Source organism: Silurus meridionalis, chromosome 27 (genome assembly GCF_014805685.1).
Source record: "Silurus meridionalis isolate SWU-2019-XX chromosome 27, ASM1480568v1, whole genome shotgun sequence".
Classification (NCBI taxonomy): domain Eukaryota; kingdom Metazoa; phylum Chordata; class Actinopteri; order Siluriformes; family Siluridae; genus Silurus; species Silurus meridionalis.
Genome location: NC_060910.1, coordinates 3,161,508 through 3,449,865, shown reverse-complemented (window position 1 = coordinate 3,449,865; position 288,358 = coordinate 3,161,508). Strand labels below are relative to the sequence as shown.

Below are 288,358 nucleotides of genomic sequence, written 5' to 3'. Positions count from 1 at the left end.
CAATTGTGTGCCTCCAACTTTGTGGTAACAGTTTGGAGAAGAATAATACAGTATCTGGCTGGACAATTCATTGGATTTAAAAGTGATTAGTTTGGTTCAATTGTGGATAGCTTTTATTTTCTTTCTCAATTTTTTTAACTTGCCTAACATTATCATTTACATTAATGGCATTTTGGCAGATGCTCTTATCCAGAGCGACTTACGTTTATGTCACTTTTTATACAACTGAGCATTTGAGGGTTTAGGGCCTTGCTCAAGGACCAAACAGTGGCAGTTTGGTGATGCTGAGGCTTGAACCCTTGACCTTTTGTGCAGGATTCTAAAGCCTTAACCACTGAGCTGCCACCCCAGTCCTAATTTATCTTTTCTCAGTTTTTGTTTCATACTGTCCAATGTTTCCGCCCGTTGCTCAGCTAAGGACATCATCCCCCCTGTGGACATCACTCTACTGATTCTTGATGATCTGCTTTACCTCCTGCTCAGTTGAGGCCGTTGTTTTGCCCTCCTGCTCAGCTTTGCTCTGCCTCAATGACCAGTGATGGCCAAAGTACACATATCATGTACTTAAGTAAAAGTAGAGATGCACTCTGTAAAATGTTTTCTAATATTGATTATATTTGGAGTTTTTGGCAGGCACCCCTTATCCAGAGACTTACAATCATGTTATTTAAATACCTGAGCAGTTGAGGCAAGAGTTTGGCTGAAGGGCCCAGCAGTGGCATCTTGGTGGTGATAGGATTTGAAATCATGACCTTCTGAAACAAAGAACAACACTTTAAACACTGAGCTACTACTTTACACTTATTGGTCATACTAAAAAACAAAGAGTTACCACAGGCATGCTAAACAGGAACCAAAGTCTGGGGAAGCACTGACAGTATGAAATACAGTAACAGAATCAAAATAATTCATAATGTTTCAATACTGTTTATTGTTAAGCATTGATTATAGGAAGTGGTAGCTCAGTAGATGAGATGTTGGCCCTATGAGTGTCCACCATTAAAATCTTGGTGAACGTTGTAATTACAAAATCTATTATGTACTAGAGCAAGTATAATGATAGTCTAATATAGTAGAATTATAATATAAACACTGGAATTCAGCTGCACCAGAGATGTCATTGTCATCAATCAGGTATTGTCTTATACATTCATACACATTTTACTTTGGGTTCATTGTTTATTAGCCTTAAAAAAAAAATACTTGATTCAAACTGATTTATTGCAATCTTGTTCGTGTTCCACGTTTTATCATCCCTACTAATTACAGTCAAAAAGAGCAAACTCTGAACTGAGCGAATTTACAAAACAGCATCTGTTTCTCATGACTTCATGACTCACCGCTCTCTCTGCTGTCTCAGGCTAAGATCTTTTAGTTCGAATATTCATGTGCTTCACGCTGCAAATTTCATCTAATATGAATCCGAGGTGGAGAAAGAACTAAAGCTGACTTATGACTACAATAAGAAGGGAATACAATTAAAACAAAAAAAAAAAAATCATTTGATTTTAAGTTTAAGCTTTAAATGTGTCTAGATACCCAGACACACGTTTTATTAAATGAAAAGCTTTATTACAGGCTGGTGTATTGGCTGGTCTTTGGCTATAAACATATTAAGGTTTTCTGCCCTAGAAGACCTCAATTACTATCAATCCTAGCAAGTGTTGGCTATTACACCACCACATTTTTCTAATTCAAGACTTAGGGAGATGGAACACCTGGGGAAAAAATACCTAAAAAATTACATTGTTATATAGCATTATAAACCCACCCAGTTTGCTTTTGTGCATGGTTCGATTGAAGGTTCTGTTCGCATTGTGGATAGCTTTCATTTTCTTGTTCAAGATTCCTTCGCCTTGCCTAGAATTACCTTAACCCTTTGTTGTAAAACCATGGACTGTTATATTAACCCCGCTTATATTGAATTTCTGACCATTACCACCTAGTTATGCAATGTGTGTTTCCTGTTCCTGCCCGCTCTCGTGATTTTTGTGTCTGCTCCTGCAAACATTCTGTCACAACTTCTGTCTGTTCACAAATGTTAGGGCTGCGATTAACTTACAGAATAATAACAGACATATGTAGGACTTGCCTTGTTTTATTTTTTTGACGTAAATACCCATTTAATTTTCTTTTCCATTTTATTTGTTGACTTAATTCTCGTTATATATGCCTATGGCAAATTGCAGGATCTGTGGGATAGTGGGACTCGCGCTATATTTGTTTAACTGCCTACTTTCCCCCACGGCAAAGGTAAAAAAAACCTGCTCACATGATATTTGCATTGGTTCCTGCAAGACCCACAGGATCCCAATCCCAATGCAGCCCTTTACTTTGTTGCATTTATTTTCCTTTTTGTTTGTTTTTTAATGTCCAATGATTACACCCCCATCCCTACTTGACTGAGGAGGTCCCTCTGCCTCCCTGCTCAGCTGAGGATGTCACTCCACTCCCTTGCTCAACTCCTTCTCTACTTGGGTGAGGACATCATTCCATGGATACCTCAAGCCCATAACCTGCTCTGTTGGGTACAGTTTTTCCCTCCTGTGCCTCAGCCCCGTTGCTTATGTATGAACATTGCTTCTTTAGCTTTGTTGTGGTTGTTGCTTACATATATAGTATAGTATATTGGAGCAGAAGCTGGCCAGTCTCCTTAGTGGATGGTAGTTTGGTGAGGGGAATGAAGGGCCGGGATGACAAAACATGGGGAGTTGTGGCACTACTGGAGCACCTGAAAGTGCAACTGGGAGGATCTCCCGTTTTCCTACTGGGTATTTCTGCTCGGCTGGAGGCGGCAGGAAGAAGAAGGCACATGGGTAAAGCTGGTTATCATGAGCATCCTGCTGGGACAGGAAGGCACCCACCCCAAGCTCGGACATGTCAACCTCTACAAAAAACTGGTGGGCAGGGTCTGGCCTGGCCAGGATGGGACGTTAAAAAGACGTTGGAGGAAGGGTCAATGAGTGGAAATGAACCAATGAATGGAGAAATAACAACGGATAAACCTTCTTTAAAAGTTGAAAAATCCCAGGAACCTCTGTAGCTGCTTGCGAGAATCAGGGTGAGGCAATTACTTGACTGTTCGGGTACGGCCCGGGTCCATTTGTATCTTATCGGCTGATAGTATGAACCTTAAGAAGGAGGTGGTGGTGATGTGAAACTCGCATTTCTCGGCTCTGGCGTACAAGCTGTTACAAAGGAGGCGTCTGAGCACAGACTGGACATAGTGGATGTGTTCCTTGGTGGTGGTTGAGGAGAATCCCCCCTTTCATATGTAAAGCGCTTTGAGTGCTGCAGAAAAGCGCTATATAAATGTAACGAATTATTCCTCTTGGGTGCAGGAGAAAGTAAGGATGTCATCAAGGTAAACAAATACAAAATGGTTAAACATGTGTCGTAAACCGTCATTGACCAGAGCCTGGAACACAGCGGGAGCATTAATCAAGCCAAGAGGCATTACCGAGTACTCATAATGTCCAGAAGGAATGTGTTAAATGCGGCATTACACTCATCCCCCTCCCGAATGCTAGCCAGGTGATAAGTGTTTCTCAGGTCCAACTTTGTGAAGATGGTGGCCCCATGGAAAAGCTAGAATGCTAAGGACATAAGCGGATTTTTTGCTCATCATAAAAAACATTTGTGAAGCACGTTACTCGCAAACAAAGTTTTCACTGTATGTAAAACAACAAGACACCAAACCAAACTTATGCTTTGTTTCTGGATGTGTCCATTATGGCGGTTTTTAGGGCTTGATTTGAGACTTTAAATAAATCAAATGTTTAGTGATTTAATATAATTTTTTACTGAAGTATATTATTATTTTTTATATATAAGTAAAGAAAGGACATAACCGTGTGTTGCATTGAAGGCTTTAATTTTTCCCTCTTTTATTTATTTATATTTGTAATAAAAATTGTCAAACAGTTATAGCCAACTAAAATTTCTTGAGGTCCAGTAAATGAACCCTCCTCGCCAGCTGAGGTCTGGACAATTATATACTTAAAAACAGGAATTGATGCTTTTTGCGAAGCTAAAGAAATTAGTGTAGACATTACAAATGAATAAATAAAAGAACTAGGAAAAGATAAATAAAAGAAAAAAGAAAAAGTGCTTTTGTTACTACTGAACTGAGATAACAGATCATAAGTAATGAAAGCATACCTCACTGGTTAAAAAAAAAAAATCTCATATCACATTTAAATTCCACACTTATTTTCTATACCTAACTAAATATATCTAATGTTTAAAATTGCACTTTACTACGCTTTAAGTTGCATTGGTGAAATATCATCAGCAATGTTATTCAGAAACACAAACAGGCAAAAATAATGTGCCAGTGTTGGAAAAATGGAAAAGTGCAAGAAACCCTTTTGTCAATTTGTACAGTTCCTTTAAGTGCATTAAAATGTAAATAACCTACAATAAAATTCAAATAAAATCTGTAACAGGCTTGTTATGTTTTCCTAAAATCCACTGTATTATCAGTGAACACTTATATACTCGTTGTTGACTGCTGAGGGTAAGTTTCTTTAAAGTGTCTATGTTTAGTTTTGTAATGGCATTTAATGTTTCCACTTTTGACAACCACAACAGAATAAATGAGACACACAGACCTTTTAGAGCTCGATGTAGGAAGAAGAAATGTGTATTTTTCCACCCATTCATCTCAAAAACTCATCAACTTTTCTTATTTCTGTGAATGCCATTGTTTTTCACTCACTGAAAGTTTCATCTGTTTGCACTTTGCTCTCTGGTGCCTTCGCTGCACGCACAACCGCATGTCTGATCATATCAGCAGTGAGCACGGTAACTGTAGTAGCGGCTCTACTGCTCTACTGATCTGACCTTGATGTGCCTGATATAAATTTGATTTTATTAGAAAATAGCGTTTGGCATATATTTATTTAATTATGTGAAAAGGCTTTGCAATCCGGCTGGACGTATCTTGCAGTCCGGATTCGGACCTAGAGTTGGCCAGTAGGAGACCTCTGACATAGAGCATGAAGACAAAATATTCAAAATATTCTAATATATGTTTTAAAGTGAATATAGTCTTTTAAAGTACGTAAATCACCAGGACACCAAATGGAACTTTTGCTGTTTCCACACGGACGGGTAATGAGGTGACACTAGAGAAACTGCACCTCTTCCACAAAGGGATTGTATAATGAAGGAATATTTGTATTTGATATGAATTAGTTTCTATTCATATGTTTGTTATGTCTTGTGAGGCAAATATTCACTGAGATTCAGGTTGTTTTATTTATGTTTGTGAAGAGAGATGACAGAGGCAGCAAAGAGCGCCCCCTGTCTGTTTTTCAAATTTTACAAAAGTACAGCATTTTGTTGTTATTATGAGTGTGTACAAATAAAAGTAAAACCTTCACAGATTCAGTTGATGTTTTGCTCTTCTCTGTACGACAGTTATTTAAGTTCGTTTCGGCGTCATGAGGAAAAAATGGCACAAAACGTGCCTGCGTAATAAGGAAAAGTATAAAATCTATCCAAAAAATTAGTAGTGAAAGAAAGTGCTGATACCAGAAAAATCTATTTAAGTACAGTAACAATGTTTTTGCATTTTTATTATTATTTTTTTTTCAGAGTATCTAAAAGAAAGAACAGATTTTTACAGCAATAGGGAATTTATATTGCTTTTAATTTAAAATTTTTTCTTTTAATTATGTATTTTAGCATTTTCTTTAAAAAAAAAATGTGACAGACAACATAAGAAGAAAGCCGTTTTTTTTTTTTGTTACATTTTATGGCCATGAAAAGGTGAAATAATAGGATGTCTACGCTTTTATTTTTAAAGTTTGGCCCCGTAGGAAGAAGAAAAAGAAGTAGTCCAAATAATTTAGTATTAATAGAATAACAAAAATCCGTGGAATTGTAGTGACTACACATTTTTTGTTTTAGAATGTTAAGTCCAAACAATACAAAACAATTGTTGCACAGCTCCATTACATTTTATTTTAATATATGAAAAAAAAAAGCTACAAAAGTCAGAATTATAGATAAAGAAGAGCCTGGCCACATGCTTTCTCTCTCTGGATGAGACATGCCTCAGCTGCTGTGGAGAAAGCAATTTTCAGTCGGGCTGAACGCAAATAAGGAAGAGAAAGACAAGAGGGTATCTCACAACTGGGCGAAAAAAAAAGTAAAAAAAAAAAAACATGTGGTACAAAAAAACCAATTACCCTCGGCGCCCTGTGAAGCTAAGCAAATCATCTCCTAAAGCAGAAAGCGACTGAGAGTTACCGCTTCTCCACAATGACTTTTACACTTTCAGATGAATAACCTTCACGTCGCAACACAGGTCTCGGTCTAAACATGTTCTAATAGAATTCACGACACGTCTAAATTGCTTAACTACTCTGGGAAATGGCTAAGCTAGCTAAGCTCTGTCCCCTACACATTACGGACAGCTATAAAAGATTGATGATGCTAGTTATGATACTAGGTGCCCCGTGCAGGGTTAAATTGAGATGCTGGCGGGGTTTTACAAGAACATAATAATAAACAGGGCATGGTAAGCTTTAAGATACAGTGGTGTTCTATTGTTTACCGGTTCCTAGTGACCGAGTTGCACATAAACAGCGTAACAGAACAAATCAAAGGCTGTCAAATGCTGCTGTGGCAGGATATAAAAAAGAGTCCACATAAAAAATTGCTTAAGATTTCCTTCCTGTTTAAGCAGCATTTACTACTACTGTTTACCATTATATAGGTTACATACATTATATAGTTTTTTTTTTTTTTACTATATTTTTACCAAGTATTCAGTTAACTGGCCCAGTTAACCATTGGTACTGAAATTACACATCATAAATAAATACTGGGTTTAAATACTGACAATTCCTTGACGAGGAGTCAAGGGGGCAAAATTAGCAGGTAGGTAGGTATAATGATATATTTTCTCCGCTGTGTTTCTTAGTGGTCACTTTGGCAACCCACTGAAAAGGGATGCCAAGCCAAATGTTAGATACTGTATAATCTTCCCAGAGGTATCCGTGAAGTAGAATATAAGTCGATAATGGCCAACTTATCGTACAAAAGCATATTATATATAATATGTATAATGTATAATGTATTAAAGGAGTGCAAAGTATGAGGTACAGGTGCAGAGACCAGCTCAGTGCTGTTGTCTAAGAATTTGGTTTTAGTTACATTATTAGAAATGAAGTAGGTAGAGTAGATAAGTAAGTAGATATATAATGGCCAGTTACAATAACAGTGCAAAAGGCAACCTGAGGTGGAATGTTGTAATTTGTGCAACAGTAAAAGAATGTGTAACAGTTAAAGGCATCGTAGGAAACAATGTAAGTATACAGTATGAAGATCATGTATAGGGCATTTCTGAGTAGTGTTAAGTTGGCCGAGTGTATGGAAATATCATCATTTATATAGTTCAATAGGCTGAAAGCTGAGGGAAAGAAACTGTTCCTGAGTCTGCTGGTGCGACAGCGAAGGCTCCTATAGTGTCTCCTCCTATAGAGGAGTAAACAGTCCATGGCTGGGGTGAGGGGTGTTCTTTGATAATGTTGATAATGTTCTTCACCCTCGTAGGCAGCGTTTGTGGTAGAGGGTAGTTGAACACCAGTGTCGTGTTGGGGAGTTTTCACCACCTGTTGGAGCCCAGGCCAAACAAGAATATAATGCAAAACACAATAAAACTTTTTTCTTTGGTTACTTTTATTTTTTTTGTTAGGCCCTTTGTGATATAAGAGTGAAAACTCTTGTTACTGACACACAAGCATAACTGCTAATATGCCACCGAGTTCCTAGGGCCAAACACTTACGACGGTGTTAGCTTCTTACAAATGATCCTGTCATTATATATAGTCTTATAATTAATGTAAAATTATGGGTCACATTAGTCGTACTACGTGGTACAAGCTTCCCTTGCACTTTTCGTTTCCCTCACCTCTTTCATCTTCCATCTTTCTCCCGTCCTATCCCTCCCAGGAATTAATCATGTACTTTCTCTTAGTCGCCTCCTCCCCTTTCTCTTTTTATATCTTCGCTATTTCTGTGCCTAGGTTACACCACTGAGGACACAACCACAACCTAATGTTCATAACTGTGCTGAATCAAATACACCCTGCCGTCTAAATCTCCGGATTAATTGAGACTGTGCATCCTCAAGGCCTAATTACACAGGCTCTATGCACTTATACGGGGGTCTGCAGGCAGGAGTGTATGCTCATGATGAAACCTGTGCACTTTGTCAGGATTTCCTGAGCCACTGTAGTTGTATTTTGCTGATGTGCAGTTGCTAAACTACAGGTTCCTGTTCGAGGCCTCAGGGACACAAATCGGCTCCAATCTCTGACACATCTGAGCCAACTGGCCATTTAGAGCATTTAATTACCTGGCTCGACCGGGTGAGGATGGAAATGAAGTAGAAGAAAAATCAGCACCAATACAGGGTCCCCAAAGAGTGTATTGAGAAATTTCTATTTAAACACATCATATGCTGCCAGCTGTCACTTGGGATTTGGAATTCAATTAAAGTGTAATTGGTTACATGGTGAGTTTTTTCTCCATTTATGAGCAGATTGGAAGAAATCTTGCTTCCCAAAGGAGGGGTGGGAAGATATATTTCACTAGAAACGATGTATTCACATTGGGCCTCTTAGGATTTTTGGCCAGATCTGGCAGTTTTGGGGCTTGATCAAAAACTCTGAAATATGGTACAAAGATCCAAAGAAACCCATTTCAGGGCTGTTTATTAGTTAGATTAATAGAATGTGGTGTGTTAAACAAGGGAAAATGCTATAATGTGTAAGATGGGGTCCTCCAGACCATGTATGGAACTTGCACCCTAACAAGTCTGATCATTTGCCAAACATTGCTTACTTTGACACAATGAAGCCATTGGACTGGCATTCCAGACAACTTAAACAGGGTAGTGTTTCCAGCAACGGTTAATGGAAAAGATACTATTTGTATAGTTTTCCTAGACCTCATTGGATAGATTATTAGCGCACTAAAAGGATTATAGTAAGAAAACAGTATAGAAGCCGGTTTCAAACACATAAAAAAAATGTTTGTCTAATTTAGACTTTATTTCTCGCAATTCTCATTCTTTTTTCCCTCATTTTTTTGGGGCAAATCTGATTTTATTTCTCGCTTTTCCAACTTATTTTTTTCACAATTTTTACTTCTTGAGTTTCTTGAGATATCTTTAATTATTCAACGGTTTCTACTAAAAACCTTCAAATGTTCTTGCAGAAAGAGAAATGTAAGAATCATAAGAATAGGTTTTTATGTGGTGGAAATGGGCTTCCATAAAACAATCCCCTTAATACAGTAGTTTGCGCAAGAACTACAAATTAGGAACCCTTATTTATATTTTAAAAAATGTATACCACATTTGGAGGAAGTTTACATTGTTGGGAAGTCTGTCAAATTCATGGGTAGATTTGTCTTTATATGTTTAGAGCAGAAGAGTTAATGCTTTGAGAAAAGAATTGAGTTGGTTTTGCTCAAAATAAATGTGTTTTCTCATCTCCAAATATGGCAGAGCTTATTTATTAATTGCTTTAGACAAAACCAAGCAGATTGTTATGCGAGGAATCTGGAGGCGAAAGCCGAAGTGAAAGCAAAAGATAGTTTATTTTGAGACACAGGGCAAATCGAAATACACTCGCCGAAAAGGGTAAATAATCCGGTGGGGCGCAGCAGAAGCGTGGTCCACGGTGCATGAACACAACAAACTGGTAGTCGGTGTATAAATCCACGGTGCGCTTGGGAAGAAGCGCGGTACTGAACAGTCCACGGGAAAGCGTGTGACGGGCAGCAAACCCATGAACAATAACTGACAAGGTGTGAGTGGAGGTGAGGGGCTTATATGGGTTAGGTGATGAGTGATTAACAAGGTTCAGGTGTGTGTGCCTAGTATGCTGGGGATGAGCTACGAGCGGGTGTGGCCCGCACAGGAGACGGAACAGGTAGCTCCCTGACACAGATGGAGTAATTCATTAATAAGAATATGACTTTCATTCTGACATGACCCCGGTTCTGAGCCTAGTAAGTGTACAATGTTACATTTCCACAATTTCCCCAATACCTCAATGTTCATGATAGAAATCTGAAATCAGGAGCCTTGTTTTGATTTGATACTGAAAGGCAAAAAAAAAAAAAAAACTTTTTAATTGCTATAAACAAACATCTCCTGAAGGTCCTATACCTTGGACATACCTGGAGATTGCAGAGATAAAACAAGCTTTTATGGCTTATGCTTAAGGATCGGCACAGTACTAAGAGAGAAACGAAGGATGAGATCTGTGAACTGTATCTATCAAGATTTAACTGCATTTCCAAAAAGCTGCCCTTTTAGTATTAATGGGAAAGTAAAAAGGAATATGGAAAATGTCTTCCCCAAGCACCATAAAGTCATCGAATTGCTTTATAAACCTTGTAATAAATTGACATAACCATCGCATTCAGGTGAATTTACTGTGGCGTATCTCTCACAAGCCAAATCTCATAACAGCATACCCTGAGTTTTTTGGCTGTTTAATTTTTTTAATTCACAGCACAGAGAGCCATGATCAATATGCTCAATGCGCAACAAAATTCAAAAATAGTCAAATAAGTCAAAAATGACATGCTTTGTTCAAACTTTATGTGCACTCTGGAACTATTAAATGAAATGTGATAATCCACCTGGATTTGAAAATACCTGTTACTAAGTAACCGAAATTAAAACTCATTAACATTCAATGCGATCAAATTGAAGAAGCAGGTCCAACGAGAGTTCATCTTCACAAAGCATTCATTTATCATTTTCCCTATGCTTTTCCTTGAGGAGGTCACACTGACTGCAGAATAGGAAGCTTAACCAGGACTCTTCCGTATCTATATCTCCTTTTGGAGATGTCCCCAAGCCAAGGTCTGAGTCAAACAACAGTGGATTTTAAAAATTAATAAATAAACTATTTTGCCAAAAGTTTGCTGACACCCAGACATTAGTAGGGCGTGTGCTTTTCGAGCATGGCATTCCACATTTAGTCCCAATTTGCTTTAATTATTCCCTCCACTCTTCTGGGAAGATGTTCGACTAGATTTTAAGGTGTGTTTGTGGACATTTGTGTTCATTAGCTGCAAGGGTGTTAGCAAAGTGAGATTCTAAGTTAGGTAAGGTTGGATCCCTGTACATTGCTACATTTATCTTTCCCCTAATCCTGACCAGTCTCCCAGTTCCTGCCACTGAAAACATGCCCTCAGTATGATGCTGCCACCACCATGCTTCACTTGAGGGACATATTGGCCAGGTAATGAGCGTGGTTTCCACCAGACATGATGTTTTGCATTCAGACCAAAGAGATCAATCTTTGGTTTTCATAATCTGAGAATCCTTCAGATGCCCTTTTGGCAAACTCTAGGAAGTCATGTGCCAATGTTCTTCTCTCTCTACAGAAAAAAGCTGGAGCGCTTTCAAAGTGACATTAGGGTTCTTGTTCACCTGCCTGACTAAGGCCCTTCTCTTTGAAGGTCCGAAATCTTCATTAGATGGCACACACGCTGGTGCAACCTTTGGATGCCTTAGGATGGGTAGGTAAAAGAGAAGTAATGTGAGGATTGGCGTAGCTGCTGTTTAACAAGCACAAGATGATATAATGTGCATTTGATTAAATGTACTGGAGCACAAGGTTATGATGTATTATGTGTATGCCTGGCTAAAAAAGATACATCTTTATTTGGCGCTTAAACCGGGAGAGTTTTATGGAGGTACAGCTAAAAGAACTAGAAGTTTATAAAGGAAGTTAAAAGAACCCAGAAATCTGGCTGGGAATCTAGAGTTGTGCTCTGGTGAGCCAAATTGATATAATTGTTTTGTCCTTGCTTTTGTGGCATATGTTAAGTCAGCTAAGTGAAATTAAATTACCAGAAAAGAAAGTACTAGAGCAAACAGAATCCATGTTCTTGGACTTGATAAAAGTCTAACAAATCACTCTTTTAAATGAATCGGTTGAGTGGACAGAAGGATGAGTTTGGCCTCTTGGGAAACATGGCACAGCACTAGGAATAAATAAAGCTGCTCAGAATTGCAATCGTCCATGAAATTACATTATCCAGCATGACCTCAGTGTCCTCGTGTCTCTTGTAGAGTTTGCTGTTCCCGGCTTACCCTCACACCACAAACCAAACAATTACACCGCCCCGTCTTCAAAGCGACACCCAATTAGGATCAGACTCCTGCTGTGGATTAAACACGGCCATCTTAAATTCCCAGATGCTTTTAGTGTTTGTGTGTTTAGATCCCACCCACACCCCATACACACACACACACACACACACACACACACACACACACACACACACTGAGACAACCTATTTCAAGTGCTTATGAGGACCTAGCTGCTTCAATTTATTTTTGCTTTTAGGCTTTTTCTTATCCTTGCACATGAGCCAAGGACACTTGAGTAATGAAAGTCACTTGTGCTTTCTTTTATGTTAATAAATATTTGAATAATATATGCTAAAGACAAACAGGGATTGACTTCAAATGGGAAAGGCTGAAGTGTTTACACAGTCATTTCATTTGAAGCAATCTGGTTGGATCTCGGACGTCTGGCGGATGGATGACTGCTCATCAGCCAAAACGCAATCTCAGATAAGCTGAACTGCTAGTCATCCCTGGTGTTTCATCACCAGGTCAGGATCTTATGATATTTCTACAAGACTCTCCGGTCTCCCCTTCAGTCACTTGGGGTAACCATGGACAATCAATTGTCCATTTACATTTACATTTGTGGCATTTATCAGATGCCCTTGTCCAGAGCGACGTACAAAAGTGTCCTCTTGTTGCTAATGTGACACACTCTTATCAGTTCCTTTTATACAACATACAAAGTTTTTGTCCATTTTAATCTGCTGCATCGTCTCCAAAATGTGACTGTATGACTTGTTCATTGTAGGTTTCCGGTAGCTGCACTCAAAACCCTGATGCTTGCCTACAAAGTTAAAAATGGACCAGCCCCCCTTACCTCAAAACTCTGGTCACTCCTCACACTGCACCACACTCCTTCAGATGTGCTTGCACTGCTCAACTGGTCCCACCATCTCTTTCAGTTAAAGAGGTTGGTATACATAAAGACTCGTTTCTGTTCTGGCACCGAGGTGGTGGAATGAACTTCTAGATGTACCAACATAGTCACTGTCACATAGTCAAGCGATTGGTTGAAAACCCTAGCTCTTTCTGAACCACTTCAACTAGCATTTAGACCGATCAGGCATAACCTGCCTAATATTGTTTTGGTCCCCCTTTTGCTGCTAAAACAGACTTGCCCCATCTAACATTAACAGCATAAACTTCTTCAGCAGTTTGAGCGGTTCACCACTGTTCCTTCCTTGGAGCACTTTTGATAAATACTGACCACTGCAGACCAGGAACATCCCACAAGTGCTGCAGTTTTGGAGACGCTCTGACCCAGTCGTCTAGAAGTCACAATGTGTCAAACTCGCTCAAATCCTTACGCGCGCCCATTTTTCCTGCTTCTAACATCAACTTTGAGGACAAAATGTTCACAAACGGAGTTTAAGGCTCATGGTATCTTAAGTTTGCAACCAAGTAAATCAGTGTTCATTTATTCCTCTATCGAGACTTCAAAGCACTTTCGTAGGTCACTCTGGATAAGGGTGTCTGCAAAATGCCAAAAAATTTAATCTGAATATAAAATTGATTGGTCAGAAGGTGATGACTGTTATTCAATACCAGCTTCTCTGACCGTAGTTCCAGCCGTAATTTGCAGGTTGATTACTTTCTGATTTAGTCTTCATTAGACATTAGGCCTTCTGACCCTGGAAGTAAACAAACAAACCATAGGTAACGTGGTTATTCATTCCCAAATCATCTTAATAGTTTTCCGCCTGAAGCATCACTTACTCTTTGCCCTCATTCTACTGTGACTCGCATTCAGTGGGTGGGTGCCTCTCTCTCTCTCTCTCTCTCTCTCTCTCTCTCTCTCTCATTCTGTCTCTCAGTCTGGCAGCCTTACGAGTAGCATGCAGGTCACGCACAGTATTTAGACCACGCACCGCATACATTAACTCCTACATTAAACAGAAGGCCTGTCACAGGACTGTGATGCCGTTTGAAGCTTCCCCTCGCTCTCTGTTCCTGAGTGTGTGTCCTGCCTGAGTGCGTCGACCCCATGCTGCCATCGCCTGTCAATCAAGCCAAGGCTCTTTGTATGGAGCAGAGGGAAACAGGAGGTTGTAGTTAAATAAAGCACACAAGGAAGGAGAGTGTGCCGGAGACCTCCCATGACAGCAGGAGAGGGGAAAGACAGATAACAGGTTTCGTTTGATTGGTGGCATACTCGACTCCAGGGGAGCTCTGGGGTCATTTCCTGTAAATATAGCAAATGAACAGTGATGGTGGAGAGAATAAAATATTTATTTACTCGTGTTTATGTAGGTCATTATGGAAGGGTGTGTTTGTAAATATAGATGAATATTAAAATTCCGAGGATTTGGCAGCCTATTTATTTATCATTATAAATGTATTTATAATTTGATTTCTGCAAATGCTTGTTTTCACAATAAAATGTGGTATTTGCGAGAATTTCGGTCATATATTTTTGTATCATATGAGAATCACTCATTATAAGAAGAATAACCTATACAAACCTCGACTGATCAGATGATCAGCATCATTTTTGTGATTTGAAATTACATTTCTATCAATTGCAGAAGAACTTGAAGACTTTTATTTGCATATTTTTGATGAATTTAAAGACGTAAAATGTGACAAATTAGACAAGACATTAATAAAATGATGGCATTGTATAAAAGGATTGGTTTGTAAAGATTCAGCCCCACACACCCTGACCATTCATTTATTTTGTTTGCAATTTAGTTTGTTTGCTCTTTTATGAAGCTTTTTGGGGCATCACAACATGTAATCCAGCTGTAATCAGATCTCACTGAGCGAAACGAGCATATGAATATTGATAGATTTTATCATCGCCAAAATTAAATTAATACTTAGAGCGATCTCCGAAGAGATCTACAATGCCTGTGGTTTCCAGCTGTTCACAGGAAAGGAACACACAGCACACAGTGTGGCAGATAAGTTCTTCATTTTATTGCATTGTGTATATATGTAATTTTATATTTATATATATATATATATATATATATATATATATATATATATATATATATATATATATATATTCTATTTTGGTGTTTATTTCTTTTAATTTTGATGATTTTGGCTCACATTTAACAAAACCCCACCAATTCAGTATCCCAAAAAGGTCAGGTCCGCTGTGTTTTATCAAGTCCAAGGTCAGCACAGCCATCTACCAGGAAGTTTTAGAGAACTTCATGCTTCCCTATGCTGACCAGCTTTATGGAGATGATGATTTCAATTTTCAACAGTATTTGGCACCTGCCCACACTGCCAAAAGTACTAATACCTGGTTAAAGGACCATGGTATGCATGTGCTTGATTGGCCAGCAAACTTGCCCAACCTAAACCCCATTGAGAATCTATTGGGTATTGCAAAGAGGAAGATATGACACACCAGACCCAACAATGTAGAAGAGCTGAATGAGAGCAACCTGGGCTTCCATAAAACATCAGCAGTGTCACAGACTGATCGCCTCCATGCCACTGCAGTAATTCATGCAAAGGGAGCTCAGACTGAGTATTGAGTTCTGTACATGTTTATACTTTTCACTAGTCCAGCATTTCTGTGTTGAAAATCTTTTTATATTTTTTTTGTTTGTTTTTAAGTAAGGTTAACATTTTCTGAGATTGCCACCTATTATCACCAAAAAAAAAAAATCTCCGAATGGTTAAATCTTTTTAACACATACTTTGGACAAATCTGCATTCACTAAACAGCACACCTCAACAATGATGGAACTGCAATGAATGGACATTTGGTGCCACCCAGAAGAGGACGGGTTCCCCTTTGAGTCTGGTTCCTCTCAAGGTTTCTTCCTCATGCCATCTCAGGGAGTTTTTTCTCCACAGTCACCACTGGCTCACAAACTAACATTTATAAGAAACAAACTTATAGGCACTAAACTTGTACACTCTTCTATACAACTTTATAACCTCTTTATCTAAAAAACGGCTTTGAGACAACATTCAATCTTAAAAGCGCTATACAAATAAAAATGAATTGAATTGAAAGCTAGAGATGTGTTTGCCCAGGCAGGATGTCACGTATACCACATACTCACATCGTATAGATCCTACAGACATTGTACAGACACCATAGAAATGTGTTTTAAAGTGTGAGGCTCTCTTGATATTAACAAATACGAATAAAATCACAGGAAACAGGAATTTCTGGCTGGATTTGGAATACAGAAACCTTCATCCACACTTTTGTTGACAGAGTGATAAGGTATACTGATTCTCCAATTCAATGTGGACACATTAATAAAAAAACATCATTTATTATACTAAGGACTTTGTATTCAGAAATTAAATTTTCCTGAAATGTTTGTTGCTGTAATTCAAATATAAATGCATTCTTTTTTTTTATTTTTTATTTTTATAACAAATGTTTATAAAAGACTAAAAAACAGAGCGACTGTTTTACAAGAATCGCAGCTCCCGTGCTTTGCTCTCCATGGTTGTCCCTAATGAGAGTGTCTCAAAAGGACAAGGAAATGGATAAAACCGATAAATGGCAGACACAGCGAAAATGGCCACGACTCAATTGCAACCTCCCTGAAGTTAGCCTCGTTTCTCCCCAGTGGTCTAAACGCATCCGCTTGTGTCCCGTGAGAGTATAGCGGTGCCGATAACAACTCCTGGCTCTGAGCAATTTGCAGTCATCAGCTCCAAGAAACACAACATTAGCTAGAAAATGATCTCCAATGGCTAGCCAATTCACAGGAATAAAATAGGAGATATTCCCAGGACCAGACTGCTGATAACCCTTGCACCTTCTCTAAACAGGAGAAACTCATTCTACCGAGTTCAGGCTGCTATCTGCTAGATTGTATGAGTTATTTAAAGCAGGAAGTAGTAAGAAATGGTGGGGTGTAAAAAAAAAAAAACTAGCTTAAGGATATTAAAAGGCTGTTAAGGATTAGAGATCAAGCTGAAAATGTCAAAAGATTTCACGAAGCGGACGAATGATCAGGGTAGAAACTTCCCCTAGAAAACGAAAAGGAGACGATGAATCTTTTTAGATTCGCACTGATTTTGAAAACACACACACAGGAAAAAGACAAAATGAAAACAGACGGCTTTATGGTTCAAATAATCGTCGTCATCGACGGCACGCTTCGAGGCAGACAGAATGGCGACGCTTTTTCACGCTGAAAACTGCTGTCGTTTTTATCGCCGCCAGTAAAACCTAATTTATTGCCGGTGTCAGCTACTGGCAAACGACATAATTTTCCCCAATTCTGACTCACAAAACCCGAGAGCCAAGACGATCGCTATTAACTACTTCCAAACTCGCCCACGCAAATTCATAAATGGTTGGCACATATTGTTTTTTTTTCTCCAGGATGATATTTGTTCAAAAAAATGGATTAAATGGGAAATGCAAAACTCTCGCCCACACCACAGAACTCATTCATGCTCGCATTACTTTTATCGTTCTAAAGGAAAAGGGGAAGAAAAACGATAACCAAGTAGACAGATTAATCACGACGAGCTTAAACTGGCCCAAAAATGTACCCGAAGGAATGTCAGGGACCTGCTGGGAGCAATTCATCAGTCAATGCAGTGACCTTAGCTGCCGTTAGGTATTGGTATGCTTGGCACAGCTTTTTATAGGAGCTCTTTATACGTTTTTTTCCGGGAACATCTGGACACCTGCGGTTCATGCGGTTATCTAATCAGCCAGTCGTTGTGGCAGCGGCGCAATGCATAAAATCATAGAGGCATGGGTCAAGAGCTTTAGTTAATCTCCGAGAAGTGCTACTGTGGCATGCTTGTTCATGCCAGGCACTCTGGTTTGAATATTTCAGAAACTGCTGATCATGTGAAAGACCGAAAACGGCTGGCAGAAATGTCTAGGTCAAAGAAGAATGGCCGGACTGATTCGAGCTAACACGAAGGTTACAGTAGCAAAAAAAGACTACTGAAAGAAAAGCATTTTAACAACATCAAACTTAATAACAGGAGAATTAGAAAAAACTTCTGAAAAGACCAGAAACTACGAGTGGAAACATCGTTTCCCAGCAGAGAGCGATCAAAGGAGAATGAGCTAACTGTTTTACATTAGCAAAAATGCTAAGGTAAATCAAACAACCACTCTTGATAGCTGTGGTGAGCAGAAAAGCACCTCAACAACATCAAACTTTAAGGCACATGGGCTATTATGGCAGAATAAGCCACCTTAGATTACACACAACTTCTGAAAAGACCAGAAGAGAATGCGCAAACTGATTTGAGCTAAAAAAAAAAAAAGGCTACAGTAAATAAACACGTTTGATAGATGTGGTGGGCAGAAAAGCATCTCAAAACATTTATGGCATATAGGCTTTAAAAGCAGAAATAGCCACGTTAGTTTAGACAAAACTTGAAAAAAGACCAGTAACTGCTAGTAAACAGCAATGGCACAAGTCAGCTGTCGCCTGCAATCAAGTGAAAATAATCGCCTCTTTTTATTCTGCTGGGTTTACTTATGTTTACTTATTGTTTTAATGCATGAAGCTCACATAAAGCTCTGAGTACTACATGCTCCTATTATACAGAGCACTCAAATTATATATTCTTAATTAAAGTGAAGATTATATTCTGCCACATGTTTTCTGCATGCTTCAGGTCGGTGATCTATGAGTGGTTTGTGTGTTTTGACTGACTTAGGGGTTTTTTGTCTCACTAGAACATTTTAGCGACATCAATCTGCCTAAATTTCGATGTTTCTCCACATCGTATGTCATTTCATATTCGTCTTCTTTTCTTAACTTCTGTTTGTCTCTCAATTTCACAACTAAGTATATGGTTAATAACTGTTATACTAATAATTAACTGAATAAACTGATATCAAAATGAAAATAGATAAATATGCTAAATAGAGTTTACATTTATACTACATAATGCAAAATATTTTCCGGGTAATAATGTTAAATGAAGCTGCCATAAACTGAACTTCTTATCTCATTTGTGCATCTTGTCAGGGAGTTTCTATCTTGATCTATTTTCAGCCTAGGTGTTTTGCAGACGTCTCACACATCCTGGACCACTACAGTATGTGCAGACTCAGGTTTTCTGAAAAGTTGTGCCTCAACCATTTTTGGATTTGTACTCAGACTGATCCTACACTCAAAATAATTGCCTTATATTCAATAAACTTAATTTACCTGTTTTTGTTAATATAGTAAGTCCTTGCTTTTTAGTTCATACTCTCATTCACTCATAACTTGCATCACCTGACATACACAAAAAAAAATGTCCACTTCATCTTTTCCAGGTGAATCAAGTCATTCGATGGCCTATAACTCAACAGAGAGATCATTCGCTTCTGGTAGACCAACGTCATTTCTCTTCGTCCTCCGAAGCAGGCAGCATGTCTACGCATTACTCCTCTCTCTGCCGGTGGACTGGATGTGTCTATATGTCTGAGTTAGCAATGATTGAATAGGTCCTCAGAGAAGAAGCAATTTCACCACACAGGCTCCTCAAAGGGAAGTAAATAATCAAATAAATACCGCAAAAGGTCGATGTGCTTTTGGCCAATAATACAGGAACGGGAAATACGTTGCATTGGTGTGGGTCAATCAATAAAAAAAATCATATACTAATCTTATCTACATCTAATAAGCTTTTTACACACTTAAGAAGTCCTACTTTTCTTTCGATTGCTCAGGGTGTTTTTTCTCACTGAAGAACATACTATTCAATCAAAAGTATTGGGACACCCGGCTTTACCAGCCATACGTGTTTTTTCACCAAACTGTTACCACACATTTGGAGTCACACGGTTGTATAGGACGTCTTTCAATGCTGTAGGATGAAAATTTCCCTTCACTTGAAATAGGAGACTCAAACCTGTTCCAGCTTGACAGTGTGCCTGTGCACAAATCCAGCTCTATGAAGACATCCTTTCAAGGGGATGGAGTGGAAGATTCATTCCAGATGTAGAGCTCTGACCTCAACCCTACTGAGCTATGAATGTGAATGCTGGCTGCACCCCCAGGCCTCCTCACATCACCTATTATCAGTATCTGACACCCTTGGGGCTGAATTAATTTCCACTAATCTTCACAAGCTCCAAAATCTGGTAGAACATCTTTCCAGGAGAGTGGAGATTATTATAAAAAGAAAATGGGGATGAAATATGCTTTACAAGGTTTCTTTAAGCACCTTTGAATATGTTTGAATATATCTAATACTTATGTTAATTAAAATACATTTTATTGTACTTATTTATTAATAGCTTAGTGGTTTTAAGCTCTGGGTTACTGTTCAGAAGGTAGAGGGTTCAAGCCCCTATACATCCAAGATGCCACATATTGGGCCCTTGAGGCCAATTGCTCCAGGGGCACCGTATCATAGCTGACCCCAGCTTCCTAACATCACAGGGATATGCGAAGAAAAAAATTCACTGTGATGTAAAAATGCACAAGTATTAAAGCACCTTTTCTTTTTACATTTATTAGGATTTTTTTTCATCTTTTCTTTTAGATCTAATGTCTGCTTTTGTAACACACACACACACAAGCATGCATTATACTGAAGAACATGATATTATTGTATTTTAGAAGAAAACTTTCGAACAATGAAGCTGTTGTATAGGGAACAGCGTATAGATGGCAAAGTCCTTTGAGAGATGGAAATCGATTGCTTTGATGTCGGAGGTACCCACACGTGTTCGCTTAAGAAGAAAGAACGATGCTTCGTTCCCAAAGCTAAAAAACTATTTGCCACAATATATATATATATATATATATATATATATATATATATATATATATATATATATATATATATATACTTTCACACTTTTCAAAAAATATATATTTGCATTTAGATTGAAATTGAAATTAAATTCAGCAAGACAATCAGATGCTTGAGTTGCAGGAGCTCCACTTGACCCCTGGTATTTGACTTTGATTTTGGGATAAAGCAGCCAAAAGCACACAAAGAGAACATCAGAAGAAGAAAATACCTCATTAATTTAGACATTTTTAGGTAAGATGGACAATTATAGCTTAATTAATACCCCCAATGCTCTATTAGCATGTACTAGCTGTTTTCTGAAATGTTTGATATGTTGAGATTTGGATTCGAAGATGCAATAAAGTATTTCAACTTAACATTAAGAAACAGCTTTTTATCTGATGTGTGTACCATTGAGATTTTGAGGGTTAAAGGCCCTGCAGTGGAAGCTTCTGCTCAGAAGTCCATCAAGCTACCACTTCCCCAGCTTTTGCTGAAATTGTTTAAAAGAAAAAGGTAAGAGTGTTTTTTTTATGTGTCACGTGTACATCACAGAACAGTCACATTTCTTTGAATATCACTTTGATGTAAACAAGCTGGGGTCAGAGCACTGGCTCAGCCATTACCAGCTCTTCTGGAGGACAGAGTGTTAATGGCCTTGCTCAAGAGCCGAAGGGTAGCAGGTTGGTCATAAAAGCTATAAAGATATTGCAACATGTCTTAGTGAGAAGCACAATCAAATTATCCAAAGTATTCCATCGTTCACTTTTTCACTCTCCAAATTTAGAATACGCTTTAATTAGTACAATTAATTACAAATTCATTAAATGGTCAATTAATGATTTTTATTCATGCAAGTATTCATTTGAAATGTTTATGCAATGGTTATTCAATGTTCAAAAATATATGCATTTTATTTTCTAGATTGAGATTTACATTTAAATGTATAGCATTTGGCAGACACCCTAATCCAGAGTGACAATATATGACTGAGCAGCAGGGCCTTGCTCCAGGGGCCCAGGATATGGCAGCTGAGAGGGAAATGGGTGGATTGTTCTTAATACAGGGCATCTAGCCAGGCATCTAACCTTCTGATATGCCACCAACAATACTGTTTGTTGAACTGATAATGTTGTTCAATAATGCCAAATACCACACCGAAATATATACAAGCCAAAAACCAACAACTGGCACTTTTAACAATAAACATTGTCACAAAGCAGCTTCCTGGTGTACAAGCCGGATGTGATGAGAAAAAACGTGCCGAGACAACACGAAGAAGAAGCCTTGAGAGGAACCAAAATCCAAAGAGAATCTACCTGTGACTCTTTATTGCACAAGTATAGTGTTAATTTCTTATAGTTTTAACATGAAGTCTATTTTGTTGAAGATCTGTCCATGATTAGAACATCCAATGAGAAGTATGAAAACTGGATGGATTGGGCAGGTCAAAATAGGGCAGGATTACTGGTGTCTCAGGAGTAGCATATGTATGATGAGAAATAAAGAGAGAGAAAGTGAGAAACACAATAACAGTATCATTAAACTGACAAGTGACTAAAATCTAGGATAATCATATCATCTAGACAGCAGGCCATGACCCCCTGACAGTTCCATGAAATCATCTATACAGCAGTCAGTGTACAAGACAAGAAAACCACTGATCAACACCCCCTAAACATAATGCAGCATGATAATGCCATTTGAGGACAGCATCCCATTCAACAACAACACAACATACAAACAATGCAGTTGAAGTTATGAATAAATAACAGGACACACGTCTGACACCAAATCATCCGCAGAGGCATCGACGACCCTATGACACCAAATGGCAACGGATCACCTAGACAACAAGCCACGTCTCTGACAAGAGTGCCATTTGATCTAGACAGCTGGTGATAACCCCTGACAACAAAGCAGGACCATTTGATTTAGGCAACCAGCTGTGTTCTCTGGCATTTAAATTTCATATTACTGAATAGATAAATCATGTGTCTTTACACTGGATCATCTAGATGGCAACTTAATCTGGCAACCTAGATTAAGCAGGGGTCATCAAACGTATTATAGTAGACCAAGCTAAGCCAATAAACATATGCGATGTAAGTATACACACTATGTAGTTGAGTAGGTAATAAATACGACTCCAGTAAAAGTGTCCCATTAAACTTTCACTTGAGTACAAGTACAAAAGTATTTACCTTCAAATGTACTTCAGTATCCAACGTATGATTTATTATAACTATAATGTTCCTATTATCATTTTTGTCACAAGACTGTTCGCTTAATCAATTTTAACAAATTCTAATGCGACTCTCAGCACACTGATCTATTAATAGAATGATATTAATAAGTCAAAGACTGATTTTTTTCAACAAAAAAATCACACAATTGTTTTTCTTTTATTTACAATTTTTTTAATTCATTTCTAAATGTTCTGCTTGCTGTTGATTTGTATGTTGGAGAAACCACCAAGCATCAATCAAAACAAGTTCAAAACAGTTGAGGACAACTTTTTATCCTTATAAATAGAAAGGAACAAATGATTTCACAAAATTAAGATTTTGAAATGTGGTACATTTTAAGTAAAAGTCAACCCAAATGTAAATACTTTAGTAAAGTACAAATACATAAAAAGGCTACTTAAGTACAGTAACAAACTACAGTTACTTCCTTATTGTCCACTTCCTTACTATCCTATAGTAGACCAAGCTAAGAAGTTGAATTACATTGTAGTAGAGCCAATACACTAAGAGAAATGAACTAGGGTTAGCATTGTAAGTTGAACATAAAAGCTCTTGCATTAGGTACTAGATCTTCAAAGATTTTACTTTAATGCCCCTGCTCTAGACAGTTTGTGATCATTAAAATACATAAAAATAATGTGGTTTCAATAATTTCACTCAAAGTTATCCGTATCAGTTTGCTTTGTTTTGTTTTGGGTTTTCTGGTGCTCAAAATATCTTTAACAGTTTTCTTCTAATGCAGTTTATGCTCATCATGTAAACTCTGTGTTGTTCCCTTCAAGAAACTAAGACCTCCTCAGAGATTTATATGATGTTCTTCAGGGACGTAGAAGATGTTCCTCAGGGATTTTCACAGAAGAGCTTAGCTCTGAGTGTTAGCAAACATTCTCTGTTAAAAGTGATGAATCTGGTGCCATTGATGGAAAGCAACACAAATGCTCAATAAAAACATTGCAGTAAACTGATAGATGAAGAGACTTGGAGAACTTGGGCATGAAATAATGCAATCGTACAAGTTTGCTGAGGAGAAATCTGCTTATGGTCCATTGGGCAGGAAATGACGATGAACGTTTTTGCGTGAAGATGCAGGTGCAGGAACAGCAGGGGAGGTATGGAGTACAGAAGAACGCTCAGCTAGCTTGCACATCCCAGACCCATTTATCAAAGAGTGTGTAGAACAAGGCCTAATTTTGGGGGCAAGCATGTGTGAGAATCTTCGCATTTATCACATATGTGTATACAAAGCTGCATGCAGTGTACTGTGATAAATCTCACACAATTCGAATTGCTTTGCTCGTACACGGTACATGGCGCCGATTTAAATAATGAACCGCTCACAAATCACCATATACGGTAAACAACATTGTTATAAATAGCTTGTATAGCTGCTTGTCAGCTAAATGAGCTTCATAGACAATACACTGCAGGAAGCAGATCAAAAAAGGTTTATTTGGCACTTTTACGAATAAAATACACATAGAATAAACATGAAATGTAGCCAATCAGCCATCTTTGATATCATATAGCGTTCCATGCTGTACAAACAAAAAACATGTTTCTTTTGGCCACTTGGTAATGATATTCATTACCATCCTATGAGTCCCGTAAGATGAAACATATGAAAAGGGGGTGTGGCTAAAACACGAATTCTTCCAGATTTATCCTTTTTTTTTGTTGAAATGTTTGAAAGTATTTGAGAAATAACTCTTACCTGCATATTTCAGTATTACATTATGGAGCTTCTAAATAATTTATTGTCATCTGAGCGAATGTCTCTGGCTTAACAACCTTTTGTAACATCACGTAAAGATGAGCAGTCATTCCCACTGTTGATCAGTATCAGAGAACAAAGTTGACAAAAGGTAAGAGTGGGAAGGAAACCACCAGGCTTCCATCCTTCAAATGGCTTTTTTGCAATTCATGCCGGCGAGATCGCACAATTAAGCGCTATCAAAGAGAGCGCACCAGAGAAACAGAGGGAAGTAATCTATTCATGTTAATGAACGATCTCCCCCTACACTTCTTCATTAGCTGGAGGTTCTGACATGGGACGGCTGAGGATGGGACGTGACTCGTCTCTTCTGAATGCTGATGACTGTAGCACGTCCGTTCTGTCAGCCATATTAAAAACCCACGGAGTCTGCTTTCAGAGGGAGGATCTGATGCAATTGTCTGGCTGTCAATGTAGGCTTTCAGGCAGATGAGTTAATGAGCGTTTCTTTTCCTGTGTGTGTTTTTTTTTTCCTTTTTTTAAGTTGGATTTGACAGACAAGAAATTACAAACTTGATTCAAGTTTTACATTATTTACATACTGTGGAAAAGTAGACGATAAAGATTTAAAAACATGCCCTTTATTCTGTAGGTTTGAACTGGAACAAATCACTGATGTACATAAGATATGGGCTTTGTGGAAACCTTGGAGATATCACTTGACATTTTAGCGCCAGTTACTTGATGACTGGCTGGTCTAGGGGAAGATCAAGCTGTCTTTATACACACTCTTCATTAAAATTTGAGTTGCCCTGTAGAAGCAGCTATCAGAATGATGAGGTTGTGTTGGCACAAAGTGTTGCCAAAAATGCCATTTTCTTTAACAAATGGTTTCCTGTTTTAGGGATGGATAAGATCTCTAGCGAAATGTCTTGTAATGGAAAATACAGAGGTGGCAAAAGTACACACATCCTTTACTTAAGTAGAAGTAAAAGATACTTATGTTTTAAAATACTCAGGTAAAAGTTTTTTTACTCAAGTGAAAGTAAAGAAGTTTGGACATGTACTTAAGTAAAAAGGAGTTCTTACTTCTACCTGTTTTAGTGTCACTCTGGTAACTGGACCTCATATCATATTAATATTAGGGCTGTCAATCAAATTAAATATCTAATCGCAACATAATCGCACATTTCTTTCTGTTCTAAATGTACACTACATTAATACTTCCTGTTTTTAAAACTCTAAGCAACATGGACATGGAGAACTAATGGAGGTTTTATGCAAATGTATGTTTATTATTAGTGAAACCAAACTCAACAAAGAGCATAAAGACAAAAAATTATTGTAAATGTTTTAAAGTATGGTGGTTTAAATTACGTAAAATCATCAGGACACCAAACGGAACCTTTGCTATGTTTCCACACGGACAGTTAATAAGGTGATACGGGAAAAACTCCACCTCTTCAAGTCAAGAAGCTTTTATCATAATCATACCGATTTATAGTATGGAATGGTTTTATGGGATTTATTACAGTATAAATAATACTGATTTATGGTATGTAATGGTTTTATTGGATTTATGGTATAAATCATAACGATTACATAATCAGATCATATTTTTATTCGATGTGAATGTGGTTTATGTAAAAGACATTTCGAGCTTTTTATCCATATATTTATTATGTCTGTGAGGCAAATATTCACTGATATTCAGGTTGTTTTATTTATGTTTGTGAAGGGCGATGACACGGCAGAGAGCGCCCCCTGTCTGTTTATTTTACAAAAGCACCGCGTTTTGTTGTTACTATAAGTGTATACAAATAAAATAGACATTTTACAGATTCGAATAATGTATTGTTCTTATCTGTACGATCAAAAAATACATTAATTTAAGTTTGTTTTGCCAGAGGGTTAATTGTGTGAATCATGGCGGATTTGGCGTTTGATTCGAGACTTGGCGCATAAATAGAACAAATGTTTTTAAAAAATATTTTTCTGTGGAGTTTATTTATTTATTTTATATCTAAGTAAAGAAAGGATGTCGTGAATAAATGTATGTTGTGCTAAAGGTTTTTATTTCAGTTTCTAATGCACATTAATAAAATTTAGTGGCGTTTAAAAGAATTTGCGTTTGAATTTTGACAACCTAATATATACATTAATACAAAACGAATTAAAAATCTTGTTACCTAATGAATGTGTTCAGGCTGAAAATCCACATATAGAACCCAAACAGAGAAATGATGATGATGATGATGATGATGATGATAATCAGGTGATCTGAAATGTCTCTGTTCTCAGTCATGTTTACATCACGGACTCCCTCTGTCTCATCCACGTTAGCTTTCCTTCTTGTTGCTTTCTGCCTGCTCATTCTTAGTTTCGTGAACTAGCCTACATCTGTGGTGAGTGAGAGTCAGGACTTTATACACCAGTGGATTAAAAAAGACGCCCAATGACAGGAAATCGGTTGGTGGGCTGAAATCGGCACGCAGTGAAAATTAAAAATATGTAGTAACAAGCCCGTTTTAAAAATGTAAGAAGTAGAAAGTACAGAAAAGTTCAAATGTGTAAAATGTAATGAGTGAAAGTAAAGAATTGTCTGAAAAATAAATAGTGAAGTAAAATACTGATACCAAAAATCAATCAATAAATAAATGGATAATCAGTGACATGTTGATGTCAAATGCGGAGCAGATTTAGTGTTATATTTTCCAGTTGATTATTTCGAAACACAGCATGTCTGTAGTCTTTTATTCCTCATACTACAGCAATTTGCCACTAATTATTATACTGACCCAAAATTTAATCATATTATAATACAATATGTATATATGATATATGTACAATGAAATACAATATAGAGCGTGTTCAAAGTCATGACACTGGAGACTCCTTCAACAAATGTTACAAATAATTTTATATTATTACCTTTCCAGCTTAATGTGCTTGAACTATTCATGTTGTTTTGTTTTAATTTCATGTCATGTGCTCCTGTTTGTTTTGCCATGTTCTTGTCTTATCTTCCTGTCCTGCCATTATTGTTACCTGGTTGTATCTATGTGTACAGAATAAAACCTTTAATTAGTTTGCCAGTGTGGGTGCTGTCAGAGACTTTTTTACCTCATTACATCCAAGCCTTTGTCTTACATGTTCCTGTTTGCTTTGTTTCCATAGCTCTTGATCAGAGTTAATTTTCACACACATACATACACTATATAAACTATATACAGTATACTGGGACACCAGTTTTTCCAGCCATATGTATTTTTCACCCAAACTGTTACCACAAATTTGGAGGCACACAATTGTATAAGATGCTGGAACTGAGAGATCAAAACCTGTTCCAAAAGGACAGTGGCCTTATAAAGTGTGTGTGTGTGTGTGTGTGTGTGTGTGTGTGTGTGTGTGTGTGTGTGTGTGTGTGTATATATATATATATATATATATATATATATATATATATATATATATATATATATATAGTCATATCTCAAAGCATAGCCAACAATACAGAGTTAATACATATGCGATACGATATGATTCACCACATTACAATGAAGCGCGATCCAATTTCAATTCTAGACAATGCGATTTAATGCAATACATTGTAATGGAAAAAATTCAATATGATGCAGATAGTTCACTTTTATTTCTTTGGTTCAGACAGACAGCAAAACATCAATTTACTTGAGTGCCTTCTGACTTCTGACGCATGGCCTTTTCACAAACACGCCTTTGTTGTGCAAAAAAAAAGAAAAATGTAATAAAACCAAACATTCTTTTCCTTTTCTGTCTGTGTTGGTTTGGCTAAACCTAGAAAGGCTAAAGTTTAGCTGCTGCACTTTATAGGTTGACCAACAGTTTTGCCTAATAATCTATCAGCAAAAATCCATCCCGATAGTTTTTCCGGCTCGCTTTCGTTGCTGGAGTTGCTAAAAGGGTCTGCTGTCATTAGGAAAGCAGCCTCTAGAGGTGAATCACTGGCACCACGTGCTGTTTGTTTTTACATGTGAGATGTGTATATTATGCAGTAATACCTCGATAGTTTAACTCGGGACGAGTGCTGAAACTGATGAATACCAAATAAATAGGTACAAGTTAAGGACCAATGATTAAGGCTTAAAATGCACAGAAAGCACAAAAGAGAATGCTATGTCACTTTTTGCTACATTAATGATTTTTTTTTATTATTTCTTTTTGAGTCCACTTTGATACCCATAAAAAAAATGGACCTGAAGGTCAGAGTTCAGAATTTGACTTGCATTTATTCATTATATAATTATATTTATTAATTAATATAGTACATTTTCATGATAAAGTTTTTTTATTTTACTTTTGTAATAAACTATCAACTATCAGTTGCTAATCGGTTATCGGCAAGTGCGATCCAACCCAGCTATCTTTAAAATCCAACAATGGTTGACCTCTAGTTTTGGTTTAGTTGCATGAACTGATTATGAACAAGCATAATAGTATTTACGTCTGATTTATTTGCATCCAGAAACAATTCATTAACCTTCCAACCAATCAGAATCAAGCACTGTGATTGACTGTGTATAAAGAGTGCTAGCTCTTCTTTGTAAATCATTGGCATTTTACCTTTTTTGCTACATTAATGAATCCTATTTCCTTTCACCAAAGTCTACTTTGGTACCCATTAAAATGGATGGACCTAAAGGTCAGAGCCACAAATCTCAGCTTGCCGTTGTTTAGGAAATATTGCAATCCACCAGCAAAAGAACATAGAGAGTAGCAGCAGAGTGAAGCATGCTGTTGTATTTGTATTCAGAAACCGAATTCGCTATGGGGCTCAAATTCAACATGTCTGTAAATGTGACAGTGTTGCTCTAAAGCTTAGATCAGGAGAGAGCAGTGGTGTCCAGGGCCACTTCAAGAGAATGACACCATTAAACTTGGGGAGGGGAGTTTCAACTACAGTCCAAATGACAGGTGTGTAGCACTGTGGAGATACGGAAAAAAAAAACAAAAGAGACTCTGCTATTACTTCGACTTGAACAGCAGGAAAATTGCACTTTCCTGGAGAACCCCACAGCGCTGCTGTCGAGGCTTCCGAGCGAGAACGGAGGGTTCAATTATGTCTTAAGCGACGGGGTGCCTATTGTAAAAAAAAAACGTTGAGGCTCAAAGATGACGAAAAAGAAATGAAACTAATTTGATTATATTCAACTTGCAGAAGCCGGGTAGAGGGAACAGATTTGCACCAGTGGACACACTGACAGCTGACAGCATATGGTGTGAAGAAACCTGGGTGGGTGGGTGGATGGGGGGGCAGTTACTGAAACTCAGGTTAGCCTGGATAGACATATATGTCCACCCAGCTGTGTTGCATCACAGCGTGCCTTAGCTCAGCCATCAATCATTATATTGTACTGTTTCACAACATTTCCGAGGCTTTGTTTTTCTTTGTCTTTTACACGATAATCCTTTACTCACTCTTTTACTCTTATCTTTGTCTTTTTTTTTTCGAGCATCCTTGGGTGCTTTTACATGTACACAAAAACAAATTGACGAAAACACTCAAAATAAGTATTAGGTGGTAAGCTATAAGGTATGCTACTGCAACAAGCTTGAATTTATTGCCGTGCACTTTTGTTTTTTGTTTTACAAAATATGTTGACGTGCTTTTATGAGGTACACATTTTATATTTTCTATATTGTTTCTTATGGATAACAACCGTAAAACATACCATACACTGCAGCGTATTACTATAGACATATATAATGTACATCATTATAGCAAAACTATTGTCCAAACCTTGGCTGAAGGACCCAAATGCAGGAAGCAAGCAGAGTCTTTAAATATAGGGCAGTTTAAACAAGGTCCAAAATACATTCTATAAAACTGAGAACTGCAAACTAAGCAGTGCAGGTTAGACAAAACTTAATCCACAAACAGTCCTTAGTCCTCAGTCATTGAACCAGAAAAGAGTGCAATGCAGAGGGTTGGGAACAGGAAGCAGAGCAGGCAGGATGGCAAGATACATCTCAGGGATGCCATTTTTATATCGCTAGACCCTATAGCACATAGTGAGAACAGTGGAGAAGATCACTGGGGTCTCTTCTTTATTCATCATGGACATTTACACCACATGCCGCATCTGCAAATTGAACAGCATTGTGCCTGACCACACACATCCCTCAAACACTCTTCACTTTCCTGCCATCTGAAAAAAGGTACCAAAGCTTTCGGACCCTCACAGACAAACTGTATACAGTTTCTTCTCACAATCAATAGAAGAGGCTGAACTGGCCACACACACTTCACAACACCTTCTTTCAACTCTTGGCACTGCTGCTGAACCACTAATGTTTGCATGTACAGTATTTATTATTATATGGACACATTTAGCACTAATACATATTTACTGGGCTGGGTGGTTTTCAAACTTTTACCAGGAAGTGTATGTTCTTGGCATGCATTGGTCTTGGAAGAATGTTGTTTCTAATCATTGTACTCTATTTAGTTGAAATGAAAATAACAGCCCTTCACTTGACACTTTACTTGACATTTTTTCTTTTTTTTTTCTTTTTAGTCCTCCCACGCCATGAGGCACATAGAGTGGCAAAGGCCTTGATGCCGTTATGGTACTTGACTATTCTGAACACGATATTGTAATCATAGTCAGTGAAACCATTGAAAAGATTTAAGGGCAAAATGTTTTCACTGTTAGAGCAGCTATAAAGAGTTGGGGTTTTTTCCACCAGCTTTTCACAAGTCCTCTCACTTTAGGCTAATAAGACAAAACTGGGAAACCCCATGGTGGGAAGCCAGGGTATTACTCTACATCTAGTTGTTACAACTGGAGTTTTATTGGGTACTGTCATAATTGTGGATTATAGATTACTATTATAGATTATGAATTATGTTTGGCATTCAAGCATTTAAACATAGGTAAATAAAGTATTACTTAGAAACAGAGCTAACCTCGAAAATTATTGATACCACCTCGTATAATAGATGGACATTTGGTTTTACCCAGAGGAGGATGGGTTGCCTTTTGAATTTGGTTCCTCTCAAGGTTTCTTCCTCATACAATCTCTGGGAGTTTTTTCCATGCCACAGTCACCTCTGGCTCACTCATCAGGGATAAACATATAGGGATGAATGTATAAGTAAAACGTTTTTATTTGTAATCGATTTACTTCTTTAAAGCTGCTTTGGGACAATGTCTAATGTTAAAAGCATTATACAAATAAAAACGAATTGAATTCACAATTATAAGCACAGTGCACCTCAATCATGGTGTCTTCCATGGTCATGCTATCAATTCCATCTAATGTGTTAATGCTCAGATTGAATTTCTGTGATTCTTGGTATTGTCCACAGTCTTCGTCTTCATGCTTGGGCTATGGTTTATTTGTTTTTAGTCTTTGTTTTATTTTGTCTTCTTCTTCTTTTGGCTTCTCCTATTAGAGGTGGCCACAGCAGATCATCCATCTCTATACCCCCCTGTCCTCTACATCTGCCTCTTTCAAACCTGCATGTCTTCCCTCACCACATCCATAAACCGTCCCCTTTTCCTCCTTCCTGTTGGCTCCAACCTCAGCATTCTCCTAACGATATACCCCATGTCCCTCCTCTGCACATCCTCCCTTGTTTTCTTTTGTATGAGTTATTAATGTTTGCAGATATTTTATTACATGGAAGACCCCTTTTACTAATGCGAGATTAACTTCTCACAGAAAACTTCAGCATGCGCTCGATGATTACGCGTATACAATATAGAAATGATAATCCAGTGCTTTAACAGAAACTTGTGATTTGTCTTGCAACCAGAACTCCAGTTATATAATATTAAGGGTGCTGCAGTGGCAGCTTAGTGGTGGTGGGATCTGAACTGGTCAGAAGTCCAACTGAGGTACCTCTTCCCATAGGAATACCTTCTGGTAAATTCAATTTATTATTTATTTTATTTATTTTTATAGATTTTATTGATTTTTTTATTGTATTTATTTATTTTACAATGCATTTAAAGGACACTTGTGATTTTTCTTTTTTACATTGTGACAGGGAAATGTGGAAAAACCATTTGTGGACTCCTGATCAAAAGACTTTTTTTTAACATCCCAATCCACATTCGGTTCTTATTTGCTCTTATAATAACCTCCACTCTTAGAGGAAGATTTTCCACTAGAAAATCTCCACTAGATTTTGAAGTGTGCTTGTGGAGATTTGTGTGAGATTCCTTCAGCCACAAGGGTGATCTTCAGCCACAAGGGTGATCAGATCATAGCATTCCATTGAAGATCTTCACTCTAAACCATGTAAAACAGATCTTCACAGATCTGGCTTTGTACACAAGGGCAGCATCATGCTGGGACAGGTTTGAGTTTCCTAGTGAAGTCAAGTGAAGGGCAAATTTCATGCTACCACATCCAAAGGCTTCCAATAGAACTGTGTGCATCAAAATTGTGGTAACAGTTTGGAGAAGAACCACATAAGGCTGGAAAAAATACTTTTTTCAATATCATGTTTTTAAATAAATTACTATTGTAGAAATGAGACTCTCTTTACATTTAGCAATAAACAACAGCAAAGTTAGCATCACTTTAGCCCAGTGTTTTCCACTTCTCGTGTTGTGAGTGGCACAAAAATAATATTAATTCCACTGCACAGTAACATGAACCTGACATGGTGAAAATGGAACAAGTTTTCACTACATCGTTCTTGAATATAGTGACAGAATCACACATGCATTTGGAACACCTGTCAAAGACCTGATTTCTTTTCCTTTCTCAACAGTACCACAGACATTACTACTACATTACTTATTACAGCTACTTTGACCTTCAATACACCTCCTAGTCCATTCTATCTTTTTTGGAAACATACCTACAGCTAATTGATTTTCAAAAATCGGTACCTGTCTTCTTTGTCAATAGGGTTGTACCATATTGTCTCTGTGGATCGATCAGACACTTATCTCTAGGGGCAATTATGACACGTGTCAATGAAGAAAAATGTATAGTGTCAGTTTTTTTAATTTTGAGTCAAACAATATATTAATCTATAAAAAGAGGGTTTTGGTTAATAATGAGAAAAGAGGGATGAGCTCTGTTGGCATTTAAACGGCTAGCCGTCTTGCTAATACGCCCTTATTGGGTCTCTGGGGACTCTGACTGACCGTGTGAACCTGTGTTGGAGGATGTGTGGGCGTTTGACAGCCAGGGAAAGACAGCTAGAGAGAAAAAGCAGACGAGAAAAATGTAGCAGGGATAAAAACAAGGTAGAATGTGAGGGAATCAAGAGCAAGAGAGAGAAGGGATGTGTCTGAATTACTAATAGACATTGAAAGACAATAGTATGCAGTCTTCCGTGCATCAGCGCTGTACATGTTTATGTCGCCCAAGCCCATCTTCTCGTCCCCCATGCAATCCTTCTGCACTGCTACAGGGAATGACAATGAGTTTATGACTGAGTCTTCCAAACTCCTCGATTTCTTTTTGTCTTCTTCACCTTTTATTTTTCCTTCTCTTTACTTTTTCTTTCTTGACCTTCCCATGCTCAGGCTTCAGCTTGCCCCCCCCTTTCTCTCTTTTTCTTTCTCTCTCTCTCTATAGCTCTCCATCTTGCTTCTCTTCTTTTTTTGCCACATTCCCCAGAGACACCCTTCAGCACGAGAAGCAAAAGAGGATAAATAAAAAAGAGCCCCAAATCTCTGGTACTGTTTTTGGCTCAGCATGGTGCACACCAAAGAGAGAGGCTTGAAACCCGTTTACCGTAACAAGTGGGCTTCAAGAGCATAATGTGGCTTAAGGTAAGAGGTTCGGCGTGAATACAGATGCGAAGAGAATTTATTGGCGGAACGCACTGGTTTTGTGTTCATGTTAAGGCAAGAATTAAAAAATTCAATAAAAAAATAAAGGTCACACTATTGGTGCAGAGGGTTTTAAAATATTAAGATTTCAAAAATCATTTAAACAAATCTTTCAAGAATTAAACAAATAGATGTCTAAGCATTGTGGTTAAGTATGAGCAGTGTGTAATATTTAACAATATAATTATTATTATTATTTTATATTTGCGTACAAGAAGACTATAGAAATTAATATTGATTATACAGAGGCTGTCAAAAGTTTGGAAACACTTAGTCTTTTTTGTATAAGAGACACATGTCCATTTTGTGTCTGTGCAACAAACTAGGTAATGTAACTGTATAAAGATTGTCTTTAACCAAACAAATTTACAAACGTCCAGATGTTCCACATTATTTTAATTAGAAATGAAATAACATAAATAGCAGCTTTACACATTCTCTGCATCTGGACACTTTACAACATTCAGCTGTAATATTTTGCAATGCCTCTTGTAAAAGTTGTTCTTCACTAGTTGGAAATTTCTTTCGGATTTTGTCATTCAGTTCATCCCAGAGCAGTTCAATAGGATTTTGGTGGGGTGACTGAGCAGGTCATTCCATGATAGATATCACTCCAGATGACTGTTTGCTCTCTAAATAATGCTTACAGAGCTCAGATGTACGCTTCGGCTCTTTGTCTTGTTGTATGGTGAAGTCGGTTCCAATAAACCGCAGTCCAGACAGAAATGTATAGTGCTGAAGAACGGAATGGTTGCCATGTTGGTTCAGAATTCCTCCAGTATTCATCCAAAATGAGTCTCCAACCTTTTCTGCTCCAAAACAATCCCAAACCAATAAGCTTCCACCTCCATGTTTGACTGAGGGGGTGAGGAAGTCTCCTATCTTCTCTCCTGTTATCCGTCTTACACAAGTGCTTCTGTTAGAACCTTTCTTCCAGTCATTCACTGTCCCGTTCTTGTGCCTTTTTTCCGAGTTGGTTGCATGTTAAAAAAAGCAACATGGATGTGTCTCAAAAAATCCATAAAAGAGTTGATTCCAAACTTTTGACAGGCTTGGGAACTGTTTTTTGCTTTTCTCCAAATGCTCTCAGGAGGGCATTTGTTTCCTTCAATCATAACAGACCAATAAGTGACTATTAAAACTTTATTAAATTTTAATAACTTTTATTACGGTAAGGCCATGCTGTTGTGATCAAATCCACTTCTCTTTGTGTCTTATTTTAGCAGACATTTGTACTGTATAATTTTTAACAGGCTTGAGACATTACACCTCCCTTACAGCAGATGTCTCCCTTCCCTGATTTCCAACTTGCCGATTCTAGGAGATGTTTTAATTTGTGATGTGTTAGTGTAGATGAAAAACAGAGTAACGTAATTTTTTCCGGAAGCAAGGGATACTAGTTCTCTTTAATAAAGACAATAGGAAAGTCGTAATCAATTTAATAAGTTGTTTTTTTATTTCTAAAGTGGCATTGTTATTTTGAGGTTACACAAGCTTTTTTAAATGAGTTTTGAGAAGAATTGCAGTGTTTTGGGTGTAATAAAGATAATTAGAAATACCTGATTCCCCAGCACAGCACAAGCAAGAGTTAGAGGGATTTCTGATTGTGTGATGAACGTCAGGAAACACCATTTTTGATCATTAAGTCATAGCAAGGTCCAATTGTGTTTCAGAGGGGAAAACATTTAAAGACATTCTTTTTAAAAAATAAACTTTTTATCCCTAACAGACAATTGGTGAAAATTAGAGACCCGACAATGTGAAACAATGTGAATGCCACCAAATTTGTTGATCAGAATGGAGCTAGCTTGTCATCTTGGTGGTCTACTGTGTAATCTGAGGAGGACAGGAACTGTTATATACTTCCTACTCTTCCTATGGACTAATTATGTGGCATCATGGACTGTCATATATCTATCCTACAATCTTTTTAAAAAAAAAGAAAAAAAAAAAACCCTGCATGCATCTGCGATGTGACAGCGGACAAACCCTAGAACAAGAAAAGTTGTACCACATCATGTGACCATTTCTTGTTTATACGCTGACATTCTTTTTCTTATTTCACATTCCAGTGATCAACTACTTCAATAAGACAATATATGACATAAAAGGGATCGTGTACACATTGTTATGGTACTTTTTCTGCCCCTGTAGAGCGTACGCCTGTCATTTGAACGCATAATAATTCTTACAAGCGAGCGCTAACGAGCTAGTTTTTGTTTAATCTCTTCCTAAATGCAGTCATATGAAAAGCGACGAGCGCTAACCTCCTTCGCCCTTAGTCTTAGTCATTCACTACTTTTGTAAAGAAGTTGACGTGTCTTGTACGAAATAGGAAATAGTGATACAGTGGCGGTGTATCTCGTTTACTGTTTGGCAGAGTGCAAAGATGCCAATTATAGCTGATACGCATGGCACCTCGGAGTGAGTCATGCATGAATTTGTGTATGTGTGTGTGTGTGTGTGTGTGTGTGTGTGCGAGCAATCACTGCCTTCACATTTCCTCTTTTATTACAGCCAGCTCACTGTAGCAGCCTGCATCTCAGCAGAGGCTCAAGTTATTGATTGTACCTCTGGCGTATTCCTTTGTGTGACGTCTGTCCAGCTTTATGGATCATTTCCCGAGTCACAAGGCATACGTTGTGTAGGAGAGAGAGAGCGCATTATATCGCTGCACGCTGTTGCCTCCTACACTGTTCACCTGCATCTGACCCACTTCGTGTTCCACGTTTCTTATATATTGAATAGCTGTGCCTTAAATAACATTCCATAGCAAATATCTCGCATAGTATTTATTACATATTTGAGCATGTAGTGCCTGATGCTACATATACAGTATTGTAGCTTGTCTGTCTGTGAATGTTCTATGCAGGAACATACAATGGTGTGTCTCAATCAGATGCCTCAGAATCAAATCCCGTTAGGAGTCCGATTGAAACATATTTTATACTAAAAAAAGGTATCTTTTCACTTGCCAATCAAAGGAGAGATTAAAACACAGTGCCCCCTGGTGACTCCATGCCTTTTTGCTCCAATTACTGAAAACACTGTATTATATTTTTTTACACATTATCTGGATTTTAATTGGACATTAATGTTCCATATTTACTAAAGGTTCATGGCCGTAAAAAACAGGCATACGAAAACAGATGCTTAAAAAAAACAAAAGATTAAAAAAAAACTATTGAGAGGAAATACAAAGGATCGTTCAAATAACTGAGATACAATGGATTTTTTTACCCGGGCTCCAGGAAAAAGCCTTTATTAAATATGTCAAGCACATACACTTGCATAAATAGTTTATAAGCTTCAATTTCCAGGTGATTGCATCACCCTGGTCTGACTGCATCTGCAACCCAGCAGTACACCTCTCCGATCTGATCGGATTTAGAGATTGCATGTAGCAGCGATGACAGAAAATTCAACAATTCCACCTATAAATCAATGGCGCGTTCCTGTGGGAAATGGTGGGAGATCTGAAAAGTTTGAACTTTCCTTGTATACGCTGCTTTTTCGCCATGCAAAGGAAAATATGCAGAGTAGCTGCCCCGAGTGCACCTTAAACCACTTCTGCATTTGTAATAGAAATAAATGATCCGTGTAGTACATTAATCATACAGAGCATTAACGATAAAGCCAAATGTCAGCATGATTCACGGTTTCCTCCGTGCAGACTTGTCTTGTTTTGTCTCTTCATAGCCCGAAAAAAAGGGGGTTCATATGCACTGTTTTATAAACCTGGAAAGTTAATAAGCGACGCCGCCAGGGATTCAAAACGAACAATCACTCATCTTCCTGTGAAATATAATGAAAGGAAGTCCAGATCATTTGACTGAAACCCTTTTTTACCGACAGCAGCGAAGGAGGCAAGATGCTATCATGCTCTCGCTCTCGTTATTATTATAAGTAAGCCTGAAGACTCTTCCGGAAGCACTTCAACATCGATACAAAAACACCCTCAGCACTTTGTTTGTGTGTGTGTGTGTGTGTGTGTGTGTGTGTGTTCTTTTTGCTGTGTTGTTACCTTCTGAGGTGATCGATTAGCCTTGTAGCTCAAGGTTACAAGTATTTCTTTATGATTACAGCTATTATTTTTATAACTATTATTATGACAGATCATATCGAGTCATTATCCCTAAATAGACCTCAATCAGGACCATGACATAGAGCAGAATCAAGTAGTTTAGCACTGCACATCAGCTTAGAGAAGAACTACACAGGAATATACAAGTTTATGTTACAGTGTTGCTGTATTTACTTTCGGATTACCTGCAAGAAATGTGCAACAGCTGTAACAACACAAATCGGAGAATATCAGTTGAATATAAATCAGATTCAAACCTGCATTTGCCCAACAACCTGAACTGGCCCTGGCTGATGGATTACATTTAATATTGCCCCTGCTGTTTTTCTGTATCTCTGTATTGGTCTTTTTCTACAACTACTCTTTACTATATGGACAAAGGTATTTGGAGTATAAGATACCACAAGTTTGGGGGCACACAATTGTATAGGACATCTTTGGATATGGTAGCATTAGATTTTTCCTTCACTTGAACAAGGAGACCCAAACCTGTTCCAGCATGACTGCTCCTGTGCAAAAGGCCAACTCCATGAAGATATGATTTCCATGGATCGGAGTGAAAGATCTCCTGCTATAGAGCTCTGACCTTAACACTATTGAACACCTTTGAGATGAATGTAAATGCTGACTGCACCACAGGCCTCCTCACCTCACCAACATCAGGTACATCAGTACCTGACTTTACTAACACCCTTGTGGCTAAATGATTCTCACACAAATCTCGACAAGCACACTCCTAAATCTAGGTCTTCCCAGAAGAGTGGAGGTTATTATAAGTGCAAATTGGGGACTAAATGTGGAATGAGATGTTCAAAAAGTAGCACATAAGTGTTGGCTTGAATTATATTCTGTTTTGCTCTTGAGTCTGATAAAATAATTATCCCAAATAAATTAAAACCAAACAGTTTTTATGCAACTGAATATAGATGTAAACCCAAAAATTAATGCTTGAAGGAAAAAGGCAGAGATGTCTGTGGAATGTCTGGATTTTTTTTTTCTTACATAACTCTGCAGTCTGCAGTCTACAGCCAAATACATTATATAAATAAATAAATCCTATTCTAGCAACGACGGCATTTTTTGCTTTGGCTTATGTGCCATTATACTGTATATTACCCAGCAAACAATCTTACCAAATGCTTCTTTATTTACATTTAACTAAAGCCTGTTTGTTCCCCTTCGGGAACTTGAGCTGTGCCAACAACACTTTATGAGCATGACCATGCTCTGAACCACATGTGTAGTCTGTTCAAAGGACCAGGAAGCTATGAAAGCACATGCGGTGGAGACAGTGTTAGCTTCTGTTGTTCAGAAAGTGATCTGTCTGTGTCTGTTCTTCCTTCTCTTGGTTTCGCTATGGCAAGCCAAAAGTAAGTAGGTAATGGAAAGAGGTAAGCAATCCTTCAGGCTAAGCGTGTTATTCCTTGTCTGGGAGTGGAGCATGCTTGGTCGGCTCCCAAAGGTGCTGACTGCCTGCATTGTGCACACATGCTTTTCTTCGAGAAGGTCGCTCTTACCAGTGTTCCTCGTGTTTCTGGTTCTGGCGGTTAGGTTCATGGGGTTTGCAAATCGATCTGGCAGAGGGAATGTGGATGGGCGCATCCCTTGCTCCTTCCTTACCTGACAGATCCAGTGCCTTTCTTGTTCCCCCTGCATAGAGAGCTCAGTGCTCCACCTCTCTTCCTCCGAGGAGGGGTATGGTGTTTCGGGGCACAGTGGTCTCCAGCGAGTGCCTCCCTTAGCTTTGGCCTGGGAACATAGCAGCTTTGGGGGGTGACTTCCAGTTTGCCTCTAGAACAGCACACCAGAGGTTGGTCTCGAGAGACTGATTCCTTAGTAGACTATCTGGCAGCCTGACATCTGCCAGATGTGTCACAATGGGTCCTGGGCACTCTAAAAAGAAGCTACAAGATTCAGGTTGGGTCTCTGCCATCTCGGCTTAACAGGGTTTTCCACTCTGGTGGGTGCCGAGCAGGCTCTGGTCATGGAACAAGAAGTAAACACTCTCTTAAAGAAGGAGGCCATCGGGTGGTTCTTGAGGCTTTTGGAGGCGAAGCTTACCAGTATCGGGTTCTTCCATTTGGACCTGCACTTTCACAAAGTGTGTGGATGCTGCTCTGGCTACTCTGAGACTCCAGGGCATCTGCATACTAAATTATATAGATGATTGGTTGATATTAACTTAATTGATCCTCAAACCAGGGAGCAAGGCAAGATCCGAGGCCCAGGGAATTAAGGCTATACCCAGAAGTGGTGGAGCAAATTTAGAGTAAGTTTTCTAGAGCATAAGTGGACCTGTTTGCGACTAGAGAGACCTCACACTGTTCCCTTTTGTTTTTCCCCACTCATCCACCTCTCGGACTGGACACCATGGCCACGAGGAGGTCGTATACCATGAAATGATGCCTGTTCACTATATGGTGTGAAAACCATCAGTTAGATACAGTTAAATGCCTGGTTGTCCTTCAGGAACAGCTTTGCAAAGGGTTGTCTCCTTCCACCCTACAGGTTTACATGTCTGCTATTTTGGCACGTCATGCTCTGCTTGCTGAGCAGTCAATAGGGAAAAACCCTTTAGTGACACGTTTCCTCGATGGTATCCGGAGGCTAAGGCCGTTTCTGGGATCTGACCGTAGTTCTGAAGGCCCTGTCCTAGCCTCCTTTCAAGCCTTTGTATAAGTTGCCTTTAAGGTGCTCTCTGTTGCCACATGACCAGTCCAGACATTATATCCTCCTCTATTTCAGGCCCCGACCAGGAGAAGCTTAATCGTGTGTTAATGTGAGCACTGGACACGTACGTCCACAGAACTGCCCTGTGGTAGAAAGTCGGCCAGCTGCACATCTGCTACGGTTTGTATAGGAGGGGTCTTTCTGCGGACAAGCAGACTCTCAGCAGGTGGATCATGGATGCTATCACCTCCTCTTTTGAGTCATCTGGTCTCTGCACTTCTTCAGTGTCAGAGCTTACTTGATCCCCTTAGTGTGGTGGCCTTTAAGGCCTTTTAATCTGGGGTTTATCTCCAGGACATTTGCAATGCTGTGGGGTGGGCCACTCCTCTGTCCTTTGTCAGGTCTTACAGCCTTGACCTTAGTGCCACACCTGGCCCCTCAGTCCTTCAACCTAGCTCTGCGAGGGTGTCCCCCACTCTCCCTAAGCTAGTGCTGTCTCCACCGCACGTGCTTTTAAAGCTTCTTGGTCGCTACGTCACCCGCCGGACAGATTACACACGTGGTTCAGAGTGTGCAACTAATTAGGTTAACTGGCAACAGGTCAGTAGAATGATTAAGTATAAAACCAGAATCTTATAAAGGTATGGACGAGTTGTTGGATTGAGTGTGTATTAATCATTTACTTATGAGTTGCTTTGTAGATGCATCTACTATCTGATCTGCCTTTGTGAAAAATGAGGTCATGTCCACACTAATGTTTTCAAAAACACATTTTTTTTCTCACTTTGGCCTGAGTTTTCAATCAATGAAAGGTAGCTTTTATAAAACGCCCTCCAAAGTGGATAGATTATAAAACGTGTCGCAGTGTGGACTGTGAAAATGGATGCTTACAAAAGCAATGACGCATTTTTTGCCATTGCCACGTCATTTCAAAGAGCAGGAAAGTAAATAAACGGCAGGCAGAAAAAAAGCAGGTTGAAATATCTTACATTTTGCTCTTGTGCAGTACAACATATTTATGTGTGGAGAGATTTTAGACACAAACAGCATTTTGAAATTTATCCGGATTAGTACCCCGTTCAGGGAACCAACCCCAGCCACTTTCAGTGCCAGTCCCAAGCCCGGATAAATTGGGGAGGGTTTCGTTAGGAAGGGCATCCAGTGTAAAAACATGTGCCAAATCAAACATGCGGAGGATCCGCTGTGGCGACCCTAATGGAAAAAGCAGAAAGAAAGTTTTTTTAGTATGGATGTAGCCTAAATCAACACTTTCTGACCCATTAAAACCAAGAAGTCATTGAGATTGTTTAAAGGGATGTTGTTATAAAGCTGTGAGATATAATTATAGCATTTTCTTTTGCTAGAAGTGCCTGAGGAGCAGAATATATTTAGATAAATGCATTTGGGAAAAGGCTTAGCTTCTAAAGGAGTACACTGCTGAGTTTAATGTCATGCTTAGGGTTCCAGCAGGGGTCATCTGATAATCCTGGGATTTAAACTTGAAAGTCATAAGTGCAGGACCTTAAACTTGCTTTTATTATAGTCCTGGAAAGCCTCTATTACTGACACTGTCAGAAACTTCCGGGTTTGCAGGGTGCACTTCCTCACCATCTAATATTAAAGAACACCAAAGACATTAATTTAGGATGAGATTATCTCTCTGAGTTTATCTTTGCCATTTCACCTACCATAGTTTCCTGTTTCTGATCCCTGCTCTGCCCTGCTTTTCTAGTTACACGGTTTGGACTTTGGTTTGAACTTTGGCATGTCTGTTGCTCTGCCCTGTATTGCTCTGTTTGGGTTGCCAGATTTTGGGCTGTTTTGGATTCTGACTCTAAATCTGTTCTACATTGTCCTGTTTACTGGTGTCTGAAAGAAAGGACTGTTTTTCGAACTGTGTTTTCACCTTGCCCTCATTGCTCTGTCTGTCAGCTCTGAACGTTGAACTGTTTCTGAACTTTGTTTTCACTGCCCGCTTTCTCCATTAATGACTGTTAAATTATACTCTGGTCACATCCTTGATTTTGGGTCCTCCAGTCACATCACTGACACATACACACACACACACACATTACAAAACAAAGATCAAAGGACAATCAACACAAGATGAAAATAAACATGATTACTCAGAATAATCAAAATTTACACACTAATTTGTTTCCCTTTTCCACTTACAATGCCTGAACAGCTAAACACAGGAACAAACAGCAATGAATAACACATTTTTATAGGCCTGTTCTCATGTTCTCAGCTCCCCAATGACATTAAAGTTCAATGATTGATGCTGAACCATGAGGCAACACTTTTATAGCTTGCTGCCGTAAATAAAAAATAGCAGGTTTTATTCATAATAAAACATTTTTCGGGACAGAGGAGCTGATATGTGACCTGGGGTGGCTTTATATATGGTCGTTTTTACTGAGCCCCACTGTAGTCTCAGACTTCTGTGGGTGTTCTGCCTTGAGGTTCAACGTGCTCTGAAATGCTTTTCTGCTCCCCACGGTTGTAAAGAGTGGTCATACGAATGCCTGTAGCCAGTCTGCCATATCCAGCCACAGACTGTGTGTTTTTGTGTATCTGTGTAGCAGATTTCAAACAGGACCCTTAGGACAGAAGCACAACACACATGGATGGGATGAGTGATGGAAATAATTCCCTTTAAAGAAGTGTAGTTTGAGGCAAAATGAGCAAAAACACACCATAAGGCCTACTCTCTCCCTCCTGTTCTTTTCGTCTGCATTCACAGGGAGACTAGGCATGACTGCTAAAAAAGGAAGTGATACCTCCTCCTAAGGTGTACCAATAATTAAGACAGTTGGTAGGAACTCCTGACTGGGACCACCGAAAGCTTTGAGATGAGCTTTGTTTACAAGAAAGTACTTTATTTGTCTATGTTTACAAACTGTCACCTTCACAATAGTCCCCTTGCACAGCAATACAGTGCTCCCAGCGTTCCTGCCACTTCTGGAATGTGTCCTCCAAGTCTTCTATTCAAAGCGCGTCAAACACCTTCTGTGATTTGTGCCAGATCTCAACAATATTGTAAAAATTGTAAAAAACCCTCGAGCTGGATCTTTATCTTCAGGAAGAGGGCAAAGTCACCAGAACTTTGGCACTGATGACATTTATCAACGCCGCTTCAACTTTCAGCTTCACTTTCATCACCCTATCAGAAATTCTCTTCACCTCTACTTCACTCTTACTGTACTCTTCCTTCAGAATCACCCCTACACCATTTCTCTTTCCATCCACATCATGATAGAACAGTTTAAACACCTCCAATGTTCCTAGCCTTACTCCCTTTCCACTTGGTCTCCTGAACACACAACATATCTACCTTTCTCCTCTCCATCATATCAGCTCCCTCTCTCCCTTTACCAGTCATAGTACCAACATTTAAAGTACCAACACGAACCTCCACTCTCCTCCACTTCTCCTTTTCCTGCTGTCTCTGTAGACGTCTTTCTACTCTCCTGCTCCTCTTTTTGCCAACAGTAGCCCAATTTCCACCGGTATCCTGTTGGCTAACGATACCTGTGGTGGTCGTTGGTAACCCAGGCCTCGACCGATCCGGTATGAGTTTCTCTTTCGTGATCCGCATATTTGATTTTGGCACATGTTTTAGGATGGCCCTTCCTAACACAACTTTCCCCATTTATCACATAAGAGTGTATTGCCTTGTTCAACCCTAATGGCTGGGTTTTTCCAAAACCGGCCTCGTTAAAATGAAAAAAATAAATAAATAAATAAAAGGACGCCACCCCAACAATGTTATTTTATGTATAAAGTACTGTACTGTATTAACATTATACCTCATTTTATAAGTAATAATTGTATTTTTATTAATAAATTAATAAAAAACTTTAAACTCCATAAAAATGATTCCCTTTAAGTTTTTTGGTGCTATGGATAGCACCGCGAGAGACCGGGAAAATCAGCCAAACAAATTAGTTATGTGGAAAATGCAATTCTGCGATAGAAAGATACAAACTATTATTGGACTATGCATTTAGACTAACTGACTAACTAAGTGCCCACCTCTTCCCTGAGCATCTAAGATTTCCCACTTTTATCATCAGGTATACTACATACTACTAGGAGTTTTTAAGCCAGAACTAAGAAACAGTTTTTACCCCCAGGCTTACAGGCTTGTGAACACCCCCATCCACTCCCTCAACCCCATTACTGTAGACACAAATTACCCCCACAGATTATTATAATGCAAACAACATTATGGGCACTGAGGCTTCCCAAGCCCGGATAAATGGGGAGGGTTGCGTTAGGAAGGGCATCCAGCGTAAAAACATGTGCCAAATCAAACATGCGGATGGTCCGCTGTGGCGACCCCTAATGGGAGAAGCCGAAAGAAAGTTTTTTTATTTACTTTCTTGAAGTCAATAAGGCAAAAAAAAGAGAGAAGGAAATCGTTTCACATCTTATGAGCATCGACATGGACAAAAGCTAAAATGTAAACATTATCTACAGTTCAACAGGTTTGATCTCTGATGATACGGTCAGTGCCGTGAGCATTGTGATAAAAATGATGGGTCGCTTGGTTAGCTTTGCTTGAAGAATAATGCAGCACTGACGGCGATGTTTGGGCCAAAGTTTGTGTCGAGATAAACCCATATTAAAGCAAATACACAGGCATTCTTAACATTCTGAGGCCCATGCATGCTGGTTCTGAAGTGGTATGCAGGGTGGTAAATAGTGCTATGTGTCTATTTTTACTGTGATTTTATAAAGCTGCACATTCAGAGAAAATAAAGTACGCTGTGCAGTATTGTACATCATCCAGCTCTGTGCTGCAGTGTGTTACCCTGCCATAGATTATTTGTCCTTCCGTCGACATAGCTCTTTTGTTTTTGTTTGTATTTACCAGACAAACACCCTTCTGGGACCCCGGCACGACCTCTTGTTACTAGGAAACCGAACGGATGATGCAGTGTACCACGCCGAGGATCTATAACTCTTTCCACGGTAATGGAGAAACATATTAATGAATTGTGCACTTTATGTCTCCGGCTCTCCCACACACACTAACGATCCTGGAGGGATTCGCAGTAATAAATAATGATTACAGTAATAACCGTGGTAAAAAAAAATAAAAAATTAAATCAATAAATAATGAAGATTGCCTGCTTTGCTTTAAATGTAAGGAGTTGGTAACACAGAACAACACACAACACTTTTAACACTGTAAAATTAGTGTCTTATATGTAATATCATTATTATTTCTGTGTGTATATAAACATTATCCAAATTATCTAAAATGTGGGTGTCTGAGATGCTCTTCTTACATTTAAATTATGATCCTTTCATTTATAATGCTTGGAAGATGCCTTTATCCACAGCAGCAGAGCAGTTCAGGGTAGAGGTCTTGCTCAGGGACCCCTGCTGGGTAGCTTGGTGATCAACACCCTAACCACTGAGCTCCCACCTCTCTTCCTTCAATTCAATTTAATTAAATGTATTTAATTAGATTTTATAGCAGTAAACATTGTTGCACAGCTGCTTTACAGAAATAAACTGTGGATAGAACTTTTTTAAATTAGTCTCTTTGAGTAATACCTAATAAGCAAGCCATTGGCAACAGTGCCAAGGAAAAACTCCCAGAGACTTCATGACACAAAAACCTTGAGAGGAGCTAAACTCAAAAGGGAACCCATGCTTATCTGGGTGAGCGATAGCGGCTATGTCCACACTAATTCATTTTGGTTAGAATACATTTTCTTTTAGTTTTGGCTTTCCGTCCACACTGAGACAGCGTTATTATTAAATGAAAATCAAATTTTAAAACGCAGTTTTCACGTTAGAATATAGACTGTCAAAATGGAGGCTTTTAAAAACAATGAATAAAAATGAGTGATGTGACTGTGCCTTTTCTTGACATTGCCATGACATTTAAAAGAGCCAGAAAGTAAATAAACACCAGGCAGAAATGATGCAGGTCGAAGCTTCTTTTGCTCATGCGCAGGGATATGAACTCACAACCTTCTGAGCCAAGGTCCAGCACCTTAACAACTGAGTGTACATCTACACTAATTCGGATTAGTGATTCGAAATTAGTGTAGATGTAGACTCAGTTGTTAAGGTGCTGGACCTTGGCTCAGAAGATTGTGAGTTCATATCCCAGAAACCACAAATTACCACTGCTGGGGTGTTGAGCAAGGTCCTTAACCTTCAGATGGTCAGCTGTATAAAATAAAAGGATTGTAATTTGCTCTGGATAAGGGTTTCTGCCAAATGCTGTAAATGTGACACTAAATATTTATTTATTATAGTTTCATCAATGTTTCTGGTTATCAGCTGGTTACTGATGAACAGTTGAGTGCAAAATTGTTATTGGGAAATTCAGTCTTAACTATAGTTCCCCATAACCATAACCACTGTTCATATGAATAACAGCCATAGTACAAAGCCAGGACTTTTGAAAGTAAAATTGGCTGTGGATAGTAGAGGCATACATATTTTTGCCTGTCAGTCAGAGTGCCTTGAGCTAATCAGATCCTCTGTGAGGAAGCGGGAAAATAGAGCTGTTGTCTGTGACAAAGCGATTAGAAAAGATCTCCTCGTGTCGCATCACATGTCTTGGTGGAACCACATGGCATCCTTCACCTTCCATGTTTGGTACTTGCCTTCAACTTCGGTTTTCAACTTCGGACTCGTGCGAAACGTCTTTTAATCCGTAAAACAAGCTTGGCCTTCATCCACCCTCAGACATTACACATAAGCGGATATGTGTCGAAGCATGCACGAGCATGAAGAGAAAAGCTAACAGAGAATTTTCCTACTGACCCATGCTAAGCCTCTTCCGAACGTTCCCTCATGAATGAAAGGACTCTTCACCTGTGAGGTGTTACAGAATGCCGCTCTCTGATCCTGCCGTGACTGTTCATGAACAGAGCAAATCGTCGCAGATTCCTCTCGTCCCGTCAACGCACACAGGGTGAGAAATGGATCCGGTTTATTTCAGAGCTTGTAATATCTTCAGGGGTAAGTGCTCCCTGGAGGGGTAAAAGTGCTATATTAAAACTGTCCATCGTCAGGATGGTCACGTCTACAGCTCCTTCATACCGCCTCCAGGCAAAGAAAGTGTGGAAAAGAGAGAAAGAAGGTTGAGTAAGGGGGGGGACGAGAGAGAGAAAAGTGTCTGCAGGATAGTCAGATGTATCCATCACTATCGGTATGAAAAGCGAACCAGACAAGATAAACACAATGAAGCAGGGATAGGAAAAGTGTAATAACCGGCAGCAAATCTTGGGATGAATTTCTGGTCTGGAAAAGAAAACCTTTTCCAAGTCCAACAGGAACACAACAAAAAAGCACTAAATAAAATGTGGTGTAGGTTTGAATAGATCTACTGGAATAATATAGAAAAAAGTTTGTTTATTCACATTTAAAAATCTGAAAATGAGCGCGATGGAGTGCAAAATTTCCTTATTGTAAAAGTCGCTTTGTTTCTTGGCATTAGAGCAAAAAACATTTGGCAACAGACTAACAAATGTGTGGTGACCTGCAATAATACTTCACATGGTAAAATCTTGAACAGAACCATTGTCTACTACAAATACAGCATCTGACATCTGCTCACTTTTTTACTTTTGCGTGGACTGTAGATCAAGAATAAGGAAACGTCAGCGAAGGAGGTGTAATACATCCTTTAGCAAGTAATCAGAGTGCTTTGTTATTATTTTAACCTTTGTATGTATTAGACTGGGTCTTGATTCAACTTTGTCTTTCCACTAGGAAGACAGCAAAGCAAGGTCAGACATCATCATGGTGGTTTCATAAAACATATACAGTCAACCCCCGATAACTTACGGTTCGAACCTCGCGGCTCGGAAAATTTGCGGGTTTACATTTGGAACCAAACTAACAGCAAGTTGCAGATTAGTGTAAAATTTGCGGATTCTTTTAGGGTTATTATACCCACGAGTTTCGGGGGACCACTGTATATACACACACACATTTTATATATATATATGTATAGGCCTTCAGTGGTGTCCTAAACAGGCCACCCAGGTTTTTCCATAAATTTCATGCACGTAGAATTCCGTCCCGTATTCTATTTCTGTAGAATACGGTTTTCCTGGCAATTTGACAAGTAGGCAAATTGTGTGTTTTTGTGCAAATTCTACAGATAAGAAATCACAAAAAGTATAAATGGATTATGAAAAGCTTAACCAGCTAAAGGATGTAAAAATGCCAATGTTATTGGACGCCTACTAGATGGCCTCAGAGAGGCCAAGTCAAAGTCTGATTGGTTAAAACAACCGTCTTGAACCGAGCATGAACTGTATGCTGCAAGCGCCCGTAGTGTTCATTTTTGAACGTTTTATGGAAGATTTTGACCCTGGCAACACGTGATATGTCGGCTGAAATCTGATTGGATAGAAACCAAACAGACACTCCTTGTAGCAGCGCACCCAAGAGAAACGCTATGAAATAAAGAGAGTAAAGTGCAGATGTGAAAGCTACGTTATGTTTTGAGCAGAAAAATTCAGAATGTTCTGATTTCTTTTAATTTCTGGTTATTTCTTGTCTTCGCCACTGATAGCTTTGAATGTACCCTCAAAATAGAAATAACTTAAAAATAATAACTAAAGTATTAAAAATGACACATTTTAGCAAAAACTAAGTTTCTCAACCGCTGTATATAGATAACTTATAGATAACTTTATATATATATATATATATATATATATATATATATATATATATATATATATATATATATATATATATAAAATATAGAATATTTGGTTCCCTGAACATTCTGAAAATGTTTAAACATAACCACTGGGGAGAATTCTTTATAGATTTACTTTGGGTCCTTACAAAATAACCCTCCTGCAAAGTTTTCTGAAGGTTACACCATATGCTAGCATTATAGGAACGTTCTGTGTTTGCTGGCTACATATAATTACATGTCTGCGTGTAAACTACAGATTCTTCCAGAAGAGACTTAGGGATAACATTATGAGGGTTTTTTGCAGCATGTTATTGTTTGGGGCAATTTTTCAATTGAGCAAATCACCAGATGTGAATCTCATCTATTACTCCTCCGGCTGCCCCAAAAATGTCATCTCAGTGCTATCCTTTTCCCCAGGGCCAGTCTTCCTTCCTTCCTTCTTTTTTTCTCAACTTAAATATATAGTTTTTTACTGTTCAGTACTTCGTTATTATCCACATTTGGCAGGGGTTCCTGGTTTTTAATAGCACAATTAAAGTGCATATAAGCAGCATTTAACTCAAATATTAATCATGTACGCTTCACGTCACGTACATTTTGCATATCGTTACATTATATCCCTGGGGATTAACCATAATCTACTGTAGTTTGCTCATACCATGTGCTATATTATACTATACTATTTTAACCCATCTCCATGTTTTTTAAATGTACAACAAACAGCCTGGCCCAGATTTGTGATTAAATACTGCATGTCCTCGACATGACCGTTGTTAAGACTGAGCAGCATGCTTGGAATGATCGGTGATTAATCTTCCAGGGACACAAGAGTCGAATTCCACAGAACAGCAACCAGCAACAGAAAAAGAAGAAACTGTCTGAAATTGTGCATGTTGACATAAACAAAATGTGGGTACAAGTACCAATATAACACTGCGTTACTCTATGCAAAAAAAATATATATTACTAGAAAGTTATTAAGTTAAAATAGACACCGAGGTCTATATGTAGACTGGTAAGAAGTTCAGAAAGTAATTATCAACTAATTATTTACTTAACTTAATTAAGAATTAGATACTGGAAGTAGTATTCAATATAAAGTAAACTTCATATAGGTGATAATACAGAGCTAATCTGATTATATTTGATAATGGATTTTTTTTTAATAATAATCCAAGATAACCGCATGTGCTATGCTGCATCGTGTATTGATATCTAGTTAATATAGCCATATATATATACTGTATATAATATGTATATTATATACATAGTCCACAATTTTACAATGATGATCTCACAATCTTACAATGATGATAGCGATACGACAAAATTAAAAAATATATTTATCATTTTGCACAGCAGGTGAATGTAGCAGTATATACAGCTGTCTTGGTGTTTTTGGTTCGGTTCCAAAGCCTAATTATAGCTAATTACATTTTGTTTCTCCTTTTCATCGCATCACTGGACATTGGAACAGAGCGTGTCTGGCTCCGCCCTCCAAGATATGGTTTACATGGTTTGTCAAAAAAGATCTTGAATTGCCTGCTACAGAGCTCTGATCTCAACCCTACTGAACACCTTTGGGATGAATTAGAACACTGACTGCACCCCAGGCCTCCAGTGGAGGGAATTATAAGAGTAAATTGGGACTAAATGTGGAATGCGATGCTCAAAAAGCACCTGCTTCAATGTTTTTGTGCATAGTTGAATTGATTACACAATTCTTCCATGAAGACCACTTCTGGCCAGACGTCTCCAGACAGTAGACGAGTCTACATGGGTCAGATGGAATCAACTTAAAGCATCTTCTGCATTAAGTGTCCTTGGATGACCACTGGATCTATGGTCCTCACCATTGCCTGTTTCTTTGTGTTCTTCAAACTAGCTTGAACAGCTAATCTTGAGGGCGACATCATTTTGAAGAAAGTTGTTTCAATTACGAAGCAGAAAAAATAAAAAATAAAAATAATATTTTGCAGTGTGATATATAACTGAAAGTAGTTTCTAGTAGATTTAGTACAAGTTATGTAGTAGTAGAAGTAAATGCGATACGTGCCATAATTATATCTACAGCTACTGTACACATGAACAAGGCGAACCATTGGAATGTGTTGTGTGTTTGTTGTGCTGTCGAAGATCAGCCGCTGAAATATTGATTACACAGCCGTTCTCAGTAGTTTGTTTTTCTGCCCCTGCACACTCGGTGTGTATAGGGTGACATTCTGCTGGAAGTTAATACTGCTCTGGATTGCCAAGATGTAAGCCTCTGCTCCTTCTCATTATTCAACTCAGACTGGTCTCCCAGTGTTACTCTTACACACACTTTCTCAAACTCTTTCTCCTTTCATTAACTGCCCCAGCCTCACATCTCGTGGCTGTCAGTAGGGCCACATTTGCACACTGTGTAATTCCTGTGGGTTGTGCAGTCCAGGGAGCATGAGGAGGCAGGAGCTTTCCTCCAGCTTTGCTGCTAATCAGGTTTCTGTGCCTTAAACTCCGCAGGATTCAGACCAATTTGTCTTGCACAGCTTGAGATCATTGTTTCGATCCGTTCACTAGGGGACGCATCAACCTTGCCTAAGGATTTGTCCTTTTTTTTTACATTTAAAAGGTCCAAATACCGACTGGTTAAGGTGTTTCATAGTAATGCTTGTGTTGCATTTAACTCACTGCAATTGTTATAATGAGCAAGGATGACTGGTTTCTCGTCATGTTTTGCTGAGCCACCAATTTGTACTCTCACAACAAGAAGCTTTATTTAGCTGCAGTGCTTGTGCATGTACTCTATAGGTTTTGGACACCTAACCATAATATTTGTATGCGCTTTGAACATCCCATTTTGTATGCGCTTTGAACATCCCATTTCACATTTAATCCCAATTTTCTTTCATAATAAGCTCTATTTTACTACTTTTTGTAAAGATTTGTGATCATCAAGGGTGTTAGTAAAATCAGGTATTGATGTAGGTGAGGTAAGGAGGCCTGGGGTGCAGTCAACATTCACATTCATCCCAAAGGTGTTCAGTAGAGTTGATGTCACAGCTCTACAGCAGTAGATCTTCCTCTCCAAAGCATTTAAACCATATCTTAATGGAGCTGGCTCTGTGCACAGGGGCATTGTCATGCTGGAACAGGTTCGGGTCTCTTATTTAAAGTGAAGGAAAAATGTATTGGTACCGCATTCAAAGACACCCTATACAATTGTGTGTCTCCAACTTGGTGGTAAAGGTTTGGGAAAGAACCACGTCTCGATGTGGCATCTGTGTGTGTGTGTGTGTGGGTGTGTGTGTGTGTGTGTGTGTATATATATATATATATATATATATATATATATATATATACACACACACACGCACACCACACATTGTCCATGTGCCCTCAGGCTGCATTCATAAGTCCCCCCTTTCAGCCCTCAGTCCCTCACAACATATAGCCATCATAACAATATATAGCTATAAGAAAGAAGTGGGTGGACATGCTTTTCCTCATTTATTTGCAATTACTCTGCATTAGCCATGCTACATGTATCATAATCACCAAACTGTCACAATAATGGTTCTTGAGTGCATGTCTTTGATAGCATTAATTGGCCATCTGTTGAATACACAGTTCAGATTATGACTAAAATGGGAAGACAAAAATACTCCCATAAATCACAATAATGACACTTTTGGATGTGTAATCAATAGTTATAGCTAATGAGCATACGATAGCCAGGAGAAAAGAGCTGCAGCGTTTTCCTCTAATACCTCTTTTATGGCTTGTAATGGAGGATTATTTTCAGAACTGACAAAAGAGGCCATTTTGCAGGTGCTTTAATACTTATCTAAAATTGGACAATAGATTATGTTGTCAAAACATACTAAAATCCACTCTAATATAACACAATCTTTAAATTCTTTCTTCTGATTGGTCGGAAGGTGATTTTCTGTAACCAAATCTGTAGATCCTGCTTTTACAAGAACTGACTTGTGGACAATAAATGTAATTTTACAGTATGTAAGGCATTAAATTAACAGCTAGGAGTGTGTTAGATGATTTAAATGCCTGACACGGAAGGCAAATAGTGACCTAGCCTGATGTGGGTTGCAATCAAAATCGTCTAATTCCTTACACCTAGCCATGAATAAATCCCATGTACCATTGCCTTTTATCAACATTGATGTGTAAAAGCTGGCAAAACTGACTGAATTGATAAAAAATATAGAGTAATTTCATTCCTTTTATATAAGGAAATCATATTCTGCTGGCTAAAATCCTACACAGAGATAATCTGGTTTAAGACAATTACATTTATTTATTAGAATTTTTTTTAGACCTCTCATTCAAACGTTTTTTTCACCTATTAATCAAATTTCTCTTGTGGCCTATTTATCAAATTTGCCATCTTTACCATATATTCACCATTTTTAGTAGGGTCATTACTATAAACATTACTGAATGTTTGCACCAGCTGTCTAATTCTGTTTGCAAAAACAACAGTATGTTACTATGCTTAGAGTTGGCTATGAGGCAGGGAATTCATTTATAATGTTGATTAAACTGACTAGAACTACCTGTGTTATAAAATAAAACTTCCAGCCAATTAGAATCCAGTTTTTAGCCAGACCATGGTATAATACCATGGTTACCTCTCAACTTGTTCATCTTGTATGTGTCAAATGATCTCAGATGTAGTTTAGGACTTTATATTTATATTATATGTCATATCATACTTCCATACATCTTTTTACTTCCTGTCACTTCCAATTTCTATACTAATCTTTTGGGATCAGCTGAAAAAGCTAGACAATTTACTTCAAGAATCATGACGTAACAATGCCACCGACTTTGTCATTCTAAGCCTGAATAAATTATCTTCCTAATTTTCTCAATGCATAGTTTATGTGACCACAATGGGGCAAACTCAGTAGACATGTCCTGTCAGCTCTAAAATAGGGTGGCTTCTATGAGTGTAATTATTTTTCTGACCAACAAATTTTCTCAGCAAAAGAAGTTTAAATTGTCACATCAATATACAAGATTCATTTGAAAATGTCACTTGATCATGTTTTATAGCTTTGATTGCAGATTGAACAATTCTGGTAGTGATCTTCTATTTAAAATATTTCTATACATCAGCGCTGGCTTTGCCCTTTTGTTAACAATTATCTGTTTTTTTTTCCTCCTCCTCAGGGTCTAGTAGCATTAATGGGTATAAAGTCATATGTCACGGGTGTCATTTCCACACAGATTTCCTTCGCTAAACAGATGAAACTTTCCCGTTAGGTGTTAATTGACCATTTTATCTTGACATTGTCCGTACTGATAGCCATTGATTCAAGTTCAAATGACACTCCCTCAATTAGTTTTCAACAGCCTTTCCATTACCACCCATTCATTTAAGAAATAGAGCCATGGTTAATTCCTAACCTTCACTATTAATGAATTAAATCCACTTAACGGATATGCCTTCCGCCTAATGTACAATAAGGCTTAGAGGAAGTCCGATAAGGGGAGCCTTGCGATTCCCCTCTCTCATTATCTTCAAACCAAAGTGTAAAAACCTTGTCCGTAAAGTAGTAAAGATTTTATCACTCGCATATTTATATTTGGTTCAGCCCTGTGTGCCTTGTTGGGCAACTTCAGTCATCTGCAATAAGACGTGTATTAGAAGCACATTTGGGTTTATCAGGTTGAAAATCTGTAAGGTAAAAATGAAATCAAAGGGAATGAAAGTCTCACAAATAACACACATTTATACTTGCATTGCTGTACTACTGAGGACCAAATGTTCTCCACAGCAAAAAGGGTTATATCATGTGTCATTTGGAATTACATTACCAGGAAATTGATCAATAAATAGATGGTGTGATACTCACCATTCCTATCTGACAGTTAACTCTTTTTTTTTTAAATACATTAATCCCCCACCTTACCGCGGTTTAAATCTTGCACGATAGACCAAAAAACTTATATGGCAATGTTTTTATGCAGTTTTATTTTGAAACAATGAAATTTCTTAATAAAAATATAAATATTAATTATTAAATGAAGTAAAATGTTTATACAGTACAGAAAGAAAAGAACGCGGTGACGTATATCTTTAACTCCGCCTCTTTTTTGACATCATAGGACACTTTAACCAATAAACAAGCGGAGAAATTAAACATAGGCTACGCTACTACAGACCTGTATACTGTAGATGTACTCACTATAAACGTGAAACACTTTTAGTTTTTTCTAAGAATTGACACAAAATTCATCTCGCTATATTTTTGCATATATTTTCTGTCTGTTTAAAGTGTGTGGGAGGATGATTTACAGCTTAAACAATACAAAATAATCGTGTCAGGCGCCTTCTGCGATCCACACCGGATCTCCACAATGGTGTCAAAATGGCTACCTTTATGCTGGATTTTCATCTTCGGGAAGACACCGATATCTGGCGAGTAGGGTGGGTGCGGAAGTGAGATAATGTGGATCGTTCTCCGATGATCATCATGCACAAGTTTGACATTTTCGGGGGTTGAGTTTGTTGAAGGTCTTCCTGACCTCTCGTCATCTTCCTTTGATGATCTTCTGCTCTTGAAGCGTGCATTTAACTAAAAGCATTCATTACAGCGATGTCTCTGTGGCAGATTTGTCCAGTTTCACACAGAATTTCATGTTTGCTCTTTGTTTTAACTTGCTATGCATGATGAAATTGCAGACGTGTTAACACGTGGTCAGAATAGCACCAGTTACATCATGCATACATCATATTCTCGAAACCTTTCAGGAAAAAGTTTTTTGGGCACCTGACTATAAGATTGGTATGTGACTTTTGAACATCCCATTCCACATTTGGTCCCTATTTACTGTTATAATATCCTCCATTCTTCTGGGATTTTCTAGATTTGTGATCTTTCATTCAGCCACAAGGGTGTTAGTAAAGTCAGGTCCTAAAGAAGGTGAGGTAAGGAGACCAGTCTGCAGTCAGCATTAATTTTCATCTCAAAGTTGTTTAGAAGGGTTGAGGTCAGATGTCTATAGCAGAAGATCTTCCACACCAACCAATGTACTGCATATCTTCATGGAGTTGGCTTTGTGTGCAGGGGCATTGTAATGCTAGAACAGGTTTGTGTCTTCTAGTTAAAGTAACATCATAAACAATTGTGTACTTTCAAATTTGAGGTAAAAGTTCGGTGAAGAGGCACATATACGGCTGGGAATGTAAAGTAGTAGTGTATGTCAGATATATGTTTTTGTTTGAAATGAGATACTAATATAGAATTTTCTATATAGATGAATAAATAGATAATCTATAGATAGTTTAGATTATTTTCCAGTACCACAACAAACTGCTTTAACCATTTTTCCCCAGAAATCGAGTCCCCTTCTGCTCTCTGAAATTGTGACTTCCTGTTGCTCTTCTTCTTTATACAGCACGGCTCTACAGGAACAACCCAATTATACATGGTAGGTGGTTTCACTCAAGAACTTTGAAGATGAATTTGGACTGCAATTAACAAAAAAAGGACTTGGGGCTACAATCCCCATGAACAATTTTGCACTTATGTGCATCAGAGAACAGCTGATAACCTCAAAAATTATTACAATAAATTAAATATCCAGATGTCACCCAGATGAGGCTTGGTTCCTATTTGGATCTGGTTCATCTCGGGCTTTCTTACTCTTGATGTCTCAGGAAGTTGCCACTTGTTCATTAGGGACCAACTTAGAACTTAGAACTCTTTCTTACAAATATCCATTATTTAAAGAGCTATAGACATACATTTTTATTTAATCAATTTGTCAACAATTATAATTTTTTTCATAAAATACATTTTATTCAATAATAGCTACTGTTTATGTACTGAATGTATTTTATTTTACACACTATTTCTTTAATTTCTCTATTTTCACTACTTGTCTACTCTGTATGAATGTGTATGTAACAAATAAAATTAGTTTTGATTTGATTTGAACACCAACCAAACATGTTTGTTCCTGTTATCACTTACATTCTATCAGCCATGCAGAATTCTTCTCTAAACAGCCTCTTGTCTCTGTACCTCTGACTCTAACAAAGCACAGATAATAATCATTCTTGTTCAAAATCAATTTAGATTCAAAAATCGCCACAGAAAATCTCTGTTATTATACACATCACTATGATTTTACATATCACTACCTAATGTGTAAACAGAACTCAGTCTATTATCAAGAAATGGGACTCTGATAACATACATTGAACTTTTTTAAGGACAAATTACTTACATTGATTTGAATCATAAATTAAAGGTCATTTACAAGCAAATGGAGCAAAACCAAAATGAGGACTCAGCTCATAAACATATTCAATGAGGATGCAAAATTTGTTTTATGTTCTAACTGGGAATGTCATTAAAAAGTTTAAATGTCATTAAAGAGTATGGTTTCCTGATAATGGGCTGAATATTGAGGGGAAAAACTCTGAGGGGGTCCCCAGAACTGGCATGAAGATTGGTCGCTATAAAAAAAAAAATTAACACACACACACACACACACACACACACACACACACAGTGCCTTATGAGCTAAAGTCAAACCAGTTATGGTCCCTGTCACAACACATTCAGATAAAGACTCTGACTTAAAAGAGTCAAAAGAGGCTTGTTTTTTATGACTTATGAAGACCAAGGGGACTGTGTGTGTGTGTGTGTGTGTGTGTGTGTGTGTGTGTGTGTGTGTGTGTGTTTTTGCGAATTGTTCAGGCAAACCGAAAAACATTATAGCTACCCTTTCTTGTCAGGACCAAGAAAATAGTCCTGACAAAGTAAATGGCTATTTTTCTATAAAAGTCTTTTTTTTCCTTAAGAAAAAAAAAAAAAAATTTTGTGGTTACCAAGGTTACTCTTACATCGCAATTTATGGCTAGAGTTAAAAGTATTATTACATATACCGTAATTTCCGGACTATAAAGCGCACCCATATATAAGCACCCACTGAATTTTACAAATATTTTTATGTCTATAAGCCGCACTAATATATACACTAATAAACTTTACACAGGCTTTAATGAAAGACACGTTACACACGGTGTAACGGGTGAAATATGTTGCGCTTCCTTTAAGAGCAGAGCAGTATTTTGGGAATAGGCTGCCACTGCATTTTTCCGCTATTACTGCATGTGTGCAAGACTGTGGATTATGTCCTTATTATTTTCTGATGCTCATTTCTAAGTTCCTTTTACTAACCCGTAACGCTGTTGCCAAGAACAATCACGAGTTTTGGAAACCTGTCTGTGCTTATATGATTTCTGTTGCAACTGGAGTTAGCGAGCTCTCCCTTCACCCAGACTCAACACGCTACAACGGCTTGTATCTAAACAGAAGCCTACCAATAAAGTCATTGTTCACTGTCTTCCTCCTTCCTTTCACAACTATTTCTCTCTGGAGTTTATCTTTTGGCATCGTCGTGCGTTTAAAAAAAAGTTTTTTCTCCCGATGCCGTGCAGCAAGGAACACAGGTGAGGTGCGTTTTTCCGTTTCCGTTCAGAAATTTCATTGGTCTAATGTTATGTCGCTCAGTTTTTTGGCTTGAAGTTTGTGAAACCAGGAAAAACCCAGGAAAAATTCATAAATAAGCCGCTTCGTTGTTCAAGCCGCGGAGTTCAAAACGTTGGGAAAAAGTAGCGGCTTATAATCTGAAAAATACGGTAGATAGTATTGTTACTTTACATACTATGCATAAAATGCATTACTGTGCAAATGAAATGCTGTAAAAATTTGGACAATAAATTGTTTTGCTTTAATTGTAATTTTTTCAAAAATAATTTCTTTAGTTTGTATTTTATTTTAGTACCTAAAATTTAATATAATAGTCAAGTTAAGTAGCATTTATTGTCACTTTATCTATACACAGTACAGTACACAGAAACAATGTTTCTCAGGAATCAAGAAGGAACATTCAAAAATATAATAAAAGTCAGTATGAAATGGTTTGGAGACACCTGCATGTTTCTATTTGACAGTGGAAGAAAGTTCTGTAAAGTCCAAATTTGACAAGTTACAAATGACCAAATACAAAGACATTGCAAAGTGTTTCAGCTGAATGTTTGGAGAACAAACTGTCTGAATGCCAAAGTGTGTAAAGCTGTTATTCATGCTAAGGGAGCATTTTTCAATAAAAACAAAGTTTAACATCTGTATAATTATATATTTGTAGAAGTGCAGAATAATGCATACATACATTAATCTTAGGTCCCCACAAGAAAAATTATAATCGTTTTTACCTTTTACTGAGGTCAAGATTATAGTTAGTTGTAAGTGTAGACTTTATTTAAGAATTAGTAAACCATTAATTTGCTGCAGACATAATTAGGTCCTCACAAGGAAGGTCCTCATAATGTAAGTCACACCTGTGTTTGTGTGTTTCATATCTATCTCAACAGCCCTTTCCTCTCTTTAGTCACACACTTGTTAAGCTACAGCCGTGCCACAGCGTGGGTCTCTCCTCTCCACGCTAGCGCACAGTGAGATGAGTGGAGCTAATGCATCTAAAACAATAGCGGATCATTTCCTCCAATTCCAGACTGATTCGGCAGCTGAGGATCTCTCTTCTAAGCTTTGCTATTCCCTGGTGTGATCCACAACATACTTTAAACAGGGACGCTTACGTGTTTTTGAGAGTGCTGTTTACCGAGAGTACCTATTGAAATGAAAATTGTGTGTGTGAAAACATGCTTCAATTCTAACTTTCTCACACCGGTGCCGGTATTATTTGCTAAGAGCTGGGTTCGAGATAAGTCTCCCCTGCTTGGTGATTGGACATTGTTCTTTATTATCCTACATCAGTTGCAGAGATGTTTTGAATAAAAACAGGATGAAAATATTCCACACGCTGCATAGGTGAGAGTGTGAAAGCTCCAAACACATGGTGGAAGAAGTAGATTTGTTCTGCACCTCACATTTTTCATGAATTTGACAATTACTTGTCAAAAGGTGTTGATATATGAGTCTTTGAGGTGTTGAGTCTTTTCACCACATAGACACTTCAGACACAGTTCAAGGGCCAAATGACCTCGATGTATTAAGACATCCAAATAATATCATCTGTCTTTCACTGTCTGCCTGTCCAAACAGACCAAAAATCCAGCATGTCACTCATATTTGAACATTTCTTTTCACATAGCCAAACAATTGTTACTATTACTGTTACCATAGCAAACAGCTCATTCGAACAATTTAGCATTTTGAATAACGTTATTTAGCAAGCAGTGAAGGAAATGTCTCACTGTTAATATGACAATGAAGGAATCTCCAGTTCCAGATCTTTCTACAGAGGAGTATATGTTGTCTTGGCAACATGACTTGACAGGAATTGCTAATAGGAAGTTATAACACAAATTTGCATGTTTTATTCCATACTGACTGCACACAGGAAACACTTCCATGGTCTAATCTTGTGCAGTATATAGCAGAATTTTGGTCCTTCTTACCCAAAAGACTTTTAACACAGCAATTAATATTTGACTGCTAGTTTTAAATAAAAGCACATATTTATTTTAGACGTTTGTTTTCAACTCTTTTCTGTATTAGAAAAACGACCATTTTGAAATATCCATCCCCGAGCAATAGCGTGTCTCTCAGAGTTAAATTAGAGGTTCTGGTTATATTGGCATAGTCAATTCTTTTACCATTATGTCAATGCATGATGTGCAGCCCTGCAGCTGAAGCAGTCTATTCATGATGGATGAGGGGGAGGGAAGCTATTGGAGATTGCTTTGAATCCCATCAAGGATCAAACCATCCAGAGGATCGGCGCTACGGTAGTGAGCGTTCGCGCTGGTGGAAATGGTCAAAGGTGATGCAGCTCGGGGCAGAAATGAAACAAGCCTCAATCTCTCTAACAGCATTACACTCATAATCAGATCTACACTCGTGTCAGTTCCCAAAGAGAAGCTGCTGTGAATGGAAGTGCGGATATTGTTGTGAATTTGCACACCTTTGCTGAATACACTTATCGCATTTTTTTATATAATACTTTTTTCCTTTTTCCTATTATCATGTTTTTGCATAATAGCTAAATCTGAAATGAAGTCATTAAGTTATTTTAGACTACACTGATAATATAATTGCATTCACAATAACAACAAAAATATGTTAGTATTTCATATGCAGTACAGGTGATACCCAAGTGAATTAAAAGACAAGAAATGTACCATTATACTGAATGTGTGACAATAATTCGCCAATAATTATCTGACAATTTACATTTATGGCATTTGGCAGACGCCCGTATAAAAAGTGACTTACCTTTATCTCATTCATGTAACTAATCAGCAATGGAGTTAAGAGCCTTGCTCAGGTTCCCTGGTGGTCTAGTGGTTAGGATTCAGCGCTCTATTCACCGCCACGGCCCGGGTTCGATTAAAAGTCTTAGAGTATCTGAATTGAACAGTACTTGGGTGTTTAACTTATACTGAATGTGAATTGAATTTAATATTTGAACTCATTGAAAGATGTGCTTGTCCTCAACACCAAGACACATGTTAGTGAAAAGCCAAAAACAGCTGATTTGGGATTTAGTTTAAATTTTCTAATAAAAAAGTACACCTCAACACTGTAATAACCCTCAACTTAACAGCCTCTTCAGCATGCCAGAATGAAACAAAGATCAAACAAGTTGGTAAAAAAAAAAAAAAAAAATACAAAAATGTAGTAGAGCAATAAATCTTCCAAAAAAGATCTTCAGTTCAAAAATAAAATTACAGTATTGTGTCAAAAAGTAGAAGAAAAATTACTATTCAATAGAAACATACAATTGAGTCATTTCAGATAAAGTAAAACCAAATATTCAGAGCTGACTGTGACTTGATGCAGCTTTTAGTCTCAGAGAGGGGCAATATAGTTATTAAAATTCAAGCTGGTTCTCAAATTTTGGAAATTATTCAATTGTATTTGGACTGAAAATGACTCAGCGGTGCTAAAAAGTCACTCAAAGGCAGCAGATGTGGGTAGGTGAGTGTTTAATGAGTTCTTTAACAGAAATGTAATTGGTCACGGTCACTGTCAATTCAAATATAGTGGAGTGAAATTACATCCATTAAATCGTAAATGTAGTTGAGTAAAGAGTAAAAGTTTCTAATATCTTTGATACTCAGTAAAACTAGTAAGTAGTCAAAAATGTACTTAAGTGCAGTTACTAAGTACATTAATCCCCCATTTATCAAAAAAATTATATTTATATAATATATTTTATATATAATATAAACGAAAAACTGTGATAAACAGATGCCACCCCAAACATGCTTTTTTTTATTGTTTAAGCCATAAATTCTTCTCCCACACACTTTAAACACACATAGAAAACATTTGCAAGAATATAGCAAGCTGAATTATGGGTCAATTGGTAGAAATACTGTACACTGTATCACATTTCAGTAAGTATAGTATACAGTTCTGTAGTAGCGCAGCCTATGTGTAGTTTCTCTGCTTGTTTATTGGTTGAAGTGTCCTATGAGGTCCAAAAAGAGGCGGAGTTAAAGATACACATCACCGCATTCTTCACTTTCTGTACTGTACTGAACTGTATTAACATTTTACTTTATTTTATAATTAATAATTATATTTTTATGAATACATTTCATTATTTCAATGTAAAACTTCCCTGTAAGTGTTTTGGTCTATGGTGCTATATCCGAGAGACCGGGAAAATCAGCCAAATTAATTAGTTATGTGACAAATGTAATTCCGCAGACGCGAGATTCGAACAGTGGTAAACAGGAGGATTACTGTACATTTATTCAAATACTTAACACCACTGTTCCAGGGTGATCTATGTACTTTATGTGTCTGTTCAAGGATGTCCAAACTAATACTCCTGTTTTGTAAGTGAGGTTTTTATAAGGATCCCAAAAGGACTACAGTACATTCGTGTGGCTTCATAGAGTTGCAGATGTAGGAGGTGGAAAACTGAAGAGTAAACTGGATTAAGGTGATCTGTCTGTAGCTTAACTCCGTAGTGCAGGCCCACTTTCAAGCACCTGTTTTGAAGTGATGGTTCCTTATGCTTCAGTATATATATATTCCTGGACAAAGCTCAATTTCTTTTACAGCCAAGGCTCTAAAGCAGAGAGTACACAAAAATTTTACTTTTTTAACATCTGCACAGACTCAAAACCTTTAATTTAAAGCACTTTAAAGCGTGAACAGCCCATAATTATCCGCATTCTAGTAAAGTGGATTCTTTAGACAGACAAAATGAAGGGATAAGACATTCTGATGAGAAGGTTGTGAGCTTAAATCCAAGCGCCGGCAAGTTGCACCCTTAAACGAGCCCCTTAACCATCATCTGCTTAGTTGTATAAATGAGATAATTGTAAGTTGCTCTGGATAAGGGATAAGTGAATGCCTTAAATATAAAGATTTATTTCCATTGAATATGGGTACAAATATTACATACTTTGTTGTCTGGTAATGAACAAGCAAATACTGCAGCTCAGGAAAATCTGGAACAGAATTATTGGTCCCACTATCAGATATCAAACCTAGAATAATCTTGTACATGTAAAAAAAAATTTAAAAGAAAAAAAGAAATGGCAAATGGAATAAGATCAGTGTGTTAATAATGAACTAAATGAGGTCTAGCCTTCATTTACCCTTAAAATGACCTTCAAGAAGAAAGAAATTACAGACTGTCTTGACCCAGATTCCACTCCTAAAATGGCTGAATTTTTAAAGAGGCAGTTCGGCAATATGTGGACCACTTGAAAGACATGTATTGATTATTGCTCAGGAGTTACAATCGGAAATCAAACACCATTTCTGAGCAAAGGTCCGAATTGTTCATGTACCCCTGATTACATTTAGAAAGACCTGCTGGAATCAAAAGGTTTCGAGAGCAGTTGTGTAACTGGTGCTATTCTGACCACGTGCTTTTTCATGGCTGCAATTTCATCATGGACAGCAAGTTAGAACAAAGAGCAAACGTGAAATGCTGTGTGAAACTGGGCAAATCTGCCACAGAGACGTTTGATGTGATTCTTCAAGTTTATGGTGCTGCTGCAATGAGTCGTTCAGGGTGTTTTGAGCGGCATGCGCGCTCCAAAAGCAGAAGAACATCACTGGAGGACAAGAGATCAGGTAGACCTTCAACAAACTCAAAACTACTCAGTAACTTGTGCATGATGATTGTTGACGAACAATCCACAACATTGCTGCCATTGTTGGTGTGTCATAAGGAACAGTCCAGGCAGTTCATTCCCAGGATTCAGACCCCGGAGCAGAAGAAACATGTCTGTCATGAACTTCGTCAGAAGAAACTTCTGTTCGGGTACGATCCTGAGACGAAGCAACAGCCCTCACAGTGGAAAACCCATTATCTATAAGTGAGGCAGGTTCGACCAAGTGCATTCTCATCATCTTTTTTAACATTTACAGCATCAAGAATTCATCTACAGGGGCCAATCCATCAATACCAAGTTCTGCTGCCAGGTTTAAAAGCGTCTGCGGAGAACATTTAGCGAAAGCGACCGGATCTGTGGCACGCTAGTCTCGACATTTTTGATACCACCTCGCATAATATTTGCTTTGGAATTGTCCTGGGATATTTTTAATTCTTTCCAAAGTGCTTCATGTATTTTGTTACTGCTGTTCTGAAATAAAAAACTTCTTCACAAAGATCTCCAAGTTTCTTTACACACATGCATTCGTATGGAAGAAACACAAGCATGAGACGTCTGTTAGGGAAACAATATGTACCTGGACTGTCCTGCTCTTAATCCTAAACATGATCTTTTTCTATTCAGAAAATACTTCTTTGGATGATCTTCAAAATGTTTCACCAGAAAATCTTTGATATCAGATATTAAATTGAAGGCTATTTGTTAAAATATGGTAAAATTGTTACTCCTGTTTTGTATTTCTTAATCTTGATATCACATTCAAAAAACAAAGTAGAAGTCATTATAGTGCACTTATATAGGAAGCGGAAAAGCATTTAAGTCTGATTGCCCATATGGCTGTGATCCTCACAAGAGAATATGATCCTCACAGCATAGCAAGAGCACCAATCATGACTGAACGAATCCGAAATAAAGCCCAGAGCCTGACGGTGATGGATTTATGACCAGGTTGGGGGTTTTTTGGAGACCCATTTTCTGAATGATTCCACTCATAAAACATTTAAAAGCTGCCTGGTGAAAGTGAAATGAAAGTTTGGCAGGGTTCCAGTAAAATTTTATATTTACGTCTGTCTGTTTCGTAAAACTCTGCGCTGGGAGGGTTTTAAACGCATCTGTGTTAAAGCTAAAAAGCAAATATTTGCATATTTCCATGTATTGCTCTCTAAAGGGAAACCAAGCTGTGACTAAATTTGGGGCTGCGTCTAATGACGGAAAAAATAAATAAATTCACAACAACAATATTTGCATATAGTGATTTGGCAAACACTGCAACGCTTCATTTTGCAAATTGTCTGACTCGAGTTACACATTTACCACATGCTATTTGCGATGATGAGAAGTGTACGGCGTGTGATTTCGATGTGTCCGGGTTTAATCGAATTAATTAATCTGACAAATTGGTTATTGTTAACATTTTTTTGGTCAGGTTGAATATTTTTTTAAATTTCCATGCTTCGTTTTCAAGCTTTTTTTTCATTCTTGGCTCATCCTCTCAGCATCGACATGCTGTCCTGTGCATTATGCTAATTTCCTGCAACCGTAGCTGCCTCCCTGATCCTCATCGATGACAGGAAGTGATGCCTCATACAAAAGGCTCTGCGTTTTTTTTTTTTATTAATCGTGCTGATTTAGGGATCGTGCCAACCGTAGTGCATCGAGGGAGCCTAAGGAGGAATAACTAGCAACAGCCCTGATCTAAAGGTTAAATACCAATTTGGAAATTATACAGGACCGAGGAAGGAGGGATAAGAGAAGAAGGAGTAAAGCGAGTGAGGGTGAATAACGTGTTAGGGTAATGAGGCATGGGGTCTTATTTAGGACAACACACTAACACACACACTGAATGGCAATTATGCAGGACAGGAAATAGAAAAGGAAATAGTCACATATCAGAAGCAAATTTATCAATCTTTTATTTTCATTTATTTATCAATCATTTAGTAGAAATAACCATCTTTTGAAAGTTCATGAGTATAGTTAATGACCTCATCGTTCAAAGAATTCTCACATCTGATTGGTCAGTAGCTTTCAGTTCAGTTCAATTCATTGCCTATAAGTTTGTTTCTTATAATTATAAGTTGATTACTAATGAGTAGGTCAGCGGTGACTGTGGAGAAAAACTCCCTGAGATGGCACGAGGAAGAAACCCTGAGAGGAACCAGACTCAAAAGGGAACCCGTCCTCATTCAGGTGGAACAGGAATGTCCATTGATTACAGTTCCATCATTGTTTAGGTGTGATGTTGAGCCTAAGCTTAAATGCAGAACTGTTCACTTGTAAACTGTGATCCTAAACCATTGTAGCAGACTGCTGATATAATTACAGTCCAAATCCATCCTCATAGTTTTTTAGTTGCTCAGGAAAAAAAGTACTATATTGAATTGCAGACGTGTTGAATTGAATCGCATTGTGTAGAATTGGATCAAAATCGGATCGCATCACATCGGTAACTGCTATATATATATATATATATATAATCACAGTCTTGATGTCACCCAAATAAGGATGGGTTCCCCTTTTGAGTCTGGTTCCTCTCAAGGTTTCTTCCTCATAACATCTAAGGGAGTTTTTCCTTGCCACAGTCGCCACGGCTGCTCATCAGGGATAAATCCACACCATTCACCTTAACTTAATTTCTGTAAAGCTGCTTTGAGACAATGTCTATTGTAAAAATCGCTATAGAAATAAACTTGACTTGACTTGAAATGTATCTTTAATGCATTGCATCGGCCTCAGTTAAGAACATGCACATCTACAGAAATATGATTCAGCTCCAAGGTGGTAACAGTAACTCTTCTTCGCTTCAGGATGCGGCCGTTGATTACATCCCAGTGTTTCATTTCATGTTTTCATTTTTATCAGTGCTTTTTTTTTGTCTCTCTTTCATTTTTCATTTTGCTGACCCTTGTAGAAAATCTGCCCTCCATAACAAGCTTCATCTTTTCATCTTTCTCATCCTCTTCTCCCTGTAGCACTGGGAAAGGCAGGGCATGAAGGACACGAACACAGATGGGCAGAGGAGCCCCAGGAGACATGACTCAGATCCTGAGGAGCTGCATAAGAATGTGTATGGATCCTTGCAGCACTAAGTGTGTGTGTGTGTGTGTGTGTGTGTGTGTGTGTGTGTGTGTGTGTGTTTGTGTGTGTGTGGAGCCAATGCATGCCTATCAAGGCCACCAAAGGGTTTCCCTGCTGTTGAATTATGAATGACTTTCCACTGTTATTACTCCCTCCATCCTATACCCTGCATTTTGTTTTTTGTTTTCTGTTGTTCCTTTTTTTCTCCACTTTTTTTTGCATTCTAAATTTAAATTATACATTTATTTAAAACAAGACACTTTCATTTTGGGATACTGCCCTCCAAAAAAACTGTGTGTATACATCTCTTAAAGGTACAATACTATAGAAATGTAACTTGTAATACTTGATATATTTTAGAGTAGTCAGTGTGCAGTTTGTATAGAAGTAAAGATTAACTGTAGTCTAAAAATAACTCAACATACAGCCATTACTTTCTAAATAGCTGCCAACAAAGATAAGTACACCCAAAGTGATAACAGCTGTATGTCATGTAACTATGCAAAGCCACACGTCCTATTCATCATGGTCATGTTTTTGTTTGTTTGACAAAACCATATAAATTTGTGTATCTTGTTTTAAAACAGTTACAATTTGGTGCTTTGAGTCCAATTCTCTCATACTGACCACTGGATGTTCAACATGGCACCTCATGTCAAAGACTCTTTGAAGAGGATTTGAGATTAAAATTGGTGCTCTCCACAAAGATGCCGAGGCGATAAGAAGATGTGGTTGGAAAAAGTGGTAGGTGGAAGTGATAACTCTATGGTTAAGATGTTAAACGAGTTCAAATCCCAGCACATACAAGCTGCCAATGATAGGTGCTTCAGCAAAGAACTGAACTCCCAACTCAGACCTGTTCCAGCATCACAGTCCCCAGCTCCATGAAGATATGCTTCACATTGGTTGGAGTGGAAAATCTCCTGATATATAAAGCACTGACCTCAACCCTATTGAACACCTTTGGGATGAATGTGAACGCTGAGTGCACCTCAGGCCTCCTCACCTTCTCACCTACTTCAGTACCTGACTTTACTAACACCCTTGTGGCTCAACGAATCTCCACAAGCACACTCCAAAATCTAGTGGAACATCTTCCCAGATGAGTGGATGCATATACATGACACCTATATTGTCTATTAGTGCTTGTTCTTGTAATGTCCATGTGTTTTTGGCCTGGTTTAAGTGTTAGCGCTAAAGGAAAAGTCATAATTAGATCATTAATTTAAAACGGATTATAATAGTTAAACTCGAATCATTGGCAAACTTCTGTGGAATAGGAGGAATAGAACACTATCACACCGCTACGTTGTTGATTAGTTTTCTTGCAAGTGCGTTTGCAGCCGTTATGTTCGGATTCTATTGAAATTGTGCCTGAGTTGTTTCCTGCAGACTCGCTGTGACAGAGCATTTAATAGCACTGAGATTTGTAACTTCGCAATGGGAATCTGTGGCTCCTGTCCACATCTCTCTCTCATCAACAGCCCTGAAAATGATGCAACAATGTGAAAGCTCTGTGGGTTTTCTCTTGGATACACTGGCATTCAAAACAACACCCTGGGACCAAAAAACCTCCAAGCTGGTAAATAAAATCGGAACAAAGCACATTCGTCTGTGAGAAAAAAATAAAAATGGAAGAAAAAAATAAACCTCCCCTTTAAATGCATTTAAAGTGCTAGGAGTGTGCTTTATCAACGTGTAATAGGGAACAAAACACACGACGATACAATAAAGTTCTGTTCATTTCGTTAAATGACAATTTACAGAAGCATCGTAACCTTTTACTGCAACGCGCTCCAGCCCCCGAGCACTTTCAAAACAACGGAATTAGAGGAAAACGGGATGGCCGGCATGATATTTTCAAAGGTCATGCCGTATTTTGTTCGCGCGGGTTGTTTTTTTATGGCTTCATCGATAAAAAGGTTGCACTTGTCAACGGTAACAAATCAGCAGACGGATCAGCGGGCGGCATGCCATTTGGCTTTCACTCGATCAGCAACGTCAGGATGAAGTTCTGGTCAACGCACCGCCCCGGTGCAAATTATCCTGCGTGCAAACCAGCCAACATGGGCCAACAACGGCTCGGCTGTCAATCACGTCTGCGGATAAAACGTTCCCGGAAAGTTCTCAGGAGAAGCACAATGGGAGGTTTAATTGGCGATCATGGTAACTGAAACTCAAAGTTGCAAATTGCCTGTCATAGTTACAAAAGCTAAGTGAAGAACATTTTCACTTATTTAGAGCAGGAGCCAAACCCATTCATTTTGCCGTTCCACTTTTGTTTTGTGTTGTAGCTGTACGTGGCATTGTGTCATTTCTTGTTGTGACACCAAGTAAACAAATGAAGCATTTGGGGTGTGTGGTTGGACACAGTGGTAGGTGGAAGTGATAACTCTATGGTTATGAAGTTGAACAAGTTTAAATCTGAGCACATAAAACCTGCCAATGCTGGGTGCTTCAGCAAGGAACTTAACTCGCAACTGCTCAGTTGTTTCCAAAAAAAGTTGTGACTGTGCAAAATGTAAAAAAAACCCGGAATGCACAGATTTGCAAATCTCGTAAATCCATATTTTATTCACAATAGAACAAAGAAGTGAGGAAATAAACCATAAAAAAAAAAAAAGCTCATTTTGAATTTGACGGCTGCAACACAGGCAAAACAAAGTCTGGAAAAAGTGTTATTCAAATGAATCCGTTGGAGAAACATTTCCAACTGATGAGGTTAATTGACAGCAGGTCAATAAGATGATTAGGTAAAAGTAGTGTATCTTAGAGAGGCAGCATCTCTCAGAAGTAAATATAAGCAAAGCTTCACCAATCTGTGAAAGAATAATGTACCTCAACATCAAATTGTGAAACAGTTGAATATCTCATCATTTACAGCACATAATATCATCAAAAGTTTCAAAGAATCTGGAGAAACCTGGGCGAGAATTAATATTGGATGGTCGTGATCTTCAGGCCCTCAGGAGCACTGCAATTGAAATCACTGCATGGGCTCATTAACACCTACAGAAATTATTGTCTGGGACCGCATTCCTCATCTAAATCTTCAGATGAATACGGACAGAAGACATGATGCTACACTGTGAAAAACATGGCCCTGTCCCAACTTGCTTAGACGTGTTGCAGCCATCAAATTCAAAATGACCTGATTTTTTTCCGTTAAATGGTAAATAATCTGTTTAACATTCAGTGTTTTTTTTATTGATTTTTTTTTTTTTTGTGAATAAAATATGTATTAATAAGATTTGCAAGTCATTGCATTCTGTTTTTATTTACATTTTACACGACGTCCCAACTTTTATAAATAAGATCATTATAAGTTGCTCTGGATAAGGTCATGGATGGCACCACCAAGCTGCCACTGCTGGGCTCTTGAATAAAATCCTAACCCTGTATTTGCTCAGATGTACAGTATAAATGAGATAATTGTAAGATGCTGTGAATGAGGGTTTCTGCCACATGGTATGGATGTGAATTTAAATGTGTACAGGAAGTTGTGTGATGCAACCTGAGTATCAGTTTGCATCATATACTGAGCATTTGATAACTAGCATGAAATGTGCTAGCTTTCTAGCTTACTGTATATGCATGGTAGCTAGTTATTTAAGGAATACTGTATTTTAGACATGTTTTTTAAAGAGTCAAGTTTACTTTACTCTGTTTTTTTAGAAAGTTTTCAGTTGGGCTTCTGTACAGATATTTATCTTCATTTGCTCAATGGACCATCCCCACATTCACAAGTAATTGGCAGTGTTGGAAGTGTTTTTGGTGTCTGCTATCAATTAATTTTTTTTCTCTTTTGAATGCATTATAAAAGTAAAAAAAAAAAAAAAAAAACAGAGTATTCTGTTGTGTGATGCAATCAGCCTGACCCATCTAGACCAGCCTAACATCATTAAGATTAGCCTAACACCATCAAGACCAGTTTAACACCATCTGGACCAGCCTAACACATCTAGGCCAGCCTCACACCACCTAACCATCCTAACACCACCTAGACTACTCTATCACCACCAAGACTACCCTTACACCACCTAGATCAGCCTAACTCCATCAAGTCTATTCGAACACCATCTAGACCAGCATAATACTATTAAGACCAGCCTAATACCATCTAGATAAGCCTTCCACCAGCTAGACCAGCCTAACACCATCTAGATCAGCCTAACATAATTTAGACCAGCCTAACACTATCTAGATCAGCCTACCACCATTTAGATCAGCTTAACACCATCTAGATTAGCCTAACACCATTTAGATCAGCCTAACAACATTTAGACCAGCCTAACACCATTTAGATCAGCCTAACACCATGTAGATCAGCCTAACAACATTTAGACCAGCCTAACTCCATCTAGATCAGCCTTTCGCCATCAAGACCAGCCTAAGACTATCTAGAACAGTCTAAAACCATCTAGACCAGCCTAACACTAACTAGATGAATGCTTTATAGTCCATACTGTAAGAGGGCTACCTGATTATGTTTGAAATAATTTCAAGTGAGGTATGTTTATATGGCTCTGAGTATTTTTAGTAAAAACACTAGGTTTTTAACCACTCGAGAACCTCCAGAGATCCTCCTACTTTCATGGCGAGAGTTATTTAATAAAAAGGCGCACACTTAGCCAAGAAACAGATTTCGAGTTTGTAACTGGGTGCTGATTTGATGTTTAGAGAAAAGGCACTAGAAATCTCTCTCTCACTGATGTGTTATGGTAATGAGCAGTTCTGACCCCATATGTTGCAGCACAGCATTACATCCATTAAAGAGATTGATGTGGCACATGGTACATGTTGAACAAGTTTGCGCATACACTTGACATTTGAACATGCATCGATAATGCTGCCCATGATTCTTGACTATTGTATGCCTCGGACTGTCGTAGGCTTTTCTCCCACGTTTTGTGTTAGCAAAGCATATTTTTTTTTGTACATGCTAATGAGTTATGCAGATTCTTTGTGCTGAACACATACAATCTACTGTAAATACTACTTCTAATTTCTCATTAATCAATATTTACTGATAATCACCAGTAACCATGTGACTAATTATTTCAGGTGTTATCGTAATTTGGAAGTTAATCACACAAAAGTTCACAGAGGGATCCGGAAGGATTCCTTTGACTAAAGCCTGTGGTGTCATAGGGTAAGGATCGAGAAAAGCATCTAATAAACAATGCATTATCACTGCTTATAAGAGCGTTCCTGTTCATATAGTCTCTACTGTACCCTTTTTGAGTTTAGCCAGACTGGTTAAAGCTCATACCCCCACCTCTAACCCTACCTTTAGCCCCAACTCTTACCTTAAGCCCTACCTCTAACCCTACCAAGTCAAGTCAAGATGCATTTATTGTCATTTCAACCATATATAGCTGATGCAGTACACGGTCCCTGGTGGTCTAGTGGTTAGGATGCGGCGCTCTCACCGCTGTAGCCCGGGTTTCGATCCCCGGTCAGGGAACCAACCCCAGCCACTCTTAGTGCCAGTCCCAAGCCCAGATAAATGGGGAGGGTTGCGTTAGGAAGGGCATCCAGCTAAAACGTGTCAATCAAACATGCGGAGGATCCGCTGTGGCGACCCCTAATGGGAGAAGCCGAGAAATAAAACAATGTTCCTCCTGACCTGGTGCTACATACAACAACAATTATTGGGTGCAAAGACAGCACAAGACAGTGCAAGACAAATACACAAAATACAAAATAGCTCCACCAGTAAACAGTAGCAAAAATGTAAACAAAATGTTGTGCAAAAGAGCAATAGCTAAATAAAGTACTAATACAGTACAGTACTGTATACATAAAATAGCATTTTTGGGGTAGCATCCATTTATCGCGGTTTATTCATTTTATTCGTTAATAGCTGAAGGTTTTGGAACGTAACCATCACGGTAAACCAGGGATTACTGTATTAGCACATTGAGTCAAAAATATTTTCATAGTTTTCCTGTATATTTTGATGGTTCTAAGTGGCAAGTAAACAGTACAATTACAATGTGGTTTGGGTTTGGTGGTAAAAAAATTTACCAAAATCCTTGAAATGGTTCTGATTCTCTCAGCTCGGCTGCAGATGCTAAATTTACGGACACTGTACACAAGCAGACAGCAAAAACACACATGTCTTTGTCTCACTCTTACAGTATGGGAATCTGACTCGCCTTCTCTGGCCTGTCAATTAGTGTGAGTGAAAATGTGTGTGTGTGTGTGTGTGTGTGTGTGTGTGTGTGTGTGTGTGTGTGTGTGGCTCAGTACATTTGAGACGCAGGCATTAACTACAGGACAGATCGAAAACAAGCATTCTAGAGTCTAAATTTGGCAAATTTGCAATCCAGGAAGCAGGCTGGCCGACCACCATGAACCTCAGCTCCACAAAACAACGATAATCATTCATTTCCTGAGAATGTGAAGGAATTCAAATGATATTCAAAATGTATAAATCTTTTTTTTAGACAGCTAGCCTCCATGTGTATTGTCTTTAGTAGCTAATTAAGTCATTCCCAAAATAAATAAAAAAAATATGTTTATATATATTTTAATATATTTTTGTTCCAAATCACTTTTCTACTGAGATCATGCAGGACCATTATAGCATTGATGCACTTCCTGTTTTTCAATCAATTCCATTCCCCACAAATCTGTTCCACACTTAATTTCCACTACTAACAATTTCCACACTCTGCGTAATATTTCCTCTATTCATTTAAAAAAATATATTATTTTATTCAATTACAATAAAGACACCAAAGAGTGTCCAGGCTCAAATCCTCCCCCTGGAAACAATAATACATAATTTTCCCTTTAAATCTGTGATCTTTTGTGACAGTACTGATTATTAAGAGTGGTATAGATATAAAGTTGAATTGACTTACTGTCATCTAAAATATGAACAATATTTCAGTAGGTAGTTGAATACTGGAACATTTTGACACCCTGCATCGATTTGTTTAAAGTTTAAAAGGTATTTGTACCAGAGTAAGTGAGAAATTTGAAGAGATTTTATGTTGAACTTAAATTCTAACCATAAATTCTAACCCTATCTTTAACTTTAACCTTAACTCTAAACTTTTACCTTTATATGCGTATAAAACACATAAAAGTGTGTAAATACATACAGACGAGGGAGGAAGATGTCTGTGCCCATGCTTCCTCCACACGGATGAGTTGTGTTTTTACCTAAACTAAACCTAGTTTTAATCTTATCCATATTGTATAACCCTAAACCTAACCCTAGCCTAACTCTAACCCTAAACTGTAAGCTGATCTCAAATGCTATAGTTAACCCTAACCCTACTCTCAGTGGTGGGCCGTGCATTCGGTACCTGGGCCTTCAGTGGAGACTTACCCGACATAATCCACCTCTTAATACCACCACTATCACGTCGCGATTATAGAAACCATCAATACTATACAAAAACGCAATATAACAACGCATGCATTACAAAAGAAGAGGCATTTCACATATGGAGGGTGAAAACCATTTTACTAAAGCAAGAAACCCAGTTAAGACTCCAAACTCTGAAGACACATCTCTTGGTGGATGGAAAATGTTTTTTGGGTGGTAGTATTATTCAACCTTGATTTTCTACTTTAAGATTATTGTCTAAGCAGAACTGGAAAATGGAGACTCCTTATAAATAACTTCATCCTGCCAACTAGAAGAACTTCCATTGACACTGGAAACCATTACAAAAGATCAACACCAACATTTCTATATCTGTCTGTCCTGAAGACTTTCCAATGGCAGAAAACCTACTGACTATTAGAAAGCGCTCCCACTGTAGACTCTCTTACAAACTGGCAAAAATCACCCTTTTTTTGGAAATAAAACAACATACAAAGACCCTTGTGAAGTCAGTTTATTGCCATACAACCTCTAAAGTATCAGAATGAGAGTTTTAATCTAAACTGTGATTTTTTTTTTGGGACATTGTTTAACCAATCAGATTGCAGTCTGAATAATTTTAATGTATAGTCTTCCTTTCTCTATAGTCATCTATTCATTGCTTAGATTGTATATTTTATTGTATATACAGCATTAATGGAAATGTTCAGAGACCACAATGCTTTTTACAGACTCCATGTGGCAGTACATTGTAGGTATGAGACGTGCATTGTGATTTTCCATTGAATATTCATAAAAGCTCTATTTCTTTTCTTATACACTCACAGCAGCACCAGAGGAAGTCACATAGAGAGCAGGAAGTGTGTGTGCTGCCTCAAAGCATTCATACTTAATAGTCTAACAAGTACAGCTGATCAGAAGGAAGTGTCATGGCACATGTCTGAAACACTGAATTTTTTCAAAAAATTAAAACCTTATTGCTCCAACATTTGCACAGTATCTAGAAGTAGCGTAACGTAGCTGCCACATACAGCTGTCTACATAAAAACATTGGTGTTATAATTCGTTTTTTACGTGTGTATTTATTATATTTATATTTTGTTTGTATCATAACTCCACCGCTGTCTAGCTATTGTTTTTTTTCCTCATGTATTTTTCACCCCCTTTTATTTTAGTTTGTAAATGGCAAAGTCTTGTTCAGTGCCGTGGCGCCTTTTTATTGTTAAATAAAACAATATCTTTTATAAAAATTCAATATCTGTCGCCTTCTCGTGATTTTCTTTTGGTTCGTTTTTTCTTTCAGCTGAAGAAAATGCAAGTGGTGTCAATCAAACTCCAATTTTGTCCCACACACAACTGTTAGTGGTACGACATGCAGTTAAATGTTTTTATAACCAGTCAGTGACAGAAAAAAGAAACAAATTTAAATAATGAACAGTTATAAAGTATAAAAATCGAATTATGGAATAGCATAATTAAAGTATGTTAAGAGTTTAATAAAATATATTATAATAAATATATAATATATGTATTAATACACTGTTAAAGGATTTCGCCCACTCAATAAAACTAGCATGAAGTCTGATTCTCAGACTTACTCAGACTTTTGTTCGATGTAATTTTCTTTCCATTTTCAGTTTTTTGATCTTGCGTTGTTTTCTTAATCTCTTAATTAAAACTGGACATTCGGTGCCGCACAGATGAGGATGAGGTTCATATTTGAATCTGGTTCCTTTCAAGGTTTCTTCCTCATGCCATCTCTGGGAGCTTTTCCTTGCCACAGTCGCCACTGGATCGCTCATTAGGGACAAACGTACATTTATAAGGAACAAACATACATTTTTTTTAGAAATGTTTTATATCTGTAAAGCTGCATTGAGACAATGTCTATTGTTAAAAGCGCTCTATAAATAAAATATGATGAATTGAACTGAATTGAATCCTAAATACCTTCTTGTTTTGACCTAATTCACATTGTTTGTCCATCACCTGACCTCGCTGTCTGGGTTATGTTTATGATAATGGCTCATTATTTTAAATTTGATAGTAGTAATAGTAAGGACGTGGTAGCTCACTGGGTAAACTTTTAACCAGAAGATTAAAAGGTGAATTCATATCCAAGCACCACAAATCTACTAATACTGGGCCTCTATCTCTCAAATGATCAGTGATATGAATCATATAATACTAAATCGGTCTGGATTAATGTCATTGAAGTGTCCCTTAGCTGCACTTGCATTTCAGTTGGTTATCAGACAGCAGAAGGAGTTATTGAAGCCCAATGATTGAAGGCATAAGCTACGCAATCTTTAAAAAAAATTAATTAAAAAATAGTTGTTATTAAGAAAGGAATCATTGTGTCATAGTCAATAAAGACTTTGGTCAATAATCTCATGCTTAGGACGTCTGCCAACATCCAAGCAGTCGACATTTCAGTACATAGTGAATGTAATATCAGTGGCTAATGAACCTTCTGAAAAAGGTTTTACTCGGTTAATTGGTTCTTCTTCTTCTTCCATTTCTGTGGTGTGATTTATTGTAGAGACGACTGACGTTGACGTGAGGTTGATGACCCGCATTATCACATGATGTCCCTCAGTGATAGATGTTGGCACCCGATTGACCTCGTCGAAATCAATAATCAGTGACTGATTTAAATATCTAAAAAATAAAATAAATAAATACATAAATAAATAATTTGTTAAAACAGTTCATTTTTCATTGCAATTTGTTATGAAATGTTATATTTTAAAAGAAGAAATTTTTTTTAATTGTTCTTTTTTATTTCAACTACAAAGTTCAGCAGAGCCTTATAGGATTTCCAGGTCTCTCTCTATCTGATGTTGTCTGTTGGCAAAATTAGAAAAAAAGTGCTCTAAGTAGGTTATATATATATATATGTATATATGTGTATATGTATATATATATGGGTTTGGGGGTCTTAAATATCAGGAAGGAGAAAATATCACTGTTCGAGGGATAAATAACTCAACAACAAAATGAACAAGTATATCTGAAATAAAATAAAATTTTAATTAAATTAAATTAAATGATGCTGTTACAGTCTTGTGATTTATTTATACTGACAAAAACAAGATTATCAGTTTTCTTGGTGTAAATCAAATTTATATTTTATTTGTCCCACACATAACCATGCACATTAGGACATGCAGTGAATTTCTTCTATGAACAGTTTTTATAAACAGGTTTGAATTTCAGCATCTATTGCAGAACAACTCAACAATGATGGAACTTTAATGCATGGACATTCAGTGACAACCAGATAAAGATGAGTTGCCTTTTGAGTCTGGTTCCTCTCAAGGATTCTTCCTCATGATGTCTCAGGGAGTTTTTCCTTACCACAGTCATGACTGGCTCACTCATTAAAGATAAACTAACAATTATAAACTTATTGGCACTAAACTTATACATCCTTGTATATAACTTTATAACCACTGCTAACAATGTCCATTGTTAAAAGTGCTCTACAGACACAAATTAATTGAATTTAAGTTTAATAATTGGTCCGTGACATAAAAAGAAAAAAAAAAAAAAACAATATAAAGAATAAAAAGAGTCGAGGGTTTAAAAAAAAATACAAATACTAAATATATAAATAAATAAAATATATAATTGCAATAAAATAAAGTAGAATTTTTGATAATAATAATAATAATAATAATAATACTTATTATTATTATTATTATTATTATTATTATTATTATTATTATTATTATTATTTTAAATTGGAATTTAAATTGTTAAAGAAATTTTTAATAAATCTCTCTAGCATGAACTAGTTGAATTTTACATTTACATTTATGGTAATTGGCAGACGCCCTTATTCAGAGCAACTTACATTTATTTAATTTCTAGAACTGAGCAGCTATTAGGGTTAAGGGCCTTGCTCAGGGGCCCAGGAGTGGCAGCTTGGTGTGGCTGGGATGGTGTGACTTTCCGATCCAAAGTCCAATGCCTTAAACACAAAGCTACCTTATTCTATCTCTCCTTCTCTTGGTTCTGAATCCTATACTGTACATACAGTTGATATACTTAAAGTAGCGTCTCTGTTTGCTATTATGTACATAAAACACTTTGCGTTTTGGTTTGACATCTTTTCTAAGTGCATGCATTTTAACTGCACTCGAAGGGGCATCGGTAGTAAAGCTGGCATTAATTTGATTTGTTCAACGCCGGGGCCTGTAATGGAACTGAAGGACTAATTAGTACGGCATGCATATTCATTTTCTTTAATCTGCATATTTACTGTAACGTCTCCTCACCGAAGGCATTAGTATTCGCCCCGACGATGTGCAACACACCGAGGAATGGAGATGTGCGGAATCATGGTTTGAGCGCTTAATGCAAATGAGCATGTAATGTTCTTCGGCGCAGTGTAACATACTGCCTCTAGCACACGTCTGTAAGTGGACTCGGAGACCCCCGGCGCACCGATCCGGCTGCTCGTAATGACCCTGTCAGTTAGCAAAGAAAAAAGCCCAGGACTATTACTGTTCATGTGAATCGCTCTGAACGACGAGATCCGATGGCGCCGATGTGCTCGGAGGGGCCCTAAAGAGATGCGTTGGGAGAAGAAGAGCGAGAGACAGAACAGTGGCTCGTCTTCTTCTCGGCTTCTCTCTCCAAAACACTGCATCCGGACTGTATGCTGCATAAATATGAGTCTCATTACCATCCTCACCATCCCTCTACACTGTATTTTTTTCCCTCTTTCTCCTTCTGGTTTTTTTGCTATCTCTCATTCTCTCTTGCTCGGTCTCATGCTGTCAACATGCTTAGTGTCCTGCCACTTCCTTAACTCCGGCCCCCATGTAGTGATGCCAACCGTGACAAACGCTGGAGCTTAAATTCCAGCTGGCCAAGCGCATCACCCACTCACCGTCTCTGAAAATACCTCCCACACACACACACACACACGGTTCTCAGCTCTGCACAGGAGCATCATGATATCATGGATGGCTAGATTACTGATCTTCATGAGGAACTAAAGATCTGAAGGCCAGGCTGGAAATCCTGAGCCTTCAATAAAAAAGGCATACGATGAGGATGTCGGTCTCACAGGCTCGGCCTTCAGATGCGATTTTAAGGAGCGTCTGATAATTTTCTGACCCCATCTGGTCCAATTCCAAGCACCCAGTAAAAGTAAGTGGTTTGGTGACTTTGCATCATGCTATACTATATGGGCAAATGTTTGTGGACACCTGACCATGTGCTTTTTGAATATCCCATCCCAAGCAACAATTAGTCTCCATTTGCTACTATAATGATCTCCATTCTTCTGGGAAGATGTTCCACTAGATGTTGAGTGTGCTTGTTGAGATTTGTGCTTATTAAGTCACAAGGATGTTGGTAAAGGCAGGTACTGATGTAGGTCTAGGAGATCTTTCACTTCAACTCATGTAAAGCATATCTTCATGGAGCTGGCATTGTGCATAGGGGCACTGTCATGTGGTATCAAAAGTCTGGAGACAAATGGTGCTAACTGGTGCTATTCTGACCACGTCTGCGATTTCATCATGATCAAGTCTGGTATGACGCTCATGTCAATGGTAAACATGGAATCCTATTAGCAGAGTAGTGCTTCCATTTTTTGGTATATATTCAGGTTTAAAGGCAGGAGTTTTTTTTTAAATATATGTTCTTGAACAATCTCGGATGCTTCTGCTCAAGAAAAACAAGTTTGAAAGTTGTATTAAGCAGCGATTCGGAATATGTAACTGTTCTGTGCCCTTTTTCAGATTACGCAATACTCACACATGCCACCAGAGGGAAGCCTTTCAGTAATAGTACAGTCCCATGAATACATTAACCATCATGCACTGTGATCATAACTGCAACTTCCTACACCTGGAGGCGCTCTATGTAAGCATGCAGGAGAAACATGGTGAGACCTCTGATTAGACAAAGCTAGAAAATGGTGTATCTTTTACTGCTGCTTATGTGGGCAGCTTTACTGTATATAAGGAATGAAGGACAGGATTTAACCTTCTAGTGGAGATTGGTTGGTAGATTGAGTAGCTGGCCATCTTACATTTACTTATTCTCTTTAAACTTCCTTATCAATCCTATATCTATGGCAGCTAAATCAGTTAAGAGTGCTCACTTCTGCCCTGGAGGCTCCATGTTTGATTCCCATGGTCAAGCTGTCTGTCTCCTAGTCTGGTTCTCAGAGTTCCCAGTGTTCTTGCCACAATATTTAGTTCCTTAGTGGCTCTGTGTGTTAAGGGCTTTTGATATTCAGAACCTGAGACTTGTCTTTAATTCCCTCCAATTACATTTATGGCATTAGGTAGATGTCCTTATCCAACGTGACTTAGATGTATTTCCTTTATAGGACTGAGCATCTGTGGGGTTTAGAAGCCCAGGAGTGGCAGCTTGGTGTGGCTGGGATTTGACCTCATGATCTTTAGATCTAAAAATCCCTTAAGGCCTAAGCTACCATGGTTCATATTTTGATCAGTTGTTTGTGTGGTCTGTATAAGACCTTAATTCTGATTACAGGTCTTGGGCAACTCTTCTAGTTTTGCATATGCTTTTAGGCTCACGTTTGTATGTCTGAATTAGTTGAAGGGTGTTAATTGCCTTCTGCAAAGTTGGTGGAACAAACCACAGCAGTTGCAAATGTAATTTTTTTCCCGTTGACTGCCATTTTCTTCACATTTTGGTCATGGCTCCTTCAAAAAAAAAGGGCGCTGTCTGATCTGGTGGGGAAAAAGAGTAAGGGGTAATTAGTGCATTTCATACACCCTGATTTTAACAGGTCAAGGAAATGAGCTCCATTTGATATAGAAATCCTGTGAAAAGTGTGTGTGTGTGTGTGTGTGTGTGTGTGTGTGTGTGTGTGTGTGCGCGCAAAATCAACTTGACTAATTGGTGAGAACAGTTACGAAGGACTGGCAGTACAGCATCGTGCTCGGTGTGAGTTCTGCCCATGCACACCCAGAAGCATTCATCCTAATGCCAAAACAAACATATGAAACCATTCATAATGCCAATGACTCATCAGAGAGCTTTCTTTCTCTCTCACACACACGCAGAGTTACACGAAAATACACAGGAAGTTGTGTCTCCACCTTTTGGGACACTGATTAAAGCCCGAATCAGGCAGCGTGCCCTTTATCATCAGCGTCTGCAGCGAAGGAGCGATGAACCGCGAGTTCGCACCTTCCCTACGCCTTGAGCAAAATACAATTAGACCTCCCACACAGTACTTTCTATTAGAAGCCTGAGGAAACTTCACCCTGCGTGCTATCGACACATAAATAATAAACAAAGAACATCAAGCCTAACAATGTTTTTTGTCCTGAAAGCGCTAAATAATTCACTCAGGTGGTCATCTGAGCCTTTACTGCCATCCGGAGGTTGAAAGTGGTGTTGCAGTGGGTGGGAAAAAAGGCAGTAAGGGCTGGGGATTGGTTGCAATCGGGGAGAATTTGGGAACATGGAACTAGAGCAATGATGCAGATGCTCCTGTGTAACCAGTCCAGACTGGATGTTTGCTCTGGCATCTGTGGGACACCAGATGGTCTCTGAAACGACGAGTAAGTACGTCATAGTCGGGAAAGCCGGGTGAGCTTTTATCAGCTTTATCACACACACCCACACTGGTCCATCTCCACTACTGACTTGGTGACCGGAAAAAAAAAGAAATTAATTGTCATCAGAGCTCCCAGCCCTTATACTTCTCTATGTACAACTTTCACACAAACCAAAAGCTGTTCTAATAACCTCCATTGTTTTCCTCTGGGAAAATGTTCCACCAGATTATGTGGAAATTTGTGAGATTCCTTCAGTAAAGTCAGGTAGTGATGAAGGTGAGGAGGCCTGGGATGCAGTCAGAAGTACAATTCATTCCAAAGGTGTTCAATAGGGTTGGAGCTCTATAACAGTGGATCTTCCATGTGATGCATATCTTCATAGATCTGGGTTTGTGCACAGTGTCATGCTCTAACAGGTTTGAGTCTTGTAGTTAAGTAGCTAAGAAGTGGATGGTAACCATAGACCTATACAGTTAACAGGTTGGGGAAGAAATACATATGGCTGGAAAAGCCTGGTGTCCCAATACTTTTGCCACAAAGTGTATAATTGTTTAAGAAAAATGACCCCATGCATTTTTAAATGAATAAAATTGAAATGGTTGGCAAATTGCCCTGGTGGATAAGGAATAATGGTGAAGGAAACCCTGCCCGGCTGCATCACAGCATCCTGTCGCTGATTATTTTCCTCTAACGGCCCACTCTATGTGGTTTTTATTTCTTATTTAAACCTGCTGATACAGAGTGCAGTGAGAAGAGCACGTACTAGCTCGATCGCCTCGACACAGCGCAGGTAGTTAGCAGGATTCAGACGTCTCTGGTTGAAAGAAATATAAAGGAAGGTGTGGGTGGAATGGAGAAGGAGACGCAACAAAGCAGTCTGGCTCACGACTCGATTATTCAACGGCGGATCACTGAAGGCTCATTCAGTGGAAAAATGGGAGCCGCATTACAGCATTATTCCAGCACAAAACCTAATGCAGCCTTTTTGACTTTGTACACTGCAAGGGATACGGACCACTAAGGGCTCGATATCGTGCTAGAGATAAGATTTCACTAAGAATTCGGGTGTCTTTTGGCACAGCCTCTTTCTTTTCTTTTACTGTGACAAATGCTAAAGTCCAATTAAGCTCAAGCTCATTGAAATGCGGGTGATGCAGAGTAACGAAATGAAAACGTGGCACAACGATTTTAATTTCAGTCAGAGATTGGCGAACGATCTTTCTTTTAAAGGTCAAAAATATTAAATCAGGATTTTCGCTTTTGCCCTCAGCCCTTCATCCTCCAGTCCTTCCTTTCCTTTGATTGGATGCTTCCAGTCCCTCGCCGACCCTCCTCTCCAATTCCTTAATCTCATCCCAATTTGGGATTTGTGCTGCATAAGGGTTTGACATTTTCAGGACAGACGAGTTGATTAAAACCTAACGTGATTACAGTTTGTTTGTGCGTTTGTAGACTGGCTTTTGTGACCTCTTAAAAAATCAATATAAAAGCGGAACTGAAGTTCATCAAATTAGTACGTAACTTCATGGAAAGCAAGTTGGCCCTGAATATGTGGTGTCCAGGGTGAGAATAAAAAGGGACGACATTTAAAAAATGCTTGTGTATTAAAACTGATCTGATGAGCAGTCTGAATTTTGGACATACACCCAGGAACCTTTATAGAAACCTATGGCTTCATGTCACCATGAGTGTGTTCCCACTTTATTCCCAGTATAAGCTTCAGATCCACTAACCAACAAGCATTATACTGGAGCTACATACAGAACTATGCATAGCCATAGAAATTTATATTTGTTTGGGGGGAAAATTAACCCCAGACCCCTACAGTTTGACGAATTGGAATATGTAGTATGTTTGACAAATCCCTGAAGGAAAATTGTCATGAATGGATTCTAATTGTTAAATGGCAATGATATATTGGAAAGGATGGGTGTGGTTGAACAACCCTGATTCTTCAGAATTGCTGAAAATAGCAATATAATATTAAGAAAATCTCTTATATACGGGGTGGTCTCAAAGTTTCCAGACGAGCTCTGTTTACAAGAAAGTACTTTATCTATGTTTGCACACTATCGCCTTCAAAATCGTGCCCTTGCACAGCAATACAGCGCTCTTATCATTCATGGTCATGCTGGAACAGGTTCGGATCTCCTAGTTCAAGTGAAGGAAAATATGTAATGCTACTGCATCCAAAGACGTCCTACATAGTTGTGTGCCTTTAGCGTTGCAATAACAGTTTGGGGAAGGCTGAAAAAGTCAGGTGTCCCAATACTTTTTTCCATACTGTGTATATCCTGGAAGTCTTTTTGAAGCAACTTCTGGGATTCCTGCTGGATCTCCGCAATGGTGTCAAAACCACAAGCATTGAGCCGGATCTTCATTTTCGGGAGAAGGGCAAAGTCCGCAGGAGCAAAATCTGGCGAGTAGGGTGGGTGCGGAAGTGAGGGGGAAAAAAAAAACTCTGAATTGATTGTTCAGTCAACAAACTTAAACCAGCAAAAGCTTCATTTTGAATTATTTGTATATACAAACCATTTAACTGCAGCATTTTTGACAGAAACCAGAAATCTGATGTGACATTTATCCAACAGCAGAGAAGATAAGAACAGTGTCGGGAAACATGAACGAGGATGAATCGAGCCCAACAACACAGAAGGTCAAGAGAGCATCACGACACCAAAAGCAGCTCTAATCAGCAGCAGAGCTGTCTCCCTGACAGCAGAAAGAGGAGCATTAATATTACACGAGGATGAAGCCCCCCTTTTCTTTTTTTTTTTGTTTCTTCTCGTTTGCCTACTGCTCTGTCGTTCCCTCTTTGGGGTGCTGAAAGATGCATGCGTTATGAATACATTTGCAGCAGTGAGCAGGAGACAGACGGGCCGAAAGCGTGAGCGTATGTGACTTGATCAGAAGCCATTAGGAACCTGCAGTCACTAAAAAGATGATAAAAGGGGTAAGAATGAATAAGTGAGGGAGACTTTCTGTAACTGAGCCAGGAAACTATATGGAGTCAACCAGGCATCCTGAAGTCATCAGACAGCAATGTTACTTTGCCACCATCACAAAAATGAATTAATAATGCACCTTTTCTAACTTAATTTACTGAGGTGCGAGTTAGCAGTATTAGCTTGATGGCTAACTTATAGACTTATACTATAAATATGGAAGTTCAGTTGCACAAAACATTAGCATGGCACTCATTCTAATAAATCCTTAACAGTTTTCAATCAAGACTTAAATGCTAAACCTAAAACAGAAATGTTTTTCTGTCCACAAAGTGAATAATATTGGCACAAAAGGAAAATATGCTAATTATATTCATAATGGATCATTGTAAATGCAAGCTAACCAGGTAACGTGAACATGAGTTAAACTGACCGGATGTCTAAGGTTTTTATATAATATGCCCATAATTGTTTATTTTAATGTTTCTTTTTAACATTAACTGCCAGTTAATTAACATGGATTAATTAGCTTAGATTTCTGGTATTGTATAAGGAAGTCAGGTAGGTCATAGAAGTATGTGAAGGTGGTGCAGGACATGTATAAGGACAGTATTACAGCAGTGAAGTGTGCAGTAGGAATGACAGACTGGTTCAAGATGGAGGTGGGACTGCATCAAGGATCGGCTCTGAGCCCTTTCCTGTTTGTAGTGGTGATGGACAGGTTAACAGAGGAGGTCAGACGGGAGTCTCCGTGGTCTATGATGTTTTGCGGATGATATTGTTATTTGTGGTGAGAGTAGGGAGCAGGTTGAGAAGAGCCTGAAGAGGTGGAGGTATGCGCTGGAGAGAAGGGGAATGAAAGTCAGTAGGAGTAAGACAGAGTACATGTGTGTGAATGAGAAGGAGGGCAGTGAAGTGGTGCGGTTGCAGGGAGAAGAGGTGGAGAAGGTGGAGGAGTTCAGGTACCTGGGGTCAACAGTGCAAAGTAATGGAGAGTGTGTTAGAGAAGTGAAGAAAAGAGTGCAGGCAGGGTGGACTGGGTGGAGAAGAGTGATAGGAGTGATTTGTGATAGAAGAGTATCTGTGAGAGTGAAAGGGAAAGTTTATAGGACTGTGGTGAGACCTGCGATGTTGTATGGTTTAGAGACAGTGGCATTAAATAAAAGACAGGAGGTGGAGCTGTCAGTGATTTTAGGACAAAATGCACAGCCAGATTATTCTGTCAGAAAACTCAGGTGCGTGTGTGACTGCGTGAGTGTTGACCCAAACGCAGGATGCACACAGGGAGTAAGGAAAATACAGGCTTTAATGGGGCACAGGCAAAAACACAGTCCATTAAACAGTCCAGGGTCAAAACACAGGCAAGGAGAGACAAAACCAAATCCTAAAACAGTCCAAAATATCCAAGAGCCGGCAAACAGAACAAAGAAGGGCAGAGCAGAATCACAATCTAAAAACCAGTCCAAAGTCAAAATCAGAGCGGAGCAGAACAGGAACAGGATCAGGAACAGGATCAGGTACAGGTACAGAGGAAGGTAATGTCTCTTTGAAACGTTGCTTTTGTTTATACTTAACAAACTAGGTAACATAATTGTAGGAAGATTTCATTTGACCTAATAAAATATATAAATGTGCAGATGTTTTGTTTTATTTTCATTGAAAATGTTAATTGAAAAGGTTAACACCCTATGCATCTGGACAGTTCGTTTCTCCAAACATTCAGCTGAAATACTTTGCCGTTTCTCTGGATATTTCTTTCTGACCTTGGGATCCAGTTCATCCCACAGCAGTTCAGTAGGATTTAGGTGCGGTGACTGGGCAGGTCATTAAATTATGGATATCACTCCAGACGATGTTTGCTCTCTAGATAACACTTACAGAGCTCTGACATATGCCTCGGCTCATTGTCTTGTTGTACGGTGAAGTCGGTCCCAATGAGCCACAGTCCAGATGGAATTGCAGAATGGAATGGGAGCCATGTTGGTTTTCCTTTTTTGACTTTCCGGAATGTCTCCAACCTTCCCTGCTTCAAAACAACCCCACACTATTAAACTTTCACATCCATTTTTGACTCTGGGGGTGAGGCAGTTTTTATTTCAGTTATTCACAGTATAATTACTGTGCGTTTTTGCCTTTTATTGCTTATAAAGAACATGCATGTGTCTCACTGTATATATTTATATTCATATGTTAACTTTAAATGTAAATAGGCAGATAGTAAACTTAAGACAATCTAGGTGGATTGTCTTAGAATTTTTGGCAACATATTTATAAATGCTCAATCTTCACTGCTAGCTGGATAATTCCACTTACCGAACAATAAATCTACAATCTCCTGAAATTCCTAAATCTGAACAAGGCAAGCGGTTTAGGTTCGATTTAGAATTTCGTTCAAAACCTAATGCAACTTGAACTTTTCATCCAAATGAGTCACGCAAACCGCAGCGAATTCGCAAGCAGTGTTCCGTTAAAGGTATTTCAGTAAGAAAACAAAAAGCGTCTTATTAAAGCAGGCAGAAGAGAATGCATAAATTCCCTCTCGATTCATGAGGACAAGCTCTGGTTATTAAACTCTGAGCTCTGTCGGAGAAGTCGCTCAGAAATTCCAAACACGTCATTCTCCGAGCGGCTGAAAGGATGTGATGGTTGGAAAATTGCAAAAGTACCACTTCATGTGTCGAACATGGTAATGAACCACTGCAGAAAGAAGAGAGGCACTTGAACATCTTTACAAAATGTTTTAACATGATTTTTGACAATTGTAATCGTCCTGCATTCGATTAAAGCGGTCATGCTTCAACAGTCTAGACGATACGAGTCCTGCTGATTTCACTTCACAATAATATTACAATGATGAAATGATTACTGCCAAGACGTAGCCACTTGTATCGCGTTTGTATGTCTACCATAGCAAGGTTCAATGGTCCAATCTCCTGGCTGGAATCTGTGACAGGTTAGTGTTAATATACTTGTTCCTACTGTTGGAACAGTGGAGCTCTGATTCTCAAACCATAGAAACTATCACAAATTCTAACGGTTAACATTACAAAGCATCAGATGTTAATTGTTAAAGACCACTACCCATTGGTTTCCATTACATAATGTGTGGTGTGTTTTAAAATCATCACCAAAATAAAGAAATCAGTGTTGAACAATTTTATTGGAATATGTATATAGACATTATGGTGGTCCCTATTGATGTTTATTAGATATAAAGATGTGTTCAAGTTGCCAATGGCATTCTATTGGTTCATAATGATATGCATTAAACATGTCGCCAATAATAGGCAACAAATTACTAGTAAAGACTTTTACAAGTATTTGAAACTAATACACTTTTGATTACGACAAGTAGAAATACGATAATTTTTACATAATACATTTTTTCCAGCAGAATTGTACAAGGCAACCGAGCCCTCAAAAAGAACCCCCAGCAGCAGTGCTGTGTACGTTATGGTATCTTCTAAATGCAATCAAATTTCTTACTATGCTTTTAAAGACCCTGGATCCATCATGTTGACATCAAAACACAGGAGCTCAACCCCCAAAACTGTCGAAACCATACTTCAACTTGCATGATGATTGTCAGAGAACAATCTACATGATCTCACTTCTGCACCCACCCTACTCGCCAGATTTGGCTCCCATGCACTTCACCCTCTTCCCGAAGATGAAGATCCAACTCAAAGGTCACTGTTTTGACACCACTGCGGAGATCCAGCTTACATAGCAGAATGTGTTTGAAATGCTTGAGTTTTCTTGAAGACTTCTAGGACACATTTCAGAAATGGCAGAAACTCTGGGGTGCTGTGTTGCTGTGCAAAGAGACTATTTTGAAGGTGATAGTGTAAACGTAGATAAATAAAGTACTTTCTTGTTGGGATTTCAACTCATGACCTTCTGATCCAAAGTCCAATGCCTTAACCACTAAGCAACCACCTCCCTTTCCCACCCCTTTTAATCACCATTTTCCTTCCAGACCATCTCAACAAAAGGCAAGACAAATGCTACCAAAAATAAATACAGATCCAATACTTTTTATTCCTTTTTGATTTGAAATAAGACTGTCTGAACAATTCTAGCATACAGACCTGGGTGTAATTGCTCTGTGATTGCAACAGCCCCCAGTCCAAATAAAGTCTGGCCATTTTCATTTTAATTTGCTTACACAGTTTGTAAATTAGAAACAAAAGTGGTGTGTCTCCCACCATGGCCCATAATGGAAGAGTGTCGGCTTTTTTATTTTAATATGAACAGGGCTTAAAGAGCTCCCAAGCATATTGTTACTGTGGCCTGCAAAAAGCACATCGTTATCAATGATTAAACACAAGATGGAACAACAGCCGTTTTTTTAAAGTAAATGAAGATTCGGGGATGATTAGGAGGTTGTTAACCGCATATGTAAATAACTTTCTTTTGTGTGTGTGTGTGCAAACTACTTAAGCATTTGTAGTTGATTCATATTGTAAAATAAAAGGAATTATAGTGGCGGGTTTTAATTCTGTGTATAATTTAGCATTTAAATTGACCATTTGCTTAATATTTACTGTAATTGACATTACAATATATAAAATTAGTTGTCTGTATTTACATATCAAACAGACTGGTTGTTTTAACTTTAATTTATATGTAGATGGTGGATTTAAATCAGTATTTGAAACTAATACACTTTTGATTACGACAAGTAGAAATACGATAATTTTTACATAATACATTTTTTCCAGCAGAATTGTACAAGGCAACCGAGCCCTCAAAAAGAACCCCCAGCAGCAGTGCTGTGTACGTTATGGTATCTTCTAAATGCAATCAAATTTCTTACTATGCTTTTAAAGACCCTGGATCCATCATGTTGACATCAAAACACAGGAGCTCAACCCCCAAAACTGTCGAAACCATACTTCAACTTGCATGATGATTGTCAGAGAACAATCTACATGATCTCACTTCTGCACCCACCCTACTCGCCAGATTTGGCTCCCATGCACTTCACCCTCTTCCCGAAGATGAAGATCCAACTCAAAGGTCACTGTTTTGACACCACTGCGGAGATCCAGCTCACATACTGTAGCAGAATGTGTTTGAAATGCTTGAGTTTTCTTGAAGACTTCTAGGACACATTTCAGAAATGGCAGAAACTCTGGAGTGCTGTGTTGCTGTGCAAAGAGACTATTTTGAAGGTGATAGTGTGTAAACGTAGATAAATAAAGTACTTTCTTGTTGGGATTTCAACTCATGACCTTCTGATCCAAAGTCCAATGCCTTAACCAATAAGCAACCACCTCCCTTTCCCACCCCTTTTAATGGCCATTTTCCTTCCAGACCATCTCAACAAAAGGCAAGACAAATGCTACCAAAAATAAATACAGATCCAATACTTTTTATTCCTTTTTGATTTGAAATAAGACTGTCTGAACAATTCTAGCATACAGACCTGGGTGTAATTGCTCTGTGATTGCAACAGCCCCCAGTCCAAATAAAGTCTGGCCATTTTCTTTTTAATTTGCTTACACAGTTTGTAAATTAGAAACAAAAGTGGTGTGTCTCCCACCATGGCCCATAATGGAAGAGTGTCGGCTTTTTTATTTTAATATGAACAGGGCTTAAAGAGCTCCCAAGCATATTGTTACTGTGGCCTGCAAAAAGCACATCGTTATCAATGATTAAACACAAGATGGAACAACAGCCGGTTTTTTAAAGTAAATGAAGAGTACTGAAGATTCGGGGATGATTAGGAGGTTGTTAACCGCATATGTAAATAACTTTCTTTTGTGTGTGTGTGTGCAAACTACTTAAGCATTTGTAGTTGATTCATATTGTAAAATAAAAGGAATTATAGTGGCGGGTTTTAATTCTGTGTATAATTTAGCATTTAAATTGACCATTTGCTTAATATTTAATGTAATTGACATTACAATATATAAAATTAGTTGTCTGTATTTACATATCAAACAGACTGGTTGTTTTAACTTTAATTTATATGTAGATGGTGGATTTAAATCAGTTTTTCAAACTAATAAAGCAGCATTTGCTGTATTAATTCTTTTTATAACTTATCCAAATAAACTGAGGTAATTTCCACACCTTTCTTGACCACATGGACAGGAATAATGCATATTTTAATGGTTGTTTATTATTAAGATCAAGTTGTTCAAAGACCATTTTATTGCTGTCCAGAATTTGAATATGAGGTACCTGTGATCCTGAATCATTTGTCTTCATACTACTCTGTCCTCTAAATCTGCCTCTTTCAAAACAACAGTAGCCCAATTACCACCGGTACCCTGTTGGCTAACGATACCTGTGGTGGTTGTTGGTAACCCGGGCCTCGAACGATTCGGTATAAAATTCTGATTTGTGATCCAAATCAAATATGTGGATCACAAATCAGAATTTTATACCGAATCGTTCGAGGCCTGGGTTACCAAAATAAAACCCTCCCCGTTTATCCGGGCTTGGGACCGGCACTAAGCGAGCACTGGCTTCTGCCTCCCTAATGGCTGGGTTTGGGGAGAAAAATACAAACTAAATTCTAAATTTACATTTCTTACCTGTTTATGTCTGTAAAGCTCCATTTTTAGGTGCTAATCAAATACAATTTAATTGAAAGTAATGTTTTGATTTGGGATTATTAAAATAGCATTTGAGGTTACATGCAATTTGGTGCTTGTTTTGTTTTTTTATTGAATTTGTTTAATTCTTTTCTCTTTTTTTCCACAATAAAAGGTGAGCAAAATGCTCTTTCAATGATTCAGCAATTAAACTATGTTGGTAATAGTAGCAATATCTGAATAATGATGATGTCATTTATACAAATTTGCATAGGAAAGTTTTTTGTACTTTGGGAAATTGGATTGTAATAGGAATTTTTTTTTTTGGTCAATCTTTTTACATTTGGGGGTTAAATTAGTCTAAAGACAACAATCAAGTACAGATTTGGTCAAATTAAACATCTAATTATACGCCTTGTGCACAATCAATCAACCTAAGAAATTAGCACTCAGTTTCTCATTACACCCATGTGCACTTGGTTTTATTTCTAAATGACCTGCTAAATGCTTTCGAAAACCATTTTAAACGATCTTAAATTTGGCCAATGACTCCTTTTTTCTTCTCAAGCAAAGAGAAATGAAAAATATTAGAAGCTTGACCAGGTATCTGGAAGCTCGTTGATGAACAAGAGAATGACTGAAGAAAAAAAAAAAAAAAAAATATATATATATATATATATATATATATATATATATATATATATATATATATATATATATATATATATATAAAATATTGACTCCACCCAGATATTGACTCTTAAATGGATCTGTTTTTCATCCTGTAGGAATTTTACAAATAAAATTTATGAATTCTGCACTTCCAAGCAGGAAGAATCAGGATGGATGGATGGATGTTCGTTCCTTCGATCATTCATTGCATAGTACAGGTACATGGCAATGAAATGCAGTTTAGCATCTACAAGAAGCAATTGTGGTAGCAATTGTGCAAACTGCAGTATATGAAATATGTAAATATTTATGTACCACATTAAATAGTACCGAAGTAAATAAAGATATATAGCAGTGATTCACCCACTAATGTGTCTACTTCGCAGACTTAAAATTATTGTTATTATTATTAATATTAATACAATTTGCATGCATAATTTACCAAAATTGTTATTTGCTGAATTCAACCTTAGTTTATCCAAAGGATGGATTTTAACTTGAGCTACAGAGCCCCACCTTTAAATCCACAGCAACTAAATGTTTCCTAAGCAAGAGTGAGAGAAGAGTTGAGTTTTGTATACAGGTCCACACACATCTTTGAAAAAAAACGGAGCATCATCTCTTGGTGTATTGAAGAAAATGGGGAGAGTCATGGTTCAATGCTTTTGCTCAGGAGAGACTTCACCAAATAAATTGCAACTGTTTTAAGAACTGTTAAGAAAAAGGCAGTAGACTGTACATGACTGTAGAAAGGGAAGTGCCCCTGTATAAGGAATCTCACTCTGAGGTCCGCATCAGGTAGATCTCAAACGCTGAAAAGCTGCAAAATTCCCGTCCTTGTTTCCCACACAAGTGCTCATCCTTGTATGTAGCTGATGTATAGTAAAAGATTAGTCTCTGTATTACATGCACCCTCACTATCCTGAAGTTTCAGGCTTTGTGACATTTCTGGTGTAGTGGCACGCACTTCTGGGTCAGAGGCCATCTTCGAGTTTTCCCACGCTGCTCATTATTCAAGGACACCAAAGACATTAACTCACTGCCAGATTATCTCACTGGTTTTTCATGTCCCTGAGATTATTCTTGCCCCCCTGAGTGCTCTGGTTGCTGTTTCCACCCAGTGTTCTTGATTTTTGTTCTGCTTGGCTGTTCTGTTTTGTTTGTTTTTACCCTAGAACCCTTTGAGCCTAGAAGTTTGTCTGTAAAAGTTATGAGAAATCCTGAAATGTCAGGCGATTTGTTATGCAATAATGTTTGCAGAGCGCAGGGTCAGCCGTGATTGAGCACCCCTAACATGCAAAGAGTTAAGGGCCTTGCTCAAGGGCCCAAGCGATACTTAACCCCTGACCTTCCAATTCAGTTGCTCACCAATGTAGGTGATACTTTTACTAAATCTACGGTTATTATAAATTAAATGACATGCTAACATAATGATTGTGTTTAAACCTGCCATCACTTATCCTTCACTTCGCTTATCTATAGAGCATCTCGTCTTTATGAATTTTTATTTATTGTCCTAATGCTCAGTAATGGATTTCTATGTTTGATTAAGAGGTTAAATCATCCTGAGAATTTCGGTCATTCAGGTAGAGTGTGCAGCAAATGTACTCGGGCCAGGCATAATGGACGCAAACTAATGAATCCTTCCACATCATTAGGCCACCAGTTAACGAAATAAAATCATTTCCCCTCCATCAGAAGGGCAGGATCTGGATAAATACTCCAGGGCTCCAGAGATGGGACAAAAGGATGGCATATTGTGATAATCCAAGCGGCTGCCTGCAAAGATATTAAAGTAGCAAGGGTCTAAAGAGGTCGATATTACCGCCAGAGGTGTTTAGAATCATGCTGACTGACAAAGCTGTATTTTCCCTCCAAATAGTTGATGGGTGTGGAAGTGCATTTGTGTGTGGGTGTATATATAAACTGAAGGACTGGGACCAAAGGCCTCTTTCAGAACATTTAACTCCTGCTGAGTTTTATTTTGAAGAAGCTGCATCAGTGTTGCATAACAGGAAGACCGCCTCTTCACTGCCTGGCAGTCTATAAGCCTTTTTTTTTTTTGCTTATATGCTAAAAAAATCTGTACTGTGTTCATATTCTCAGCTAAACAGAACATTGTGTATATAAACTGGGCTTAATGACAATTTCCATAGTAAACGCTAGTACGCTACTGGGAATACAAATTAGCTTCATTCCAAATATCAGACAAACCTCATCTCTCTCGCCACCTGTAGTGCCGCCATTTTCTAAATTATGTGAAGTGTTACCCTGAGGTCTGGCAGATGCCTCGGCTCGTGCGGATGAATCCATTTGAACAGATGAAGACGTCAAGAACATCGCTGACTCCCGGTAAAACCAAAGGGAATAAACAAGTCCTTATCGAAGGAGAGGCACAAGACCAGACCATCTGGTGGAGGAAATTACATTTCCTGCAAGCCTGTGCTTCAGCATGCTGCTCACGCCGCCATGAAGAATAAACCTCAATCCACTCGCACACTGAACAGTTCCCGGCTAAGTGCTGAGTGAGCGCGAAAGCCATGCCCGTCCCGTTTATTCACTTAGACCACACATTTACAGCTCAACTAACGGGGCTAATACCACTTGGGCACAAGCTTCTGTCCACCCAGAAGAGTCTTACTTTTTATTTCCTGCCTGTAAAAGCCCAGGCACAAGTTATCGTTGTTTATGGTAAACAGGTGGTCATTGAATATTTATTTTTGAAGTAGATCATTGCTAACATTTAACATAAATAATGCTGCCTTTGGCTGCTACACCAATCACAGGTGTGTATTATAATTGCAGTTTCATTTCAGAAACGGATTAAAAGCATTGAATTGTTGCTATGATGTTTTGTGTATACTAATTTAGTGTATACTAATCTGGATAAATTTGAAAGTCGCATTTTCAATCCTTTCAAAAAAGTTGCTGATTTACACTAAAACGTCTGAAAATGTCCACGTCCCTGTACTGCGCATGAGCCAAACATAAAGGGTAAGCATCACTTTCGCCCGCTGTTTTTTTTTTACTTTCTAGCCTTTGATTCGTCATGGCAACGACTACAAAATCGTTGGGTCCAGATGAAAGACAAAATGAGAAAACAGCTTGAGAGGACTCAATCACTATACATTTATGTAAGTTGAATGTGCAAATTTCAGTGACTACATAATTAACCTGATATCATGCCAAATCTAAAGGAGCTCTAATGAAAGGGAATAAATTGAGTCTGATATAATTTGATTGGCACTTTATTTACAGCCCATTCTGCAATCATGATAAAAATCCCTTCAAAATGCAAATTGTGTCATTTAGACTGAATCACAGGAGTAGTCATTTTTCACTTTTTCAAAAGAAGGCTCAATCTGCAACCCAGTAACCAAGTTCCTCTAAAGTGTACCTTCACAGACATGAAAAATATGCTTTGAAGGACTCTTGGAGAGTGTGGATCTGTAAAAAAATAAATAAATAAAGCCTTTTTGTAAACACTTCTTCAGAGCTTTCACCTCAAGGAGAATCCAATTCTAAAGGATTCTCTACAGAACCCCCACCTTGAGATAAAGAGGTGTTTAAAAAGAAAAAGAAAAGAAAAAAACACCACCGGGACAAAAAGTGCTATAAAGTGCCCTTTCAGTTCAAAAAGCAAAAGAAAGCCAGATCTATTAAGTTTCATCGACAGAATGTGGCAGAGGGGTTGATGAGGTCTGCCTTTAAAAATCCACTCCCTTCCCTTCCAATATCACTCCATTTTAGTGAATAATATACAATCCCCATAACTTTTTTTTTTTTCTACGCTCCAATTATTGTAAAGTTGGTGGATAAGAAGGGCACAGTCAATGTGTCATGGCTTGATCTTTCCTTCAACTGTTTCGTGGCAGGAAATTAATCAAAAGGGACTCTTGTTGCCAAATTGTGGACGTGAGTTCAAAAGCGGATCACAGACAGACATTTATTTGGCACGGATCCTGAACGCTTTTCATTTACTCGTCCATTTAGATGGACCAGAACCTCCAACTAATACTATGTGATATTGCGGGTCATACGGTTGTTGTGTGCTGACATGGTAATGAAAGTCGAGGGGAAAATAAATGACCGGATGTTACAAACTCTGCCCTGTGACAATAAAGAAAAGGCTCTATTGCAACATAATACAATTCAAGAAATCAGGGGTAAAAAATATAATATATATAACATTCATCAGTAACAGCACAAACCAGCAAATGCTAGCTAGAAAAAAACATCTGACAATAACCGATTCCAATAAGTGCACTTTACTCACAGTTGTACATAATAAAGTTGTCAATTGCAAGGTGTCAAATGTAGCTATGTAAAGAATTTTGTTTAAAATTAACATGCTAACGTGAGCAAAAATGTTCCTTAGAATGGTAAGTTTATCCCTATTGAGTGAGCCAGCGGTGACTGTTGCAAGGAAAAACTCCATGAGGAAGAAACCTTAAGAGGAACCAGACTCAAAAGGGGAACCCGTGCTCCTCTGAGTGGCACAGAAGGTCCATTCATAACAGTTAATAATTGTTAGGCTGTGCACTGATAGGTAGTTAAATGCAAGCTTTTCTTGGCCATAATTGAAACCCCAGTAACCAAACTGGAACTAAATGACAGTTGGTTCTTAAATTTTGAGGTGTTTAAAACAGGAAAAATGGGCAACCATTAAGATCTGAGCACAGGCCAAACTGTGATGTCTGGATTGCAGTTCCTAGTGTGCAGTGAGTACTAACAAAAGTGGTCCAAGAAAGGACAAATGATGAACTGGTTACAGGGCCATGGGACCCTGTAATTAATGCTGGTGGGAGAAAAAGTCTAGACCCATCATGGTTTGACCCCTAATAAAAACCCAAGTTTGATCCAGTTCCACAGAATAGTTCTGGTAGCACAAGGTAGTGTGATGTTCTGGGGGTTGTTTTGCTGGGGAACTTTGGGTTCTGGCATTCAGTCATGTTATATTGACATGAACCACACTATATGCAACTTACAGGATCTGCTGATGACCTTTTGTTTCCATTTGAACTCTTCAGAGGCTTTAAATCCAAAACAGGACTAAAAGCATGTTCCTGATTGATACAAAATGCTCATTTTCATCAGCCACATTGTCTAAAAACAGCATTCCGATTTTTAGATTCTCGCTTAGCTCTCAGGGCGAATTTCTATCATTTAAAAAAAAAAAAACTTCTTTTTCTCAAAAGATCTAACAGAATTATAGTTTGCTACACCCCTAGCTAATAATTAAATGCTGAACTCTACGAAACTGATTAAAAATCAAAACTGCCCTGACTTCTGCTAGTATCCTGCATGGAAATACAGACGAGTATCAGTACATAGGTACCATATACCTTACTGTATTTTATAGACGGAGCAATATGTGAGGAGTAATAAAAAAAAAAAAAAAAAAGAACAGACTGAACAAGGAATAGAGGGGGAGGAAAAAATCATGAAGCAGGCAATCCATGCCTTTAGGTTGCACTTGTACCTTTTCATAAGCCAGCAGCCCTAGACAATGCAGGTCAATGGCGGCTCAGACATCTGCAGGGCCTTCAGTCTGGGTGCTGACAGGATTGAGTTATGTGGGCAGCGTCCTGTCAAATGCAATAACTGCGACGGAGCGGTGGAAAAGCCACAATTTTATCTTTTCTTTTTTTCTTCTCCCCCATCGTCTGCTCGGCTCTGTCTCGTAATACATCAGTTTAATCTCAAGCAGAGGCCTTAACACAATAAGAGGCTTTGATATGATCATACACTGCTCATCACCACACACTGCTGATCATCATTGCTGACTGTGTTCGTGAGAGACGGGAGAGAAACATAAAAGCGAGCGAGAAATAAAAAGGTCCTGATCTTAAAATAGAGACAGAATTTTATCCCTTTTAATGGTCACAGGTTCAAAATCAGAGCACAAACAGAACCACAGAGATGGTGAGGGACGGATTTAACCAAAAAAAGAATAATAAAGGCTGTCGCATTCATCAACTTGAGATGCGTTCTCATACTCTGCCATCGGTTCAAACCGTGCGAGCGGAATCAATAAAGCGGAGATGACTACAAAATCCATAATCAACCCTTCTTTCTTTGTTATTACGCTTTCGGTGGAGTTACAGGCAAGCCGAGGATACGTCGTCATGGAAACAGGGACTGTGGCGATGCTGAACCAGGTGAGACGGACATCAAGGCAGGAGAAGCATCATTATCCTGTCAGAGGCCGTGCTTCTTTTATTGTGCGTTTGAAATCAAATGTTGATGTCTGAAGCACAGATTGCAGGCTTGGTTTGGTTGGATGTGTGTTTCAAAACAGGGTTGAGGCAGGAATTATATGAAACTCAAAATTATTTTTTTTTTTTTATTTATTATGTCTTGCATTTTTTGCTGCGGTGTATAGTATACAATTCATTTACACCTTCATCCTTTCTAAGGTTTTGATTTTAAATAATAATTTATGTTCCAGAGTGGAACAACATCTGTCAATCACCACGGCACTGGCCAATAATGGGAATTGTTAATCACATTCTACAGTGTCTTTTAACATTTATGTAACAATGAGAATACTTAACAACTTCACTTATTTCTCTCTCCCCATCAGTCACAAATCCACTCTCCTCCTTCTCCCTCTCTGAGTTACACATACTCCTGAGGTAGCAGTGACCCTGTCTCTCCCTTCTTTCCGGAGCTACCTGATTCATTCCCATTGTGTGCAGGACAAAGCCTAGAGGGCAAGTGCAACCTGAGCCATGTGTGTTTAGCTCAAGTGGATTAAAACCCAGTGGAAGATGATCCTTAATGTAATTACATTCAAAATTTTGTGTGTATTCAGCATTCAGTTTCCTGTACCCAGGGCAGGGAGACCATCCTGTTTTTCAAAGAAAAACTTAATATAACATGATTCATTGGTTTTAGGAAGGTATCAGTGTGGAAAAATGAATACCAGACTTCTTTTAATAATCGTTAAGGAATAAAGAACAGAACAAATTACTAGAATGTGTATTGCCTGCATAGAAGAACTGGATGTACACACAACACCGATATTTATGTTTGGAAGAAGTCTCCAGTGTCGGAGCTTCGTAACAGTATGATTTCAGACACAAAACTTCACCTTCTCTGTCCTGAAGACTTTCCTTGAGCAAGAACAAAAAGGAGCTTGGGACGGTTTCTCATCAACGCCCAGGGATTCCATGAAATTACAGAGTAAGAACAGGAGCTTTGAGGATGGATTTGGACTGTCAACAGTCTGCTACATTGATTCAGGACTACAGTTTGCTTTTGATCACCATCACTGTACCCCGCAACATCGTTTATCTGTAATAAATGGACATTCGGTGCAACCCAGATGAGGATGGGTTCCCTCTTGAGTCTGGTTGGTCTCAAAGTTTATTCCTTGTCGCCCACAGCTCACTCATCAGGTTTGTCCCCGAATTACGAATTTCCAATTTTTCAATCTTTTGATGATAATTTTTGTTGTAATTATGAATTTTTTTTTTTTGATTAACATAGCAGCATATGCGTCACGCTCCACTCACAAACCACAAATCTAGTGGGACTTTGCCTATTGGTGGAATTGTACCACGGTAAGATTATCTGGATAGGATCAGGACTGGTTCCAACACCTCGACTTTTGGCTCTAAAGCAAGAGAACTTGGACAGATTGGTAAACTAAACCAAAGTCTACACATTTGTGTATGAAATGTAATATTCATGTTTAGGGGTTAAGAACGCCCCAGATTACTTAAGAACCTGGAGATCTTTCAAGCCAAAAAAAATAATAATCCAGTCAATGATTGATTTTTAAGCACATTTACGTGAAGCCTGAACCTCGAGTGTCAACATCTGAGGAATCACATCAAAATACATGGCATTAAAGTTAAAGAAAGGATTTTCGTGAAAACCCCACTGTCTGAAGAGCCAGAACAGAAAGGGAGTCTGAGATGAAAGCGGAGATTTTGCAAAGGGGATTTGCATTGAGGAAGAATCAATCAAAGCAAATTGAATTAAAGGCTTTTCATTTTCCAAGAAAATGTCCTCTTAATGCTCTGAACGAATGTGCTTTGCATCCGAAAGGTAATGATTCGACTGATCACAGAATGCCATAGAATACACTCATTATCATCCTTGTCTTCAGAGAAAAAGCTTTTCATTTCATCTCATTGAGTCCCACGGATGTAACCAGAGGCCAGAGATTTTCTTTAAATTCGTTCATAACGTTTTTTTCTCTCTTTTTTTTCTCCTCTCCCTCAGTCTTCCCTCCGACGTTTTTAAAAGCACATCTTATCTGTCGATATTCTTCTCCTGATCCCGCTGATGTGCCTGATGCTCTGCCAATCTTTAATTAAAATCGGGGACTACGTTCCTGGGGGCTCGAGCGCACAAGTGCGCGAGGGGGTGTTTCCTGTCACGTTTCCAGATACTTTTTTTCTTGAGAATGCTACGTTCTCTGCCGATTTGTCGTCGATCGTGTATCTGAGGAGTCTTTCTGTTTGCAACATCGCTGGCTTTTGGTATCGATTTTGTATTAGAATTCTGGTTGAGTCGGTGCAGCTTGGTTTGAGATGATTTTCTAATAAAGCATAAAATAAGGCAGGAAACAGACCTGCAAAATGAGGCTTGTTGTAATTAATTGGGATTCGCAGACACAACGGCGAGCGGATGTCCGACGTCGGGAAGAGAAACACAAACATCGTTTATTTGAATTGGGTAATTAGGATTCATCCTGAGATCAGAATCCACTTTACTGCCCAAGTATGCCTGAGCATACAAGACATTTGTTTCCAGTTTAGAGCAAACATTGCACATTTATTATACAGGGAAGACTTGGACTAATAAATCTTGATTGCACAACAGAACTAAATGATCTGGAAAAGAAAACAGTACATATTCGCCCGTAACAGAAAGTGACCTCATAGTGCAGTGATTGTGCAATATTTTATTTTAACTAACTGGACAAAGTAGCGGAAATTAGGAATAATAAGATTCACAAACTCATGCACTGCGCATCGGATACAAGTTGGCATTTGTATCGCAATGCATCGTTTTTGAACATATTTGCATTGGTAAAAAAATGATTTATTATGTCAATTTATTATATATAATGATCAGGTTGTTGGTGAATCGTATCGCATCGCATCAGTAGCTGCTTCATTTGTATCTTTAATGCATCGTATCATTGGCTATGAATCCAGATGCACATTTCTAGAGGAAATAATGGTACTCTAGTAGTATAAAGTCCAGTATAGATTGGGGTTACAGAAGGGTGTTTAGAATCTGTGCGGCTGCCAGGATCTATTACTTGCCAGAGGGAATAAGTCTGAACAAACTGTACATAGGGTGTGAAGGGTTCCTTAAGACCGCAATTTCCTGACATGGGGATAAATGTAATTACACTATAAAACTAAAGACCAAAATGTGATTAAGGATAAAGAAAAATTATTTTTACTCCTAACTTTGCTATAAAAACTCTGGTTGCCAAATCCTTCCCGGAATCCTTTCCGCCTTCCTCAGAGTCTGTGAAAAACACCAGTTTTGAACAGACAGTTTCAGGAGGAACGCCGTGTCCAAAAATCTGTGAACGTTCCACTTCCCTCAAACTGCACATCAAGATTTTCATGACTCTTTTTAAAAGGGAAGGAAAACATCTTTATATAAGAACAAACACACCTCACAAGGGGAGGGGGAAAAAAACTGCTGTCATTATCGTTATCACGTCTGCAGGTTTTTGAAGCGGGCGCATGACTCGTTCCCCTGACAGGCAAATGTTATCTCCTGCCTTTGAAACTTCTCTGCTGCCAATTAAGGTGCTGAGCTGCTGGAATTGCAATGCTGTCTCCACACGCAAGCACGAAAACATCTCCAACCAGTGGTCTTGTGCTAATCCATACCTCGTGCTTGCGTAACCAATTAAAGCGGAGTCTGATTTATTCGATGCCTTCTGACAGACCAAAATAGCAGAGATGGATCTAATTTTAATGATTCCTATAAGTATTAATGGCAAGCTTTAAAAAAAAAAAATGGAGTGTAGAGGAGGAGTTCGGAGTGCTCGGATTTTCCACACGCTAAATAGTCCATTAGCATTAATACCACCAGAGCCTTGCTGGCCGCAGCGGTCCAAGATATCTATATATTTATGCGTTTAATATTTAATGTTTAGCTTCTCGCAGACACGTGGAGCTGAGATCTGGTGAAGCCGTTGTGTGCGGCGATCTTTGCTGAGTCACCTACAGATTCCCGGAGACGCACTGAATAATTTTATACAAAATATGGATAGGAATAATAAATGAAAGCAAGCTGAAAAACCCATAGAACCCGAACTGTATAGTGCTTTTAACTGTGGGCAAGATGCCTCGGGCATGTGCAAAGAAATAGATTATTATAAACTTTTGTGTTGTATATCAATCAGTATTCCAGGGGGGCTGTAGCATGGCTGACCTTCCGCTTGGACCCCAGCTTCCTAACGTTCCTGAGATCACTTTTTCACGTTTTCTTTTGAAAACGCATATTTTTTCTAAAAGTTTTTGACTTCCGTTTACACTGTGACGCCATTTTCTGTTAACAAATACGTAGCTTTTTGAACACGCACTCCAAAGTGGATCCTTTCAAAAACGCTGGTTTTCACATCAGAGACTGGGATTATTAAATGTTGCAAAGTAACGTGTATATTTATTGTCGATTACTGAGACATTTTTTATGTTGTGTTTTCCATATGTTGGGGATTTTTTTGGGTTTACGTTCTTCCTTAGCTGCCGTATTGTTGTCTGCCAATTGCCCAACCATAGCCTTTTTCATGTTTCTTTATATTTTGAATCGGTCTGGCAGTATATTAAGGACATGTCTACACTAATTTGTTTTTGTTTGAAAAAGCATTTTTTTGGCCTTCGGTCCACACTTAGACGCCGTTTTTTGGTCGATCGAAATGTAGCTTTTTGAAAAGGCTCTCCAAAGTGGATCAATTTGAAAACTACGTTTTCTTTGGCAATTGAGTCTTTTCGAAAACGATGACTCTGCTGCGACATTTTAAAGAGCTGTAAATGAAACTGAGCAGGTTGAAGCGTCTTACGTTTTTGCTCCTGCGCAATACGTGACTGTTTAACTGGTTTGGAAACTGAGCGTTTTTAGACAAAAATGCTGTTTTCAAACTTCTTCAGATTAGTGTAGATGTAGCCTGAGGTACAGGCTGGTGTCTTGTCAAAGAAGGTGAAGGCAAGGGCAGGTTTTAAGCTCCTTTGTTTGTTTTATTTTTTTCATTCATGCTTCTGGCTGTATTTATTTTGTCTGTCTGTCTGCCTGTTTTGGTGCCTTTCTATCATATTGTTGATGGACAATAAGGTTTCCTGTGTGTCAATTCCTTGTCTGAGTCGACGGGAGAAGCTAAAACAAACACGCCCTCCTGCCCGGTTGCCTCCCGTATGCCGTCCAAGTCAATTTCTGGTCTGTGCACTGTTTTTTCTTTTAAAGCTTGTTTTCTCCCATGTCTCTCTTTCGTTCCCTCCATCCCTCCCTCTACGCTGCTGCTGACAGCCTCCTCTCTCTTTCTCTCTCTACCTCCTTCAAACTCAATTTCAAAGAGTTGCTAGAGCAAAGCGGCGACTCCAGAATTGGTCAGTGAGGATTTTTTCATTAATTTGGGAAGGTGGTTCACGTTTCCCGATTATAGCTTGACTAATAAATAGGCCATATGTTTTCTCTCTCTCTCTCTCTCTCTCTCTCTCGCTCTATTCTCTGTGTCTCTTTACTGCTGTGGGTGGGCGACGTTTAATTTGCAGCCATCTGGAACGGGGTCTCCGGTGAAGGAAAACCTCTACATGATGCAAACGTTCTGGGTTTAATAAACAAGTGTCCAAGGCCTATTAGAGCAGGATGGACGACGAGCTTCAGCGCCGCCGGCTTTACCGCAATCCTGTCGTGATCTCGCTTGGAGGCTTTCCCCTGTATCCTCGGCCCGTTCATTTGGCTCCTTCTTGATTAAGAAGTCATTAGGATTTTAATTAGCGATTTCAATTAAATGGTGCCTGACAGGCAACACGCAGAGACCCAACGGGAGAACGTGACAAAAACAAATAGAAAAGAAAGAAATCATTTTACTCCAGACTTTTAATTTATTTTATTTTTTTTAAGGGGAGAGGAACGTGTGAAATGGTGGTACGTGTAAATATTCTTGTTGCGTCCTTTTCAGGTGACATGGTTCCCTCTACAGTCTGACTGAGGTATTCGAACACACAAACACACACACGTTTCTCTCCCACACACAATCATAAATCTTTGACTTGCTAAGTAGATTTCTACATAATTTAGTTTATCCCCCACCCTAAGCGGCGCAACAAACTGGTGCAATAAAGCGCTTTTGCTCGGGCTGGATCTAATAAGGGTGCGATGTTTTACTGTGTGTCCGGTGTAATGACACAATTGAGTAGAAACTCGCTCCAATTGCAGCTTAATTAATCAGTTTGCGTTACAACGTAATAAGAAGCATTAATCACACCGGGTACAGAAGGAACACTTGGGCTGAGAACCTTAAGGAAAAAAAAGATGGGTCACATTTTGTGTTTGTAACAGAAAGCAATAAAAATGTTATACTGTAAATTATATAATTGCACCACAGTACTCTTGAATTCTGATTGGTCAGAAGTTATGTAAATTTTAGATACATATATATATATATATATATATATATATATATATATATATATATATATATATATATATATATGTATATAAAATTTACATAACTTCATATATATATATATATATATATATATATATATATATATATATATATATATATATATATATATATCTAAAAATTTACATATATATTTTACGTATATATTTACAGACATTTCTGTATAAACATACAGCTTGTATAACGGTTCCAACTTTACAATGATAGATCAGTGGTTAAGATGGTTTGACTTCCAAACAAAAGGTTGAGTTAAAATTCCAGCACCCCCAAGCTGCCACTGTTGGGCCCTCTAGCAAGGCCCTTAACCCTCAACTGCCAAATGCTCAGTTGTATAAAATTATGCAAAAATGTAAGCTGCTCTGGATAAAGGCTTCTGCCAAATGCTGTGAATGTAAATGATTTACATTAATATTAATGAGCTAATCTAAAACTATATGGTTTCTATAGCAATAGCTTGTTCACAGGGAAGATCTAAGAACGACTGCAAATAACGTGAGTGTCGAGTGTGTTTGATTTTGTGTCTTTGTGATAGTCATTGTGCTTAGGGAAAAGACAAGATGAGCTTTTTGAAATGAAATACAAGGAGAGACGGGGCTTATTAAAAGTAACATGTTTAGTTTGTCAAATACCAAGAAATTTGTTTCATGTCTCGTTTTCCGTTTGTTTTGTTCACGCAAATGTTGGTTTGCTGCCGTTTTGTTGTTTGCCAATTGCGCAACCACAGCCTGTTCTATTTTTCTGTTCAAGTGTTTCCGCCATTTTGAATCTGTCTGCCTGTATACAGTTTATCGCAGAGGTTACGCTCCAAAACCGCCAGCTATAAACGAAAAACCGCGATAAACGGACGCCATCCCAAAAATGCATGTATACGGTACTGTACTGTATTAACATTTCACTTCATTTTATAATTAATAATTATATTTATATTAATACATTTCATTATTTCAACACAAAACTACATAAAAACAATTCCCTATACGTTTTTGTGGTCTATCGTGCTATCCATGAGACACCGGAAAAATCAGCCAAACAAATTAGTTATGTGGCAAATAAAATTGTGCAATAAACCGGGGGCGCCAGATTCAAACCGCGGTAAAGCGGGGATTACTATATTACGGTCAATTTCCACACTAATACGTTTTTGTTCGAAAATTCATGTTCTGCACAGTGTGTACTGTGACGCATTTTTATTCATGTGACAGTTCTCATTTCAGTTTTACGTTTTTTGTTCATGCACAGGGATGTAAGCGTTTTCAGACATTTCAGAGTGGATGAGCAACTTTTTGCAACCGCCTAAAACGAGTGTGAACGCAGAGCGTGTTTAGATGTAAACGCCTTTTCCAAATTTATCCTAATAAGCGTAGCTGTAGCCTCAATAAAACATTCTTACCCTGTCCTTCGTTAACTTACATTTCATGCAATTCAGTACATGACTGAGTGTTCTTCTTCTTTCGGCTTCTCATATTAGGGGTCGCCACAGCGGATCATCCGTCTCCATACCCTCCTGTCCTCTACATCTGCCTCTTTGAAACCATCTACCTGCATGTCTTCCCTCACCACATCCATAAACCTCCTCCTTGGTCTTCCTCTTTTCCGCCTTCCTGGTGGCTCCATCCTCAACATTCTCCTACTGATATACCCCATGTCCCTCCTCTGCACATGTCCAAACCATCTCAATCTCTCCTCCCTCACCGTGTCCCCAAAACCTCCTACATGCGCAGTCCCTCTAATAAACTAATTTCTAATCCTGTCGTCGTCCCTCCCAACGAAAAACTCAACATCTTCAGCTCTGCTACCTCCAGCTCCACCTCCTGTCTTTTACTCACTTCCACTGTCTCTAAACCATACAACATGTCAGGTATCACCACAGTCCTATACATTTTCCCTTTCACTCTCACAGATACTCTTCTATCACAAATCACTCCTGCTATCACTCTTCTCCACCCACTCCACCCTGCCTGCACTCTTTTCTTCACTTCTCCAACACACTCTCCATTACTTTGCACTGTTGACCCCAAATACCTGAACTCCTCCACCTTCTCCACCTCTTCTCCCTGCAACTGCACCACTTCACTGCCCTCCCTCTCATTCACACACATGTACTCTGTCTTACTCCTACTGACTTTCATTCCCCACCTCTCCAGGCTCTTCTCAACCTGCTCCCTAATCTCAACACAAATCACATCAATCGCAAATATCATAGTCCATGGAGACTCCTGTCTGACCTTGTCTATCAGTCTGTCCATCACCACTGCAAACAGGAAAGGGCTCATAACCGATCCTTGATGCAGTCCAACCTCCACCTTGAACCAGTCTGTCGTTCCTACTGCACACTTCACTGTGGTCACACTGTCCTCATACATGTCCTGCACAAATCAGAATATGCGGATCACTGAGTCTAATGACAAAAAATAAATAAAAAATTTTTGTTAGAACCAGATTTAACTGTTATGATTCCAGTTCCCCTTAGTTCTCATACAGATGCATGAAATTCCCCCAAAACAGCACAAAATGGCCACCAACTTTGAAAATAGACTTTAATTTACCACATATTCAACTTTTATATACGACTAAAATTTCAACATGGCTATGGCTGGTATACAGAGGAAGTCCTTCTGCGCCACCTCACAAGTTTTTCCTCAGTTTCTCCTTTATCTTCTCTTCCAGATTTGCAAAGTATTTCATCTGGGTTAGGATCTCTCTGGCTGACTGCAGGTCCCCTGAGGAATTGGCATTAAAGGCAAATAAAATGTTTTATTTATTTATTTGTTTTTTTTAAAAGGTAAATAAAAATCACTTTTTCCCTACGTGTCAAGGAAACACTGTCCTCTCGTTCGAGAGCGACCTTGGCAGCGTGCACTGATATTAAATTTACGAGGGGTGAAGAGGAAGATGGGAAGATACCTTTGTTTAGCGACGCATTCATCTGTTCAGTCAGGTTTTTTAGTGTCACTGGAGGAGAAAAGAAAAGATGACATGTATTTACCGCATAATAGTGCCCCCGCTTAAAATGAATAGAAATGGGAATGCCAAAGCACTTTTTTTTTTTTTTTGGTCTTGTCAAAAAAAAAAAAAAAAAAGCAGAGAGAGCACACACTGGGCACAAATGAAAAACAAACTGATAAAGATAAAAGCATTAACAAAAAAACAAAAAACAAAATGTAGCCTTGAGCATTTCTATAAAGCGTGTTAGAGAAGTCGAATAAATGAGGCCTACATGTGGGTGTAGAGATGTTCACAGAATCGTGTTCCACACACACACACACACACACACACACACACACACACACACACCCAACATGCTGTGTAGCGGTGCTCACCTTGCACTTCCTGGCCTACAGCGTTCACCTCGTCGATGTTTTGAGTCTCTGCCAACCTCTCATTGACTTCCATGACCTTTGAGAGCAAGGCTGGATCGGCTGTAGAGTCTGTACCTTCCTCCAGCTCGACTCCTTGCAACTGCAGCTGCAAATCATCATCCGCATCAGTAAATGTTTACCACGACAGTGTTTTTACCACAGCATTGTTCAATTCTCAAATATTGGTTGATTGGTCAGAAGGTGTTGACTGATTTTTCTCTAAAAAGCAGCTCTGACAGCAGTTCAGCTGCAAATCGTGATGTGTATATAATAACACTACTGAGGAGGTCGAAGGGCCCACTTGGGCACAAGTCAAAAATCTTTGAGGTGATCAACTGCTCTTTTGAGGATGTGTCGATACTCTTGAAGTGGTCAACACACCACCTGAGGACAAGGCAACTCTCTCTTGAGGGGTAGGCGGACCACATGGGGATGAGGCGACGCTTTCTTGAGGCAATCCACGGGCCCTTTGAGGACGAGTCGATACTCTCTTCAGCCCAATACTAAAAACAAGTCAATGCTCTTGAGGTAGTCAATGGGCCCGCTTGAGGACAAGGGGACACTTTTGAACATGGATCTGCCTGATTTATCCCAACACCCTACATCTAGGCAGAGTTCTTTTCAAATGGATGGTTCCACCCTTATTAGCCCAAAGAGACATGAAGTTACTGAACAACTCAAGAACTTTAAGTACAGTCCAAATACTTAATCCTTAAAATCAGAAGTATACATTTATTTAGAAATGAGTTTATTAGAGGCACAGCGCATGTAGGACCTTTTGGAGACAAGGTGAGGGAGGCGAGATTGGGATGGTTTGGACATGTGCAGAGGAGGGACATGGGGTACATCGGTAGGAGAATGCTGAGGATGGAGCCGCCATGAAGGAGGAAAAGAGGAAGGCCAAGGAGGAAGTTTATGGATGTGGTGAGGGAAGACATGCAGGTGGTTGGTGTGAATGAGGCAGATGTAGAGGACAGGGGGGTATGGAGACTGATGATCCGCTGTGGCGACCCATAATGGGAGAAGCCGAAAGAAGCAGAAGACAACAATGGTTTAGGTCTATAGTTTAAACAGTTCTGCATTTCAGCACCCATCACTGAACAGCACACCTGAACAATGATTGATGTGGAAGCTCAGTGGTTAAGGTACTGGACTCTGGATCAGAAGGGCTAAGCCTTTTAACCCTCAACTGTTCAGCTGTAAGTCACTCTGGATAAGGTCGTCTGCCAAATGCCATAAAGGTAACTAATGATGGACATTTGGCACCAATTAGATGAGGATGGGTTCCATTTTGAGTCTGATTCCTCTTAAGGTTTCTTCCTCATATCATCTCATGGAGTTTTTCCTAGCCACAGTTGCCATTCAGGATCAACTTATTAGGAACAAACTTATTAATTTAAACTTTAGAACCTCTTTGTCCAAAAGCAGCATTACAGAGATAATGTCCATCGCTAAAAGCAATCTACAATCTATAAAACTGAGAAAGCTCAGAGTTTAATTTTTACTCAGTCATGCCAGACGTCTTTGTTCATAAAACAAATTTGCACACAATTATAAGAGGAACAATGGAAAGAAAGAAAAAAAAAGATTAATTAACGGCATTATTTTTATGGCACAACATTACAAGCTAAAGAAAAACATCACTGTTAATTGTATGCAATGAAGTTTGTGATCGAATTCTTAAACTTGCCTCGTTGTCATGTTCCAGGAAGCTACTTTTGATTAAACGTCTACAAAAATGAGAAGCTTTTTCTTACCAAATAGGCGCTACGTGTGATAGGTTTCTGTAGAGTCCTGTAGGCTTTGTTTACCAAAGATGATTGTTCTTCAGAATACTTCTGTTCTGTCTAGAACAAAGAGTCACAAAAAAACAAAGTCGTCCAAATTAATGAACTATGATGCGCCGTTTTCAGAAAAGAATCCTGACATGTACCTGGATAAAAATAGCTTAGCAGGCAATTACAGTGTGCCAAAAAGGAAATTGCTCTTTTGTGAGTTCACAAAAAAGAGGTCTAAAGCAAGGGGAGGTAAATCTAAAATTTTTGACATTTATTTTCCTCACAGCTAGTCATTCACAACTATCGCACATTTTCAGAACAATTCCCAAAGCGCACTGTGGCTCTCGCGAATGGCAAGTCCTCGGCCACGTTGATAATTGGATTTTTCTGTGTCTTTCTCGGGTGTCTCTGTGTTTGGGGAACGGCGAAGGGACTGGTTAGAGTTAGGATGAGCTGAGCGACTGGTTTCTTGCAGAATAGCTTGAGGGAAGTGAGAGAAGGATGAGAAGTTATATAATCATTTTTTCCCCTCTGTTTTATCGTGTGGAGGTTTGCAGTCTTGGGACATTAAGATGGATTTATGTAAAAATTGCAACTTTTGTTTGTCTACTGAGACACCCACACCCAAACACTTGATATGCTCATACCTGAACAAAAGAAAAACTGATTCACAGAGCTCTGAGCATTTAGTCTTTTAGAAACACTAGGAGAATCTGAGCTCTCAATCAAGCAAGGGGACCAGTTTAAAAAAGCACAAGGGGGTCAAAACTAGTCTTGGATTTTTAGCATAATTTCACCCATATACAGTACAGTACACTATAAAATGTCAATGTTCCTCTAGCACCAAGGTGCTACATAAAGCTCAAGATCTACCACAGAAAAAATGGCATGTAATTCGCCATACGACCAGCAGAGGGCTCTCTCAATATTCATTAATTCGATGATAAATTAGATTGCATATAGATTTATAAAACAAGAAAATGAAAACAATGAAAAAGAGTGATATTTATTCAAAAAATACAATAGGGAGAAAACTATTAATGAATCAAACAATTATATAAACACAATGTTGGTAAGATTCTGTGATGTGCATCGATGATGTGCAAGTTAACGATGTTAGGCATAGATTTTTAAAAAAGTGTGCTTTGGATACAAGTATTTGGATCGTTTTTAACATATCTGAATCAATAAAAACGATTTGCTTATATATAATTAATAGTAGATGCGCTATACTTTTGCTATTTAGAAAGTTACCAATAATTTCTGACCAATATTTGATATGTAGATCGATTTCTCGTCGCTAAAGCGTTTCTAAAGCGTTTCTAAAGCGTTTCTCTCAGCACCGCCGCTGCTACGTGAACATGATGTATCGCAACACTACGGAGCGTCCCGAGAGTCACATAGAATACAGATTAACATGGCAGAGGTAGAGCTGTAACTTCCTGCAGACACAACGAGAAAAGAACGACTGGTTTTATTTTATCACTACTTCCCAATAAAATGGGAAGAGCAACAGGTTCAGTTTGGTTGTAAAAAGTTCAGTACCTGTGATTTCTGGCTGAAGTTGTCAGGATGCAGAGATCTTTGCAGCTCGAGGTATTTCACCTGAAGCTTTCGAGCGTCCAAATCAAACGTCTGATCACTAGAGAGAGAAAAAATTTATAATAAAGTTTTCTTAATACCAAAAGAGACAGTAAGACTTTTTTTTGTTTGTTTGTTTTCTCAGTTTTTCAGTAGTTGCAGTAAACAAGGTAATAACAGGAGCTTAGCTTGAGGTTTAGTAAAATGTCGCCCCCTCTTCCAGACTACACTAAAATTAGCAGAAAAAATAACGAGCAAGATATAACATTTTAATGAGTTCGTATTAAGGACGCACCGATGCGCTCGGCCTGAGTCTGTTATCGAGGAGGATTGAGACGATGGCATGCAGGTCCCAGGAATAACAAACTCTCAGAAGCGTTTTGTGGAATAAATAATTCATCTCAATGCTTTGCAGCTGTTTTGAATGCGAGATTCCTCGGTTATTACAATTTTAAATATTTCACTGGTGGATATTAAAAATTGTTTTTTATAGCTGTTGTTGGTCGTGTGAATTAAAATGTGTTTATTGGAAAGGAAAAAAAAGAGAGAGAGAAAACTAAACCCAAGAGAAAAGAGAGGGCTGCTGAATTCTCTATATTGGTATCTACATTGGTCAGAAGGTGTTGACTGATAACCGATTAATCAATCTAAAGTTTTTCAAATGGATACTGGATAAAAAAAAATATATATACACTATGTAAAATAGTACTAAATCATGATAATGTGCTAAATAAAATAAATATGAATAATTAATAATATAATTGATTAATATATTATTTAAATTATAAATAATAAATATAATCTCTCTCCGTGCAGCGCACAGTTTCGCATGTAAAAAAAAAAAAGCATGTTGTCAATAATTCGCCACTAGAGGCCGCTCTCACAATTACAGTGGGCTGGAAGCTGGAAAAATGTATGGATTTTTGCCGATACTTTCAGCAATCAACCATCGCTGCCGATTAATCGGCAAAACCGATTAATTGTATATTGTCGGGATGAGAAAACGCCAACTTGACCTGACTTTAGGTAGTCTGGCCTGAGGCACTGCATGCATTCGGCTACACAATGAACACTGTCTTTATTATTATTATTTAGTAATAAGGATCTCTAATAATCCATATTTTTCTCTTTCTCGCATTAGATCACAGAAGCCCTTCATCCTGAAGACTTTCCCCCTGGTGGAAAACCTATTTTCTGTTACAGAATCCTGGCACTGGAGACTCCTTCTTCAAACGCTCAAGAAAATGTTTCTTTTGAGAAAATCCTGTTAAATTGACATTTCACTGTAATTCTAATAATCTGTATTTATAGAGTAAACTCAACTCAGCTTGAAAAGTGCAAATAAAATAAGATAAATCTGTTAACTTCAGTTTTGATCAAAACTTTTGAAGCAGGGTTTAAACATTTTAATTGCCAATTTGTGACGTCACCGATATGTCGCCCCCCCCTATATCTGTGACGTCACACATTGTCAATTAGGACACACAAAATTACCATTTTGATATAAAAACTGATTGTGGACTGGATTTTTTTTGGACCATTTATCACAGTCTTTTATGTGTCAAAGATTAGAAACAAAACTGACTTATGCATTATAATATTGATCTGATATTTTTTAAAATATATACATTTTAGTAACTCACCAGTTTAAAATCTCAAAATAAGTAGCTTTATGGCGAGGAGGCTGGATGGTGTTACAGGAGGAGCAGAAGAACAGCTGAGCTGAGGAACCGCAGCTCCAGCACTTTCTCACTGGGGAACATGAACACAAACACCGGCTCAGATTCAGCCTCAGGAGCGACTTCACCGTTTCCACACAGCACAAGTCTTTCCTGCCGAAATGCAGCGCTTTTCCACGCGATCTGCATGACGCTCCAAGGCTGCAGATGTTCAGGACACATCTGGGGACTGCCCGCAACATCAACAACCTCTGCGAGCACTGCATGAGTCTCCAAGCTCAGGCTTACACCACACATGAGCGTCCAACACTTCCGGGTTCAAAGGGCGCATGCGTAGTTCTCGGCGTAGACGCGGAAGTGTTTGTAAGTAGGCATTTCAAAATAAAATGGACTATATTATACTAGAATATACTAATAATAATTATACTATACATTTACTGTGTTACTAATATAGTACAAAAATATAGTTTGTTATAGGACTAAAAAAATACAGTTATTGTGAAGAATTTCACAATGTCTTTTTTTTATTTATTACATCATGTACAAAGAAAGCAATATAAAATGATCAACTTTAAACATTTCCCAAACAATTTGACACTACAACACTTGAATTCCTGAATCAGGTGTTGGTCAGAAGATGAAGAGTCTCTTTTATTTAAAAAAAAAAAAAAAAAATTCTGGACAAAATGACTATGTATGAACCTTTAGGGAAGGAGTCTCCAGTTTCAGCACTCGTGTGGGGAAGGTTAGGAGCTGGCAAGTGTGACCATTCAGATCAAAATGATTTTGTGGACATTTCACAGCATTAAATGCACCACAAAAAATAGTCAACTGCTGCGGCATAAGAGGAATAAAACATTTTTGATCCTTCCGAGATTTTTAATGCATACTCAAGAGATGTTTTTGCTCAGCATAACCTCTCCGAAGCCCTCCACACCCTCGTCTCCTCCGTGTACACCATGAAATATTTAAAAAGACCTCTGAAGGCATGAATAAATACTGACGCATTGAGTATCTTGCACTCTACACACCCTGTGACTATAAATTCTGACATCTGATAAGTCTGTACGCACACATCCGTATCCACACGATCATCAAGATGCAGTAAATGAGCAATTTCCTGTATTAAAAAAATAAACCGTAAGCTTCTTACTGAACTACTAGCAGTTCTCACTGAGATACTGAGAAAGTCTGGTGCTAAACCCACACAAAGTCTTTTTCGGACCTCCAGATTGACGCACAGGCTTTTTATTTTTTACTCCACGCTTAACGCCTTCCTCTTTTTCGCGGTGCGAGTGTAGGCGTGATGACGCCACTCCACGTCCGCCGTGCTCTCGTTCTCCAGAGTGCCCAGCTTGATCATGTACACTGTGGATGAGAGACAGGAAAGGAAGAGGAAGAAGAAAAAAAAAAAAGAAAAACAGGCCGCAGTTATTACTATTATTACTGGTTTAATAAAAGCATATGTAGGCAGCGAAATAATGACATATATATATATATATATATATATATATATATATATGTATGCATGCATTTATACAAACTCTGGAAAAGCGGGCATGTGACAAATCATGCCTAATTTATACGCACATACATGTAATTTAGAAATACTTTTTTTTAAAAGTCAAAGGTCAAACACAATCCTGTCCATGTAGATCTCTAAATCAATATGTAAATAGTCCTTGTTAAAAGTTTGGTAAAAGTTTTTTTTTTTTTTTTAACACAAACCAAATCCAACCAAGATAACCACTGAACAATAATCATTGCAGCAAATGATTTATCTTGAATTTGTTAATTTACACTTATTAATAAGTCACCTACGTTTCATTTCAAACCGCGGCCCGACTTCGGTCAACTCCACGTTCCTGTGGTCGGTTTTCTTGTAAACGTGGTGCCTGTGACACACGAAACCAACCAAAACATCTCTCATCATTAGAATCTTTATTTATTGCGAGAAAAAAAGTCTGTCATTTTTGCCATATTTCAGAATTTCTGATGTAAAACTTACAGCTAGTAACATTAATCGTTGCTTGCAGCTGTTTTTTGGGGGTTTTTTTGGGATGGGGGTGTTTGGACAATATTTTATGTGAGAAAACGCTGTTCAAAATGGCCGACTTCCTATAATCTGTCATATATCTTTAAAAAGTACAAATTTATGACTTTCTGGACTTTCCAGGAAATCCTAATTTTGATGTTGAGTGGTTCAAAAGTTTTATTAATGTAAATTTTAGCTAGACCTAAAAGTGAATTAGGGCAAAACATTTTGGAATCCCTCTGAGGTCCCAGTTGCATCCAAAATTAAAGACAGACAGATCAAATAAACAGCACGTGGCATCAGTGAGGCCGCTCTTGAACTGTATAAAGCAACCCGGAAAAACTATCGGTATGCCTTTTTGCTGATAGCAGTTGTTTCCAGCAATAAACTATCAGTGCCAATGAATCGGTCGACCTCTAATGTTTACCTGGTTTTGCTGAATGGCCAATAATTATAAATACAATTGTAACAGCATTCCTGTGCCTTGCTGCTTGCCCCACTAAAAACACACAATACCAAAAGAGTGCCTGTGCATCTTTAGTGCTTGGTCCCCAAATAAAACAACATGCAACTAAATGCCTACAGTGTTTGGCCTTAAATCACAGATTTATTCAAACTATGCTGTCTGTAATCACACCTGTACACTTACAAAACACACAAATCATAACATAAAATAAGACAACAGCAAAACAGTTTACCTGAAGGAGATGAAATCCTCCTGATTGCCGAATGTTATAACACGCCTGCTGTCTTCTTTGGGAACAGGAAACAGGTACTTGAGGATGTTGGACACCTGAGGGGGGAAAAAAACCTTTACCATTCCATACAGACATACTATATATGTCATGCTTTACATAAGTGGAATATCTCCTGCTATAGAGCTCTCACTCTATTAAACACCTTTGGGATGAATGTGATCGCTGAGTGAACCCCAGGCCTCCTCACCTTCATCAGTACCTGACTTGACTAACACCCTTGTGGCTGAATAAATCTCACACAAATCTCCAAAAATTATCTGGTGGAACATATTCCCAGAAGAATGGATCTTATTATAAGAGCAAATGGGAACTAAATGAGAGTTGGGATGTTCTGTACGACTGCATCGACCAGCAGATGGCGCTGCAGCGCTGCATTTCCAGCCAACATTGGCCACCAATATTGCAGTATTTTTTGCTTTTTAAATATTTTCTTTCACAGACCTTGATTCATATTTTACTACATCTAGGTTTAAATGTAGGAGATAATTTTCTAAGAGAGAAATTCCTATAGACACACACACGGTAAAAACTCTCAGAAGAACTGTTTGTGCTCTTCACCACAACTTCTCAACTGATGCAATCTTATGTTTGTGATTCAAATTAGCAAAGAACGGCATGTTTTTCTACTGAAATAAAGCGAAGTAAAAGTCGGGTTAAAAGCATTAGTCTGTGCCTACTTGATTACATCACAAGTAGGGTTGCAAAGGGGCAGAACAATTTTTGGAAAACTTGGGGGAAAAAGTCGGAAATTTACCAGAAATTGAAGAGAATTTCTGGGAATTAATTAGAAATTTGGAAAAAAAGTAAATAAACTGAATCATAAACAAAAATATAAACATTTTGTTTGGTCATAAGCTGACATGCATGCAAAGCAGTAGAACATTCTATAATATATATTGTATATATTTATATATAAAATATATATATTTTCTGTATTTCTCGATCGAATAAACGCAGGCATGGTGAGCAGACGTCTTTCAAAAAAAAAAAAAAATCCTAATGTGTCTAATCTTTTGACAAGTGGTGAACTTCTGTATGATAACAGAAAACTGCACAGCAGAATGTAGAAGAAATTCCTCCCCGGGTGACTTGGGCTACGTCTACGCTAATCCGGATGGATTTGTAACGGCGTTTCCATAAAAATAAAAAAGAAACAAAAAAAACGCTTCTTTCATTTTCAATCGTTTCCTACACGCCTTGCGTCCCTGTACTGCACATGAGTAAAGCGTACCGCTCTTTGATCTGCATTATTTTTGTCTGCTGTTTATTTGATTTTCGCCTCTTTGAAATGGCACGCCAATGTAAAATTTTCTAATTTATCCGCTTTGGGAAAGTTTGAAACGAACGTGTATAATATTTGAGATTTTTTTATTTACATTATTTCGTGTGCACAATTCATGAAATGTGTGTTATGAAAAAATGCACAGTGCATGTAGAAGGCGTGGCCTCAGTAACCCTGCGGTAAGTGTGTTCTGTTTGCATGTGATTGATTTTAATGTGCAGGTAAAAATTCAACTTGCATTAAATCTGGTTGTTTAAATAAAAATTAGCACACTGTTATTGGCTCACCTGCAATTTAGTAAATTCAATTTATTCCCATTAATTCCCAAGGAAAGTCTTAAATTCCCCGACGTGACTCGGACTCACCCGTGTGCCGAGGCGAGAGGTGAAGTTGTGAAAGATGAGGTGAGGGAAGGCCTCGGACATGGTCCCGACGTCTGGAACGTCATGTCTCATCACCACGTTGTACAGCGTGAAATACGCCGTCGGCCCGAAAGGCAGGTGACTCACGATTAATCCGTCTGACACGAAAAGAAAACCGACGCCCTGTTATAGACATCGCGGATACAAATATGATCGCTAGGGTGAGGATTTGATTAGATCGTACCGGGCTGTCCTCGGGTCTCGTGAATTATCACCAGATCAGTCACGTTATTGGCCTTGCACGCATGCACTAGCGTGTCAACTTCATGGTTTCCTCTGTTCATGCGCTGGGCCCCTGGGAATATCAGCTTCACTTCCTGTGGTTAACAAGTTTTAGGGGGCTGGTTAACGTAATGCTTTTTTACATACGTTAGAAGCACACACACACACACACACACACACACACACACACACACACACACACACACACACAAAAAAACAAATAATAATAATCATCACTTTGGCGAACATCTTGAGTCTGGCGCTCGGGTCTCTGGAAGTCGTCACCATGATTTTCGGGTCTTCTACGCCGGCCCATTTGTACTCGTCATCCATGTGCGAGCTGACACCTAGAACATAAACGCAGATGGATGAGGTATCAGCTCCAGATCAGGATGGGAAAATAAAATCATCTCGCATGCAGCATGTCTCTGGTCTGCACTGACACACGAACATCAGCAATTTGCCCGAGTTGAACCTTAAACTGGAATAAATAAGAAAAGTGCACCAATGTTTCTTAATATATACAAAAGCCTTTGATATGCTAATCTCCACCACTAATCTCCACCATATCGGCGTAGGAATTTGGATCATCAGATTATTTGATATTAAGACCAACGTTCAAAAAGTTTTTTTTTGTTGTTTGTTGTAATTGGGTAGTGGAAGAAAAGCGTTTCCCACTTCAATTGTCTCCAACCATGTTTGTGTGTTCGTGACTGATAACAACTTGGAAATCGGAGTTATGTGTTAGTGCATCAGTTGCTAAAATCGTGATCGCGTATTGTAGCTTCCAGGAAATGTGTGCGTTTCGCTCTCGGATCGTCACGCGTTCACCTTAAACGTTTGCCAAATTACACGAATGTAAATTGAAAGAATCTGACACCTTTAACCGGCACGTCTTACAATTGAGCGGTTGAGGGTTAAGGGCCCTGCTCAGGGGCCCAGCAGGGGCAGCTTGATGGTGCTGGGATTTAAACTTGTGACCTTCCGATCCAAGAAGTCTTGACTACCACCTCCTCCCAGGTATTAAATTCATACTTCTGCAGCTAAATCAGAGTGAAATACTATAAACGATAGTAGAAGTCGTATTTACCGTCTCCGCCCTCATCATCAAACTCCAGTTGCCGTTGTAGCTGTAAGGCCTGTTTGCGTATCTCGGTAGGGATCAGACGATTATCTTTGGAGAGAACAGAAAAACAGAACATCTGAAAAAATGTACAGATAAAGATACACTACGCTTACACTTTTCTCCTACATGCACCATATAATTTGTCACTTTATATAACGTGTAATACAGTTCTAATGGTTTTATACTATGTACAATATATACACCTTAGAACACACAATAATCGAGTAATGATCGAATAATAATCTTTGTCTTGGTCCCCTTTTGCTGCTGAAACAGTTCTGACCCGTCGAGTGTAACAGCATGAACTTCTTCAGCAGTTTGAGCTACAGGAGCTCGTCTGTTGGATCGGACCACACGGACCAGCCTTCGCTCCTCACGTGCTTCAGTGAGCTTTGGCTGTCCACCAGCCTGTCGCCGGTTCACCACTGTTCCTTCCTTGGAGCTCTTTTAATAGACACTGACCACTGCAGACCAGGAACATCTTACAAGAGCTGCAGTTTTGGAGATGCTCTGACCCAGACGTCTAGACGTCTCAATTTGTCAAATTCGCTCGCCCATTTTTCCTGCTTCTAACATCAACTTTGAGGAGCAAATATTCTCTTGCTGTCTAATAAATATATTCCAACTGCCAACAGGTGCCATGATGAAGAGATCATCAGTGTTCTTCACTTCACCACTCGATATGCCTGATCGGTGTATATAATGACAAAGTGCCATACTAATGTACTTGAATAGCATCATTTTATCTCCCGATACACTATATGTCTGTGTCATAAAACAATTGTCATATCGTCCACCCTATTAGGTAGCTGAACAAATGAAATCCCCTTAATTACACATTACAAAACCTCCTGCTTTTAAATTTGATGGTAGAAAGAAAACAAAAAACTCACCATCTAATGCAGACTTGAGTTTCTGTTTTTTCTCCTCTCTGGAGCGCAGTCTCTCTTCCTGGGCCTTCCTAAACAGGTACTCCTTCCTGAGCCGGGCCTCGCGTCGCAACTGGAACAGACCATACAACGTAGAGGAGCAACCTTAGCCAAATTATGTTCTATCAGAGACAAGATGGTGACTCAAAATCTCACCCTGATCCTCAGACCAACAATTGGTCAAAATCGTTTACTGGAGTTACTTTTCTATCAGAATTTCGGTTTTTTTTTTTTTTGTTGGAATGGTTTTTCAACAATATATTATAAAAGTTCCCAGAAGTATTGAGTGCTTGTTGGCTGCTTTTCCTTCACTCTCTCGTCCAAGTCATCCCAAATCTTCTCAACTGGACTTAGATCGGATAATTGTGGAAGCCAGGTCATCTCTTCTTAGAGAAATAGCTCTTACATAACCTAAAGGTGTGTTTGGGGTCATTGTTGGAGAACAAATGATGGTTCCACAGACTGCTAATCAGATGGGATGGCATGTGACTGTAAAATGCTTTGGTAGCCATTCTGAATCAATTTTGATTAAGTCATCAACAAAGCACCATCACACCTCCTTCACAGAGGGAACCACACATTCAGGAAACGTCCGATCACTCACTATTCTGGCCCGAGCAAGTCTCTTCTGCTTTTAGTTCTTCTAAAGTAATGCTTCCTTTGCCGCAATTCGACCATGAAGGTCTTTTCTCTATAAAGTGGATGATGAAATATCTGCCACTTGAACTCCGAGAAACATTTATGTAACTCTGCGGGTTCTGAGGTTGATAATTCTAATAAACGTATCCTCTGCAGCAGAGGTAGCTCTTGGTTATCCTTTCCTAAACCGGACCACAAGACGGCCTGTTTCATCATTAGCGTTTGAAGGTTTTGAAAAAGATCTTTAGATTTTTTCTAAATTATGAAGTAATGATTTTTTTTTATACATAATTCCATTCGTGTTCTTATATTTAGTTTGGATATCTAAAGAGGCGGGGCATTCACACGCTGGAGCTTTTGATTGGATGGACACAAACCTAGTACAGTCTGAGTCATCAGAATTTAGGATTTGTCCTAATAATAAAATTCATATTTTAAATTATGATCATTATTTCTTTTTTTTTTTTTTTTTTGTCATACACGTCTCCATAACACTAAGACATACATCTAAAACACACAATTTGATTTCAGGACCTCTTTAATTCCTTTTTAAGTACACTATAACTTTATTAGTTATGAAAAATTTTATCTAAAGCTGGTTTATTTAATTATTGATATAATATTTACTTTACCTTTGCTTGTAGTTATAAAACGGACAACAGTATTAAAAGAACCATAAAACTATATATACACAATAGAGCATGCTAGAGACGTTTAAAAAAAAAAGTCACATCCCAAATACCGCTCAATAGGACACATTAGTGCACTATAAAGTCTTATTACACTTATCCTTTATAAACCTACCTAGTGCACTAGTAAGCATTAGAGTGGTATTTGGGGTTCAGACCGATGGTATGTCCCAAATCAATCGCTAACGGCTGTATGGCTCATAATTAGGAGAGAATTACATTAGTGTGATTATTAAATATAGTTAAAGTTAAATAAATGTTGATATGAAGTTGATTTTTATTACCATTTTCTAGCGATTTCCTTAGCTCTTTCCCACGTGTGGCTTCGGTGTCAACAGTAGCCGGGGGACCAAGTAGTAACGCGGCTTCCTATTGGACAAGAGAAGGAGCCAATCAGAAGCGCGATTACAAATGCTTTCAGAATTAAAGTAGTCATTGTGTATTTGTTTGATGTTAAGGATTAAGATATTTATTTTAAATTATTATTATTATTATTATTATTATTATTGCTATCTTTATTGTTATTGTTATAAGGCTCTGGGCTCTGATCAGAAGGTCAGGGGTTTAAGTCCCAGCCCTGCCAAACTGCCCCTGTTGGGCCCCTGAGCAAGGCCCTTAAACCTTTCTGCTTCAGTGGCGCTATATCATGGTGGACCCTACGCTCTGACTCGAGCTTTCTAAAAATATGCAAAGAAACAATTCACTCTGCTGTACATCCAAAGGTTGTGAGTTCAAATCCCAGTCTCACCAAGCTGCCACTATGGGCCCCTGAGCAAGGCCCTTGACATCGTAGATGCTGTATGGATGAGATAAATGTAACTCGCTTTGGAATAGGGAGTCTGCCAAATGCTGTAAATGTATACAAGCTTCTTCCTCTATTATTATAAATGTTATCAGGCAAAGTGATGATATTGTGATTTGTGGTGAGAGTAAGGAGCAGGTTGAGAAGAGCCTGAAGAGGTGGAGGAACGTCGGTTGTGGAAAGATAGAGTATGTGTGTGAATTGTATTGTAAAGGAGAAGAGGTGGTGAAGGTGGATGAGTTTAAATCCCTAGGGCTGACAGTGTAAAGTGATGAAGAGTGTGTTAGAAAGGTGAAGAAAATGCAGGCAGGGTGGAGTGGGTGGAGAAGAGTGAGAGCAGGAGGAATTTGGGATAGAAGAGGAGGAGGAGCAGGAGGTGAATGCTGAGAATGCTGATGATGGAGCTGCCAAGCAAGAGGAGAACAGGAAGGCCAAGGAGGAGGTTTATGAATGTAGTGAGGTAAGACATGCAGGTGTTTGTTTTGAAAGAGGAACATGGAGACTGATGATCTGCTGCAGAGACCCCTAACAGGAGCAGCAGAAAGAAGATCAGACAAAGAGATAAACCGATGTCGTATGATGATTACGTGATTACTCTTCACTTCATACTGACAAATATTTACCTCAGCCTCTCTGGTTTTCACTGGTCATCACTTTATCACATCATCAGTTTCATAACGTCAAGGTAAAGCAGAAGAGCTGTGATTCCGTATCAAATCCACTGCATAAATGTATCAGATTGGATGTTTTCCTGTAACCAGTTTCCACTTCCCTTTTTCTGGTTCCATGTGTACACTTTCTCTTCCTCTCCTTTCTTGATGCTTTTCTATTTTATCACCATGTTTCCTTTATCCTCTACCACTCCATCATGCTCCCTCCATCCTCTACCAGTGGACCACTGATTTGTCCATTCTTTACCACTGCACCACCCTTTGTCCATCCTGTACTACTGGACCACTGATTTGTCAATTCTTTACCACTGGATCAATAATCTGTCCATCATCTACCACTGCACCATTTAAACCATCCTCCACCACTGGACCACTGATCTCTCCATCCTCTACCACTGGACCAATGATCTGTCCATCCTCTACCACTGCACCATTTAAACCATTCTCTACCACTGGACTACTGATCTCTTCACCCCCTATCACTGGACCACCAGTTCCACTCATTCCACCATCATTCCACCATCCCCTTCCATTGTACTATGCTTCCTCCATCCTCTACCACTGCTGTAGTCCAGATGCCCCACCATCTCTCAGGGTACAAGAAAGTCATACTTCAAGACACTGATGGAGTCTTTCCTCTTCCAGAAGTGCTTTTTTTCTATATAGAAACTTTCTTTCGAACTATTCCTTTTCCTTCTTTTGACTCCTAATGATCCATCATCAGAAAATATTTATCGATGGAAACTTCAACACACTTTGTGACAACATTTAACACTGCATATGGGGAAAAGAAGGATAAGGCGTTTCTTTCAAGGAACATCCCAAATGTGAAGCATGGTGGTGGCATGATCATATAGGAAATGAGACTGGTGCACGTTAAGTAGAATGGATTATCTAGAAATACTGAAGCTGAATACTAACATTTAATTAGATTAAGCTATTAAAAGACAATAGATTTACTTTTATGCCCTTATTTAGATTTAAGGGTTAAGGGCCTTGCTCAGGGGCCAAACTTTGACCATGCGGCACATTGGATGGCAAGAGAACTGATGTCTTACTTGCCGTTTCATAGCCGGGCTTGGAAGATCTGTGATCTTTCAGACACAAGAACATTCATGGGATTCTGATGTTGAGGTTCTAATGATGATGAGTTGAGCATCTGATGTAGGAGGAGACGATGAAACTCCACAATTTTTATTACAAAAATGGTAAGCTTGAGAATGTCACTGCAAGACACCCGAGTTCTTCCACTTCATGGATCTCGTGTCGTGTTTGATCATCATGCTGAAAAAGTGTCAGAGTTGCAATGAAGGAAAATTGTAACACTATAGAATACAGGGACGTTCTGGACGTATGTTTCTGACTTTGGGGCGAGAGTTCGCTAGTCGGATGTCCACACGGTTTTGGCTTCTCTTGTGTTTTAAAACATTCACATGTAAACGAAAATTGGATGAAAGTAAATACAGACACTGGAAGAAATGAGCGCGAAAACACCTGAGCCAAAAAAATATCTAGATATCATTTATTTATAGAAATTGTTTCATTCAGTTTTGTTCCATTTGCATTTTGGGACAAACCAAATCCCAAAATGAATGAACATATCAAGATACTTGTTTAATGGTCTTATATTTGTTATCTAATCATCTCCTCATGAGAAACATCAACAAGCGTTTCCTATATCTCTGGTGCTGAGAGATGGATTTGTTTTGCATTGAGACTCTGCAGCAGGTCATCGGCGCTAAAGGAGGAAGAAAGAGTGCTTGGTTTGAGGTAGTGGTTACTTCCTGTCATGTTCATTTCCTAATCGGTCTCAGCCCAGTGCACAACATTTTGGCCTGTGTGTGTGTGTATGTGTGTTTGGGTGTATGTGTGGGTCTAATTCAGCAAAGAAAATGTTCTGGATTACGTCCACACTGATCGTCTTTATCTCTGCAGGTAAGAGAATGTGTATCCTGGTCCTGATCTGAAACTCTATTGTAAAAAAAAAAAATACATTAAAATGAGAGAAAAGTGTAAAAATAAGAAGTATTACTATTATGGAAAAATCACTATTATGGAGGATGGCCTGGGTTTGTGAAACAAAAAGTACAAAAATTAGAATGTATATAATGTAAGTAGAGCCAAAGGTGTAGAGTTGTAGATTTTTTAAAACAATAAATAAAACATTAAAGCCGACTTTGTGGTAATTTTATGGTCTTTATTTAGAAAGTCATGTCACTCTGGAGGGCTGCTTTCATCATACTGCATGATAAGGAGTGGAAATTACTTAATATTGTCTATCTATCTATCTATCTATCTATCTATCTATCTATCTATCTATCTATCTATCTATCTATCTAAACTAAAAATGATGCAGAGGTCCATTTGTGATTATCTTTCAATTCTTTTTTATTAATATAAATAAATTAAGAAAAAAATATCTGTTTGCAAAAAACAAATTCCAACTACAAGCTGTTTTTTTTCTGTCACTATAACTTATTAATTCTTTTCTCTATAACTTATTATTTCTTTTCTCTTTCCGCTCATAAACTGCCGCTTTCATGAACTGAGAACCGAACTGTCGAATCAGCGGTTTTTTTTAGAGGATCAGTGAGATCGAGAAAGAGAGAGAGAGAGAGAAAGAGAGAGAGAGAAACATCTGAGACTTTAGTAACTTCATTTGAAATACAAAACAGATGCTGAGAACTGGAGAGGTAAAGGAAAGATTAATGGAAGAAAAGGATGAAAAGAATTGCAAGAGGAAATATAAGAAAAGAAACCAGAAAAAAAAGAGGAAGTAAAAATTGGGTAAACGAGTGGAGGGAGAGGTTTTACACTGCCATTGAATTGAAATATGTAAAAGAGAAATGAGGGGCAGAAAGAACAAGCGGAAATAAAGAATAGGGCGAAATGGGCAAAATGGAAAGGGAGGAAAGAATGCAAGGAAAGAAAAGGAATGAAATGAGAGAAACTGAATTGGAAATAAAAAATGTAAAAAGGAAAGGACGTCAAATGGAGGGAAATTTAAGTAAAAAGAAAAGTACTGTAAATCATATGAAATAAAATGAAAAGAAATGGAAGAAAAGGGAGTGAAATAAAATGGAAGAAAGGAAAGAAAGAAAAGAAAAGGCGAGATTTTTGTTGCGTCTCGGTATACAATCAAATTGAAAAAACTCTCAGTAACCATAAAGACAGAAAGTGCAGAAGATCTCCGCAGGCCTGTGAGGCTTCTCTCTGTGACCTGATGATGCAGTGACCCCATGTTCTCCTCCCGCAGTCGCGTACGAGTGCGACGCAGAGTCTACGCTGAATTGTCCCTACGACCCCAAGCACAAAAGTCTGCAGAGAATTTTATGTAAAAGGCACACAAACAATCACAGCTGCTGCAGTGGTGTCACCTTCATGCCAGAAGAAAGAAAACCAGAGGGTCTGAGTGTGGAGGACGATGGAAAGGCCTTCACCGTGTCTATAAACCACCTGTCTCAGGGGGACGGGGTTTACTGGTGCGGCCTCAGGAACGGCACCAACGTCATCATCAAACTGGCCGAGAAAACAATCAAAAGTGAGTCTGATCACAACCACTGCTTCCATTTAACATCCTGTTCTTATCAATTATATAATAATAAAATCCATAAACATCTTTGAAGGCAATTTATAATTATAGATTTTTTTAAATCTATTATTATACATAATCTCTCACCATTCTACTGTCTACTGTACAGTTTTTAAAGAAAGAATATATATATATATATATATATATATATATATATATATATATATATATATATATATATATATATATATATATATATATATATATATATTTAGTACAGTTTCAGCAGAAGACTTAAAGAATTAAATCTGTATTATTATTATATATTGATTTTTATTTTATTTTATTTTATTTTTTTATTTATCCATTATTTGTGTTTTTATTTATTTTTCTTCATATTATTTTTCTTCATATTATTATTATTATTATTATTATTATTATTATTATTATTATTATTATTTTAGGCTCTAGCAGGGATTAAAGTATTCAAAATGAAGTGATTCGATTTTAATTTTTAGGAAATCTTTAAGACAATTAAGCAATCTATTTATTTCAAAAAGTAAATGAAAAAGAAATCAGAAAAAATCATAACGCAAAATGAACAAAATTCTTTTTATTCCCAATTCCAGCATCAAATGTGTTGGTAAACGAAAAAATACTAAATATCTACAATATAAAAAGTTAAATACGATTTAATTCGATTCGATTTTATAGTTTCAGTCCAAACTATAAAAAATAAATAAACAAATGAATGAATTAATAAATGTTTGAATGTGCAAAAATGAATTTTTTAAAACTGGATGGAAATCATTTAAATGTAGTTCTTACAAATTAAACCACACTGAAGAAAAATCACAAATGTATCATTATAATTACATTTTATTTACAAAAATCAAGATGAAATATATGTCCTGATTTTTTTCTCTTAAAAAAAAAAGTAAATAATAATAAAAATTGTCAATTCTGAAGCATATTTCAGGTTCCTTCCACTTTTTCTACACTATATGGATAAAAGTATTGGGACACCTGACTTCCATTCATATTTGCTTCTTCTCAGTTGGCACAAAGTTAAAGGCACACAATTGTACAGGACGTTTTTGGATGCTGTAGCATGAAATGTTCCCTTCACTTGAACTAGAAGTTACAAAGGAGTTACGATACCCCCTGTGTACAAAGCCAGTTACATGAAGATGTGGGTTGGAAATGTGTAAAAGATCTCCTGCTACAGAGCTCTGACCTCAACCCTATTGTGGTGAATGTGAACGCTGACTGTACCTCAGGCCTCCTCACCTTCTCACATACATCAGTCTTTACTTACACTCTTGTGGCTGAATGAACCTCCACAAATCTCCACAAACACACTCACAAATCTAATGGAACATCCACCCAGAAGAGTGGAGCTTATTATAGGAGCAAATAGAAACTAAATGTGGAATGGGATGTTCAAAAAGAAGCCACCAAACTTATGGTCAGGTGTCTACAAACAGCAGCGTAGTAAAGTCTCATTTCGAACGTGTGAACAGGGAACGAGACTGAGGTTCAGATGAGTTTTTATAGTGATGCGAATGTTTCGTCGCTGCTTTAAAGCAGCACACGAGATTACCGAAAACACGTGACGGTTTTCTATCTGTATCACATCCTCAATGTCTTCAAATTTAGACCATCAGATTGTGTAGTGAGAATTCACTCGCTTTTGTTCCTCAGTGGTAAAACTCAATTTGATATATTTATTTTGGAATTAATGAAAAAAGACAAATAAATGAATTTAAAAAAAAACAACGTTAAATGCTAAGAAAAAAAAAATATATATATATATATATATATATATATATATATATATATATACAATTCTAATACTAGTCTGTTCCTAGTGATGGATTTTTTATTTAAAAAAAAGAAAATATAAAGGAGACTCATTAATGTTTTTAAGCAATAATGATTTTGTTTTTGCAAAGAAATCAAATTAAAGAGAAACTTTTTAAAAAGTTAATTTACTTACTTACTTGAAGTTTTTTCAGTGACTCATGCAACTTATTATCATAAGTGTTTATTGAAAAAAATAATAATCTACTACAATTAATTTTTTAGGCTATAGTGAAAGCTTGTCAAAAAACAAAAGAAAAAATTTTTTTTAAAGCACACTTACTTGAATTTTTTTTCAGTAACTCATGCAACTTATTATAGTGAAAGCTTGTAAAAAAAAAAGATTTTTTTTTTTTTAATAAAAAAGAAAAGTGGACAAAAAAGACTACTATTTTGAAGTCCATTATTAAAATTAATCGAATTGTACTTTGCACTTTTATTCAAATGATTTAATACTGATGCTCTTATTCCTTCTATTTAAATACTAATACTTCTAATACTATTTATTTAAAATATAATTTTAAATTATTATTATAATTTTTTTTTTGCTTTCTACTACAAAATATGTGACTATTTAAATGTTGTTCTAGTGTCTTACAAATGTCTCACTTTAAATAAACACAAAACGGGAAACAGTTCGTGGACGCTCGATCACTCGATCAGGGAAATGAAACCCCTGTATGATGTCTGATAGCTTCTACACATCATTTACACAATATGAAAAATTCTGCCAATTGTCTTGTAAATGTTTTATACACTGTATGGACAAAGGTTTGTGGACACCTGGCCATGAGATATGATATGTGATATGTGCATTTCACATTTAGTCCACATTTGCTCTTATAATAAGCTCCACTCTTCTGGGAAGATGTTCCACCAGATTTTGTTGAAATTTGTGAAATTTCATTCAGATAAAATGTTGTTAATAAAGTCAGGTACTGATGAAGGTGAGGTGATGAGGCCTGAGGTGCAGTCACATTCATATTCATTATGTTCAATAGTGTTGAGGTCAGAGCTCTATAGCAGGAGCTCTTCCACTCCAACCCATGGAAAGCAGATCTTCATGAAACTGGATTTGTGCAAAGGTGCATTGTCATGCTGGAACAGGTTTTGTGAAGAGAAAATTTCATGCCACAGCATCCAAAGACGTCCTGTACAACTATTTGCTTCCGACGTTGTGTAAAGTATGTATGTATTAAGTTTTCCAGTGGATTTTGAATTGTAAATTTTTTGTAAAAAAGTTTTCTGAACAAACCCTGGATTTCTGAATCCTTCTACAGGTTCGATTAATTTCGTCTGGAGCATCATGCGCTGGTTGATCTTCGTCCTGCTTGTGCTGACGGTGATCTCGACTCATGTGTGCTGCAGAGGTGAGTGTGGTTTTTAGTTCCTGTTTTCAGATTACGACAGACATGACATTTCTGAGTTTCATGAGCTCTCCATGTTCTGTACCGAGAGACGATTCATCTCGCATGTTAAATCATTTCATTTCTTTCCTTTTACAGGCAAAAAGGCAAAGGTAACCCACATCCTTCTGAGCCTTTCTGCTCCATCTACAAACTTATACATGCATTTTTAACATTTATATACCTATACATATACCTGAAATAACTTTCACCACAACTATCATAAATGAAATAACAAATAAACTACCATGTGTGTGCAAAAGTTTTGGGCAATTTACACTTTTCTTTTTATTTTATTGGTGGACTGTACACAAAGTAAATGTAATTCATTACTGTACTTAAGTAGCTTCTAAACATATTTGTATTTTACTGAAGTATTTCTATTTTGGGAGACTTTTACTTTGAATTTACGACATTTCAAAGTCAAATATTGTACTTTTTACTCGACTACATTTTGCAAAATCATTGGTTCCCTTTTTTATTTATAAAAATGTAACTGGTCAAACATGCAGCGTTCCACCAATCAGAGTCGAGCGCTCGCTCCGGTTTAAAACTCGAAGCTTGGTGTATCTACTGATCACCAACATAATCAACAGTTCGGCGTCTGTTAAACAGAAAATAGAACATTTAGAGAGGAATAAATTATATAGAAACTTAAACTCACAATAACACACGTGACCTTATATACATGATTTTCTTTTTAAGTAGTTGAAAAGAAGGTTTTGGGCTCATGATCATTTTAATAGAAATCAGTGTTTGAGTTATTAATATCATTCTACTAAGATCAGTGTGCTGAGAGTCACATTTGAGTCTTTTTACATAAATTTGATTAAGCAAAGATGATAATAGAAACATTATAGTACTTTGGATACTTAAGTGCATTTGAAGGCAAATAATTTTGTACTTTTACTCAAGTGAAAGTTTGAAGGGACACTTTTACTTTTACTGGAGTCACATTTTACACTACATTGTTTGTGTACTTCGTCCACCACCATTGAATTTAAAAAATCTCTCCAACATACAATTTGTGGAGATAATAGATTTTTTTTAGTGCAAATATTAATGCAGCCGTTTGCTGAAAATATAAAAAAAGACAAAATATAGAGCATTTGGGAGCGAAAGTTTGTACACCATTCCAGTCTGAAACAAATTCTGGAACTTTTTAAACCTTGTGATAACACTCAACAAAATCCTATTATTTATTGATTGTTAGAAATGTGTTTTTAATATTTTTATTTTGACAAAATAGGACATTTTGTCCAAGATCCAGTTGGGGTGCCAAAACTTTTGCATACCCCTTTTGTCATTTTGAGTGGTTTTTATTTAATTTTTTTTTTTCTGAAGAAAGTTTCGAATCTACAACTTTTGTCTGTCATTTTTGTTTCAGGAGTGAGACGTACAAAGCGAAAGGTATCCAGATGGAAAACATGAGATGCTGTTCAGAAGAATTATGTATTCCATTACAAAATATACATGTATTTAGCCTTTATTTAGCTTTTTGCACAAAGTGTATGTTGTTGTGTTCATTATATGATGTAAGTATTGTTAGATTATGATTATTTTGTTCAAAAAAGTATCACCAAAAAAATGTGTATACACTCACCTACTTAAATATATATACATATAGACAATATGGACAAAGGTTTGTAGTTACCTGATCATAAGGTTGGTGGCTTCTTTTTCAGCATCCCGTTCCACATTTATACCCATTTGCTCTTATAATGAGCTCCACTCTTCTGGGAAGATGTCCCACTAGATTTATGTGGGGATTCATTCAACCACAAGGGTGTTAGAAAAGTCAGGTACTGCTGTGGGTGATGTGAGGAGGCCTGGGGTGCAGTCAGAGTTCACATTCATCCTAATAGTTTTGAGGTCAGAGCTCTGAAGCAGGAGATCCTCCAAAGACAACTTTGTGGTAAATGTTTGGAGAAGAACCACATATTGCTGGAGATATCAGGTGTCCAATACTTTTGTCCACCCCTCTACATATGTACACATCGATCAGGCATAACAATATGACCACCTGCCTAATATTGTGTTGCTCCCCCTTTTGCTGCCAAAACAGTCCTGACCTGTCAATCATTAACAGCATTAACATCTTCAGCAGTTTTTTAGCTACAGGAGCCAACATGCATCAGTGAGCCTCGGCCCGTCCACCACCCTGTCGCCAGTTCACCAGTGTTCCTTCCTTGGAGCTCTTTTGATAAACACTGACCACTCCAGACCAGGAACATCCCACAAGAGCTGCAGTTTTGGAGACGCTCTGACCCAGACGTCTAGACGTCACAATTCGTCAAACTCGCTCAAATCCTTACACTTGCTCATTTTTCCTGCTTCTAACATCAACTACAGAATGTTCACTTGCTGCCTGACAGGTGCCATGATGAAGAGATAATCAGTGGTATTCACTTCACTGCTCATAATGTTCTGCCTGTTTGGTGTATACAAGTGACCATGACATTGTTATTGGTGCATGTTTAAAAAATTTAGTCAAAAATCGCAAAAATTGGATTTTAACCAAGTAACTTGAGTAGGGAAAGGCAACAGTAAATCAATCCCTCTGTACAAATCTGCTGAGAAGATAAGATCACACATAGTTCTTAAAGCTGATGGGCTGCAGCAGCAGAAGACCTTTTTATACACAAAACAGGGAAGAAAGAAACCACCGTTCCAGTATGTTTCCAGAACTTAATCCAATGTGTTCGTCCCCTCTTGTATTACATCCTCGAAGTTTCTAACGTAATGCGTGAATGCTTTTCAGCTCATCACGGATGTAAAAAGCGGTCATAAAGAAGACTTTCCGTCAGCTCAGATCAGTTTCACACAATATACACACTTTTTCATTTAGTATTAAGGAAGTTGAACGTTGGGTGTCAATTTCATGTCAAGTCTGATCTCAGATCTTATCACCTGCCTGGTCATCCTCATGCTTTTGAGTAAAAATTACTGTATGTATGGACAGTATGAGGACAGTTACTGACTGAATAAAATCTATTTAACATCGTGTGCTGTGATGATTTTGTATTATAAGGGAATAAAAGCTGTAGCATGTCGTCTATTCTATCCTTTTAGTTGAAACAGCCTCTACTTTAAGATCCCTAATCTAATACCGAACGTTTGCATGCACACAACCCTCGTGCATTACAGTGGAGAAAAATAATTGTGCATATATATATATATATATATATATATATATATATATATATATATATATATGTATATATATATATATATATATATATATATATATATATATATATATATATGTATATATATATATATATATATATATATATATATATATATATATATATATATATATATATATATATATATTTATTTATTTATTTATTTATTATGAAAAGTTTTTTTCATAATCTCTTCTTAATTCTGTCTTCCCTTCAGGATAATTTTATAGCTGGTGGGGATTTTAATTGCACCTTAAGTCCTTAAGTCCGTTCTACTGGTACTGATGCTTCACATTTACAGAGTAGGAATAAACTACATAAAGGACTTTAATGTAACTGATCTCTGGAGGTTTCAATATAAAGCAAGGAAAGAATTTTCTTGCTTCTCATCATCTTTTAATATTTACTCCAAAAATAGACTATATTCTTTATTTAAAAGGCCTCATTGATTGTATATCTAACTGTGAATATTATTTCTCTAGTATTATACACTTAATAACACAGTAAAGACCCCCCTAGATGGTGTCTAAATATAAAATGGTTGCATAAACCAATATTTCTGAATTTTGTAGGATTTGTTTTTTTGAGTCTAATACAAATCCGACCTCCGCTTCAATAAGATGGGAGAATTTAAGGCCTATATAACGATGTTTATAGGACTGTGGTGAGACCTGAGATGTTGTTTGGTTTAGAGACAGTGGCATTGAGTAAAAGACAGGAGGTGGAGCTGGAGGTAGCAGAGCTGAAGATGTTGAGGTTTTCGTTGGGAGTGACGACGATGGACAGGATTAGAAATGAGTTTATTAGAGGGACAGTGCATGTAGGACGTTTTGGACAAGGTGAGGGATTGAGATGTTTTGAACATGTGCAGAGGAGGGACATGGGGTATATCAGTAGGAGAATGCTGAGGATGGAGCCACCAGGAAGGAGGAAAAGAGGAAGACCAAGGAGGAGGTTTATGGATGTGGTGAGGGAAGACATGCAGGTAGTTGGGGTGAAAGAGGCAGATGTAGAGGACAGGGGGGTATGAAGACAGATGATCCGCTGTGGCGCCCCCTAATGGCAAAAGCCGAAAGAAGATGATTATGGCGCAAATGATCAGCTTTACTAGTTCCAAAACCAATAGATCCAAAATGATAAAGTAAAGTATCAAGGATTTAGAAGAAGAAATCCTCAGAAAAGATACTCCTAAACTTCGACAGGAACTTTTGTAACTTGTACTAATAAAGCTGTAGCTAATATAACTACACTCAATCAAACATCTTATGACCCAGGAGATTTCACAACAAACTGATAACCCCAATGATTGATATTTTAAATGAATAATTTAATAACAAAGAACTCCCTTTGTCCATGTGCTCTTCCCTCATAACTTTAATTCTTAAACCAGGGAAAGACCCCAAAACGGCTTTGTAAAAGGTAGACGAGCTTTTCATAGTATACGCTGCCTGTTAAATGTCATACACTTAAAAAAAGAGACCCCCTATACTGGTTTTCTCTCCTTAGACGCCGAGAAGGCTTTTGTTAGGGTGGAGTGGGGCTTTTTGATATCCTGTCTCGTTTTGGTTCTGGTCCTTATTTTAGAAAATGGATACAATTTTATATGTAAATCTGACGGCAGAGATATTGACTAATATAATCTCTAAAACGTTCCAGCTTTCACGAGGAACACACCAGAAATACACACACAAGAAATAAAGATACTGTATAACAGGGGTTACAATTGATAATCTAGATATTAAATTAGCTTTATATGCTGATGATATTATATTATTCCTATCCAATTTATGTCCATCCATACCATGTTTGTTGAGTCTAAATAAAACATCTGGATCTTTCTCAGGCTATAAAAGAAATTAGTCCAAATCTACGATTTTATTTCCTAAAGAATCGGAACGTCTTACGATCCAAACCCCATTTATAAATGCTTATGATGGTTTTTCGGTATCTTGGCATTAAAATAACCCCAGACATATATCAGTTGGCCCCCAATAATTGTAATAACATCACTTATTCATTGACTGAGTGATTCATTAAGCTGTCACTTCTACCTATATCTCAAATTGGACGTATTAATATACTTAAAATGAATGGACTCCCCAAACTCTTGTATCTGTTTCAATCAATTCCACCGCCACAAAAAAGTTTTTCCGATTTATTTTGGTTAAACCAGCGTCCCAGACTGAGGCTCTCCCTTTTGTATTTACCATATGAACATGGAGGGTTGCAGATGTCTAATCTTGAATAGTACTACTGAGCAGTTCAACTAAGAGCACCAATTTTCTGGTTTCATAGATGAAAAGTCTAACCCTTGGTTTACGGATTGAAGCCTCCAGACAACTGTGCTTGAATCTGTATTTGTGCTTGGCCCCCCTACATAAATTGGACCCATTCCCTTCGTTAAAAATACTACTGTGGTATGGTATGAAGTTTTGGAACATCTTGGAGAGGTTCCTCGATTGATCACTATTTTTTTCCCTATTTGGGGTAATATGAACTTGACACCTGGGACACACGATGCTGGATTCAAAATTTGGGCGACAAAAGGTTTCTTTATTGCCGGATCGATCCCCTTTAGAAAAAGGTAATTTAAACCACTTCAATGGGGGAAGTCAAATTTCTATACTTTACAGACTTCCACCAACTGCAAGAAAAATACTGAAGATAAACGTTTCCGTGGTGTCGAGATATAAATAAAAATATAACAGATGATGAGTCTCAGAGTATCTGCCTAAAGGCCCAAACTCAGACGATTAATACGAGATTCACGCTTCTGCAATATAAAAGGATTATGAGAGTGATAGTGACATCACCCCTGAATTACTACACAAATTTAATCCCAACATTCCCGATCAATGTATAATTGTAATTTTATCCCTGGTGTTGAAATTGTTTCCCCCCAAATGCCCTACACTCTATATTTTCCCTGCAACATGCACTTTTACAAGCTCTGATAAGAAAATGTTGATATTCTGTTTATTACAAGCAAAATTTATACTAGCTCATCACTGGAAAAATACAGAAAGCCCTCATTTTAAACAATGCTTACAAGAATGGTCTCATTGTTTGGCTTTGGAAAAACTCATATATTGTTAAAAGAAAACCTGAAACGTTTTTCAGAATGTGGAATCCCTTTTTAAGCTTTTTTTTAAAGGTAGCTGATCCAAATCTATTTTCTGGGTAACTTGAATTAACATATATTAATTTAAGATATTGATGTGCCATGGTTTCGACATTCATGTGTTTATATATATATACACACACACACACACACACACACACACATACAAACACACATATATATATATATATATATATATATATATAGTGTGTATATATTTCTCTCTCTCTCTCTCTCTATATATATGCGCTGTACATGTATGTAACCCCCTTTTTTATTTATTTTAATATTTATATATATATTTTATATTTACTTAAATATAGTTTGATTGTAATTTTTTTATTTAATTATTAAAGACAAAAAAAAAACGAAAACAAAGTAAATATATATATAAAATAAAGGAACAGGAAGCAAGAATGATGAAAGGTCCGTGCTATATTTGTGTTTCATTATCACACACAGTTTAAAGTTGTATGAAGTCAGAGAGGAAGCCAATAGTGAGTGTGTGGGTCTGTACAAAAGTGCGATTCATTTCTTACGAAAGCCATAGCAACTTGCGTTTGTGTGTGTGTGTGTGTGTGTGTGTGTGGTAAATTTTTGATCAGAATCTCAGATCCGAGCTCCAAACAGAGACAGACATTCAAACAGAGCTCATTACAGCTATATGAACATGGAGTTGCACAGTTTTCACTCTCAAGTCTCTTGAACTGCTGTACACAGCAATCAAAAAGCAACTGGGGGGTGGGAGGGCTGGGGGGAGAAAGAAAGAAAGAACGAAAGAAAGAATGAAAGAAAGGTGGCAAAGAAATGTGAGGGGGGAAAAAAGAGGTTCATTGCACTTAACAGAGTTTGGTCTCAAGCATTAAGGGAATAAAGCAATAATAATAATAATAATAATAATAATAATAATAATAATAATACATGGTGTTTCTACTGGTCATCTGCAATGCATAATGTATCTGGGGGGAAAAAAATATCAGAGAAAAGCAAAAGTCATCAGAACAGCATCACATCATCATCTGGAATGGGAATGTCTTTGGAAAAAACGCATTTTATTTTATTTTTCATACTAACTTTCTACCTACATGCTCATTATTTATCCATTAAGACCTTTAAGACCTTGTTTGAAGCAGCTGCCGAGGTGTGTTTGGTGAAAAATGAACCTCTTTTACCTCAAATGTAGTTGATCGCCCGAGATGTGTTTGGTGTCTGGGGCTCTGATTAGGTAAAGGTCAAAAAATAACTTTACGATAAATCTATAATCAAAGATGTGAATGCAGGAAGTTTATACAGTGTCATTTATAAAAAAAAAATAAAATAAAAATAAATACTATAATAGATAATCTGGACTGGGGTTAGTGTTGGATCTTGGAGTTCCAGTCTTCAGGATTTTTTAAATGAGTAACATCACGATGAGGGTTTTTAAAACAAAATAAACCTGGGAATCCTGATAGACAGCAGTGCCATCTAGTGGACATCGCGTTTATCCTCTATATAGGAACAACGCAGGATGTGATGTCTGTGGGCGCCAGATATGTGGAAACTGTCCTTAAAAACAAGCAGGATTTTATTTAATTGTAATACCCCAATTTTTGATTTAAGACTATCATTTAATCAACTTTGTTTCAGTCATCACAGAATTAATCTCTAAACGCAGCTCTGTTACGTATAGCCACATTTTTATGGCTATTCCCTTGAAATAAATCAGGATGTGCAGCGTAATGTCTTCGTAATCTCTGAAACCACAGTGACGACAATTCTGCATGTTGGAGAATCCAAAATAACCCAAACCACCCATACAAGCTCGGTTTTCAAAATATAGCTGTCGAAATTATACTAAAAATTAACGGATTTATATAAATGCATCCAAAATTTATCTACAAACATCTATTTTGGGGGGAAAAATTGGACTTCGGTTCGCTTTAAAATAAAACTAAATGCACCAAACACATCCTGGCTGATCGACGACAACTGAGGTGAATAGAAAACGAAAAAGTCAAATCAAATGTCAAATCGCAAGCGTTATGCATCCGCATCAAAATCTTGCCGTGAGGAGTAAAGGAAATTTCTCCACTGATTAGTTGATTCACTATATGGAGATTAATGTGACCTGGATGTCTGAAAACCTCCACGGATATTTCAGACTGGCGATCAACCTGAGAGCTGAGTGAATTCTGAGAGTTGTTCAGCCAAAAATGTACACACTTGATTATCCAAGAACTGTTCAAGTTTAGTTTCTTTCGTTTTGCACTCAAGTTGCTAACAAAAAAAAAAACAAAAAAAAAGAGAAGCGTTTAGCTACTTCTAGCTACATCACACAATTAATTCAGGATTAATCTATAAAAATAGCTACATCTCCAGGCCAAACGCTTTCTTCCTCGTTTCCGCAGCACGTTTTGACGTCACTCGAAGCCAAAATCTGACTGCGATACAAGGCGTGGCCTAACATGTGAAGGCGGAGTTATCATTATTCCAAAATATATATTACTTTGTGTGTGATCGTGCTACTTGTTAGCTACTTTAGCCTGATGGCTACGGTGCAAAACGAAAGAAGCTCATTTTGGACGTATTTTTGGCTGAACTGTTCCGTTAAAACCCGGCCTACGTTTCTAAGATCCAGAAGCAGAGATTCGCATCCTTGCAAAGTTCCAAAATGAAAGCTACAAGAATGAATTCTTGGAAATTGGAGGAAAAAAAAAAAAAAAAAAAAAAAAACAACAAAGAAAAAGTATTCACAAGCACAACAAAATACAGTACACAGCACACGTCACCTATATTATACACCAAAAACTAAATGTACTGAAAAGAACGCCAAGTCATGCCCTAACATTCGAGAGAACTGCACTCACGACAGGGTAGGCATGTGCCGATATCGCGTTTTTATCGCAATGATGTGTCTGAAAATACCAGGGTTTGTGGTAGCTAGGCTAAGCGGGAGCTATTTCTTAGTCCTCACCTCACCCACCTGACATTAGTAAAACCCTTGTGTCTCAATAAATCTCCACAAAAATCTAGTGGGACATTTTCCCAGAACAGTGGAGGTTATTATAACCCCAAATAGAAACTGGGATGTTTAAAAAGCATATAATCATATGGTCAGGTGTCCACAAACTTTTGCCCACACAGTAGTGTAAAAAAACAAAAAAAAAAACAATCAGGTGTACCTCAGGTCTTAATGCTGTGACCGTGTTTTTATCACACCTTAGTTTATGTTTTACTTCTGAGTTTATTGTGACTTAATCAACTTGTAACTAATCTACCGGAAAATAACATGGCGGGAGGCAGGTAACGTACGTATTTAACAAATCTTATTTCATTATTTAAACTTAAATCGTATTTAATTCAAAACTAAATAATAATAAAAAAAATTCTGACATTATATTTAGAAATCTTTTATTTCCACTGGGTAACGCTATGCAAATTGAACGTAACTATCCAGTCGGAGTGCTTAGTGCAGCGGATGTTGATGGTTCATGGACAGAATTGTGCGATTGGTCTGTTTCAAACCAAAACCTCAGAAGGCAGACATCTTTGTGCTGCTCGATACTGCTCTCTCTATCTCAGCAAAAAAAAAAAAAAAAAGCAAAAAAAATTCAGTAATCAATCAACCAATATCGCCAGACTTGAATATTGTGATGCACCGTGAACCTGATTATCGACACATGCCTACGAAATAACAGCGAATAAATCGATGCCTAATGGTTCTGGAGTGGATTATGGAAAACAATAAAAGGCAAACGGATACAGCAGAAAAGCGCTCAAATCGTCAACGTGGGAGAGAAAACAAAACAAAAAAAAGTTACATGCAGGATGCAGGAGATCTCGATGGCTTCTCGACCTTTATTGCAGCGAGGAGAGGACGCCCCCTTCCCTTCTCCGTGGTGGAAATGATACGTGACTGAGAGCGGCGTTTTTAACATCAACACTCTCAAGTCTGTTCGAGAAAAAAACACACACACGTAAACAGGCGGCCTCGGGGGAAGGGGGAGGGGGGAACTGCGCTGCTGAAATGCCAATGACATGTCGAGGCCTGTAGTGCAGGGTAATAAAAAAACTCCGTCCTCTAGAGCGCCTCGTAGTCTGCCTCTTCCCGCTTTTCCGCCGATTCTCCCCCGGCCAGGAAGGCCTCCAGATCGTCCAGGTCACCTGCTTTCTTGCTCCGGGACTTTTTCTTTTTCTTCTCCTTCTCTTTCTCGTCTCCTTCCGGCTCCTCGCGCTCTTTCTTCTTGTGTTTCTTCTTCTTGCTCGTCTTCTCTTCATCCTGTGGAGGAGAATGTGGATGCTAGAGTTATACAAAAACGGCAAGAAAAACACGAATACTTTTACTTCTCCACTGAAAAACGAGAGATGTGCATCTCCATAACGGAGGCCGATCCAATTCGTGTCTCGATGCATAAGCAATGATACGATACATTAAAGATACATATGAAGCAGCTACTGATGCGATACGATTCACCCCTATTACTATGCGGTGCGATACGATTTTTATTTCTTTGGTTCAGACAGACAGCAAGTCAATTTACTTAAGTGCCTTCTGACTAATAACGCATTGCCCTTTCACAAACACGCTTTTGTAGCGCAAAAAAGATGAAATAAAACCAGACGTTATTATCCTGTTGTGTCTGCAGGAAGTTACAGCTCTACCTCTGCCATGTTAATCTGTATTCTATGTGACTCTCAGGACACGCCTCGGTCTCCGTAGTGTTGCGATACATCGTATTAATGTAGCAGCGGCGGTGCTGAGAGAACGAGCTCGAGAAACGGTTTACTGAGAAAAAAATCAATCTACATATCAAACATTGCTCACTTTTTAAAAAAAATTAAAGTGTAGTGCATTTACTTATAATTATATATAAATAGATTATGTTAAAAAACGATGCATCCATTTGTATTCAATGCACACTTGATGCATCACATCGTTAGCTTCTATGCCGACGCGGCGATGCAAATTAGCGAATCCTGTCTTCCCTGCAAAAAAACATCTGGAAGCATAAAACTTTGCAGATGTGCATATTAATTAAACAATGTGCCATTTAAAAAAAAGGGGGGAAATTTAAAATTTTTTTTTTTATCTTTGAACTAAAAAGGTTTATTTAGTATGAAAATATTATATAAAATATGAATTTTTTTTAAATATTTAAATAACGTATCTTGTTTAGTCTGTACCTAATATTTATTAGATTAAAAAAAATGCATTTTCTTTTTTTGTATTTTAAGTATTTGCTTCAAAAAAATCCGCATAAACACAATCAACCTCCATTCACCTCTTTACTCTTTTTCTTCTTTTTCTTCTTTTCTTTCATGGAGTGCTTGCTTTCTTTTTCTGCAAAACAGAAGAAGATTGAACTTTTCAAATTTCATAGGAAGTACAATAAAAAAAAAAATACAGAAAGTTAAATATAGTGCTACAGGAAGAACTTGCCATCTTGTTCGTCGCTGCTCTCTTTGCACTTGATGCCTTTCTCCTCGAAGCCCAGGCCGAAAAGGTCTGTGTCGTTCTTGTGCTTGAAAGAGCGCCCGCAGGACTTCGGGGGCTCGGCAGGGACGAGTTCTTCGTCGGAGAGGTCGGGAAGGTCAGACCTGACACTGAAGTCATCCTTAGTAAAAAAAAAAAAAAAAAGGAAAAAGAAAACAGTCAAGTTTCTGTTCAAAACAGAATATAGCTTCTGATGAACAAAATTATTTTTCATAAGTTTGGTAACATAGTATGCAGCAATAAACGGGCCGATATACCCCATGCCCCTCCTCCGGACATCTCAATCACACCTCTGACCTCGTCAAGTAGCTATAAATAGATAATGGTATAAAAGTATGGCACATTATAGTAGAACAATTGTAGTTTCTAACTGTTGCTGTGGTATAAGTGGAATAAAACACATGCCGTTTTAGGAAAATAATCAACTTCAGGTTGGCATGGGGGTGTAACGATACACGTATTCCATTTATTTAATTTCATTCAATCAATTTAATTTGTGGCAATTTAACTTGTTACTCAATTTAATCAATGTAACGAAAAGTGCGTTGCATTTATTTGATTTATTCCATTTTATTTGTATTTATAAATGTTTTTATAAAATTCTATATAATTGTATATATTCCCTAACCAAGCAGACATTTAAATTTTATAATTGTTTTATTTAAACTGTTGATGTTCACAAATGTTAATAATAATAATAATAATAATAATAATAATAATAATAAAGAAAATGATAAGCAGTTTTACACTTAAATTTCTTCCCCCAACGGAACCTAAACTGTACCGAACCGTGACTCAAAAACAGAGGTGAACCGTGATTTTTTTGTGTACCGTTTCTTCACCTGTGAGTTGGTAACAATAACTCTGCCCCTTTACACAGCATCTGTGATTTCTGTTAGAGAATCTTTTCTAAAGTGGCTCTGAACTGCTCTTATAATAATTCTCAATATAAAAGTTAGTAAAGCTAATACCAGGATATTAATACAATAATTTCTTTTCAAATTCATGATTTAAAAGTCGTCTCAGACCTTTTTCTCTTTCTTCTCCTGCTCCTCCTCGCTCTCGAAATCAGGGTCGTCCATGACAAACGAGAGCATCTGCTGAGCAACAGGTGCCTCGGGGTCCGTATCGGACGAGTTGCCCTGAGCAGGAGGAGTGGCTTTCGCTTTCCCGCGTTTCGGGGGCGGGTGCGAGTGCAGAGTGTGCGGGACGAGTGCGGGAATCGGCGTGAGGATCGAAGGCTCTGTGATCAGCTGAGGCTGGACTGAAGGCACGGGTTTGGGTTTGTCCTCCAGAGTTAGAGAGCTCAAATCGTCCCTGCAGGAGAGAGAGAGAGAGTGAGAAAAGGAGAGAGCGGCAGAGACGGAATAAAACCGAGACTGAGAGAAAGAAAAGAAAAGAGACAGAGAGAGGCACACAGAGAGAGAGAGAGAGAGAGAGAGAGAGAGAGAGAGAGAGAGAGAGAGAGAGAGAGAAGGAGAGAGAGAGAGAGAGAGAGAGGAGAGAGAGAGAGAGAGAGAGAGAGAGAGAGAGAGAGAGAGAGAGAGAGAGAGAGAGAGAGAGGGAAAAATAAAGATTGCAGTGCGAGACTGATACAGAAAAAGAATGAGAGAAAATGAAAGACACACAGCAAGATACTCAGAAAGAAAGAGAGACAGGAAGAATGTGAGAGAGAGAGAGAGAGAGAGAGAGAGAGAGAGAGAGAGAGAGAGAGAGAATAGGAAAGAATGAGAGCGAGACAGAAGGAGAAATAGAGTGGGAGTGCGAGAGTGATACAGAAAGAGAATGAGAGAAAATGAAAGAGTGAAATGATAAAGAGAGAGAGACGAAGAGATGGAGTGAAAGAAAGGGAGTGAAACTTAATAGTAGTTCAAGTGAAATCATCGTTGAACTTACAGCTGTAGGTCGAGATCTTCATCTATGGCCACAACGGGTTTAACTGCATCCTCTTCGTCGTCACTGGATAACGTGATATTAAGATCTTTGCTTGGGACTGAGGATCTGAGCAACTGCATGGGTGCAGCATCATCGGGGTCCAGATCGTCCTGAAACCCTGCGACCATGGGGTTCCCTCCTCTTCCTTCCCCATCACTAGTAAACGAGAGAATAAAAGATTAGATTTTTATGTTCAGGGTTCTCTGAATTATTATTATTCACCCTCATTTTTTACTGCTGCTCCTCCTATAGCTTTAAAGCGACAAATCACCACAGACATTCAGCCTGTTCTGACTTGTGTGTGTAGTCAAGGCTTTTCTTTTAACTAATAATTTTAGAAGCTCGAAATGGCAAACTTCCCATTGAATTCTATTGGGACTGTTATGTCTCCTAAACCTTATGCTACATTTACCAAACCGAGCCCTTTAAGCAGTTTCAAGCTTTTAAGATGGTGCTGCAAAGACAAAAAACAAGGTTTCTGAAGGGCAAAGTGAGTCTCTGGATGTGTGCTGTACCTGTCGCTGTCCGCGGTGGCCGGCTGTGCCTGGGTGCTCATGCTGGGTTTGGTGCTGGAGGGGACGCTGTCGTCTAAGAAACTCTTATCCAGTCGTTCATCTGGAACGAAGTCGTCTACACTCTGGACCGTGGACGGGGCTCCGGGAGCTGCTGGCTCCACCTCTGCACCAGACACAAAAACAGATTAAGGGCAAAATCCATGACCCAATGGGCACAATCAATCACAATTTAAACAATAGATGAAACAATTTAAAAATGGGAGGGATCCTGTCTATCAGTGCCTCATTCATCTTGACATCCTACTTCTATGGAGGTTCTCTTAAATTGGAAACCATTCACTGCAGCTAAAGATGCTCCCACATGAACAGCCAGAAGATCCATAAGGTTTCTCTAAAGAGTTAAACTCACAAACCATGAAGATTTGGAATGTAATTAATAGAAACGGTTTTGCACTCAAATGTCCATCAGTGAAGAATGAAGGAACTAAAATGAACAGACATTCGGTGCCACCCAAATGAGGAGTCACCGTCACCACTGGCTCGCTCATTTAGGATCAATCACAGGGACTCATTTATGATGTTTAAATGTAAATCTTTTCTCTATTAATTTCAATGCACATAGTTAAAAAAACACACAAACTTACCGTGGCATTCGTTTGTCCTACAAGAACATCTTCAACTTTCTATGCAAGAATAAAAAACTAAGTGCATTTCTTTACATCGACATATTCGACATGAACTCTTCCAAAATGATCATTAGCAAAATCCTGCTGATGCCTGGGGCTTACAAAGTTCCCACACACCCAGAAAGTCATGTGATCCTCCACTCATGATGTTCACGAGTCCTAATCCTTTGAATTATTCTATTTCTTTGAGCATTAAGTCCTAGGGGAACTCTTCAGACAGGAAACCATTTAAAACATGTTAAGCTTATCTGAACAAGACAACATACTATACAATACCAACAGAACATGTTTTTAATTGTTTTATTACTATTATGCTTTGATTCTGTAGAAAGTCTGCCTTTCGACCAATCAGAATCGAGCGACACGGCATACAAATTACAAATTACAACAACAAGATCTCACTTCCGCACTGACCCTACTCACCAGATTTGACTCCTGCGGACTTAAATCTGGTGAGTAGGGTCAGTGCGGAAGTGAGATCTTGTTGTTTATTGATTGATTTGTTTTTACACCGTCTTATGAAAGTCGGTGCTCTCTGAGACTGCGCGTGCAACCTTGTGCTGCCATCCGGTGGCGTGTTACAAAACTAGTATCGGAACTTTTTGATGCCACCATCCCTCGTTTTCCGATCTTGAAACCATGAAAAACAGACAGTATCATATACTTCAACCAGAGATGCTCACCTTGGACAGCAGTGGGCATCTCGGAGGTGGAAGTTGCGCCGAACAATCTGGAGATGAAGCTGCGTTTCTGCGGCTGCTGAGCCGGAGACGGAGACGAGACTGATGCAGATGCTGGAGGAAGAGTGACGGGAATCTGAGCATCCACAGACGGCAATGTGGGGGGTAACTGCGGGTTCTGCCCGATGATGGGGGGTTGTTGTGGAGTGCCAGGGCTGGAGCTGCCTGTGGAGCTGGCACCCGCTGGGACCACTGGGGACTGCGAGCCTGACGATGGGCTCTGACCGTTAGCATCTCCGGGAGATCTGTAGCCTTTAGCACGTGCTTCCATCATCTCTAGGAATCTGTACATATGAGCTTCGAGATTAGAAACTTAACACTGCAATCACATCTGATCAACCCAACAAGTCCTTGTACATGTCTTTACATGAGTCTTTCCATATATTTTTGACTAATGTGTCTAAGTGTCTAATGCATGAATTATATGCTCAAGTATTCCAGCCAGATGTGATTGCCTCCAACAATAGTGGTTGGAAAAATCACTTAGACTAGACAAATGTCAGTTTTGCACCATGGTCATTTACTAGAGGTGTAGGTTGGTGTAAAAAGTGTTTTGTGTTTTGAAGAAAAGAACATAGGAATTAACAGGAAAGAGGTGGGACACTAAGACAAGAACGAAGACGAAGAAAAATATCGCTACATAAACACAAAAAAACGTGGAAACGTGCTGGATCGCTGTGAGCCGGTGAAGCGTTCGGCGCTTTGGGGATAATCCCTGACAATCACGTCCTAATGCTAGATAATCCACTCCTCTGACATGCACCTCACCCAGTTTTAACTATCTGCCTCATGGATGTCGTCATAGTTTCTAAGATTTATTCAGGTTTGTTAGAGGAGAAAGAGAGAGAAAGGTCTTACATTTCATAGTTTTGATCCTCGGTCTCCTGCTGGACTGTCAGCTCTTCCAGTGTGGCGTCGATGTCCAGTTGATTGGTCTCCAGCTGCCGTAACAGGGTTTCTCTCTGCCATTAAAACACAGGGATAATCACTGATTGCTTACATGGACAAATTCTACAAAAAATTCCCCAAACTGATAGACAGATTGCATACACATTAGATGAAACCTACATGAAACTAGGTTTTGAGTTCTTGAACCTAACCATCAAGAAGAAGAACGATTTCATGTATTTGGCACATTTCCATCAATACAACCAGTTCGTCAATGATAATTCCACATAAACCCAGTTAAACCAGTCGATCCTAAGATATCAGATATATAATGGGAATCTTCGTCCTTCCTGTTTGGAGAAGTAGAAGGTAAAATATTAATAAGTAACAAGGGGGTAGACTTGGTAGCAATTGAGAAATCTCTATTAATGAATCAAGTGCTACCTGGGTTTTTTTGTTTGTTTGTATGTTTAAAGACTTAAACTGTAATGTAATTCAAATAAATACCAAAACTGGTTATTAAATAAAGAAATAAACAAGAAAAACTGACATTGAACAAATATTGAAATTAACTTGGACTCTGAAGAAGATATTTACTATCGCAAACAATTACTGCAGTTAGCATAGTCGTTTTCATCTAGCTCAAGAAAAGAAACTTCTGCCATTTATCCAATAATCTATTATATTTGCAAATGTTACAGCATTCGCAAATAGTTTGCAGTTCAAACTGAGCGTTTCGGTACCGGTTGCCCAACTCCTGAAGTGCGCAAGACGACGTGTTTTGGAGCAATGGTTTAGGAAGGTCGGTGCTCCCTGTGACTGTGCGCACAGCCTTGTGCTGCCATCTGTTGGCGTGTTAGAAAAGGAGTCTCGAAACTTACTGATACCACCTCGTATAAGGGTTTGTGCAAGTTATTTAAGGAACATGTGTGTTTTTTGTGTTTTTAATTTTTTAGTAGCTCACTGCCTAACATGCCTGTAAAATAAACATATCCTTACAGAAAGTCCCGAAATCAAATAAATAGTTAAACAGCAAAAAAACCTAAACAAAATAAAAACTCAAGCTCAGACTACAATACACCATTATACATCCTAATAAAAAAACTGTTAGCACAGAAACAAAAACACGCTGCTATGAACCTGCGATCTGCCCTGCATTAGGAGCTGCTGGTCTCGAGAAAAAAAACAGACGACCTCCGGACCATTACAGACGAAGTAAATTCAAGCGTTAAAATCAACTTACTACAACTGACGCCACTCAGAGGTATGAGAAGGAGAAGGAAAGACTGCAGCCTGTCTGTTTATATTAAAGACTAACCGACACGCTAAGATGCAAAGCCTGGAGGGTTTGTAGAGTTAAAAACTTTGCCCTACTAATAAAGTGCACTGTAATGAGATCGTGAGATGAGTTTTCAACTGCGCAGTGCTCCGGGGCTGCAGTCCGACACCACTGATCTAATTACTGCTGGACATCCGAGACACTCCACACACACACATACACACCCTTAGATGAAATATTAAGTGTGTGGCACAACAATGAACTCGAGTCTCTCACCCTATAAGAGTCTTGCGTCCTTGTAACTACACTCCAGACCACTCGAGAATCACTTACCTGAAGCTGCAAGAAAGGAATGTTGAAAAATCGATGCAGGTATTTCAGTCCAAAGCCGTTTTTCATGGAAGACTCGGCGTAGTGTATGTAGGAAGAACCCAGTGGCCTGTTTAAAAAAAAAAAAAAAAAAAAAAAAAAGTGCAAAGTCATCAAACATTCATACGCCCTGGATATCCACCAATTCGACAAATGTGATATATGATAGTCAGCGATTTGACATACTGCTTTGAACTGAAGGGTGTGTTTTCTAAACGGAGACCATGGACATATCATGGATGGAAGGGTGGGTGGATGCATAGATAGATGGATAGATAGATGGATGGATGGATAAAAGAAAAAACTGTCTGCCTTAAATGTCACAGCAGTTCGAGTTACTGTCTGTCTGGGTTTTGTCTCTGGATTCCTCCTGCCTACAAAAACAAAAAATCCAGGAAGTGGACTGCTAACTTGCCCCTAGACAACATTAGACACAACAGTGTTGATCTTTTTTATTTTGAGCAGCCAGATTCCTGTTATGTTCCCGTCTCAGGATCAGTAATGAACACTCAATGTGTGTGGTATACTGATATACATTATACTGGGAACCCAGGGAGTGTTCATTACTGATCCTGAGACGGGAACATAGCAGGAATCTGGCTGCTCAAAATAAAAAAGATCAACACTGTTGTGTCTAATGTTGTGTCCGTTTAGCCATGATGTGTGTGTTGTGCATAAACGCGACTCACACTACTTCTTACCTGTTGAGGCTGTTGATAAAGTCTCTGATGTCATCAGGAAGGATGACCCTGTGCTCGCCCATGTCCCGATGATTCCCCAGCACACACACCGGCACATGGGTCGGCACTCTGGGCAGCTCGCGCAAAATGTAGTTATAGGTCCTGAACAGAGGAAAGAAAGGAGAGTATAATCCATAATCCATAGATTTATAGCGGGATGATTGGGAGTTTCCCAGCTCTAATACGGAAATTTACAACTCGCAACTCTACAATCGTGTCAACTGGACTTTTATTTGGTTGGATCGAAACGTTTCGCTACTCGATCGAGCAGCTTTTTCAGTCTGAGGGACGTTGGCAGGATTCCACAGGAAGGTGTCAGGATGTGTCCTTGGGAGAGAGAGTGTATAGAAGTATAAAGAGGTAACGATCCATCAATTCACTTTCACCTCCCCCTTTTCCTTTAACGAGGCGATCCAGGGAGGGGGAGGATCCAAGGCTCATACATAATTGTGGAATCCTGCCCTTCCCTCAGGCTGAAGAATTTCACAAATGTGCTAGAGAAGGAAAAAGTGAAAAAAGATGCCGATTACGATAGACTGCTACGTTCAATTGAAAAAGGAAAATTTCATGCCACAGCATCCAGAGACGTCCTGTACAATTGTGTGCCTCCAAATTTGTGGATGAAAAACCCAACACCAAATAGAAAAGGAAAAGTCAGGTGTCTCAATACTTTTGTCCGTATTCATGGATTCTTAAATGTCCAGCAAAGAATGGCTGCACCTTAAATGCTAGACCACGTAACATTTGCCAGAAATATATTTGCCTTTTAGCTTCAGTGCTCAGTAAAAAATGCGAATAAAGGCTTGGTGGAAAATTTAGAAATTTCAGCATTATTGTTCACACACACACACACACACACACACACACACACACACACACACACACACACACACACACACACACAGGATTCTACAACACGTTCTACAACTGGCCGATGAAGATCTTGATTTTTACCACTGCTTTGTGATGTCGAACATCATGATGACCCCGTTACAGTTCTTGTAAACGTCCAGAAACTCAGCATCCAGGGCCATCTCATTCTCAGCCTGCAAAAACACACACACACACACACACACACACACACACACACACACACACACACAAGTTGTTTGAATTGGAATTACATTTCTGTTGAAAAATTTCATACATTGCACACACGGTACATTAGTATGCATACCTCACTGCGGTTAAATGCTCAATTCTGATTGGTGGAGTGTCATTAATTAATTCCGCTTAACAGCACTTTTCTATAGGAATGATTTACACAAGGACTGCGTGTGTGGACGATGTACAAAGTTGAACTTTTACGCAATGGCTGATATGGTTTTCACTCCTCCACCTTCTCCACCTCTTCTCCCTGCAACCGCACCACTCCACTGCCCTCCCTCTCATTCACACACATGTAATCTGACTTACTCCTACTAACTTTCATTCCCCTTCTCCTCAGCGCGTACCTCAACCTCTCCAGGCTCTTCTCAACCTGCTCCATACTCTCACCACAAATCACAATATCATCCGCAAACATCATGGTCCATGGAGACTCCTGTCTGACCTTGTCTGTCAACCCGTCCATCACGACTGCAAACAGGAAAGGGCTCAGAGCCGATCCTTGATGCAGTCCAACCTCCACCTTGAACCAGTCTGTTGTTCCTACTGCACACTTCACTGCTGTCACACTGTCCTCATACATGTCCTGCACCACCCTCACATACTTCTCTGACACACCTGACTTCCTCATACAATACCACAACTCTTCTCTTGGCACCCTGTCGTACACTTTTCTCTAAATCCACAAACACACAATGCAACTCCTTCTGACCTTCTCTATACTTCTCCATCAACATTCTCACAGCAAATTAGGCATCTGTGGGGCTCTTCCTCGGCATGAAACCATACTGTTGCTCACAGATGTTCACCTCTTCTCTTAGTCTGGCCTCCACTACTCTTTCCTATAACTTCATGATGTGTCTGATCAACTAAATTCCCCTGTAGTTACTGCAGGTCTGCACATCTCCCTTATTCTTAAAGATCGGTACCAGCACACTCCTTCTCCATTCCTCAGGCATCTTCTCAACTTCCAAAATCCTGTTAAACAACCTGGTAAAAACTCCACTGCATCTTTCCTAAACATCTCCATGTTTCTACCGGTATGTCATCTGGTCCAACCGACTTTCCACTCTTCATCCTCTTAATGGCTGCAACATGTGGTAGCTCCAAAAATGGTTGGTTTAAAATACAGTAGCTTTAAGTATGTAGATTAAAAAAAATAATAGCTACCGGGATAAACTTACAAATATGAGAAACGTATACATTATTTAATACAACTTTATAACCTCTTTATCTCTGTGAGGGTGCTTTGAGTTTGAATTGATTTAAAAAGCTAAATGTAATTGTTGTGATATAAGATTAAAAAAACAAAGAAAAAAAAATATATCGCAGAAACCCGAACCGCTGCCAGGATTCCCTTCAATAATTAAAAGCCTGTAATGTGTTATGAGTGACAAATCTTACCTCCTGAGGATCATTCTCGAGCTTCAGGGTGTCTCCTCGCTTTTTCCCCCTGCCTACGCAGACAAAAACAAGACAGATGAGACAAAAGTCTATTAAACACAAACAGTCAGTTAGCAGCTGCTCAGTGAAAACACACGACACAAACGTGGGAATGAGCGACAATCAATAACCACATCAAGCTGGAACGAAAACCAAATAGCAGAAAAATGCTCTCATCGAAGTTGTCGATCAGCCGAGACGTCTTCTGAGGGCCACGAGGTTAACGAAGCTAATGTGGAACAGTATTGTTAAGAAATCGCAGGTTCTCCGAGGACCTCACTTAGTTTGGATTAGTTGTATATGAGGTCCCTTTAGAGATCCCACAGGGAATCAATGGAAAGGTGCCTATCAAAAGAAACATCTATATGGTTTTAGAGACTCATTTGCATGTACCTTTTTTTAAATATGCAACAAACTATGTACAAATAATTGGACAGTAAATGACTGGAACAAATGTGACATTTTTGGCTCTAACAGAGGAACTTCTGTAGGTAAGACGAAGAACAGGAGAGATGTTATCAGACTATAATAACATTCTCGTGCCATAAGAGATTGTGGGATAAATCGGAGGAGCGTGTTTAGAATCCTGTATTAATATTTATTCAATGATCAGAGGAAAAAACACAAGTTTATTGAGTGGGAGGGGCATATTCAGTCTTTCAATCACAGCAAAACCACCAATTGTATGAATTTCTGAGGTCATATATGCATAGGAGGGCAAAAAGTGCTTTTGATCTACAGATTCATTCAGGACCGAGCGCTACGAGGCTCATCGGACACCAGACGCATCTCGGCTGATCGACCGACTCGGTGAAATACTAATAACACTAATAAAAAATGTTAATGGATCCGCAAATTAATTTTCCTATTTAACCAAAAACTGAATGAAATCTATCGAAATAAAACGGAACACTGTGAGCCTCAGGTTAGAAAGTGTGTTAGTCTTATTAATCAAAACGGGTGTGTGTGTGTGTGTGTGTGTGTGTGTGTGATATCCTTTGCGCTATGCCCTATGTTGCATGTTTGCTCTTTAGGAATTGGTGAGAGTTGGATCCACTTTAATCCACTGGCAATGCAAAGAGTGAAAACGTGTCAGCTGTGTCTCACACACACACACACACACAGCAAAAATGCACACGCACACCCACACCCGTTAGATACACACACACACACACACACACACACACACACACACACACACACACACAAGACTATGACCTAATAGCTATCAATCTCTATGCAGAAGTGGTTCTCACCTACACCTTCAGGAAGAGGGATTTTTTGGCCTGGGTGCACAGTAAGAGCAGAGCAAGAAAGACAACATTAATACACACTGCGAGTCGGCGTACGTGGGCCGAGCGGCTCGGGAAAACCGGGCCGTGCTTTAATAATGCATCTGATAAAAGCGTGGCGATGAGGATGGGTGTAATACGAGCATGCAGAAAAGCTAGTCTCTAAAAGACCAAAAATGATACACATCGATCATTCACATATATACATGTATACTTACATAGATACGTACATACACACAATTAGGTATGTGCCGATAGAAGATTTTTATGTCCTACGACACGATCGTGCCATCGAATTCATAAACAGTGACCTGATAACCTTGTGCATTAACATAAATCCTGTCAAACTCTGACAGGATCCTAATTCAGGGCTGCACTGCTTTATTTTTCATAATAAACCAGTTAAAATAAAGAATGAGAGGTAGAACAATATGTACAACAAATGGACAAAAGTTTGTGGACACCTGACCACACAATTGGGACTCTCAAACCCTAGTTTTCCATTTTTTATTTTTATTTTAGGGACAACACAATCTTGTATTATTTGCATAATTAAAGATTGAAAGATTAAAATGCATTCGGAAGTTATAACCTTTATGGACCTAAGTATTTGGACAACTGGCCATAACATGATGTGCTTTTTCTACATCTCATTCCTCATTGAGTCCAATGAGAAGTTAAAAAAACACAATTTTACAGCCAGTTGTCCACATATGTAAGTCCATATAGGTTAGAACTTATACTTTATTGTCTATAATTTTTTTTCCTACTTTTTATTCCTACAAAACTGATTTCCATACATGTAATCTGAGGAAATGTTCTCGATTTATCATTTAACCCGATTATCGGCACGTACCTATAATTTTTAATGCATTCGAAGGCAAACGTTTTCGAACGAACAAACTGCTAACATGAAATCCCCAAATCCTGATTTACTTTAATTAAGCAATAAAAATAAATTAATGCAGGGGGGAAAAAAAAGAAAAATGGCATGCAGTTTCCCAGACTCACCTTTATCTACGACGTCCCATACCTCCACTTTCACCACATCGTCAGTAGCTGTGAAAACACCACCGAAGGAATGAGGGGAATTCTCTTGTGTTTACAAATCACACTTTCTTGCTTTCCCTAGGCGCTTTCAAGAGTTCACGCTAAGACGCGGAAAAGCGGCTGGTGGATGTGTAGCATAAAGACATACGCTATAAAGACAATATTCCATTCCACATTTAGTCCTCGTTTACTGTTATAATAACCCCCATTCTTCTGGGAAGATGTTTTATTCGATTTTGGATTGTGTTTGTGGAGAGATTTTCAGCCACTGAGGGTGTTAGTAAAGTCAGGTGCTGATGTAGGTGAGAAGGTGAGGAGACTTGGAGGTCAGAGCCTCAACCACATGTGACTGGAAAAATCACGTGTCCTAAAAACTTATGCAGGTCACAAAGGAAAGCGAAGGGGGAGAAAAACAGATTCCCAATTTTTTTATTACTGCAGGTTCTGAGATGAAGATTTGTTGCAATTAGATTAAATCTTACTCTATATGGACAAAAGTTTGTGGACACCTAAGCATAAGATTCCACATTTAGTCCCTATTTGTTTTTATAATAAGCTCCACTCTTCAGGGAAGATGTTCCACTAGATGTTGTGGAGATTTATTCCGCCACAAGGGTGTTAGTAAAGTCAGGTACTGATGTAGGTGAGAAGGTGAGGAGGCCTGGGGTGCAGTCAGCATTCACATTCATAGTTCAACAGGGTTGGAGTTCTATAGCAGGAGATCTTCCACATCTTCCAACCTATTTAAAGCATATCTTCATGAAGCTGGATTTGTGCTCATGGTCATTGCCCCTAGTTCAAGTAAAAGGGAAAATTTTATTCTACAGCATCCAATGACATCCAGGTTTGTGGTACCAGGAACCACATATGGCTGGAAATGTCCATATTGTTTTTATTTTAAGATCATGATCATTTATTTCTATAAATATGGTCAAAATCGATGCTCTTACTCTTGTAGTTCCAGTGGATGCTGGTGACCTGAATCTCCTGCGTAGGGATGTACTCCTCCTGGAACTTCCCTCCCTGCAGACGCTGCCAGAGCGTGCTCTTCCCTGTGTTCCTGTCCCCGCGGATCACGATCTTCACTACAAACACACACACACACACACACACACACACACACACACACACACACACACACACCCCAAATACACAGTGTCAGATCTCAACAAGGAACGTTCAAGCCTATGCTACAAAAGCGCGTCATACTATCAGATATTGCTTACACCAAAAAAAACATGCATTTGGGGTGCAAAAAACAAAACAAAATAAAAACATAAAACCTCCAATCGAAAAAAAGGCGAAGAGAAAACATTTTCTGGTTTCGACTGCAGAAATCTCAGCGGCTTTCAATCGATTTTAGATTTTCAATTCCTCAAACTACGAGCTGCCACTACATTTGGGACGGCGCGCCGAACAATGCCAGAAGACATGTTTGGAAAATATAATTAAATTAATAAAACAAACATTTTCCCTTTAGTTATAAATGTAGCCTTATTTGTTATTCGCGCACCAAACCGACAGAACGATTCATTCAAAACAATGTAAACATTTTGATTTCTAAAGCAATGAATATGAAAAAAAATGGCAGTATTATATTAATGCTCTTTTAATAGGCGATATCTCTTTTGAAATCTCTCGAACGAAATGATAAACTAATCTAGCATTAGCAGACAGAATGAATGACTACCAGTATTCACTCCAGCCCACGTCATTCTTCTGTTACAGACCGACCCGGAAAAACTATGTGGCACCACAGAAAACCAAAACAAAACAAAAAACGTTTGGGGACCCCTGGTTTAATACTCAAAATCGTTTCTATGGCAACAATTCATATTCAGGAATTCCATTAAAAATCGAAAAAATTAGTAATAAACAAATTAAGAAAACGTACAGTCGTAAAAGATATAACAGTTAGTAAGATGACGCTTATTTATGAAAGGAGTCTCCAGTTTTAGTGAGACTGAGACAGAGTGTGAACTTGATGATGTAAGTAGAACTTGGTGTGAGAAAGTGAGAACAGTGAGAACAGGAACACAGGGTTCACAGGGCATGCGACAACTTTAAACTTAGCAATAAAATGATAAAAATTAAACGACGATCTTTGCTAGATAAAAAATTAGCAGTAAATTACAACAAATATGGGGTAAAAAAAAAAACGCCACAGGAAGTGCTAAGAAACTGGGATCCTGCATTTCTTATTCCTTCACTGATGCAGCACAAGTCGCGTCGCTATCATGATGCGCCGTTTATAATCGCTGTAATTACAGGCAACGCTGGGGAAAAAAAGGGGGCCTCTAATCAACCCACATTTTTCTCCAGCTCAGCTTCGAAATGAACCATTTCCCTAGCAGGGATAATCTGCTCCAAAACCTCCTCAATACTTCCCCTCACATGATTGAAGGAACTGTGTCGGAATGTAACATCGTCCAAGCCCACTGAATTAAATACGCAACACTCACTGTTGTACTGAACGCCTTTAGCGAATCGCCTCTGCAGACTCTGATTCATCGACTGCAGTCCCGCAGGAATGTTCTTCTCCCGCTGCTGGATAGGGGTCTCAGACCCGACCAGCTTCTTCAGAGCGGAGAACATCTCGACCGGTGTGACGTGGCTTTGTATTCAACTTCACTGGTGTCTTCGCGGGTTTTCGTCTCGAAGGGCTGACTTTCACTGTTTATCTCCCATAATGAAGAACTTTTTATAACTCATAGAGAAACATTACTCATGGCTTTGTCCTCAGAGATGGCTGTCTTGTGGTGCCTCCATTGACCTTAGATGATAAAACCTGTTTAAAAAAAACAACAAAAGAAAACCAGACAATCTTATAAAACCAGTCTTTGTAAACAAATTGTTGAATGAGGTAATGTTGGGTATCTTTGATAGCTTCTCCTAAAGCCAATAAGAGGACTCTCTGGAATAACAACCGAGTCAGAGTTTGAGTGTCAATCCATTGACAAAAAATGTTGACATCAATGACAATGAATCAAAAACATAAAATTCCCCAAATGCGCTTGTTGTTTTCTTGATATGTTTGAGAATTTGTTTTTCATAAAATCTCATACACTGTTGTCAGTATTTATTGACCTGTTGTTGTTGAATCGGAGTGAGTTCATCAGTTTTTTTCCCCTCCCTGTTTTTTTTTTTGAGAAGTCATAGGTAAAGAGATTGACGAGATACAATGCCTGTCAAAAGTTTTGAAACACCTCACCTTTAATGGGTTTTGAGACACATCTGAGTTTCTTTTGTTTATATGCAGTCAGGCAATGTCCACAAGCGAGGAGTCTGTCCACACTCAGAAGCGAGGAGTCAGACCACGGCCACACTCAGAAGTGAAGATTTGAGTCACATCTACAGGAGAGGAGTAAGGCCATGTCTACAAGTCTAATTCAACTGTCAAAAGCAAGGAGTCAGGCCACATCTATGGATGAGGAGTCGGGTCATGTGTACAAGTGAGGAGTCAGGCCACACCCATGAGTGAGGAGGCAGGCCACGCCCACAAGTGAGGTGTCAGAGAACGTCCACAAAAACTCAGAAGCGAGGAGTCAGGCGACACACAGAAGCGAGGAGTCAGGCCATGTCCATTAGTGAAGAGTCAAGCCACATCTACAAGTTAGGAGTCAGGGAAGTCCACAAGTGAGGAGTCGGGGAACGTCCACAAGTAAAGAGTCAGGGAACATCCACAAGTGAGGAGTCAGGGAACATCCACAAGTGAGGAGTCAGGGACCGTCCACACGTGAGGAGTCAGGGAACATCCACAAGTGAGGAGTCAGGGACCGTCCACACGTGAGGAGTCGGGAACGCCACAAGTGAGGAGTCGGGAACGCCACAAGTGAGGAGTCAGGGCGTCCACAAGTGAGGAGTCAGGGAACGTCCACAAGTGAGGAGTCAGGGAACATCCACAAGTGAGGAGTCAGGGACCGTCCACACGTGAGGAGTCAGGGAACGTCCACAAGTGAGGAGTCAGGGAACGTCCACAAGTGAGGCGTCAGACCACATCTTCAGGTGAAGATTTAAGTCCACAGTTACAAGCAAGTATTCAGGCCACATCCACAAGTTAAGAGTCAAACCACAACCACAAGTGACAACAGAGCATGTTGAAAGCAATGATCTACAAGCAACATCAAGGACTAACTGCTTTCCAGAATAATCTAAGTACACAGACAGAATAAAAAAACAAGTCATTATTTGTTAGTTTGGATGCTTTGGTCTCAATACCTAGTGCTTTTAGTTGATCTTCTACACAGCTTAAAGATGAACTGCACACTGAATATTTATGTATTTGTACAATTGACAATGTATTTGTTTGGATATACACTATAGACACCTTTTTAACATCCTTTTGATTTTTAAACACCCCGATCCATATGTAGTCCCAATTTACTGTTCCCTTCATTTTTCTGGGAACATCTTCCACTAGATTTTGGAGTGGAGATTTGTGTGAGACCCATTCAGCCACAAGCGTGTTAGTAAAGTCAGGTACTGATGTAGGTGAAGGTGAGGAGACCTGGGGTGCAGTCAGGGTTCACATTCATTCCAAAGGTGTTCAATAGGGTTGAGATCAGGAGCTCTATAGCAGGAGATCTTCCACATCATCTAACCCATGTAAATCAGATCTTCATGAAGCTTCATACTACCACATTCCAAACTGTTGCAACAGTTTAGAGAAACACTGTGCATGGCTGTAAAAGCCAGGTGTCTCAATACTCTTTCTTACAAAGTGTATTACAAATGATCCCATTAATAAATGTTTTTGATTAAAATTTGGGGGAGGGGTGGGGGGGGGCACTCTCTGCCCTGACATATCAAGTGTCAAACAAACGTTTTTATTTGATCTTCATTCCAAAAAAACATTCCTTCATCATCGACATTGCTGCATTTCGACTATCCGTACTCATGATTCTGCATATCGCAGTGACTCTTCAATCATTTCAACTAAACTATGCTAGGGTAAGAGGTGGAGATTTATGAATTGACATTAACTTTTATTGGCAGATGCCCTTATTTACTGTTTATGACTTACAGATTTGTTATACAGCTAAGCAATTGAGATTTAAAAACCCTTGCTCAATGTCCCACCAGTGGCAGCTTGGTGGTGTTGGGATTTGAACCCATAACCTTCCGATCATAAGTCCAACATCTCATACACTAGTGATGGGTTCATGAACAATTCATTCATTTTGAACAAGTTTTTAATGTGACTCATGTGAGCAAAGCATCGCAAAATCTCCATAGTTTATATACAGGAAACATAAATGATGAAGAATGGAGTAGTTCATCTCACGATTCCTCTGGTCCAAGTCGTTTATTCTTTGATCACGTGACTCCCGTAGACGCTACACAATGCTATAGATCGATTTTTTTTGGTCCGAATCTTGACATTATTGTTACTATACTCATGGGTGTCACATGACAAAAGAACGAGAGGTGAAGATACTCATCCTGTTTATCATCAATTGTTGTTATCTGCACGGTCATATTTTCATTATCAGAACTATATTTGGTGTATGTAAACGATTCGTTTTGATAAACGAGATACGACCCAAGTCACTAAAATGATCCGATCTTCCCGTCACTATTAACCAATGAGCTTCCACTTCCTTACAGCAAAATAAAGACAGCCAATCATCCTCATACTGATTGGTCGGTTCACACTGACGTTTTTCCAGGACCTTAGGCACCACGAGAACGCTGTATTTTATCTGAGCTTTTGGAAGGCGATAAGAACGTCAGCATGTATTATGAAAAACAGTCATTATGACGTCACCAGGTCTGATTATTCAGGAAATAACAGTGCAGGAGGAGGGGCTTCATCAGGTCCTCAATGTGCCTTTAATCCTAATGCATTTGTATTTGTTTACATCCAAAATAATTATTAGATTTGATCATTAAATCTGCTTTAATGATGTTTGATGAGACCAGCTGTTAGAAATACTGTACACCTCTGCAGTGCAGTGAGCTATAACTGGGCTCTTCTTATTAGTGACCTGGTTTCTTTATTTAACATTTTTAAAAGCTGAAATATTGTTTTATAAATAATATAATTGTAACGGGAAAAAAGACATTCCGTTGATATAAATGCAAAGAAACAAACCCAAAAGAATCCAATATTTCATCCAGGAAGTAGGCTCAATCCCAAATCGTTCGTTCCTCCCTAGATAAGTGCCCTACATAGGGTCGGATAAGCATAGCACCAACGCCCTAGGTAGTGTACTACGCATTCAATATGGCGTCATTTGGACTTCCGCCCAGTACAGATATGCTACCCGGGCTAGCTAGGCTAGCTTCATAGGACGGGATGTTATTACGGTGCATTAGCGCGAATATACGAGTTATAAGCATGATGTAATACTTACTCTAATAGCGTTCATAGTGGCCGCATCGTGTTTGTGTTATTTCTGAGCAAACCACGGAAAGACACAGCGATATTCCAGTACGGACACATCAGCAATACAAATGCCTGTAGTCGAACGGGGGGCGGGGCTAAGCGTCTGAAACGTGAACGCACACTGACAAATAAGTCACGCCTCCTGCACTGCTATTGGTCACGCAAGCTCTATGCTGTTCTCTAATTGGACCGTACAAACGCCAGTCTAGCAAGCGGCGCCCGCTTTAATGCACAGGATAGAGAAGAATCAGCATTAATATTTCAAAATAAGTATATATAATATATACATAAATATATATCTAAATTGTTTTGCTTATTTTTTTCACAATGTTTAATGAAATACGCAAAATATTAATATAAATAAAAAAGTAATTACTATTAATGGCTGAAGGCAGCCAGCCAATCATATCAAAGGGGGCGGGATTTAATAAAAAATATTTTGTTATTATATTGCATAGTAAAAGTAGGAATAAATGAAATTGATTTTAGTTCAACAACCTGAACATTTATAAATAGATTATTTTTTTTTTTTTTTTTTATTATTATTATTATTATTATTATTATTATTATTATTATTATTGTTATTATCATAAACACAATTTTGACCTAACAACAAACAAACTACATACCTGTAACACTTAAATATTGTGATAGGATTTGCTTTTTATTCCTTTTTTAAATACAATTTTATAATATAACTTTCTTGAGTTTAAATATACATTTAAGTATAATTGTGGACACCTGAGCATAAGATTGGTGGCTTTGTTTTGATCATCCCGTGCCACATTTAGTTCTCATTTCCAGTTATAATAAGCTCCACTCTTCTAGGAAGATGTTCCACTAGATTTTGGAGTGTGCTTGAGGAGATTTGTGGAAATTCATTCCGCTACAAGGCACATCTTCATAGAGCTGGGAGCGTTGTTATAACAGGTTTTGGGCCTCCTAGTTCAAGTGAAGAAATTAAAGTGTCCAAATACTTTTGCCCAGTATGGGTTTCTCAAGCCACATAATTAGAGGAATCTCTCAACCCATCAACATAATGGTTCTTATTAGTTCATTTGAGAAAAATTATTCAGATGCCTAAACAAACTGCTACAGTAAATGAAAAGAAAATGCTTTGAAAAAAATGTAAATATACATTAATAACATTTATTAACTTTATATATAATGTTTTATTTACTTTACTTGTATAAATGTCAGTAATCATTAAACTACCAGTAATTCCTACATATATTTTGGTGTTAACTGTTATAGCACCTAAATAAATGAATTTTGCATTTTAAAAAAAGCGATATTTTCTAAATAGATTTTTTATGACTTAATAAAAAAGACTGAGTATATTTCTTTCATTCTGTAAATAAATACAGTATAGAAAGAGAAATTAAAGGGACCATTTAGTTGCATTTTGATCTTTTTTATGTAATTGTATGGCGACTGTTTATTTGTAAAGGAGATGCGCCCTCTGCAGGACAGGTAAAGAATTAAAATCACAGGTATGGCTGACTTCAATTTCAACATATTTCTGTTACATATCTTTATTTTATTTTATTTTTTGTCAATATTTCTTCAATGTCAAAACATTGAAAAGGAATTCACTTGTGTCTAAGTGTCCTTTAGCAGACCCATAAATAAACTAAAAGGAATTTAAGAGAGGAAAAGGATAGAAATAATGACAGAAGTGCTCAGTATGACTGCGAGTGTGATATTATTTTTATTCAAAAATCTTGCAAACAAGAAAGATTTTTTTATTATCGAGTAACACAACACAGTTAATTATTTTGTTAATTTCTTCCTGAGGAAAATTTACTAAATGACTTCCCAAAGAAACCACATGGTAACGTTAACTGACGAAGAGATTGTAATAAGGGTAGTAACAATCTGTGTAACAAAAGATTGTCATAATTTTACATAATGAAGGCAGATAAATGGCATGATGCACAGGCTAAAATGCCCCAGTCTTACTGTTATACTGAATATCAGAACTTTTGAAATGCTCATTGACCCATTAAATTAATAGAACAGAAACAACTGTTGAATAAAAACCTCCACAAATAAAATGTATGAGCACTAAAAGGTTAACAATCTTATTCTGTAGCATTCCCTTGTCTCATTTTTGGTGGAAGATCAGTAGGCGGTATTCTTGATGGTGATCTTCTGAGCTGCTTCAATCTTATAGTCCTTTATGCCTGAAAATAAAAAGTAGAAGAGTTGAAGAAATGAAAGTACAAAGCAGGTGCCTCCAGAGGGCCTCTAAAGGTTTGTACATTATGAACCAGTTTCATATTATGAGTATTCTGGAAATATGGAAACATACACTGATCAGGCATAACATTATGACCACCTGCCTAATATTGTGTCGGTCCTTTGCTGCTAAAACAGTTCTGACCTGTCGAGCATTAACATCATGAACTTCTTCAGCAGTTTGTACCACAGGAGCTCATCGATGTTCCTCGGCCGGCCGTGACTCTGTCATCGGTTCACCGCTGTTCCTTCATTGGAGCACTTTTGATAGATTCTGACCACTCTGGACCAGGAACATCTCACAAGAGCTGCAGTTTTGGAGACGCTCCGACCCAGACGTCTAGACGCCACAATTTGTCAAACTCGCTTAAATCCTTACGCGTGCCCATTTTTCCTGCTTCTAACATCAACTTTGAGGACAAAATGTTTACTTGCTGCCTAATAAATTAATCCACCCACTAACAGGTGCCATGATGAAGAGATCAGTGTTCTTCACTTCACCTCTCATAATTTTATAATATCAATGTTATGCCTGATCTGTGTATGATGGTGTGTGTATCTGCATCAACAGGATCAACAAAAGGGTCCTCACAAAGCTAGTAATACAAAACTGTCTTACCCTGACTTAGACCTTTTCCGTCTGAAGCAATATGCCAGTATCTCCGGTCGCTCTGACGAGCCTGTTCTCCGTTCACCACACTAAGGAATGGTCCCCACAGACTGTCCTCCTTCTCAAACCTGCGGCAGAATAAAACTCCGTCAAACCAAATAGAAGGAACCTCCGCACATGCATAAATAATACAACCTCCAGTTTCCCACCCAGCCGATCGAATCAACACACAACCATAGCAAAGCATTAGCTGAAATCTCCACAACTACTGTTCATTATTTTACTTTCTCTTTACTAATATCTATATATTATCTGATTAAAATAGAAAGAGATTTCTAAATCTGTTCAGCCATTGGCTTTAAAAATCATCCATTATATCAAAAATTAACACCGAATCTCCCTGTACCTTAGCCACAGAATCGGATCTCTTTCCTAGTCACATACTTCATTTTTTTTGCATTGAAAATGCATAATTCTTAGCACAGTAGTCAATTCATAGTAATTTGAAGCACTTTTACCTCAGAATTCTCCATAAAAGCAAAAAGGAACAACAAGCAAGTGTTGCTTGACTGAATTTACCAACAAGTTTTGCTAAATAGTAGTAAAATTACGTGCCCTTGCTACATCCAAACACGTCCTATACAGTTGTGTGCCTTTAACTTTGAGGTAACAGTTTGTGGGAAAAGTCGAATTGCTGGAGAAGTCACGCAGTACTTTTGTCTATATAGTGTATAGGCTGGCTGGTTATATATATATATATACACATACACACACACACACACACTGTCCAAAAAAAAAAGTCACACACGAAATATTTCGTTGGACCTCCTTTAGCTTTGATTTCGGCAAGAATTCACTTGGGCATCGTTTCGATAAGCTTGTGCAATGTCACAACATTTTTCCCATCTACAGGTGCAGTAAATTTTCATCAAGATCTTGTATTGATGATGGGAAAGTCGGACCTCTGCACAAAGTCTTCTCCAGCACATCCCAAAGACTCTCAATGGGGTTAAGTTCTGGACTCTGTGGTGGCCAATCCATGTGTGAAAATGACATCTCATGCTCCCTGAACCATTCTTTCACAACTTGAACCAGATGAATCCTGGTGTTGTCATCTTCTGCCTGAGCCATCAGGGAAGAAAAAATCCATTGATAGCATAACCTGGTCATTCAATATATTCAGGTAGTCAGCTGACCTCATTTGGGCGCATACCGTTGCTGAACTAAGACCTGACCCACTGCAGCGACCCCAGATCATAGCACTGCCCCCACAGGCTTGTACAGTAGGCACTAGGCATGGTTGTTGCATCAGTTCATCTGCCTCTCTTCTTACCGTGATGTCCCCATCACTCTGGAACAGGGTAAATCTGGACTCAACAGACCACATGACCCTTTTCCATTGCTCCAGAGTCCAATCTTCATGCTTTCTAGCAAATTGAAGCCATTTTTCCACAATTAGCCTCACTGGTGCCAGCAAACTCAATGTCATGAACTAAACATCCTTGCAAGCCTTGTGTGAAAAATGAATGAAAAAAATTGTGTATAAAGTCCATTATAATTCACTCTGTATTTTTTTATGGTTTATCAAGTAATATGAGTTTATTTCTTAAATATTAAAGAATATTTGTTTTTGGTGTTCACTGAGTACAATTTGTATTTTGTTTAATATTTTTACAATTTCCTTTGAGCCTTTTTGTTTCTTTTTGTGTTTGAGCAGGCAGAAAAAAAAAGAGACTGACTTGAAGTCCGTCTGCTGGCGCTGAAGCAGTGTGAGACTCTCAAACAGAGAGGAGCCGCTGGGAACGTTGACCTGAAAATTGGAGGACGACCCATCTGCTTTCACCACCTCCACATTTACCTGCACATGAATATCCGGCAGGGTCGACAGGACAACTTTGACGGGCTCCAGAACAAGAGAGTCTGTGAAAGAAAAGGGTTTTGCGACAAGGCATGAGCATGAAAAAGGACTGTCTGGGAAACATGTGTGGCCAAAAATGTCAAATAAAAAATAATTTCATACATTTTCATTCACTGTTACTTTGTGGTTGATGAATCATGAGTGTATTGGCTCTACAAACCGCTCTCGTTGAGACATTCCTTGTTCTTCAGATGGAGATACGAGCGCTGCTGAAGAGCAGGCAGGGTTTGAGAAATCGCCATGGCGTTGTGGTAGGAACCTTTTCTGGCATCGGAACGTAAAGCCGTCATTGATGTACCGCACTCGTCTACATTGTTGCCCATCGCCAGTAGAGCCTGTAACAAAGAAATGGTGCAAACAGAGGTAACTGTAACTCTGTGTCTTACCACAAATTCTTGGTTCTTACAGCATTAAACCTGCACTTCACACTACTTCTTCATCATGACTGAGAGATACAGAGGGTAGATTCAGACATTTCCAAGTCGACCGATAGCAGATTTTACCTATAGCTAGGTTGGATCGTACTTGATAATCGATTAATCAACCGATAGTTTTTAAGTATACTAAATAAAAAAACTAACACTCCATGTAAAAAAGTACAGAACTTCATTACAAACATAAAAAATAAAAAAATTGAATCAAGCAAATGTGCTGAATTAAATGAATATGAATATATTAATTAATAAATACGATTATATAAAAAATAGAGTGCTCTCCGTGCAGCACACAGTCTCATGTGTAAAAACAAAAACGCATGTGGTGTCAGTGATTCGCCTCTAGAGGCCGCTCTTGTAATGACAGCAAACCGAAAAAACAATCGGTAAGGATTTTTGACGATAGTCGATAGTTCCAGCAATCAACAATCAGTGCCGCTTAATTGTCAGAACGAATTCATCGGTCGACCTCTACTTTATACAGTATATTGTAGAAGGTGAGAAACCATTGATGGTTGCATGTCACTTGATTTCTTTAACTCTGAGAAAGCCAAAAGTTGAGGAGACCATTTTTCCTGAATAAGATTTAAGAGGTTTCTTTGTTTTTTTTTCTGCTTGGATGTCAGGAATTATTGGTTATTGCTTGTCAATTGAAGGAATAGAGACCACATCTAATTGGCTGGGGCTGACAGATATAGGGGGCCACACCATTTTATCTCTAGGACAGACCAAGACTTTCATTAGGATTGAAAGATACATAAGCTACAACTTCTTCACTGGGACAGACAGACACAAATGCCCCATCTACATCACTGTGATGGAGAAGTGCAGAGGCCACACCTCCTTCAGTGGGACGGACAATCTCAGAGGCCATACCTCTTTTCATGCAACTGACAAAAAATATCCAGACCTCCCTTACTGGGCCAGAAAGAAACCAAGGCCACACCTCCTTAAAGGAGATGAACAAAGCACAAAAGTGACATCTCCATCACAATCTCACACCTCCATCATTGACACTTCTGTAGGTTGGATATATATTATTCACACAACATCCAGACCCCATATGAGCTTTACCTGCACAGCAAGGCCGGTACTGAACTCATTGCCCAAGTGGCCGTCGGCTCGCTGAGATTCCAGAAGCTTCTGCTTGATGGTGGTCAGCGCCTTCTCCAAATCCTTGTTTTTAACCTGGGTTTCACCTTCTTTCAGACACTGCAGAGCCATGCCAGCCATCGCAAGAGTGTCTGAGGACGGTGAGAGAGTGTCTCACATTTAAACACTCTTCTTCATCCAAATGAATAAATCGAAAAATTAAAAAAATATGAACTCACCCACACTTACGGTGTCATCGTGTTTAAACTGGTTGTGCAGGGCAGCGTGGGTGAGCTTGTGACTGACATGAGGGTTTACTCTCACTCCGCTCACACACAGAGCCAGAATTCCCAAAGAGTACTGGTAGTAGTTGGTCAGGGGACGATGGGCAACTGAAAGGAAAATACAAAGATCACAAACAGAACCGCATTTAATCACTTTCAAGTTTGCATAGAAATGAAAGAAGAAGACACAAGGAAGCAAAAGAGAGAGAACGCTTGAGAAACAACTCACACGCAATGTGGTCCTTCTCCACTTCCATCTGTTTCTTAAGGTGTGTTAGCAGAGGTTCGCTCTTCTCATCCGTCAACAGAGAAACGCTGCTGAGGTCATGGCAGGAAGCTTTTAAGGCCATGACGTAGAGGGCGAGACGGCCCAACACAGGCTGGCGTTTGTCCAGAGTGCTGATGGGGAAGAGATATACGAAAGTAACTGGTTTACAAAAGGAGTGTAATTTCGTGATTTGAAGCATGACGATGAACGAATGAACTTCAAGGAGTAACGCTGAATTGGTCAGTTAGCTGGGATTGGTGTAGAGGAGATAATTTCTGATTGGAAAGAATTTTTCATATATTTTTCTCCACACATTTTGCTCATCATGTTGCAGCTCTGTGTAAAAATCGTCTACATTTCATTTTGACATCAACTTTTCAAATGGATCAAAAAGAAAGAATCTGAAAGAGGGCCGTGGAAGCGGGTTGGGGGTGGGCGGGGTGTTATTGTAAATAGAGGGCGGAGTCAGGAGTAGTGAGCAGTCAGGAATGCATACCTGTGCTGGCTTTTGAAAATGAGTGTTCTGTCTTTCAGGGATAAAAAAAACAAAGAGATAGACAAGAACCTCAAGAAAAAGAGAGGCCACTGTGTGTGTGTGTGTGTGTATGTGTGTGTGTGTGTGTGGGTGTGTGTGCAATGCCACTAAAACACAAACTTAAATGATCAATAAAGGACATTTTTCAGACAAGTTTTTCAGATGCCTCCAATGTCCTCTTTCCCGATTCCCCTCAATCCCATCACCATCAGTATCTCAGGAGCATCCTGATCTCTGGATCACCTATGAGATGTTGCTTGAAGTCCACCTGGGGAACACACCTGTCTATATAAGGTTCTAACAGCTGAAAATGCAGGCAAAAACCTGGAGTAGAGCCCATAAACAGGATTGATCCCAGGTGCACAGCTCATTATAATTCTTAAACAGAAGAAGAAATTAGATCAACCAGCTCTGTTTTTAAAACTGGTCTTTCATTCATAATGAGCAATCGAGGGAGAAGGTAAGAGAGGTGACCAAGAACTCTTAAACATCCATGATGAGGTGGGAAGGCACCCAGAGTGGACGGTCACTCCATCATACACTCATACTCACACATCCACTGAATCCACCAAGAAACAAGAAGTTCAGTACCTCTGAATGTCTTTGTGGAACTTGGTCTTGAGCTGGTTGAGGTACTGGGTCTCTTTGACCAGGTTGTGTTGGGGGGAGAGGCGTAGGGCAATGTGTATACTCGGGTTGGGAAGAGACTCCTGATTTCCAGTGGAGCGCAGCAGATCCTGATTCAGTCTGAGCAAGAGAGCGTGACGATCAGAGTCTGTGAATAAATAAATATATAAATAAATAAACTCATTCCATTAAATAAACTGTACACACACACACACACACACACACACACACACACACACACACATATATATATATATATATAATGTTATAGTAGGATTTACTGATTCGCATCAGTGCATCTGCATAAAAGTTAAAAACTATTTATTTTTATATAATTATTAGTTTTTATTATTATTCAGAAACTAATCAATAATTTGTGACCAATATTTGATATGTAGCTCGATTTCTTCACTCTAAACCGTTTCTCGAGCTCGTTCTCTCAGCACCGCCGCTGCTACGTGAATATGACGTGTCCGAGACCGAGGCGTGTCCTGAGAGTCATATAGAATACAGATTAACATGGCAGAGTTAGAGCTGTAACTTCCTGCAGACACAACAGGAAAAAAATGTCTGGTTTTATCATTTTTCTTTGGTTTTTTGTTTTTTTTTTGCACTACAAAGGCCATGCATTTTTCTGTCATTTTTGTTCAAAAGATTAAAACGAATTGTCCACTTTATTTGAGCTCTCTCTTTTTCAGAGGTAATCTTTCCCGCTATTCCTTTATTTCAGCACGTTTATCAGATGTTTTTCGGCAGAACAAACCGAGCTGAAATAGTTGATTCGGGTGTCAGGATTTTGCAATGAATCACAAATAAAAAGGTAAAATACCAGAGTTCATGGCACCCACATGTTTTAACCCTTGTACATGTAATGCTGCCTCTGCACACACACACACACACACACACACACACACTAAATAAACTCAGAGAGCAAAGTACAAAGAAAAATGTCCACGATGATGAAATTCTGAATTGTCCCAGAATCAATGAACTCAGTGGGACCAAAAGAAGAAAGAATCAACGGGTAAATAAAGAAAAACTCCCCGAAAAAAATTACAAAATTGTATTCAATAAGTAACTAGAAATTATTTATTAGTAAATAAATCATGCAAAAAAAGTTATTTTCCCATTTTTCCTTCATTACAGGTTCATGTGTCTTATACACACCTTGACCCCTGGATTAATTCACTAAACTCCAACATGACAACAACCAGATCCACAAATAAAAAATAATTAAATTCAAATATTGAACCTACAATCATTTATTAAATAAGTGTAAATGCTTAGACTTTGATTGATAAAAACAAATAAATAAATAGCAAGAAAAAATAAAAATACTATAAAATTAAGTACTGAAACTTTTAAAGTATATATAAAAATAATAAATAAATACATAAATAAATAAATAAATAAATAAATAAATAAATAAATAAATAAATGTAATAATAGATATTTCCTTATGGTGGGTAGTGAACATATAAAATAATAATAATAATAATAATAATAATAATAATAATAATAATTTCAATATAGAATATTTTAATAAACATATATTACAACTATTTAATACTTAATTAATAAAATATAATAAAAATATTCGCCAAATATTTTTCAAGATTTAAGATTCTTATGTACAGGAAACTGTTACTGCTACACCATACAGTACAATTATTACTCTCTGAATACGTTATACATACATAAAAGGACATTAAAGGTGAAAAAAAGACACAAGACAAACAACAAATTTTACGCCATGACCGTAAAAGTGTGTGCATGTAGAAAGTGTTCATACTGGTGTTTCGTTCAAATTATTTATTTGAGAGCTAAAAGCTTTAGATTAAACCAGTTCTCAAGAGTTACAGATCTACTATTACTACAAAAATTATTATTATTATTATTATAAGACTGCTCTAGTTATTATAATATAGTTAATTGAACGTTAATAGAACTTTACTGAAGTATAAAATGCATATAAATAGAAAATAGAAAAAAATATAAATATACCATGCATATAGGTATAGTAAATAGTGTGTAAGAAAATAAATGTAATAATAATAATAATAATAATAATAATAATAATAATAATAATAATACTCACCGCATGTATCTGCTGCAGTCAGATCAAACAAAACAGCTGTAATGCACATCATCATCATCATCATCATCATCATCATCTTTATCGTCATCCTGGTTGACCTACAAAATAAAAAAAATGATCATTTTCACTGCAGTCAGTCAGACTGTATCATAATATACTGAATAAGTTTAAACCCTACTTTTAAACCAGAGATTATAATGTGCTCTGGATGGACAAAACACCTTAATTACACCGTGCAATAAAGTTACTGTCCCACTCGTCACGTGACAAAATATGAATGCAAGGGGCGGAGCTAAAGTCACCTGATATGCAAATGAGGTGTTGGGTCTGACATAATGCTGTTATTAAATTTCAAAGCGATCTAATTTAAGGAAAGAAACTAATTTAATATATAAACTCACATAAACTCGTTATTTAGTGTGTTCAAAAGAAATTTTACTTGAATAACTAAGTGAATTAATTAGTATAGTAATTATTAATTAATTATATAATTGGTTAAAAAAAAAAAAAGATTCAGTGTGTCTGAACGTTGGATATTGTTCATGACGTACCGGAAGTGGAATACTTTTTTTTTTTTAATGCGTAAAATCATTTATTTTCCATACCGCCAGAGGGCGCATATTTCGTATTTGTGTTTATTTTATTTTTATTGCAAACAAGAAATCAACAATAATCAAAAGACACACACACACACACACACACACACACACACACATATATATATATATATATATATATATATATATATATATATATATATATATATATATATATATATGCAATGATTAGTGTTATAATTAATGTTATAGTTTAAAAAAAAAAAACTTTATTTTGTGGGGTAACGTTAAAAATGCGCCACAACGTACCCGGAAGTGGACTACAAAAGTCATAAAATTTCTATCGCTTCAGTATTTATTTTCGATGTTTAATTGTCGATATCAGGCGCTAATACGCTATTTTTCTTATATATAGATCACTTACGAAAAATAACTTTTTCTAATTGAATAAAAAAGTTTAAGTGCTAAACGGCGATAAAACCCGGAAGTTTATTCCGGATGTCTGGACTTTTATTTTCTTTTAACGGTTCTTGAAATGCCAAGCACTTAAAAAAAGCAAATGAAATATATGCATATTTATATAATTATCTATATGGACTAATATATATGTATATAAATATATAAATATATTTATACTATTATCATATGAACAAATGATCTGTTGGATTTCTTTTCAACGACACCCGGAAGTGGACTACAAAACTTAAGGCGAAGTGCACTACAAATCCCAGGAGGTTCTCGTTTTCCAGAAAGGTATCGCGTATTCTCCAGTTCTCGTGTGTGTTTTGTCAGTGTGGAAGTTGCTAGCTCCAGATTCGTGTCACCGTTACTAGTTTATTTCTGCGCTCGCTCCCTCGGCTGAGTGTTCACGCAGTACTCCGCGGTTCGTGCTGCATCGTCTGTGAGTAACTGTTGCTCGTCGAAAGCCTGTAAAACTTTATAGCTTGCGTTTGGCCCGAAATAGTTCCATCTTGATGGGCGGCTGCGTTTCATTTAGCGACACCCTCTTAAGCGTAGTGCACTAGATAGCGCTGGAATAGAACGCGATTTGCGCCCTAGATAGGTACCAATCGGAGGGAGGGAGCACTTATTTGGGATTTGGTGCGTTCAAGGGGTTGTACTGCAGAAACCGTGAGAGTGATTGACAGGAGCGATAACAGTATTAGTTTAAGTAGACATATTTAGACGCATTTATGTATCTAAATGGTGTTTATTTAATAATATAATAACCAATATAGGTAAAATAATCTGCGTTTTATCTTACTATAAGTGTTAGGGGTGTATTTTGTCGCTTGCTCATGATCACAGTGTAGTAAAGTATAGTGTGATATGACCAAATATATCATATCGCGGTACTTCAATGTCCGGTTAATTATTATTATTATTATCATTATTTTTTTTTATATAATAATAAAAAAGAAGCAAATTATTAATAAATTGCGTTAAATCAAATCAATTTGTGATTTATTTATAAGTTTATATTAGAGCTGGACCGATTTTCTGATAGCTTGGTCAAATGGTACTCGACAATAACCTATTAATCAACCGATAGTTTGTAAAAATAGATACTGGATCAAACAAAAACGTGCAAACATAGCATTCCATGTGAAATAGTACTAAACTTTATTACAATAAATAAGTACTAATTTATAAAAACATGCTAATTTAAGTAATATGAATACATTAATTAATAAATATAACTATAAAATGTATCAATATTGCGCTCGCCGTCTCGCATGCAAAAACAAACAGCACGTGGTGGCAGTGATTCGCCACTAGAGGCCGCTTTGGCAATGATGGCAGACTGTAACCCGGAAAAACTATCCGTATGGATTTTTGCAGAGAGCTGATCAACTTTTTTGTGGATTTTTGCGGAGAGCCGATTCCAGCAATCAACTACTAATCGGTCGATTTTTAGTTTATATTGTAACCAGGAGGTTATTAGTTAAAGAATAAAACGTTTTTTAAATAAGAAATAGAGTATGGACATTTATATATTTGTTTGGCCAAAGTAAATCTTCATAGTGTTACCTTCATTACCGAGTTTGTCGCATAGAATTGAATAGAACGTGCATGTGCATCTCAAACACCATAAAAATACTTTCAAGGTTCTGATTCATCATTGTATATTTACTGAGTTTTATTGATTGTTGTTGTTTACACACAGACCCACAGGATGCAGAGTGCCAGTCCAGGGAGCAGGGATATCGGCTATTTCCCCTCCGTGTACTCTTCTCTTCAGCACTTCAGCGTTCCTGACATGAGCATCTCAAAGGGACAAACCGGCACCTCGCTCCACCTTCCAGGAAGCTCCATGACCAGCTCGTGAGTTTTCACGAATCCTTTCTCAATCCGGGTTCGGATTTATGAACAGAGCGCTGTGTCCCGGCACACACACTTATCATCTAGCTATGGGATACTCAAAAACCATATGGTCAGGTGTCCTGAAACGCTTGTCCTTAGTGTATATTCATACTCATCTTTTAGTACCATGATTGATCACTCACCCTTATATTACATTTTTCGGCATCAGGCCTGAGATTTGATCTGCTTATAGATCTGCCAGGCTTAAATCTCTGGTCTCCAAAAATCAAATTGAACTCTGATATAACATGAGATTTAAAGAAAAGATGATTCAACATCTCTTGTGTCGGTCTGTGAGCACAGAATTAGACAAGAGACTTCAGGCTGGACCATACCAAATCACAATCTGGGCCACTTGTAGGCTTCTTGAGCCTATAAACAGATTTCCATAAGCTGTTGTATTTACATGGATGTTTTCATCTCTGTTTGTTTTAAAGGAGCTGGGAGAGGAGATGTCTGAGGAAGCACAGAAGGAGGACAGATGATGAGTACGTATGCTGTTTATTTTGGGGTGGGGTTTTGGAATTCATCCATCTGTCAAATCACTCATTCATCCGACCATCCATCTATCAGACAATTCTCTCATCCATCCATCATTCATCTGTCATTCATCCATCTACCCATTTATTTATTTATTTTGGGGTGGGGTTTTGGAATCCATCAAATCACGAATTTATCCAGCCATCCATCTATCAAATCACTTTTCTATCCATCCATATAGTAAACAAATCATGCATCCATCCATGCATCAAAAAGAAAGCATCGTGGGCAGAAGCGTCTGATCGACCGAGACTGGACGGATGGACAGACAGACAGAAAGCCAGACAGACAGACAGACTTATTGTAGTACATGCCATCATATTGCTTTTTAAACACAACAAAACTCTGATCCTGAAAGACTGATTGGTCTATACCCTGTTTAGAGGCTGCAGCGCCAAAAGACAAAAGCTAATGGATGAGGGCGAACTCGATCCCCTGGAGACCGCAAACTCCAGACCAGACCTGGGGTGGTTGGCCGAATCTGCAACTGGTTCCCTCACAGCTCTGAACTGCACTGCAGCAGCCCCTGCCCCGCCATGCCCAAACACACAGTACAATCAAAACCCGTTACCTCCTCCAAGGCTGGACTCTGAGGGCTCCTGTATGGAGGTGGAGGCGGCACAGAGGAAGCTGCAGGAGATTGAGAACAGGTGAGTAAAGATTTGTGCATCATTTAGCAGGTATGACTGTGGATGGTGGGAGAGACGAGGAGAAATGAGGGAGAGGACAGAACCCATGAACTATGAGCGAACAAGGGAACATGAATTGGTTAAAAACATGTTTTATTGATGACATAATCATGGGAAAATTAGCTCTTAGCACACACTCGATTCATCCCTTATTGCCGAACCCACGAGTTTTACTTCCCTGGATCAATCTGTGTGCACAGAAAATCAACATGTACAGTATATCATGTCCGAGATAACCCTCTTGAAAGAAACCAGGCGTCGACCGATTCTTTCACGGATAGTGATTTGAAAAATGTATCTTCTTCTTCTTCTTCTTCTTTCGGCTGCTCCCATTAGGGGTCGCCACAGCGGATCATCCGTCTCCACACCACCCTGTCCTCTACATCTGCCTCTTTTACACCAACTACCTGCATGTCTTCCTCACCACATCCATGAACCTCCTTTTGGCCTTCTCTTTTCCTCCTACCTGGTGGCTCCATCCTCAGCATTCTTCTACCAATATAATTTATGTCCCTCCTCTGCACATGACCAAACCATCTCAATCTCGCCTCCCTCACCTTGTCACCAAAACATCCTACATGCGCTGTCCCTCTAATAAACTCATTTCTAATCTTATCCATCCTCGTCACTCCCAACGAAAACCTCAACATCTTTAGCTCTGCTACCTCCAGCTCCACCTCCTGTCTTTTACTCAATGCCACTGTCTCTAAACCATACAACATCGCAGGTCTCACCACAGTCCTATAAACTTTCCCTTTCAATTTTGCAGATACCCTACTATCACAAATCACTCCTGTCACTCTTCTCCACCCACTCCACCCTGCCTGCACTCTTTTCTTCACTTCTCTAACACACTCTCCATTACTTGATTTGAAAAATGTATACAGATAGTTTTTCCTAGTTGCGCTATACAGTACGAGAGCGGCCTCTAGAGGTGAATCACTGACACCAAATGCTGTGTTTCGTTTTATTTTCTTTTTTTTTTTAATTAATTTTGAATGTAATTGTTTTTAAATATTTGGAGTATTACTTTTTTTTTTTTTATTTGAATACATGTCTTTAATTTTCCCCAATATTTATGAATGTATATAATCTATTCTTATTTATTTTATTTAGCCCTCTTTTAAGATTCTGTATAAAAAAATGTAAAATTAATAATAAAACACTATTTTACTTATATTTGTTCTTTATCCGGTATCCATTTTAGAAACTATCGATTATCGTGCCAACCTATTGGTATCGCTAAAATCCCACAATTCCATCGATTCACCTCTAAAAGAAACTTAAATTTTATTTTTAAAATTAAAAAAGTAAAAAAAAAAAAAAAAAATTCTATAATAATATGTAATAACTATGCAACTTAGCAGCTAGCTGAGTACAGGGTTTTACACTGAGGGTGCTTGTGCATGTGTGTGTTTGTGTGTGTGTGGGTATGCTTGTATGTTCAGAATCACTCTGGAGGATGACAGTGATGAGGATCTGGACGTAGAGCCACCTCAGCGCAGACCCGTGCTCGTGCTGTCTGACAGCCTAAGGGAGGGGCTACAGCGCGGCATCGCCGACATTCTCCCTCACACAGTAGCACAATCAGTGTGAGTGTCTTCAGAATACACACAACAGACGATTGGCCAGGAACCATATTCATGCTGTTACATCATGATGAAAATAACAAAAAAAAAAAAAAAAAAAATGCAATGATTTTGCAAAACTCAACCCACAGGGCAATGTTTTCCACTGTATAGCGTCACGTCGTCTTTTTAAGAACAGTATGTATCTGAACTGCGAAGACCAGTTACTTAAGATGTGAGAGATGAATCTGTGTCTGATACAAGATTTTAGCCGCTCAACAGACCTGGGTCTTCTTTGTCGTATTTTTCATTTTATGATACACTGAATGTTTCTATTGTTAAAAGCTCGGACTGCAGCAGGCCAGTTTAGCAATGCAGTATGTGGTTTAGCATTGTCTTAAAATATGATACAGCACCCCTGCAGCAGAGAGGGTTAAGGGCTTTAATCAATTGCCCAACTGTGGCAGCTTGGCCGTGCTGGGGCTCGAACCCTGAGTTCCAATCAGTAACTCAGGACCAGTGAACTACAATCTTTACAAATCTGTGTAAGTAAAACCTTGTGTATATCTTTCAGCATTGATGGAGCCTTTCCAAATATGCAAGCTGCAATTACATTGGCACTAATGCACTCTCATACCAGGCTTTTGAACTGAGCACTGACAATAAGCTGGATGATCCCTCTCCTCTTTATACCGGAGGATGTGGTGTCCACGGCCTCCAAATAGGAATAACAATTTTGAATGATCTGATCACACTACAGTTTTCCACTTTGCCACAGTACGTTTGAAATGAGCTTTGACCCAGAGAGGATGGCGGCATTTCTGGATCATGTTCACGCATTCCTTCTTCTGCATGCTAGAGAGTTAACCTGCATTTGTGGATGACATGCAAACTGTGTTCACAGACAGTGAATTCTGGAGCCCACTGATTGATTTCCATCACTGAATCATGACTGTATGCCGTGCTGCCTGAGGAACTGAGAGACTCTGCCTCTATAAGATACTCCTTCTAATCCCAAATCATGTTGCGAAATGTTTCTCCAACTGTTTCGTTTTTAGTAACACTTACTTTTTCCAGCCTTTTGTTGCCTTGTCCAAACGTTTTTAAAACCTGTTGTGGCCTTCAAATTCAATACTAATGTTTTCCTCAAATTAGTACATTTCATCAGTTTCTCTGCTTTATTTTGAGTTAAATATGGGTTTATGAGATTTGGCAAATCATTGCATTCTGTTTTGTTATTTATTTAATTTAATGTATTTAATGAACATCCCAACTTTTGAAATTGGGGTTGTAATATTGAGTTTATAAGCTCAAATCCTAATGTTTGATCAACCTCATTCACATTCACACTGGTTTATTTGATCCCTAAATTTTTTTTTTATACTGGAGCAGATCCTGTGTCCTCGTATTGTGGATACGCCAAGAACATACAAAATCAACAGAATGTTTTTACTTATATTTTGCTTTTCATACAGGTCGCTTTTATGCTAAAACTCTTATGAAAGGAATAAAACACACAGAAGGGTGTGCTGTTATGGGAAAATAATCAGCGGTGGAAAGAAATTACTGGCCCAATGTAGTTTATTTTGCTTATACAATAGTAAAAAAAAAGACATTATTCAAATTTAGAGTTATGTTTGACTTCTGGAAACTTTATAGGAACTTTATATAGGATTTTTGAAAGCTGGAAGCTTACCAGGAATTTACGGGATTATTAATAAATTTGGGGAAATTGTATATGATACAGTTTATATAAAACATCAATATAAACGTTTTATTAATATATACAATTTTTGACTTTTTATGTTATGGAGGGGGGCGTGGCCTCAGTAACCCTGTAGTAAGTGTGTGATGTGTGCACGTGATTGATGAATATGCAGGTAGAAATTCAACTGAAATCGCGTAAAATTTTACCCGTGATTATCCTGCAAGATTATTTATTTTTGGAAATACGTTCAAATTCCCTGTTATAGGCGAACCTGTAATTTAGACAATTCCCAGTTTATTCCCATTAATTCCCTTGGAAAGCTTCTGGTCTTGAAAATTCCTGGTATTGTGCAACCCGGGAGTTTTTGGTCGTTTGTCCTTAAATGTGTCGCAGATCAGACGAGCAGTCTGTTGGTTTTTCGAATATTTTATATATAAGATAACACAATTACAACGACTGCAGAAACGTGAAATCGTAACATTAAGGAAGACGGGACCAGTGGTGAAGCAGAACCGCACACACACACACACACACACACACACACACACACGTATTTGTAGTGATAGTCAAATATTCGTGAGCCGTGTGAATCAAAGAAGAGTTGCAGAAATACTGATGCCTCTGTCAAATTCGCAGGAGTCATTCGTGTATGGAGCTGGTGCTGTGGCGCCCCCTGGAGGATCCGCTCACTCAGCAGCTGAAGGACACCCTGCAGAGACAGCAACGTAAACAGCAGCCGGTGTGCAGACAAACCCCAACACCCATCCCCAATCCTAAAGGGCTGGAGGAGCACAACTTCAGCCCCCTCTCCTGCTCTCCTGCAGCGTCCTGCTCCACAGAAGAGGACATGGAGCTATAGACTTAAGCCTGCAAACGTGAAACTGACTTTCTCTGTCGAGCTTCGATCAGAGGATTTACAGCACCTGTGGAAAGTGTGGAAACACCTAGTCTTTTATAGCGTTTGAGAGACACGTGTACGTTTCTTTTGTTTCTATGCAACAAACTACGTATACAATTTGTCCCAAATGTCTTGACTTGCATGGTGTTAAAGTATCAAACGGTTGCCATGTTGGTTCCTGGAATAATTCCTGGAGTGATTCTTCAATTTTCCCTACTCCAAAACATAGAGCCATTAAGCTTCTCTCCTGTTCTTCCATCCTACACAAGTTCTTGTGTCAAATTTGGACTCCACAGAGCTTTCTTCCAGTCAGTCACCGTCCAATTCTTGCGTGTTTCAGCCTTTCGCCAAAATTGTTGCATAGAAAACAACGTGAGCATGCACGTGTTTCTCGAAAACCATAAAACACTCGGTGTTTTTGAATATTTAACAGGCACTATATTAGGAGTTTGTCACTTCTGCCAAAAGAAAAAAAAAAAAAAACAGAAGGCAGAGCTTTCTGTATTGCACTACAAAGATGAAATGTGAGTTTTTGATGGCACGGCTTGCATCATATGCCATACGCACGCTTCGTTTGCCGCTCCGGACGCCGTTTTTCCGCCGCCGAGATAATTGCGTACGTGTCGCTGGGACCACGCTACTACAATTCACGTCTCTACATACTAACGTCACGATACGTGGCACGGACAAACATCTGTGGACACCTCATCCGTAAGATTGGTGGCTGCATTTCGTATTTCCTATTCCACATTTAGTCCCTATTTACTGTTTTGCGTTCGGTGGAAGAAGTCAGGTCGGTTGTCCCAATACATTTGGAAACACCGCGTACTATGTAGGAGTGACGTGAACTGCCAACATTGCTGTTTATTTCACTGTGCCAGTGATCTGATATTTAATTTCCGCTTCGGGTTCTAGCCAAAAAAAACCATAAATGAGAAAGCCATATAGAAGATCGAGACTGTATTTCTGTAGCACCTTATAACAAATCCCACAGCTTCTTGGAACAGGGTGACGGCGATCAGAAAATCCTATTCCCTATTCCCCTTTTACTACTTTTCCTTGTTTATAGAAACGCCAGATATCTTTTTTCTTCTTTTTTTTTCTTTCTTTAGCCCTTAAAAAGTCCTGACACTGGAGACTTCCTTCATAAACTTTGAGTAAACACCAGGAATTGCGCCTACACGCATTTTCTTTATCCTTCATGTAGCACATGGGTCCCTATAAGCGAGCTGTTTCCATAGCAACAAGTTCCTTTGATGACTATACGCGTTCGAGAATTCTACTTTTTTTTTTTTATGTTTTCTGTCACGTTTTTTCTTTTTATGATCTTCCATCCTTTCAAAAAACTTCAAGATTGAACCTTTTTAAAGAGATTTGAAATTTGTTCGGTTTGAAAAAAAAAGAGGTTTCTGTCCGTTTTTCATTTTCGGAGCAGAGAAAGAAAAGCACGTGACCGATGAGTTCGATATGTTCACGCAAAATCTTTTGTTTTACCACGAAATTCTTCCCAGCGCGTCCGTCGTCACCCGATAAACTCCAAATGAGAGGATAAGGGGATTCAAATGATAAGTATTAAAGCAGCAACAGTAACTGCCAGAATGTTCCGCTGTCCATCCACCGAGCTCGCACTTACACTGCGTGAAAACATTTTGTGTCTTTCTTCCTGTTTGCTTTTCAGCTTTTTGAATGTACAGTCGAGTTGTTTTTTTAGAAAAAAATAAAAGACTCGTGTGAACTTGGGAATGTGTTTTTATTATTTAAAAAATAAAAATGTGGAGTCGTGAGTGTGTCAACCGTAAACATTCCATGATGTAGTTTCCGAATCACACTTCACAAAACGCTGATCGTTGTTGGTCAAAGGCCGGCGTTCGTGGCTGCTCTGGAACCAGAACGCTGTCTCGTCTCGCTGCTGTCCGGTGCTGAAACAATCTAGGGAAAAACAAACCGCGTTTTAACACCATTTTATGACCATTACACTATATGGACAAAAGTATGGTCACGTCTGACTTATCCAGATGTACCCCGATCGGGCCAAACATAATGCCATTATAACATAAAGAGCGGTGAAGTGAAGAACACTGATTATCTCTTCATCATAGCACCAGTTAGCGGGTGAATTTATTAATTAGGCAGCATGTGAATATTTCCTCCTCAAAGTTGATGTTAGAAGCAGGATTTGAGCAAATTGTGACGTCTAGACGACTGGGTCAGAGCATCTCCAAAACTGCAGCTCTTGTGAAATGTTCCTGGTTTGCAGTGGTCAGTGTCGATGCATGTGGGGAGCGAAGGCTGGTCCGTGTGTTCTGATCCAACAGAGGAGCTCCTGTAGCTCAAACTTCTAAATAAGTTCATGCTTTTGATGTATAGAATGTCTTTGGATGACTTGACAATGCCCCCTGTGCACAAAGCCAAGCCCATGAAGATCTGTTATAGAGCTCTGACCTCAACTTTATTGAACAGCTTGATGTTTTCACTACCTGACTTTACTAACACCCTTGTAGGTGAAGGAATCCTCACAAATCTGCACAAGCACACTCCAAAATCGAGTGAAACATCTTCCCAGAAGAGTGGAGGTAATTATAAGGGCAAATGGAGACTAAGTGTGGAACGAAATGATCAAAAGAAACACAAACGTCTGCTCATATAATGTATTTACTACCAGGTTGTATTAAGAATGTTTCATACGATTCACCATTCCTGATACCAACATCCTACATGGCAGTTAACTCATGGTGATGTTACATACTGTCTCGAGGTAGGATCCCGCCAGTTCGGTGTTCCTCCGGTCCCGGTGTAGACGCACAACGTTGGGTGTGTAGGTGTGTGTTTGGCTTTGTGCGTCCGCCTGCAGCTGCCGGATGCGGCTCTGGAGGTGGCGCAGTAGTTTGAAGGAGTCCAGGTCACGGGTGTTGGCTGTGTCAGGGAGGTGAGTTGATGAAGTCGAGGATGGTGGGACGTCCGTGATCTCACTGGAGCTCTGAAGAAAAAAAAAGATATTTCACTATAGAATAATAGTAGAAATAAAAAAAAATCGATATAAATATATGAATTACACACACACACTCCTAACCTCATCAAAACAATTTGCAGATTGGCTTTTACGTTGTGTGACACAATGATAATATATTTGTTCAAACGTTTGTGGACACCTGATCTTAAGATTGGTGACTTCTTTCTGAACATCCCAGTCCACATTTACTCCCCATATGCTCTTAGAATAAGCTCCACTCTCATTAAAGATGTTCCACTAGATTTTGGTAAAGTCAGGTACTGATGTAGTTAATAAAACTAATATTATTAAGCCAGGTTCTAGGTGCTGTGTGTTTTCCTGGTTCCGATTATGAGGAGTGATGATTGTTTTTACCGCAGTAAGGTGTCTCATTTCTCCCTCGAGCTGCTCCAGTCTCCGACGCTGATCTGATTTGTGTCTGCAGGGTTTCCTAACAACATACCAGAACATGAATTAAAACACTTTCCAACTGTATATACATTTTTCAAACTAACAGTAGAACACTGAAAGTGAAGTACAACGTGTGTATGAGGTATACGGGACGTACATCTCTGGTTCCTCATGTTTTATTACCAAATAATCATTTTGTCCGGAGTACAAGGTTTTAGCAAAAATTGTCGAGACCAATGGTGCTGTTCTGACCAACGTGTGCTACTGTTTCAAGTTCAAGAGGTTCTTCGTCTTTCATCTGCTCCCATTAGTGGACGCCACAGTGGATCATCCGTCTCCATACCACCCTGTCCTCTACATCTGCCTCTTTCACACCAACTACCTGCATGTCTTCCCTCACCACATCCATAAACCTCCTCCTTGGTCTTCCTCTTTTCCTCCTTTCTGGTGCCTCCATCCTCAGCATTCTCCTACCAATATAACTAATGTCCCTCCTCTGCACATGTCCAAACCATATTTCAAGTGCAAAAGCAAACCTGAAATTCTGTGTGAAACTGCAAATCTGCCACAGAGACGTTCGACGTGACGTACGTTTGACGTATAGCGACGCTGCGATTACTTGTTCGAGTTTTGAACTTCACCGGAAGAGTTCAGGGGGACCTCAACCCCCGAAACCGTTCTCCAACTTGCATGTGACGATCGTCTGAGAAGATCCACGTGACCTCACTCCCAATCTTATGCTCAGGTGTCTACAAACTTGATAGATTGTGTATGTGTGTATAAAGTGTGTGAGTATTGTCCTAACCTGTCCAGCTCAGACGTGAGCTCCTGCTCAAACTTGCGTGCGAGTCGTGCCATGGTTTTCTCCTTCCACTGCACCATGTTCCTTTGCACCTGCCGCAGCTCTTCGTCTTTAGCGCGAAGCTGCCTGCGCAGACGTGCCGCCGTGCCGCCACCTTCGTCATCCTCGTGCACACGTGCCCTGTTAAGACTGCTCAGCTCCTCGATGTGCTCCTGGACAACACACACACACACATTAGAACTACAGAACATACACAAAAAATAAAGTGGGAATGCACTGTATGCCCCTTTAGATGTTCTACATGTTCAGATACATTGGGATGCCTGGATTTTTCCAGCCATATGTGGCTTATTTTCCAAACTGTTACCGCAAAGTTTGAGGGACACAATTGTACAGGACGTCTCAGGATGTTCAGGAAGACCTTCGACATGCTCAACCACCGAATATGTCTAAACCGTTTGGTGCACGATGATCGTCGGAGAACGATCCACATGATCTCAAGTCCAGATTTGTCTCCTGCCGACTTTGCCATCTGCCTGAAGATGAAGACGCAGCTCAAAGGCTGCAGTTTTGGTCGCCGAGATCCGGCGCAAATCGCAGAAGGCGCTTGATAACACTTAGAAAAGAAGACTTCCAGGACATGTTCTAGAACAGGCAGGAACTCTGGGGGCGCTGTATTTGAAAAGTGATAGCACGTAAACGTAGATAAATAAAGTACTTTCTTGTAAACAGAGCTGATCTGAAGCAGATTGTGAAGTAAGAACTTCAGGGTATATCGACAGAGTAAAGGAAATTTGGGAACGCTACTTAAAAGGCCCCTCCCCTATTTTTCCTGAACGATGCTATCATAGCTTCACCTATAATTTATATATATATATATATATATATATATATATATATATATATATATATATATATATATATATATATATATCCGGTCTGGGCAAAAACGAAATGCAACACAGTCTATTTATAATATGTTCATAACATATTCATAAAACAGCTCTTTGTCTGGGTACATTTGATTTCTAGACCCTGATTGGAGGCTTCTGAGCTTTTGAGCTTTCAGGTGTCTTTTGCTGCAGGGAGTAAATAAAGACTGTAGATCTGAGGATCGAACTGCACACGTTGGTATCGCTCGATAAATCAAATCTAACTGGAATTTGGGTTTTTCTGTACTTCCGCCTGAACAACCAGAGTGTGAGATGCAGGAGAACGTTTCATACATGGATAAGTTTTTCCCTCAACGCATTCACAGCTTTTTCCTTCTCAGCTATTAACTGCTCCCTCTGCACCCGTAGCTCCTCCTCCTGAAACACACACATATAAACACAAATTAGCAATATAGCACAGAGACAGCTAGGTGTGTGTGTGTGTGTGTGTGTGTGTGTGTGTGTGTACACTCACTTTATCAGCACTGAGCTGCTGTTTGGTGTGTGTCAGTGAAGTGATGTGAGTCTGCAGGCTGGGGATGAGATGTTGGAACGACTTCCTGAGAGACTGCAGCACTTTCACCGCCTCGTTTACTGTAACACTAAGACACACACACACACACACACACACACACACACACACACACACACACACACACATATTTGTTCTGTTTTTGAATTGTTCTTATTTAAAACTCTGTATTGTTTTTATTTTTTTTTATTTCTGTTGTTATTTTGTCTATATGTTCTATAATTCTGTAGCCAAACTTTGGCAATACAAATGTTAATATTTGTCTTGACAATTAAGCAACTTTTGGATCTTGTGTGTGTGTGTGTGTGTGTGTGTGTGTGTGTGTGTGTGTACCCATGTGAGAGATGTGTGTTGTCCACTGTGAAGCCGGTGAAAGTGAGCAGCTCCTGTAGACACACACACTCAGCGTGTATATCCTGAGCCCAGCTGGCATTCAGCTGCTCATGTCTCGCTTCTGCCCCCTGCTGAAGCCGCCCCTGCTCTGCCAGCTCCGCCCTCATGCCTTGCAGCTCCGCCCTCACGGCCTGTAACTCCGCCTCACTGCGCCTCACACTCTTCTTTAGACGCACAGCTTCGCCTTCAGCCTCCTGTTAGCCACAAATACATGGGATGGTGAAATAATACGCATTTGAGACGTGTGTGTCTTGTCATCGTGTTTTGGATGTCCCCACACACACACTCACACACACAAACACACACATGTAATGTTTTTGCTCTTGATGGCCCACACACCTGCTGCAGCTGTCTGCGCAATTTATATATCTCAGTCTGGTGCTCATCTCTCAGAGCTCTGATCACCACGGTCTGCTTAGATGCTGCTCTGTCCAACTCCTCCACAGTCTGAGAGAGAGAGAGAGAGAGAGAGAGAGAGAGTGTGTGTGTGTGTGTGTGTGTGTGTGTGTGTGTGTGTGTGTGTGTGTGAGAGAGAGATACAGAAATATGAGTGTGTCACAGCAAAGGAAACAGAGAGGGAGAGAGTGTGTGTCCTCACCTTCTGCAGCTCCAGCACTTTGTTCTGCAGCTCCAGTGCTCCTCGTTTCTCTTTCTCCACCTCGGCTTTCCCTCTCTTCTCCACCTCCTGCATCTGTTTCTCCAGTCTGGCCTGTAGCTCTCGTACAGACTCCGCCCTCTGCTCCTCCCACTTCTTCTGCTCTTGCGCCATCACCCTCTTCACCTGCAGGCAGACAGAATGATGAGTTACCACTTCCTTGCCAGGAAGCTGGAGTCAGAGCACAGGGTCAGGGCCATGGTACTGGAGCAGGGAGGGTTAGGAGCCGTGCACAAGGGCCCAACAGTGGCAGCTTGGTGATCCTGGTGCTTGAACCCATGACCTTCTGATTAGTAACCCAGAGCCTTACCCACTGGCCCACCACTGCCCCAGAAGGAGGCTTGATTTTACTTTATTATTATTTATTGAAGAATATACCTGTTCTTGCATTTCTCCTCTCAGTTCCTCTTCTCTCTTCCTGAGTTCCTCCTGCTGCTGCTTCAAGCACTCCTCTAACCTGTTCACCTCTTCCTCCTTCATCTGAAGACAGAATATCGAAATGAGAACGAGAAAGAGAGAATGATATACCTCCCTATACAACTATAACGTGCATCAGTAAAGGGAAGAACGGATCATTTTAGTGTTGTGGTTCTTTGAATAAAAAGGAGCAAATCTTATTTTAAATCGTTTAGTTCATTTCGTTCCTTTAATCACCTTCATAGCATCTATGGGAGCCACGAGTCAAACTAAAAGAAGAGTTCATCTGAGTCACATTAAAGACTCATTTAAAATGAACGAATCGTTCATGAGCAACCCATCACTAGTGTGCATGTTCGATGAGCTCTGACCTGGATGCGGTTGTGTAAGGACTCGGTGTGGCGTGTGTGCGTGACGGCTTGCTCTCTGAGCGCAGCCTCTTTAATCTCATGCACCTGAATACGGACCTGGGAATATAGAAACACACACACACACACACACACACACACAGTAGTACCATCAGTATTCACATCCTGGAAGCACACTCTTCCACTCTTCCTTATGCCATGATGGTGTGAGGTCTGTACCCGCTGTAGCTCCTCTGTATGGGTCAGAGTCATCTGAGTCCTGAACTGCTCCAGTTCCAGTTCCTGCAAAAGCATGTGGAGAAAACACACACACAGGACATTTGCATATAACAGCCTCAACTCGAAAATGTACCCTGCACATACACTATGGACAAAAGTTTGTGGACACCTGACCATAAAATTGATCTACGCTTCTTTTTTGAGCAGCCAATCCACAGTTAGTCCCCATTTGCTCTTATAAGATGTTCCTCTAGATTTTGAGGAGATTTGTGGAGGTTTATTCAGTGTTCACATTCTTCACTCAGAGCTCTATAGCATGAGATCTTCCACTGCAAGCCAAGTATCTTCATGATGGAACAGGTTTGGGTCTCCTAATTCAAGTAAAGGGATAATGGTGTGCCTATGACTTTGTGGTAACAATTAGGGGGAAAACCTCACCACATATGGCTGGAAAAGTCAGGTGTCCCAATACTTTTGTCTATACAGTGTATGTAGATTATCATTTTATCACAAGACTCTTTGCTTAATCAACTCAGTTTATGTGAAAAGTCTCAAATGTGACTCTCAACACACTGATCTATCAATAGAATGACATTAATTAATGAGTCAAACACTGATTGATTCCTATTCAAATCATCATTTTATTAAACCAACATATATTTTCACGTTTGTTTCACGATTCCTTCACGATACCTTTTGCTTCTGAGCGTGTGATATTGACGCTGTAAGCTTAGCACTGTGCTCCTCTCTGACAGCCCTGATCTCCATCTCGAGGTGATTCTTCTCCTCCTGCGCTGCCAGAAGAAGCAGCTCCTTCTGTGCGACGATCTTCTCGAGTGCTCCTAGCCGTCCTTCCTGCTCTACTCTCTCTTTCTGTACAGACTGCGGTAAGAGGACAGAGGCCGTAGTTGACAGACTGGACAGAAGACACAAGCACACCTTTAAAGAACTTAGAGAACCTACTTCCTGTAGATCCTGTCTTGTTTTGGTGGCTGTGATCAGCTTCTGCTCTAGCTTGGAGCACTTCTCTTTGAGCTTCCTGTTCTCTTCCTGCTTCTGCTCCAGCCCCTGGTTCACTTCCTCCAATCGCTGAGACACAGAAAGAGAATGAAGGAGAATAAAGTGAATAAACATGAGAGAATTATAAAAGCCTTGTTGTGCTGTTTTACCTCTTGCATGGTTTCCAGCGTGTGTCTGAAACGCCGCTGCTCGGAGAACAGCTCTGATTTGGCTTTGTCCAAAAGATGATCCATCTCCTCCCTCTCCAGTGCAGAAGCACAGCCGCTATTCATATACTACAGGTGGAGGAATGGAACGATTATATGGAGGAAGGAATCAAGTCTAAAGAATGTGGAAGGTTAAATTTCAGTTTGAATTGGAGTCTAATGTAAAAGGATCTACTGTTGGAATTGCTTGTCAGGTGGTCACATGAAAAGCCTGGTGATGCCTTGGGATATTACATGACATGAAAATATCAGAACCTCAACATGGACCAATATACAGTGCAATCAAAGTTTGGAATTTATTGTATTATTATACCAAGGTATGTCTGAATACTCGATACTAATTGACTGGAAGGTGTGAGCATAAACCAATAAACACACAGGTAGTACAGAGTGAGGCAGCTTTGGTGAACATTCTCAAATGACCTTAATGAGCTACATGGAGGATTTTACATGTGGTTGAAATTAGCCACGTCCACACTAATACGTTTTTTGTTCGAAAACGTTTTTTGTTTTGGAATCCGTTCACACACTGAGACCCGATTTCAGTCAAATAAAACGTAACTTTTTGAAAAAACTTGAAAGGTCCCCAAATGGATAAATTTGAAAACACTGTTTTTTGTGTCACGTGCACTTTAGACATCGCCGCGACGTTTCGAAGAGCCGGAAAACGATTGGACAAGCAACTTTTGGGAAATGATTGAATTGGGTTGAGGCTTAAAATCAATCTGAAGCACTGGAGGAAAAAAAAAAGAATTAAAATTAGAGATCACGTAAAAAACAAAAACAGATTCATTATTAGTAGAGACGCCATAGAGATGTACGTAATTCACAACAAGTACGATTTTTTTTTTTGTAATGCATGGCCTCTTAGGACTTCTATATAATATAAAGTTGAGAGCAAACAATTTGATGTATTTTGCATAATTATTGACATAGCAATAAACATAGTAGTTATAAGTGCATGAATATTCACCCTTGTTACTATGAAACCCCTAAAACTAACTGTTTTGAGATGTATATTAGTCAACCTGTATATGAGTCAACCTGTGCACAATTAAAGTCATGTGATCTCAATATCAAATCACCTTTTTTTCTGGAGGAACCAAGAATTTGTTCAAGAACAGATCCAAACTGATCGCATCAATACAAAGCAACAAATATGGAACAATCATGTGTGAGAAACCGAGAGATCAAGCAGAATGCTGATACCACGCTACCACCACCACGCTTCACAAGTATCTCAGAACGGTGCGTTGTCTGCAGGTGCTTTTGCTTTTATAGAGTTCATTTTCATCAGGAAATCTTTAGGTAAATAAGAACAAGAAGTGTATTGTTGAAGTGTGTGTGTTACCCTGCGTGGGCTGGAGTCATGGTGAATAGTCGTCATGTGTCTCTGCAGGGCAGCCTGGCTCTCCTGTAGAGCCCTGACCTCCTGGATGTACAAGTCTCTCTGAGCTTGGAGTTTGTTCAGCTCGCTCCTGCAACACAAGAAAAAGGAAAAGAAAGAAAAACACACTGCATCTTAGTGTCGGACACACCAGGACACACACTCAGCTCCTCAGGTACACACGAACCACACACACACACACACACACACACACACACACACACACACACACACACACACCTGCACATCTTTTAGGCTACCAAATGAACAGAGTCTGTTGTGTCTCTTTTGGAAATGTGTGTGTGTGTGTGTGTGTGTGTGTGTGTGTGTGTGTGTGGTTTGTGTGTACCTGAGGAGCTGAGTGTGTGTCCTGGTGTGTCCCACACTAAGATGCAGTGTGTGTTTTTCTTTCTCAGCCCGCTCGACCTCCTCTCTCAATCTGTCCATTTCCTGTACACCTGCCTGGGAGTGAAGAAAACACACACACACACACACACACACACACACACACACACACACACACACACACACACACACACACACACACATGCTTTAAGAGATCAGATCACAGTCAGATCAAACTTAAAATGACAATGATACTGCATTTATTTCAGGCTCTGGATCAACACTAGATGTGGATGATCTTGAGGCTTTTTTAAAGTAAATAGCTGGATGAAGGACACGTCCCCACAAGTATAAGAATAATTGACAATTTTTGAGACATTTATTAAAAAAAAAAAACGGGTGCGTGTACCAATTTTTGCTGCTGTAGTTCAGCAAGTGATGGTTCCACATATCTGAAATCAGAGTTGCGCTTGTCCTCAGCCTTCCCTTTGCTCTAAAAATGGCCCATGATAAAAAAATATTAACATACACACACGTATGCATCAGCATATAATTATGAAAAAAAAAGTGTGTATGCGATACAAGTATAGCGTTTGTATGGCGATGCATTGTTTTCAACATATTCTATATATTTCTATATAACTATTAGCAGATTTGCTTCACTATTCATTATTTATAAATTGACCAATAAACTGTGACCAATATTCAATATGTAGTTAGATTTCTCCTCGTTAAACCGTTTCTCAGCACCGCTGCTGCTACGTGAACAGAACAACAGAAAAAAGAATGATTGGCTTGGTTTAATCTTTTTTTCTTTTTTTGTCTTGATCTACAAAGACGTGTTTGTGAAAGGGCCATGTGTTAGAAGTCAGAAAGCACTTAAGTAAATTGATGATTTGATCTGTATCTTTAATGTATCATATCCTTGGCTATATATATGTGTGTGTGTGTGTGTGTGTGTGTGTGTGTGTGTGTGTGTGTGTGTGTGTTTGTTGGGTGTCTCACAGCTGTTGAGGCTGTAGAGTTTGTGGAAGTGTTGTTGTGCCTCCTGCTCTGGTTCTTTTTCTCTCTTCGCTGGACGCTGCTTGGAGATCTCAGGACTCTGCTGCCCCTTACACACACGCTGTTTAATTCATCTTCGGAGCTAACACACGCCAAAACATAAACATGTACGGACACACACATTCAAAGAGACATAGAGATTGCAATAAAAAAAACATACTGTGCTCTTTAAATACACACTCAATCAGTGTTTAATGTAGTTAATAAGAAGTTATCACACCTTTCTCTTCGGTTTTCAGGTCCTTCTGTGCTTTTCACGCCGATCCTTCCTGCACGCGATCCATTCTCTAAAAAGCCTTCTTGCGCTGTAATGAAATACAGCGATGAATTGACTGGAAATATCTTCGAAAGACTTTGTCCTGGAAAATAACTTCCTGTTACAAAGTGCTAAGACTGGAAACTCGTTCAATAAACGTGAAATAAACGATGATGCAGTGGTTCCACCATACAAGGCTGTGCATTAAGTATTATTGGGTCGTGGGTTCAAATCCCAATACTACCAGGTTTGCATTGCTGGGTTCTTGAGTCAAGGCCTTAACCCTTAATTGCTCAGCTGTATAATGGAAATAACTGTAAATTGCTCTGTCTAAGGGTGTCTGCCAAATGCCATAAACGTAATATTAATCTCTTTTGACCAATTAGAATTAAGAATAAAGCACACACACACACACACACACACACACACACACACACACACACGCACACACACTTATACAATACCTATGCTGTTGGTGAGGGAGCTCTGGAGATGGTGTCGTACTCGCTCTGTACACACAGAGTCCAGATCGCTGTCTATCGTGACCAAGTCGAAACTTTTCAGTGAAACACCTATGAAAGCAAAAGAAGTCTGTAATTGTGTTCAACAATTAATAAATCTAATCAAACCTAATTCATGGTTTACTAAACAAATCTTTCCTCTAAAGCTAAATATAAATCAATTCAGGAATTTCGATTAAAGTAGGAAAAGTGTATGAGTGCAAAGTATGTTACATATAATGGGGTCCAGAGGTCAAGTAAAAAATGCTTCTTTTTTGCGTTCAGATAATTTGCAATTCAGAATTGTATTACTGACATCCAATAATAAAAGTCAAATCTGTATATAAATTTCACAGTTTCTTAGTAGTTGGTTCATCTCCCAGCTCCCCTCTAGTTTTTTCCTAATCTTGAGCTGGCATTGACTCCCCAATTTGGTGCAAAAATGCTGATTTTCATTTTTTTAGATTTTTTTAAAGACGTGGAAAATCTCAACTTTTTGTACCAAGCAGTTAATACAACTATGACATATGGACTAAAGTTTGTGGACACCTGACCATAAGATTAGTTTGTCCTTCTGTCTGAACATCCCATTCCACATTTAGTCCTTATTTGCTCTAATAATGAGCTCCAATCTTCTGGGAAGATGTTCTATTAGATTTTTGTGGACATTTGCAGAGATTAATTTAGCCACAAGGGTGTTAGTGAAGTCAGGTGAGTAGAGGAGGCCTGGGGTTCAGTAGGGTTTAAGCACTATTGTGGGAGATCTTCCACTCCAAAAAACAATGTAAAGCAGATTTTCATGAAGCTGGATTTGTGCACAGGGGCATTGTCATGCTGGAACAGGTTGAAGTCTCCTATTCAAGTGGCATCCAAAGATATTCTATACAATTGTGTGCTTATAAAATGACTGGATGAACCACATCTGGCTGGAAAGTCAGGTGTCCCAATACCTTTTGTCTATTTAGTGTATTTTAATTAGTATACAACTCAGTACAGAAACATGAACGAGTTTTGAGATACCGGCAAGTTGTCTGCTGGGATTTTGAAAAGAAACCACACTGCGATTCTGATTTCCTCTCTGGCTGTTTGAAGTGTGAGGTTCGGTAATGAGTGTGGTGTCGCTGCTGATGCTGGCAGAATCCGGAGCACTGAAGTCTGGAACTGAGGATGAAACCAGAAAATCCTTACAAATTTGTTGAATGTTATTTTACCAGGAAAAGTTATTCCGAAATATATACACACAAAAACCAGCTGAAGTTCTGTGACATAAACAAAGGTATAACCATCTAAAATACAACACTATTGTTTGTTCTTCTCCCTTTTTATTTAATCTATTGCTAAATATTAACACCTGAGAACAATGGGATATCGGTTGTGCTGTCTGCGGGGGGCGAAATGTCAAAAAGTTGACCTATTTTGGTTTTAGTTCAAATTTTATTGATTGAACAAAATTTCTGTCACTCATAAGCAAATTACGAAATGTCTCACTACAGCAATCCCAAATCTCTGGCGAAAGGAATTTCTTTAAAAGTACAGTTTGTAAAGTGTTTCTATATATTTTTAGTAATCTTATATCAAAAATACTCTAAATACACAATGCAGCGTTGGTCTTCAACAGATCTCACCAAGTTTCTTGAAACATTTTTAGTTTAAAAATAAGCTCCGCCCACAGACAGCAGCTAAGCTCTTTCTGACAGACAGCAGAAGCACCCAAACATGCCAAGCAGCTCCAATAACCTGAACTAATCCCAGTTTTTTTGTTCCAGATCACTACTTGAATTGAACTTGTGACTGGTTTACCAGATCCGGCTGTGCTCAGCTTTGTCGGTTCGAGCATTTCCTCGAGGAATCTCGCGCTGAAGTCCTCGGTGCGTACGCTGTCCTCCTCGTCGCCGTCCTCCTTCCTCGCTACCTGCTTTGTTTTCAATATTATGCAAGAATGATTATATAATAATAATTATCAGGAGGATGGTTACTGAACAACTCAAGAACTATAAGGATGGATTTAGACTTTAATTAATGTCAACAGTCTGGTACTACAGATAAAGAATGATATTTAGAAAAGAAAGAAAACCTAATACTTGTCCCAGTTAGGAAGCTGGGTTTCATAGTGCGGCCATGATACAGCACCCCTGGAGCACAGAGGTTTAAGAGCCAAGGGTTCCAACAGTGGCAGCTTGGCGACACCAGGGTTTGAACCACCGACCTTCTGATCAGTAACCCAGAGACTTTTTTATTAAACTGTACTGAATTGAACATTCGGTGCCACCCAGATGAAGATGGGTTTCCTTTTTAAGTCTGGTTCCTCTTAGGTTTCTTCCCCATAACATCTCAGGGGGTTTTTCCATGCCACACTGGCTCGCTCATTAGGGATAAACAAATTTATAGGCATTAAATTCCTACACTCCTCTTTATCTCTGTAAAGCTGCTTTGGGATAGTGTCTATTGTTAAATCTGCTATACAAATAAAACTGAATTGAACTGAATTATCCTAATTACCATATTATTATTTGATATTTTTATAAAAGCACGTTCCTATTAAGTCCTACTTTTTTTCCGTTCATAGTTACAGTTAACATAATGGAGCGTCTTTTGAAAAACATCAAGTAGAAACCACCAAGCAGCGACCCAAACAATTAAAAACAGAATGCGCTCTACCCTGATTTCTTCGGCTAAAGGAAAACCAGATGAGACAAACTCCACTGTCCTAAAGAATTTCCTGCAAATGTCTGAAGGTTTTAAATGTATTGGACACAAATAAATCAAATAAACGCCTCCTCACAGAATCATCTCAACTGTTTTACGTGCTGTTTTGAGGTTCTGTCTTCAAACCAGTGACGCAACTGTCAGAGATGCCTATTAAAATGAATCAGTACCTTCTGACCAATCAGATGACACTTGCACTTAATTTGAATGTAAATAGTAAAAAAATAATAAAACAATTTACAATTATGATTTGTGTTATATTTTATTAAAGGCAATGATGATAATGATAATTATTATTTTTATGACTATTATAATACCCCATTTCCAGTTCCCAGCAATCGTTCCAGTCTCCACAGACACTGTTCCCTCTTGGAGCTCCTGTCTCCTCCAGCTCCCCCTGTAGGCCATTCAGTGGTAGTACCCTGTCCTTCATGCGCCTCATTCTCCTCACACACGTTCTCCTGCAGCCTAACATGCTCCATTCCGTTCTTGCTGTTCTCCACTGTGGAGAAACAAAAATCAGCAGTTTAGGATAACAGGATTCACTGAATCAATGACTGGAACGGACAGATGTTTTTGAAGTCACCTGTGGTCAGATCTGCCTGATCGGAAGTCAAAACATCTGCAGCGGAGCTCGCTTTATCAGTGCCCAGACCGGTGTCTTTACTAATAGATGTAGTCCTGTCAAGAGACACTGAAGGAGAGAGGGGAAAAAAAAGAAAGATATATCTTAACAAATAATGATTATTCTGATTATCTCCATTTGTTTCCAGTCCCGGTCTACAGCCCCCTATTTGAGTAAAAGTATAGATCCATTCTGTAAAATAGGACTCCAGTAAAAGTAAAAGCATCCCTGAACTTTTACTTGAGTGAAAGTACAAAAGTATTTGTCTTCAAATGTACTTAAGTATCCAAAGTACTATGAAATATTACGGCTATAATGTTCCTATTAGCATTTTTTATGATTATTTAATCAACTCAGTTTATGTGAAAAGACTTAGAATGTGACTCTCAGCACACTGATCTATTGATTGATATTAATGAGTCAAACACTGTGATTTCTATTACAATTATCATGAGCCCAAAACCTTCTTTTCAACTACTTCCAAAAGAATCACGCAAATAAGGTCACGTGTGTTGTGGTGAGTTCGAGTCTGGAGTTTCTTTATCATTTATTCCTCTCTAAATGTTCTGCTTGCTGTTGAACTGATGCAAATGAAATGTAAAATGAACTTTAGTGAATTTAATGTAAAATTCTCTTCAAATAGAAATACTACAGTAAAGTACAGATACACGAAAAAGCTACTTAAGTACTTTGTTTCTGTCCATCGCTGGTAGTAGCTGTAACTTTATAGCCTATTGGCCCATTATATAACTTGATAATGACTACGTGCCTCACGGCAATGTGCGATTTACAATATGGGAATTAGCATTTCTATTAATTACGCGTTTATTGCAGTTGCAGTAATTGAACACCAGAGGTCCCAACCTGCACAACCCGTATCGTTCAAATATACTAAGAATAGCTTAGATCCGTTAGCTTTGTATCACAAAAACGGACACTTGTTAAAGGTAATATGGGTTACATAACCACATTATAACAGTTATATTAGTGCTTCAGTAGCTTGTAAACAACATTACTTCACACCAATATGATCTACAGCGTGCAAGAATGAAGATGCAGAAGCCAGCCATTTTAGCCAACTTTGGAGCTCTATATGATACCAAATGGGCCACTTAGAACGTTTCAATCTGGTCAGATACTTTAATTATTCAATTAGATTTTGTGGAGAATGTATAATGTTGTTGGTTTTAAGATATAGTAAACTTGTACTACATTTTGTTTAATATTATTAAACCTCAGTAGCAATATTTTATTCATTTAATTTTATGCACATTTTTTTTCGCATTGATTCATAAATAAATAATCTTGTCAAAATCTTTACTTGTTTTCAGAACTGATTTGAATCAAATTACATTGTAAAACTAGCATAATGTGCTAAATCAAACCGTGATCTAAGTGCATCATAACACCCTGAATTAAATGCCCCGAATCAAATCACGGCTACATTGAAAATGAATGGTCGCCCGTCGCTTTGACACTTGCTAGTGTGAGCATTGTGGGTTTACCTGAACCAAGAATATCCTCTCTTTTTCCATTTTCTCCTTTTGCTTGGCCAAGACTGCAGGTCTAAAGACATAAAACTGGATTTTCACTCCATTTGAATATTATTAACATTAAAAGTGATCCAAGACCATATAAATATCACGTTGAAGACATTCACAAGATTGCACTGATTAAATCATTGTAACATCAGAAACCCCACCTCGGTAACCAGCGTCTCTCTGACCTGTAGGCGACTAAGCTGAGCATCGATGGCATCCAGCAGCATGTCACAATGGTCTCGAGTTGGACAGAAATCACTGATCACCTCTGAGACGAATGAAAGAACAAAATTAGATTAAAAATGCAATTCAGGGTTCCTGAGTTGATTGCGCAGTGCGTGAGTTGCGCATCGATTATAAAAAGTGTGCGTCAAATGCCATCCAAGTGAATGTAAATCTCCCATTTATCTAATTAGTCATTGGTCCTACTCACTGATAGGAACAGTCAAATGATTCATGGTATCGTGTGCATGGATGTGAATGAAAGAAAGGTTCAAGTGCTTGTATTTTGCCTACATAAACAGTATGGGCTCTAATATTGACTAATGCACTTTTAATCTGAAGCAGAAACACATAACCAAATACAAACTCAAATCAATAACAGTTGGAAGAAATTATTCTAACCGATACTAAGCAGCTCATCAGTGTCATCAGCCCCATCATGGTTGGAGTTGTCCATAACCTACACATCAGAGAGAAAACATACTAATGATCAGGAATGTATGCTGCGGGTCATGTATTTCACCTTCAGGCCTTCAGTGGTGTCCTGTCATGGCTATAGAAACATCAATATTATTGAGAAACGCAGTATAACAGAGCGCCGCATCACAGACAGGAATCTCATACAGTGAGAATGAATGTCATCACTAAAGCAAGAAACACAATTTAACACGTCTCCTTTCACTGTAGCCGCAGCTGCACCGCCCGCAAACATCATCTCTATCAGAAGCATCGATATTTACCTCAGAATATGTCCCCGAGTTTTCCTGCATGTTTGTACATTTTTCTGTGCATTATGTATAAGTGTAAAAGGTTCATGAAAATTTTAACAACTGTTTTGAACTGTTTCGTCCAACTTTTCCTCACCATGTCCAGCTTTTTTTTAAAAGTCAGTCTTGTAAATGAAGTGTATCTGCAAATTTCTTAAATTGTTTGTGAGCTTCGACTAGTGCGATTTCTGATCATCCAATCAAAGGATGTGAAAATGCACATGTTTATGGATGCCTTCCTGAAGGCCCCAGAGTAAACAAATCAAGAGAAACGCTATGAAATGATAATTTAATAATCCGTGGACAAAAATACATTAAAATGAAGGATTCTGAATGGATCCTGTGCACATGTACACACGCCATTGTCTTTTTGGATTGAGGTATTTTATCTCTCGTTTTTTTTTTACACCCATTGTCATTGTTCTGATCTTAGGAAAGTTTTTTCTCCATCTCATCCCATGTAACTGAAAAAAAACAAAATATAAACATATAAAGAATGGTAGAATTTACAATTGTTTTGATTTATGAACGGGACGGACTGAACCATTTGATACTTTCACGGGGGGGGGACAAGACCCCAGTGGATACGCATATTAAAAAAATAATAATAAACAGTTATTAATCTATATGAATTAGGTTATTTCAGTAATATGTGAAGTACAACAATAAAAAACTAAAACTACAAAATATAAAATTATAACAAATTAACCAATTTTGGACTTCACCCCCCCCCATCCACGGTTAGGACCCTGCGGTGTTAGCGTTACCTAGGAAACGACTCTCAGAGTACGGAAGAGATTCCGCACATTCTCAGGTCGTATTTTACTTTTATAATGTCTTAAAATGTCCTAAATTCACTTTAATATTCATATTGAATGTTGTAATTAAAATGTAAGCTCGTCTGATAAGTTTTCTGTTTGTTATAAACCTTTACAGCGCGGATCTGAAGCGGCAGAGTGACTTCTAAAATATTTGCTATTTTCTCCTGTCCCTCAAAACTCAAAAAAAGTAATTTTTCATAAATGAATGATGTATAAGTCTGTAGAAATGTGATATCTGTACTCACGGTTAGTTCAGGATCAGAGGAGAAGCGGAAAAGCCCGCTTCAGCCGCGCGCGAGACCCAGGAGTGACATTTAAGCCAAGCGCGCGCCAGGGCACCTAGCAACGGAGCGGCCCTAGCAACCAACAATAAATCAGAACAGAAAAGTGTGCAAAAGTGCAAAAGTGTGCATGCATTTAAAAAAGAGAGAGAGAAAAGATTAGTGATTTTTGTTCCTATTTTTCTTTGCAAAATGTAAAATAATATAAAGTGCACAAAGAAACTAAACAAAAGACACAAAAAGTGTGCAAAAGTGTGAATTGATGAAAGAAAGGGAAAATCTTTTTGCAAAATGTATAATAATACAAAATGCTAAAAAAAAAAAAAAAAAGGAACAATACCCAACAAGGCAACAAACCAAATAAAACAAAAAGAAAGGTGCGAAAACCTTGAATTGATGGGGAAAAAACAAACAAACAAAAAAATCTCAACAAGACAAAAGAAAAAGGTGTGCAAAAGTTTATAAGGATAAACATGAAAAAAAAGGACAAATACTTTTACTGATAAAAAAATACATTTAATAAGTACAAAATGCACCTAAAAACATACCTAAAGAAAACAAAGGAATTTGCATTCATAAAAAAGAAAAAAATAGTAGAAAATGCACAAACCAAATAAAAGCAAAAAAGTGTGCAAACATTTGCAGTGGTGAAAAAAAAAAGTAAAAATAATGATGCAAAATGTGTAATAATACAAAATGCAAAAAAGGTAGCAATAAACAACAAGGCACCAAACCAAAAGAAAAAAAAAAAAACTGGGCTAAAAAAATTTATGATGAAAATTTATATATACATATATATCCTTTTTTTGCGAAATGTATAGTACTACAAAATGCACAAAAAGAAAGCAAAAAAAAAAAAAACATCACCTCATCCTCCCATCATCAGATCATGCAATCATGTGGCAGCAGAGCAATGGAACAAACTTCTGCAGCTCAACTGCTGTTACTTTCACACTCAACTCTAAAGTCTTCAAAGATTCTCAAACGTTTTTCTTGTAAAGGGACAGAAACCAAACCTAAATAAGGGCCTAATTGTTGAGGGCTGCATTAAACCAAACTCCATTATATTGAATGTTATATGAAAGTTGCCACAATTCCTCTCGTTTATTATCTCATGTAATAAATAAATAAATAAATAAATAAATAAATAAATAAATACATGGCTCTGTGGTCAGGATTTTGTGGGCTTTCTGTTAGTCCCCTTTTTTTCCTCTCTTTTTTACATGTTTTCTCTGTTTAGCCTCTAGATGTCGCTATTGTGCCCGTGTGTCCCCCGTGTATGTTTAAGTTTCTTTTTTGTTTCAGGTTTTTTTTGCGTTTTTTTTCATTTGTGTGTTCTGTTTCCCACTTTTTTTTTATCTCAATCTCTATCTCGAGTAGTAGTGTTTAAGTCCTTGCTACTGAGTTAGTTTTATTTGCTTTGCTATTTTCTGTGAAGCAAAGAGAACAATGTTTTGAGGAGTTTCTGAAGTATTTTTATTTCATATTTTGAATTTTCTGTACTTAATTTTGCTTTGCTTTTGTGTTGGATTTTTTGGGACCTAAATTTATAGAATATTATTTTGCTGTGTTCTGTGTTTTCGGGAAATTCAAATAAATAATGTGTCTCAAATGAGAGACATTCAATAGGTCCTAAAAACGTAAAAAAAGAAAAAAAAAGGCTACAGCTGAATTACTGACAGTCATGCTCATGAAGGTTATGTTAAATTAGAAATGAAACTATGTTGATGGCTTTTTTTATTTAAAGAGAGATGATACATTTCCCTTTTAACGTTTAGGGTGAGGGGTGTAACTTGTGTTATGATAGTAGCTAGAAGGAAAAGGACATAAACAAGATCCGGTTCTAGTTTAGTTTTTTGTTTACATGCTCGTGTATAATACACATTTACCATTATCAGGACTATAAGGGGTCAAGAGAGAACAAGGTCCAGAGTGGTTTGAGGAAACCTGGGAGAACCACACCGTGACCCTCGCCACCCTGACGCCACCTAAAAAAATAAATAACCAATTTACTTTATTTTTTAATGAGCACTACACACTAACATCCAAACCACACACAATTTTCACTGCAAATCAATTTCTCTAAAACCTGATCTTTCTTGCTTTCTTCGAGTCGTCAGTTACATCATCGTAGCAAATCTGACCAGGAACTGCATGGTTCATACTAATGACAGCAAGGCTGCTGAGGTGCTCCCATCCCATGGTGGACCTCAGATGTTTTTTGGTTAGATTCAGGGTCTGCTTTAGCTACCGTCACTGGAAGTGTAAGATCCATTCTCAGAGCAGTCCACTTATTTGGATACATTTCTGAGAGCTCCATTTCATGTATAAATATCAGCAGCTCAAGCAAGGTCATGTTCTCTGATGGCAAGTCAGGCAAGTTCTTCAGTTCCTTTGCACACTCTCAGCAGCAGAGAGCTTGCACTTAATAACTTGTGGTGGTTTGTAATGTCATTTGTAGTGAAAACCATTTGAGATTTATTTCTGTTGTTTTTCCTGCAACAGTGCACTTTCTAGACCTTTCTCGTAGGATTAGGAGTTTGTGTTCACTGACATCGACCAACTGACATCACAAATGCACAAACAGAACGGCTTTGATCAAATAAAGCCTTTATTATCTCTTGGACTGCAGACTCAGACCTAGACACACACAGAGTGACGTGCTAGATTGCTCGTGCCTGACTTTTAACCTCCAGTCTCCATTCTCGGGGAATTTAGGGAACTCATAAACATGCACAGACCTATGGAAGTAAAATGGAAGTATTTCCATTTTCAATGCATTGTATAGTTTCCTTGTGGCCCCTTGACAGATCTTGTGTCACATTTTTTTAGCCACATGCGTATTAACCAAAGTTAACTGATTAAAATGTGCTGCTAGTGCTGTAGTTCATGAACTTTGCCCAGGCCAATATCTTACCCAACTAGACGTGTGTAAATTCCTCATCTGATTGGTTTAGCAGCCCACACACCCCTTTAAAATACGCTCAAACTCCTGCACCAGGCTCGTGTCCGTTCAGTCTTTCTGTCCACCTGTACCTGCACAGCAGCTTCACAAAGCACAGCTCACAATGTCAGACCGAGGAGCTTTCGATACCAATGTAATCACCCTGACCAGGTTCGTCCTGGAGGAAGGACGGAAAGCCAAAGGGACCGGAGAGATGACCACGCTCCTCAACTCCATGTGCACAGCCATTAAAGCCATTTCTTCGGCAGTCAGGAAAGCAGGAATCGCTAACCTGTAAGTGAAAAAAAATGGCCTTTATACTGTGAGCAATTATTATCTGATGAGTTTTGATATCTTTTAATGTTTATACCCCAATAGTGCCAGAAGGTTTTACAGCTTTTTATAACTTTATAATAATATTATAATATATAATAGTCATTGATAATTAAAATTTTTCTTTAAATAGATGTTTAGACTCTATAGAAGGAGATTTCAGTATCAATCACTGGGTTTTCTATCGAAGAATGTGTGTGTGTGTGTGTGTGTGTGTGTGTGTGTGTGTGTGTGTGTGCATATATATATATATATATATATATATATATATATATATATATATATATATATATATATATATATATTAGGGCTTTATTCAACTAAAATATGAAATCGTGATTAATCAAAATTTTTCCGCATTTTTAATATTTTTACATTTATTTTTTTAAGTTTTAAATCCTCTAATCAACATGGACATGGAGAAATTTCGATGCTTTATGCATATGTATGTTTATTATTAATGAAGTCGAACTCAACATGGAGCATGAAGACAAAATACTTTGTAAATGTTTTAAAGTAATGATGATGTTTTAAATGTTGGTAATCATCAGGACACCAAACGGAACTTTGCTATGTTTCCACACGGACGGATTTAATTGCCGGATTTCTGTGCTCGATTTGAGACTTGGCGCATCAGTAAAACAAATGTTTTGTGATTAAAATTTTGTTTTGCACCGAAGGTTTGAATTTCCTTGTATATTTTATTTCTTTATATTTTGTATATAAATGTTCACACAGAAATGCAATAATAGTATGTTAGTTCCGTTAAAATGAATTTGCGTTAAATTAAAAAAAAAAAAAAATATATATATATATATATATATATATATATATATATATATATATATATATATATATATATATATATATACACATACAAACAAATCAGTTCCAAAGACTCATTTATTTATAAAGATGAAAGAGGATATGATTATGATTATGATTACATTTCATAACTATGTGATGTCTGTATAGGAACCTGATGGTCACTGGATTAAGGACCTCATTCTCTTTGTACCTTTATATTTGCACCACATTTGCACTGAGCCGGTCTCTACTCATTTCCTCATACCAGCACTAAGATATACACTGTATGGACAAAAGTTTTGGGACACCTGACTCACCCAGCCATATGTTGTTCTTTCCCAAACTGTAATCGCAGTTAAAGGCACACAATTATACAATTTGGTTGCAGTAGCATGAAATTTTCCATTTATTTAAACTAGAAGACCCTGTTCCAGTATATGATACTACCCCTGTGCACAAAGCCAGCTTCACGAAGATATGCTTTGTGTGGGTTGGAGTGGAAGATCTGCTGCTATAGAGCTCTGACCTCAACCCTACTGAACACTTTTGGGATGAATGTGAACCATGACTGGCCTCCTCACCTTCTCACCTACATCAGTCCCTGACTTTACTAACACCCTTGTGTCTGAATGAGCACAAATCTTAACAATCACACTCGCAAACTTTCACCAGTATAGTGTGTGAGATTGCATTTCATTGGCTCTGCAATTGTAATTTGCACAATACCAATAAGGTTAAATCTAATCTAATCATTAGTTAAACTAGAAGCTATCCAGGTTAATCAAACAAACAAATTATCCCAGAAGAATAATAGAATGTTGATTAGCTTCTTCATAAAACCGAACAAACAAACTTACACAAAAATATATCCATTATAATACCACATAAACCAAACTACATAAACCAATAAATTGTACAATAAGTTTCTATGATTATCTGTATGTCTTGCAGCAATAAATGTCAAGAATTGGTTTTTATGTTTATAATTGGATTTGTGGTGGAGTAATTATGTGTCAGTGTTGAATAAGTTTTCTGATCGCGCTTATCTTTACAACGCGCTCTTATTGATTAACACGTTCTAGTTCTACCTTTTAACCTGTACCATGCACATGCTGCCTGCAGAGCATTTCTTTTCTGTGGTATGAAAGAAAACAAACAGGTCTACATATACACTATAGGACCCAAATTGTTGGAAAATTGGAGGCACACGTTTGTGTAAGACATCTTGGAATGCTTCAGCATGAAATTTCCCCTCTAGTTAAACTAGAAGACCAAAACCAAATGTTCCAACATGACAATACCACTATGCACAAAGTCAGCTCCATGAAAATATACTTTATATGAGTCTGAGTGGAAGATCTTCTGCTATGGAGCTCTAATCTCAACACTGACTGCACCCCAGGCCTCCTCACCTTCTCACCTACATCATGACTTTACTAACACCCTTGTGGCTGATTGAGCACAAATCTCAACAAGTGCATTTTAAAATCTAGTGAAACATCTTCCCAGAAGAGTGGAGGTTATTATAACAGGACTAAATGTGAATGTTCAGGTGTCTGGAAACCTTTATCCATATAGTGTAAATATTTAAGAAAATGAAATGATTTAATGTTTATAAAAATTATTTGTAGGGAAAAACTGCTATAATCAGTGAGTCATAAAGCAGAGTCACTGTTTCCACCGTAAATTTGATTCATTTCCTGATTTAATTATTATTACAGACCCTGATTACTCATTCATCAGCTCTTCTTTGTTACAGGACTTAATGCTGACCTCAACACTCCATTATCCATGCATGTGTCTAATACTGATAGCTGAGACAGTGCTTAGTTTCTTGTGCAATAGGTCAAAGTCTGATTTGAAAGAAAACTGCAGCATTGGAACAAGAGATTCATCTTCTCTCGCACTCTATTGCTCAGGTATGGGATTGCAGGAAGCACTAATGTAACAGGAGACCAGGTAAAGAAGCTGGATGTGTTGTCCAACGATCTGGTCATGAACATGATCAAGGCTTCATTCACGTCATGCGTGCTGGTCAGTGAGGAGGACGAAAAAGCCATCATCATTGAGCCTGAACAAAGAGTGTGTATGAATAGGTTTTTGAAAGTGGTTTTTATGTATTAGTTTTATATCCCCTCTAAAAATATTTTGGATTTCCTTCTTTCGCAGGGCAAATATGTGGTTTGTTTTGATCCACTGGACGGATCCTCCAACATCGACTGTCTGGCTTCCATTGGAACTATTTTTGCCATTTACAGAAAGGTATTTTCCAATGCAATCTGCTCTACTTGTACACTTGTGAAAATCAGTGAAAGCTGATTGGCTGTTTAGATCGCACATCCACGTATACACACTTCCCTACACTTTATATATATATTTTTTTTATTTAAACCAAGTTCATCAATACCAGTGGACTATTGAAATATAGTTCCAATTTTTATGCAAAACCATTGCCGTATACAAAAAGTTTATTTCTTAAAATTTTTATTGCAATGATAATGCAGAATCCGAAAAACCATACACAAAATACGCTGTATTACATTTACATTTGCAAGACGGCCTTATCCAGAGTGACGTACAGAAGTGGTATTAAATATTAAACCCCACGGCAAATTCAAATCATAGTCAAAGCCACAGATACATATCAGTTTGTCAAGACATTGTGCATGTTCTTACCAGGAAGTTTCAAATTTTATTTGTACAGATGACAGTAGGGCTAATGTCAAAATACAGCAAATATTAAACAATAAACAATGCTATACAGTAAAGAGACGTGGAAACAAAAAAACAAAGATAAATTGTACTAAAGAGGCATAAGAAAGTTATAATTATCTACAAGTGTGTGGAAAAAGTGTATATATATATATATATATATATTTATATATATATATATATATATATATATATATATATATTTATATATATATATATATATATATATATACAGTGCAACCTCGACAACAAAAAATGGTGTGTACTGTAGTGTAAACTCAACAAAAATTGTGAATTACTTGTCAAAAATTTTTTATTTACTACTTTAAATTTATAATACAATAATAAATCGTTTTTCAAAAATGTTTATGTAATTTATTAGTACAAACTATTAAATTCTCCCAAACTATCAGATTCAGGTTAACACTACAATGACACAAACACCAAGTGACCATACATATATGTACCTGTTCTTTTCCTTATGTTAATAAAACTCGTGCTTCAGGACGTTTTCCTCCGATTTATTCACTGAAAAAACAGTGTAACATAGAAACCGAGCTGAGTGACCTTCCAGCATGTTCCACAGCCCTCATGCTGGAGCACTGGCCTTACAACACATGAATGAATTAGCATGACAGTTAATGAAAATATAAACATAGATCAAATGAATGCATTCTTTCAAAAATTTCTCTTCCCGAGAAAACAGCGTAATGTAGAGCGACCTTCCAGCATATTTGCTTAAATAAAACACGGTTTCGCACTCTTTACCAATACCTAGCATTTTTCCATGATACTGAATATATGCCAAATGACAAATGAACTAATTAGCTTAACAGGTTGACGCACCTAGCATAGAAAAACAGCCAGCTAATAAGAAAACCCTGTTTTACCCTTCATAACCAATCGTCTTTCAGTGTGATTTTTTTAACCAGTTCACAATTAGTTCAGGGGCGTGGCCAAGCTTTAGCCAGAGCAGCATACCACAGATACTTTATAGAATAGTTGAAAGTCAGTAGAATGTTTTAATAATTATTTTTGTGCATATTTTAGGACAATGACAGTGAACCAACTGAGAAGGACGCCCTGCTGCCAGGCAGAAAGATCGTTGCCGCGGGTTATGCCCTCTACGGTAGTGCCACCATGCTGGTTCTATCTACAGGTCAAGGGGTCAACTGCTTCATGCTGGATCCTGTAAGTTCACTTCAATTCAATTTGAACAATTTGGAACAATAAACATTGTTCTTTGCTTTAAAGAGTGAAATAGATTGTGATAGAAATTCTAGTGTCATAAATTAGTCCCTGTAAGTTTATCCCTAATGAGCGAATCAGTGGCGACAGCGCCAAGGAAAAAACCCCTGAGACTTCAAGAAATTTTAAAAGGATCCAGACTCAAAAGGAACCTGTCCTCATCTGGGTGACACCAGATGTCCATTCATTATAGTTCCATCATGGTTCACCAACAAGCAATTGAATAAAAAACCTAAGCAATTTAAAAAAATATCAACATTTTTCTTTAAATATTTTTACATTACTTGAAGAAACAGCAACTCAGCCAATTCTTCATTCTGATTGGTCGAACAGATTTATATTATATACAGTTGTATATATCCCAGTTGTTTATATTAACACACATCATAATAACATTGTTGCATAGTGTAGTAACAACTCACACAAGAACTTGTATGGTGAATGATCCACAGTTAACATTTTTTTTTAATTGTTGATGTTTTTTTTTTTTTTATCATTACTTTTTTTTAGGTCAAGCTGCATATTTTGTCTTAATAACCCCAATAAAAAGAAATAAAACCTTCCATTTAACTATGAATAAATGAAAATATAATGTAAGCAGCCTTCTGTGGTGTAAGTGGAATAAAATACATCAAGATTATTGCAGAATTATGTGTTTTATTCCTTAAACCCGTTTCCTACAGTAAATGTCATTTCTATCATTTGTATCATCTCTCTCTGATTTATTGTCTCACAGGCCATAGGCGAGTTTATTTTGGTGGACCGTGACGTGAAGATTAAAAAGAAAGGGAAGATTTACAGTCTCAATGAAGGATACGCTCAGTACTTTTACCCAGACGTGACGGAATATCTACAGAAGAAGAAATTCCCACAGGTAACTGGTCTTCCTTCAGACTTTCAGTTTCAGTAAATGAATACAAACGTCTAGACTTCAGGCACTATATTTCCATATTAGATTGTTTTTCCTTTTTTGTGTCATTTCTGTCCTCATGATCGCTTTGTATTGCATCTTCAGGATGGCAGTGCGCCGTACGGAGGGCGCTACGTGGGCTCCATGGTGGCTGATGTGCACAGGACGCTGGTCTACGGTGGAATCTTCCTGTACCCTGCAAACGTAAAGAGTCCAAAGGGCAAGGTGCGAAAATTTGAAAAAAATCTCTACATAATACAAACGATTGTATGAATGAAGAAATAAGAAATAAGCATAATATACAGTAAATACAATATAGTTTATGGAGATTTATGTGGCGTGCATACGTTTTTACCCCATTGAAGTTTTCCACATTTTGTACAATTTGAAGTTGAAATTAAATTAAATGGAAATTAGGATTTTTTTGTTTGTTTGTTTACAATTTCAGTAACAAAATAGGTCCATGGTGAGAAATTTTTATTATCATTCTTTTTTTGTAGTTTATTACAAAAGAAGAAGGAAAAAAAACACATTTGTTAGCTGCATCAGAATCCACCCCCATATTCAGGATTATAATTAAAACTTTTTTAATTAATTGTTTGATTTTCAAGACTAAAATAGAGGCATTTTTATAGACTGTCAGTTGAGGTATAAAATCCGTGGACCTGAAGGTCATAGGTTCAAACCCTGGTAGCTCAGGTAATAAGATGACATGCCTGAACTGTTATCAGTGATCCTGACTCTTTTGTCCAACTGTCTTTTAGCTGAGGCTGCTATATGAGTGCAACCCCATGGCCTTCATCATGGAGCAGGCTGGAGGAATGGCGACCACAGGACCCATGAATGTGCTGGACATCCAGCCTGAGACTATCCACCAGAGAGCTCCAGTAGTGCTGGGTTCCCCTGATGATGTCAAGGAGTACATCGCCATTTATAAGAAACACGCCAAGTGAGACACAAGATGATCTGTTATCAGCATGGCCACTGAATAGCAGAAAACCAGGATGATGTCTGATAACTTCTACACGTCATTTATACAATATTGAAAAATTCTGCCAATTGTCTGGTAAATGTTTTATACACTATTTGGACAAACGTTTGGACACCTGGCCATAAGATTCTTTTTTTTAAACATTCCATTTGGAATTTAGTCCCTCTATGCTCTTATTATAGGCTCCACTCTCCTGAGAAGATGTTCCACTAGATTTTGTGGAGATTCATTCAGCCACAAGGGTGTTAGTAAAGTCAGGTAATGATATAGCTGAGGTGAAGTTTCAATTCATCCCAAAGGGGTTCAGTAGGGTTGAGGTTAGAGCTCTATACCAGAAGATCTTTCACTCCAACCCAGAAAAAACATATCTTCATGGAGTTCACTTTATGCACTGTCATGCTAGTAAAGGTTTGAGTCTCCTAGTTCAAGTGATAAGAAAATGTCATGCTACTGGTTTTAAAGACATCCAATGCAATTGTGCACCTCGAACTTTGTGGAAATAGTTTTGGGAAAAGTCAGGTGTCCAAATACTTTTGCCCTTATAGTGTATTTTCCTAAATAAGCTCGTTTACTTTTTACATTATTTCCCACATTGCATTTACATGTGTTTCATTACAGTGGAAGTATTAAGATTTTTTATAAAATTAAGAAATAAAGGTGAATAAATATTTAAAAAACACTTACAACGTGTGTGTGTGTGTGTGTGTGTGTGTGTGTGTGTGTGTGTGTGTGTGTTTGTGTATATATACATAATGTAATATGGGCGGGGGACAGATTTACAGAAGGAAACATGGAAGGAAAAAAATAAAATAACATGTACATTTATTTGTTGATGAAAGGCATTTATAAGGCATTGTATTAAGGATATCAGGAGATAATCATGAGATTATCAGTAGAACATCAAAAGAATATCAGAATATCAGGACAATAGAAGCAGAACATCAGGAGAGTATTAGGAGATTTTAGTGAGATTACCCGGAGATGATCAAAGAACATCAGGAGAACATAAGAATATTATTAGAAAAATATCAGAAGATTCCAATGAGATAATCAGGAGAATATCAAAAGATTCTAAAGAGATAATCAAAAGATTTTCAGGAAAACATCAAAAAATTCTAATGAGATATTTGGGAGATTTTAAGGAGAATATTAAAAGATTCTAATGAGATAATCGGGAGATTTTAAGGAGAATATCAAAAGATTCTAATGAGATAATCGGGAGATTTTAAGGAGAATATCAAAAGATTCTAATGAGATATATTAGGACACATCACGAAGTCACTGCGCGTTTCGGGGTCACGTGGTGTTGAGTCGGTTCTTTAGACTTCTTTTCCTGCACTACACTACCCATAATGCATTTTTACTCTGGATTTCAATACCTGCAGATAGTAGTCTTAAAGAAACAGCTCTTATTTTCCCTCTACTTCAACACTCGGCTCAGTGAAAGTGAAAGTGCGCAGATCAGACCCGCACTAAGGAGAGATTAGATCAGACCCGCACAACAAAGACCGATAAAACTGGAAACCTAAGTGCAGTGAGTACCTCATACCTGACCTCACACCTGTGATTTCTAAAATCAACTGTGTATTATTCCCAGGGTTTAATAATATATTTAATATATTTAATAATATATGTTCCAAAAATAAACACTTACGTCATCATTATGTCGCAGTTACATTTCATACCTTTATTTCTCTCACCACAGGCCGTATGTGTATAATATCCATTATATAGACCATTATACTGTACACAATACACGTTCCTGACTCATCATTATAATATTTATTTATATTTATGGATCAATTAAGAATCCGAGCGCCGTTTAGCTTCATGTTTGTCCTTAAAAACTATGGTTGTCCATTAGGGTCAAAATCTTCTCTGCTTGTCTAAACACTATCAATCACTGACTTACATATGAATATATATTTTTCTTCCAATACTCTATTCTCTTCATTTCATATCCTTCAACAGTGTATGTTTAGGTTTGAGTTTCTATCTAATCATGTATCAGGCATCACGTGTTTCCATGGGGAGAGACATTTGCATTGAAATCATCAGGATTAACAGTGTCGCTGCCTGTCGTGTGAAATAAATGAAAATGAAACTGTTGAGTTAACTAATCAGATTTCGAGTTGGCAACATGTAGCAGCCAGTGTTGTACAGCAGAAGTCAAGTCAAGTCAACTTTATTTCTATAGCGCTTTTCACAACAGACATTGTCTCAAAGCAGCTTTACAGAAATCAACAGTTAAGGTGAATGGTGTGTATTTATCCCTGATGAGCAGCCGTGGCGACTGTGGCAAGGAGAAACTCCCTTAGAGGTTATGAGGCAGAAACCTTGAGAGGAACCAGACTCAAAAGGGGAACCATCCTCATTTGGGTGACATCAAGAGTGTGATTATAGTCTTTAAACAATACAGAACACTGGAGAAAGAGAACTAACATGAGCACTGGAGTATAAGATTATAAGTAATGTTCTTTCTACAGTCTTATACAGTCTTTATGGTTATAAAACTAGGAGCTACTGAGCAACTCATAAAATAGCTCAACTTTTGTGATCATCACAGATCCAACACCAGCTTCTCCATGCCAGAGCCTTTAAACAATCCAGGAGGTCCAGTGTCAAAACTCCACACATGTAGTGGGATCCAAGAAATAAGAATAAGAAAGGAAATGTAATTCGTTAATGTACTTAAGTAGGTTTTTCGTGTATTTGTGTTTTTTAGTAGGGACAATCTAACACGCTTAACACAGCTTAATGTGATAAGACTGCGTATTTAAAAGGCCACATTTAACCACACTGTTTGTTTGTATATAGTTTAATTTATGATTATTATTGTGTTTACTGAGTTTGGTCTTTTTAAAATGTCCACTTTACTTAAGTATTTCCATTTGGGGAGACTTTTAACTTTCAACTTCAGTACATTTCAAAGTTCAATATCTTTAACTTTTTACTCAACTACATTTTGCGAAATCAGTCGTTCCTGTTTATTTATGGAGATAAAAACGTAACTGTTCAAGCAGCAATCCACCAATCAGGGTAAAGTGTGCATGCTGTTTCGAACTCAGTAATTAACTCATTAATATATCAAGGATCCGCACTGAGCCCTTTCCTGTTTGCAGTGTTGATGGACAGGTTGACAGACGAGGTCAGACAGGAGTCTCTGTGGTCTATGATGTTTGCGGATGATATTGTTATTTGTGGTGAGAGTAGGGAGCAGGTTAAGATGAGCCTGGAGAGGAGGTACGCTGTAGTAATATTTTACTGAGGGTATCTCTACTTGAACATGGTTTGTGTACTTTGTCCACCTCTGCTAGCGGGCATACAATATAACGTCGGTATTTTCACGTCCTTTGATTGGTTGGTCGAGCACACTAGTCACTTTTTTCATTCATTAACGGCTGACAAAGGAGAAGAAATTGATTTGGTGACAAATTCAAGTTCATTCATTTTGAAGACATAATTTAAAAAATAAATAAATAAATAAATAAAAAGGTGAAATCTAAGCCAAAACAGATTTCTCAAGAACAGTTTATACTTTTGCCGTTTTGTTTCCTGTAGAATTTGCACAAAAAAAACCCACACAATTTGGCTTCATTTCAATTTGTCATATCAATCCCTCGTCGTTCAACATCTCAGCTACCACTTACCTGATGCAATGCATAGAAGAACCATTTTGGTTCCCCTAAGGATCTTTTAGTTATTGCTTTTTAACAGAACCATTTTTGCAAGTTTTGTCAATGAAATATTTTGCACTCAAAAAATGTGCACTATTGGGATTCCTGTATTTTCCAGCCATTTTTGTTTATTTTTTCCCAAAACAGTAGTACAAGTTTGGAGGCACATGATTATACAGGATATCTTTGGATGAGGTAGCATGAAGTTTCTCCTTCACTTGAACTAGTAGACCAAAACCTCTTCCAGCATAACAATAGTGTTGTAGTGTATGAGGTCAACTCTACGTAGGTCAACCCATGAACCTGATGAGGAAAAACCTGTCCAAGAACTATTCTAAAAATGCAGATTTGAAAGCCTTCGTGGTCATCAAACAGCAAAAATGCATGTCTCCTATTTGATTTAAATGAAAGCTTGAAGCCATATCGACCCTTTGTGGATAAACTGAAAGACCCCAAATATTTTAATATTGTCAGTAATGAAATAAAATGGATAATAAAAAGCCAGTGTTTAAATTTGCATCAGTATGCACATAATTTGTTGTGTTTTTCATGCAGATGGAGAATCCAGACATGGAAGAGCCTCAGTGCTCTCAAGGTGCTGAGAAAGAAACCATCCAGACTGAGCAAGTAAAAGCGAGTCGTCATAAGAGGTCTCATATTTATGTGTGTGTGTGTGTGTGTGTGTGTGTGTGTGTGTGTGTGTGTGTGTGTGTGTGTGTGTGTATATATATATATATATATATATATATATATATATATATATATATATATATATATATAATATAATATAATATACTATATAATTCTATACACTTTTTCAAAAAACATAAAATTACTTGGTTTCTTTTATTATTTTAAAAGATTTTGAAAAGTGAACAGTTTACAATTTCTAAACAATTTGAAATAAAATGCCTGTTTTGGTTAATTAATATGTAAAATAACATTGTATATTAGTTATATGAATATTTATAAAATAGAATCAATCGAATTAATACATTACATTTTTTTAATATATTGATAAAACTTAGTAATCAATAAAATTGGCACACAAATTGTTTTATATTAAAGTGGTTTATATGTAATTTTCTAAAGATAAGTAAATCTTTAATTATCTTCAAGTAACTTCCTGGTATATATATATATATATATATATATATATATATATATATATATATATATATATATATATATATATATATATATTACAGTGGAACCTCGGGTTATGAGTTTAATTGGTTCCATCACTTTACTCTTAACCTGAAAAGCTCGTATCCCGATACAAATTTTCCCATAAGAATGAATAGAAACTTCGGTAATTTGTTCTGGACACCCAAAAAGTGTTTCTTAAAAAAAAAATAACGCCAATATTCACTAATATTATTTACTTTTAACATGTTATATTGAAATCGTATCATATAAAAACATATAAACATATAAAAAATAAATCTTTAAATGTTACCTTACCTTTAAGAAGTCTCGCTGCGTGCATGATGGACACGACGTCCGTAGAAGCGGGAGGAGGGAGAGTTATTGTTTGGAAGGAGAATTTCCATCAGGCTACTTTGTTGGCGGCATGGTGATAGGAATACGTACAGTATTTAAAGTTCAGTAATTCCACACTGTTAGAGCGACGGCGGATGTGTATGTGCTGCGAGGCGCGGCGAGAGCACGTGGCGATACGTAAAAACTAACCTGCCTGCGATTTTCCGTGCAACGCTCGTATCCTAAAATATTTCTCGTAACTAGAGGCAACATTTTTTATGAACTGCGATTCGTAACCTGAATTATACGTATGCCGGGGCGTTCGTAACCCGAGGTTCCACTGTATATATATATATATGCTATAAATATTGAATATAGAGCACAAAACAGGCCACAATTTTATTGTTCTTGTTGGTTTTAATTTTTGTTTCAGGAAGTCTCCTTCACCAAGTCAACTTTCAATGAAGAGTGATGATTCAATGATTCAACCAGTTCATTTTACTTCAGGCAAAAGGTCTGCTTTACCTGTAAATATTATGTAATTTATATTATTTGATGCTAGAGAAGAAGTGGTAGTTTAGTGGTTGATATTTTAGCTTTCTGATTATAAGGTTTGTTGGTTTAAATCCCAGTACTACCAAGCTGCTACTGCTGCGTCTTTGAGCACGGCCTTTAACCCTCAACTGCTTAGTTGTATAAAAAATGTAATAATTGTTAGTCACACTGTTTAAGAGCATCTGCCAAGTGCCTGTCAGTTTTGACTGTTTAAATCAAACATATTAGAAATGTATGCTAAAATACCTTTTTTTAATAGTTTTTAATTGCAAATATAAAGAAACTGTTTTTTTATTTTTTTTATTTTTTTTATTTTTTCAGAGTTCAAAAGACTTCTCCATCACCAGACCAACTTTCGATGAAGGGCGATGATGACTCAATGATTCAACCAGTGCATTTCGGTCAAGGAGAACAGCAGAAACACACCGGGTTTTTATTTTCATTCTTTAAATGATAACTGTGGTGCTTTTTTTCCCTACAATTATTGTCATGTTTAGGTTATGTTTATACTAAGTGAACGTTACAGTTCCAGTAATAATATTTAAGCTAAGAACAGTCTAAATACAGTGATGGACTTAGAGCCCTGGGTCATTTGAGTGAGTCAGGACAAGAATTAAGCAGGATCCACGAGAAAGTGTTGTGGGAACAGATGGCTTTTACTCTCATAAAGGTGGAAGGAGGGACTGGTCAATCATTCTTGGTATTAAACAGAATTGGTCGACTATTCTTTGGGAGATTGTAGAAATAGTCAGGGTTACTGTGGGAGAATACTGTGTATATACTGGTTAGTATTGGTCCAACTTTCTATGGGAGATGGCAAGATTTATTAAACTTGCTCAGTCTTTCTGCAGCACAGGGTGGAACTGGCCAAACTTTCTTTGAGAGATGGTAGGATTGATCATAATTATGTGAGAGTTTAGGACTGGTCACAATTAATATGGCTGTGATCTTCTGGCCCTCAGGCGGCACTGCATTAAAACATTCATAATGATTCTGTGATGAAAATCACTGCATGGGCTCATTAAAACCTCCAGAAATCATTTCTATTTAATTTTCTAAAGATAAGTAAATCTTGAATTATCTTCAAGTAACTTCCTGGTTAGCGGCTAATGCCTGTGCTATGGATTCTTTAGCGTTTTCATGTATGCGCAAAATAAATGTGAGTAGCAACAGTGACACTGTGCCAACTATAGTTTCTTTTTTATACCCCCTAAATGCACTCAAAGAGCAAGATGGAGGCTAAACAAACTTATGGTCCACCACTTAATATGTTCCTGAGGGAACTAAGATTTCTGCATGTAAAAAGGAGTGCATACGGTACACATGGAATACGTGTGCTGTTACACCTCTAATATATATATATATATATATATATATATATATATATATATATATATATATATATATATATATATATATATATGCTATAAATATTGAAGCTGCAGAGCACAAAACAAGCCACAATTTTATTGTTCTTGTTGGTCCTAATTTTTGTTTCAGGAGGTCTCCTTCACCAAGTCAACTTTCAATGAAGAGTGATGATTCAATGATTCAACCAGTTCATTTTACTTCGGGCAAAAGGTCTGCTTTAGCTATAAATATTATGTAATATATATTATTTGATGCTAGAGAAGTGGTAGTTTAGTGGTTGAGATTTTAGCTTTCTGATTATAAGGTTGTTCATTTAAATCCCAGTACCACCAAGCTGCTACTGCTGTGTCTTTGAGCACGGCCTTTAACCCTCAACTGCTTAGCTGTATAAAAAACTTACCGTATTTTCCGGACTATAAGTCACTACTTTTTTCCCACGCTTTGAACCCCGCAGCTTAAACAATGAAGCAGCTAATTTATGGATTTTTCCTGGGTTTTTTCCGGTTTCACAAGCTTCCTGCCACCAAAAAACTGAACCCTATAACATTAGACCAATGAAATTGCCGAACGGGTTTAGGTGAACCAATGAAATTCTTTATATCAAATCAGATGCGCTCCCACTGAATCGGGCCGCACCACATCATAAATATGGATGATGTTCCTCTGACGTTTGACCTGCCGCTCACTTGGACCATCTACAGGAAAGGCGAATCATTCATCACGCTGAAAACAACCGGGCATGAAAAACACACTTCACCTGTGTTCTGAGCTGCACGGCATCGAGAAAAAAGCTTTACCGATGGTGACTTTTTAACGCACGACGATGCCAGAAGAAAAACTCTAGATAGAACTTGTTGTGAAAGGAAAGACAGTGAACAATGACTTTCTTGGTGGGCTACTGTTTAGATATAAGCCGTGTTACAGACACTGTCTTTCGTTAAAGCCTGTGTAAAGTTCATTCGTTTTAATGTAGGCAGCTTATAGACAGGTGCGGCTTATTTATGTTCAAAATAAAAATCTTTGTAAAATTCAGTTTGTGCAGCTTATATTTGGGTGCGCTTAATAGTCTGGAAATTACAGTAATAATTGTTAGTCACGCTGTTTAAGCTTTGGCGTCTGCCAAGTGCCTGTCAGTTTTGACTGTTTAAATCATATTAAAAATGTATGCCAAAATGGCATTTTCTAAATAGTTTTTAATTGCACATGTAAAGAAACTGTTTTTTTTTTTATTTCATTCAGAGTTCGAAAGGCTTCTTCATCACCAGGCCAACTTTCATTGAAGGGCGATGATGACTCAATGATTCAACCAGTGCATTTCGGTCAAGAAGAACAGCAGGAACAAACCGGGTTAATATTTTCATTCTTTAAATGATGACTGTGGTGCTTTTTTTCCCTACAATTATTGTCATGTTTAGGTTATGTTTATACTAAGTGAACGTTACAGTTCAAGTAATAATATTTAAGCTAAGAACAGTCTAAATACAGTGATGGACTTAGAGCTCTGGGTCATTTGAGTGAGTCAGGACAAGAATTCAGCAGGATCCACGAGAAAGTGTTGTGGGAACAGATGGCTTTTACTCTCATGCAGGTGGAAGGAGGGACTGGTCAATCATTCTTTCTAGAAAACAGATTTAGTCAACTATTCTTTGGGAGATTGTAGAAATATTTAGGATTACTGTAGGATAATTATGTGTATATACTGGTCATTATTGGTTAAACTTTCTTTAAAAGTTGGTAGGATTGATCATGTGAGAGTTTAGGACTGGTCACAATTAATATGAAAGCATGTATGATTGGTCAAAACTCCTGCAGGAGTGAATAGGATTGGTCATATTTACTGTGGGAAAGTGTTAACCTAGTCAGCAGAAATGCTCTAAGTTTCTGTGGTGGGCTTACACGCCCACTGCAGAGGCCTGGAATGGAGCGATGCCATCTGCAAAGGTCTGGAGCGGGTGATGCCTACCGCGGAGATCAGAGGCTGAGTGAAGCCCTTGGCGGACGCCCATTGAGGAGGCCTGCAGTGACACCTTTGGCAGGACTCTGGGGCGAGACGGCACCCCCATGGGTGTACGAGGCGCGACGCCTCTCTCTGCGGAGGTCTGGAGCACATTCAAAGGGGCTTTGGAGCACGGTGCCGCCTTTGGGGAGATCTTGGAATGCGACGGCACTCTCTGAGGGACCTAGAAGCACAATTGCGCCTTCAGGGATACTTGGGAGCGCGGCGTCGCCTTCAGAGTCTTGTAGTACGACGGCACTTCCAGAGGTTCCTTGTAGCATGGCGGCGCTTCCGGAAGAACATTGGGTCGTAATGTCGCCTCCAGAATGGTCTTTGAGTGCGACGGCGCCTTCAGCGAAAGGCTTTGAGGGGTGGAGTCGCTTTCAAAGAGGCTTGGAGGCTTGGCGTCCCGTTCAGAGAGGCTTGGAGGCATTGCGTCACCTTCGTAGGGACTTTGAAGCACAACGGCGCCTTCGGAGGAAGCTTGAAGCGCGACTGCGCCTTCTGAGAGACTTGTGAGCGCGACTGCGCCTTCGGAGGAACTGTGGACCTCGTCGCCGCCTTCGGAGGAACTGTGAAGCGCGGCGGCGCCTTCGGAGATATTTGGTACCGCGATGTCGCCTGCGGAGGGGCCTTGAAGTGCGACGGTGCCTACAGAGAGATCTAGAAGCGCAACGGCACCCTGGCAGAATATATGGACCGTGAAGTCGCCCTCAGAGGAACTTGGGACCACGGCGTCGCTTTCGGAGGGACTGTAACCTGCGACATCACCTTCAGCGGAATCCTGAAGCGCGACGGCTCCCTTGAAGAGGCTTGGGACTGCGGTGTCATCTTTAGAGAAACTATGGAGCGCTACTCGCCTTCAGAGGGGCCTTGGAGCGTGACATCGCTTTCATAGAGACTTTCAGTCGTGGCGTAATTTCCGGAGGAGCTTTGGACCGTGACATCCCCTCTAGAGGAGCTTGGAACCTTGTCGCCGTTTTCGGAGGGACCTTGAAGCGTGATGGCGCCCTTGGAGGAACTTTGGACTGCAACCTCACCTTCAGAGAGACCTTGGAGGGTGAAGGTGCTTTTGGCTGAGCTTTGAAGCATGACAGTGCCTTCTGAGGAGCTTGGAAGACTGGTTTCTCTCAAGGTTTCTTCCTCATAACATTTAAGGGCGTTTTTCCTTGCCACAGTCGCCACAGCTTGCTCATCAGGGATAACTGCACACTATTCACTTTGACTGTTGATTTCTGTAAAGCTGCTTTGAGACAATGTCTGTTGTGAAAAGCACTATAGAAATAAACTTGACTTGACTTGAATTGACTTGACTTTCGCGGCCAGGCGGTTGTACAATGTCCCCTCTACAACCAGGCCTCAGTTTGATGTCCTTCTCGCAGCCAGGCGGTGGTATGACATTCCTTTCGTGGCCAGGCGGTGGTACAATGTCCTTTTTATGGCCGGGCGGCCATACTGCATCCTCCTTGCTGCCCTGGGGTGGAGTGGTGAGCTCGGCGGAACACTGGAGCGGGGCGGTGCTCTTGGGGCGGTGCTCTTGGGGCGGTGTACTCCGTAGGGTTTGAAAACTGGGGCTTGGGTTGGCGCTTCCTGGAGTTGGCACCTCCGCACTTGCATGATCCGGAGCCGGTGAGCATGAACCACAAGGAGCAGCAGGGGGCTTATGGGTGAAATCCGAAGCAGAATTGGGCTGCAGATCCATCGCGGTAGAGCGATTCCTCCATTTGCTGTTTCGGTCGGATCTTCTGTCAAGGCCGTGATCACCCATAGGACGCGGGAGTAACTCAATCATTGTCTTTATTTAGATACAAGACATCAACAAGAAACTGAGAGAGTTACGAACCATAATGTGGGTGTAGTCCGTAAAGTGGGTAGGATCCGTAAAGCGGGTAGGATCTGTAACACGTTGATAATCCGTAAAGCGTGTAGGATCTGTAAAGTGGATAGGATCTGTAACACGAAGGTAATCCGTAAAGCGAAGGTAATTCTTACGATCAGAACACGGAGCAGGAACCAGCGGGGAATGCTGGTGGTCAGGAACCAGGAAGATCACTGTAGCCATCAAGTAGATCCGACAGCAAGTAAGGACGGAGCGTAAGTTTATAAAGGGCACCAGGTAATGTGGAACAGGAATTGTCGATTAGCGCCGGGAGCGGCGGAGAGAGAGCAGCGGAGGGGGGGTGGCAGAACGAACCCTGACATTGGATACATTTGTACTATATACTTTTTTGTGGTCATTTAGGTTTCGAAAGGTTTCGCCATCTGAAGTTGTAACAACTGAAGTTATAGCGACTGGTGATGTGGAACCAAATCTCTGCCAGGAACACTACAAGGTTTTGGATATGTTCTGCAAAACTGACCAGGCAGCTATTTGTAAGGGGTGTGCAGTGAAGCAGCACAAAGAACATGCAAAACAATACATCAAGGTAAATTGAATATTCTTGACCTAAACTTTGGTTACACCAAAACATATTCTATTATATTTTATACTATTGTATATGCATACTATTTTATATATAAATAATTACACTTTCTTGTTCACTGCTTGCATTTTGTGAATTTGTTTTAGATATCAACAGTTCCCAATACTCTGATCACACTACAGAACATACTGGATAGAATGACAGCCTCAGAGTTTCGGGAGTTTAAAAGAAATTTGGGTTATGAATACCCAGAGTGCTTTGAGACATTGCCTAATACTCGTAGCACTCGAAAGGATATTGCTGAGAGTATGATGGAAAGTTTCTCCGAAGATGAAGTTCTGAAAGTCACAGTTAATTTGGCCTCAAGTATGTCTTCTTCTTTTTACGATTGTAAATAATTGCTAAATGATAACAGTAATAAAAAAACATACTATGCGCACATCATATTGACATTCCTGCCTTTGAGGGCATTGTCAGGAAATATCCCCATTCTCTTTGAGTGTGCACTTAGTGGTGACAAGAACTCTCTAAGCTCCACAGGAGGGGGATATATTCTTTTAGGCATAGACTTAACTGCACAGTTTACTAAAAAAAATTCCCAATACATTATATATATATAAAATTTCCATTTTACTATTTACTATTTAAATGGAAAAATCAGAATCAGATCATGAATAAAACGGAAATAATGTAAGTTATGTATTCTTTCTGTACGGCCTGATACCAATTGGCCTGGGGGTTGTGGACCACTGCTGTTTCAGACACATATGGCACAACATTCCTTCAACAATCCCAAAACTTTAGCAACTGGTTTCCTTAGTTCCCAGATGTATACACACAGCAGACGTAATGCTACACAGTGGTAAACATGGACCTGTCCCAATGACCTTAATTTTTCCCTTTAAAATGGTATCTATTCTCATTATAATCTGAAACAGTTAAAGCCATTGAAGTATATCACTTTAGATTAATTTATTCATTTTGGTTATTTTCACAGTTAAGCCAGTATCCAGATGTCAAGAAAAAATAAAGGAAACACTACGGAGGAAATTCTGGCATGTTCATGAAGGACTTGCCTTACCCAAGACACAAGTTGTGTTGTATGACACTTACACAGAGCTCTATATCACTGAGGGTGGAAGTGATGCAGTCAAAGCGGAACATGAAGTGAGACTAATTGAGAAAGTTGACAAAAATTGTAGCAATCAAGAAAACCCTGTTAACTTGACAGGCATTTTTCGGTCACCGAGCGGTGATGTCAGAACTGTTTTAACCAAAGGTATCGCTGGAATTGGAAAAACAATTTCCGTTCAGAAGTTCATGCTAGACTGGGCAGAGAACTCTGCCAATCAAGACATTGATCTTATAATTCCTCTGTTTTTCCGCGATCTTAACCTTGAGAAGGAACCCTGCAGTCTGATAGAGCTTATGCGGAAATTTTTCTCCGAGCTCAAAGAAATCGAAAGCTTCGAGAATGGCATTAAGATTTTGCTCGTTTTGGATGGTCTGGATGAATGTCGGATCCACTTGGACTTTCATAACACCAGGACATGCTGCGATATAATGGAGCCAATATCTATGGATGTCCTTTTGACAAATTTAATAAAAGGCAATCTACTGCCCAAATCTCTACTGTGGATCACTTCTCGTCCAGCCGCGACCAATCAGATACCCTCAGAGTGTGTACAGCGGGTGACTGAAGTTAGAGGCTTCAGTGACCCACAGAAAGAAGAGTACTTTCACAAGAAATGTAAGGACCCTCATATGGCCAACCTGATGATTAAGCATGTGAAGTCATCTCGAAGCATGCACATCATGTGCCACATCCCGATCTTCTGCTGGATTACAGCAACTGTCCTGGACATACTGATAAGAGACAGTGAAATTGGTGAGATTCCAAAAAATCAGACTCAGTTGTACATTCATTATTTACTCATACAGACCGGTTTGAAGAACAGGAAGTACCAGAAAGCTATTAACGGAGACCTGCGCAAGTTGACGCAAAGTGACAAAAGCATGATTTTAAACTTGGCCAAGTTAGCGTTCCAGGGAATGACTAAAAACACTCTGATCTTCTATGAAGCAGACCTGAAGGACTGTGGGATTGACATCAATGACGCAGCAGAATTCTCATCTCTGTGCACACAGTTGTTTAGAGAAGAGTTTGGATTGTACAGAGAGCGAGTCTTCTGTTTCCTACACCTCAGCATACAGGAGCATTTGGCTGCCATTTACGTTCTGAACCAGTGTTTGACTGAGGGCATGAATGTTCTTGCTTCGTCTGGTAGCCAATCCACGAAGCAGAATCAGAAGACCACGTTAACGAACTTGCTTAAGAGCGCAGTGATTAAGGCTTTAGAAAACAAGTTCGGACATTTTGACCAATTTCTTCGATTCTTTTTGGGACTTTCTACCGAGTGTAACAGACAGCTCCTACAAAATCTTTTGCCTCAGATTGGAAAAGAGTCCCTTGAGAATGATAAAATTGTCCAATTCATCAAAGATAAGATTGCTGAGGAAGCCAGAACAGAGACAGAAACGATTAACCTTATCCATTGTTTGAAAGAACTGGGTGACATAGGTTTGGTGAACGAAATTCAGGAGAGTTTGGATTCTGGTACAATCTGTGACATGGAATTAAATCCAGTGCAATGTTCAGTGCTGGCTTATATAATACTGATGTCAAAGGATGTAATGGAAGTCTTCGACCTGAAGAAATACAAAACAACACAAGCATCCAGTCGTCACAGATTACTTCCGATCGTCCGTGCGTCGAAGAAGGCAATGTAAGCAATGCTGTGTTTTTATAAAGCAATCAAAAGTTAAATAAATTACAATCTGTCTTTTAAAAGCTGTTTTGTGATTTCCGATATGTCCGATATGGCAGACTCTGTGACTGTGAACTCTCAAGAAACTCATGCGAGATTGTGGCATCTGGACTCCGTATAGCCAATTCTCCTGTCAGAGAACTAGATCTGAGCCACAACCCCATAGGAAACGATGGGTTTTTGGATCTTTGCAAAGGACTGAAAAGCCCTCACTGTCAACTTGAGATATTGAGGTATGCACACTTCCACAATCGAGGAAACACATTTATATCCAAAGGTAAAGAAGTGGAATCTCATGATAAAGTCAGTTGAATAAATATTTGGACATTCAAATTATAGTTATTGTAGCTGTCTACCACATTAAAATGAAAAATCAACTAGCAGACTATCATCTTTAATTAAAAGGATCTTGAAGATCAGAACTTGGAAAGAGAACAACGTAAGTCAAAGTGTGCCTGATTTTGGAATCCATAGACATAAGAACATTTGTTATCTTGTTATGTCTTTTTACAGGCCTTTAATTGTCTTTCCTGCTTTTTCTTGGGATAGTTTTCCATCGGCAAGTAAAATGCAATTGGAGAAGGAAAACCTAGCCAGCCTTCTCCAGCCTTCTGCAGCCTAGCCCAGCTTAGCTTTCCAATGGTCCAGAGTTTTTCTAGTGTTGATTCTGTATTTATTATTTTAATAAAGTTAAACTAGAATCTAAATATAATTTTTAGGCAAACTTTAACAGGGTCTTCCTGTTTCTAAGGATTACCAATGTTGTAAAGTTGTCTTTGGGTTGTTGACATTGACAGAGATTCCATTAACAGCTACCTCATGGAGAATGTTCTTCGTTTGGCCAAGTATTGTTATACCTTCAATATACCGTGCTAGACAGCTGATTTTTTTTTTTTAAAAACAATGTCTAAAATGTATACGTCTAATTTAAAACTGTCTATACTATTTACAACAAAATAGTATCATTTTCCAAAAATGTATTTATTTGATTTTACAAGAACAACTTTTGAACTGAAGTAGCAGTCTCTGAATGCACCATTATTTCCTAAACAGGCTTGAAGCCTGCGAGATTACAGACAAGTCCTGTGCAAATTTAGCGTTTGCATTCAAGAGCACTCCATCCAGCCTTCAAGAGTTAGACCTCTCTTCAAATGAACTGACCGACGAAGGGGTGATGATGCTTGAACCGTGGTTGAAAAGTGAGAACTGTAAAGTGCAAAGACTGAGGTATGCTCCGAAGGTTTATTTTTATTATTATTATTTCTTTTTTCCAATTATATAGCAGTTTTCACAATGGACATTGTCCCAAAGCAGCCTAGTCATTCGCTTTACTATTCAATTTAATTTTACATCGTAGATCACATAATGGCCATTGTCACAAAGCAGCTTTATAAAAAAATATCTAAATTTAGAATAGAATTAAAATTGTAAGTGTTTTTCTAGATTCTAGAAATGTCTTACTGATGACTAATCCAGAGGCAATGATGCCACAGAAAAACAAGATTATAAGAAAACCTTAAGAGGAATCCAACTCTTTTATTCAGGCATTTTTAAAGATAATCTAAAAATTATAAACTAATACAAACTAATGCAAAATAAAAAAAGAATTTGAAGGGTAAGAAAAGTAAGCCAGCTGTTTGCTGTATAATAAACAAAACAAAAAAACTATAAAAAGGTGCTTTCAAACATTTGACAGGCATTATATATATTGTGGCTGGATTTCATTGTGTAATACTTGTATTTTAAGGTTATTAGTAAGTAATAAAACAATTTGGAACATCATATACTATATGATATACATGTATACAATATAAGTATTCCTTTTTAATTCATTAATAGTTACATTTAATGTTGGAAGTTCAAAGCCAGTTCCAGTTCCAGTCTCTGTGAATTTAAAGTATATAGAATGAACTCAATGTACTATAGAAACAACAACATTGGACTGTGGACGGTTTGAACTACAGCAGTCACTACTTGTGAAAGTTACTTGTATAGAAATGTAATCAGCATTTTCTGACCAATCAGAACTTCTTACTATTGTCATTTTTCTCCTAACAGGCTAAAGCAATGTCGCCTTACAAAGAGTTACTGCAAGCACCTCGCTGAAGTGTTGACTTCTTCCTCAACAAAGAAAATTAATCTGGATCTGACAGGAAATGACTTGGAAGATTAGAAAGGTTTCATGTTGAATGATAGAGAAATGTCTGATTCTGAATTGTGTGACTTTTGTAATTGGGAAATATTTACATACTCACTGAATAATGTTAATAAGTAGATAACTAGATAAGTAAAAATGTACATAAATATGAACACTAACAGTAAGCTTTTTTTTTTTTCCACTAAAAGCTTGGCAGCTTCTTGTAAGGTGACCGTGTCCAATCTACAGTTTTGATAGTGAATGCAGGAGATTTCAGACACGTTGAGGAAACAAATCTTTTTTTCCACTAAACTCATAAAATCCGTTTTTTTAATATCTTAAGATGTTCAAATAGATTTTGTAGTGAGGTTGTGGAGATTTGTGTTCATTCAGCTATAAGGCTGTTAGGAAAGTCAGATGCTGATGTAGGTGAGATGAGGACACCTGGGCTGAAGACAGTGTTTCAGTTCACCCCAAAGGAGTTTCATAGGGTTGAGGTCAGTGCTCTATAGCAGGACATTCAAGATCTTCCACTTCATCCTATGTAACTTATAGTCATCCTGGAGCAGGATCTGTACACAGGGGCAGTGATGAATAGGTTTGGGTTCAAGTGAAGGGAAAATGTAGTGCTACTACATCCAAAAACATCTTGTACAATATTCTGCTGCCAACTTTGTTGTAACAGTTTGGGGAAGAACCACAAATGGCTGGAAAAGTCCGGTGTCCCAATACTTTTGTCAATATATTGTAGTGTAGCTCACCTAATAGCACGGCACGGAAAACACTTCACTGAAGGCGAATTTATAAAGGAGTGTCTGATTAAAGTTGCCACTATAATTTGCCCAGAAAAGATGCAATATTTTAAAAACATCAGTCTCTTAAGCAAACAGTTTTGCTCATGAGGCTGTTCAAGACTCGTATCTCTACTACACGACTTACTCCTGAAATCCAGGGCACATCACTGTTCACATTAATAAAGTTAATAGTGAGTAAAATAATTATTGAAAGCAATATATTGTAAAGATTTTTAGGTAAGAAATGTATATAATTGGGCATATATATATATATAAATATATATTAAAAAAAATATATATATATATATATATATATATATATATATATATATATATATATATATATATACAGTGGAACCCGGTTATGTCGATGTCCTTGGGGGTCGCCAAAAAGCATCGAGATAACCGATGATCGAGATAAACGAAAATCAAAATGGTGGCAGTATATTAACGTGCTTGATATTTCTTTATGTACATGATGTGCGTTAATAAATAAGAATGTGCATGCACGTGTTTTTGAAGGGTTTTTTACACAACAGCGTTGCCGCAATTTGTTTGATGAAGGCATGCTATAAAAATACATACAGTACATGTTTATCTGTCAGGAATCCACCTGCCACGCCCCCTTCGGCCCCCTTCGGCATGTCAGGTGCTTTCTCTGTCACTTTCTCTGAAGCTCCAGGCTTCAATCGCGCACATATGGTGCTCGTTTATCATCATCACCAGCTCCTATTTAAACTTCCACACTCTCACTGTCCGTTATTGTTGGTATATGTTGGTTCACGGCGGTCGTTGTTATCGCTCATGCGTGCCTTCCCACCGGCACTCTCTCAACGGCTGCGCTTTTCTTCCCAAAGTGCACCGCGGATTCCCCCCGATCCTGCCGGTGTTCATTCTATGCTTTTGCTGCTCATCCCACGTTCGCCTCCCGTTCATCGCATAACATTTAACAACAAAAGGCATATGTGCACTAACTAACAGCAGAGATTCACCAGTATACAATACAACACCTGTAGCAGCTGTAAGACTTGATTTTTCCGCCACTTCCGCGAGTTCTTCTGCGGCTGCACCGAGATAACCAACGTTAAATGGCTAATTTTTCCCCCCTTGTGCTCGAGATATTAGGGTTCGGCGACATAAAAGAATCGACATAACCGTTAAAAAATGCTAAAACAAAGCGAGAATTTGGCGGTTCCACTTCAAAAATGTCGACTTAATAGGATTGTCGAGATAACTGAGGGCGAGATAACCGGGTTCCACTTTTGGAAGGTGTGTGCACCAGGGTCAAGGTGAGTACAAAAAAAACAAATTTCAAAAAACTTTTTTGAATCCAGTGAAAATGCATTTATTGTTTTGTCTGTTGTGAATAATTACACACAAATTCACACACACCCATTGAGACCCATGTAGTTGCGTTAAAGTAGATGCACTCTGTAAAATACGACTCCAGTAACAGTAAAAGTGTCTCTTTACTCTCAGCACAACAATTTATTAATAGAATGATGTGAATGAGTCAAACACTGATTTTTATCTATTCAAATGATCATGAGCCCATACTACATCAAGGTCATGGGTGTTGTGGCGAGTTCGAGTCTGGAGTTCTTCCTTCATTTATTTCTCTCTTAATGTTCTGCTGGCTGTTGAACTGATGCTGAACTGTATGTCTGTAAACGTGCACTCGACCCTGATTGGTGACTTGCTGCGTGATTGACCAGTTACATTTTTTTATCCTCATGCATTAAAAAGAATGACTGATTTTACAAAATGTAGTTGAGTAAATTATTTGACTTTGGAATGTAATGAATTTGAAGTAAAATTCCTTTGAAATGGAAACATTCAGTAAAGTAAAGATACAAGAAAAAAGCTACTTAAGTACAGTTACAATTACATTTACTTCATTACTGCCCACCGCTGTTGAAACCTCAGTAATGTTTTACTAAGGGATGTATATGACCCCTTTTGCCCCTCTTCACACACTTGTGCTTTATTTGCTATATCCAGTCTTAACAAATATAAATATAAAGCATTTTAAATCTATGTCACTACCTACCACATCTGTTGTTAGCCTCTAATCTCCTCTCCTTTTCTACAGAAGCCCCATTCTATAGCAGGAATCCACACTGAACGATTTATACAGCTTCAGTTATGTAAAATATCATGTATTTTCATATTAAATTATGCTCTTTTTTACATTTAAACATCATTTATCGACTTTGTCTCGTTTATATATACACTGTTTATGTATTTTCTCACATGAGTCTCAGTGTTAGTGAGAATAATGTCGGCATAAACGAACAAATAAAAACCTGCTACACAAGCAATTTTTCAATAAAGATATATTGGATTAATTTCAACCTGGAATGTTTTCCTTCACTATTACAATTTATTTCTACTTTTTAGAGTTGGATAAAGTAGTAAATGAGAGAATTTTCCAGTGTTTTGTTTGTGCTGCAGAATAGTAGTTCTATATAAACCTTGGGGGGTCCCTCTAATAAACTAATTTCTAATCCTGTCCATCGTCGTTACTCCCAATGAACATCTCAGCATCTTCAGCTCTGCTACCTCCAGCTCCACCTACTGTCTTTTACTCAATGCCACTGTCTCTAAACCTACAACATCTCAGGTCTCACCACAGTCCTATAAATTTTCCCTTTCACTCTCACAGATACTCTTCTATCACAAATCACTCCTGCTATCACTCTTCTCCACCCACTCCACCCTGCCTGCACTCTTTTCTTCACTTCTCTAACACACTCTCCATTACTTTGCACTGTTGACCCCAGGTACCTGAACTCCTCCACCTTCACCACCTCTTCTCCCTGCAACTGCACCACTCCCCTGCTCTCCCTCTCATTCACACACATGTACTCTGTCTTACTCCTACTGACTTTTATTCCCCTTCTCTCCAGCGTGTACCTCTAACTTTTCAGTGGTCTTCCTCTGCATAAAACCATACTGCTGCTCACAGAGGGTCACTTCTTCTCTCAGCCTGGCTTCCACTACTCTTTCCCATAACTTCATGGTGTGACTCAACTTAATTCCCCTGTAGTTACTGCAGGTCTGCACATCTCCCTTATTCTTAAAGATCAGTACCAGCACACTCCTTCTCCATTCCTCAGGCATCTTCTCCCCTTCCAAAATCCTGTTAAACAATCTTGTTAAAAACTCCACTCCATCTCCCCTAAACATCTCCAGTATGTCATCTGGTCCAACCGACTTTCCATTCTTCATCCTCTTAATCGCTGCTCTCACTTCCTCCTTACTAATCCTATCCACTTCTTGCTTTCCATCTCCACACCATCCAACCTTCTCTCTCTCTCATTTTCCTCATTAATCAACTGCTCAAAATACTCCTTCATCTTCTCAACACACTCTCCTCACTAGTCAACACATTTTCATCTGCATCCTTCATTGCGCTAACTTTAAAGTATTTTATGCGTTGCACTGCTGGCAATGACAGTAGATTAGATTAGATTAGATTAGATTAGATTAGATTAGATTATTGTAATTGCACAATTATGGTACAAGGCAACGAAATGCAGTTAACATCTAACCAGAAGTGCATAAAATATTAACATATGTACAGGTTGGTAAGGAGATGATATGATAGATATAAATAATGACAGATGAACTTTGTTTCAGACTGGTCCCAGATATAAAGAAAATTGTATAATACTTTCTAAAATCCTGCCTTTTGCCTTTATAAAGACCTCCTTAATATCAAAGATTAAAGACAAAACTTTATATACTGTATTCTGATCTGGTGCACTGTGTTGTCAAAGTAAGTGACCTCTAGGGGGCGTCATTGCTACATAAATGTTGTGCAACCTTGATTAGCGTGTTAGAAGTATTGAGGTGTAAGAGAAAATTTGAACTATATACAGTTTAACATTTTTCTCGTTTTTGCTAATTTCCTGATTAGCACGTGGGTCATGTGCTAATCAGGAAATTAGCAAAAATGAGCAAATGCTAGAGGTGATCTTTGAGAACAGATACAGGGTCATTAAACAAATGTCTTTTGTTTACTGTTTCTTTGCTCACTAAAGATAAACTAAAGCTTCTATTAAGTATCAACAAAGCTGCTCCTGCAATGAAATGGGCTTCTGGTAGTAACCAAATCTGGCCTGAGAGTTGACACAACTCATTTGTGAACATCTTTGCATTTGTCTTCTGAGCTTCTGGTGGAATTCCATCTGGGCCTGATGCTTTGCTGATGTTCTGCTTTCGTATGTTTTTTGTGTATGGTTCCAGGTTCTGCTTGTCCTGATTGTATTTACTTAGAGGAGTAGGATGTTTAATAACCTGTATAGTACTTTCCTGAAGTAAACTTAATTCCCAGGAATAATGAGATTGTAAGTCTTGTCCTGGGAGTGTTTTAACCCTCACAAGACTGTTTGTGATTGGTCAATCTGCAGGTACATCTTTATTAGCTATCTGTCAGATGATGTCATGTACAGCTGCAAGACAAAAAAACGACCAGTTTGTGTATGACCAGAGTTTCTGCTTTAATACCTCATAATCTGTGTTCTGATCTTCATCTAGGTCAATTCTAGACACAATTTGACTACACTAACACACACTAAGTAGATTTCAGGGATTTATCCTGCATTTTAAATCATCATTCACATTGCAGGCTGGAAAAAAAAAGTAATTGAACCTCCGTGATAGCAAAAAAAAAAAAGAAGCAAATTGAAGTCAGGTGCTTCAATTAGGGAGATTAGATTGCAATTGTGCCTTGTACAGGTGCTTTGCCCTTTAAATAAAGACATGCAAATGACTGATTACTGAGGATTTGGTTCTTTTCTGGAACAATTGATCAGTGTGAACCCTGCCTTGATCCCATCAGCTTTCACAAGACCGTGTATAGAAGATGCCTTATAGAGACGGCAACGCTGGAAAAAGCAACAAAAGCATTTCTATAGATTTGACTGATCCACGGTAAGACAATTTGCCAACAAATGGAGAAAATGCAGAACTGTTGCTAGTCTTCAGATGAGAGGTGTCCTGCAAAGGTCACACTAAGGCAGGGGCGTCTTTTCAGCCAGTGTGGGTGCAGGTTTTTCATTTCAACCGAGCAAGTCCACACCAAGTTCTACCTGTTTAAATCAAATGATTTGCATTTTTAATGACTATCAGGTGTGGCCATTGATTGAAATGAAAACCTGCACCCACATCGACCCTTTGTGGGAAAGATTGGACACCCCTGCAGAAAATTTTAAAAACTTTATAATGTATTTTGTCAATTGCCTCAATATAAGAAAATATACTGAACAATAATACTGCTGATGGGTGAATACTAAGAAGGGATCCACTGCTGTCAAAAAAACAAACAAACAAACGAAAAAAAACTGTGTGAGACACTGTTGGGGGAAACGCCCAGATGTTCCACAGTATTTCTAAGAAAATGTTTGGTAGACAGATGAGAAAAAGTAGGTAAGACCAAACTGCACATTCAAAAGACACCCTTATCCAGAGTGACTACATCTATCTCATTCATCTACTAAACAGTTGAGGGCCTTATTTATGAATATACTGCCCAGCAGTGGCAGATTAGTGGTGCTGGGATTTGAACTTCTGAGTAGATGTCCAACATCTTTCCCACTGAGCTACCACCTCAATCAACAACATCAAGTCAAGAAGCTTTTATTGTCATTTTAACCATATATAGGTGACGCAGTACACAGTAAATTAAAACAATGTTCCTCCAGAACCCTGGTGCTACAAAAAACAACATGAAGATACATAACAGAAAAACACAGAGCTAAGGACTAAAGTACTGTAAGTGTCCTCGCCACATAAAGTGCATCGTGTGCAAACAGTGCAGGACAAGACAGTGTAGGACAAATACACACAACACAGAATAGCGCCGCCAGTAAACATACTGTGTATTATAGAGTACAGTGTGCAAGAGAACTGAGTACAGGAGTGTTCTTGTAAATAAACACAAAATGTAAACATAAAAGGTTGCGCAAAACAGCAGTGGCAATGTGCAAAAAAAAACATGTAAACAGTTGTGTATAATAAAATAATATAATATAGGTGGTACTGAAGACATCTTAGAAGAAGACGTCCTCAGTATCCTCTAACGGGTCTTGGCGCTACACCAGGCTGTTAACTGTTGCACCTGTTGTCGTGTCATTGGTGTCATCAAGCTGTGATTTATTAGATTGCTGATAATAACAGAAGCTATATATATAAAAAAATATATTTTAGTATTTACCTGTTCCTTTTACAGCAAAAATTTATTATTTTGATGCTATGTCCCGAAATATCTTACTAACCTCGTCTTATATGATTTGGATGTTTTGTACAAGTTATTAGAAGATCTGAGAGCAAATAAATACTGACAGAAAAACAAAAACAAACTACCAAATTCAATAATGCTACTGAATGTAATGTGGATCGTGATGCATCTACCCGTTAATGCAGCGACCCGCGAGAACTTTCGCCTCCACTCTCCAGAGAGCGACCACACAGACCGTGAGTGATGCTGAACACGGAGCAGATTAGCGGAGTTGAACTGGGGGGGTGTTGGTGAGAGGGGCAGCTCAGAGAGTCACAGATTGATGATGTACAACATTCGGACGAATCGTTTTCTTGTGTGTGTCAGTTTTTGACTGTCGAACAGTCTAACATTATGACACCTGAGATCCTACAGTGTGACATGGGGAACACGTTTCGTAAAGTCTGACAAGCAACAATCGCTGAGGACTTTTAAAAATCGCACTCGGCATTAATTCGATTAACTAGAATTGGGACAAAGTTGACATTTTGCAACAAATAGCCAAAGCAAACCAACAAGACAAAAAAATGTCGCTCCTTCATGGCGTGTTTGTCTGCTGCACCATTTGTCTTTTCTTGATGCTCTTTTGTAGCCTCCTTGTTTAATTTTTTTTGCATACGGCCCTAGGCTTTTGCCTTTCCTGTCCTTTTCTAACCATTGTTTATTTCTTGCTTTCTCGGTTTTCTGTGAGATCCACTCTTTGTGCTCTCGGTTTTTTTTTTTCTGATTGCAGTCTCTCTGCTGCCTCTAACCACACTTTCTGCATCCCTTTCTTTTTTTTTTTAGGGCTGAAGCTTGTCATTGCCTGGAAATATCTGTATTTTGTTTCCGCCTCCCAACAACAGTATTCTGATCACAGGAGCACAGGAAGCCTGTTGTAAAAAAAAAAAAAAAAAAAAAAAAGGAAATTTATCTGTAGATCATGTGAAGTCATTTGATTGGATGCTAGTTAACCCCATTTTAAATCTTTGCTAATTCTATGGTTTAAACATAAATGGACTTTTAAGACTTTTAGGAATTACAAGGATTAAATTGCATTAACACACTGGAGTCACGACATTCAATATTTCACATGAAAATGCATAACTAGACAAAGTATTAGGTTCTTGAATATTATATTATATTGTGATATAATACATTTATAGATGGACAAGTTTGTGGACACCTGACCATAAGATTGTTGGCTTCTTTTTTGAACATCCCATACCATATTTAGTTCTTATTTGCTCTTCTAATATTCTTCTGGGAAGATGTTCCACTAGATTTTTTTAGTTTGCTTGTGAAGGTTTGTGTGAGATTCATTCAGCCACAATGATGTTAGGAGACTCAAGATTTTTTCTTTGTCGCAAACCTACAGTAGTTATATACAAAATACAACTTGCAGCGAAATGCAAACCGGAACAGCTGCTCAGAAAATTTGATAAAAGGAACAAAAATTCTAAAATAAGAGCACATGTGGGAAAACCTATTAGATACGATAATGATAAAGTGTTAGTCAAGGCTTGGGGTGCAGTCAGAATTCAATACAGTTGAATTCAGAGGTCTATAGCAGAAGATCTTCCACACACTTCCAATCCTTGGAACCCATATCAGGTACACTGTTATGCTGGAACAGATTTGGGTCTTCTGGTACGATTTGGACGTCCTGTACAAATGTGTGGCTTCAAATTTGTGGTAACAGTTTGGGAAGGAAACCACACATGGCTGGGAAATGAAGGTGTCCCAATACTTTTGTCTATATAGTGTAGCTTAATTTATAATATATATTCATTAGTGTGGCTTAGTTGATATATTTATTATTTATATCAAATTTACTTATACATATTATTTATTAATAGAGTTTGATCACATGATGTATAAATATATATGAACATCAATGTGACTATGTATTATGTTTCCTGAAGTAAAATTTGTAGGGTTTTTTTTCCAATTCCAAAATGAAGTAAGCAGTTTCCTGCAGCTATGAATTTGCGATTAGTTGATCATTAATTTAATCAGTGTTTGGGTCACGTATTGAAAATATTCTCACAGCATGTGGAAGCTGATTGATGTTGGCATTTTCTTTATTGAATGCATTTTTTCCCTTTATGGTTCAGTGCTTTCTCTTGTAACCAATAAAAACCCAATCCCCAGATCATTACCCTGTTTTATTTCCCCTTTTTGGGATCATGTTCTAACCCTCTGTCCACACACATAAACACATATTTGCAAACAAAATCCAATCTGCGCATAACGACCCCTTGACAGGCTTCAGTAGTTTAACATGGAACGTTTTATTCATTTTATATATTCAATCAGTACAAAGTGTAAAAAACGTGAGGGGGGGAAAAAACTCTGTCCACAATGCAAACAAGTTTGTTAGTTTCCTACTAGACAAATAAAAAGTTACATTAAACTACTGTAGTGTTCAGTAAATACAACAGCAAAAAAAAGCACTTTTACTTATTACACTTTTACTGCTCCATGAAATCTGATCAAACTTGGGCAATTTTGCCAAGAAGAATGTTCATATTCAGGATAAAGATGTGCATTTATGAATGAGTGATATTCCTGAAGACCCCCCGGGGTGAATATGTCTGCACTGAAACCATCAAAACATTCAAAAAGCCTAGTTCTATTCATTTCTATTCTTTAGTTGCAGGGTATAACACACACAAAAGTATGTCGAAACACTCCTTAAGGGTTGGGGGGGTGAATATTTATGCACCATAGAATTTTAGTATAGTATGTCGAGTCAGAGCTGAACACTAGGTGAAGTTACAAAAATATGAAATTCATCACTTTTGGTCAAACAAAAAAAAAAGAAGAGAAAATACATAAAAATTAAAAAATTAAAAACATCAAATAAATATAAAATAATAAATTAAAATAAATCACAGCAATATTAACAAACATACATGTGAGGAAAAAAATTTCAAGCTAAAGGACAAAATCATTTTCACAAGATTCTGCCCTCATGGTGGTTACTGTAACCCTGTTATATCCATCTTTTCAGATGCACTATATGGACAAAATACTTGTGAAAACCCGACCATAAGATTGGTATGTGCTTCTTTTTGAGCATCCCATTCCACACTTAGTCTCCATTTTCTCTTATAAGAACCTTCACTCTTCTACGAAGATGTTCCACTAGATTTTGTGGAGATTTCTGAAGATTCATGCAGCTACATGGGAAGTTAGGTATTGATGTAGGTGAGGTGATGAGGCCTGGGGTGCAGTCAGCGTTCACATTCATCCAAGTAGGGTTGGAGGTCTATAACAGGAGATCTTCCACTCCAACCCATGTAAAGCGTATCGTCATGGAGCTGGCTTTAGGGAATTGTCATGCTGGAACAGGTCTGGGTCTCCTAGTGGAGGGAAGTGAAGGGAGGTTTCATACTAGGACATCTAGAGACGTCCTACAAAATTGTGTGTCTCCAGCTTTGTGGTAAGAGTTTGGGGAAGAACCACATACGACTGGAAAAGTCAGATATCCCAATAATTTATCCAGGTGGCATATTATATCAGTGTGGCGAGCGATAATGGATACCACATTATGAAGTCTGTTTGAAACACTTCAAGACACCGATAGCAGAACATGCGTCTTGTTGAAAGAATATTACTTGACAGTTTCAGATTTTGGAGCTGCTGACACATGGATTTTTTGTCTGATGAATCGGAGGAGGAGGGAAAATAAAAATCTCTCCCAGGAAACGCTGCAGGAAGAGGCTGTGAAAGGAGATCATCTGCCTGTTATGATGATGAGGATGATGTCAATGATGATGGTGATGATTTTTTTCTCCGAGACCACCGTTGCGACGAGCAGGTGTCCAAGAATCGGTCTTGTTTTCGTTGCAGGCCAGATGAGAAAAGGCAAGAGCAGGACGGTGAACTAATTAGGCATCATTAGCTCATCTCCTGCTTCCTGAGAGCACACTGGCTCTTCTGTCCCTCCTTATTAACATCGCTAATAGAGCTGTCAACATGATACACACTGCTCGCTGAGACGCTAAACACCAGCAAAGCACTTCTGAATGGAGTGCATGCTGTGAGGACGTCGACTAACGACGGGGAGTGTTGATTTGAAAAAAAATAAATAAAAGGAGAAGAAATCATGGTTGAGTGCGGCGTGAAGTCCGACCCTTTTCCTTGCGTTTTTTCTCGCCAATTTATTTCAAGCGCTGCGCGGGTGCATGTATTTACACTCACGTAAAAAGTGAGTTTTGAAGCCTCAACATTCTGTTACATTTACGCCATTTCGAAGACGCCTTCATCCAAAGCGACGTGCAAAAGTGCTTTAAGTCTCTTTCAGCGAGTAAATCGACACTGGTTCGCTAAATTCCCAACTTAAGATATCATCATCATACAACTCTGTTGAGAAGATTTATAGCACACTTTTATTTATATAATATAAAAAAAAAGACTAGCAGGGAAAAAGTGCTAGTTTAAGTTTTTCAAGGAGAGGGAGGTCTTCACTGGATTATTCTTTGAAAGGAACATACAGTATATATCCTTTGATAGGAAGGAGAAGTGTTAATTTAGGAACATGTGGAAGATGTCAAGATGTCTAGAGATCATTATTGGAGACTGTAATTAACTCAGCTGTTTGGACCTCAACTGATCGGTTCGTTCCTCTGAGAGTCATATCTTCTTTGAACACTAAGAGAGAAGAGGACCTTTCCAAGAGTCTACCTTTCATTCCAAACTGGTGTTATCTTGACGTGACCTGACATGAAACTGGGCAAATCTGTCACAGAGACGTTTGACCTGACATATCTAATGAGGGGGCATTTGAGATTCAGCTCTTCTGATCAACATAAAATACCACAGCCTATAAAGCAATGGAGTAAAGTATTGGAGTAAGTTTACTTTGTTACTGTACTTAAAACATTTTTTAGCTCCTTTCTAGTTTTACTGAGTAAAAAAAACGTTCTTTCGGCTTCTCCCATTAGGGGTCGCTACAGCGGACCATCCGCATGTTTGATTTGGCACATGTTTTTACGCTGGATGCTCTTCCTAACACAACCCTCCCCATTTATCCGGGCTTGGGACCGGCACTAAGAGTGGCTGGGGATGGTTCCCTGACCAGGGATCGAACCCGGGCCACAGCGGTGAGAGCGCCGCATCCTAACCACTAGACCACCAGGGGACCTAGTTGGTGGGAATAATTTTTTTTCAGAAGCAACTTTTACTTTGTAATTAACTACATTTATGATTCAATAGATGTACTTTTTAATCCACTATATTTTAATTGACACTGATTATTACCTATTATACAGTATTTTGCATGACAGACAGTCAGCTCTGAATAGTTGGTTTTACTTTATCTAGAATTATTTAATTACATTTTATTTGTCCATTAAAAACTAGAAGTTCTTCTATTTGGTGACATGATAGTCATTTTATTAGTTAATTTTAGATCCTTTTTTGAAAGATCGCTTTACTAATTGCATGACTTGTTTGACCTTCATTTCATTCTGGCATGTTGGAGAGGCTGTTGTGTAGATCTTGGTGTTAATATTGAGGTGTACAATATGATTTGTATATTAGGAAATAAAACCCCACAAATCAAAAGTTTTTGGCTTTTCCCTTATACGTGTACAGGACTAGTGCATCTTTGTAGTGCTTACGTTCAATATGCATATTCAAGTCATATTGGATTTGATTCAAATCAATTCAATTAATTTGTATAACCCTTTTTAACAGTGGACATTGTCTCAAATCAGCTTTACACAGATAATGTGGTGATAAATACTGAATAAGATTGTTCTTTTTAATTGTGAGTTTGTCCCTAATGGCGAAAAAAATCTCCCTGAAATGGCGTAAGGAAGAAACCTTGAGAGGAACCAAAATCAAGAGGGAATCATCCTCACCATTAAGTGGTAGCTCAATGGTTAAGGTGCTGGGCTACTGATCGAACGGTTAGGGGTTCAAGCCCCGGTATCGCCAAGCTGCCACTCTTGGGCCCTTGAGCAAGGCCCTTAACCCTCTGTGCTCCAGGGGCGTCGTATCATATCTAACCCCAGTTTATATGAGAGGTGATTTGGTGACCTATGTACTTTTTTCTCTTTAAATATAAATATATTATATAAACACCACCTTATTGCTTCTATATACTCCTTGATCAATACACGGGATATAAAGTGAGTAAAGTAAGAAATGCTAACACGAAACAGACAGTAGCTCAATATCTTTACCCTTTGAGCACATTCTATATTATTCAAATCCTTACAGGAAATCCAAACAATATCCAGATATCCTTGTCCGTGTGCATGTCCTTTTTACTTTGTTTATCTTGCCTGAGACAGGCGTTACATAAATTCTAATTATTACTCATAAATGAACCATATTATTCATGGCAGCCCTCCGGTCTGTCCTTTCTGTTCTCTTTTTTTCACTCCAACACACAGACTTTGATTTAATGGATTTTAAAAAGGTCCATCAGCCTTCACACACACTCATATGAAACACCCTGGTGTCTACCTTTTAACCATCTTTCATCTCAGACTGTAAAAATCTCAAATAAAAGCGCTAATAATCCGCTATTTTTTTATGATTCTAAAATCTATAATAGGGAGCCATTTATTATTTAGGATCCTACTTTCTATATGTACAGGGGTTGAAGTAATATATTTTACACGCTGTGATGTGCACTCTAGTGTAGCAAGAAAAACATACAGGAAGCTGCGCTGACATACACTCTATGGACAAAAGTACTGGGATATGTGATTTATGTCAGGACTCCAGACATATGTGGTTCTTCCCCAAACTATTACAACGATATTTACACAAGTTGCACAAAGAGGCACACTATTGTATAGCATGAGAACAGAAAGGGGCCTAGATTCGAACTTTGTGGAACACCGTCTAGCTCATTTGTACAGTGGTTTTTACAGCAAGATTTATTAATGCTGTTTTTTCTGGGGGAGGTGGTAGCTTAGTGATTGAGGCATTGGCCTTTGGATTCAAAGGTCATGAGATCAAATCTCAACCACACCAAGCTGCCACTCCTGGGCTCCTGAACAAGAACCTGCTCAGTTGTATGAATGAGATATATACATATATACACACACACAAAGTTCAAATGTAATGGAAGCCAAATGACTTCTATTAATACTACTTTGATGTCTACAAACAGATGTATAGAAAGTTTCTATGCAAATTATAGAGAAGAAATGTGTCTTTAAATCAAATAAAACAAAAGTACGCCATGTCATTTAAAATTTTCTAGATAATTCTCTTATATTTCGATTTCATGAGCTGAGGTGATTGAGCTGGGTGTCTTTATGTGCATTGTGTGTTAAGCCTCAGCAACAAACATTCAAACCCAGTAGCATGTGACGAGCTGTTGTTCTGTTGTGATGGTACACTTCAGTCCATCTAAACTGAAAAAGCAGATGGAAAGCAGAAGGGAAGTGACCCAGTTCAGTATCTCTGATCTGTGTTGTATAATTCACTTTAATCAAAGTCACTGCTGAATTCATTTCGCCGTAATTATTTACTTGTTGACTTGCACTCGCTTTCAAGTACAGTGTTTATTCTGCTTTAACATATCAACTGGGACCCCCCCAACACCCCCCACCCCCTCCGGTGGAACGATCGTCATCGTTATTATCGTAATAAGACGTGTTAATGTGCTGAATGGAATCAGGTGCATGAGGGCAGGACTGGGAAACGCTTATCTGTATTTTTATCCTTGTCAAAGTCTGTCTTGTTATATAACAACACAGCATGCTGTTCATTCATTTGGTAAATACGAGAGGCGTTCATTTCAAACCAGAACTTTTAAGTTTATAAAATAAAATAACAAATTTCTCCCCTGCTGCATTTATACACTTATCTCAGTGTGAAAGTAAAGCCAAGAAAGATTCAACATAGAAAGTTTTGTCAGTACACCTGAGCCATCCTAGGACAGCCTGCTTCACTTCGCCATCTGGGAAACACTACGATCGGGATCGTCACTGACAGACGTACAACCATCTTTAAAACGTTTACATTATTCAAATGTCTTGCTGAGGCTGAGCATCGCATCACTGAACTGTTTCCTTTCTTCACAAGAAACTGTTTCATGCACACATTAATACTGTTGTCTGCCATCTTGATTAACGTTCTCTGGACTGACCCGTGGCATGTGCATTGGCTTTTTACTGGTTTTATTTTTTTGTTTGTTGTTTTTTTTCTCCTTATTTTTGTTTTTTTCTCCTTATTCGTATTTATACATCGAGGTTCCCTGGTGGTCTAGTGATTAGGATGCGGCCCTCTCTCCGATGCGGCCTGGGTTCGATCCCCGGTCAGGGAACCGACCCCAGCCATTAGGGTTGCACAAGCCAGTGCACTCTTAGTGCTGGTCCCAAGCCCGGAAAAATGGGGAGGGTTGCGTTAGGAAGGGCATTCAGCGTAAAAGCGTGCCAAATCGAACATGCGGATCATGAATACGGATGATCTGCTGTGGCGACCCCTAATGGAAGAAGCCGAAAGGAAAGTTTGTATTTATACACTGTAGCTTTGATATAAGCCATCACAAGATCTCCATACCTATTTACAAACTACAGAAGTAGTACCCCAGAATGGCTTTGACATCCATTACATTTAACTCGGCATCCTGCAAGATATCCTTAGATTAAGATTTTTTTATCTTGCTCAAGATGAAATAACAGAAAACCTTGGTAGACTAATTCATGTAAGATTTTCTTTTATTCTAAGAGAAGGACCTGGCCTTTTACACTGATCACCTAATTGCTTGTTCAGGATCTTGTCATCTTGAGTACCCTGTCATCTTCAACCACTGTAGTTACATGCCCTAGTACATTCCCCAGGTCTTTCTCTGTAAATTATCTTACCTGTAAATTATCTTACCTTACATTATCTGTATATGTTGCACACACTATTGCTTCTATATACTGTACAAAGTTTTATAGTAAACTCTCTCATCATACCTGGCACACAATATTGTCATTTGCACCACCATGCACTCCCACACTTTATGTACATTACTGGTCTGTATCCCTATTTATTACCCACACTGTCTATACTGTCTCATATTGTCTGTATTGTCTTGTATAGTCTGTTTTTGTCTTGTTGTGTCTGTTTTGTCATGTATAGGTTTTTATTTATGTCTGTACTTTTGAGAGTAACAAACAGCTGGAACCAAATTCCTTGTGTGTGTCAACACACTTGGCCAATAAACCTGATTCTGATTCTGATTCTGTAAAACTGAGTCTAACCTCCACCTTCAGATCTAACCAACTGGTGTCTTCAACAATGACGAAAGAGCCAATTCCTCAAACATATTAAGTGTCACTAAACTGGGCAGAAATTTAAACACTCTGTGGTGATTAATACTTCTAAGTCCCAACTTCAGGCTCTTCAGTGTGTCCTGGTACAAGGTCCCCGATTTGATCCTGAGTTCAGGTTACTTTGTGTATAATGTTATACATTTCCACTGGGTTCCTTGATTTCCTTGTACCATGTGAAAGCATGCTATAGGTGGATCTGGGGTTTACCCTATAAGTACTAAACACCAATCAGGCATGACATTATGACCACTTGCCTAATATTATGCTGGTCCCCCTTATGCTGCTAAAATAGGTCTAACCCATCAATCAATAACACAATTAACCTCTCCCAACATGCAACCCCCAGATACTGACCACTGCAGACTGGGTACAGCCCACAAGAGCTGCAGTTTTGGAGATGCTCTGACCCAGTTGTCTAGACGTCACAATTTGTTAAACTCGCTTAAATCCTTAAGTTTGCCCATTTTTCCTGCTTTTAATACGTCAACTTTGAGGACAAAATGTTCACATGCTGCCTATTAAATATAATTCACCCACCAACACTAACTATATATATATATATATATATATATATATATATATATATATATATATATATATATATATATATATATATAATATTTGGACAAAGGTTTGTGGACACCTGTCCATAAGATTGGTATGTGCTTTTTGAACATACAGCTTACATCTCATACACAACAATAAAACATACACTCATCATCTTCTGGAAAGACGTTGAACCAGATTTTGGAGTGCACTTGTTTAGATTTGTGAAGTTTCATTCAACCACAAGGGTGTAAGTAAAGTCAGGTAGTAATGGGGGGCCTGGGATGCATTTAGTGTTCACATTCATCCCAAAGGTATTCAATAGGTCAGAGCTCTGTAGCAGGAGATCTTCCACTCCAACCCATGTAAAGCAGATCTTCATGGAACTGGCTTTGTGCACAGGGACAGCTTTGGATATCATTCAAGTTAAAGGAAAATTAAATGTGCTTCATGGTAACACTTAGGGGAAGAACCCATATGGTTGGTAAAGTCAAAAAGGTTTTTGTGACTTTTGTAGATAGAGTACAGCCTGCAGATATTCCTCCTGGGACAGGATGCTGTATTTAAACAGGTTTAAACTTCCACCCTCGTAACACACACAGACTGTTAAACATGCTTGCTACAACATAATTAATTCTTCACCAGCTGTTTCTGTCTCCTGCATCTGTGTGGCTACTCGTGCATCTTAATGCATCATAAAAACAAATCCTCAATCAGGCAACACTGAGACATATTATTAGAGAATATTTGACCTGCAATTAAATGGAAAATTTGCTAAAGAAGTAGAAAAAAGAGAAATGCCAAAGGTCAGCCAAAGCCCCAATTCCGGTGCTTTCCACAATAACACAAAAGGTCACAAGGTTCCCGAATTCATCAGTACAACAAGCCTGCATCTGCAGAAAGAAAGGAGTAAAATATGGAGGGATTACAAAAAAAAGAGAGATTGGAGAAGTGATGTGGGTATTTTCCTGATTCAGAAAGATATTTAAAACCAGGTAAGCATGTGCCTTCTTTTTTTCTTTGACTCGAGGTAATAAAAAAGTTGTGAAATTACTTTTACACGCTTTTCCAAATCTCATCTCTCTCATTACAACTGTAATAATGAAAGCGATTGAACGCTGCAGGACAGTTTCAGAGCAACAATAACGTGAATAAATATCTGTTGGAAGAAAATAAAATTACAGCACACAATGATTAATGAAAGCCTGCACTGGTTACAGTATGAGTAGTATCTCAGTGGTAACATTCTGATTGGATGGTTATGAGTTTAAATCCCAGCACCACCAAGATTTTTAGTTGTATAAATGATATAATTGTATAACAAACATATTGGGCAGTTGATTTTGAAAAAAAAGTCACCTAGTCTATTTCAATCTAAATCGTAAACCGTAAAATGTTAAATGGCATTAAGAACAAATTATTGCTCAGATAAATTAAAAATAATTTTTGAAAAATAATAAACTAGAAACAGATTTTTAAAAAAGTAGCTCATTGGTTAATATGTTGAACTTAAAACCAGAATGTCGCAGGTTCAAATCCCAGGACCACCATGCTTTCACTGCTAGGCCCTTGAACAAGGGGCTTTTTTACTTGTCACATGTACATTACAGCACATTAAATGGCGTCAGCCATGTTACAAAGGCGCTGCACTAAAAAGCTGCACTAAGGTCAAGGTCGTTAAGCACCTTCTGTGATTCGCACTGAATCTCCACAATGGAGTAAAAACCATCGGATGTTCACCTTTGGGAGAAGAGCGAAGTCTGCAGGAGCCAAATCTGGTGAGTAGGGTGGGTGTGGAAGTGAGATCACGTGGATTGTTCTATGACGATCATTATGCACAAGTTGCCAAATAGTTTTGAGCTCGATAAATGTCTTCCTGATCGCTTTTCGTCTTCCAGTAATGTTTTTCCACAAAACGCCTCAAAAGACATGTTGCAGCATCTCCGCATGCCAAATGGATCATGTCAAGCATCTCTCACAGGGAATTTCACATTTGCTCTTTGTTCTAACTGCATTATGAAATCGCAGACATGGTAACGAACGTGGTCAGAATAGCAGCAGTTAGCACCATTAGTCTCGAAACGTTTTAATTCCACCGCACTCAACATCTGTAAAAAATGATGTTAAAGGTAAAAAAAAACTTTGCTTCTCTCAGTAGTCCTGTTTTTCTACACACTCTGAATAGTATTTTGCATTTGTTTTACTCACCACTACTGCACTGTTACTGAGCAGATTACAGATTACTTGATTACTTGATTTCATTAAATTAGGACTATTTTAGATTTCAGTGTATTATAAGCCACTACATGCTCACCCCCCAGGACTATAATGGGTTGTTTATGGTTTTTGCAAATCCCTACATTTTCTTTCCACCATATGGACCACCATGATCCATGCACAGAATTCACCTGGCCAAATTTTTGTAGTCTCGTCACGTATTTTTCTCTTCTCAGTGCACATCATGACCACAAACACTACTTGCTTATATGACCAGGTGGGTTTGTCTGTCCCTTTTGTCCACCTCATGTTTCATTATCCCTCTCATTTGCTTTGAGTTCATTCCTTTCTGTTTTAATGTTCTGGTGCAAAGTATTTACATACAGTAATTTACCAACCTTAAAGTCATGGCATGTGGCTGAGACCATTATTCTTCGTAAATGTCAAAATAAATTATATAACTAGGCAGTTAGAGATTTAGAGCAGGGGTCAGGAACCTTTTTTCGCCAAAGAGCCATTTTTTTTTTTTTTTGGTGAATGCGTTTTTTTTAAACGAGCCAAATAAAAATTTTAATAAAAATAAATTTTATATATATATATATATACACTACTATAAAAAATGTACATGTTTTCAATAACAAAACCTTTATTTATGTCCATGTACAACTAAAAAATTAACAAATATGTAGCATCACATGTTGAGAGTGCATAAATAAAGAACAGAGCACATTTTTAAATTCTGGTTAATACATTCTTTTTTTTTTTAAAGCTATTTTAAATAAACTAATATTTTACTATTATAAATAAAAAATATCAGCACATGTTGAGTAAGTGCATAAATAAAGAATTTAAATTTTGGCTAATACATTTTTTAAAGAGCAATTTGGAAAATAGTATTTTACTGTTATTAAGAAAATACAATTTCAATAACAATTTTATTTAGTCCCCAAAACAACTAAAATTAAACAAATAGAAAATGCAGCAACACAAGTTAAGTGCATGTGAAGGTCAAAGGACAGCGCTTAAACTGGGGCCTCCAAAAAATATTTTAATTGCTTTTAAACTACTTACAGGCAAAAAGCGCATTTCTCTATATTCGGGATACTTACAATTAGTGCGACTTTTGGCTTTGCATGGTCTTGCTAATAGCTTTGTAGTGTCATTCATAAGTGGTCAGGTTCAATTTCATCTAAACGTTCAAACTCTCATCTGTCAGATTTCAAAATGTCTTTTAAAGTCAGATTTTTTAGAAGATGAAATACGTTCTGTGCAAACCAGACAGAGCAGAGCACCAGAGCTTTCAATAAAGCATATGTTTCTGCCCACTCATTTTGAAACTTTCGATGTTCCTCTCAATTTTTTCTTTTCACCATCACCACTCATGGTTGTTGTTGCTTGAATCTGCGCATGCAAGGTTACCATAGAAACATAAGTGGTTTGGTGTCGAGAAGCTTAAACACAGCGCTGCTCTTATGACGATTATATATATATTTTTTAACTAAAATATTAGTGAAGGAAGACAGCTGGAGAGCCACGTTATTTTTGTTGAAGCGCCACCGGTTCCCATCCACTGGGTTTAGAGCCTTGCTCAACTTTCCAGCAGTGGTAATTTGGAGATTCTGCTCTGATCCACTGGGCTACCAATGCCCAGATAGTTTAAACATACTGAGTTTAAGCACCTGCAACCTGCTTCTTATATTGGAAAAGTCTAAACTAGTGAGGACCTTCTGTTCCAAATCAGCAAAATGTAAAGCAATTTTCCAGCACCTTTTATATATTTGAAAGCTGATACTTGTTTCATGCACCACAAGTTTTTTCACTTCAATTTGTACTGTTGCAACTCTATATGGTTGAAATGAGAGTAAATAGCAATTGATTTGACTTGACGTGACTTCCCTACCCTTCCTACACACATTCATGAATCCAAATATAATAATACATTAGAGTCTACATCTGGATAATCTGGATAATTTACACACACAGTACAAAGAGACGTGTGTATTAAGCGGATCAGGTGGTAGCTCAGTGGTTAAGGCTCCTGATTACTGCTTGGAAGGTTCGGGTTTTCTCTCAAGTGTCACCAAGCGGCCACTCTTGGGGCACTTGAGCAAGGCCCTTAACCCTCTGTGCTCCAGAAGTGCTGTATGATGGCTGACTTTTGATATGTGAAGAAAGAATTTCACTGTGTGTAAGAATTTCAGTGTGACAAGTATATACCTACATCCCTTAACAAGTGAATGACAACATGGTCTACTTCTGCAATACATCTTAAAGGATGCCAATTATATGATGATACCATTTGTTTAATGAATGACAGCATGTTTGATGAATAACAGAATCTGCTTTAAATCAGAGTCATATAGGAATTACAGCACAGTATCTGTTTAAACAGATCTTAAATGTTTCAAAGATGGGATCGATGTACATAGGAACCTCCTCAGAAATACTCCTACTTCAAACATCTCCTTTACTTTAGAGAAGTCTTTGACCTTTTGAGGCCTTTGTTGCTGCTTTAGCGATGCTAATTTTTCAATTGTCTGAGGCTTTTCCCTCAGAACTCTGCAATCCAAACAAAAAAACTGTCACTGTCTATAAATAATTCGACATTTATTTACATATCATATCCTTTCATGGTTGGGTTTTGAAACTCAGGACACTGTAATAAAGAAGAAAAGCCTAATGTGCTTTGACAATATGTAATATTGTCTCAACCTTGCCTCAGTGGAGAATATCAACTACTATAGTGTCGATTTATATTAAAGACTGCTTCACGAAAATCCCGCCTGCTCCATTCTGCCAATTTCTTTACACAAGTCACAGATATTACTGACACAGAGGCCCTGGTTTCGTTTATTACTGTCCCTGTAACAAGATGAAGAAGAGAGAGAAAAAGTCATTGAATGAGTTAAACGTTTAACTTTTTCTATTCTATTTTTCTTATATTTGGATTAGTTTTAGTTTTACCTTTGGTCATTTATTCCTTTGTCCATAGTTATACCGAGGCTTTTGCTTAAAAAATGTTTTTCCTGAAATAACAACTTAGACCTCCAGTAGTGTCCATGACGCCGCGGCTATACTGTAGAAACTATAAATATTATACAGAAACGTAGTATAAAATGCACTGCATCACAGACAGAAATCTCATACAGTGAGAATGAATGTCATCACTAAAGCAAGAAACCCAATGAACACAATTTGACATGTCTCCTTTCACTGTAGCCCCACCTCCCACATACATCAACTCTAGCAGATGCATCGATATTTACCTCAGAAAATGACCCTGGGTTTTCTATTTAATTTGTTTACACTAGGTAAAGCATCTTGGAGGTCAGGTAAGGATCTCCTGTGAATGATCTGCGGAGGCAGGTATCTGCTGTGCTTCCTAATCTTCAGATTGACGTGACAAGAACAAGCAGAGATAAAGAGCGGCACAACACCCTCTGCGAAGGTCTGAGGCGAAGCAATGGCCTTTGCTTGGCTAGGGAGTGGAGTGCTGCTCGCTGCAAGGCTAGGGAGTGGAGTGACACCCTCTGCAGGTCTCTAAGGCTGAACAATGCCCTCTGTGACTTTCTGAGGCCGAGTGATGCCCTTGGCGTGGCTGGAGAGCGGAGCGTCATCTCTCAGCATGGCAGACTAAAGAGTGTTTGTTTTGTGCATTCTATGACCATCCAATCAAAGAATGTGAAAATGCTGACGTGATTGGATGCCTTCTAGGGGGCCTTGAAGTAGCCAACTCACAAACTGATGTGAGTTCAAGCAACATGGATTGTAAGCAATTAAGGACACCTGCAGTGTTCACAGTAATGGCTCATGGCAGACAGATATCTTTGACCGTGCCAATTCAGCTGAAATCTTTTTGTATAGAAACTCAAACCAAAACTTAAACAGTGCACCGTAGAGAAAAGCTATGAAATGAAGAAAACAGACTATTGGGAAAATCTTTATTACGACCCCAATTCCAAAAAAGTCAGGACGTAAAATGTAAATATAAACAGAATGCAGTAATTTGCAAATCTCATGAATCCATATTCTATTTACAATAAAACAAAAACACATTGAATATTTAAACGAATAATATATACAATTTTAAGAGGAAAAAAAAGGTCATTTTGAATTTGACGGCTGCAACAGGTTTAAAAATATTGGGACGGGGTCATGTTTTCAGCATCACATCTGCTGTCTGTATAGTACATCTAGGGAAATAAGAAGACCAGTTGCTGAAGTTTTGGGAGAGGAACGTTGTCCCATTTGTGTCTGATACAAGATTCTAGCTGCTTAACAGTTTTGGGTGTCCTTTGTTGTATTTTTTATTTATTTTTATTTTCATTCCCGGACTCATCCTATGAAGTCCTGCAAGAGCTTCCTTGAAAAAGATGTTTTCTGGCTGGGAGTACTTGTTGCTCTAAAACCTGTACATATCATTCTGCATTGATAAAACCTTTCCAAAAGTACAAGCTGCCCATTTCATTTAAACTGAGCGCTGATAACAAGCCAGATGATCCCTCTCCTGATTAGCTCGGAGGATGTGGTGTCAATGGTTTCAAAAAGAAATTACAATTTAGATTCGTCTGAAATGTACAGTTTTCCACTTGGCCTCAGTAAATTTTTTTGGCCCAGAGAAGATGGTTTACACATACCTTCTTTCTCACACGATCGAGATTTGTCCTGCATTTTTGGATGATATGGCAAATTGTGTTCACAGACAATGATTTCTGGAGATGTTAAAGAGCCCATGCAGTGATTTCCAATACAAAATAATGACTGTTTTAAAAGCAGTGTCGCCTGAGGGACCGAAGAACACAGCAATCCAATATTAGTTTTCACTCTTGTCCCTTGTGCACAGAGATTTCTCCAGATTCTTTGGCACTTATGATGATATTATGTACTGTAGATGACTTTAGCAATTTCTTTGTTGAGAAACATTATACTGAAATTGTTCCACAATTTGTAGACTCATTCTTCCACAGATTGTTGAAGCTCTGTCCATCTTTACGTCTGAGAGATTCCACCTTTCTAAGATACACTATTTATACCAAATCATCTCACTGACCTGCTGTCAATTAACCTCATTAGTTAAAAAATGTTTCTCCAACTGTTTCATTTTAATAACAGACTTCCAGACTTTTTTTTGGCCTGTCCCAACTTTTTTGCCCACAAATTCAAAATGACCTTATTTTTTTCCTTAGAATGGTTTAAGTTTATACATCTGAGAAGATTTCTTTACTCTGTTAGGAATAAAATGTCAGTTTATTTGATTTGCAAATCATTACATTCTGTTGAATTAACATTTGACACAGTGTCCCAACCTTTTTGGAATTGGGTTTGTAGATTCAGATTAGCATTTTTCTGATTAAAGGGTGCCAATTTTTTTGGCATTTTGGAAATGACACACACATTCAAAATAGTGCTGGTAGGACATAATTCACTTTCAAAATATTCTCTCTCTCTCTTTCTCTCTCTCTCTCTCGCTCTCTCTCACTCTCTCTTTTTCTCAGTATTATTTTTCTTCACAGTGGGAGGTATTTAAATTTTTTACTCAGTTCTTGATTTTGTCCTCACTCACCCCATGGGCACAGGTGTGTGTGTGTGTGTGTGTGTGTGTGTGTGTGTGTGTGTGTGTGTGTGTGTGTGTGTGTGTGTGTGTGTGTGATTTTAATTCTATCTATCTACAATATCTCACAAAACTGAATACACCTTTAACATTTTAGCAGCAATTTTAGTATATTTTCTTAAAGAGACAATACTATAGAAATGAAACTGAGATATATTTTTGTGTAGTCAGTGTGCTTGTTGTTGGGATCCTCTTCCACTCCTCCATAATCACATCACAGAGCTGCTGGATGGTAGATACATTGTGCTTCTCCACCTTCCGCTTGAGGATCCCCACAGGTGCTCAATAGGGTTCAGATCTGAAGACATACTTAGCCACTCCATCACCTTCAGCTTCCTCAGCAAGGCAGTTATCATCTTAGCGTTGTGTTTGGGGTCTTCTTCTTCTTCAGAAGGTCACAATACATGTTGGAATCTATGTTTCCCCTTAATCTCAGCTCCCCAGTACCAGCAGCACTCATGGCGTCACCACACATGCTGGATACCATCTGAGCCAAACCAGTTTATCTTAGTCTCATAGATACACACATTTCTATGGTTCATCAAAAAACAACTGATCAATCAGAATTGAGCATTCGGGAATACTGTGGTATGGGTTATATCAGGTCTTTTACATGAATTAGAAAAATAGATAGATCATTCATCTCATTCTGTCTTCTTTTCTGTCTGTTTGTTTATTTGTTTTTCTCTCTATCTGTCTCCCTCTTTTTCTCTGTGTCTGCCTGTCTGTCTTTCTGTGTTTGTTTCTTTTTGTCTCTCTGTCTCTGTCTCTTTCTCTGTCTATTTGTAGATCTCTCTCTCTCTCTCTCTCTCTCTCTCTCTCTCTCTCTCTCCTTCTCTAATTCACTTATAGTGGAAAATGTTTGTTTCCAGTTGTTCAGTAGATAAGCATCATTTCATATCTGGACGCCTCTAAAGTAGATCCGGTCTGAAATGAAATTATCTCTTGATGTTCTTTATAATATCTCATGTATGTTAGTGTGTCACCATGACGACCAGCCTAAACGACATATCAGCACGGTCACGCTTCAATTTTTTCAACACCAAATGAAATTAAAAGAAGCGACTAATAACAAAGCAAATTGACCATCATCTCGAATTGATTTGCAGTGGAGCAGTTTAGATGCAGGAAGGAAAAGATCGAGCAGATTTGCAGCCACAGTGTAAGTGAGATAAACGTCTGAGCTTCCCGTCATCTAAAAACATCCAACTTTACGCAGAACACGTGGCTTTACGTCGTGGTTTCAGTGTTTTCTCACGACGGGATGCTGTTCAACAATATCACTTCTACAATTCTCTTACTTCCTCACACTTTCTCACTCTCTCACACTCCTTTTCTCTTTCTTTAGATTTATTGTCTCTCAGTTCATTATTCTTTCTTTGTCATAATTTAGAGTCTCTGTAAATCATCCCTCTGTTTTTCTCTCTGCATGTTAATGTACTGTATGTCTTTGTCTTTTTTCATCTATTCATCTTTTAAAATCTTCAATTAACCCCTCTCTCTCTTTCTGTCTGTCATGCTTTTTACCTCCCCTCTCTCTCTCTCTCTCTTCTCTCTCTCTCTCTTTCTCTCTCTCCTTCCCTCTTTCTGTTTATCATGCTTATCCTTTCAGCCTCTTTCCTCTAGTTCCTTCTTCCGCTTTCTTCACACCTCTATCTCTTTCTGTTTATCATACTTTATCCTTTCACCCCCGTCTGTTTATCATGCTTTCTTACCCCTCTTTCTCTCATTCTCCTTCTTTCTGTTTATCATGCTTATCCTTTTAGCCTCTTTCCTCTATTTCCTTCTTCCGCTTTCTTCACCCCTCCCTCTTTCTGTTTATCATACTTTATCCTTTTACCTCTCTCTCTCTCTCTCTCTCTCTCTCTCTCTCGCTCCTCTTTCTGTTTATCATCCTTTCTTACCCCCTCTGTCTGTTTAATCATGCTCTCTCTCTCTCTCTCTCTCTCTCTCTCTCTCTCTCTCTCTCTCTCTCTCTATCTCTCTTTCTCTCCCCTCTTTCTGTTTATCATGCTTATCCTTTCAGCCTCTTTCCTCTATTCCTTCTTCCGCTTTTTCACACACCTCTATCTCTTTCTGTTTATCATATTTTATCCTTTTACGCTCTCTCTCTCTCTCTTTCTCTCTCTCTCTCTCTCTCTCTCTCTCTCTCTTTCTGTTTATCATGCGCTCTCTGTCTTTTCTTTCTGTCTGTTTATCATGCTCGCTATCTCTCTCTCTCTCTCTCTCTCTCTGTTTATCAAGCATATACTTTCAACCTCTTTCCTTCTATCTATTCCTTCTTCCACTTGTTAACCCCCTCCCTCTCTCTGTTTACTCTTTTATACTTATATGTTTAAAGTTTGTCTCAGACGACCAAATCATTGGCAAAATCATAATGTGCACCTGATTAACCCCCTTTCTCTCTCTCTCTCTCTCTCTCTCTCTCTCTCTCTCTCTCTCTCTCTATTTCTCTCTCTCGTGCACACTCTTTCCTGCCCCTGTCTACCTTAAACCCCCTCCCACCCCCCTTAAGCTTTCGTTCCCTTTCTGTCTCTCTCTGTTTTGCTTTATTCACATAAGCTCATGGTCTCTTGCTCTGTCTCTAAATTTATTCTTTCTCTCTCTTTCTTTCTAATTCAGTCTTTCAAGGTCCTCTTTATCCTCCTCCTCTTTCACATTGCCTGTTTTCATCTTTCAGGTCGGTTTGCTTTATTTTGAGACTCTTTTGTAATTGTTTAAATGATCAGATCCTTTAGTATAGTGTCTTCTTCTGTCAATCAAATCAGACAAATCAGCATTTCCGTGTGTCTCAGCCTCTCAGCCGGCCTCCCTTTCACTGTAAGTCTCCTTGTCATTCTCTTCTCATTCAGCTTCATTCCTCCGCTTCCTCCCGTCTGTGTGAACTCATTACCTGGGTCTCAGTTGGCCATTTTGTCTTATAGTGCTGGAAAAAAAATCCACACCTCCAAACCTCTGTGTGCTTTTATTTAGCAAATTTTGACCTCTGATCACTTTTCAGTCACGTGATTCATTAACGCAGATATACAGGTATAATATCCGTCTATTATTTGTTAATTTAAATTTCAAATAAAAGTTATGCTCCATTCCTTCTTTCCGATTAAAAAAAAAAAAAAAAAATAAATGCCCTAACTTGCATCAATGTTAGCCTCATGGTCAAGCCAGGTGATGGTTTGATTTTTTCCATCCCCAGATACTGCAAAAGCGCTAATTATAGCCTTTTTTTTGCGCTCCACAAAAAAGCCGCGTGTACGGATGGCATCCTGTGGAGTTCGGTTCATTAAGAGATTTTTTCCTTTTCTTTTTTTTTTTTTCTTTATGACATAAAAGCCACAACCCCATGAGATCTCTGAACTGATTTCCATTATACGGGCGTAAAAAGAGACGGCGTAAAGCGCGCTTTTCCACGTGACGATTTTACTTTTCCGTATCGCAGAACAAAAACATGCGATTTGGAACAGACTGTGGATGTGTTTACAGGTCCGTCAGGCAGCTCTGATCTACTTTAAAGGGCTAGTCAGTGATTTTGGGAGGCGTTTGCTAGAAGCTGAAATCTCTCCATAAATAGAAACAAATACAGACTCATTCAGGAGTTTAGTCAGTGTAAGGTGAATGTTAGATGAATGTTATATTAATGTTAGATTAGGGTGATACCTTTATTGGATCTATGTTTGATAAGCATTAGATAAAATGTTAGATGGAAGTTAAATGAGTGTTAGATGAACATTAGTGGTGTATCAAAAATTGGTGGATTTTATATGAAACTTATATCAGCATTAGATGGGAAATAAATCAGTGTTAGTTGGACGTTACATGAGTGTTTGACTGACATTACATGAACGTTATATCACGTTTGATGGAGATCTTCCTGTCACCCCTCTTCTCTCTCTCTCTCTCTCGCTCTCTCTCTTTCTCTCTCTCTCTCTCTCTCTTTCTCTCTGTCGAGATAAACATGCTCCTGAGGTTCGAGTGACCACTGTTCCTGCCCCTCTTTTCTCTGTGGATCTTCCCACTTCATTCAGCCCTGCCTCTGGATAGTGTCCTCTTCGTCTGGAGGTCACTCTCTGCAGCTGGTTTCTCATTAATGCCTTGGGTGGTTCCATGAAATTCCGGAGTAAGAACGGGCGCTTTGAGGATGGATTTAATTTCTAGTTAATGTCAACAGTCTGCTACACTCACTCAGGAATACAGTTTGCTTCTGGATCACCATCACTGCACCCCGCAACATCGTTTATCTGTAATAAATGGACATTCGGTGCAACCCAGATGACGATGGGTTCCCTCTTGAGTCTGGTTCCTCTCAAGGTTTCTTCCTTATGCCATCTCGGGGAGTTTTTCCTTGCCACAGTCTCCACCAGGGACAAACTTACACTTTTAAAGAACATATTTATTTTTAATCACCACATTATCTGTGTAAAGCTGCTTTGAGACAATGTTCATTGTTAAAAGCGCTATACAAAAAAAATTGAATTGAATTGAATTGAATTACATAAACATTAGATAGATGTTAGATTACATGTAACATTAGATGAATGTTACATCAGCATTAGATGAACAGTAAATAAATGTTGTATCAGCTTTAGATGGACATTAGATTAACGTTATATCATTGCTCCAGCATGGGGCATATCTTCATAAAGCTGGCTTTGTGCACAGGGACATTGTCATGCTGAAACAGGTTTGGGTCTCCTAGTTCAAGTGAAGGAAAATTTTCATGACGTACTGTTTAATTGTGTGCCTCCAATATTGCGTAACAGTTTGGGGAAGAACCACAAAAGTGAGCGGTGATGCACAAAACTTCCCCTTATCACGAGAATGTTCAAGATAAACTCCACACCTCATTAATCATGTGTTTCCTCCATTACCATCTGGTGAACACTGCAAGATTCTTCCTCTTCTTCCTCTTCACTGTTGCACTAGCAGACTCAAAAACAGTTTCTTCCCATCAGCTGTCAGTTTTCCAAACTCTGAACTAGCACAATGAAGAGTACATGACCATTATGACCCTATCCTGATCTCATACAGTGAAATGAGCTACAGGGCCAGCAAGGTCTTCTCTGAATCAGAATTACTGACTTACATAATAATTAGTTTTTGCCTATGAATATGTATTAAATTATTCACAATAGTCTATTCTCTTCATTTCTTCGTTTCTTCGTTCATGTCTTGTTTCATCGCATTCAATGTACGTTTCAGTTTAAGTTTCTTATGTTTGAGCAGCCATAGCCAGCACTGTGAACACTGCAGCTGTTGCTTTAACCAATCAGATTGTGAGTTGCTGACTCTGAGGCCCCCTAGAAGGCATCCAATCACGTCAGCATTTTTATCATTTGATCGTGAGGTCAGAAGAGCTATAATATAATATAATATAATATAATAAGTTTGTAATCTTGCGTACCAGTGTAGATTTATTCATTGCTAGAGATTCAAAACAATTTTGTACCTCGCTCTGGATGAGGGTGTCTGCTAAATGCCGCAAATGTAAATGTAAATGTAAGAGTGCACTAGTCAAAGCTCGCAACCTGCACCTGTAGCAAACTGCACAAACTTAAAAAAGTGTATTAAATAGCTGTTTTTTTATCATTCTAGTATGGCTGACAGAGGAGAAGAAATTGATTTGGTCCATTTATACTTTTGCGTTTTCCTTCCTGTAAAATTCGAACAAAAACACACAATTTTTCAATTCATTTCAAATCCCCGGGATAAACCGGATCAAAACCGGGTCGATTTTAAAAGGTTGATATCGATGCTTTTGCTAGTGTGATGTATGCGGGCAGTGTGGTTGTGGCTACAGTGAAAGGAGATGTGTTGAATTGTAAATTTCTTTTTTTGCTTTTGAGAGAAAGGTTTCTATAGCTGTGGCGACGTAATGATGATAAAAAAAGGTGAACTAATTCTAGTAGGACACCACTGAAGCAATATATATATATTTGTACCCCTGGTGAGTTAGTTGCTAGCTGGATTTCATTGGCTCTGCACTTGTACTATGCATAATGAGGAATAAGCAATAAGGTTGAATGTAATCTATTTAACATGATCACTGCATTGAAAATTCTGGATACGCCCCCAGGGTGTAAACAGAGCAACTGTTTGATTAGCAAAAATCAACACAGAACGTTTAGAAGGTTAATAGTAGTCAGTAAAGCAACTGTGAGTTGAAGCCAGTGAGACACGATAACAAATGACACTTTGCAGAGGATATGAGCGAAAATGTTCCGCTCTGGGATTGGAGCGGTGATCAAATTAAATTCTACCACTTCACTCCATTTCACTGACACCCCGAATTCTCCCATCACTCCATCATCTCTCCCCTGCAGACAAACTGCTCCCTTTCCAGCACTCTTTTTTATCATCACATGTTACGTTTATAAAAAATGATTAAAAAGTCAGGACATGTGTAGATGATTTTACAAGTTCGGATGAAGACGAATGGGACGAATTCACAACTCACATGCAGGAGTGATCGGATGTAGATCTTTTGAAGATTATCATGTTCAAAGAACACTACAGTAGAACTGAATGATTGTTAGAGAAGTGAAGAAAAGAGTGCAGGCAGGGTGGAGTGGGTGGAGAAGAGTGGTAGCAGGAGTGATTTGTGATAAAAGAGTATCTGCAAGAGTGAAAAGGTAAGTTTCTAAGATAGTGTAGAGACGTGTTATTTTGTAAGGTTCAGAGACAGAGGCACTGACAAAAAGACAGGAGGCGAAGCTGAAGGAGGTGAAGATGTGGCCATTCATTGGGAATGACGAGGATGGAAAGGATTAGAAATGGGTTTGTTAGAGGGATGTTTTGGAGACATGGTGAGGGAGATGTAATTGAGATGGTTTGGTCATGTGCAAAAGAGGGACATGGGGTATATCAAGAATGCTGATGATGAAGTGGCCAGGCAGGAGAAAAAGAGGAAGCCCAAGAATGAGGTTTATGGAAGACACGTGTTTTTGGGAAAACACATGGGTTATTGTTGGGATCCTCTTCCAATCCTCCATAATGACATCACAGAGCTGCCGGATGTGAGACACATGGCACTTCTCCACCTTCCACTTAAGAAGCCCCACAGGTGCTCAATAGGGTTCAGGTCTGGAGAGATGCTTGGACACTCCATCACCTTCAGCTTCCTTAGCAAGGTAGTTGCCATCGTAGTGGTGTGTTTGGGGTTGTTATTATTTTTAGAAACTGTTGTTCAGCCCAGTTTCAGAAGGGAGGGCATCACGTTCTCTTTTACAATGTCACAGTACATGTTAGAATCCCTTGGATGTTACCCTTAATGAACCGCAGCTCCACAGTACCAGCAGCAGTCATGCAGCACCAGACCATGATAGTACCACCACCATGCTTGACTGTAGGCACAGTTTTCTCGATTCTCCTCACCAGGGGGGCGCTACACATGCTGGACACCATCCGAGCCAAACAAGTTTATCAGACCGCAGAATTCAATTCAATTCAATTCATTTTTATTTGTATAGCGCTTTTAACAATGAACATTGTCTCAAAGCAGCTTTACACAGATAATGTGGTGATTAAACGTAAATATGTTCTTTGTAAGTATGTTTGTCCCTGATGAGCAACTGTGGCAAGGAAAAACTCCCCGAGATGGGATAAGGAAGAAACCTTGAGAGGAACCAGACTCAAGAGGAAACCCATCCTCATCTGGGTTGCACCAAATGTCCATTTGAAGCAGATATACAATGTTGCGGGTTACAGTGATGACGATCAGAAGCAAACTGCACTCAGTGCAGCAGACCGCCGACACCAACTACAGTCCAATCCATCCTCAAAGCACCCGTTCTACTCCGGAATTACATGGAACCACCCAAGGTGTTGATGAGATACCGTCCCAAGCTGCACAGAAGTGTGAAGATCCACGGAGGGAGAGGGGCAGGAACAGTGGTCACTGGAACCTCAGGAGCATGTTTAACTCGACCGAGAGAGAGAGAGAGAGAGAGAGAGAGTGACGGAAGAGAAGGATATGGATTATTAAGTGTCCCTATTGGTGTATGAAAGTTAATGTCACTGTGCAGTTTGGACTCCGGCAAGACTCGCTATGGCAGCATAACTAAAAGGGAGAACCAGAAGGTAACACAGACATGAGGGATCTCTGGGATAAGAGGCGACCCACCACACCACCGTCAACAAACCCGAGTGAGCGTGTGAATGTGAGGGACGACAGCATACAAATATCCCAGTTCACCAAACACTCTATATCCATGCTCCCTCCAGATCTGAGCCTTTACCTAAGAAAAATCTACTGATAAAAGGCTTGACTAAATAAATAAGTTTTCAACCTCGACTTGAACACTGAGACTGTGTCCGAGTCCCGAACACTGGTTGGAAGGCTGTTCCATAACTGTGGGGCTTTATAAGAGAAAGATCTGCCCCCTGCTTTAGTCTTCATTATTTGAGGAACCAACAGATAGCCAGCACCTTTTGATCTAAGTAGGCGTGGAGGATTATACTGGTACAGAAGTTCACTCAGATACTGCGGTGCGAGACCGTTAAGTGCTTTATACGTCAGTAGTAGTATTTTATAATCAATGCGAGATTTGATTGGGAGCCAGTGTAGACTGATTAAAACAGGGGTGATGTGGTCATATTTCCTAGATCTAGTGAGGACTCTTGCTGCTGCATTCTGAACTAACTGAAGCTTATTTATGCACTTACTCGCACACCCAGACAGTAAAGCGTTACAGTAGTCTAATCTAGAAGTAACAAAAGCATGAACTAGTTTTTCTGCATCCTGTAACGACATCATATTTCTAATTTACATCATATTTCTAATTTCAGATTTCTAATTTCATATTTCTAATTTCAGATTCAGAACATGGTTCCAGTAATTTATGCTCTTGGAAGGGTCGTCTTCAGCAAACTGTTTGCGAGCTTCTTGTGAGCAGCTTCAGAAGAGGCTCCATCTGGTGATGACAGCACTGCAAACCGGCTTGTTGCAGTGTTCGGTGTACGGTCTGATCACTGACGAGCGGAGCTTCAGCTTGATTCAGAACAATTCTAATTTTTAAATCCTCAGAGTTCTTTTCCATGTGGTACATGTTGAACATCCAGTGGTCAGTGTGAGAAAATTGTACTCAAAGCATCACATTTTAACTGCTCGAATACAAGATACACACATTTGTATGGTCCTATCAAGCAGACAAAAACATAAACATGATGAATAGCACATTTCGCTTTGCATGGCATACAATTGTGTGCCTTTAAATATGTAGTGTAGTACAAAGGACTGGAAAAGTTGGGTGTCCCAATACGTTCGGCAACGGAGAGTATGATTTTGATGTATAATTTCTTGTAGCTTGAGAATTTAGTTTTAAATCATGTGATACGAAAAAAGATTGGCGTGACCACAAAACGGCACTCCGACCCACAGGGTGTTGCTGCCTCCGTCTGCAGAACTTTCCCATGCTCATCATGTAACTGACACCTCACACTTGCTCGCTGGTGTTGTTAATACAGATATATTTTTATGGAAATTGCGACGACTTCGTAACTGGCGTGATTTCGAGCTCCGAGATGATTTCCATCCCACACTATAATGAGTCATCAACCTTTGGAGAGCAAAAGATAATTAAGGACATCTTCTTCTATCAGTGCTGCATACAGAAGGCTTTAATTTTCATCTTTGCTCTTTAATTTTTATCTTTTACTCCAGTGTGCAGTCATTATTTTAGTCAAATGAATTTACCCCCCCCCCCCTTTTTTTTAAAGATATCGCTCTGTAATTCAGTACTAATTGTGTGTTTTATTACCTGCAATTGAAGCTTTGTCTTAATGGTTTCTTCATGAATGTTTATATGGAGGACATGCTATATATTTACATAGGAGCTAATTGATGCTTCTCGTGGAGAAACACCCGGAGGGAAACTCTAACCTCGTTTATAATCCTCAAATTTCAAACTGATTCGCGAGACTTTCAATTCTATATTCAGCTATTTTGATGAATAAACAGATTTAATCAACGAATCAACGAAATCCATATGAAATAATAGAAGATGCAGCCTTAGCAGCTTTTATAATTAGCTAGCTAACGTGATGAATCAAATCATCTGTCATACTGGACAAGGCCTGAAGATTTCAAGAAATCCATTTTTACCCCAATGATTTCCTTCGTATTTTCATGTTTGATCACTTAACCGAAGCAAGTTAATTTTTTTCTTTTTTCTACATCCTCAGCAATCTGAAGTAATACAAACCCAATCCCATTGCCTTTTTTGAGTTCCCTAGTCTAATTCAATTCAATTTGTAGAGCACTTTTAACCATGAACATATGGAGATAAAGAGATTATAAAGTTGGAATGTAATGGTTTAGTGCCTATTAGATTGTTCCTTCAAAATTTATCTCTAATAAGTGAACCAGTGTTGATTGTGGAGGTAAAAGTCCCTGAGATGGCACAAGGAAGAAACCTTATGAGGAACCAGATTTTAAAGAGAACCTCATCCTCATCTGGGTGGCACCAAATGTCCATTTATTACAGTTGCATTATTTTTGAGGTCTTCTGTTCAGTGATAGTCATGCAAATTGTTCGTCACCAGGCTGCTGACCCAGGAGCAGAAGGAACAATGTGTTGAAGTCTGCCAAGGACTCCGTCAGCGGATATATGGACTCCTCAGAGAGTCTTTACCATGAGGTGCCATGTTAAACATCCAGTGGTCAGTATGACAGAATTGGGCTCAAAGCACCAGATTGTAACTGCTTTAATACAAAATACACAAATTTGTTCTGTCAAGCAGACAAAAACTTTAACATGATGAATAGGACGTGTGGCTTTGCATGTTTACACGTCATACAGCTGTTATTACTCACTTTTGTTTACAGTTATTTTGGCAATAATGGCTGTATGTTGTTATTTTTAGAGGACAGTAAATCTGTACTGATATACAAACTGCACACTGACTCCTCTAAAATATATCCAAGTTTCATTTCTATAGTATTGGTCCTTGATATGTTAGCTCAAAACGGGTCTAGTTATTAGCTCTAATTAGCTCTACTTTGTCTTGGCTAACTAGTTACATGCTAGTTAGGGGCATCTTTCATGCTAGTAACCATTATCTAAGTAGTTTTATGCTAGCCTCCAATAGGTCTGATGCCTTAATTGAAGCATGTATTTGAATTAAAATTAATGCCACTTAGTGAAGGCTAGTTAGTGTTTTTGTTAGCAACATGCTTGCTTTTGCTAGTGCAACATTGGACTGTCGACTATTTTGAATATTGTGTAAATAAAAATGTTGTCCGAAGTCAAAAGTACCGAATGACTTTTTCACAATTCTGCACTTTTACTCGATGTCTTTAATTTAGTTCTAAATTAGCGAGCTAGGTTATTTTACAGTGCCCAATGATTTGCGCCTTAAATCATGTGGTAACCAATAAACGGAGATGCACTTTTTTCCTATTACCAGAGCCACACACACACACACACACACACACACACACACACACACACCAAAAAACAGAGACATCATTTAAAGTGACTGAGAAGGAAAAAGTTTAATGAGGCTGTAAGTGTTTGCAGAGCTTATTGTGAAGGAGGAGTGTGTGAAGATAGATGGACATCAGTCAGGGCATCAAAGCGTGATGAACACAATGGCCACAACTCAACATGACAGATGTTTAAGATCTCAAAGAATTAAAAATGAAAACACTTTGGAATTGCTCAAAACTTTTGATACCATAAAGGCATTAATTTAAGCCCCAGGGATGCAAAAGCAATCAGGACTTTCTAATGAGGTCAGTGGACACATTTTACATTGTAGTAAAGAGGCTGAATATTTACAGCGTTTTAGATGACTGTGTATAGTTTCTCTGCTTCAGATGTGTCACAGCAGGAAACTCCACTTTTAGATATCTGCACTGACTGAACACACAAAAAAGAAAAAGTTAGAAACATAGAAAGAAGGAATTGGTGATAATTGAAGATAATTAATGGTTGGACAGAGAAAATAGGAAAGAAAATAGGAAAGAAAAAAAGAAAGAAAAAAAGAAAGAAAGAAAGAAAGATGGAAAGATGGAAAGATGGATGGATAAACAGAAAGGATGAAAGGAAGAAAGGAAGAAAGTAGAAAATTAATTAATGAAAAGAAAAAAACAAAAGGTCAGTAGATGGATGGATGGAAATAAAGAAAAATGAAGGAAATATGCCAATACAGATAGATTAATGGATGGAAACAAGGAAAATGCTAAATGGAAGGATGGATGGATGGATGGATAAAAGAAAGAAAGAAAAAGAAAGAAAAAGAAAGAAAAAGAAAGAAAAAGAAAGAAAAAGAAAGAAAAAGAAAGAAAGAAAGAAAGAAGGATAGAAAGAAGGATAGAAAGAAGGAAAGATAGGTGGATGTCTGGTTGGGTGAATGGAATAAAAACAAAAGGTAAATGGATGGATGGATGGATGGATGGATGGATGGATGGATGGATGGATGGATGGATGGATGGATGGAAAGAAAAATATATAAGATAAATACATTGATAAATGAATAGATGGATGGAAAAAAGGATGAAGGAAAGAAAGAAAAACAAATGGGTGGATAAATAGACAAAGACAATTTTAATTTCACACTATGTGCCTACCCTGGGACTTTATAACAGTGGTGGAGTCAAAAATACACAAAGTGTGATTGTGTGTGTGTGTGTGTGTGTGTGTGTGTGTGTGTGTGTGTGTGTGTGTGTGTTTGCATGTGTCACACAGCAGCAGTCAAATTATAAAAGCTGTCCATCTCCTGCAGATCTGATGCCTTAAATTCAGACGAGGTCTTATTGTATTTTTGAAGTTGTCTGAGATATAACAAATAACTAACTGAGAATAAATGTGTGTGTGTGTGTGTGTGTGTGTGTGTGTGTGTGTGTGTGTGTGTGTGTGTGTGCCAAGAATTGATGATAATTGCTGGTTTAGTATTTACTTCACTTCGTATACATGTACGTCTATATATCCTATTTCTTCTCAGACTGTAATGATGTTGATATGGCAAAAATATTGGGACACCTGACTTATCCACTCATGTGATTCTTTACCAAACTGTTACCATGAAGTTTGGGGCACACGATTTTATAGAACATCTTTAAATGTGGTAGCATTATTATTTTCTCTTCACTTGAATTGGGAGACCCAAACCTGTTCCAGCATGACAATGCCCCTGTGCACAAAGCCAGCTCCATGAAGATATTAGAGTTGCCCCGCCCTAAACGGGCAAGTCAAGGACACACCCAAGACGAGCAATATTTTGAGGCTCACCCCCCCTTAGACAAGTGAGTATCTTAGGGCACTTCATACCCAATCTTTGGCACATCAGCCAGTCATTGATGACATTTTAAGACTGCTGTACCTCTGGCCCCTGTGCCCTGCTGGGGTGTCTGCCCAACCTCAGCCTTCCTGCCTGACTAGGGGCGCCACCAAGCCCTCCCGACTTACTGTTATCACCGCTCTGCCAGCCCTGCCGAGGGCGCTGAACCACTCCCAAGCTCCGCTTCGCTCACGAGCCCCGCTGAGGGTGCCGCTTTGTTCACGAGCCCTAAGGAGGGCATCGCTCCGTCTCAGACCTCCACAGAGGGTGCTGCTCTGCCTCATCACATCACCCAGAAAGCCTCGTGCTGAGGGCAGCCACCTGGAGGCTCCCTCCACGTGTCATCTGGTCATGGTCGACTATGCCACCCAGTATCCGGGAGCAGTCCCCTTGAGGAAGACCACCTCGAAAAACATCACCTAAAATCTAATGCAAATTTTTAGCTACATATAAATTCCCGAAGGAACTGACCAAGGTACACCTTTTGTGTCTAAACCAATGTCAGACCTTTGTCAGTTGCTGTAAGTAAAAAGCATCAGATAGTCGATAGATAGATTATCCAATTATAAAAACCTGGACCTTTGAATTAAATTGTATTAATAAGATAGATAAAGAGTCCATGACATGTTTTTGGCATGCCTGTGAAAGCGCCTCTATGACGCACGGCTTTTCCTTCATATTATACAGAGCTTTATTCATTATTCAGTGGGTCTCGTTTCACTCCAAACAGTTCCCATCGTCCCTGAATCCTTTCCTTTCTAATTTTGTTTAATGTCAAAGGCACCAGCAGGACATAAAATATTTATCAATGTTACACCCCTCATAATTAAAAGAACACCGTAGCCCGTGTTCGATGCATGGGAAAGAAGTCGATCATCCTGGAGCACGTGTAAAAGTCTATTAAACTTCGTATTCAGGAAAAGCGAAGTGTGAATGTGATACAGAGCAAGGAAATTCCTTGAGCATGAACAATCAGCTTGCATCTGGTACCAAGAACTCGTTCCGTTTTTATCATTTCTCATGCAAAAACACATCATCAATCTTTACTAATCCCTGTCAAACAATTCCAAACGCATTCTTTATACACTGAATTATTTTCACATTATTTACATTTTATGTCTACCAAATGCCATCCAGATGTTATTTGAGAGCTGGGAAATAGGTTTAGATTTCAAGTTTTATTTTTGTCATTTGTACAGATGTCAATGAAATTCTTATATGAGGTATCAGGCAAACTTTAGTAAGTATTAAATATTAAACATTCTACATTATTAAAAAGTAAGAAGAAAAAGGAGAAAAACTTAAAAATGAGGCATAAGAAAGGTATATTTATTAACAATATTTACATATATATAATGGATTATATGAATATTTACATATATGACATTAGCATGAGGTAGTCTTTATAAAAAATTTGGAAGACTGAGAATATAGAATAGAATGTATATATTAGAGTAGGTGTGCAAAAATACGCAAAGATACATAGTGTGCAAGTAGGGTGCAATAGTACTTAGTGCAATGGTATTAAGAGTTTTAAGAATTAAGTCCCAGTGTGTTAAACAGATACGTATGTGTGAAATGTATAAGAGAGTCAGTTGACAGTTGTGGTCTGCGGTAAGACTGTATTACAGTTCGGTATTCAGTCTATTGGTTCTGGAGTGAAGACTCCGGTAGTGCCTGCCTGATGGCAGTTTGTTCAACAGGCTGTGTGCTGGGTGACTGGGATCAGCTGTGTTTATTTTAGCCTTCCTCAGACACTGTGTGTGGTAGATGACCTGTAAGTCTGAGAGTTTATTTCTAATCATTACGACTCTCCGTAGGGCATTGTGCAGCTGCTGTACCATACCAGGTCAGGTATCCAGTTAGGATGCTTTTGATGGAGCATCTGTAGAAATTAGTGAGGATTTGGGATGGAGGCCAAACTTCTTGAGTCTTCACAAGAAAGTATAGTCAATGACGAGCTGATTAGCTGATTTAAAAACAAATTGAATCATAAATCAATGCAAAACATTTGTAATGCAAAGAATGAGTGTTTATTTAGTTAATACTCCTAATTTAATGTGATATCGCTAGATTTTACATGCTGGAATTTTATATTGTTTAAAAGAAAAAAATACACTTTAAAAAAAATGTACAGCAGCTTAATGGTGGTTGCCAGACTACTTTACATTTTTGGTGGTATCAAAAAGTTTGGAGACAAGCTCTGTTTACGAGAAAGTAGTTACATTTACACACGATCACATTCAAAATAGTTCCCTTGTACAGCAAGACAGTGCTCCCAGTGTTGCCCTACTTCTCTATCCTGTCCCAGTCTTCCATTGGCCATTTGTTCCAGAATTCTGCAACGGTGTCAAAACGGCGACCTTTGAGCCGGACCTTCATCTCCAGCAAGAGGGTCCACAGGAGGCAAATCTGGTGAGTAGTGTGGTGGATGCGGAAGTGAGATTAAGTGGATTGTTCTCCAATAATCATCGTGCACAAGTTGCCAAATGGTTAAGCTCATTGAAGGTCTTCCTGATCTTTCGTCGTCCTCCAGTGATGTTCTTCCGATCTCGAAGCTCGTGTGCCACTCGAAACACCTCGAACGAATCAGTGCAGCATCGGCGTTTGTCATTTTAAATGTTTGTGTGGTAGATTTGCCCAGTTTCATGCAGAATTTCACATTTTCTTTTGTTTTACAGCTGTTGCCTGTTGTGTGAAATTTTAAATATTAAAAATTTTGTCGTATCGCTATCGTCATCTTAAAAGTGAAAAATCGTCAGTCGAACTATCGTAACTAGGGGACTATGTGTTTATATTTATTTATATATAGAGGCTTCATTATACCAGGGTGATCATTCCCATTGAGTAAACTGTCACTGCACATCAATAAAACTTCCTTCTGATTGGTTAAATACCACAATGAAACATTTCAATACAATGTATTTTAGATCTTTGAACAATGGAATAGAAATGTAATCATATACCTAATTAGTCCCTGTACGTTTATCCTAAATGAGTGAGCCAGTTGCACCAGTGGCAAAGGAAAAACTCCCTGAAACTTCATGAGTACACCTTGAGAGTCAAAAGGGACCCCATCCTCCTCTGGGTGACATTAAATGTCCCATAGTTCCATTACGGTTGAGGTATTCACTGATGGAAAAGAAGGCAGAACTGTTCATGGACACTGTACTCCTAATCTATTGAAGTAAATCGCAGTCCAAATGCATCTTTATGTTTCTTGAGTTGAATTCAGTAATCTTCTCTATCTTTATTCTGTATATTTGGAACTATCCTCAGCAGCAGCCAGTGGTTTTGAATTGAACTCATTCAGAAGTCAAGATAAACAGGGCAGGTTTGCTTTGGCTTAATATTTACATCTTGCATTCCATTACTACAGTATTTTGCCAAAAGTTTGCAGACACTTGGCCATAAGTATGGTATGTGGTTTTTGAGCATCCACATTTTAGTTCCAATTTGCTCTTACAAATCCCTCCACCCTTCTGGGAAGATGTTCCACTAGATTTTGGATTGTGCTTGTGGAGTTGTGTGTGAGATTTATTCAGATACAAGGGTGTTAGTAAAGTCAGGTTCTGAATTTACTTGAGGTGAGAAGGCCTGGGTTGCAGTCAGCATTCACCTTGAATTTAAAGGTGTTCAATAGGGATGAGAGTCACAGCTCTATAGCAGGAGATCTTCCACTCCAACCCATGTGAAGCATATCTTCATGGAGTTTGCTTTGAGGCAATGTCATGCAGGTCTCCTAGCTCAAGTAAAGGAAAAATACCAATACTTTTTCCATATAGTTTATGTCCTGAATTGTTTTAGGATTAAAATCTAACACTGGGTGTTTGCTCTCATGGTGCCAAAACTATTGCTCTCCCTCAGCTCTAATGTCTTGCTCTCCCTCAGCTCTATAGCCTTGCTTTTTCTATGATATAGTACTGTGTGTGTGTGTGTGTGTGTGTGTGTGTGTGTGTGTGTGTGTGTGTGTGTGTGTGTCAGAATTTATTTAATGTTAAAAAAAATTGCTTGTGGACAAAAGAACGTCCATAATAACAACCGCGCTTTCATAATGATTAATTGAAAGCTGCTCTTGCTAGTGCACTCAGACTCCAGGATCCACAAATGAAGCCAAATGGATTTATTCAAATGTGAACACAATTTGAATATGGTTGTGATTATCAAGTGAATTATGAAAGAGATTAATAAATTTACCCAGAGGATTTGACTTTGTTTAAGAGCTGGGGTTGTGCCCGGAGGTCTCAAATGAAAATGGCATTTTGATTATGTGAAGATGTTCATCAAATGGCTTTGGATCATTTCCCAATTTGGCCTCGTGAAGCAGATGACTGGGGTAATTATAATTAGAACGTGTAATGTTATGAAAAATAGTCAGGCACTTTACAACAAAACCATGTGTTTCAGGCAAAAGGAAAATCCTGAAGTCGTATACTATATCTGTACTGCTAGATACACTGTACTGACAAAAGTATTGGGACACCTGATTTTTTTCCCCTGTTTTCACAGGTTTTGAGGCACACAGTTGTAGAGGGTGTCGTTGGATGCTGCAGCATCAAATTTTCCCTTCACTTGGACTAGGAAACCCAAAGCTGTTCTTACATGACAATGCCCCTGTGCACAAAGCCACCATGAAGATATGCTTTTAATGGTTTGGAGTAGAAGATCGAAGCCTATCATATACACCTGACCATATGTGCTTTTTTAAACATCTCATTCCATATTTAGTTCTTTGTGATGAATTGGATTGCTCACTGAACCCCAGACCTCCTCACCTCAGCTACATTAGTACCTGCCCCTGTGCACAAAGCCAGGTCCATGTAGGTATAGTTTACATGAGTTGGAGTGGAAGATCTCCTGCTATAGAGTTCTGACCTCCACCCTATTGAACAGGATGAATGCTCAGTTTTTCAATATTCCCTGAGGAGCTCCTGTTGCTGTTGTTGGTGGAGAAGAGTGAAGGTTTTGAGGATTTTACCAAGTGGGGAGGCTTTTATGGTGGTAATAGGGTGTTTCTTTAGATCCTGGGTACATCCAGATGAGGATGTGGAGAAAGTGTCATAGAAACAAGGAAACATTTACAGTTTTAAAAAGTATTTAGCTCTGCTTCCTGTTTTTTATCAACCCTGAAAGTACAAAAAGATGAAGCTCAGTAAAATGGCATGGAATTTTAATGGTAGTGTAAAGTTAGAGGTTTTTTTTGTCTAGAATGATTAATCTAGATCAGGGGTCACCAACATGGTGCCTGCGGGCACCAGGTTGCCCGCAAGGACCACATGAGTCGCCCACGGTCTTTTTTTTTTAAATATCTGTTTCCTACTTTGTTAAATTTACTATTGATAATATTATAAGAAATCATTAACATGATCAGTGTCTTCACATAGATGAATATCATAAATTATTAATAATAACATATAATAAAAGGTAAATTGAGCAAATTTGTTATTTCAGATCCAACTGAAAACTGTGTGTATCAAACTGGTAGCCCTTCAAATTAATCGGTACCCAAGAAGTAGCTCTCAGTTTCAAAAAGGTTGGTGACCCCTGATCTAGATGTTTATTTCTAGGGTTGACAAATCCAATTCTATACTGTTACAGTTGTTTCCCATTCTAGTGTTGTTTATCTGCAGTAGAACATCAGCCCATTTGCATTTGAACCAACACTCCTATCTCCACTACATCTACACTGGAGTTCTCATTAAGATAATGTTGAACGTCATCTGACCGGGGGAGTGAGTACGTTTTGTATATTAGTAAATGTAATTCGTATTGCCAATCGTATTTCCATTCAGGGCTATTTTTACTTTACTACATTTCATAGTCAAATATGTTTCTTTCTACTCAACTACATTTTGTGAAATCAGTCGTTCCTTTTTTTATGAGGTCAAGTCACCTATCAGGGTCGAGGTCACACTCTGTTTTAAACTTGACGGAAGAAACTCCTGACTCGATAATCTGTAAAGACATTACAGATATTTGAATAAAAACGTGTTTGGGTGGAGTTTTTTTAGTGAATACCAAGATGATAAATAACCATAGTTTTGCTTAGACCTTGTGGTGTTGAGCATGGAGAATGTCTAGCTACATGGTGCATTGAGGAAAATTCTGACTCATGACATGTATTACAGAAGTGTGTGCGAGTGAGAAATTGATTCTGAGCTAATATAGAGAAAGATCAGGCAAGTTCCACCCCCTCTTTAACAGACCAATAAAATGACTCTTTCTGGAATGTTCTAAGGAATTAGCAAGAGTCCTTAATGGTGCATAGCGCTGGAGTAAGAGATATTTAAAGCCCAATTCTGTCATTCAATAAAACAATGATATTCCTATGTAACACATTATTATCATGTTGGGATTTGATACCCAGTACCCCACTTTCAAACATGGTATGGTCCGCACCTGAGCTCAGATGAAGCTCAAGGAAGCCCAGTCCACTTTCACACATGATCAATCATGTGGAAGTCTTTACACTAATTATTTTGGTTGGAGGATAAAAAAAAAAACTGTGAAAATCCCCCACAAACATCCCACTACTATGTTTTGTATCTGCTCAGAATCGACTGCTTACATTGTCAACACTTCGAGTGCGGTTCACTTTTTGATTTATTTAGTGTTGAGTGCTTGCTCTCATGCTGCCGTCTCTATTTTTCTCCCTCAGCCCTGACATTTTTTAGGCATTACTACGTTTTCCCTTTGGTACCCTTGTTTCTTTATAGTGTATACAGAATAAAGTGTGTGTGTTAGTGTGTGTGTGTGTGTGTGTGTGTCAGCATCCAGTCAGTGCGTGAAAATTGCCAGTGGCCCAGCAGTTTTGAAATTGATTTGCCAGAAGCGGTAAATGATCTTCTCTTGATGTCTGTCACGTCTGCGAGAATGTCGCGATGGGAAAGTGAAAAAAAAACAAAAAACAAGATTTATGAGCCTCGATCGGCACAAAACCTCGGATTCGAGGTGTGAGAAAGAAGCTGTTTCATATCAGTATCTGAGATGGTTAAAGGTGCCTTGGATTCATGTCTGTGCTTGATCTTGTTGTGGTATAAAAGTAGATAAGATGGACAGAAATGCCTTGTTGCTGAGAGAGTTGTTGTCTGAGGACACTGACAGGTCAAGCTGACAGTAATTCGGATATCCAGAGCAGAAAAGTATCTCAGAATGCACAAGACCACATTGGGTTCCACTCCTGTCAGGAAGGTGCAACAATTTGAGGCTACAGTGGATACAGGTTCATCCAAGGTGGTGAAGAACTTGGTATCAATAGCATGAATTTCATAGCCTTGACCTGTGTTGTGTCAAGAGTTCAGTACTGGCTGGTGATGGTGATCTCTGGAATGTACCAATATACCAATAAAGCATCATTAAAATGTAACAGTTGTCTAAATATTGCTGATGCGTATACACATCTCTTTATCGCCACAGTTAAGCCGTCAAATAGTTCTTTTCAACCTAAAACTGTGGACTTCGCCATTTTCCCCTCCTATCAATTATCAAAGTGCAATGTAAGCCCCGCCTTCAAGCTATGATTGATGGAGAGTGGGCGTGGTCAGCTCAGAATATTTTTTTTTTAGTCAGATTTGTGAACAATATTTAAGAGAAATAGGACTTAAAGTCTTAGATCTTTGAGTTTAGCTCATGAAAAATGGGGGCAAAAACAAAAGTGTTGTGTTTATAATTTTGTTCAGTATATAAATGACATAAACGATATGTATATAATAAAAATAACAATTTCACAGCTAGAAAAGTATTTTGGCACTATTCACAATAAATCTTTTTTTTTTGTTAATTGAAGATCCTTTTTTGAAAGATCGCTTCACTACTTTGTCTGACCGACTCGTTCGATCTTTGTTTCATTCTGGCATGTTGAAGAGACTGTTGTGTTGATCGCAGTGTCGACGTGTACAATTCAATTTGTATTTAAGGAAACCAAACCTTACAAATCAGCTGTTTTTGTTTTTTTACTAACGTGTGAGGACTGGTGCATCTTTTAGTCTTCAAATCAGATACTCGAAGACTTTTACTCAAGTCATATTGAAATTTGTGACATTGAACAAGGATTTACAGTAAGTTCTCTACACTTTTACTCAAGTATGATGATCAGCTACTCTTTACACCTTTGTATATATCCCACCTCTTCCTATTGTTACCATAAAATCAATGTTATTCACTTCACCTGTCTATGATTTTAATGTTATGTCTAAGTTGTTATTTATGGCAACGGCTCCTTCATGTAATTCTTTGTACCGTGAACCTTTCAATTGTTTTTTTGCTGCTAATTCGTTCAATCTGTCAAAAAGTGTGTTTTATGAAGTGCACCACTCGACAGCAGGTGTCGTTTCAAACTATTCGCAATTATAATCTTACAGCAGACATACGTCTGAAGTTTTTTTTTCTATTTTTCATGCTTTCCTTTATTTCTTATCCAACCTTTTTTTTAAGGTCAGCAGGTCCGGCTATCAGTCTCGTCTACAGAGACTGAAGTGTTTTTACCCTTCAGAGAGACTAAAAGCTCACTCAGGTCGTATGATATCACTGAAGTGTTCTGTTCGGTTTGAACTCGAAAACTTTGAAGCAATGAAGATGCCACCTCAGAAGGATGTTATATAAAAATCAACAGTGCAAGAAGAAAACCATGTTTGTTTTTGTTTCACAGAAAAATGCCAGTCATGCTGTGTGTTTGGAGAATCAGCCCTGGGCTTTATTTTTAGTGCTCCATTAATCACTGTTTCTCGCTTTGAATTCAAAGAACAGAGTGTAGGAACGATCATCTGCATGATCTAATAGGATTAAAATTTCCTTCTGTCCAGTACATTATATTATACTGTATATACAGTATTTATTGTGCATGTTTGTCACACTTTAATGTTTTTAAATCATCAAACTAATTTAAATATTAGTAAAAGAGAACACAAGTGAACACAACATGCAGTTTTTAAATGAAGGTTTTTTTATTATTGGGGGTAAACAAAATCCAAAACTACATGGCCCTGTGTGAAAAAGTGTTTGCCCCCCTGTTAAAACTGTGGTTTATCACACCTGAGTTGAATTTCTCCAGCCACACCCAGACCTGATTACTGCCACACCTGTACACAATCAAGCAAACTCTTAAATACGACCTGCCTGACAAAGTGAAGTAGACCAGAAGATTCTCAAAAGCTGGACATCATGCTGAGATCCAAAGAAATTCAGGAACAAATGAGAAAGAGAGTAATTGAGATCAATCAGTCTGGAAAAGGTTATAAAGACGTTTCTAAAGCTTTGGGACTCCAGTGAACCACAGTGAGAGCCATTATTCACAAATGGCAAAAACATGGAACAGTGGAGAAGCTTCCCAGGAGTCTCCAGCCGACCAAAATTACCCCAAGAGCACAGCGACGACTCATCCAAGAGGTCACAAAAGACCCCACAACAACATCCAAAGAACTGCAGGTCTCACTTGCCTCAGTTAAGGTCAGTGTTCACGACTCCACCATAAGAAAGAGACGGCAAAAATGGTCTTCATCACAGAGTTCCAAGACGAAAACCACTGCTGAGCAAAAAGAACATTAATGTTTTTAGTTTTGCCGAAATGTCCAGCCATCTGTTCGTGACCTCAAGCTGAAGAGAACTTGTGTTCTGCAGCAGGACAATGATCCAGAACACACCAGCAAGTCCACCTCTGAATGACTGAATAAAAACTAAATGAAGAATTTGGAGTGGCCTAGTCAAAGTCCTGACCTGAATCCTATTGAGATGATGTGAAATGACCTTAAAAGGCGGTTTATGCTTGAAATCCCTCCAATGTGCCTGAATTACAACAATTCTGCAGAGATGAGTGGAGCAAAATTCCTCCACAGCACTGTAACAAGCAGTTATTAGGTTTAGGGGGCAAACACTTTTTCACACAGGGCCATGTAGTTTTGGATGTTGTTTTCCCTCAATAATAAAAACCTTCATTTAAAAACTGCATGTTGTGTTCACTTGTGTTCTCTTTTACTAATATTTAAATTAGTTTGATGATCTGAAACTTTAAAGTGTGAAAAACATGCAAAAAAATTAAAAGATCAGGACGGGGGCAAACACTTTTTCCACACCACTGTATCTATTTCTCTCTTTCTGTCTTTCCTATTTCTTTTCTCTTTCCCCCCTTTTCCCTTTTTTTTGTTATTCTTCCTCTCCTTTTATTCCTTTCCTCATTTGTTTGTTTACATTCCTTCCATTTACTTTTTCTTTCTTTCTTTCAGTGCATCTGTTTTTCCTTTCTTTTTTAATTCTTTCCTGTTTTGACTTCTTTTTTCTTTTATTTCTCCTTTCTCTGTCATTGATTCATTCCTTTATTTTTGTTCCTTCCAGTATTTCTTTCTTTCTTTTTTTTCCATAGGTTCGTCCATTCCTTAATTACTTTCTTTCTTTCTTTCTTTCTTTCTTTCTTTCTTTCTTTCTTTCTTTCTTTCTTTCTTTCTTTCTTTCTTTCTTTCAGTGGTTCTGTTCTTATTTTTCCTTCCTTTCATCTTTTCCTTTTCTCTTCTACTTCTTTCTTTTGTTCCTTGCAGTCTTTCCTTCTTTGTCCATTGGTTCATCCATTCCTTAATTTATTTTTCTTTTCTTTTCTCCCTTGGTCTTTCTTTCTTTCTTTCTTTCTTTCTTTCTTTCTTTCTTTCTTTCTTTCAGTGCTTCTGTTCTTTTTATTTTCTTCCTTTTCTCTTCTTGGTTAATCCCTTACTTCTTTCTTTTGTTCCTTGCTGTCTTTCTTTCTTTTTTTCTTTCTCCATTGGTTCATCCATTCCTCATTTATTTCTTTTCTTTTCTTTTCTCCCATATTTCACCCCCTTGTTTGTTGAATTTCTTTCTTTTCTTTTCTTTTTGATTTATTCTTGCTGAGACTCCACAGGGAGCGAGTCCTCCTCTGGGCGAGAGCATGTAGTAGGATTATGAATCAGGGTACGCAGTATGCAGGTGTAGAAGGATAAAGACGAACTGTAATGAATGTGTAGACAGAAGCTGATACATTTCCCAGCAGATAATAAGTGAATAAGTGTCCTGAGATGAACACAGAGATAAGATTTGTACTCTCTTAGGTACAAATCTACAGTATTCAGGTGAGATTAAACACTGAAGCACGACGCACCTGGAAGGAGCTATTTTTGGGGGGAGGGGGGAGGGTAATTATTAGCCCGTCCACATGGGTGCATCCACAGCAGCAAGAGATGAGCGATAAGAGTCAGAATGACCACCGGATCCGACCGAACGAGAGGATCTACAGCAACAGCGGTGCGTCAGGAACCTCGGTTTGCGCTCATGCTCACGTTTGTTTGGCTTTAGTTGTTGGCCATTAAAATTTTTCTGGAGGTTTCCGAATCAAAGCAGGCAAAGTCAATGCTAGCTTTTTTTTGACAGGAAACACTTCCCTGCATTTCAGGAAAGACAGATTGATTGGTTTAAAAATCTCAAACATGGACTGAATTAAAATGGCTGTAATTAGACAGCATGGGCCGTATTTGTGTGTATGCGTGAGAGTAATTTCTCCGGCGTCACGCTGGAGTTTTGTTGATTTGGTTTGCTTTCCTGCTGGGAAATAAACACATCTAGACATGAGAATGAAAACCTTATTAGTCATGCTTTAGTAAAAAAAACAGCAAATACGACACTGTGGCCAAAAGTTTGTAGACACCGGACCATAATTCCCGTTCAACGTTTAGTTCTTATTTGCTCTTATAATAAGCTTCACTCTTCTGGGAAGATGTTCCACCAGTACTATTGTAGGTGAGGTGAGGAGGCCTGGGGATGCAGTCAGCGTTCACATTTATGGTTCAATAGGGTTGTGGTTAGAGCTCTATAACAGAAGATCGTCTACACCAACCCAAAGCGAATTAGAATCATCTTTATTATATAAAGATAAATAATTTACAGAAAACTGTTTTAACAAACCAAACAATACAAAACAAAGTGCACTTCATGAAGCTTTATATCTTCTTCTCCACAGGGACATCGTCATGCTGGAACAGGTTAGGATCTTCTAGTTCAAGTGAAGGGAAAATTTCATGCTACATCCAAAGACGTCTTGTACAATAGTGTGGTGCCAACTTTGTGGTAACAGTTCGGGGGAATTCACATCTAGCTGGAAAAGTCAAGTGTCCTAATACAGTATGTCCATAAAGTTAATTTGAGAAACTAAATATAAGCCTGCTGACTTACTGCATCGCTTCCTGCATCACCATATTAAGGATCTCACATCAGTCACCAGACTAACAGGAAATGAACAATTTCCAGCTTTAGTTTTGCTGACTCAGTTGGTTTCATTGCCATTGTTCCATTGATGGCATTTGGATGGATAACAGTCCTTGCTGGTCAATTTTATATTTTTTCTTTTAAAAGACAATCAGGATTTACCCCTGCTGTGTGTGTATTAAAAAAAAGACATTAGTGGCAACTTTTTCACCCAAATGAGAATGGGTTCCTCTTTTGAGTCTGGTTCCTCTCAAGGTTTCTTCTTCATAACATCTAAGGGAGTTTTTCCTTGCCACAGTCACCACGGCTGCTCATCAGGGATAAACACACACCATTCACCTTGACTGTTAAATTCTGTAAATCTGCTTTGAGACAATGTCTGTTGTGAAAAGCGCTATAGAAATAAACTTGACTTTTAGGGCCCCTGAGCAAAGCCTGAACAAATGGCCAAAAAAAAGTGTAAAAGTGTTGGGACGAACAAATGAAACTCTATGTTATCTCTGATTATTACGAAGTGCTGACACTGGGACTCCTTCCAAATTTGAAATTAAATGTCTTCTCAGTTATCTCACTATATATTAGGGTAAATCACTGATTTACAAACTTATGTGTTGCGTTCCAGGTGCACTGCAGTACAACATGCTTGGAGTGGACAGACAAGAACGGAGGGTTTGTTTTTGCGTCTTTGAATGATTGCAAGTAGAAAAAATACTGTACTATTCTACTAAGCATTCGTGTAAATCTGTGATTCGTGAATGCGGCGGTCAGACAAATTCCTTCAGCAATCTTCAACAAATTCTGGATCAATCCAAAAAACATAACATCAATCAAATTTTCAATTTTTTAATGTGTATCCAGTGCACAGTTTATTCAATACTAATCAATGTCTTCTTTTGTCTGCTCACGTTAAGGGTCGCCACAGTGCATCATCCGTCTCCATACCCCCCCTGTCCTCTACATCTGCATCTTTCAAATCAACCACCTGCAAATTTTCCCTCATCACATCCATAAACCTCCTCCTTGGCCTTCATTTCCTCCTGCCTGGAATCTCCATCCTCAGCGTTCTTTTAATGATATACCCTCCTCCGAAAGGTCCTACCTACACGGTTTCTTTAATAAACTCGTTTTAAAATCCTGTCCATCGTCGTCACTCCCAACAAACATCTCAACATCTTCAGCTCTGCTACCTCCAGCTCCACCTCCTGTCTTTTACTCAATGCCACTGTCTCTAAACCATACAACATCTCAGGTCTCACCACAGTCCTATAAACTTTCCCTTTCACTCTCACAGATACTCTTCTATCACAAATACTGTACATGAATTACAATGAATTTTCTACAATTTCTAAAATAAAAATTTCTAAAATCTATAAAAACAATAAAACAAACAAGGCAAACAGCAGAAAAACGAAAGATAACCAACAACTAGGATCGATTTTTCTAAATCCAAGCAGCACCTGTTTGCAGAGACACCTCGAGTGGAAATCTGTCCCAGAATTATTGTTGTATAACACGGCAATATTTCCGAGGCTTGTATAAGTGCGCTTTTTAAAAACCCTCTGAACAAAAGCCGCTGCTGCAAAACAGTACAGCGGGTTCAAATGTCACTTCTATCAGTGTGAATCATTTATTGATTGCTTTAACCCCATACAGGTTTGGCTTTGTGCTTCTGCTTATAAACTTTGAGTCACGTACATTAAAATTCAGGTCGGATTGTTGTTTAGTGAACGTGTGCTCCTTGTTCTTCTGAATACTGCTTTTGTACATGCAATTGTATTAAATTGATCTTTATGGTGAAAGTAGAAAGCAGGGTGAGACCAACCTGAGTGAGCTGTGTGGTTGTAAGGAGAAGAGGTGGTGAAGGTGGAGGAGTTTAAATCCCTTTGGTTGACAGTGTAAAGTGATTGAGAGTGTGTTTGAGAAGTGAAGAAAAGAGTGATAGAAGTGATTTATTATGATATGGACCATTGATTTAAATAAATCAATGGTCCATATAAATGGGGAACTAAAGTCATACGTAGCATCAGTATTTTACTTCATGGAAATAGAAACAAACAAAAAAAACAGTAGCTAAACGAGTCGATATTTACTGATTGACAGTTCTGGACTATTTGACAGAGGTAGAAAGAGTAATAAAATATTCTATTTGAGTTAAGTCCTGTTACTTCAATGAAATTGTACTCAAGTACAAGTAAAGTGCAGTAATCCCTCGGTTCAGCTTTCGCGGTCTCACTGTAACGTGTCTAATTTCGTTTTGCGGATTTTTCGATGTATCGCGGGATTTTGCGGCGTATCGGTACTTTTGTTAAGAGTTATATAAAATAAAAAAAAATTGGCGGTAAAATAAGCATTTTCTAGCCTTAAAGAAGTACGCTTTTAAGGTATGCGGTACATTCAATTTATCATCATCACCTTTATCATCATTAGTACTGCACACTTGATTCATCATCTTCATCATTCAAGTTGTATCTTCATTGGTGAGTACACATATATAAAGTTTTTATGTTAAAATTACGTAGGTTTATTGTAAGTGTTTAAGAGCAGAGGAAAGGTTTATAAGAGTGTCGGGACAGTTTATAAAGACTTTAGATAAACAGGTATTCTGTATACTGTACTGTATACATATTTGGTTGCCACTCGGTGGATTTTCACCCATCGCGGGGGTTACGTTTCAGAGGGGTAACTGTAATCGGTTTAAACAGCTACTCAAGTAACTCAAGTTCAAGTTCAAAAAAGGACAAGGAGATTTAAATCTCAATATTGTTGGTTTAACTGAAGGAACACATTTACAAATTAATAAAAAAAACCACTACAGTCCATGACTTGAATCTAATGTGAGTTATGCACTTTGCACAAAAAAAGAAAACAATCTCCTGGTATAATGTCATTTATGATAATGAGAGAAATCGCAAATGCAGATTTAGAATTCAGACCGTGAGCGCAGACAATGAACAACTTGCTATTCGACGGCATTTCACTTTCCCTGGTGTCCGTCTTGTTTGTCTCCATCTTTCTTTTTTGAAAGATAGAAAATCAGAATGCAGGGCCAGCCATGATACGGCACCCCTGGGGCACAGAGGAGTAAGGGCCTTGCTCAAGGGCCCAAGGGTGGCAGCTTGGCAATACCGGGGCTTGAACACCAGACCTGAGCTACCACTCCCTAGTAATATTATTCTTTCTGCTTCTTTCAGGCTCTGGGGTGTAGTATTTGTCAAAAAAAGTTGCCGTACTTTTTTTTTTTTTTCCCATACAGACCGGCCCATGAAACATTTAATCAGCAGCCCATAGGGTCTTTTCTTAATTGACACTGGGCTGACCCAATCGCATCTTTAAACAACAAACTTTTGGGGTCTGTGCGAGCGTTTAGCATCAGAGTTTATCTGTCAAAATAGTCAGAGAGAGACGGAGAAGAAGCGCAACAGCGGTGCAGAGAAATTAAGCACAAAATAAAGAATAAGGCTCTTCAGAAAGACGCTGCCGAATAGGTCAAAATAAGACGTTTTCTGCCGCAGCAGGACCTTAATCAACTGCCGTGGCTGGTGGTGGTGGTGGTGGTGGTGATGACACTGGCACAGAGAGGAGGATAAACAGAGGGAGAGAGTGGATGAAAGGTCTGCAGTGAGCAGAACTGCCTTCAGAATAGTTATCCTATGTAATAAGTGAAAATATCCCCTGATAAAACTGAGCCAAAAACACATTATAGTGAAATCTGGTAGACATCAATCGCCTTATCAATCATTTATTATCTCTCTTTCTCTCTCTCTCTCTCTCTCTCTCTCTCTCTCTCTCTCTCTCTCTCTCACACACACACAGACAACACACACACACACACACACACACACACACACACACACACTCTCACCCATATATACAGGATGCCTTCTCATGCTTTTAAAGGTTCATCCAATTTGACTGAGTTTAAAGTTGATTTAATGCTAAACAATGGAAAACAGTGATGATCTGATCGACAATAACCAGTCTCTTCTCTTTCTCTTTCTTCCAGGAACACACATGATGGATGTCATAACTAGTTTTAGGATTCATCAGTTTGGTTTTTAATGTCAACTCTCACTCTTTCCTACCTTTATTATTTAATGAAACAGGAGTTAGTACACATATTCAACGGTGTGCATTACAGGTGGTATTTGTGATCATGTGTAGGTCTGCTCCAAAATGCTAGGGCTGTTTTGGTTTTGGTTTTTAGTCCCAGTCCAGCCTTGTCTGTAGGACATGGTGAGAATAGATGGTGGAGGCTGGGCTTTTCTCAGGCAAGAGGGATGCTGCAGGGGTTTCTTGTGTATGGTGCTGACAAGAGCCACGAGGCTCTTTGGTGGAAATTGATGCTCTTGATATTGTCCATGGAGATATTGATGTTCAGTGAAGAGTCACTATTTAGGGTCAGGTTGTTGACTCTGGACCAGCAGGTGCACTACATTTTCATAACTCTGACTCATTGTTCTTGCCGTCAAGACCCACCATGGTCGTGTCATCGGTTAACTTGATTATGGGGTTGGAGCTGTGCTGAGTCACCAGTGTGACCAGCAGTGGCCTGAGCACACAGCTCTCTGGGACTCCATTGATCATTGTGGTAGCCTTGGAGATGCTGTTCCTAATCCGGACTGCTTGAGGTCTCCGGAAGTCCAGGGACCAGTTGCAGAGGGAGGTGTTTAACCCAAAGGGCTCAGCTTAGGTGCTTAGGAAAGATTGTATTAAATCCTGAGCTGAAGTCTATGAACAGATCTCCTTATTGTACATCACTGCCTGAATTTATTTAAAGCGAAAACATGATGCTCTGCAATTCAATATGTACAGATGGTTCACTTTCATTTTAAAAAAATCATCAGTTTACTTAAGTGTCTTCTGACTTCTAACGCATGGGGTTTTGTCTTTTCTGTCTCCAGGAAGATGCAGCTCTGCCTCTGCCATCTTAATCTCTATTCTATGTGACTCTCAAGACACGCCTCGTTCTCCATAGTGTTGTACTACGTCATATTCATGTAGCAGCAGTGGTGGTGAGGGCGTCATGTTCTGCTTCAAAATGTCACTGTACATGTTGGAATCTATGTTTACTTCCATGAACGGCAACTCCACAGTACCAGCAGCACTCATGCAGCCCCAGACCATAATACTACCACCACCATGCTTTGCTGTAGGAAAAACACAATTTTCTTTGTTTTCTTTACCAGGGTGTCACAAAACATGCTCGGCACCATCTGAGTCAAACAAGTTTATCTTAGTCTCATCAGACCACAGGACACAGTTGCAGTAATTCATGGTCTTAGACAGGTCGTCTCATCTCAAACAGTTTGCAGCCTTTTTTTTGAGCAGCTTCAGAAGAGGTTCCTTCTGGGTCGGCGGCCTGCAAACCGACTCGTTGCAGTGTGTGGTGTACGGTCACTCATGAGTCAAGTCAAGTTTACTTCTATAGTTTTTTTTTTTTACAACAGACATTGTCTCAAAGCAGCTTTACAGATTTTAACAGTTAAGGTGAATGGTGTGTATTTATCCCTGATGAGCAGCCATGGCGACTGTGGTAAGGAAAAACTCCCTTAGATGTTATGAGGAAGAAACCTTGAGAGGAACCAGACTCAAAAGGGGAACCCATTCTCATTTGGGTGATATCAAGAGTGTGATTATAGTCTTTAAACAATACTTATCATGAGCGGACTTTCTCTAAAGCTTCTGCACCTGACACACACAGCACTTCTTTGATGGACCCTTGCGAGGTCTGTTCAGAGTGGAACCCATCTTGGAAAAGCTCTGTATGACCCTCATTACTGTACTGTAACTCAGTTTCAGGGTGCTACCGATCTTCTTATATGTTATCACTGAGGGTGTACTCACTTTTTTTGCCAGTTATTTTGCCAATAATGGCTGTAAGTTTGTTATTTTCAGAGGACAGTAAATATGTACTGATATACAAGCTGCATTTGGACTCCTCCAAAATCAAAGTTTTATTTCTATAGTATTGTCCCTTGATAAAATTATACTGATGTGATGTGTGTACTCACTTTTGTGAGATACTGTACGTATGTGTTTTATATATAATATATATATATATATATATATATATATATATATATATATATATATATATATATATATATATATATATATATATATATATATTATTATCTATCTTATTGCTAATAGTAAATAATAATAGATAAATACTGCACCTTCTACTTGTATCTGGAGCTATAATAATATAATTGTATTGGATTATATCACAGTACGGTAATAGAACATAATATTTGTATATAATCTCTCACCCCAGGTTATTTTATTCTTGAACTTGCTTTTGGATTTAAAACAGTTTCAGCGTCTCGTGCCGTTTCTCTAAATCTTCTCACCGTTTCCTCAATGCGACGCCATCCAGATGGCAAAACCTTGAGCCGAGCCAAGAAACGACTCCAGCAGGCCCTCTGCCATACACACACCTCCGGAAATATGACATTATCCGCCTGTAAAGGGTAGATAAGTGAAAAAAAAAAGAAATGTTTAGCAGCTTATACTGTGGCAAAAACAGATAAAGCGTACGAACTCCTGCACAGCGGGAAGCTACAGAAAAGCTCTGTGTGAGAAACGATCTAATGCATGCACGAAGAAGCCGGGCTTTATCTTTCACGTACATGTTTAATCAGCATTATTGTCAGTGACGTGGATTCTCCGGTGAAAATCAGCTCATAATTAGCAATGCAAATACACTCCTTTATAACTGGATACAATTAACAATGAGCCGCGATGAAAAGCGAGAGTCAAATTTGATTACAGTATACAATCATTTCCAGACATCCCTGACCAGGAAGTAGTGTGATTTCCTGGAACGGCACGATCTGAAGTGTTTTACAACTCCAGTTTACAAATGAGTCCAGTTTTAATTTACAGTAAAACCCCGTTGGACGAGCGTAATTCATTCTTGAGAATTGCTCGTAGGTCCATTTGCTCGTACGTTCGAACTGATTTATCCCATAAGAATAAATGTAAGCGAATGAATCTGGTCTTAGACAGGTCGTCTCATCTCAAACAGTTTGCAGCCTTTTTTGAGCAGCTTCAGAAGAGGTTCCTTCTGGGTCGGCGGCCTGCAAACCGACTCGTTGCAGTGTGTGGTGTACGGTCACTCATGAGTCAAGTCAAGTTTACTTCTATAGTTTTTTTTTTTTACAACAGACATTGTCTCAAAGCAGCTTTACAGATTTTAACAGTTAAGGTGAATGGTGTGTATTTATCCCTGATGAGCAGCCGTGGCGACTGTGGTAAGGAAAAACTCCCTTAGATGTTATGAGGAAGAAACCTTGAGAGGAACCAGACTCAAAAGGGGAACCCATTCTCATTTGGGTGATATCAAGAGTGTGATTATAGTCTTTAAACAATACTTATCATGAGCGGACTTTCTCTAAAGCTTCTGCACCTGACACACACAGCACTTCTTTGATGGACCCTTGCGAGGTCTGTTCAGAGTGGAACCCATCTTGGAAAAGCTCTGTATGACCCTCATTACTGTACTGTAACTCAGTTTCAGGGTGCTACCGATCTTCTTATATGTTATCACTGAGGGTGTACTCACTTTTTTTGCCAGTTATTTTGCCAATAATGGCTGTAAGTTTGTTATTTTCAGAGGACAGTAAATATGTACTGATATACAAGCTGCATTTGGACTCCTCCAAAATCAAAGTTTTATTTCTATAGTATTGTCCCTTGATAAAATTATACTGATGTGATGTGTGTACTCACTTTTGTGAGATACTGTACGTATGTGTTTTATATATATATATATATATATATATATATATATATATATATATATATATATATATATATATATATATATATATATATATATATTATTATCTATCTTATTGCTAATAGTAAATAATAATAGATAAATACTGCACCTTCTACTTGTATCTGGAGCTATAATAATATAATTGTATTGGATTATATCACAGTACGGTAATAGAACATAATATTTGTATATAATCTCTCACCCCAGGTTATTTTATTCTTGAACTTGCTTTTGGATTTAAAACAGTTTCAGCGTCTCGTGCCGTTTCTCTAAATCTTCTCACCGTTTCCTCAATGCGACGCCATCCAGATGGCAAAACCTTGAGCCGAGCCAAGAAACGACTCCAGCAGGCCCTCTGCCATACACACACCTCCGGAAATATGACATTATCCGCCTGTAAAGGGTAGATAAGTGAAAAAAAAAAGAAATGTTTAGCAGCTTATACTGTGGCAAAAACAGATAAAGCGTACGAACTCCTGCACAGCGGGAAGCTACAGAAAAGCTCTGTGTGAGAAACGATCTAATGCATGCACGAAGAAGCCGGGCTTTATCTTTCACGTACATGTTTAATCAGCATTATTGTCAGTGACGTGGATTCTCCGGTGAAAATCAGCTCATAATTAGCAATGCAAATACACTCCTTTATAACTGGATACAATTAACAATGAGCCGCGATGAAAAGCGAGAGTCAAATTTGATTACAGTATACAATCATTTCCAGACATCCCTGACCAGGAAGTAGTGTGATTTCCTGGAACGGCACGATCTGAAGTGTTTTACAACTCCAGTTTACAAATGAGTCCAGTTTTAATTTACAGTAAAACCCCGTTGGACGAGCGTAATTCATTCTTGAGAATTGCTCGTAGGTCCATTTGCTCGTACGTTCGAACTGATTTATCCCATAAGAATAAATGTAAAAGCGAATGAATCTGTTCTGAGACCACATTCGATCGCTTATTTCTGCACCTAAAAAGTATTTGTAGCCTATTTTAACAAACAAATACACCGCAAATTACCGTAATGTAAACATAATTTAACGCTGACCCATGTGGTAGTGGTTGATTGAGTGTGAGATGTACACCACGCTCGTAACCTTCTTGGTTTCCATGGTAATTCTATTTACTTTCGTTTTCACAGCACCATCACTGATTTTCTTGGGAGACATTTTTTAAGATTTTTAGTGAAATAAAAATATAAAACTAAAAAAAGTTATGTTTTGCTGCACTGAACAACGAGAGCGACCGAGTGATACGTCATCAACTAAGCGACTGATGCGACCCTCTGCTGAAAACGGGGAACCGGCAGCATGGGTTTGCTCGTGCCTTCGAAATTTGCTCGTGAAACAGGGTACAATTTTGCGAGCAAGGTCGCTCGTATCTCTGTTTGCTCGTACTGTTAGTTGCTCATACAACAAGGTTTTACTGTATCAGGAAGTAAAAACCTCCAAGTAAAATTGATCAAGTAGGGAGACAGGTTGGGTAGGTAGGTAAGTAAGTAGGTAAACAGGTGGGTGGCTATAGAGAGGTAACCTGTAGGTTGACAGACATGTTGTTAGATGGGTAAGTAGAAAGGTAAAAAGTCAAATGTTAGAAAGATGTAGGTCACTCACAAGCAGTTAGAAAGACAGGTAAAAAATTGGTAAGTACTAACCAGGGAGATGGACAGGTGGATAAACCGGTATAAGGACATGTAGGCAGTAGAGGCAGCGGTGGACAGTAATAAAGTAAATGTAATTCGTTACTGTACTTAAGTAGCTTTTTCGTGTATCTGTACTTTATTAAAGTGTTTGCACTTAGGAAAACTTTTACTGTAACTTCACTACATTTCAAAGTCAAATATCTAAACTACATTTAGTGAAATCAGTCGTTCCTTCTTATTAATGAAGATAAAAACGTAACTGGTGAAACACGCAGCGAATCACTAATCAGGATCGAGCGCACGCTCTGTTTTACACGTGTTCTGATCGGCGCTTGGTGCATCTACTGATCACCAACATACAGTTCAGCATCAGTTCAACATCAAGCAGAACATTTAGAGAGGAATAAATGATGAAGAAACTCCAGACTCGAACTCGACACAACACACGTGACCTTATTTACACCATTTTTAATTAATAACGTTAATAACGTTTTAGGCTCATCATTATTGTAATAGAAATCAATCAATTAATAGATCAGTGAGCTGAGAGTCACATTCGAGTCTTTTCACATAAACTGAGGTGATTAAGTAAAAAGTCTTGTGATAAAAATGATAAAAGAGAACATTATAGTTATAATAAATTATAGCACTTTGGATACTTTAGTACAATTGAAGGGAAATACATTTTGTACTTTTAATCAAGTAAAAGTTTAACGTTTTGGAGACAAGGTGAGGGAGGTGAGACTGAGATGGTTTGGACATGTGCAGAGGAGGGACATGGGGTATATCAGTAGGAGAATGCTGAGGATGGAGCCACCAGGAAGAAGTAAAAGAGGAAGACCAAGGAGGAGGTTTATGGATGTGGTGAGGGAAGACATCCAGGTAGTTGGGGTGAAAGAGGCAGATGTAGAGGACAGGGGGTATGGAGACGGATGATCTGCTGTGGCGCCCCCTAATGGGAGAAGATGAAAGAAGTCGAAGAAGAAGACTCAAGTGAAAGTGAACCGGAAGGCCACTTCAGATTAATTAGTCGGTCACATATCGAGCAGAAGCTACCAAATTCTATTTAATTTCTATATTTCTAGTATTATAGTATTTTTTTTGGAGGAGAATGCACAGGGGCATTGTCATGCTGGGACAGGTTTGGCTTTTTTTTAGCTCGAATAAAGGGAAAATCATGATCCAAAGGAATCCTATACAGTTGTGAACTTTGTGACAGCAATCTGGAGAAGAACCCGGATCTAGTAATAAAGTGATAAAGTGGGTGTCCCAATACTTTTGGCCATACGATGTATTGGAGTGGGAGTAGAAGTTGCTCGATGCTGACCCCGTTAACGAGGTGTCTGTTATGAGTAATAAAAATGTCATTTCCACTCTGACGTTGCATATATTTTATTCTTGTTCCTTTTTCAACAATAATATTAATAAAAAAAGAAAATAATTGTACAAGCGTATATGGAGAGACACACACACACACACACACACACACACTGTTCAGAGAAAAATAATAATAATAAAGGCAGTCTGTATGCTCCGGCCCACATGTCTGTGACAAGAGTGTGTTTGTTTCTATGTAATTAAACTGTATTGTTGCATAGTCTGCTTTTGTCTGGTTCATTCTGACACACACTACTTACTGCTGCTACTTACTTACAAAACACTAAATGGTTTGGCTCCCATGTATCTCTCCAGTTTTCTAACACGCTACAATCCGTCACGCTTCCTGAGATCTTAAAACTCCGGGCTTCTAGTAGTTCCTAGAATAGTAAAGTCGACTAAAGGTGGTAGAACATTCTCACATATAGTAGCTCCTAAACTCTGGAACAGTCTTCCTGACAGTGTTCGGGGCTCAGACACACTCTCCCAGTTTAAGTGCAGATTAAAAACGTATCTTTTTAGCGAGTTCTACACACCCAAATGAGGATGGGTTCCCCTTTTGAGTCTGGTTCCTCTCAAGGTTTCATAACGTCTAAGGGAGTTTTTCTTTGCCACAGTCACCACGGCTGCTCATCAGGGATAAACAAACATCGTTCAACCTTCACTGTTAAAATCTGTAAAGCTGCTTTGAAACAATGTCTGTTGTAAAAAGCGCTATAGAAATAAACTTCACACACACACACACACACACACACACACACACACACACACACACACACACACACACACACACACACACACACACACACACACCTACACATAGACACAGAGACACATTTATGACTATCCTCCGGTACTCTGACATAGGACTGTGTGCGTGTGTGTGTGTGTGTGTGTGTTATCATTCCATTCGTAAGTCCTTATCTCAGGAACAGCCCTATTAGGATGTTTCCTACTCCGCAGTGACGCTTGTTTACTGCACTACATCTTTATCGTTCAATTTTGTTTTCATGTCCAATTAAATTCTATAACCTCGAGTTTGTCCGCCTCCGTCATGTCATGGAGCAGTGCTGTAATGCTTTGGGTTTTCAGCACACACACACACACACACACACACACACACACACACACACACACACACACACACACGCTAAACTGAACCCTTATTTGACAGGACACACACACACAAAAACACACACTAAGTAATTTAGTTCCACTTACTAACACAAGAAGTCAGAGGTTATATTAATTGGCACCTCTTAATAAAAGCACAAAGTTATACTGTAAATAAAAATGGCTGCTATGTGAAATGTGGACACGTGTCTCATGTACAGTTTAAACTCAATGTTGTACCAAATCTCATAGAGTAGTTTTATTGCATTTCATCGTACCACTGAATCTGCAAAGACACAAAAATTTTATTCTAATTGAACATCCTAATCCACATGTAGTCCCTATTCACTGTCTTAATAAGCTCCACTCTCCTGAGATGATGTTCCACTAGATTTTGGAGTGTGCTTGTAGAGCTGCATTGAGCTACAAGGGTGTTGTAAAGTCAGATAGTGATGTAGGTGAGAAGGTGAGGAGGTTCCTGGGGTGCAGTCAGCGTTCACATTCATTGTTCAATAGGGTTGAGGTCAGAGCTTTAAAGCAGGAGATCTTCCACACACGTCCAACTCATGGAAACCATATCTACATTAGACTGGCTTTATGCACAGGGGCAATGTCATGCTGGAACAGGTTTGGATCTTCTAGTCCTACATCCAATTACAGGTACAATTGTGTGCCTCTATACAATTTGGGGAAGTTGGGTGTTCCAATACTTTTGGCAATAACCATACAGATGTAGAGACAAGACGATTACCATTAAGTTTATCTGCAGTCAAGTGCATTTGAATTTTTAGACCTTCTGTAAATCATGGAAAAGCACTTGGTACAGTTTGGTTAAACACTTTATATTACTTATAATCTTATACTCCAGTGCTCA

At 38.4% G+C, this 288,358-nt stretch overlaps 9 protein-coding genes across 16 annotated transcripts; 4 read left to right on the top strand and 5 right to left on the bottom strand.

Annotated features, from left to right (window-relative positions):
- Positions 1–108,599: 108,599 nt before the first annotated feature.
- Positions 108,600–114,794, bottom strand: hscb (HscB mitochondrial iron-sulfur cluster cochaperone). The gene is made up of 6 exons (XM_046841860.1): positions 114,438–114,794; positions 112,759–112,855; positions 111,193–111,282; positions 109,397–109,541; positions 108,981–109,028; positions 108,600–108,796 (listed from the first exon to the last, which is right to left on the bottom strand). The coding sequence occupies exons 1-6, from the start codon at positions 114,737–114,739 to the stop codon at positions 108,702–108,704; spliced, it is 777 nt and encodes a 258-aa protein (XP_046697816.1). The 5' UTR covers positions 114,740–114,794; the 3' UTR covers positions 108,600–108,701.
- Positions 114,795–114,972: 178 nt separating this feature from the next.
- imp4 (IMP U3 small nucleolar ribonucleoprotein 4) lies at positions 114,973–122,950 on the bottom strand. Its single transcript, XM_046841129.1, has 9 exons — positions 122,860–122,950; positions 121,212–121,320; positions 120,283–120,366; positions 119,430–119,539; positions 119,155–119,287; positions 118,914–119,068; positions 117,207–117,301; positions 116,295–116,368; positions 114,973–115,841 (listed from the first exon to the last, which is right to left on the bottom strand). The coding sequence occupies exons 1-9, from the start codon at positions 122,860–122,862 to the stop codon at positions 115,729–115,731; spliced, it is 876 nt and encodes a 291-aa protein (XP_046697085.1). The 5' UTR covers positions 122,863–122,950; the 3' UTR covers positions 114,973–115,728.
- Positions 122,951–125,850: 2,900 nt separating this feature from the next.
- si:ch211-102c2.4 (uncharacterized protein LOC568178 homolog) lies at positions 125,851–132,660 on the top strand. The gene is made up of 5 exons (XM_046841936.1): positions 125,851–125,983; positions 127,305–127,589; positions 130,724–130,813; positions 130,949–130,962; positions 132,237–132,660. Exons 1-5 carry the CDS (start codon positions 125,914–125,916, stop codon positions 132,240–132,242), a joined length of 465 nt encoding a protein of 154 aa, XP_046697892.1. The 5' UTR covers positions 125,851–125,913; the 3' UTR covers positions 132,243–132,660.
- Positions 132,661–137,575: 4,915 nt separating this feature from the next.
- Positions 137,576–161,283, bottom strand: rabl6b (RAB, member RAS oncogene family-like 6b). 2 transcript variants are annotated; one of them, XM_046842010.1, is made up of 17 exons: positions 161,035–161,283; positions 157,141–157,466; positions 155,629–155,763; positions 154,640–154,687; positions 153,593–153,622; positions 152,298–152,350; positions 150,741–150,832; positions 149,748–149,888; positions 149,011–149,116; positions 147,369–147,472; positions 146,454–146,794; positions 145,085–145,247; positions 144,531–144,725; positions 143,663–143,951; positions 142,581–142,755; positions 142,423–142,481; positions 137,576–141,419 (listed from the first exon to the last, which is right to left on the bottom strand). In XM_046842010.1, exons 2-17 carry the CDS (start codon positions 157,271–157,273, stop codon positions 141,222–141,224), a joined length of 2,262 nt encoding a protein of 753 aa, XP_046697966.1. In that variant the 5' UTR covers positions 157,274–157,466; positions 161,035–161,283; the 3' UTR covers positions 137,576–141,221. The 2 variants fall into 2 exon arrangements, with proteins under 2 accessions (XP_046697966.1, XP_046697967.1); XM_046842011.1 differs by lacking the exon at positions 153,593–153,622.
- A 1,512-nt stretch (positions 161,284–162,795) lies between these two features.
- Positions 162,796–171,429, bottom strand: tcn2 (transcobalamin II). The gene is made up of 10 exons (XM_046841186.1): positions 171,352–171,429; positions 171,174–171,271; positions 169,040–169,223; positions 167,875–168,044; positions 167,601–167,753; positions 167,344–167,513; positions 165,996–166,170; positions 165,657–165,837; positions 163,927–164,045; positions 162,796–163,252 (listed from the first exon to the last, which is right to left on the bottom strand). Exons 2-10 carry the CDS (start codon positions 171,259–171,261, stop codon positions 163,191–163,193), a joined length of 1,302 nt encoding a protein of 433 aa, XP_046697142.1. The 5' UTR covers positions 171,262–171,271; positions 171,352–171,429; the 3' UTR covers positions 162,796–163,190.
- A 1,044-nt stretch (positions 171,430–172,473) lies between these two features.
- Positions 172,474–181,236, top strand: ccdc117 (coiled-coil domain containing 117). The gene is made up of 6 exons (XM_046841717.1): positions 172,474–172,631; positions 173,898–174,055; positions 174,532–174,582; positions 175,018–175,284; positions 176,772–176,915; positions 179,236–181,236. Exons 2-6 carry the CDS (start codon positions 173,907–173,909, stop codon positions 179,456–179,458), a joined length of 834 nt encoding a protein of 277 aa, XP_046697673.1. The 5' UTR covers positions 172,474–172,631; positions 173,898–173,906; the 3' UTR covers positions 179,459–181,236.
- On the bottom strand, positions 181,229–201,994 carry si:ch211-102c2.8 (trichohyalin). Of its 5 annotated transcripts, XM_046841710.1 has the most exons (31): positions 201,872–201,994; positions 200,844–200,942; positions 198,919–199,029; positions 197,488–197,545; positions 197,025–197,131; positions 196,828–196,888; positions 195,284–195,391; positions 195,015–195,199; positions 193,792–193,906; positions 193,012–193,152; positions 191,956–192,063; positions 191,456–191,594; positions 191,179–191,317; positions 190,583–190,666; positions 190,178–190,290; positions 189,793–189,919; positions 188,385–188,510; positions 188,179–188,304; positions 187,909–188,097; positions 187,216–187,278; positions 187,000–187,095; positions 186,590–186,691; positions 186,155–186,337; positions 185,896–186,003; positions 185,497–185,750; positions 185,107–185,233; positions 184,926–185,009; positions 183,703–183,911; positions 182,862–182,937; positions 182,244–182,474; positions 181,229–181,426 (listed from the first exon to the last, which is right to left on the bottom strand). In XM_046841710.1, exons 4-31 carry the CDS (start codon positions 197,540–197,542, stop codon positions 181,352–181,354), a joined length of 3,531 nt encoding a protein of 1,176 aa, XP_046697666.1. In that variant the 5' UTR covers positions 197,543–197,545; positions 198,919–199,029; positions 200,844–200,942; positions 201,872–201,994; the 3' UTR covers positions 181,229–181,351. The 5 variants fall into 5 exon arrangements, with proteins under 5 accessions (XP_046697666.1, XP_046697670.1, XP_046697667.1 ...); XM_046841714.1 differs by lacking the exon at positions 201,872–201,994 and having other exon boundaries at positions 191,456–191,540; positions 200,844–201,818; XM_046841711.1 differs by lacking the exon at positions 201,872–201,994 and having other exon boundaries at positions 193,792–193,903; positions 200,844–201,818.
- LOC124380590 (fructose-1,6-bisphosphatase 1-like) lies at positions 201,939–209,578 on the top strand. The gene is made up of 7 exons (XM_046841716.1): positions 201,939–202,192; positions 204,958–205,120; positions 205,208–205,300; positions 206,801–206,941; positions 207,735–207,872; positions 208,014–208,133; positions 208,673–209,578. Exons 1-7 carry the CDS (start codon positions 202,023–202,025, stop codon positions 208,859–208,861), a joined length of 1,014 nt encoding a protein of 337 aa, XP_046697672.1. The 5' UTR covers positions 201,939–202,022; the 3' UTR covers positions 208,862–209,578.
- A 726-nt stretch (positions 209,579–210,304) lies between these two features.
- On the top strand, positions 210,305–226,443 carry LOC124380649 (protein NLRC3-like). 3 transcript variants are annotated; one of them, XM_046841817.1, is made up of 12 exons: positions 210,305–210,433; positions 213,132–213,226; positions 214,492–214,572; positions 214,935–215,042; positions 216,114–216,194; positions 217,224–217,331; positions 220,223–220,406; positions 220,550–220,769; positions 221,401–223,189; positions 223,291–223,464; positions 224,285–224,458; positions 225,290–226,443. In XM_046841817.1, the coding sequence occupies exons 2-12, from the start codon at positions 213,132–213,134 to the stop codon at positions 225,402–225,404; spliced, it is 3,129 nt and encodes a 1,042-aa protein (XP_046697773.1). In that variant the 5' UTR covers positions 210,305–210,433; the 3' UTR covers positions 225,405–226,443. The 3 variants fall into 3 exon arrangements, with proteins under 3 accessions (XP_046697773.1, XP_046697775.1, XP_046697774.1); XM_046841818.1 differs by having other exon boundaries at positions 210,332–210,433; positions 213,132–213,203; XM_046841819.1 differs by lacking the exons at positions 214,492–214,572; positions 214,935–215,042.
- The last annotated feature ends 61,915 nt before the right edge of the window (positions 226,444–288,358 follow it).

What these genes read in the sequence shown, in the direction of transcription:
- hscb (XM_046841860.1), bottom strand. Translation starts at nt 114,739, where the DNA reads ATGCAGTGCTCGCAGAGGTTGTTGATGTTGCGGGCAGTCCCCAGATGT. An exon ending in TATTTTGAGATTTTAAACTG is followed by an intron (nt 112,856 to 114,437) that starts GTGAGTTACTAA and finishes TTCTCTCTCTAG; the next exon opens with TGATCAGACGTTTGATTTGG. An exon ending in ACTTCAGCCAGAAATCACAG is followed by an intron (nt 111,283 to 112,758) that starts GTACTGAACTTT and finishes TCTTTGTTCTAG; the next exon opens with ACAGAACAGAAGTATTCTGA.
- imp4 (XM_046841129.1), bottom strand. An exon ending in CGAGACCCGAGGACAGCCCG is followed by an intron (nt 119,069 to 119,154) that starts GTACGATCTAAT and finishes TTTTCGTGTCAG; the next exon opens with ACGGATTAATCGTGAGTCAC. An exon ending in GAGGATTTCATCTCCTTCAG is followed by an intron (nt 116,369 to 117,206) that starts GTAAACTGTTTT and finishes CGTGTGTCACAG; the next exon opens with GCACCACGTTTACAAGAAAA.
- si:ch211-102c2.4 (XM_046841936.1), top strand. Translation starts at nt 125,914, where the DNA reads ATGTGTGGGTCTAATTCAGCAAAGAAAATGTTCTGGATTACGTCCACA. An exon ending in GATCGTCTTTATCTCTGCAG is followed by an intron (nt 125,984 to 127,304) that starts GTAAGAGAATGT and finishes CTCCTCCCGCAG; the next exon opens with TCGCGTACGAGTGCGACGCA. An exon ending in GGCCGAGAAAACAATCAAAA is followed by an intron (nt 127,590 to 130,723) that starts GTGAGTCTGATC and finishes ATCCTTCTACAG; the next exon opens with GTTCGATTAATTTCGTCTGG.
- rabl6b (XM_046842010.1), bottom strand. Translation starts at nt 157,273, where the DNA reads ATGTTCTCCGCTCTGAAGAAGCTGGTCGGGTCTGAGACCCCTATCCAG. An exon ending in TAAAGGCGTTCAGTACAACA is followed by an intron (nt 155,764 to 157,140) that starts GTGAGTGTTGCG and finishes GTGTGTTTGTAG; the next exon opens with TGAAGATCGTGATCCGCGGG. An exon ending in GATGCCCACTGCTGTCCAAG is followed by an intron (nt 145,248 to 146,453) that starts GTGAGCATCTCT and finishes TGTCTGGTGCAG; the next exon opens with AGGTGGAGCCAGCAGCTCCC.
- tcn2 (XM_046841186.1), bottom strand. Translation starts at nt 171,261, where the DNA reads ATGACGATAAAGATGATGATGATGATGATGATGATGATGATGTGCATT. An exon ending in TTCCACAAAGACATTCAGAG is followed by an intron (nt 168,045 to 169,039) that starts GTACTGAACTTC and finishes CTTCCCCATCAG; the next exon opens with CACTCTGGACAAACGCCAGC. An exon ending in CGCCAGCAGACGGACTTCAA is followed by an intron (nt 164,046 to 165,656) that starts GTCAGTCTCTTT and finishes ATTCTGCCGCAG; the next exon opens with GTTTGAGAAGGAGGACAGTC.
- ccdc117 (XM_046841717.1), top strand. Translation starts at nt 173,907, where the DNA reads ATGCAGAGTGCCAGTCCAGGGAGCAGGGATATCGGCTATTTCCCCTCC. An exon ending in GGAAGCTCCATGACCAGCTC is followed by an intron (nt 174,056 to 174,531) that starts GTGAGTTTTCAC and finishes TTTGTTTTAAAG; the next exon opens with GAGCTGGGAGAGGAGATGTC. An exon ending in CACACAGTAGCACAATCAGT is followed by an intron (nt 176,916 to 179,235) that starts GTGAGTGTCTTC and finishes TCAAATTCGCAG; the next exon opens with GAGTCATTCGTGTATGGAGC.
- si:ch211-102c2.8 (XM_046841710.1), bottom strand. Translation starts at nt 197,542, where the DNA reads ATGGACAACTCCAACCATGATGGGGCTGATGACACTGATGAGCTGCTT. An exon ending in GAGAGACGCTGGTTACCGAG is followed by an intron (nt 196,889 to 197,024) that starts GTGGGGTTTCTG and finishes TTATGTCTTTAG; the next exon opens with ACCTGCAGTCTTGGCCAAGC. An exon ending in AAGTGCTGGAGCTGCAGAAG is followed by an intron (nt 186,004 to 186,154) that starts GTGAGGACACAC and finishes TCTCTCTCTCAG; the next exon opens with ACTGTGGAGGAGTTGGACAG.
- LOC124380590 (XM_046841716.1), top strand. Translation starts at nt 202,023, where the DNA reads ATGTCAGACCGAGGAGCTTTCGATACCAATGTAATCACCCTGACCAGG. An exon ending in ACTGCTTCATGCTGGATCCT is followed by an intron (nt 206,942 to 207,734) that starts GTAAGTTCACTT and finishes ATTGTCTCACAG; the next exon opens with GCCATAGGCGAGTTTATTTT. An exon ending in AGAAGAAGAAATTCCCACAG is followed by an intron (nt 207,873 to 208,013) that starts GTAACTGGTCTT and finishes TTGCATCTTCAG; the next exon opens with GATGGCAGTGCGCCGTACGG.
- LOC124380649 (XM_046841817.1), top strand. Translation starts at nt 213,132, where the DNA reads ATGGAGAATCCAGACATGGAAGAGCCTCAGTGCTCTCAAGGTGCTGAG. An exon ending in GAACAGCAGAAACACACCGG is followed by an intron (nt 215,043 to 216,113) that starts GTTTTTATTTTC and finishes TTTTTGTTTCAG; the next exon opens with GAGGTCTCCTTCACCAAGTC. An exon ending in CGTGCGTCGAAGAAGGCAAT is followed by an intron (nt 223,190 to 223,290) that starts GTAAGCAATGCT and finishes CCGATATGGCAG; the next exon opens with ACTCTGTGACTGTGAACTCT.